We start from the raw sequence: 288,358 nt of genomic DNA, 5'->3' as shown, positions 1-288,358 counted from the left end.
TCCATCTCACACACCCCTTCCTTATATATCTCTCCACTTTATCCCTCCATCTCATATATGGTCTCCTCCCCTACTCTCCTTCTCCTCTGAAAATACTGCTTTTAATTATTGAATTAACAGATCAAATATCAAAAAGAAGTAAATGTATACTGATGAATACGGGGTCAAGTAATGCGTATAATGACCCTAAAACACCACCTGTAATGTTAAAAAAAAAAAAAAAAAATACAGAATGGAACCCCCGGTGGGAAGAAATACCCTTTATATAAATTTATGGAGCACATTATTTTGTGTTATGTTACGGGGTTCTCTGACATCACTTACTTATATATATATATATATATATATATATATATATATATATATATATATATATATATATATGGGGAAATAACACAGTATTCTCTTTCCTGCTACTGATGCAAGCTTCGTCGGTCTTTGACAAATAAGAATGTCACAGACGCCAATATGAAGGTGTAATAGGCACACTAAAAAGCGAGGATAACGTTCATAAATAGTCATATAAGCCAACGAGAAAACTGTCAGATCGTAGTGTTGAGCATATCTTTTTGTGGTAGAGTGGTTCGGTGGTAGCAAGATTGCCTCCCATGCAGTATAGGTTAATAGTTGAATCTGCATTGAGACGCATAATAAAGCCGGGCTTTCGCACCTGTGAAAGTTAAGATATTTTTACTATTCTGAATATCACATACGAGTATTAGCTATCACGCTGATACCCGTTTTTGCGAAGCCAGGACGAAACTGAATAAAATTAGTCAAGATTAGTCAATGTTGCCCCCGAAGTGCTTTGACCGATATTGACCTCTTCATAGCGTCAACACACGTAGCGTGTCGGCCTCCTGGATGAAATATAGCCTCCCGTGGTGGAGTAAACAGTTCAGTGGGATTTCGATTAATATAAGTGGTATGGATGGCAGAGTTAACACAGCTTAATATGATAACGTGAAACACGTGGCTACAGGAGCATCTGATTTCCTGTTTTAGCGACATACCGTATTCAGTACTGCTGTCAAAATCGGCCAAAATTAATTCTGACTTACAATTCTCAGTTAAACCCACCTTATGTGTAGGTAGACGGTGCACTGGTATGGGCACAGGAGCATATTAAAAACTTTTCTTCAGTGAAAGAAAAGCATTCGAGAACCGAATGCTAATCGCCCGCCAGAATATGTTGTTGGCCAAGTCCAAGATTTAGGTCATATCTTGATACCCTGAAGGTTTCATGTTGACAGTTCAAGTTGTTCACGAGATATAATGGTGCTAAAGGCGGGCGATAAAAACTAGTTGACCTTTGGCAGCCATTTTGATGACCTTGACCTTGAACCTGAGCGCCCTTTTCGAACTCGTCCAAGATTTTGGCCATATCTTGAGAACTCTGAATGTTTCATGTTGACAGCTGAAGCCGTCATGAGATATAATGGGAACACACACACACACACACACACACACACACACACACACACACACACACACACACACACAGGCAGGCAAAAACATTATCGCTCCGCCATCTAAAGGCGGGCGATAATAATTACAATCTCTTTAGGATATAATCACGATACCATTTTTACTCTACCTTGGGCTGAAACTACCCTCTCTCCAACTTTTGTCCTGAGTTATAACAATAGATTAACACAAGTTATGAGCGAGCGAAGAGAGCGAGCGATGTTTTACTCTCAGTTAAATTTGGAAATGAGGGTCCCGGCCTGACCCAACCCGGCCCGACCCAACCATCACGCTGAACAGAAGCTAATAACTTTACTATGTGATGTACAATTGAAATTCTTTCCGCATGTGATACATCTATTCAATAAATTTTGTTATCATCTAAAAGCTCACCCATAAAGGCGTAGGAACACCTTGGAATCTCGAGTTTTTCAAAGGAATGTTCGGCTCTAATCGGTGAACGCATCAGTTACGAAATCAAATTTGAAAAGATTTTCCGTCGTACCACTGTGCTTTTTAGCATCAGCTCTAGCAATGAATTACCGATTATTCCACCTATAATTTTATATTAACGTTTTTGCTATGTTTTGATGTGAAATCACCAAGGGAAAACACCTCACTTCTGGCATTAATCATCTCATCAATAACCAAGTCCTTATCGTTTCAGTTTAGTTGACACGGCAAGATGGCAGCGGAGACTGATTGCAGAATTTAGAACTGCGTGTGTGATGAATGCTACGGCACCTCACTTTACACCAGCACTCCCATACCACTGGAATCTATGCCTGCTCGAACAAACCCTGAGCTATATGAAGAACTTCGTTTCCTTCGCTTTATAATATGTGCTCCACAATACTCAATGAGCCAATCTAAATTTAATCAATAACCGACAAAAATCCAGAGAGAAATTACCTAGGGGAATGCCCTGTTTCTTACTTTCAACCCGTGACTGATAGCCGACAATTTGCCATAGTTCGTTGAAACTACTTGGCCATTGTGAATATTCCACGTGGTTCGTACCATGCGATGCTTCTGTTATGCAGGAGCAAAGCTGAAAACAACACGTGTGAGTTTCTTTTGTTGTAAGTTGATGCACTTTTGAAAAGTGAAACCTCATTGGTCTTACTATGGAAACGACATACCCAAAGTTCTTGACTCGATTTCGAGAAATAACAAACCTGACAATCCTGTTTCCGTACGTCAGAGGGAAGTTGTGGTAACATGGCTCTCGTTTGGCCGTCACAGGCTCACAAAGCGCACTTTACTGGTACAGTATATGGTGTTAGTCACGAAGATGTGCAATGGAAAAGATATAGAACCGAAACATTGTCTCATTCTTCCACACACCTACGTGAGAATTTCTAATAAAGGACGAAAATCTGGGCCACGTTAATGAGAAGGATTACAACCGATCAATCCTAATTTAAGAAAAAGAGTGAAAGAGATTTTTTTATGCATACTTTAGCGCAGAGTTTCTTAACCTGGAGTGCTAGCACCCCCAGGGGTGCTGAAATCAAGTTTAGGGGATGCTGGAAAATGCTGCATTATTTTTTTTTTCATAATGGTTTTGCTTAGTATTGGTATCCTTGACGTTTTTTCTGGGTATGTATAAAATAAACTGTTAGGCAGTACATTGTTTCACTTTACTTTAACTCTGCAGTAGTGTAGCAAATGTAGTCCTAGTAACCAAATGTAAAGGGGTGCTGGACTGAGACCTTATTACAGGGGGTGCTGAGATCGGAAAAGGTTAAGAAACGCTGTGTAACGCATCCAGCTAACTAATGATGACAGGAAACATATTCATAAGTTAAGACATACATTCAGTCCAGAGGAAAGGTTATATTTGGAAACAAGGGTAGTAATAACACTGAAATGTTTACTGAATAATAACCGCCCACCCCCATGTCTTGCCAAGAAAAAAATAAGGGTAACTCCTTGATCGAGAGTACATTTTTTATCATTCTTGCTTCCATCAGATGGTTTTATTCAGCTTAGGGCAGACCTGCTGAACAGGAGGGGCAAGATACAGCCTACATCAGCCTATGCAGTATAAGGGGGCATTCTTAAGATAAATACAGTCGTGTGGAGGCAGCAACAAGTAACCAACAGAACAGGTCATCGAATGGGAAGGCTTAATGTTTGGCCAGGGGGATATAGTGAGCATTAATGAACACATGATAGAATGTTATTGTGACTAAGGACCATACTGTAAGTGGTAGAGGAGGCGTCGTAGCATCTCTTTCTAAGCGACTAATTTAGCATACTGCTCTTTGCTTGCTTAAAAAAAAAAATCTTCATAGTTTGCCTCCATAACGTACAGGAGACTACTGAGGTGTGATTTGCAGGTTAAATCGCATAGGAAAAGGTGGTACATCTTTAGAGCCACCTAAATACGCCTCTAAATGAAAATCTTCCCTGCAGTCCTAGCTGTGGTGGTGAATTTATGTATGAGATGAAACAGAGAAAAGCTGAGTCAGATTATGCACTTATAGCGGCCATGAGGTGTCAGTGAGGTGGGGTTCATGTTATGTTTATTCATAGAGACCAGACAGCCACTATAGAGCCGGGAACGATGATTAGCGTTCAGTGGAATAATAATAATAATAATAATAATAATAATAATAATAATAATAGTAATAATAATAATAATAATAATAATAGTAATAATAATAATAATAACAATAATAAGAATAGTAATAATGGCAATAATGATAAGAATAATGATGATGATGATAAGAAGAAAAAATATGATGAAAAAGAAAATGAAAGAAAAAGAAGAGAAAAAGGAGGAGGAGGAGGAAAGGAAGGAGGAGAGGAGGAGAAGAAGAAGAAGAAAAAGAAGAAGAAAAGGAGGAGGAGGAGGAGATGTAATGGCGCCAGGAATCTGTGGATCATTTATAAGTTCTGAGTACGACTTTTCCCTTCACTCACTTGTCGCCTAAAGTAGGTACAATAGCCTAATATTTGTACTCACTTTGATATCAATGCTCCATGGATGTTATTGCCGTGAGACTGGATTCGAACTACCCGCCGTGCTTAACTCAAATACCCGTGAACCTAACGTCACTGTTCTTCCGGTATGACGTAACCTGCTTTCCCCTTTATTCCCTAAATTCTCAGTAAAACTGAATTATTAAAAACAGAACAGTGCACGATAACAATCTTATTCGGTAACCCTTCCTCTCATATTAAATTCACACTGTCAAATTAGCCAAGGATGAAGTTGGTAAATAGAATTTTCCCTCAACTCATTCTGTAGTGGGTTCCCCTCACCTTTGTTTATAACACGACACGAAGCAGAGCTGGGCAGGATCCCTCTCACACTCATAATTCCCATGGATCTGTAGGTTATTTTACCCTCCTAAAGAGGGCACAGGGGGGAAGAAATGCCTGCGTAAGGTGTGACCATGACCTCGGTGAAGAGACCCTAGGACAGGGGTGTGCAACCTTTTTTCCCAAAGGGCCACTAGTCACGACTCTGTTGGTATGAAGGGCCACATAACCTTACTACTTCACGTTATTTACTACGATCGAAGACTTATTATGTGGAATTATACTGATAAAGATAGATAATTAGTTGTTACTGATTTTATTTAAATTGGGATCATAAAAATAAGAATTGTCCGAAACAAAAGTATTTTCCTTACTATCAATGAGCAAATGAAAGGCTACCTTATTATTATAGCGTACAAATATAAATAATTACTTGTTATTGGTTAACTGGGATCATTAAAATAAGAATTATCAAACACAGACATATTTTCCTTACCATCAATGAGCAAATGAAAGGCTACCCTAGTGAGACGGTTGATGTTGCATTTGGGACACCAACTCATCAATATCAGGCTGTATGGATGATGTGGCTACACGCAGGGTACTTTCCAAATGTTCATCAGTAAGTGAAGACCTATACTTGTTTTTAACCAGATTCATTTTTGAAAAGAGCTGCTCACATACATATGTGTTACCAAACACTGCCATCATTTTCCTTGCATGAGCAGACAGTTTTGGATACACTGTCACTGATACATGCTTCTTATAAATCTGGTATACTGAACTATCATCAAACTTCTTTCTTAGTTCATCATTGCATTGTAGTTCAATTATTTCCATTTGCATGTCCTCGGGAATTGCTTCCACATCCACAGAAAAAGGAGAAGCAAAGACTTCAATGGCTTGTGAATGTTTTTTGAGGTCATTAAATCTTTCTGAAAATTCCTCTTGTAAGACTGCCAACTTGTCACCATACTTCTGATACTGAAGGTTGCTAGTGTCTCATAGTTTTTCAGTGTAGGAAAGTGGGCTGAGTTATGGTTTCTAATTTGTGACTCCCACAGACGCAATTTTATCTGGAAGCCTTTGATCAGTGAGAACAACTCATTTATTAGTTGATCTTTTCCTTGAAGTCAAACATTCAGTGCACTAAGATGATCAGTTATATCTACTAAAAATGCTAAATCACATCTCCATTCCTTATCTCTCAATTCAGGGATAGCATTACCTTTCATATCTAAGAAAAGTACAATTTCTTCCAAAAGTTCATATGCTCTCTTCAACATTCCTGCTTTGCTTAGCCACCTGACCTCACAAAAATACTTCACATCACTGTACTCTGCTTCAATGTCTGCCATTAACTGCTGAAACTCGCGGTGATTTAGACCTCTTGACCTAATGAAATTGACAGCTTTCACAAGAATATTAGTCACATGCTGAAAGTTTATTGTCTTTGCACATAAAGCTTCCTGGTGTATGATACAATGCAGGAAAATAAGTGAACCTGAGCCAATATTTTGAGACTCCATTCTGGTCTTCAGTAATCCAACAACCCCATTTCTTTGACCAGACATCGCAGGAGCATCATCTGTTGTAATGCAAACTAAATTAGTGTAGTCCAGTCCAAACCTTTGCCAATACTTTTTCCAATTCATCAAAAATATTTTGTCCTGTTGTGGTCCCCTTCATGCTTTGTAGTGAAGCCATTTCCTCTGTAATATTATAGTCATTGTCAACACCCCTAATATACACAGCAAGTTGTGCAGTGTCTGTGGTGTCACAACTCTCATCAAGAGCAACAGAGTACGCAGAAAAAGCACTAACTCGCTTGACCATTGTACTTTCAATACTCCCTGAAAGACTGTCTATTCTTCTAGCAACAGTATATCTTGAAAGGCTTATGTTTTCAACTTGTTTCATTTTGTCAGGAAACATATTGTCCGAGGCTACACACAAACATTCTTTAACTACCTCACCATCAGAATAGGGCTTGAGTCTTTTTGCAAGGATTTGACTAATCAAGAAGCTTGTTTTGAGAGATGCATCATATTCCTTAACTTTCTTTGTAAACAATGACTGTTGTCCTTTCAGAGATTTCTGCAAGAATTATAATTTTTCCTTGCGTGCTTCACCTGTCATATTTTCATATTCTTTGGGCTTTGTGATGTAGTGTCTATTGATGTTTATTCTTTTAAAACAGAAATGGTTTCATGGCACACAAGGCACAATGCTTTCCCCCCTGATTGTATGCATAAATATTGTTCAGTCCATTTCTCTTGAAAACTCCGGTTTTCCTCTGAAATTTTGCGTTTTTTACTTGAAGCCATTGTTAGTACAATAAGATCTTTCCTGCTGAGAAAAATATATAATTAGTAAAACATGGCTTTAAGAAAAATGTAATAGATTCCAATAAAATTAATAATTTTGTATAAATTTTCTTAGCAAAATCAAGTGAATGATTAACATAAAATACATAAATCGATTATAGAGGTAATTAAGTGCATTATCTTTCGGGATGAGTTACCCATTCTCTCCCGACTCTCTCCCAAGCTAAATATAATCAACTGTTGTTAGCCATATTAGGAAGGAAATCATTATATCTGCACCAAATCTTTCAGTCGACACATATAGTAACCCCCTCATCTCTATAAAACACTCCCTCACTTACTTAAAATTGTCGAATGGTAGCCTAAATATATGAAAAGTAAGCCATCGGTAAAGAACAGGTTAAAAATGGGCTATGCAAGAATAACTGTTCAGTTGTAGCTATTGATCAATTCATGGTTTATAAATCTTAGCAGTTCTACGGTTAAACGACATTCTCAGCACTGATATATAATTTTCAAAAATTATGAAAAGGAAGCCATCGGTAAAGAACAGGATAAAAATTGGCTATGTAACAATAACTGTTCAGTTGTAAGCTATTGATCAATTCATGGTTTATAAATCTTAGCAGTTCTACGGTTCTACCACATTCTCAGCAGTGATATATAATTCTCAAAATGTTTTGCTTGCAAGTTTTCTAAAGCCAATCACAAAACTGCAATATAAACGAAGTTTAGACACTTAGAGTACCGGTAATCACAAATCAACCACAACAAATGAAGTCGCAACGGAGACTGGTGAGGCAGTGGCACTGTCAGGCGGGAACACATGTACCATTCTACAGTACGTGAATCATACGTGTCTGACTCATAGACAGACAGCCAAGGATCACTCAATCTATAATTGTACTAATAATTAAAAATTTCAAGTAATATGTTATTTTCTGTTCTAATATAACTAAAATCTGTACCCTAGTGAATGAAATAGGAAAAAGATGGTAAAATTGGTACACAAGAATACGAATTTAATATTATAATCAAACCTTCGGTGGGCTCTAGTTGGTAACACTCTCTCTCTCTCTCTCTCTCTCTCTCTGAGGGCCGCACTATAGCTTATTTATTTTTAGGAGAAAGGGCCGCATTGAAAGCCTTTGAGGGCCGCAGGTTGCACAGGGCTGCCCTAGGAGATGTTACGGTGAAGGCACCATGTCCTATAGTTACCTCGCCACATCTACCTCTGAGCCCTATCTCATGCACCCCACTCACCCGTGTCTTGAGTATTCTTAGTATTTTCCAGTAGTGGTGGTCCTAAGTAGGCAGGAGAATGTGTGTACTTTGTAAGATTTAATAAGATATAATTTAAGTTAATTAGCTGTTATATTACCCATTTTTCTTATGCATGTAATAACGGGAGTTAAGGGTACGGGTTGTGATTTTGCCTGGCATTTTGGTGGCAGTCGGCATGAAAGGGAAAACGACCCGTCACACCATCCCCGTTACAGAAAAGGAGGAGAAGGAAGAAGAAAGTCTAGGTTAATGCTTATCGATAAAACAATGGCCATTAACCAATAATACGGCTGCCTGTATCATTAAAAGTCAGGCAGTTCTTGCTTTGCAAAATTCCTGTCTTGCCGTAAAACATGACCCACATCCGTCGCTGTTATATCCAGGTCCCCATTTACAAAACATGGCTAAGTACTGTACATAGGGACATAGGGGAAGAATCTGTCCAAGGTTCTGGGGGGTATGGATACAAGTCTCAAACGAGTTTCTACAGAACTTGGGCAGAATTAGTACTCTCTCTCTCTCTCTCTCTCTCTCTCTCTCTGGATTCCAGTATGGTAATAATATGATTTCATTCTTTCCTAGCATGCAGGTTCAAGTCCCGAGGAAAACAAGCGAGAGGCGCCTAGGAGAATACTACTGTATACGAAACAACCAAAATTCAATTTGTGGAATTCAAAAAATGTTGCACATTCACAACGCAGCCCCAGTTTTCATCTGCACGGGATGCACGCCCAAGGAATGTATATACGTCTTAGAAGTTGTTCTCATCCATAAACAAGCATGCAATGCACTGGCCACACAATTACGGGAGCAGGTGGCTGTGTTCACTGCACCTGCACAGTAGATCTCATGGAACATGGTGGTATCGGTGCAGATATGAAAGGCATGCGGACATCAGATGGTCCACGTCCTTCATCAAAGCCAGCCAAGCAGATGTAAATGACGGTCCTTATTCGGAAACCAACACCTTTGATCCACATAACAGCTTTCCCACGTTGATCGCGGCTCGTGGTTGGTAGTGACATGAACGCCCACTGCTTTGCCATGGGTATGCTGCCAGCTCCCAAGGGTCTTTATATTGGTCACTTAGGTCATAACTGGATAGCTGCACAACTTTGCAACATGAATAACCCCACCCTCGGTACGGAGTGTGCCATGTCTTCATGACACAGTTAAAAGATGCAAGTCTGTTGGGTCATGCTCGATGAAAACAGCCCAGCAAATATAAGGTTCTATATTATTGTATGTTTCGGGATTTGTGTCCACTGAAGGGCCCCATTACTATTCATGGTGGGTAAAGGTGTAGGGGAGTGGGTGCAGTGGTGGGTAAGGATATTGGAGAGCTTTAAAATGATCCAACCAAAAGGAAGCTGAATAAAGGTTTTCAGTACGTACGAGTAGAGGCCCGCCTCCGTGGTGCTGAAACAGGGAGGGAGTCTAAGTAGTGGAGGAAGTCAGAGGTCACGGTACACAGGTGAGGTGCTGATAGATTAGATGTTCCTCCGCTGTCATTAGAGGATGTATGGAAAGGAGATTGTCAAGGGCATAGGTGCAATACACGCTTTTGAATACTGTGCTGGAATTTTTCTTGCCCTCATAATGCGTTCATTACTTGGGAAAGGGGTAATGGATTGTGGAGTAAAGGATGGGTCACTGGTAAGATAGGTTGTGTATGAAGTGGCGTGTACAGGAATGTAATTTTGAAGAGGGACAGTTGGTTAAAAACTGGGTCTATGGAAAATGAATCATGATCTGAGGTATTGCAGTGTTAGTAGGTTAATTGGCACGGGGTTGAGGTGTTCATTGTGTGGACAATTGGAGAAGAACAGGAAAATAACAGCAATGCATTTTCAGAGGTTGGGATTTGGGGGGCCTTAGTGGGTTTACTGGAATGCTTGAATGGGTATTAGTGATGAGGTTAGGTGTTCGTTGTCACAAAAGTATAGCATTGCAGAGGTGAAGGGGAAGAGGTTTTTACTGTTTTCTTCCGCTTGGTCACACCTGACTGACACTGAATTATTTCTCCTTCTGATTTCGTCCTGATTCTAACCTCTCCATACCTCTGACTGCTCCTTACCTCTGACCCTTCCTTTCCTTCTAACCTAACCCTCCTGATCTCTCCTTAGCCGACGTCTTCCTGCCTATTCATATCTCCCTGATTCCATCTTCTCCCGTCCTGCAACCTTTTCCTTTCTTTTCCCTCTCTCATCTCCCCTTCCTCTGGCTTTCCCCCAGCTTCTGATGGGCTCTGACCTATCAGTAGTTCTTTAAAACTGCCTGATTCTTTTACATCTTGTTGATTTTGACCTCACCTTACAACATCCCTTCTTCCTGACTCTTTGCATTGGCTTTTTCCTTGAGTTCTCAAAATCCCACTTCTTCCTTTTTTTTTTTTTTTTTTTTTTTTTTTTTCCCGCTCTGAACTCTCCCTGACTGATCTTTCGCCAGATATAACTTCCCCTTGTATCTGTAATTGAGTTTAGCTCTCTCCATGGTTCTTACCTCCTGGTTTTGCCCACTCTGTATCTCTCCTCGTGACCCGTGCTCTGCATTCTCCTGTGCTCAGACCTTTCCCTCGCACAGACCACTCCTGGACACTTAAGTTTATAATGCTGATCAATCCCAAGCTGTCTGGCCGAGCAGACCCATCAGCCAGAGGCATGCAACCGCCCCAACAGTGCTCTCCCAAGCAGTGAACCGATGTTCCCCTGCAGCTGATAGCGCCTGGCTGTGGCGAGATGTGGGGAAAAGTGTGGAGGATTGGTTCCTGGGTGGATGCCATATGTGTATCTCGACCCAATTAACAGGAGCACTGTGATAGGCTCCACGTCACCCCGTGATCTGATTTTATGGTTGCCACCCAGCGCTGTAAAGGGTTTCCTGGGTTACAGGAAACATTAGAATTCTCAGTTAGTGTAGAGCCACCTGAAGTGGAAAGAAGAATAGTTAAAAGTGACAAGAAAGAAAGAAAACTAGGGCATACACAGAAATAGAATGATAAAAGTGAAGGATGAAGTAGGCAGCACTACATCAAGTGAGTGGATAATGGTCACCTCTACCAACCACTGGTCACTAAGAACTCACTCGCGGTTTTAACATGGCTTAAATTGTCATCTCTCCCATCTGAATGTTGAGCTGTAATAAAATATTAACACCATACTATGATGCCGTACATAATCTACCCACTTTAATTTGGCCTAGCATTATCGTCTCTCCATCTTAAACGCTGAGTTGTAACAAGAGATGAACATTAGAATGTAATACTACTCTCTCCACTTTAGTTTGGTCTGAAGTGCCATCTTTCCATCTTGAATGCTACGATGTAACAAGATTAACACAAGAATATGATGTCATAGTCTGTCTAGTTTAGCTAATCCAGAAACATTTTTCCTTCTTCATCGTCAGCAGTGAGCCGTAAAAGGAAATTAACAATAGAATATGGCACTAGTAAGAACATGTGCTATGAGAAGGACGTAGAGTCATAATATTGTCTTATTCTGTCAATGAGCTATAGGAAATAGGCTGCAAAAGGATGGACGCTCCACTGAGTTCAGGTGGACGAATTATACTCCCACTCCTGTCTTGAATTTTCCCTGCTTGTCACCACGTGTTGATTCTCCCACTGTTCCCTAACTTTAACCTTAGCTTTGCTTCGACATCTCTCTGGCTCTGATCTCTTACTGGCTCTCCCCTCAATCTCTCCACTCGCCCTAACTTTGCCTTCATCATTGTGGCCTCTGCCTGACTCTTCCCCTCTTCCTGACTCTGTTCTCCCTTTTCTCCCTCTTTCCGATTCTACCCTCTCCCTGACTCTCCCTTTCTGACACAAACTGCTCCATGTCTCTGTTTCTCCCTGACGCTGTGCTTTCTCCGCTCTCCTGTCCTGGACTCTAACCTATTCATGACTATCTCTCCCCCTCTCCGTGATTCGCCTTTGCTTATTTTCCCCCTATCGCTGACTGTAATTTCTTCCTGACTCCCTCTCTCCCTGACTTACTTTCCCTCTCTCTCTAACCAGAACCTCCCTTTTTCCCTGGCTGTAACTCCTCCCTAATCCTCCCTGTCTCCCTGGCTCTTGACTTCTCTCTTATTTTAACCTCTTCCTGGCTCCCTTTCTCCCTGACTGTAACCTTTGCTTACTTTCCCTCTCTTCCTGATCCTAACCTACCTTTGACTCCTGTTCTCCTTGACTGTAACCCTTCTAATTCTCCTCCTCTCACTGACTTTTAGCTTCTCTCTGACCCTATCTCTAACCTCTCCCTCTCTGTTTCCTCTCTTTAACTCTTGCCTCTAACCCTTCCCTGATTGTTACATCTCCCTGGCTCTAGCCAGAGAGATGACTCCATGCCAGTCAAATAAGACATTTAGTGGTAAACGGGTTCCTACCTGTGTTTTTGGTCCACTGCAGGACCGTAGAAGGAGATTGATAGCCTGAATTAAACCTTCCCCATGCCGGCAAAGTACAAAGGGGAAAGGTGTCTATAGGAAGAATGAAGTATGTGAAACTTGAAGTGTTGTTGTTATGCTAGGTGTTTTTAGCATCGATTTCTCGTCCCTAGAACACTAGCAATTGCTGGGATTCTCTTTCGAGACCGGAACTAGAATACACCACGAGAAGAACAGGGCATAGAAACTCTGGGCAATCAACCTTACACGTGTATTATCTTAAATTCATACACCATGAGATACAATGTAGACACAGTTAGGACACAATACGCTATTGAGACACAATTAAGGCACAATACACTATTGAGTCACAATTAAGGCACAATACACTATTTAGGCACAGAGTCACTATTTGGGTGGGCCTGACATGGCCACCGAAGTCTTGGGCTCCAACAGGTGTCAGCCAGGTGTGGGAGGGGTCCCGTCAGGTGAGCCTTCCCTCAGAGGGCACGGGACTATCCTCGTGGGCCGTGTCGTCTGGAGTGGGCTGCTGGGCGGCAAGGAGAGGGGCCCTTCTCTAGTGAGGCCTCGGTGGGGCGTTCGGTCCCTAGGGTTGGGACCAATTAGGAAGAGTAGGTACACTTGTCTGCACCCACTCTGGCGAGAGGGTCGTCGTCCTTCGGGGCTAGGGAGGTCACGCCCTGGGGTCCGAGGGGTACCTCAGGGAGTATGAGGACTGCGGTCTTTCTTGGGTCAGGTCGCCGTCAGGTGGGGTTTGTGGCGTCCTCTCCTCTGGGAGTCCAACAGCGGGTGGTCTCGCCTGGACGCTGGCTGGACTGCTCGCACTCCCGGGGTCACGATGGGGCCTTGCCAGACCTCCTCCAGACAGGGTAGTTCTCCCTGGGGGCTGCCTCTGTGGGGAGAACAGGAGGGGTGTCCCGCTTGGCCACAGGAAGGGTGGGCTGAGCAAGGGACGTCCTCTGGAGGGGAAGTCACAGGGGGTGAGAGATGGGTGGTGGTTGATCTCTCCCTGACGCAGCTGGTGGTCATTGTCAAGGTCCCAAGGGCAACAGGGGTAGGGCGGCTAGTGGCCATCCCTCTCCCGTCAGTGCGGCTAATGGCCGTTACTGGGGCCCAATTTCTTGGCAGGACTGAGGGCAAGGTGTGGCTAGTGGGCATCACCTGTCCCAGGTACAGCTAGTGGCCATCACCGAGATCCTGTGAGGGGAAGCGCGGCTAGTGGCCATCGCCTGTCCTCCGGCGCGGCTAGTGGCCATCGCTGGGGCCTTGTTCTCCAGGTGGACTGTGGGCTGAGTGCAGCTAGTGGCCATCACTCGCTTACTGGTGCGGCTAATGGCCGTCACCGAGGTCCTGGGAGGAGAAGGGATGGCAGACACTGTGCGGCTAGTGGCTGTCGCCTGCCTGCTGGTGCGGCTTGTGGCTGTTACCGAGGTCCAACTCCCTGAGGCAGCTGCAGGAGGAGAGCGGCTATTGGCCATCACTGGTCCCCGCAGAGTGGAGGGGGATGCAGCGAGTGAGTGGCTAGTTGCCGTCTCTCTCCTAGTGCAGCTAGTGGCCATCACTCGGGTGCTGTCTGGGACTGAGTATTCAGCCCCACCCCGAACCTGGTGAGGGCTGGTCTGGCTGGAGGGTAATGCCCTAGCACCGAGTAGTTCTCGCTGGGTCCATTGTGGGGAATGAGGGCACAAGGTAGTAGGGGTCATAGGCCCATACTGCCTGGGTAGCGCGCACACCCTCGAATCCCCTCTGTGGTCTCCCCCTGGGGTGGGTGTCACGACATCCCGGTGGTGTCTCGTCGTGGGGGGTATTTCAGTTGTACTGGCTGTGTATGTGTGTGTCAAAGTATGTATAAGTTATACGTTCAGTACAACTAACAGATGCGAATATGGACTGCCACATGAAAGGGCATACTAGTACCAGCCGACTCCGTACCTTCCCTACCCCTGCACAGTTGATGACTTTATACACAAGTTTTATTTGCCCATGTAGAATACAACTCTCAGGTGTGGGGAGGCTCCCCACATACAGCCCTTCTCAACAAGGCTGAGTCAAAGGCTTTTGGTGTCATTAACTCTACCTCTTACTGGCTCCCTTCAACCTCTGTCTCTTCACAGCACTGTTGCATCGTTATCTCTTTTCTACCGCTACTTCAATGGTCACTGCTCCTCTGAACTGTCTGTCTGCATCCCACCACCACAACAGCAGGCACGTAGCACCCATCTAGCAACAAACTCTCATCCCTTTTCTGTCCGGCTCTCTAATGCAAGAGTTAATCGTTACTCCCGGACCCTCACATATGCAACAGGTCAACTCTGGAACTGTCTCCCTCTGTCTATATTTCCTACCACCTATGATCTCGTCTTTCAGATGCATTGTGTCCAGGCATCTCGAAATGATCAGATTTTGAATTTGGCTCTCTATTATCTTGTTTTTGTTGTTTATTGCAGGGAACAGTTTGCGAGCTCCTGGCCTTTAGTTCCTTCTAACTTGCATAAAAAAAAAAAAAATCTGATATGATTTTAGTTCAAACCCTAGACCCATGGCACGTGCCTCATTAGATGAGTTCAGTATTGATTGAGCCACTCCAGCATCATAAAGGGGGTTAATGTCAGCTAAATTTAATCCCCCTAGTTCTAGAATCTGCTGTAAGTTGAATGAAATGGCATGAAGAGAGCAAGATTAAACCATGAAAGCTGTGATCATGGCAGAGGGATTAATAACGAAGATGACATAAACATTATATTGAGGCTTCTGGCGTTATCATTTAATTCAAATGAACCCTAAGGTTCTTATGAGTCACTCTTAGCAGAAGAAAATCGTCTGGTGTTAGATGCAGTACAATTTATTACAATGATTACAGTATTTGATTTATTCTGACCATAATATTAATAACACCATTCACAGTGAGGCTCTCATGGCTTACTCTCAGTATAATAAAACATCTACCGTCAGCTGGAATAGAGTTCTTAGATTAATGGTTCCCCATGATCACTCATTTCAGATATCATAATGACAGTATTTTTCAACTGTCTGTATTATCATCTCTCAGAGTTCACGGGCTTAAATTCAACAGTGTGTCACCATCATACTACAACCACAAACTATGGCTTGTCCAACTTAACTTGGAAGTATTCGTCTTTTTGTAGCTAGTAAGGCAATATTATGACTTTAAATTCTTTCTACGGCACTACTTCTTGATTAGCACCTTGTGTTAATTGGAAAGGTTAAATGGAAAGGTGAAAGGGTGAGAGAATGGGAGTATGGTTTAGGAATATGTGCGGGAGTAAATACGAATGAGAGGGCACGAGAGGGAGTATGTCTGATGATAAGCAAGACGTGGAAGGAGAATATAAGAGAGTATGGAACAGTGGGTGCAAGGATTGCATGGGTGAAGATGAAAGTAGGTATACAAGCTTGGGCGATTGTATATGTGTATGCGCCGACAGGGGACCGAATGGCAAGAATGAAAGATGAGTTTTGGGCGAGTGCAGAGGCATGTATGAGTAAATTTGAAAGGACTGAGAGAGTGTTTTTGATTGGAGACATGAATGAAAGTTGGGAATGTACGAGTGGATGGAGTGGTTGGTCAGTGGGGTGTGCCAGCTGAAGTAGATGGGAATGATGGTGCTTTGGTGGACATCTGTGCTAGTAAGGGGTTGCCAATATCTAACACCTACAGTACTTTCGACAGGTATACATGGAGAGTCATGAGGAGGATGGATGGTGAACTTGTTGAGCGAAAGGCAGTGATAGATTAAGTGTGTGTGGATGAGCGAATGAGGAGACAAGTGTTGGATGCAAGAGTGTGGAGAGGGTGGGTGAATGGAATCTCGGACCATCACATAGTGATGGTTGGGAAGACAGGAGGAAACAGCTCCTGTGAAAAAAGTGGAGAAGTTGCAAGAGAGTGAGAAAGTGGCAGAGTATAAGAGCATAGTGGAAGAAAGATTGGGAAGATATGGGTTAGAGCAGATGGAAAGAGTGGGGGGTGGAAGACGTATGCATGATATTCACGGAAGAGATAGGTGCAGTGTGTGAGGTGGTTTGTGGAGTGAGGAGGAGATGCAGGGGAGTGCAAGGGACAGCTTAGTGGAATGATGAGGTGAAACGAAAAGTGGAACAAAAGAAGAAGGCATGTAGTGGCTGGCTAGCGAGTATAGGTAGGGGAGAAGATGAGAGAGAGACGAGAGAGGTAGCCTATATGTGAGCAGGAGAAGGGAGGTGAAGAGATTGGTGAAGGAGAGTAAAAAAAAAGAGTAGATGAAGTTTGAGAGCAATCTGAGTGTGAAATGGAGGGAGAGTAGGAAATTGTTTTGGAAGGAGGTAAAGAAAGTAAGTCAGTGTGAAAGAGGAAATAGTCTATCTATCTATCTATATACCTAGGTTGCTTTCCCCAAGGAACGGGAGGTAGCTGAGACAGGACGACTCACTCTCCATTTACTCATCCATTCAAACACATTCATTCGCATCTTAGCTCCAAAGGGGAGAACGGACAGATCCTCACCGCATCACTGCCTTTCGCTGAACAAGTTGGTGGAGAAGAGAGAGAAAATGAGGAGATGGAGGGAGCACTTTGAGGATTTCATGAATGTTGAGAGTGAGAGCAGTGTGAGTATAAGTGGCTGGGGAATGGCTGGGAGAAGAAGAGATGAAAGGAGGGAGGAAGAGATCAGTAGGGCGGAAGTAGTTGAAACAATGACGTAGATCAAGATGGGAAAGGCCAAAGGAATTGATGGAGTGTGTGGTGAAATGCTGAAGTATGGGGGTGAGATTGTTGTGGAGTGGATATGGAAGTTGTGAAGATTGGCTTGGGAAGAGGGAAGGGTTCCAGAGAACTGGAAATCAAGTATAATTGTTCCTATACACAAAGGGAAAGGGAAGAGAGAAGTGTGCGGTAACCATAGGGGTATTTGCCTTCTTAGCGTGACTGGAAAAATATATGGTATAGAATACTCACTGATAGGGTTAAGCATATAACAGAGGAGCTAGTTGGAGATGAACAAGGGGGATTTAGGAAGGGAAAAGGGTGTGTAGATCAAATATTTGTTCTAAGATGTTTAGTGAAGAAGTACCCAGAGAAAGGAAAGAAAGTGTATGCTGTCTTCATGGACTTGCAGAAAGCATATGACAGAGTAGATAGGCAGGTATTGGAAAGGCATTAAGATTATATGGAGTGGATGGGAAATTGCTGAGTTCTGTGAAAAGCATGTACGAGGGAACTGGGACTACGGCGCGAGTGGATGGTGAGCTGAGTGAGTTCTTTGATCTAAATGTGGGACTGAAACAAGGATGTGTGATGTCTCCATGGCTGTTTAATATATACAGTACATGGATGGGGTTGTAAAGGAGGTGTAAGGTAGGGCAGTGGATATGGGGGTGGCTCTGATGAATGAGGGTGAGGTGTGGAAGATTCCGGTGTTGCTGTTTGCTGATGATACAGTATTATTGAGTAAGGATGAATGAGAGTTGCAAGGTTTGGTGAAAGAATTTGGGACAGTGCGTAAGAAGAGGAATCTGAAAGTTAAAGTAAACAAGAGTGAAGTTACGGTGTTTGAGAGGAATGAAGTCAAGGAATGCACAGTGAGGTTGGATGGTGAGGACATGGAGAGTGTGAGTGCATTCAAGTACCGTACTTGGGTAGTGTGATGAGTAAGGATGGAAGTTTTAGGGATAAAGTGCTTGAAAGGGTACAGCATGGAAGGAAGGTTGTTGGTTCACTGAAAGTGGTGATGAGAAATAGGGAGGTGAGTATGGAAGTAAAGAAGTCACTGCATGATACTATTGTGATCCCTACCCTAACGTATGGAAGCAAGGCGTGGGCATTGCAAGAGAGGAACAAGTCAAGAATGAGAGCAGTGGAAATGAGTTACTTGAGAAGAGCATGTGGAGTGACATGGAGGGACAGGTTGACGAATGAAGAAGTGAAGGAACGTTGTGGGGTGGATGTGGATGTGGTTGAGAAGATTAGGAGAAATACACTGAGGTGGTTTGGACATGTGGAGAGAATGGAGAATGAAAGACTGACTATGAGGGTGTATGGAGATGAGGTGGAGGGAGGGAGAGGGAGGGGTAGACCGGGGATGAGATGGAGGGATGGAGTGGAGAGGTATATGAGGGAGGGGGGGGTGAGTTGGGGGGAGGGTAGTCAAATGGTGGGTGATAGAGCGACTTCGAGGCGTTTTGTCTGCAGTCACCCTTTGCGGGAATAGGGCATCGGGCTACAGATAGATAGTGTTAATTTAGTTGTAGTTTAGTAGTCAAAATGGAGACTATGATAATTTTAGGCCAAGTTAAAGAGGACAGACTGCAGTATAGGTAGTAAACTCTCAGTTATCTGTCGGTGCATCATCTGGCAGGCATTAATAGCCATCACAGCAAGTGGGTGGAATTTTTGAAATTCTGCAGGACGCCCACAATTCCCGATGTCACTAACCAAGGAAAAGCTGCCACTCTTCACCAGATTATTTAATTTTCGACATCAAAGTTGGTCTACTAAACTCCGTTCATTTTATGTGCCCTCTGTGTCACTAAAAGGAAGGGAGAAATTATAACATTATTTTAGTCACTGCTACAAGGAAGAGAGGCTGTATTATAGTCAAAGAAAATAAAGAAATGGTGGGCTGAGTCTACCATCTCGGTTTGGGGACAGTTATTATTCTTTCCTTCCTTAAATATCGATAAGCTTTATTTTACATCCATTTCATGTATTTGTCAATCAAAACAAAATAAACAGTGTTATGAGAAACATGTAACGATTCTTCGTTAAGAAATATTAGCACGACACGCTGAAGATCATACGTTAGGATTATAAACAATAACAAACTCACGTGCGTCTACTGCCCTGCTGGACCTACTGTATAAAGATCATGGAAAACCGTTGCAGAGAAAAATGGACAGTGCCTAGACTGAAGTATTTCTTGAAGTCTAGAGGAATACCATGTTCAGGTACAAAAGGCAAAACAACACGCCAGTCAAAACAACACGCCAGTGGGGTGTTGTTTTAACTTTTTGTACGGTATTTTGGAGCCCTCGGCATCGTCGGATTTCGGCCGGCGGTCTCGTCTCTGCACGATTTCGGCTTCAAGCATTGTACAATTTTCATATGAAGAACTTTGTAGATTTTCTTCAGCATTTTGGAGATGAAACATTGCTCTTTTAGAAAGCTAAATTATATGGGTTTCAAACAAAATGTGCACCTAGAGATTTGTAAATATGTGATGAATGCTGTCACACCCGGTGTGCTTTCACGGTTCCTATAGTAACGTTTTCCTGCATTTACTGCTTTAAAGCATAATTAGGAAATTAGTATAACTACTAAAGAATAATATCATGAAGAACTTACGTACGGTATATCATTAAATATCACGGGAGAGATTTTTAAAGATATGCGATGTCTGTGGTCTCTGCATGAGTAGCCCGACCTCCATATTGAACTAGCTGGCGATCAATGGCAACTCTTGAGTTAGTGACGGTGGGAATTTGAAATCCGTGCCATGCATCAGGAGTCTTGTCACCATAAAATATTCAAAGCTAGTACCACCACCAAAATATTGCCATGGGTCTCATCACCAAAACACTGCTTTTGAGGTCGCTGAGTTTGGCAAGTTCTTTTTTCTGATTAATATCTGTATGTCCCACTGTCTTGTTTTCTTTCCATGTTTAGTACTAAATACATCTACTGTATGTACATCCCTCCTCCTCAATACATTTCATATATTTTTTTTTTTTCCCACTTGTGTATCTCATCCCAAAATGGATGACAAGGTGTTGGTCCACCCTCCCCAGCCGAAGGCCACTGCTCCATGCTCTCTCCAGTGCTGCATGGCATGTTTGCAATGAAATTTGTTGCTTTGTTCATCATTGCTGTCCTTCTGCATGTCGTCCAGGCCTTGTGCATTCTGCTTGTATGTGTCACGATGGCACCTCCATCTGCTAAGCACCCCAGGAACATCCTATTCCTCAAAAAGATGCGGAAGATTATCAAGAAACTGGACAAGGAATGGACAGTGACTCGGACTGCTGTGTGTTTTGGTGTCCTTCGTACAACTATGTAGGATATGAAAAAGGCATAAGAACTGTATAGTGCTAGGTGTTTTAGGTTCGGCTTCCTGTTCCGTAAACGTCTAGCAAATAGAGAGGCTCTCTTTCAAGACTGGGCCTTAGACAAATAAGAGAGAGGCAGGACACAAAAACTCCAGGCAACAACCTTACACGTGAATTGCTTAGTTGAACAGGGGAATAAGTAGATGTTACAGGCACAAGTATACTGGACAGTTATAAACTCTTATGTCTAGATATGGTTAATAGTATCTCGCAGGATACTGTTTTGAGTCACAGTGAATAGTACTTGAGGCAGAGCGTTCTTATTCCGAGAAGTCCAGGGTCTTTATGCGTGTGGAGTTGTTAAGGTTATTTCTCACTGGGGAGGGTTGTGTAAGGCACTGGGGTCTGATTATGATCCTAGTTTTACGAGATACTTTCTGGTGGTAGCGTATTTACTTCGTTACTGTCAACTCGTATTTTGCTTTTAAACAGTTATTATCACTTACTCCACCACTTTGATATTATTACTGAATCATTCCGTACACTGTTCACTGTATCTATTCTTCTCTCCAACACTTTGGTATTGTCACTGACTTCTGCTAGAGGGTCAATTCACTGTTCTGCCCAGGCACTGCTTAATCACTGACATGGCACAGTTAGGGTCACTCTGGTCGTATCTGGTGCCAGAGGCGCGGGTGGAGGGGGGGCACAGCTCCGCTACTGACAGGGTGGGGCATCTCCTGGGGCCTCCGTACTCAGAGGGCACGGGATCACATGCATGGGCGTCCGTTCTCGTCCAGGGCTGTGGGTGGCGAAGGGTCCTGCACTCTCAGGGCTGGGGACAGGAGTGTGGCCCTCAGGACTGGGGCCAAACAATTGCCTGAACCAGTCGTTCATGCTCCTGACGAAGGATGAGGACCTTCGCCATCGAGGTGTGGGGAGTTCCTGCCTGGGAGTTTTTGGGGCGGTCTTGGGTTCCCGCAGGCTGCAGTCCCCGGGGCTTGGCTGTGCTGGCCGGAAGGGGCTGCGGCACCGGTCTGCGTCAGGGTCCGTCAGGTGGGTCTCCTCCAGAGCCAGTTATAGGAAGCAGAGGCCAGGTGAGACTACAGGGCCTCTCCAATACTCCCCTACGTCCGAGACTCCTGTTGTGTCAGGGGTCAGGGAACAGGTGTCAGTTCCAGGTGGTGGAGCGGCTACAGGCCGTCTCCTGCTGTAGGGCTCGGCTACTGGCTGTGGCTTCCTGGGGGCACGGCTACAGGCCGTCACCAAGGCCCAGCTACTGGCCGTGGCTTCCTGGGGGCGCGGCTACTGGCCATCACCAAGGCCCAGCTACTGGCCGTGCCCTGAGAGAGTGGGTGGCTGCCAGCAAACCCAGGAGCATCTTTGGAGCAGCTACAGGCTGTCTGATGAAGGCGGGAGTGGCTACAGGCCGTCTCCTGCAGGAGGGGTGTTGAGCAGCTACAGGCCGCCTCAGGGGAAACACCTTTGGAGCAGCTACAGGCCAACTGATGAAGGCCGGAGCGGCTACAGGCCATCTCCTTGTTACCCTCAGAGCAGCTACAGGCCGTCTCTTTCAGGAGGGGTGAGCGGCTACAGGCTGTCTCAGGGGGAACACCTTCGGAGTGGCTACAGGCCGTCTGACGAAGGCGGGAGCGGCTACAGGCCGTCTCCTTCAGGAGGGGTGTTGAGCGGCTACAGGCCGTCTCCTTCAGGAGGGGTGTTGAGCGGCTACAGGCCGTCTCCTTTAGGAGGGGTGTTGAGCGGCTACAGGCCGTCTCCTTCAGGAGGGGTGTTGAGCGGCTACAGGCCGTCTCCTTCAGGAGGGGTGTTGAGCGGCTACAGGCCGTCTCCTTCAGGAGGGGTGTTGAGCGGCTACAGGCCGTCTCCTTCAGGAGGGGTGTTGAGCGGCTACAGGCCGTCTCCTTCAGGAGGGGTGTTGAGCGGCTACAGGCCGTCTCAGGGGGAACACCTTTGGGGCGGCTACAGGCCATCTCCTGACGAAGGCAGGAGCAGCTACAGGTTGTCTCTTTCAGGAGGGGTGATGAGCAGCTACAGGGGGGACACCTTTGGAGCGGCAACAGGCCATCTGATGAAGGCTGGAGTGGCTACAGGCCGTCTCCTGGTTACCCTCAGAGCGGCTACAGGCCGTCTCCTGACGAAGGCGGGAGCGGCTACAGGCTGTCTCCTTGGAACCCTGAGTGGCTACAGGCCGTCTCCTTAAAGAGGGGTGAGCGGCTACAGGCCGTCTCTAGGGTGCTGGCGGGAGCTGGATAAGCAGCTCCACCCATTAGCTGGTTGGTGAAGGCTGGCCCGGAAGGTAGTGTGGTATTCCTGCTATGGTGACGGCAGGCGAGCTTCGGGTCATAGGGGCGAGCGGCCCGGGCTGACTTAGGCCGTTGTCGCACCAAGTCCCGGCGCGCTGTCACTGCTCCTCTGTGGGCTCCTTATTGGGGTGTCTGGGTGTTCTCGGGGGCATTATACTGCATTTTACCACCATCTGCTGGGAAAAAGTCACGTCCCCATGACTGGAGGTGGTAGACCTGTGTATCATAGGTGGCGTAGACTGGCTGCAGATGTCGGAGGAGTGCATGCCAGGCTGTGGTGGCGGTGTTCTCGTTCTCTTCCTCATCGCAGGTGAGGAAGAGGGTGGATGTGGTGGTGGAGGAATGGAGAAGTTGGAGAAGGTGGTGTGGTCCTCAGACTCGCTGGTTGTGTCTGAGTGACAGTGCCCATACAACTTGCCATATTTTCATGGTGTTAGTTGTTGCTCGTGGTGTGGTGTGGTGTTGAATGCTTGAGATGGATGGTGAGTGTCGGGTTTTATGCTGGGGTAATGCGGCGTAGCGTCTTGGGGGAGTATAGGTGACTAGGATTTGTGCTTGATGTATCATGTGTGTGAGATGGTTTAGGGCAGGCGTGGGAGTGTGATTTCATGGTGAGGTGGGTGGGGTTGGGGAGTGGGTGTATTGGGTGGGTGGGGGGAAGAGGCGCCCGGAGCGGGTGGTGGTTGTTCTGAGTGTAGGTGTGGGTGGTGATGTGGGTGTGCGGGGCTGGAGTGGGCGCGAGGTGCATGGGGTGCGTACAGATGGGCGGAAGGTGGTTGGGGCAGGGCGGGGGGAGTTAGGAGTGGGGGGGAGTGCAGTGGGCTGGAGGGTGTGGGGGTGGCGGTGGGTGATGGCTGAGGTGGGGGTGGGGGCAGGACATGTGGTGCTGGGTGTGGGGGAGGGGGTGGCAGGTAGAGATGGGGTGGGGGAGCGGCTGGGTGTTTGTGGTGTCGGTGGGTTGTCAGGTGAGGTGTGATGCAGTGTGAGGGGGTGGCGCTGGAGTAGAGGGTGGGATGGGGCATGGGGCCGGGGCTGTGGGGGTAGGAGTGCGGAAGGGGTGCACATCCCAGTTTCAGAGGGTGCGAGGAGTGCCATGGTAATTAACGGTGACCTGATACGGGTTAGGGATGCGGGTGATGGTGTGGGGTCCTGTGAAGCAGGGTGCGAGCTTGTGGGGGGTAGGGAGTTGGGCTATCATGACTGTGTCACCTGGCTTGTAGGGGTTGGAGGCAGTGTCGGGGCTGAGGTCTAGGTTGTGTTGGAGGTGGGTCAAACGACGTTTGAGGTGCTGTAGTGAGTCCATCGTGGGAGCAGAGGCGGGGGATTGTAGATGCTGCCAGAGGGGCAGAAGGCAGGGTGATTCCCCAAACACTCACTCATATGACGAAATTCCATCCTCTCGGGAGCAGGAGTTGATGCCCCATTGTACGATTTTTACATGGGCAGGCCAGTCATTATTTTTAGTGGCCTCTACTCGTGTGAGGAGCTGATTCATCAGGGTACAATGGCTGTGCTCGCACACAGCATTTCCCTGTGGCAAGTAGGGAGAGGAGTGGGAGATGTTGTACCCGAAGATATGGCCTAGTTCCTCCCAGACCCTACCGGTGAATTTGGGTGCATTGTCTGAGTGGATTGCCTGGAAAATGGAGAAATAGGGGAATACGTGCCGAAGGAGGGCGTTGGCTACTGCGACAGTGTGGTGTTCTTTCGCTGGGCAGGCCACAACGAATTTGGAATATGTGTCAATGAAAGTGATGAAGTATCTATAGCCCTATTTTGGGGGTAAGGGTCCTACCACGTCCATCGCTAACAGCTGCCAGGGTTTGTGGGTGGTGATATGGCCCGATGGTCCTGCGGTGCGGGTGATGTCTTTACCAAGGGCGCAGGCGCGGCAGGTTTGGATAGTTTCCTTGGCAAGGGCAGAAGGGTTGGGCACCCAGTAGGTGTCACTGAACACCTGCAGCATTTTTTTTGTACCCAGGTGAATGCCGCTGTGGGTGTGAATGTATCACAGGGCATTGCGGGCAGTGTCAGGGTCTAGGAGGATATGACCTGACGGGGTTAGGAGGTGGTCGCCCTGGCAATACAGTTTTTTGAAAAGGTGGTGAGGAATCCAAGGGGGCTGCTCCTTGTGGTGCCACTGTTGGAGGAGGTCTGGTTCAGGCTGGGTGGCGTGGATGGGGAGCTGAGAGAGGGCGTTCGCATTGGTATGAAATCTCGTAATTGAATTCCTCCAGGGTTTCGCGCCATCAGATGAGCTGGGCATTGTGGGTGCCGGATTGTTGTAACCACTGGAGGGATTGGTGGTCTGTAATGAAGGTGACTTGGGTCCCAGAGAGATATGCCCGGAAGTGCTCAAGCGCCCAGATTATGCCCAAGCATTCCCATTTCGTGGCGGCATAGTTTTTCTCCGCCTGATTTAGGGTACAGCTGGCACAGGCGATGATGTGTTCGTGGCCCTCCTGGACTTGTGCTAACACAGCACCGATGGCAAGGAGGGAGACATCGGTATAGAGGCGGAACAGGGGGGCATAGTCGGGAAAAGCCACAATGGGGGCGGAAACGAGCTTGTCTTTAAGCTGCTGGAAGGCAGCTCGTCTCTCGTCTGTCCAGAGGAATGGGTCCCCCTTATGGGTCAGGTTGTGGAGGGGTTTGGCAATGTGGGCGAACCCCTTCACGAAGCGGCGGTAATAGGACGTCAAGCTGAGGAAGGCTCTGATCCCCTGGACGTCCTGCTGTGGGGGTATATCCGTGATGGTGCGAAGTTCGTCAGGGTCAGGAGATATTCCTGCCTGGGAGATGACATACCCCAGGAATGAGAGGGTTCTGGCGGCTAAAACGCAATTGGTGGGCCGGAGTTTGAGGCCTGCCTGTTGGATCCTGGTAAAAACCCAGCGGAGGCACTGCAGGTGGTTGACCCAGGTTTGGCTAAAGACAATGACATCGTCCAAGTATACGAGGCAGATTTCCCACGTGAGACTGCTGAGAATGGATTCCATTAACCTGGAGAAGGTGGCAGGGGCATTGCAGAGACCAAACGGCAGGACATTAAACTCATAATGTTTCCCGTTGCTGGTTGAGAAAGCAGTTTTGCCTCGATCCTCCTGTTGCACGGGAACCTGCCAATACCCCGATTGGAGGTCTAGGGTAGAGAACCAGGAGGCTCCATACAGGGAATCCAGGGAATCATCTATGCGCGGGAGTAGAGTGGCATCTTTGGTAGTTACATCGTTAAGTCGGCAGTAGTCGATGCCGAACCGCATCGTGCCATCCTTCTTTTTTACGAGGACGACGAGGGAGGACCAGGGGCTGGTGGAGGGGGAGACGACTCCAGCTTCGATCATCTCTTGCACCTGGCAGTCTTCCTCTTCCCACTGTTTGGGGTTCTTCTGTTGGGATCACTGTCTGATCGGCGGGCTCATCGTATGAATTTCATGAGCCAGGGAAATAGTGTGTCTGATGTCCACTGGTCCTGCTGCGAACAGGTCCTGGAAATCCAGGAGTAGGCGGTGATGGGTGTCTGACTGATGGGTGGAGAGATGATTGGGGATAGGGGGCAGGGGGGCGGGGGAGTGGGAGGGGGAAGGGGCCCAGGGCTCGGCTTCCTCCATCTCTCCGATTATGAGCCCTTTTAGGAGGGTGAGAGGTGAGGGGGCAAGGTTGGCGATCTGGACTGCCATGTGATGCGGGGGAAGGAAAACTGGGGACAGAAGGCAGGCCAAGAGGGTTCCCGGTGGCAGTAGTGGGGAAAATAGGACAGAGGGGCCGGAGGGCCGGTTAAGGGGCACCCAAGCTTCATGGTGGGGGGGAATGATGACTGCGGCAGAAACGGTGGCAGGGAAAGAGGGAGGGGGGTGGGGGGAGAAGAGGAGGGGGAGGAAGGGAGGGGGGGTGGAGTCTTCCGGCCGGGGCCGAGGCGTGCAGGTGCAGATGGCCTTGGTGGGGGTCAGGGAGTGCACAGAACTGGAGATGTCTGTTGCGGCAATCTATGGTGGCTCCTAACTTCTGCAACAGGTCCAACTCCAGGTAACCAATGTAATTCCAACAGGAAGAGTCGAATATTATAAACTGGTGTTGAGTTGACACTGGTTGGTGGGTGTCGACTTTTAGGGCCCATGTCTCCCCACGGATGGGCAGGAGGCCATCCCCCGCATCCACAAGGTGAGTAGCTGTGGGGCAGAGCGGGCCAAAGGTCGACTTGTGACGTGAGAAGTAATGGCTATAAAGGCAGGATCTGGCCACTCCCGTTTCGAAGAGAAGTCTGGCTTTCACCCTGTTCAGCTTCATCTTGTGGTAAACTGGGGGGGGCGATAATTGGGGGAAATGGCCCCCACCACCGTGGGAGGATGTGGGGGTGGGCCTAAAAATCCAGCTGTCTGGGGCCTCCTTCTTCTTGCTCCAGCTCCTGTTCCCCAGGGTCGGTCTCCTCCACAAGTGCAGATTCGTCCTCTATTGCCTCGTTCTCTAGCAAGGAGACTTTGCGTTGGCCTGGGGTGGTAGCTTTTCAATGTGCAGCCTTTAATTGGTCTCGGATATTGTGCGGTGAGCAACTGGAGCTGCACGTCGAGAATTCCCAGGGATTCACTAAGATGAGGTTGGGGTTCTCCCTGTGGGCGGGGCGCCAGTGTGTGGGGTGTGCCCTAGGTAGGCTAGGTGCTGGGGTGGGGCTGGTGCAGGGCATAGGCGGACGTGGTTTGACTGTGGGAGCCGGAATTTTGATGAGAAACTTCCTTACCACATTGATCTGCTCGGGTGCAGGACGGGAGGTCAGGAGGCGCCGTATCAGTTGGACGTATCTATCCATGTCTCCAGTAGGGTCATGGATCGTAAAATACTCTTTTACTACACTGGGGAGCACTCTCAGGAGAGTATTAAAGGTATGCTGTTCCTGGGTTTCATCATCTGCCTCTGGGTAGGCAGTGGTGACCAGGCGTCTTGCCAGGATTAGGGTATCATCTAGATTCCAATTGAAAGTCAAACTATCCAGTTGGGATAGTGCCACCACTTTCCCTAGTGATGGGGTGATGGCCTGGATACAAGTCTCGTGAAATTTTGCCAGGTAAGCTCCAGGACGATTTTGGGTGTTATATTAGCCGCTGCTTTGCCCAGCAGTGGGAGTGTAACTGCGATTTTTTTGTTGGTTATTTTCAAAACCGATATCTAGCAAAGGTTTAATAATCACCAGATATGTGTGAACATCATACTGTTCGGGGGCGAACTTAGGCAATTGCACGTGTGGTTTGGTTGCCACTTTTCCGGTATTTCCTGAGTACCTCTCTCGTATGCCCGGGTCAAGAACCACCACTGTCCACCAGTGTAATGCTAGGTGTTTTAGGTTCGGCTTCCTGTTCTGTAAACACCTAGCATATAGCGGGGCTCTCTTTCAAGACCGGGGCTTAGACAAATAAGAAAGAGGCAGGACACAAAAACTCCAGGCAACTACCTTACACTTGTATTGCTTAGTTGGACAGGGGAATAAGTAGATGTTACAGGCACAAGTATACTGGGCGATTGTAAACTCTTATGTCTAGATATGGTTAGCAGTATCTCGCGGGATACTGTTTTGAGTCACAGTGAATAGCACCTGAGGCAGAGCATTCTTATTCCGAGAAGTCCAGGGTCTTTATGCGTGAGGAGTTGTTAAGGTTATTTCTCACTGGGGAGGGTTGTGTATGGCACTGGGGTCTGATTATGATCCTAGTATTTTGAGATACTTTCTGGTAGTAGCGTATTTACTTTGTTACCCTTAACTCATTTTGCTTTTAAACAGTTAGTATCACTTACTCCACCACTTTGATATTATTACTGAATCATTCCGTACACTGTTCACTGTATCTATTCTTCTCTCCAACACTTCGGTATTGTCACTGACTTCTGCTAGAGGGTCAATTCACTGTTCTGCCTAGGCACTGCTTAATCACTGACATGGCACAGTTAGGGTCACTCTGGTTGTATCTGGTACCAGGGGCACAGTGGAGGGGCGGCACAGCTCCTCTACTGACGGGGAGGGGCACCTCCTGGGACCTCCATACTCAGAGGGCACGGGATCACATGCAGGGGCATCTGTTCTTGTCCAGGGCCGTGGGTGGCAAAGGGTCCCGCGCTCTCAGGGCTGGGACAGGAGTGTGGCCGTCAGGACTGGGGCCGAACAATTGCCTGAACCGGTTGTTCAGGCTCCTGATGGAGGAAGAAGACCTCCAACCTCGAGGTGTGGGGAATTCCCGCCCGGGAGTTCTGGGGTTCCCGCGGGTTGCGGTCCCCGGGGCTTGGCGGAGCCGGCAGGAAGGGGCTGTGGCACCGGTCTGCATCAGGGTCCTTCAGGTGGGTCTCCTCCAGAGCCAGTTGTAGGGAGCAGAGGCCGGGTGAGACTGCAGGGCCTCTCCAGTACTTCTTTATGCCCAAGACTCCCTCTGTGTCAGGGGTCAGGGAACAGGTGTCAGTTCCAGGCAGTGGAGCGGCTACAGGCCGTCTCATGCCATAGGGCCCGGCTACTGGCCGTGGTCTGAGAGAGTAGGTGGCTGCTAGCAAACCCAGGGGCACCTTTGGAGTGGTTACAGGGCATCTAACGAAGGCGGGAGCAGCTACAGGCTGTCTCCTGCAGGAGGGGTGTTGAGCGACTACAGGCCATCTCAGGGGAAACACCTTCAGAGTGGCTACAGGCCATCTGACGAAGGCTGGAGCGGCTACAGGCCATCTCCTCATTACCTTCAGAGCGACTACAGGCCGTCTCCTTCAGGAAGGGTGAGCAGCTACAGGCCGTCTCCTCATTACCTTCAGAGCGAGTACAGGCCGTCTCCTTCAGGAGAGGTGAGCGGCTACAGGCCGTCTGAGGGGGAACACCTTTGGAGCGGCTACAGGCCGTCTGACGAAGGCAGGAGCGGCTACAGGCCGTCTCCTTCAGGAGGGGTGTTGAGCGGCTACAGGCCATCTCAGGGGGAACACCTTTGGAGTGGCTACAGGCCGTCTCCTGATGAAGGCGGGAGTGGCTACAGGCCATCTCCTCATTACCCTTAGAGCGGCTACAGACCATCTGATGAAGGTGCGAGTGGCTACAGAGCGTCTCCTTCAGGAGGGGGTTAGAGCAGCTACAGGCCGTCTCAGGAAGAACACCTTCGGAGTGGCTACAGGCCGTCTCCTGACGAAGGCGGGAGCGACTACAGGCCGTCTCCTGGTTACCCTCAGAGCGGCTACAGGCCGTCTCCTTGGAACCCTCAGAGCGGCTACAGGCCGTCTCCTTAAAAAGGGGTGAGTGGCTACAGGCTATCTCTGGGGTGCTGGCAGGAGCTGGATAGGCAGCTCCACCCCTTAGCTGGTTGGTGAAGGCTGCCCCGGAAGGTAGTGTGGTATTCCTGCTATGGTGATGGCAGGCGAGCTCTGGGTCATAGGGGCGTGCGGCCCAGGCTGACTTAGGCCATTGTCGCACCGAGTCCCATCGCGCTGTCGCTGCTCCTCTGTGGGCTCCTTGTGGGGGTGTCTGGGTGTTCTTGGGGGCACTATACTGCATTTTAAGAACAAATCTTGCAATACAGGACTGAATCATGATGTTTTGAACGGAAAATGACAGCTAGACCCAAGCGCCAGCCCAGTGGGCAAATGTCGCATAACTCATGTGGAATACACTTGGATATCTGATCTAAAATGCAAATTGAATCCAAGTGAATTTAAACACATGGAATACACATCAAAATTCACCTGTACTACACAGTAATATCTGGTGGAATAAATCATGTGTATACTTACTTATGAATTGATCGAGCTTATTAATTATACAGATTTCCAGCACTGTGCAATGGCTTTATAAATAACTTGCAAGATATTTATATAGTCTGCACAGTAGTGAAAACTTTGAAGACTAAGGTAAAAACAGGTGTATTTTTTAATAGCATACACATAAACTAATTTAGTATATTTTTATTCTTCATTGTCTTACACCAATTATTCACCCTTTCATCAAGCGAGCCCTTAGTTTTAAAACAAACTTAAGACCAAAATAATCCCCCTATCTGTTCTACAAAAAAAAAAAAAAAAAAAATGTGCCAGGCTAACAAATTACCACTGAATTAGTTTACAGTATTTTGCTAGCTTTGTAAATATCTGAACTGAATAAAGAATGACTGCACTAATATCAAAATGGGCAATTCCAGTGATGCAAAAAATGAAAAGGCTCACTCTCGTTGTACATATCAACAATCTACAAAAACATATTCAAATGTTCATCAAAAATTACATGTGGACCAAAATGATAGGCTTCTCCAAAAATAATAATACTCATCATCATCATCATCCGGACCTCCGGGCAGGGTGAGGAGTAGCACGTCCAATCCAATGGACCATGTTTCCATTCACTCATCATTCAAGCCCTCAGAATCCTGGCTCCATCTGATATGCCAAAAACATTCACCACATTCTGTAGCTTCACATAAATGTATCGACAGAGTCAATCCAGATGTGTCACATTAAAAAGGGGTGCCAAATCCAGCCAGCTCGATCTCTTGTCATCCCCTATCCGCACTGACTTCCATATCTCTCTTCCTCACACAAATAATAAGTACAAAAATAAAAATTACAGTATCTATTACCATCCTCTTCTGTCTTTCCTTCCTTCATTCTTTCCTTATCTTTCTGCCTATGGGTGACTTTACATTCCCTCTTCTGTTTCTTTTCTTCATTATTTCCTGTTCCTTCTGCCTGTGGGTGACTCTGCACTAAGTGACATGCCAAATGGTTTCCTGTACACCAGGAAACCATTTACTATGCTGGGTGGTAACCATATAACCATATTTTGGCACCTGGTGGTTTTAGTGGGTAATTGCAGCATTCCAATCAGATTGAACCAGTGAGGGTTTATATCCAAGAGGTGGTTGGGGTTTATTGCTCACATAATGCCTCTCAGAGATGAGTGAGGCTGGTCACTCTCATCTTAAATGTCAGGACCAACTTGCCTAGCCCTGGGCTCCTATGCTCCTCATGGGGAAACGTAGGATACGATGATGATGATAAAAAAAAAAAAGATAAATTTCTATATTCATAATACTTCTTTACTTTATAATCCCAATTAATTAATTTCATAAGAGGCAATACTGCCTGTTAGGACTATATTGCCTTGGATGCTATTGTCTACACAGGCTAAGGTGATGGAGATGCCCCATCTGCTAATACTTTGTTGGCTGGATTGATTAACTCCCTCCCCACCGAATGGCTGATCAAGTTCTGGTAACCAGAGAAAACTTACACAACTTAAGAATTTTCTTCATATTACATTAAAAAACATCCTCAAGCTTCTCCAATATCACCCTGCTATTACCATGAATAAATTTTCTGTCACTGATACTAAAATCAAACTGATACAACAATTCTACCAAAAAAAAAAAAAAAAAGTTGGAATAAATAATTTTGCAAAAATGGTGAGTAGTGAGTGGGGCACAAACTGTTCAGAACCAGTTAGTTGATTTCATTTGCCAGTTTATTTTCATCAAATAAAAACTCCAGTATAATAATATACACAATACATATCAGTCTCTTCCAATTACAGGCCTACCCCAATATCCGGCAGCGTTGTATACCTGTGGGAGTGTTCGGTCAGTGAGAATGTCGGATATTGAAGCAGTTTTCTCTACAAGATAGTCCTACTGATGAAAAGCCAGAGATGTATTCCAGGCCCAAACCTAAATTCTCATATACTTTACTCAAACAACAGAGACTGACACAGAAACACCACAGGTATTTATTATCCTCATAAACAATACTGTTGCTAAAAAATGAGACAAGAAACATCACATGCTGGAAGACCAGTATGGAACACGATCAACACCACATGCAACGCGAGTTTGTGAAAGGTGGATCATATGCTGCAAAGGTCTCAGAGTTCGTTTAACACTTACAATCCCATCTTCTCTCTCTCTGGGAATTGTATGGTAAGAGACAGTGAAGTACAGTGTGAAATAAATGTAAAGAGATGCTTAAAATATAATGCAAGTCTCAGCATTCTCATGGATCAGTATGTTCCATTTTCATTACAGAAAAATTCACCTAAGCAATATTAACTGAAGGAGGTGTGTGGCAATACCCATCACCCCCTTTTTGTTATGGACACTATGTAATGTACAGCTGCCAGCACTCCCGCGTGTTACAGGGGCACGAGGGTTTGAAGAGATGTGGCACCACTGTGATCATTTACTTCGAAACAGTCCACGTGAGTGAAGCGGAGTAACCTCGATATAGTTACGTTACGGAAAGATGTTTGTTGTATGTAAGCTCCATTTCGCAAGGTTGACATTTCAACCCCAATTATTGATATAATTTACATTGTTTTACCTAAGGATAATAATCGCCTTTATATGATATATTATGGCTGTCCACAGTTTTGAGGTGTACTGACGTGTAAAGGAGGGAGGGAGGGGAGGGAGGGTGTTCCCCAACCCCACCTGGGGTAAGAGGGAGGATCCCCGACATGGAGTCGGAGAGGGGGGGGGGGTGCTGTAAGCTTCGCACATGACACGGTGAGACGAGATCACATCTGTTTCATTACCCTCAATACGGAAACTCAGCAATACTGAATAATCGTGAAATACTGAGTAACTTCATGAACTATGTTTCTGTGAGGAATAAATCATGATAAAAAGGGAAAACTATATGTTTCAGTTGATGTATTAAGGAAATATTACGCTGTATAATCATAAACTGTGGGTGAAACCATGCACATGACTTGAGAAGACACTGATCCAGACTGAGACTTGTGGCTGGTAGCCTTCAGAGATCAAGGTCAGCCCACTCTAGTAGTGTTAATCTTATCTTTATAATGATTACATCTTAGGCTAAAAGACTAAATAACATGGTGATCCTAGCATTAACAGCTACACTGAGACAAAAATTGATAATGGAGTTAAATTGCTTAATAACTATATGAAGTATTTTGATACACGAAATGTATGTGGTTAAGTAGAGAGAGAGAGAGAGAGAGAGAGAGAGAGAGAGAGAGAGAGAGAGAGAGATTCACTCTTTGACTATATCCTTATTAGCCCAAAACTGATAGTGTGATTCAACTTGTTAAAATTGATTAGGCTAAATTTTCGAACCATGTTCCCACCACCATCACCTCTCATTCCATGACAAGCTTAGTTTCTGGCAGACTATTAGGCAAAAGTGGATATAGCTTCCCCACCGGCGATGTGAAAAAACCTGGGTTAAATCATGATTGGTTGGTGCAGAACTAACAAGACGAATATGATTGGATTGCTTCTATACTCAGGAATAGTTAGCATATATTAGAGGACTAAAAACAAAAAAATCTAGTTTATCCCTTCTTCCTGTCAAAGTTAAAATAGATTTCATTCAATAAACAAATCAACTTGACAAGAAACGAATCGGACTAATAGAGCGTCTGAAACACTGGTATAGGCAAGAACGTAAGCCACATCGTGACACCTTTTACTGAATAAAATTGAAATAATTTTACTGTATTATTTATGAACAATTAATATCGTGTCACTTTAGTGCATAGTCCTATATGGACGTTATAGACTACCAGAAACTAAGCTTATCATGGAATGAGAGGTGGTGGTGGTGGGAACATGGTTCGAAAATTTAGTCTAAACAATTTTAACAAGTTGAATCACACTATCAGTTTTTGGCTAATAAGGATATAGGCAATGAGTGAATCTCTCTCTCTCTCTCTCTCTCTCTCTATCTCTATCTCTCTCTCTCTCTCTCTCTCCCTCTATACTTAACCACATACATTTCGTGTATCAAAATACTTCATATAGTTATTAAGCAATTTAACTCCATTATCAATTTTTGTCTCAGTGTAGCTGTTAATGCTAGGATCACCATGTTATTTAGTCTTTTAGCCTAAGATGTAATCATTATAAAGATAAGATTAACACTACTAGAGTGGGCTGACCTTGATCTCTGAAGGCTACCAGCCACAAGTCTCAGTCTGGATCAGTGTCTTCTCAAGTCATGTGCATGGTTTCACCCACAGTTTATGATTATACAGCGTAATACTTCCTTAATACATAAACTGAAACATATAGTTTTCCCTTTTTAAAATACACACCTCTGCCGCCGCCGGACCGACCACCCCACCACCCCCCACCCCACTGCCGAGCCGCAGCCCCACCACCACCCCAGGAGGACACCACGGCAGGCCGGGTCACGGTGAGACTGACCCAGAGCGAGAAGGGCGCCGGGGCTCCCCTACCTTAAGTCCCTCTTCCGCCCAACCGGCCAGACAGCAACCACGCAGAAGGAAGAGACGACCCTGCGGGCGGAGCAGCCTTCACCCGGTTCAGGGTGGGACTGCTTCAGATTCAGTCCCAAACAACACTGTGGTAATGGCCACTGTACGTGCCGGGGAGGGAGCGGCCACTGTACGCCCCTCAGTTGTTTCCCCTTGTAGCACCGCCACAACGGCCACTGTACGTGTGGGGGAAGGAGCAGCCACTTTACGTCCTTCAGCTACAGCCACATCTGGAGACAGCCTCGGAGTGTTAGCTATTGAGTGCACTTCGACTGGCAAAGGAAGGAGAAGTGGAGCCGAGATAACGGCCACTGTACATGTCGGGGAGGGAGCGGCCACTGTACGCCCCTCATTCACTTCTCTTTCTATGGGAGTAACACCGCGGTAACGGCCACTGTACGTGCCGGGGAAGGAGTGGCCACTGTACGCCCTTCAGTTACTTCCCGCTGTGCAGGCAGAGCTGCGGTAACGGCCACTGTACATGCCGGGGAGGGAGCGGCCACTGTACGCCCCTCATCTGCCTCTTTCTCCTTCAGGAGCAGCACCGCCACAACGGCCACTGTACGTGTGAGGGAAGGAGCACCCACTGTACGCCCTTCAGCTGCTGCCCGTAGGAATTGTGGAACTGCCACAACAGCCACTGTACGTGTGGGGGAAGGAGAGGCCACTGTGCACCCTTCATCTGTGATTCCTGGGGTTCTCCCGGAGGAGAAGGTCCCTTGCACGGCCGGCCCTCCACCTCTCGGCTGTATGGGATGCCCTTTTCTCTCCCCCTCCAGGTGTGGTTCCCCGGAGGTGCTTGTCACGGGGTTTTTATAATATCACGGTAATTTTGAAATATATGCTTAAATATTATTTAAATTGATAATATTCAATAATATTGAAGAGCAGAGACAATGGTTGTCTTGCTACATCAAGCAACGATTACTTTACGTTGGCTTAGCACGATTCTCTGAGAACGAGAATTTATAAACTTCCTCAACAGTACACAGCAGAGACTAATTACTCACAATTGCTGACTTACTGTACTGTTAGCCTCTGGAGAAAGTTACATCACCCCTGACAATAAATAACTAATACTAATAATAATAACATCAGGTTCTTGCTGATGCATTAACTCCTGGCACAACGGATTTTAAGTTAATACAACAAGACTGGTCTAAGTACCAGTTATGAAAGCAAACGTTTATGCAAGCTAGAGCTATATGGAAAATAAGCTTAATTATGGAGAAATGAAACAAGATTTTTACTCTACATTAAGCTCAAGAAATAGAACTGTTAAATTTATTAATTACAAAAACAAATTTAACATTACATTTCAAATCAAATTAAATGAGACGCACTCGCTCACTCACACAGAAGCTAAATACTTACGCCTAGGAAAAACACCTTAACTAAACTCTTAAGACTACAAAATACACAAAGGAAATACTAGTCAATGAATGCGGTGTATCACCCAAAGCTGGAGAACTAAAGGTGGGAGCTTGGAGAAACTGTAAGTGGAGTTTTGGGTACTAGCTGACCTCTCGCACTGCTGCACAGGTCCTGTCTCCGTCACAGCAAACACTAAACTGAATTCAAATAATGCATAGGCAGGACGACAAGCCACCAAAAGAAGGCGTGGCTAACGGTTTATGCAAGCAGAGGCGAACGATAAAGAAACAATTGTATCGCTCAGTAACGCACTTAGTGGCGTGCATTAAATCGGTCACTTTTGAAAGTGACGAATGATTTGGAAAGTATACCCCGAAATGGAGAGAGAAACGGTTAACTGAGCGATACACAGTGAGTTTTCCACTAATAGTTCGTGGCTCTCACAAAAGGAAATGCTCGCGAATTGATTCGTGACATTACGCCCCCTGAAAATTAAATCTTTCTTCCTTCAGAAGAAAGATTTCAATATACATATATATAAATCCTAACTCAGTCACACAAGATTCACACTGTGGTGTGTGTGTGCTATCCTGCTACAGGAGAAAATCGCAGTCGCCAGTGAGCGAAAACCTCAGTATTTACGTTAATAGAAGCAAGCTTGAGGGAAAAACTCCGTGACGACGGTGAAAATCCTGTACTCAGGTCAAACTGAGCGAAAATTGCTTACATTTACACTGACAACTAATTGTTGTGTAGCGTGGTGTATGTAATACACGGTGTAGGTGTGACAGTTGTAGTGTAACTGTACCTACGTGTAAAATGACACAGTAAATAATATGGCGACGACGAAGGCAGAGGAGAAGAGGCGGCAGCGTGCGGCAGACGATCAGCTGGTCCGCACAGCAAAACTGCTACACCCATTGCTGAACCTGCAAAACCAATTAAGATGGAGCATCAAAAGTGTCAATGAGACAAAATTCTTATTATGTTACAATTACTCTCTCTGGCTAGCAGTCAGTACATGCTATGAAAAGTACACTCGAGGTCGCCATTAATTTTAGCACACGATTATGATCGGCAAGTTGAGAATCCCTGTGCAAACTCGGGTCTTCCATAGCCTCGAACCGCACACGGGTCCTCAACCTGTGCCTCAACCTACAGTACTTATATTAATATCGGAGAGCTGAGAAACCTTGTGCAAACTTGGGTCTTCCATAGCCTCAAGTCGCCTCTGCAGAGTTCTCACTTCCCCCTTAACCTACAGTACTTGTATTAGTATCGGGGAGCTGAGAATCCTGGTGCAAACTTGGGTCTTCCATAGCCTCAAGTCGCCTCTGCGGAGTTCTCTCTCGAACTTCCCCCTTAACCTACAATACAATACTTATATTAGTATCGGGAAGCTGAGAATCCTGGTGCAAACTTGGGTCTTCCATAGCCTCAAGTCGCCACTGCGGAGTTCTCTCTCGAACTTCCCCCTTAACCTACAGTACTTCTATTAGTACCGGGAAGCTGAGAATCCTTGTGCAAACTTGGGTCTTCCATAGCCTCAAGTCACCTCTGCAGAGTTCTCTCTTCCCCCTTAACCTACAGTACTTCTATTAGTACCGGGAAGCTGAGAATCCTTATGCAAACTTGGGTCTTCCATAGCCTCAAGTCGCCTCTCAACTTCCCTCTTAACCTACAGTACTTCTATTAGTACTGGGAAGCTGAGAATCCTTATGCAAACTTGGGTCTTCCATAGCCTCAAGTCGCCTCTCAACTTCCCTCTTAACTTACGGTACATAATATGTATGTACAGGCCCCGGACATAATGTGTCCTGTGGGGCCAATGGGTGAGACGTCAGGTCTGCACCCACTTCACCGCTACCCTGTCTCTCAACTGACTCAGAGGTTACAGGTGTAGTTACAAATGGCACAGGAAGGGCATGTCCTTGATTAGTGGTGATACTTTGGCACACACTGCAAGAACGGACAAAACTATCTATGTCCCGTCCCATCCCTGGCCAGAAAAAGTCAGCTCGGATACGGCCCTGGGTCTTCCTTTTGCCCAGGTGACCTCCTGAGGCTGGACAATGACCCCATTGTAACACTGCTGGGCGGTACTTGGCGGGAACGACAAACTGCAGTCGAACCTCGCCCTCGGGTGTTCGTGACTCACGGTAGAGCCGTCCTTGTTTGCGAAGGAACTTGGCTCGACCTCCCCGTGAATACTTAATCACTCGACCCTTTTGTTTATTCCGCACGGCAGCAAGTGTCGGGTCAGAATGTTGTTCTTGTACAACAAGTTGACTGCACATCAGATCTTGCGGCGATTCAGTGATCACTGGGGTGACACAGTCTGGAGCCTCAGTCATGGCTCGTGTCACCGCAGCAGCCGAAGTCTGAGTAGCGCCATCGGAGCAACTATCCTTGACTCCATTAATATTTCCAATGATGAGTTCAAATAAGGGTTCTGGCATGACAACTGCAAGTGTCGTACCAGTATAAAATGGAGATGCCACCTGGATACATGCCTCAGGGAACAATCTCACTGATCCATCAATAAGGCTTGCATGGATCTGTCGACCTGTATACTGCTCAGGCCGAACTAAACTCTGCTTGACAGAGCAACCTGAGGAACCATTGTCTCTCAGGACCTTCACAGGAATGTCTCCCACAAACCCTGGCTGAACAAGGAAGGTACTGTCACCTGTGGGAGGGCCTGTGGAGGAAGCAGCTAGCCACTCATGAGGCTGCTGAATTGATGTGGCAAACATTGTGCCTTGAGGGTTATATACTTGAGAAGATGGAACATTGGCCATCTGTGGAGGGGGGTTCACTGTCACTGTGGGACTAGTGAACTGTGGGGAAGTACCCACACTGGTAGGGACGTGACCACCAGGCTGCTGCTGAGGAATGAAGGCTGCATTCGCTTCCTGCCTCTTTTGAGCTGGTGGTGAAAAACTTTGTCCCAACGGTCGGTTGCGTGGCTGATACTGCTGCTGGATAGGGTACTTGTTGTACCTCTTCCAAGCAGGCTGCTGTGTATTTTGCCCCTGGTCCTTCTGTGGTTTTGGACCTTGACCATTACTCTGAGAACGGCCTTGGTGCTGGGATTCAGTCTGAGACGGCTTCCCAGACTTGGCAGTATCTTTTCTGCTCCAGGTGTTTTGCTTACGAGCTTGATACCCGTATGCAGTAAAGAATGCGTCAGCCTTCTCTGCCATTTGGCTGGCATCTTTCACCTGGCAGATCTTAAGCTGTGCTATGAGCTCAGCAGGCCACGACCTCTCTAGCTGTGTACGCAGCATAAGGTCAATTATCCCCTCACGCGTGGAAGGAGTTTCATCTTTCTCCATCCACTCATTTAAGTAAGCTGTGAGACGATCAAGGAACTGAACAGCTGTCTCCTTGTCTTGGAGACGAGCTCGCATGAACTGAACTTTGGCGTCGTCTACTGTGAGACCATACGCCTTAATGAGTGCAGCTTTCATCATCTCATATGTGAGATTGTCTCCACGAATTCTGTGGAGAATATCGAGGGCAGGGCCCTCAAATAGGCTGAGAAACTGAAGCCGCTTAGCTGCCTCATCCAGTTGATATAAGTCTGCCATGTCCTCAAAACGAGCTATGTACGGCTCGATTCGCTCGCTTTCCTTGTATGAAGGAAGCTTGATGCGTGGGGTCGCCAGGACATGTGCAGGGAGAAAGCTCGTGGAGCTTGGACCAACTGCAGCAGACGTGTCTGAAGCCAAGGAATCTCGCTTGAGCTTCAGCACTTCAAGTTCATGTTTTTCTCGTGCTTCTCGCTCGGCACGTTCGTGTTCTCGTTGTTCCCGCTCGTATTCGCGCTGTTCTCGCTCTTGTACTAGTTCGAGCTCGCGTTGTTCTCGCTCGTATTCGCGCTCTTTCTCACGCTGCTCTTGTTCATATGCACGCTCTCTTTCACGTTCCTCACGCTGTTCTCGCTCGTATTCGCGCTGAATCCTACGCTCTTCGCGAGCATCTTTCTCATGCTCTTGCTCGTAATTGAACCGTGAGAGAACGTAACTCTGTATTTTCTCTGGGTCTGTGAGACCCATATCTTTGGCTTCCTGTACAAATACAGCGGTAGCCATGGCGCTAATTTATTAAGCAACCCGAAATTGAGCACTGACTGCTTAGCGACGAATACTAATAAACAAAAGTAAAGAGTACAGACACAAGCTAGTGGTGACCAGTCTTATCCAGTTAACTGGCAAAGAATAAATCAAAAATGTAAATGACTGGGAAGACTCAATAATAAACACAATGGGTACGGCGACTTCCCAGAAGCGAATAAAATTGTCTGGCGTTACCAAAAATAAACTAGAGTTAAGTATTCTATTGATTAATAAAGCAAAATTCACTTGCTAAATTAAGGGTAAACACCAGTAAGCTTGTGCCTATAAACTTTAATGATAAATACCTAAATATGAATGAGTGAGCACTATCTCGTGAATAGCTTTAGAGCTAGGAGTTAATATCCTGGCGAGGTCGCCAATTGTCACGGGGTTTTTATAATATCACGGTAATTTTGAAATATATGCTTAAATATTATTTAAATTGATAATATTCAATAATATTGAAGAGCAGAGACAATGGTTGTCTTGCTACATCAAGCAACGATTACTTTACGTTGGCTTAGCACGATTCTCTGAGAACGAGAATTTATAAACTTCCTCAACAGTACACAGCAGAGACTAATTACTCACAATTGCTGACTTACTGTACTGTTAGCCTCTGGAGAAAGTTACATCACCCCTGACAATAAATAACTAATACTAATAATAATAACATCAGGTTCTTGCTGATGCATTAACTCCTGGCACAACGGATTTTAAGTTAATACAACAAGACTGGTCTAAGTACCAGTTATGAAAGCAAACGTTTATGCAAGCTAGGAGCTATATGGAAAATAAGCTTAATTATGGAGAAATGAAACAAGATTTTTACTCTACATTAAGCTCAAGAAATAGAACTGTTAAATTTATTAATTACAAAAACAAATTTAACATTACATTTCAAATCAAATTAAATGAGACGCACTCGCTCACTCACACAGAAGCTAAATACTTACGCCTAGGAAAAACACCTTAACTAAACTCTTAAGACTACAAAATACACAAAGGAAATACTAGTCAATGAATGCGGTGTATCACCCAAAGCTGGAGAACTAAAGGTGGGAGCTTGGAGAAACTGTAAGTGGAGTTTGGGTACTAGCTGACCTCTCGCACTGCTGCACAGGTCCTGTCTCCGTCACAGCAAACACTAAACTGAATTCAAATAATGCATAGGCAGGACGACAAGCCACCAAAAGAAGGCGTGGCTAACGGTTTATGCAAGCAGAGGCGAACGATAAAGAAACAATTGTATCGCTCAGTAACGCACTTAGTGGCGTGCATTAAATCGGTCACTTTTGAAAGTGACGAATGATTTGGAAAGTATACCCCGAAATGGAGAGAGAAACGGTTAACTGAGCGATACACAGTGAGTTTTCCACTAATAGTTCGTGGCTTCTCACAAAAAGGAAATGTCGCGAATTGATTCGTGACAGTGCTGCCATTCCAAGAGTGGTGGTGTGGTCCTGTCCCGGTCCTGCAGCCTACCCCTGGACGGTCCTGGACCCTGACGGACGCCCGGCATAGGAGGTGCTGCAGTCTACTCCTGATGGCGCCCCGCCCTGTAGGTGACCGCAGCACCTGGACTCCCCGGTCCAGCCAGCAGGTCCCAGAGCAGGGTCACTTTGGCTCCACTCCTCCACGGCCCTCCACCCGGAGTAAGAGGCAGCAGGCCCGTCTCCTGGAGATGTTTGGCTCCAGCCCCGAGGGCCACCTGTCAGGTTGAGGCACCCAGACCGGAGGGCTTCCCTGCACCCCACCGACGAGGCCTCAGCACGAGGGCCACCTATCAGGTCAAGGCCCCCAGACAGGAGAGCCTTCCTGCACCGCCCAGATGAAGAAGACCAGGGCGACGTCGCCCCTGTGGGTGGTTCATTGCCTCCTGCAGGAGGGTTCCTCAGTAGGGCCCCCTCCCACGCCCGGGTGCCACCTCTGTTAGCCCAGGAACCAAAGGCATAGTGATGACCTCAACGCCTCTCTTATGTCTTAACCACAGAGACGGGAGTGAACAGTGACAGTGAAACAGTGAAGACAATAATAATATAAGTGACACACAGTTACATGAATGTCCAGGCAGAAAAGAAGGATTAACCCTTTAACTGCGGGTATTGTTTTGGTCTGACTGTCCTCTCCCACGGGGGTTTCAGCCAAATGTAAACAAACCTTTAAACCTTAATAACTCTGCACAGAATAAAGCTAGAGAAAAAAATAAGGTACCATTAGAAAGTACTAACCTTCAGCTTTCCATTGATATAGGTTTCATGACTTTGTTGACTTTCATAGGACGGGGAGAGCCGTTAGAAGTGAGGGGTGTGAAATAACTATTTTACGCCCCACACACCAGTACCAAATGCCAACCACTCTCTCATAATAGTAATATAAACATATATGAACACTGTACATACGATAAACACCCACTCTGTGTTCACTGAGGTAGGTAAAAGGCACTTCCCTGCGGCTGCGCCCGCTCTTCACTGCGGCTGCACCTCACTTCACTGCGGCGGCACCCGCTCACTGACGTTTCATGCGATCTTTTCATTCTTTCTAACTTCTAATATTATTTTACATATAATATGGGCAATATACATTATATTTACAATGCACTTATTACTATATTGCGTCACTGGCGCATCACAGAATTACATAAGTGCCGCAGAATTCCACAAGTGCCGCAGATTCTCTTATTACAATATCACTTATTATACTGGCCAATATTTCCTTTTTTTTCTAGGCAAAATATCCCTTATTACTACATTATCCATTATACAATTATTGGCAAAGCACGTCACTGTCGCATCACTATATATCACTGTCACTTTCAGTATTTACTCAGAGAGTGGTACTCGGCAAAGCACGGAGTTACACATAGAGCGACTTGGCATTCCAGGCACTGGTGTGTGCTCATTTTTCTCGTCCTAGGCCTCCGTGTGGTGGTAGAACATACTCTGCAGCGGCCCTGTGACAACCTGCTGCCTGCTGTAAGAGGCAATTTCACAAGCTGGTGCCGGCTCATGTAATTGCGGCACTCAAGACGGTCAGGTTGTGTGTCAGAGTGTCGCCTCAGGATCAATGCCGTCACCTGACCAAATCGTGCAAGTAGCTGCTGCATGACAGTCTTGGAAAACTGTCTCAGTGATGGTTGCCTTATGCCCCAGACTTGTGTCTTGTAGAGAATGAAGGCGTTGAGCATGCACATATCGAGCATGTGCAGGCAAGCCTTCCTGTACCATCGGGTGTTTCTCCTGAGACAGTCGATTTCGCCAATCATCATATCAGACTTATCAACAAGTCTCATATTTACATTATAATCAATGACGGCATCAGGCTTCATGATTGGCTCTCCCGTCCTGTAGCTGACCTTCCCAGTTCTCTTCAATTCCCCCTTGTGGATGGTGCTGATCATATTCACGACCTTCTTGTCATGCCACCTGATCGCAAGAAGCTTGTCTGACTTCTTCAGGTGAACATCTCCCCTGGATGATGATGATGCTTCGGGGAAACTAGGCCACTCTTTCCTATAGCTCTGTACAGTGCCAACAGTGCCAATGCCGTGTTCAGCAAGGTATTTGGAGAGTTTCGGTGCTGTGTAGTAATTGTCTGTATACAGCACATGATTACCACCAAAATACCTCTCCATCAGCACTTTTACAACGGAGCCAGAGAAGCCAAGGGGGTCTTTCCTGTTCACATCCATTGTGCTAGCCGAGTAGATTACAAAATCCAGGATATACCCCGTCTCACAGTCACACAGCACAAAGAACTTTATCCCAAAGCGGTGGCGTTTGCTGGGGATGTACTGCATGAATTTGAGACGTCCTCTGAACAATACCAGGGATTCGTCTATGACGACTTTCTGCATTTGCATTGTCAGCGAAGTGCAGGTATCCAAGCAGCTGTCGGAACCGATCCCGTGACATATACTTCCCGAATATTGGGATAGTAGTTATGTCATCCACGAGCCAGTACTCCTCCAACTCATGTCTCTTTATATGGGGCATCAAAAACATTAGTGCAAAGAACACATACAGCTCTCTGATCCCGACAGGCAACCACGACACTTGCTTTAGTGAGCCAATAGGTCCCAGCCCTTCTGCTGCACACTGAGCTGCATACCTATTGGTCTCATCGCTGACATGCTGCACGATTTCATCATCCATGAAGGCCAGGAAGTAATCAACAAAGTCATCTCCTGTGTTGCATGGGAAGGCAGGCTGTATTCCAGCATTTGACACATCAAACGGTGGATTGTGTGGCTGAAAATCTGCACCGTCAGACCAAACAAATGCATCCACTTGCCCTGTGCGTGGTTCAGTGGCAGGGGCAGGTTGCATTCCACTCGTTTCCCCGTGAGAAGGAGCTGAGGTGGAGGCAATGGGTGAGGCAGGAGGTGAGGCAGGAGGCAAGCGGGAGGTGGGTGAGGCAGGAGGCAACAGGGAGGGGGTTGAGTGCGGGGGCAGTGAGTGGGGGGGTGGCGAGGGTGAGGGAGCTGAGCGGGGGGCAGGCGGGGGGGTTTCTGACCTGGTGCGTGATGAAACTTGACCCTTTCTACCCCGCTTATCACCTCGCTTATCTCCTCGCTTATCGCCCAGCTTTGCCCTCCAACTGCCATGCATCCCCTTTGTTCTAGGCCTGCCTGCACGGCCTGCACAGCATGCCTTCCCTCGCTTTGCAGGCTTTGGTAATTCGTACTCCTCAGATGATGTAGACTGAGGAGAGGGCATGACAGATGATGATGATGATGATGTGAGGGCAATAGGGCTAGGGGAACGGGAAATTGATGGGAAATGCGTACTTGGGCCTGGTGTGGGAGATGTGAGCCTGTGCTTCACTCCCTTCCCACGTGCAATACCAGATTTGCCCATAGGAGCCTTTCCTTTCCCAGAGTAAGTTGGGGGTGGTGGGGGGGAAACAACACGATCACTTTCATCACTGTCACTATCAATGGAAAATGGTTCACCACCAATCACTGCCAAATCATCACTGCTTGCTGTGAGTGTGTCACTTTCACTGCCACAATCAAGAGTAGTACTTACAGTTTTGTCCAGCTCAGTTCTAATTTCAGGAGTGCTCAACCCCTTCTGTCTCGCCGTCGGCAGTTCCTTTACCGGTGTAGAGGTAGAGGGAACACTAGCACTAATCATTGTAGAGGAGGAAGCGAGCGACGATGAGTCGGGACGGAGCGCCATTATCACGCACAGAGCTGGACAGATACTGACTGATGCTGGTCAGGGCAGGGGTGGGGGGCCCCCTCGGGGTTGGAGGAGGGAGGTGTGGGATGGCTGGCGTGAAAGAACTCGACAGCTACTCTTGCATGAGACTATTTGCGCACCGGGAAAACGCGCAGTGTTCAAAATATTCACGATCATTCCAGAATGACACCCGCGGTTTGGTCCAGTTTTGTCACTGTCATTCTGGAATAACACCCGCGGTTAAAGGGTTAATAAGTACGGGCATAAAGATGAGCAGAAACATTGGGTCTACACTAGTGGCGTGCCGAGAATAGACAGAAATCAGAGTAATAGTGTCGTCGCTGCTAAGTGACAATGCCGAGTGTCGCGACTCGCACCCTGACAAGTTTACAGTAACACTAACTTGACCCTTTGTCCTTCCACACCTAGTACATCCGGTCCAGAATATTAAATGACAATTATGCCCAAACTGTAATACTGGTATTGTGTATTAGTGACTCACAATCTGTGTATGTCTGAATATCACCATGCTCTGCCCTTGACGTATGTGTACGTTTGTATTGAGAAGTCAACTCTGTTATCCTGTCTAAACCATATCCAGTGTCTCTCTGTTCCTATATTGTAAGGTGTATTGAACTAAGACAATCGATGTGTTAAGGTGTACTGCCGAGTTTTTATGCCCTGTTCTTTATGGGTGCTTTACTTCCGGTCCGGAAAGAGGACCCCGCTCAGTCGCGGGCGTTTTTAGGACAAGAGGTAGGACTAAAAACACCCCGCATAACACTTTTTATCATGATTTATTCCTCACAGAAACATAGTTCATGAAGTTACTCAATATTTCACGATTATTCAGTATTGCTGAGTTTCCGTATTGAGGGTAATGAAATAGATGTGATCTCGTCTCACCGTGTCATGTGCGAAGCTTACACCCCCCCCCTCTTCGACTCCTTGTCTGGGATCCTCCTTCTTACCCCAGGTGGGGTTGGGGAACACCCTCCCTCCCCTCCCACCCTCCTTTACACGTCAGTTCACCTCAAAACTGTGAACAGTCATAATATATCATATAAAGGCGATTATTATCCTTAAGTAAAACAATGTAAATTATATCAATAATTGGGGTTGAAATGTCAACCTTGCGAAATGGAGCTTACATACAACAAACATCTTTCCTTAACGAAACTATATCGAGGTTACTCCGCTTCACTCACGTGGACTGTTTTTAAGTAAATGATCACAGTGGTGCCAGATCACTTCAAACCCTCGTGCCCCTGTAACACGCGGGAGTGTTGGCAGATGTACATACTTTTACAACAGTAAATAAGGGATAACGAGACTTACATGTCATCCCTGAAAATTCCGACCGTGTTCAGTTCGCCATTTGTTTAATTTCGTTCTCCCCACCGGCCTCATGACATTTCATATGGATCTTCATATTGTATGATTTAGCTAATAGAATAAGCCAAATAAAATCAGCCTACTCTTCGAACTGAACACACTTGAAATTGGAAGCGAAAAAAGAGGTTCGTCATTGATGTAGTCTGTCGAACCTTCCCAGCACGTCCTCTAGTCAGCTGTGAATCGTCTGCAGCTCACAAGGTTGTTGTGGTTTGGGCCACCTGAGTGTTCGCGGTGGATTCTACATCATTGCCCTGATTGTTTCCATATTTCGTTTGCGTAGTTGCCCATCAAGACTGCTTCAGGCCAAGACAGCAAAGTTAATTTGCCTGGTTTAGTAGTCAAATGTGCTCATGTGGTATCCCTTACATTCCTGAAAGCTGATTTAAGCAGCCTCATATTTACCTCGTGAGAAAAGATCTCCAAAAATTACCCGGTAAGTTAGCCATACTGACCCAGCAGTTTGCCAGTCCATGATATGATTGCTAGAACAGAAATCACTACAACTTACAACGAATTTATTTATTTTTTCCGTGTACCGCCACACCGTACATAGGTGTGGCCAGCGGCGTAAGATTGCCAGGGAGGGGATGGGGCACAGGTGCCAATTGAATCCTCCCCCTCACCATTAGCGAAAGCAGTGTCCATTTACTTTTCCCACTGCTATCATCTGTCAGGCTATAAAAGTATCGATTACATTTATTGATAGACTTTACAGAAGTTCCTTTTCCTTCACCTTTATCATTCTTTTTCAGTGTCTGCCCTCCCTTCGTATTTCACTCATCCTCCTCTTCACTTTATTACACTTCTTTCCCTTTCCGGTGGCTTTACATTGTGTGACAAGCCTACTGGTGCCCTATAGGCCAGGAAACCATTTGCACTGTTGGGTTGTAACCATATTACCAACCCATATGTGTGTTCCCACACATCAGCAAATGGGTTGGTGGAAGGTTAATGCCAGACAAATGGCCACCCTTTGTGGGACCATGGCATGTAGCAATAGATAGATCTGCTTATGGGTGTGAAATTCTTCTTGACGTGATACGTCATAGTGCATTTTGTGTTTGAGATTCTTTTTTCAAAGTGTCATTGTTGATTAACCTAAGCAATATGTCTGTATGCTGAAGCGTAATACTATACTTAAGGTACAATCAGTTGTAACGCAAAAAAGTTTTTGCCACCTCTAATATGATGCTGAGAATTAGTCACCAGTGTAATGATCAAAATTTAGATACTTCCAGTGTAATGCCGAGAACTTTAGAGATTATAGAAAAATAGGGTAGCGTGATCTTATTTGAGAATGTATGGCTTTACGAGAAATGAGGTAGTGTGATCTCATCAGAGAGGACATGAGTAGCTAGATATTAGCACACCTTGCAGGCCACTCAACCTCGTCTGTACCACTCCTTGAAGGATAACTAAATTCAAACTCAAAATGACTTAACCTAAGATTTACTATATATTAAGAACTGAGATACAGATTACTCTTCAAACTGGGAATGATACAAAACAAAATATAATGAGGATCTATATCAACAGAGATATGAATCTTCTATCTACTGCCAGACGCCACAATCCCGCAAGGGGTGGCCATTTTACTTTGAGTTATTTGTTTTACGTGGAGGGGCACTAACCCTCCACCAACCCACTTGTTGACATGAAGGGAGCACATATGATTTGGTTATATGGTTACCACCCAGCATTGTAAATGGTTTCTTGGCTTACAGGAAACCATTTGGCATGTCACTCAATGTAAAGCCACCTGTAAAGGAAAGAAAAGCAATAAGAAATGACTGGAAAGATGGGAGAAATAGGAAGAGAGGAGGGCAGGCACAGAAAAAGAATGATAAAGGCTAAGGAAGAAGTAGGCAGCATTACATCAAGTGAGTGGATGATGGTTGCCACACTTCTCAAACAGACTATTCAAAGAATACTGTTACACTTTTCAGAAATATGAATCTTCACGAACTAAATTAATATTCAATAATGAGGATTTACAGTATAACTCCAGAATTATCTTTACACACTAGATGAATATCCCAAGAATACTGATACGTATGAATATAGTCCCGTGGTCTCTGATGGACTCGTTGGGAAGGAGCCTAAAGTTTATCACCAAAGAATATTCTCTAAGACTTAAATACATGATATTTGAAGAATCTTGTACAAACTAGACACAATAATCAAAGGAACCAGTAATCACATGGACCGTAATCAAATGGACCAGCCGATATTTTCTTTAATTCCATGACCTAAAAAGGGGGGGGGGGGATGATTTAGTGTGTTTGAGGTTAGGTCGTGGCTAGAACGCTCGAATCCTTGGAATGCGAGCCACGGACCTCCATAACTCCCGTCTGTGAACGACATGGAGAGGAACAGCGATCTCATTATGCAGTACAAGAGGGATGAGGGACAATATTACCACTCTAACTCATGAATGTATACGATTACTTAATACATGAGGGAGAAAAGGGGGGGGGAGGTGAGAGAGTTTGGGCACTAACCTGCAATGAGGAGGAGCTGGCGGTTGTGCTGTCCCCCTGCCTTTTTATAAGCATCACAAACAGTATTTGGGAATTGGCTAAAACCTTAACTGATTATTTTATACTGTTATCGATTCTCTAGGATCTTCAAAGAACACAAAAGATAAGTTTGCACTCAGCACATGCAGAAAAGTGACTTACGATGTTGAAATTTTTGTCATGAGCGTACAGGAACTTTAATCATAATGAAGCCAAATTAATTAGGAATTCAAACAGTTTTATTACCCACATCGGTTTATGCCTACGTGACTGCAAACGCAACTCCAATAACATGAATTTCGCGCTTCATCAATGACTCTCCTCAATCATATCTCAGATAACTCTCAATTCTCCACTGCATAGTTCAAAAAGGGGAATACTATTAACAGTGACATATAAATCTCTAGATCAAAATACGGAGGATGACATTCGCAATTATTAATTCCTACTAAAATTTCCGCGGTTTTACGTCTTTGTTAATAACAGCTGGTTCATATGTATAAACATTAGTCATATCCACACCAGAACAATTGCAGAATCATGTTCAGATTATGAATATCAACTAAGACTAAAATTGAATATAGATCTTAACGGTTAAATAATGAGCTATACCTAACAACCATACTTAAGCTTAAGATTACACTTACAATACTAGCTCACACCAACTTACACTAGTACTTGGCACTACACAGTTACAGTTACTGTAGTAAGCTCTCCCAAATCCTGCATACTATTCTCTTGTTAGAAGTACTGTGTACGGTACAAGAATAATAATTATAGTATTATTATGGTGTAATTTCTGGTTAAATAGTTTAAAATAGGGACTAAAATAGGTGACTGTCCATACAAATAATCTAGGTGCGAAGGATAAGGCTGAAGGAAGTTAACCCAATAAGTGTGGACTTTTTAAAATTCAAATCATCATTAACAATTTTTTTTTTTTTTTCTAGCTGATAATAAGACTTTTTGAGCTACATGAGGGGCCTTTCTTTAATGGAATAAGATAGTCTGGTAACAGCAGAAGTAAAATAGATGCCACCTAAATTTAGCTAAGTGACTGAGGGGAGGCTAAATGGCAACCAAGATCTGGACTGTAGGATGCTGTTTTCATGGTTAGGTTGGCTTCTGCAAGTGTAGACTTGATTTGCATAGCAGCTGCTGTGCTGTTTGTGTGTCTACACTATTATTTTCTGCAGTTGATAATGTCAGAATTGTGAATTTCCAACTTTTTCAGCACATTCCATATATACCGGTATATTGTGATTAGCTAGCATTTTATAAATAGGAAAACCATAGCTCTTTTCTGTAATAGTCAGTGGGGGAATATAATATAAAAATCTTGTTAAGTTTCTACCAGTGAAATAAAGTGGGTCCTCGGTTTAATGTAATCCTTTACACCTGACTGCAGACATAATGGCCCCTTGACCCTATCAGACAACTTTTGTTGTATACCGTACTGAACCAAGGTCTGGTGTTGGGAGTGCATCTGGCAACCTACTGGACAAATTTGTTAACCTGCCACGTCCTGGCAGATTTTTCACCAGTGACCCCCTCCCCTCTCAATCCTGGCTGATTTTCGAAGTTTTTTTTTTTTTTTTTTCCCTAAAATCTCCACCTTTTAATAGAAACATCAAAAATTCAGAGAGAAAATGCTCACCTGAGGTTCTAAAAGCCCTGTACAGGTGACCCTCCCTCACCTGGTACCGTGTTCTCTGGTGCCGCGCTCCAGAGAAGACATTTTCTATGGAAGGGGTAACCATTCCAAACCACTCAGAATAGGTACCGTAGATATTTATTTACCTGGTACAAATTTATATGTAGTACAAGAGTATATTGGTTTTCACACAATAATATAGGCAATATAAGTGTTGTTTTACTCACCAAACACATCAACACACTGCACCTTCCTTGGCGACATTACCTCCTCATCACCTCTGCACATTTCTTCCTCTAACGCCATATAACATTTGTCCTCCACATCGGGAATCTCTTTCTGAATTTTGTCGTCGGAGAGACTGTAGCGTGACATGTCTTTACTTGCCAGGTCACTGCTAACAGGTAAGTTGCCGAGAAAATGGCATGGGGGGGGGTAGCGCAAGCCCAGGCAGCGTCGCCACCTGGCGACAGGTAGAGGAAGGTCTCCCACATATGCCTACCAAAAATCACCCACGAAACTTGAAAATTGTGCAAATGACAGACCTCGCAATTGCAAAACGGGAAAACACGTTGTCAGGAGTCACAGTGACAAAACGTCCACCTGTATCTACGTTGACAGGACTTGGCAGGTTAAGTACTGTGCTGAACCCAGACCAAGTATTGCCTCTTGATGTATTTTTAGTTATTATCCCTTGAAGTGTGGACCAGCATTAGTTTTTTATTGCTTATTGCTTTTGTATAACAAGGAACACAGGTCAAATCCATCTTTTGCTGATCTTCCATGGGGTGCCTACCAGGCTGTTTTTCATATACTGTACTGTAGCCTACATATCGGTACCAACTCTAGATCTGGTATAGCAGGTCCCCATCGAACATCTTACGGTATAACGGTTGGGTAGACCATCTGCTTTTTCCCCGAGTTACCATCATCCACTCACTTGATGTAGTGCTGCCTACTTCTTCCTTATCCTTTATCATTCTTTTTCTGTGCCTGCCCTCTTCTCTTCCTATATCTCCCCTCTTTCCTGTCACTTCTTATTGCTCTTCTTTCCTTTACGGGTGGGTTTACATTGAGTGACAAGCCAAATGGTTTCCTGTAAGCCAAGAAACCATGTACAGCGCTGGGTGGTAACCATAAAACCAACCCATATGTGCTCCCTATGTGTCAACAAGTGGGTTGGTGGAGGGTTAGTGTCCCTCCCCATAAAACCAATAACTCAAAGTCAATGGCCACCTTGTAAGGGATTATGGCGTCTAGCAATAGATAGATAGTCCATTGTACAGTAACGAGTTCTTACTGTAATGTCTATCTATCTATCTATCTATTGCCAGACGCCTCAATCCCGTTTGGGGTGGCCACAAACAAATCGCCTCCAAGTCGCCCTGTCCCCTGCCATTTCACTGCCCTGCTCCCAACTCACACCCCCCTCTCTCATATACCTCTCCACCCCATCCCTCCATCTCATCCTCGGCCTCCCCCTCCCTCTTCCCCCCCCCACCTCACTCACATACACTCTCTTCATCAGTCTTTCACCCTCCATCCTCTCCACATGGCCAAACCACCTCAGTGTGTTCCTCCTAATGCTTCCTATCACATCCACATCAACACCACAACGCTCCTTTATATCCTCATTCGTCAGCCTGTCTCTCCATGTGACTCCACAGGCTCCTCTTAAATAACTCATTTCCACTTCTCTCACTCTTGACTTGTGTCCTTCCAACAACGTCCAAGCTTCACTTCCGTACGTTAGAGTTGGTATCACAATACTGTCATGTAGTAACTTTTTCACTTCCATGCTCACTTCCCTGTTTCTTATCACTGCTTTCAAAGAACCAGCAACCTTTCTTCCCTGCTGTACCCTTTCAAGCACTTCACCCTCCAAACCTCCATCCTTACTCATCACACTACCCAAGCACTTAAATGTACTCACATTTTCCAATTCCTCACCATCCAACCTCGCTGTACATTCACTGACTTCACCTCTCTCAGAGACCATCACTTTACTCTTCCCTACATTCACCTTTAGATTCTGTTTCTTACACACTCTCTCAAACCCATCCACCAAGCCTTGCAGCTCCTCTTCGTCTTCACTCAACAACACAGTATCATCTGCAAACAACAGTACAGGGAGTTTCCAAACACTATCCTCTCTCACCAGGGCCACTCCAACATCCATTACCCTACCTTGTACCTCTTTTATTACCCCATCCATGTACAGATTGAACAACTATGGAGACATGACACATCCCTGTTTCAAACCAACTTTCAAAGAGAAAAATTCACTTAGTTCACCATCCACACGCACTGCAGCCTTCGCACCATCGTACATACTCTTCACAGCATTCAACAACTTCCCATCTACTCCATATATTCTTAACACTTTCCACAATTCTTGTCTATCCATCCTGTCATATGCTTTCTCCAGATCCATGAAAGCCGCATACAGCTTCTTTCCCTTCTCTAGAAACTTTTCCACTAAAGATCTAAGAATGAATATCTGATCTACACAACCTCTTCTCTTCCTAAAGCTTCCCTGTTCTTCTCCAACTCATTTCTCTGTACTTTCTCTAACTCTGTCAATAAGTACGTGTATCCTACCATACACTTTTCCTATTATACTAAGAAGACAAATGCCCCTATGACTACCACAGACTTCTTTTTCCCCTTTTCCTTTGTACAAGGGAATAATTATACCTGACTTCCAATCCTCCGGGACTGTACCTTCCTCCCAGGCCAATCTGTAATGTCAGTCTCTGTTTTATCCCCGCATGTTTTTGCTAAAGTACCCTATTATTTCGAGAGAATGATAGAAAATATCTAAAAAAATTTAAGAGACAAGTTAGGTACCTTAATATAGTACAGAGGTGACTTTAGATACTTCTGAAGAATTTCGTGAGAATCTACATGTAACAGGCTGATAAATATTGTATATATGCAATAGGTAGATAGACCAGTGGCATCTCACATCATAACCATATCATTTTCCCAAGCTCAAATATTTCCAATAGCATAACACATCCAAAATCACCCTGAACGTGAGGTGACTTCAGATGTCTTGTGGGATGATTCAAGACAGACATTGTGTCTGCAAGTAGCTTACTGGACACTGACCTCCTGGAGAGACTGACTTGATAGGTATTCACTAATTCTGGCCATTTCCAGGGTTAGGGGAAAAAAAAATCACCAGGAAATAAATTATTGGCTACCGTACATTAAAGGTGTAACAGAAAAGGCACTAGGATCAGTATCAAGCACTGCTACACTTTATCGAGCAACTTTATATGTGAGGGAGTAGACTGTAATGCCAGCCAATCAAGTTGGTACTTCCAGGGAGGATGAGAATGCTGGTGATAGGGAGAGCTGGAGCCTCTGTTTCACTAGCCATCAGGATATACTGACCATCCTCCTTTGCTGACCTTTTCAGTGTGACTAACACAGAGAATAGGCCAGCATACTCTTCCAGACACTTTCCACTGATGATCTCATGCACTACTGTAGATGCACTTTACATACCACACAACATACTGGTACCCCATAATGTCACAGAGGTTGATGCCAATAAGGACACGCGACCAGAAAACTTTTCCCCTGTTACCTCTTAGTGGACCTGAGAGGAAGCGTAGCACAGGCTCTCCTAGCATGGTTTTGGGGACTAGGATGGGATGGGGCTTGAATCTGTGCCAGAGGGTACAGGGCATTGCATTTCCCAGGCTACCACTTTCTCCCTATAGAGACGGGGGGCCTGAACCTGGGAGTAGCGCCCCAAGAGAGTGTTCCTGCCCTGGCAAGGTGCCTCAGGGCCATTGCAACAACCTCTGGCCACGACGGGTGGGCTTTGGGTCCCAGGTCTCATGCCTGAACTTGGACTGTGTGAGTGGATGGGGCCTGTGATCTGTCTACCCCTTTATTTTACAGACTCCTGTCAAAAATTGAGAAGAAAAATCAGTAGCTAATAAAAGTAAGCCTGAGGAAATAAAGTCACCCAGATTCAGAGTGGCATCAGGGAATGTGGGTAGTTTGAAGGGTATACCGGGGGAAGTAGTAGGGACTATGAGCAGGAGGTGGGTGGATATTATTTCCGTGCAGGAAGTTAGGTATTGGGAAAAATCAGCTAGAATGATTGCTGGGAGCAATTTTAGGTATAAGCTGTTTTGGCAGGAATGTGTAGATGGATATGGTGGTATGGGAGTGCTGGTTGAGGGAAAGTGGGTGCAATGTGTCATGAATGTAATGAGTATGAATGAAAGGATTATTTCAGGGAAAATATTGTTTAGTAAACTCATTATTTAATTTGTAGCGGTGTATGCTCCACAGGCTGTTTGGATGATGCAGAAAAGATAGATTCTGGGATAACATGATATTTGTGGTAAGCAGTATGGAGGATGATGAGATTGTAGTCTTGGGAAGGGACTAAAATGGTCAGGCGGTTCACGGTGATACAGCTCAAAAATATGAAAGGGTACATGGGGGTTGCGCATGTGGTACGAGGGGAAAGGATATTTGAGTTTCGTGAGGCAGTGAGGATGATTGTGTATGACATGCATTTTAGGAAAAAGAGAGAATAGGTTGATTACACATTAGTCTGGGGGAGATAGCCGGATTGACTATGGTTATTTCCTGATCAGGAGGGCTGACAGGTTGGTCAGGAGGACTGATAGGAGGTTGGTCAGGAGGGCTGATAGGAGGTTGGTCAGGAGGGCTGATAGAAGGTTGGTGTGGGATGTTAATGTTATAGGGAGTGAAGTGTGTGTGCAGCAACACGAATTACTGATATGTGACATGGTGCTTAAGGAGCGGGTATTGAAGAAGAGGACCTGTGCACCTATAAGGAAATATGGAAGTTGAAAAACCAAGCAGTAAGGGATGCCTTCTATAATGAGATGTGTAGAGTTTTGACTGAACAGAGAGCTGTTGTCAGGAGTGTTAATGAATAGTAGCTACAGAGCTCTTAAAAACAATTTCCTGAGTTACTGATTCAGTATGTGGATGGACATGGGGCCCTCCAAGACATAAGGTAACATAGTTGTGGGATGAGGGTGTAGAAACCACAGTTAAGGAGAAAAGGAGGCTTTTCTGGGAATAGAAAAGGATAGTAACAGACAGGAATACTTGGCTGCTAATTGTAGGGCTAGAAAGGAGGCATACAGAACAATATCTGAGTCTCGGAGGCTTTTACTTGATAACCTGAATAGCGTTGAAAGGAAGAGTGTGGAATTTAAAGAGGCCAATCTGATGAAGAGGGAAAGCAGGGATGAAATAGGTAAGCAGTGTGTAAAGAAGGAAAGGTACCTGGAGAGAGCATTTAAAATGCTTCTTCATTAGGAGTGTGACTGGAACAGGGAAGGTTTGAAATCAGTAGATTCAGTGTTTGGCCCATATTCTTTCATTGATGGTCCTACAGTGAGTAGGGCAATAGGCAGGAAGCACTTGGGGAAGGTGGCAGGTGTGGGGGTTGACTGCTGAAATGTTAAAGGCCTTAGGAAATGTAGGAGTGGGTTTAGTTACTAATATGATAGATATAGTTGCACATAGGTGACTGGCTGTAAAGTGTCATTATAAATGGGTACAAGGGGAAAGGTGAGGCACAAATCTCTTGGGCCAGATAATGAAGGTAATGGAGAGTCCTAGAAGGTATGATTAGGGAAAGAGTGAATATTGATGAGATGCAGTTTAGGTTTATGCCAGGCAAAGGGGCCACTGATGCCATATTCATTGTCCAACAGCTTTAGGAAAAATATACAGTATAGGAAAGAAAAGGGAACTGTACCGGGTACACTTTTTGTGGGGGGAGGAGGAGGCCATATGTTTGGCCATGTGGAGAGGATGGAGGGTGAAAGACTGACGAAGAGAGGGTATGTGAGTGAGGTGGAGGGGGGGAGAGGGAGGGGGAGGCCGAGGTTGAGATGGAAGGATGGAGTGGAGAGGTATATGAGAGAGGGGGGTGTGAGTTGGAAGCAGGGCAGTGAAATGATGGGGGACAGGGCGACGTGGAGGCGATTTGTTTGTGGCCACCCCGAACGGGATTGAGGTGTCCGGCAATAGACAGGTAGATAGATAGGGGGAGGCCATACACAGAGTCTGTACGGAGGTGGTGAAGTGGACAATAAGAAAGCCTTTGATCGAGGAACGGCCGGTTAGAGTGGTAATGTTTATGTTTGTGGGTGCCTGCACCCAGGTGAGAGTGAATGGAGATTTGAGTTACCAGTATGAGTTTTCCATGGTTGTTGGTATGCATCAGGGGTCAGTCTTGAGTCCCTTATTGTTTGTCATGGTGCTTGAAGCTCTCACTTGACTTCAGAAGTGGACTCCGATGGGAGATATTGTATGCTGGTGACTTGGTGTTGATTGCAGAGAATGAAAGGGAGATGGAGGAAAGATGTAGGAAGTGGAGATACATTATAGGGCACAACGGGTTTGGGAGTATATGCAGATAAAACAAAAGTGATGATATCTAGGGCTGATGGCAGTACTATTCTCTAAGCAGAGGGATAGTTAGAGTGGCTATGTGCATTTGCCACAAGAGTGTGGGAAGTAACTCCATCTTGTGCATTATTTGTGGTAAGTCGATGCATAAAAGATGTGGTGGTATTAGAGGTACACTGCGAGATAATGCTGATTTTGTGTGTGCAGTGTGTTGGGAAGAGGACATAGAGGTTGTCAGGTATGAAAGGATTGATCTTGCTGGTGAGTCTCTTGAGTGTGTGGAAGAGATTTGTTATTTAGGGTACTGGAACATGTTGTGTGCTGGAGGTGGGGCTAGAGCTCATCCACCGGAAATTGACTTAGGACCTACACAGTACACACAGAATTGCTATGGGAGAGTTGTCTGTGTTTGCTTTGTGTTTCCACCTCTACCAAGTGAATTTTTTGGGCAAGAAGTAACTGGCAACTCCTCTGGTGTTGGCGGGAGGTAGTGAAACACTCAGCGCGTCAGTGCTTGCCCAGAAGCGAGAGTGGGAGTATATGTTCCCGTCGCTCCGAACTTGCACCTCTCTCTTTTTTTCATATGCATTATTATTTGCCCTGTTATTTTCCTAGAGTTGAGTTGTCATGCCTGGAAAGTACTGCTCAAAGAATGAGTGGGTCCGTATCATTGCATGGAGGCAGGATAATGTCCCTATAAACATGATTTGTGAACGTACTGGACGCGCAAAGTCGACAGTCATGAAGATTCTTGCTGCAGCGCACGGCCTGCCACCTGATGTCGTACCAGAGCACAAGCATGGTGATGGGAAGAAGAGGACGACTTCCAGAGGTACAGATACACTTCTGAAGAGGGAAGTAATTAAGAATCCTCCTCTGACAGCAGCAGAATTGAATAGAATGCATCCCCAGCTGTTACAAGACATTTCAATTTGAACTATCCAACACCGCTTGCAGAAGGAGCGGGTTTGCCTAGCCGCACGCAGCCAAGAAATGCTTCTCACTGACCGCATGAAGAAGCAGCGCATTCAGTTTGCCAAGAAGTATGCACACTGGACATCAGATGAGTGGAGAAAAGTTATATTTTCCGATGAAAGCACATTTCAAGTGTTCCAGGTGTGTTCTGCCAAGGTTCGTTGCCCTGCCTCCTGCAGTTGATATGACCCTGCATACATGGTGCCGACTGTTAAGCACCCACAGTTGGTAATGGTATGGGGGTGTTTCTCAGGTGAAATGGGAAGGGGAGGCCTATACAGTACTTTCTTTCTAAGAACTTGATGATGAATGGTGGCCGGTACATTCAAGTTCCGAAAGATCGTTTGTTAAACTTTTTTGTTATTCATGAGTGTGACTTTTTCATGCATGATTCAGCTGCATGTCACAAGTCAAGAAAGGTGACAAAATGGCCTCAGAATAATCGGATCGAGGTCCTTGACTGGCTTGTCAACAGTCCGGATCTAAATCCGATAGGAAACTGCAGGGTAAAGATGAAGAAAAACATGGCAGAGAAGAAGACACCCAATCTGGACAACCTTAAGACTGAACTGACAGATGTTTGGTGCAAAGAAATGTCCTTAGATTACTGTACTTTAGAGATCTGATTCCATGCCAAAATGCATCCAACTGGTCCTGAAAAACAAGGGAAACATGATTTCATATTAACCCCTAAAGCACGGGGTTGTTTTTGCTTGACTTGCGTGTCTTGCGGGCATATTCGCGCTCCGACAAACTCTCTAAAAATATTAGCCAAAAATCAGTTATTAGTCCTACAATATTAGAATTACATATGCATATGGCACATACTTTCAGCTTTCTCCTGGGATGTTTGTTGAGCCTTCTTCGAGTACCATAGGACTTGTGGAGACCTCTGAAGTTGGGTAACGAAGTCTCCACTTTACACTTCCCGACAACCCATAATATGATTACCACAGCCTGATATTATCACTAGAAACATTATTCTATGATTCTTAAATAGTTTGGAATTCATACTCCAAAAAAAAAAAACACTGTGAAAGCAACGAAAATTACGAGTGCGTATGACCTTCCCACTTGCGATCGTTCGCCGCTGGTGTTCTGTCATTTATTATTCATAAAAACACTCACACTTTATATTTCTATTACTATATAACACTTATATATATCTACAGTCTTTATCCATAAGTTTCCTTCAGTAATAGTAGTTTATTGTCATTGTAGGCATTCAGTTTCTCTTTCAGTAAAATACGTAGCATTCACTTTCTCGTCCTGTATACTAGCGTTGAGAGTGAATCTGTCACTTTCACTTTCACTTTCATAACTCATAGTATTCATACTTGCTAGAATGAAACTTTCACTTTCATTACTACTAGTATATATACTTGTATTCTTATATTACTACTCATTTACATTTCTATTTACATTCTCTATTTTATTTACATTATTTACATTTCTATTTTATATACACTGTGTTATGCACTGTCACTTGCAGTAACTTATAAAACTATTTTCCACTGTTCACCTATATTTACATTCATTGCTTTCACTTGCTGTTTACACATTATTTACACATTATTTACATTTCCACTTGCACTGTTTTACTCGCCAGAAAGATCGTAGTCACTGTCTATCATTTTCATTGACAAATTAGCCAGTTCATGTTCCACAGCAGTCACTTAGCCCTTTACCCCTTTCCACACGAGGTTTAGTAGGAGGTAGAGGTCACAGGGCCCTTTGCATGGGGCTAAAAAGCAGCGGAATTGGACAGGCGCGAATCCGACGTGCTTTCACCTTGAAAGACGACAGTAAACTGAATACAGTGTGGTGGCCTGCCTAGGGGGAGTGCAATGCTGCCAATGTCAGCGTGGTGACAGCTGCTAATATATACGCTATGAAATGATTGGCAGGAAATCTAGACAATACATAATAAATTAGGTAGTTCCAGGTGAATGTAAATATCACTTAGGCTTCTTCCTTCCTTCTTATATATATTTTTATTACGAGAATAGATTATACGGCATATTTCAAGGGGAAATAAACAGCAAAAATTAGCGAACGAGTGCACATGAGGTGTTGTCAGGTGATAATTAGCCAATTCCCGGTGTATGGCACTCTCACTTACCTTATTTCTTTTTTGTATATATGATTTGGTATAAGAATAGGGCATAGGGGTTATTTCAATGGATGAAATCAGTGGAAAATTCTAGGGAAGATTTACTTAGCGTAGCACGGCCGGGCAGGCGAGAGGAGAGGGTAATGGAGGGGAGGTAAGGAGGGGAGTCAAGAACGGGGAGAAATGGCTAAATTGTCAGCAATGGATGGGAGTACAGATGAGATTAGGAGTGCTGACTAGTGTTGGACATTGGCAGTACTGATAGATGATACAAGCCACCACTTGAAAGCCCGGGCAAATTCAAAATAACACAGAATCACAAAAGTGACGCCCTGCGGTATGATCCCTTGCTCCCATGGATCACGAAAGTGACACCCCGCGGTTAAGGGGTTAATGAATGACATTTCATGAACAAACTTTGTGATATACTATGATTTTTGTTTTTTAATACCTTGTGGGGGGAGATCCTAAGTCAATTTGCAGTTGCTATAGCCTTGTGGCTAGGGTAGGGAGCGGCTGGAGGAAGTTCAAGGAGCTGTTGCCTCTCCCGACACAGAGGGCTCTCCCTTCGTGCTTAGAGATCTTTGTATGTGTCATATGTTAGTGTAATGCTGTATGATAGTGAGACCTGGGCAGTACAGGAAGAGTAGCTTTTTTTTTTTTTTTTTTTTTTTTTTTTTTTTTAATGCTAGGAAGAAGGAACCAAAGGCCACGAGCCCTCAGTACTGTTCCATCCAGGAGAAAAACAAAATACTGTACAAGAGAGAGCCAAATTCAAAATCCGATCATTTCGAGATGCCTGGACACACTGTGTTTGAAAGACCGGAGATCATAGCTAGCAGGAAATACAGACAGAGACAGACAGTTCCAGAGTTGACCTGTTGCATAAATGAAGGACTGGGAGTAACGGTTAACTCTTGCATTAGAGAGTTGGACAGAAAAGGGATGAGAGTTTGCTGCTAGATGGGTGCTACGTGCCTGTCGTAGAGAGCTGGAGGGATGCAAGCAGACAGTTCAGAGAAGCAGTGACCATTGAAGTAGCGATAGAAAAGAGATAAAGATGCAACAGTGCGGTGAAGAGACAGAGGTCAAAGGGAGCCAGTAAGAGGAGGAGAGTTAACCCCTTAAACGCGGCTTTGTACAGTCGATCCCTCCCGAGTGGCGGGGTTGTATCGCGGTCTGAGTACCTGTAGGAAAATATTTGCCAAAATTCAGAGATTAACCCTAGAACATTATACTTGGTATGGCAGATAGTACTTACATTCAGCTTTCTCCAGAGACAGGTGTTGAGCCTTCGTGGACTACCCAAGGACTTGTGGAGACTTGCAAAGTTGGGTAACCAAATCTTCACTTTCACACCTCCAGCAACCCGGTTTCCCCTCTACCACAGCCTCATTCTGTCACAGTAAACTTTATACTACAACGTAAAGGTAGTTAGGAATCCGTATTTGTACAATAAGCACTGAAAATAAGGCTAAAATCAACGGAGCGTACGGCCGACATGCACTGTGGCGGCGGTCTTCCCGTCACTCAACAAACATTTCCATTTTCACAGCTAAAAACATGTATACTACATTATTTTCAATCATATTACTTCCCAAAAGATCACCACGGCGCGCTTTATATTCTGCCTTACGTCCACCACTTTATTCTCGTTCCTGTCGGCCGCTTGCACTGACTGGGAAGAGCTAGAACTCGCCATAATCTCACTTTGAAAGCCTGCAGTAAACTGACGCTAAACATGGGCAAACCGTGAGAAAAAAAGCTAGTGTTACAACTGGGGAAACAAACGTTTCCTAGTAGCATAAACTGCTTGTGAGAGGAGATTGCAGATTTACAGTTCTGAGTGCTCAGAGCGCTGCCATGTATCACAGCCAGGCTGGCCGGGTCGTGGTGGTGGGGGGACGGGAGGAAAACGCGATATTTGGCAACAACTGAGGTCAGTAGTACAAAGGTAAAGTATGCTAGTTGTAGCTAGAGGGTGGTGGTACTGATAGACAATACCAGCTGGAGCCTGCTTGCCCGCGGTTATTCAAAATTTACTCAAATTGCAAATGCGACGATCCGCTGTTTTGTCCTTTGGGCCGACCGTCGCAAATGCGACGATCCGCGTTTAAGGGGTTAATGAGACCAAAAGCCTTTGACTCCACCCTATTGAGAAGAGCCATATGTGGAGAGCCTAGCCACACATGAGAATTGTACTCTACACAGGGCTCAGTCATACAGAAATGATAGTGATTAGATGGATGTGTGGTGCTTCCTTAAACACGAGGCCTTGGGGGTTAGGTTTATGACTGAGGAGTTGAGAGGAAGGATGGGACTAGAGTGTAGTAATAATGTTGTGATGAGGAGGGGTAGACTGAGATGGTTTGGTCATGTAGAGAGGATGGAGGGTGATATTTGGGTCCGGAAAGTGAGAAGAGTGAACTTTGGGATTTGGGTTGTGAGAGGCAGACTGAAAAAGTCCAAGGTGTTGGTCATGGAATGTTACATCAGGGATAAGGGACTGAACAGGAAGGCTGCCAGAGATCGAGCAGCGTGGAGAGTAGCCATTAGGTGACCAAGGCCAATGCATGGAAGCATGTTGGAGCCTTTATAAACGATATGTATGGATGATGGAACATCCAGTATGGTATTATTATACTGAATTACAGGTACCATGTAACTTGCAAATCCATCCCTCTAAACTACTGTAGCCCATAATAAACACCTGACCATCACCATAACCTCTGCACTAACTCCTCCTCAAAGCCATACCTTCACTACTTGTCACTCCATCCTCATCTCCCTCAAAGTCACAACTACTTCCCTCAAAATCACCAGTGTCACCTAATCCATCTGTGGTTGTCTGATGTCACACCAATTCAACCAAAATTTTCATAGTATTGTATTAAAAGTTAAAAATGTACTGTATTCAGAACACATATTTATGGATGTAGAACATCAAAGGGAATTGTACCTGATGCATTAATTTGTCTATCACAAGCAAAGTTTTGCAGTGGCTAGCTATGGTATGGTACTGAAGAAATTGGAAACAAAAAGTAATAATGCACTGTATAGGCATCCCTCACCCACCAGCAGTGATACAGTTGCTTTTTCTGAAAATCCTATTGTTAACCCGGCAGTCATTAAGTGAATGTGTTGTAATGTAACAGTAGTATCAGTGGGTTCCTTTTGTTGGCCCTGTAAGGGATGCTTAAACTTAAGTCCAAAACCATCTAAAAGAAAGTTCATAACCAACTAAAGCTCTACATACTACCCCTAAAATCAGTTGCAAATTAATATGCCACTGCAGGTACGAGGGGTGATCAGAAAGAAATGACAGTGAGTCCATAAACTTTTATTAGCATGAAGAACTATCAAACTATGACTCACATTCCTTCAAAGTACTCCCCTCCAACCTCTATGCAGCATTCCATTCTCTTTCTCCACTTCATGAAGCAAGCGTGGTACTCTGAAGACGGTATACTTCGGAGTTCTGAATTGACGGTCCGTGCCAAGTCTTGGATGCGATGAAATTGCTTCCCAGTGATGGCATTTTTAATTTTTGGAAACAACCAAAAGTCACAGGGAGCCAGGTCAGGGGAGTAGGGTGGGTGGGGGAGCAGAGTTATACCTTGTTGTTCCAGGTACTGCATAGTGAGGCGAGCTTTGTGGGGTGCAGCATTGTCGTGGTGCAGCAAAATGCGAGACCGACGGCGGGTTGGTGCGGTGTTGGCCTTGTGTTCCAAGACTTGTGGAAGGACCTGGTCTGTGTAGTATTGGGCTGTGATAGTGGACTTTTCAGGCATCACATCCACGCATATTGGTCCTTGAGAATTGAAAAAGATGGTGAAAAGGCGCTTCCGGCTGCGAAATCCTTCCTTCAAAATCTGAGGTCGAGGGTCTTCATCGCCCAACCACACCATGTTTGACTGCTTGTCACGGGTTGTGAAGAATGAAATCCAACACTCATCTCCAGTAGCAACATCTGAGAACCGTTTTGGACCATTTGGTTCAAATTCAGCAAGCCAGACACGACAAATCCTCACCCATTCAGCCTTTTGCTCATCAGTCAACAAATGGGGTATCCATCGACAACACTTCTTCCTCAGGTGTAATTGTTCATGCACGATGTCATATGCACTCCCATAACTGATATCAAGCTCCAAGGCTAAGAACCTAAGAGTTACAGTTGGATCCTCGTCAATGATGGACCGTGCACGGACAGTTGTTGCTTCGGTCACGGATGTCCGGGGGCGTCCAGAGCGTTGTTCATCTTTCAATTCAGTTTTTCCTGCTGTGAAAGCACGAATCCAGCGGGAAACAGTTTCCAGGGAAGGAGTAGTGTCTGGATAAACATGTAATAATTCCCCTCGAATCTCTGTTGCTTTCTTTCCCAGTTTCCACCTCGTAAAAATGTAGAACCTGCAGCCTTCTTTCGAGTAATCCATGTTTCTGGCCAGAGAGCAAAAACAAGAGTGAAGCATTCACTCACAACAATAAAACAAGAAAAGTCAGGCATACGGCGACAAGTTCAAACTCGTAAGGACGGGCAACTCTGCACTCTCCTTGCTCCCCTACCTCCCATCATTCAAGGTTTTCATGTTATAGCACGAACTGTCATTACTTTCTGATCACCCTTCGTAATGCAGTGATAGACTTTCCAGGACAAACTGCATTCAAATTAACTCCCAGTAGTGTTTCTGTTTTATGCACATGTCATACACTCATTTTCATTTTACAGCTCAAACAGTACTAATTGTCTTTGCTTTATGTAGCCAAGTTATCACTGAAGCAATAATTGGTTGTCTTTAAACAGAAGTGTCAAAAAACATTGAACTAAAAGCAAAATTATGTTTTGCCCACTGCAGATAGTTTAGTAACATTCATCACTCTGAGACTGGGCCAAAGTTTTTTTTTTTTTCCTACTTATGAAATCCAGCAATTGATGTTCGTCTGTACTTTGAGACTCCTCTAGATCCACTGTCACATTCTGTCTGCCACAAGCTTTCAGTGCTCATACAGCTTTTATCACGGGGGGGTGGTGTATTTACATTATTACCATCGTCCACTCACTCGATGTAGTGCTGCCTACTTCTTCCTTACCCTTATCATTCTTTTTCTGTGCCTGGCCTCCTCTCTTCCTATTTCTCCCACCTTTCCTGTCACTTCTTATTGCTTTTCCTTCCTTTACAGGTGGCTTTACATTGAATTACAAGCCTAATGGTTTCCTGTAAGCCAGGAAACCATTTACACGCTGGGTGGTAACCATATAACCAAACCATACGTGCTCCCTATGTGTCAACAAGTGGGTTGGTGGAGGGTTAGTGCCCCTCCCTGTAAAACAAATAACTCAAAGTCAAACGGCCACCCCTTACAGGATTATGGCGTCTGGCAATAGATAGATAGATAGATAGATAGATCCAGCCCTGTCCACCTGGTTTTAAAAGTGTCTTTAGTGGATCCCTCCTGGTTTTCCCAGTCCATGCTCAGGATTACTGGGAAGAGCATGTCGTGTGAGGAAAAGATCAGAATCCATCTTTTACAAGAAGGAAAGTTCCCTGTTAACCCGTTCTTTAATGACTCCCTCCCCCCCACATAAACACTACGTTCAACAGCCATACCAACTTGACAGCTCCCCCTCCCACGGTGTAAAGGATAATGTATGTTTTATTACCACATCCAAACAGTTCACTCTTTGTGATTTGTTTGTATACTGATGATCACATAAACCCTCCATGATGTTACTACTGTCTATCTATCTATCTATTGCCAGACGCCTCAACCCCGTTCGGGGTGGCCACAAACAAATCTCCTCCACATTGCCGTCTCCTGCCATTTCACTGCCCCGCTCCCAACTCACTCCCCCCTCTCTCATATACCTCTCTACCCCATCTCTCCATCTCATCCTCGGCCTCCCCCCTCCCTCTTCCCCCCTCCACCTCACTCACATACACTTTCTTCGTCAGTCTTTCACCCTCCATCCTCTCCACATTGCCAAACCACCTCAGTGTATTCCTCCTAACGCTTCCTATCACATCCACATCCACACCACAATGCTCCCTTATATCCTCATTTGTCAGCCTGTCTCTCCATGTGACTCCACAGGCTCCTCTTAAATAACTCATTTCCACTGCTCTCACTCTTGACTTGTGTCTTTCCAGCAATGTCCAAGCTTCACTTCCATACGGTAGAGTCGGTATCACATTACTGTCATGTAGTAACTTTTTCACTTCCATGCTCACTTCCCTGCTTCTTATCACTGCTTTCAAGGAATCAGCAACCTTTCTTCCCTGCTGTACCCTTTCAAGCACTTCACCCTCCAAACCTCCATCCTTACTCATCACACTACCCAAGTACTTAAACGTACTCACATTTTCCAATTCCTCACCATCCAGCCTCGCTGTACATTTACTGACTTCACCTCTCTCAAAGACCATCACTTTACCCTTCCCTACATTCACCTTTAGATTCTGTTTCTTACACACTCTCCCAAACTCATCCACCAAGCTTGCAGCTCCCCTTCATCTTCACTCAACAACACAGTGTCATCTGCAAACAACAGTACAGGGAGTTTCCAAACAGTACCTTCTCTCACCAGGGCCACTCCAACATCCACTACCCTACCTTGTACCTCTTTTATTACCCCATCCATGTACAGATTGAACAACCATGGAGACATGACACATCCCTGTTTCAACTCGACCTTCAATGAGAAAAATTCACTCAGTTTACCATCCACATGCACTGCAGCCTTAGCACCATCATACATACTCTTCACAACATTCAGCAACTTCCCATCTACTCCATATATTCTTAATACTTTCCACAATCCTTGTCTCTCCACCCCGTCATTTGCTTTCTCCAAATTCATGAAAGCCGCATACAACTTCTTTCCCTTCTCTAGAAACTTTTCCACTAAAGATCTAAGAATGAATATCTGATCTACACAACCTCTTCCCTTCCTAAAGCCTCCCTGTTCTTCTCCAGCTAATTCCTCTGTTCTTTCTCTAACTCTGTCAGTAAGTATCCTACCATACTCTTTTCGTATTATACTAAGAAGACAGATGCCCCTATGATTACCACACACTTCTTTTTCCCCTTTTCCTTTGTACAAGGGAATAATTATACCTGACTTCCAATCCTCCGGGACTCTACCTTCCTCCCAGGCCAATCTGCACATTTTCCACATCCATTCTACTACTATCTCTCCCCCATACTTCAGCATTTCACCACACACTCCATCAATTCCTGGGTCTTTCCCCAATTTAACTTTCTTCTTTGCTTCCACAACTTCTATCCTACTGATTTCTTCCTGTCTTCTCACCTCCCTCCTTCTCCCAGCCATTCCCCAGCCACTTATACTCGCATTACTTCTATCCTTTATGTTCAACATTTCCTTAAAGTGTTCTCTCCATCTGTTCATTTTTTCTCCCTTCTCCACTAGTAATCTACCATTTTTATCTTTCACTCCCCTGCTAACTTCACTTACACCCTGTCTTACTCTTTTCACCTCTTTCCAGAACATTTTCTTACAGTCCCTCGACTTTACACTCAAGTTCCTTCCAAATTCCTCATCCGCTCTCTTCTTACTCTCTCTTACTAATCTTTTCACCTCTCTCTTTCTTTCTTCATATAACTCTCTCTTCCGCCTCTCAACTTCTTCCACGTCCCTATTTCTCATCCATTCATCGTATGCTTTCTTCTTTTGTGCCACGGCCTGTCTCACCTCTTCATTCCACCACGCTGTTCCTTGCACACCCCTCCGTCTTCTCTTCATCCCACACACCACATCACATGCTGCACACATTTCTTCTGTAAATATCCTGCACACACCTTCCACGTCCCCCATCTACTCCAATTCATATTTGCCCAATCGTTCCTCCACTTCTCTCTTATACTCTGCCTTTTTCTCATCCTCTTGTAACCTTTCCACTCTCCTTACAAATACTCCTTCTTCCCGTCTTTCCTTTCTTCTATTTCTCCATCCTAATTGGCCCTTCATTCTGGCCAGAAAGTCCACTCCCCCAACCTGTATAAGCTCTTGCATGCATTACACATTTTCGCGTCCTTTCATCCACACACACATAATCAGTCATTGCCTTCCTTTCATTCAGTTCACTACCCACCCTTCTCATCACTCGCCATGTATACCTGTGGATCATTTTGTGCCTGAAGAGGGTATTGGCTATCACCAACCCCCTCCCAACAGTTACTACTGTATTGTAAAAAATAATTATAAAATATCTCGCTATTTAGCAAAGTTTACATATCTTGTGCCAAAGTGCTGTTACTCAGGTAACTACTGTACACATTGACTTGAAAAAAAATATGCACAGATGAATGGCTTATTTATTTACCCTGTAAGTTGTGTTGATTTTGGACAATAAATAATGGTCTAATGAAACTGATAAAGTAGCAGTGTGTTGTGGTGTGCTCCAAGGTAGACACAAGCAGGTGAAGCCAGGCCATACGTGAGAGATAGGAATGAAAGAAGAGAAAAATGGAGAAGGAAGAGGGTGTAAGGTATAATAACAAAATAAACAATATTTTTCCTCGCACACCAGTTCATTACATCTTTAGTCATAAGCAGCTGGAAGCAGTCAAGTACAGTCATTGAATGTGATGCATTATGTGTAACAATTCCTGGATGCACATCCATAAAATTCTCTTCCATACCAGCCAGAATGTTAGGTCTAGCATCTCCAAATGGATCATGCAGAAGCGTGAAGTGTATGGAAATGTGATGGAGATGTTGACCTTGAACCACTTGTTGCTGAGAGCGTGGCATCGCGTAGCTCACTACTAATCTCCTCCTCCTCCTCCTCCTCACTCACATCAACCTCGCTGTCGTTGTCAGGATCATAGTTGCATCAGTGTTGCCTACTGACACATCAGACACCACTGCATCATCATCCGATACATCTGAATTACTGGCATCATGAGGAATAAACTCATCACTATCATAATCCGCCAGAGATGCGTTGAGAGAGAATTATCATGGGCACCTTCTCTTGTGGTCAAGTGCATGGTAACTGTGGCTGTCTCAGGCAGGCTGAGGGGTGTAATTGTTGCCTTATGTCTCCAGAAAATATAGTACAGTATCTGTAGAAATAATAAATAAAATAATGATTGGTCTAATAAGGGTTGCATCATAGATGAGTAAGCAAGCCATTAATGCAAGTGCATCTTGGTCATGACGTATCTTATGATGCCAGAATTCGTCACAACTTCACCACACTTTTTGTTGTCAAAACACAGAGCTGCTGCCATCACAGGGTCCTCAGAATCAACCTTACCGGGCTACCCTGAGGCCTATATGCTGCCATTCATTAATGGGTGTGCCACCTTACAACAGTTGTGGTTCCAGTGTATCACAGCTCTTTGTGAGTGATGTATGGGGGTACATACAGAACACATTTCTGGTTAGGATTAAAGAAATTGCCAGACTGTAAGGGCAACACTGCAGACTGAAGGCTGCACTAAGTGGCCTGCCAGCTGTTGAGCTGCTGCCAGTAAATTCATGTTCTGGTCGACCACAGAAGACTTCAAAGGTCACAGATACTCTTTGAGGCAGGAAGTACCCAAGATGCCTAGCAGGATTGCAGCGGAGTTACAAAAAAACACTTTAATATCCAGGGAAATGTATTATACCACATCATTCAACATCATCTCCAAAAAGAGATAATTTGGCCTGTTGCCCAGATTCCAGAAATAAATGCACAAAGCTCAGCTTGAATATGTCCACAGATATCGCCCTTGGACACCAGAGCAGTGGGCACATCATTAGATGTGATAAGAGTTTGTTCCAGTATTGTACAGTATGCTAGAGTGAGTGGTGCTAAGGATATGATATGGGTCGTTTTTAGTGGTGTTATGGGTAGTAGCATGTATTTCCTACTACAGAATGTTACAATGAACAGTGACCAATTCAGATATTAAATTGGTTAGAACAGCATTTCCATGAATGTTATGGCATTCTTAATTGTAACATCTTTGTGCAGGATGGTGCAACATGTCTTTCGTCCAAAAAAGTGCTCTAGTGTTCATGTGATAACAGTACTGTATTCACAATATATATAATGGCTACAGAACAGCCAAGACCTGATTCCAGTTGAAATGTTTGGTCATACATGAAGCAGAACCTTCATTCTCAGGTTTCCTCACATGTGGCCTTCTACCAAAAGCCATCAAGAAGATTTGGATGTAAGGCTAAAGCATGGAATGCCATCAAGAGTTTGATTCCATGTCAAATGGTCATATACAATAATGGCAGGACTATAAGATATTACCTGAGTGGTTAGCAGTACCTTATCATTATTATTATTTTTTTCTCACTATAAAATAATTGCATGTCACAAAAAATAGGGAATATTATATTACCTTTTGCAGTGGGTGTAACTGAACTATCACTAGATGAGAGATACCCGTACCACTTTCGGCACACTGGTTAGCTACATGGTACCGTAACTCTTGGGCTTCAGGAGATGAACTGTCAAGAGTATGTCCAGAATTGGAGACATGTAAAGAAGAAAATCCATTTTCATCCAATCCCTTCTTGCCCCAGTTTATCATGAGTGTAGGGGCCTGGGGCTAGGCTGTTCATTCCAGATATACTAAGGTGAGGGTGACCAGTTAATCTTCATTGAACAGCTTAATAGTCACAGGCATAGCCAGGATATTGTTATGGGGGAGGCCTAGATACAGTTACTTAGAAAGTATTATATTGGTATTAAGATTAAATTAAAAATATATCTGTTGTTAAATATCAAAGATGGCAGCCTAGGAAACAAACATTAATACTGTTACTTGAATGAATAAATAAAAATATAAATAAATGACTAAATGGGTGCCTTTTTTCAGGTTATTCTGGGATGGGGGGGCCTTGCCTCCCTTCCCCAGTGGTTGTACCTGTGGTTGATCATGTAGCTCTGTCCACCTCTCTTGATACAGACCTTTAAGAGCTGCATCTAGTTGGAGTACCATATCCTACTGACAAGATTACCAAGTGTACTTTTGTTGTTTCAACATAGAATCTAAATGGATTCCTAGATTATATACATTAAACCTTATGATGTCATTCAGCAGTTAGCAATAGAGTCACATGAAGGTAGCATTACAATATACACATAGGTATAAATTTCTTGATGCTGTATTGGTTTACTGTAAATGTTTATTTTCTGTATTGAAGAGGGATATCAAAGTGAGAGACAGTGATGCCAAAAGCTTAAATGTTAAATGTAAATTGTAGAAGCCAAGAAAGTGGGGAACATCATTGATGAATACTTATGCAGAAATTTTTACATTTTATTACAGAAAAAATGGTGGTGAAGTGACATACCAGGCTTGAGGTGAAACCTGATGAGCTTGGAACATGGCTGGGTTGGACGACTACCAGTTTTTCTCTAACCTGCGTGAGAGGGACACCCCATTTTGGCAGAAGACATATGAGGGGAGGGAAGGAGAGATGGAACCCACTGAATACTATCGCCGTCCAACTGAATTTCCTGAGAACCTACTCAACCCCACACATGGATCTCCTCAGATGTCCAAGCTGGCAGTGTCCAAACCTTCCTCCCAGGATGCTCAGAAAAGCATTGGTCAGTTTTTTAGTAGTTACGGTATCTTACTGATACGACAAGAGGGACTGGACTAGAAAGGTGTATTTGAGTCAGGAGGAGGGGGAGATCGAGGATGAGGTGAAGGAATGGGGTGGAGAGAGATGCGAGAGGGAGGTGAGTGTAAGTTGGAGGAAGAACAGCCAAATGGCAGAAAGGAGGGCAATGTGGAAGCTGTTTGTGGTCATCCTTTACAGGATCAAGGTGTCTGACAGTAGATAGATAGATTGATCTTTCTGCTTATATTACAATACTGTTCTGTACAGGACGTATCCATTATAATGAAATAATATTTTACTGAAGGTAAGAATGCTTGAAAGGGTACAACAAGGAAAAGTGGTTGCTGGTTCCTTGAAAGCAGTGATATGAAACAGGGAAGTGAGCATGGAAGTGAAAAAGTTACTACATGACAATATTGTGATACCAACTCTAACATATGAAAGTGAAGCTTGGACCTTGTTGGAGCAACACAAGTCAAGAGTGAGAGCAGTGGAAATGAGTAGTTTGAGAGGAGCATGTGGAGTCACATGGAGAGAGAGACTGACAAATGAGGAAGTGAAGGAGCGTTGTGGTGCGGATGTGGATGTGATAGAAAGCGTGAGGAGAAACACATTGAGGTGGTTTGGCCATGTGGAGAGGATGGAGAGTGAGAAACTGATAAGGAGAGCATATGTGAGTGAGGTGGAGGGAGGGAGAGGGAGGGGGAGGCCAAGGATGAGGTGGAGGGATGGAGTGGAGAGGTATATGAGAGAGGGGGGTGTGAGCTGGGAGCAGGGCAGTGAAATGGCGGGGGACAGGGTGACATGGAGGCTATTTGTTTGTGGCCACCCCATAAGGGATTAAGGCGTCTGGCAATAGATAGATAGAAGCAGGGGTGTCATTTCAATTTCCCTTGGGGATGGGCATAGGCTATTTAGGAGGCCCCCCTACTCCCTCCTCCCCACATGGGTGGGGTGGCAAGCGAGCATTTTGAAGCCACATGCAAAGCTGTATTTAGAGAATTAAAGCAGTAAACAATTATATACACTATATATAATTATTTGTTAAATCAATTACTTCCTGAAAGACACACTAATGGATATTCTAGCATTGGCAGTATTTTTGTGTGACATTGAATATGTAATTTAAAGTGCATGGTGAAGTACATATCACTGCATTATATTCTAATGACCTTAGATAATAGACCAAACTGCAATTAAAATGTTTGTATTGGTGAAAGCTTAAATTGACTTCATTCTTACAGCCTAATGAAAAGATAATTAATAAAAAATTGAGAATGAAAAGATGTAAATTTGTAACTGAATTAAAAATGGAAAGCTTACTAGCCCCCAAAATACCCTGAAAAAGTAAGGTGTACACTAACAGGTGGAAGAAATAAAATGATGGTTTTTAAATTTGGAAGATGCTCACGTAAGAAGAGTATATTACTTTAAGAATTCATTAGAGGAATTTGAAAATTAAACTACGTACATTTATTGCATTGAAAAATGAATAAACTACGGCAACAGTGGATATCTCCGTGATCTCTGCTTTGCAAAGTTATCAACCAGGGTTAAAGCTAAGATTTTTAACAAGTTCCTTTTCTGAGGCCATAAGTAGCAAGTCACTTAAGCAATCACTTCTCACTGAGGTTCTTAGATATGTCTTGACTAAAGTACTGAAAAAAGTCATTCATTGACTGCAGTAGTTAACTGGATGGATGATAAGAATTTTGATAATTTTCACTATTTCTGAATACTGTACGCACAATCTAATGGTTTGAGTTCATATAATGAAAACAGATTCTTTGGCTTGTCACTGTTACTTAGAAAATGTCTTTTTGCAACAGATATTTGGGAAACTAGAAGAACTTCATCTATGTCTATATCTTTGTAAGACTGTACTATAATAGAAAATTTCTCATATTATTCTAGAAGGTCTCTGGAACTGCATTCAAGTGCATTCTTTGCTTCTATTAGGGGCATGTTTTGTGTGAAGCGAATATCAAGCTTTGGGAGCAATCCATCTATCAAAATAGGTTCTTTTGATTGAAGTCGTTCGAGCAATACAAGTATTCACCTCATTTCTCCCTGCTGCTGAATCATTTACGAAGCTCATTAGTCCTGATGATACCTTCTGAATTCTCTTAGGCTTAGGTCTGCTCAACTGATTTGAATTTCCCAAGTTGGTATCTGCCTCATATGTTGAAGCAAAATCATTAGCTTTGTCAAAAATATCAGGGAAATCCTCATCTGTTCTCAAGACCTGCAATTCCTTAACCCCTTAACCGCGGCCCGTCACTTTCGTGACCCTTGGGAGCAAGGGATCATACCACGGGACGTCACTTTTGTGATTCTGTGTTATTTTGAATTTGCCCGGGCTTTCAAGTGGTGGCTTGTATGATCTATCAGTACTGCCAGTGTCCAACACTAGTCACCATTCCTAATCTCGTCTGTACTCCCATCCATTGTTGACAATTTAGCCATTTCTCCCCGTTCTTGACTCCCCTCCTTACCTCCCCTCCATTACCCTCTCCTCTCGCCTGCCCAGCCATGCTACGCTAAGTAAAACTTCCCTGGAATTTTCCACTGATTTCATCCATCGAAATAAGCCCTATGCCCTATTCTTATACCAAATCATATGTACAAAAAAGAAATAAGGTAAGTGAGAGTGCCATACACCGGGAGTTGGCTGATTATCACCTGACAACACCTCACGTGCACTCGTTTGCTAATTTTCGCTGTTTATTTCCCCTTGAAATATGCCGTATAATCTATTCTCATAATAAAAATATATATAAGAAAAGAAGGAAGAAGCCTAAGTGATATTTACATTCACCTGGAACTACCTAATTTATTATGTATTGTCTAGATTTCCTGCCAATCATTTCATAGCGTATATATTAGCAGCTGTCACCCCGCTGACATTGGCAGCTCCACTAGGCAGGCCACCACACTGTATTCAGTTTACTGTCGTCTTTCAAGGTGAAAGCACGTCGGATTTGCGCCTGCCCAATTCCACCGCTTTTTAGCCCCATGCAAAGGGCCCTGTGATCTCTACCCCCTACTAAACCTTGTGTGGAAAGGGGTAAAGGGCTAAGTGACTGCTGTGGAACGTGAACTGGCTAATTTGTCAGTGAAAATGATAAACAGTGACTATGATCTATCTGGTGAGTAAAACAGTGCAAGTGGAAATGTAAATAATGTGTAATTAATGTGTAAACAGCAAGTGAAAGCAATGAATGTAAATCTAAGTGAACAGTGGAAAATAGTTTTATAAGTTACTGCAAGTGACTGCATAACACAGTGTAAATAACATAGTAATGTAAATAATGTAAATAAAATAGAGAATGTGAATGAAAATGTAAATGAGTAGTAATATAAGAATACAAGTATATATACTAGGAGTAATGAAAGTGAAAGTTTTGCTATAGCATGTATGAATACTATGAGTTATGAAAGTGAAAATGAAAGTGACAGATTCACTCTCAGCGCTAGTATACAGGACGAGAAAGTGAATGCTACGTATTTTACTGAAAGAGAAATTGAATGCCTACAGTGACAATAAACTACTATTACTGAAGGAAACTTATGGATAAAGACTGTAGATATATATAAGTGTTACAGTACCCTCGCGTCCAACACGGTAATATTGTCATGCATGGGTCACGTGTTGGACCAAAAACGTGTTGGACTAACAACAGAGCTTATGGGGAAAAATGAATTATGTCAGCAACCCTAGGAAAAGTCACCCTAAATACCTACCATATACCTATACATATATTGGTACTATTGTAATTATAATAAATGGTACTGTGCTATGAATGATAACTAACCTTTTAGGATAGTGTTGGTAGGCTTGCTGGGAATGGAAGGTGGTATCCAAGGCTGTAGGTAGTCCTACTGGGTCCCCGGAGGATGGCTGCTGGCGTCACTAGCGGGTAATGGCTGTTGCTCCTCCTCAACCTCCCTCATAAATCCTTCGAAATCACACTCAGAATCACTATCTTCGTCCACAGCCATGGAAGGTCCTGCTTCTGCCTGTCCTAGCACTCTGTAATCCTCGGCAAACGGCATGCTTCTCACACTGTTGCCAGAGCCCCGTCTCGTGACTGTGGAAAGTGATCGCTGTCGCTGACTCGGTAGAGAATAAGGAGAAGCAACTTTGTTTATAAACTGGTACACACGCCGATGAGTAGGGTTTCAAAACAATTGATATTTATTCTAAAATATTAATATGTATTCAGTGTCAGGCTAAATGTTCAATGCTGTAGTATGATACATTCTCTGTCGAGTCGCCTGGGTTTCGGTCACACTGTTTTGCCCGTCGTATCCTCGGCAGGAATCCATCCAGGTGAATTCCAAATGCCCGTGGTATCGTCGGCAATTTTACCACGTTACCGTTCAGATTTACCATCGTATTCTCGGCAAACCTGGTATGAAGTGCCGTGTGATAGCCTTCGGCTGCCAGGATCTTGTCTTGTTTTTTTATTATGGTCCTGACGTTGGCTTCATTCATGTCGTAGGCCTTGGCAGTGTCAACTTTCCCCTCCCCTTTCTTCTTCCTCTCGATGCTTTCTAGCTTGGTGGCCTGAGGGAGGTGCCGACACTTCTTGGGGTTCTCAGAAGGCTTCCTAGGCATCGTGAGCAGGGTAAAATGCAGTAACAGGGGCAGAAAATGCAGCAAGAAAAAAGCACCTTCCAATGCAATTATGCGACTGAGTGGCGCTGTGGTGGGAGAAATTTAAACAAAACATCACGTGACACCAGAAGCGTTTTTAATTGGGCAGCATCACGATCACGTCACGATAGCGGGCGGGGAAGGCTACTCGATCAGAAGTTTTCATTGGCTATCATCATCATGGGAATTTCCAGTATGACCGTGTTGGACCGGGGGTGATTGTGCTAGAGTTGAACTCTGCGGATTTCGCCCACTTCTCGGAGCTCTGTGCGTGTTATGCTAGCACACTCGTGTTGCAGTAATTAAATCGTATTAAATAATACTAATTATTTGCTCTCTGTGCTGGACCTGAATCGTGCTGGACTATCGCGTGTTGGACGCGAGGGTACTGTATATAGTAAGCAGTGGAAATGAGTTACTTGAGAGGAGCATGTGGAGTGACGTGGAGGGACAGGTTGACGAATGAAGAAGTGAAGGAATGCTGTGGGGTGGATGTGGATGTGGTTGAGAAGATTAGGAGAAATACACTGAGATGGTTTGGACATGTGAAGAGAATGGAGAATGAAAGTCTGACTAAGAGGGTTGTATGTAGATGAGGTGGAGGGAGGAGGAGGGAGAGGTAGACTTAGGATGAGGTGGAGGGATGGAGTTGAGAGGTATATGAGGGAGGGGGGGGTGAGTTGGGGGGAGGGTAGTCAAATGGTGGGTGACAGAGCGACTTGGAGGCGTTTTGTCTGCGGCCACCCTTTGCGGGATTGGGGCGTCGGGCTATAGATAGTTTTTATGAATAATAAATGACAGAACACCACTGGCAAACGATCGCAAGTGGGAAGGTCATATGTGCTTGTAATTTTCATTGCTTTCACAGTGTTTTTTTTTTTTTTGAGTATGGATTCCAAACTATTTGAGAATCATAGAATAGTGTTTCTAGTGATAATATCAGGCTATGGTAATCATATTACGGGTTGTCAGGAGGTGCAAAGTGGAGACTTCATTACCCAGTTTCAGAGGTTTCACAAGTCCTACGGTACTCGACGAAGGCTCAACAATCATCCCAGGAGAAAGCTGAAGGTATGTGCCATATGCATATTTAATTATAATATTCTAGGACTAATAACTGATTTTTGGCAAATATTTTTAGAGAGTCTGTCGGAGCGTGAATATGCCCGTGAGACACGCAAGTCAGGCAAAAACTACTCCGTGGTTTAGGGGTTAATAGTTGACTGTATGAGAGAGTAAGCTTCAGATAGTAAGGTTTCCTTTGCTTGAAGCTGATCTGACAAACTATTGGACACTCTAAGGACTTGTTCATTAATATGAAGATCCATTACGAACCTAAAAGACTAACTTTTTGTACAGTCCATTTGCTTCTGCCGCAGCTTCTGAATCAGAACCCTCTGAAACTGTGTGAAACACTGATAGCCAACTTCCATAGCGAAGCTTAACCTTTGATATCGAACTATAATAGTAAGACCATCTAGGTCTTTCTAGTGTCAAAACCTGAAGATCTTCTGTTTTCTGTGCCTCTATGAAAAGTTGGTTCCCTGTGTTACTGTTAATAAATGAGTAAAGTGTGTTAAAATTGAAAAAAATGAAGAGAGGCCACTGGTATTCTTTATGCAGTCGCCCAGTACTAAATTCAGCCTGCGTGCATGGCAATGTATGTACAGTATACTGCCTGGGGAATTTTATCCCGTAGTCTTGCTTGAATCCTGCTAGAACATCCACTCATTACACTAGCACCATCATAACACTGAGCCACACACTTATACCAAATTAAACCAGATTGTTCTATCTCCTTATATATAAAATCAGCTAAACTTGCAGCATCAACCATTTCCATGTGATAGGCTCCATTGACACATTCCTTCACAATACCCTCACTAAAGTACCGCACAAGAATAGCCATATGTTCCTTTTTTGACAAGTCTTTCCTTTCATCAACCATAATTGAAAAGTACTTGGCTTCTTGTGCTTCAGCACAAATTGTGTCCTTGATATGTCTTCCAACAACTAATGTCAACTCATTCTGGTCGATCTAACTTTTGTTTTAGAGAGGGATTTGATTCAGCAATTAGGTGAAGAATTTCTACAGAATTTCCTGCTTTTAATGTATCACCACCCTCTTTATGTCCACGAAAAGACAGGCCTTGCCTTCCCAGTAATGCACTGACTTTTAAAAGTAGCTTTACATGTTCCCTGTTGTCCTCAGTTTCTTGTAGCCTAGCTGAAGATAGAGACGATGCTACAGACTGAGTGGACCCTGACTGAACATCCTTGACATCAGAACAAGCGATCATCCTATTAAAAATTTAATGTGTCTTTCACTTACCTGATGTTGTTTGAGAAGGGTACTGGTATCTTTCCATTTCCATTTTCCAACATCAATAAATGGTGTCCTACCTAATCCTTCCTCCTTACTAACAGATGCTCCACCAAAGTGCCTACATGGAGAGCAGTAACACGCATCTTGTGAGACCGAGTGTTCTAACCAAGAAAATAAATCAAAATAGGGACTTCTCAGTTTCCTATTATTCTGATTGGTTGGGTAGCTTGGCAATTTATGTTGACTGGGTTTATCGTAGGGGGACTTAGATATATCAACTGCTTGAGTCGCTGGAGTTTTTGATGTGGATGGACTGTCTTTTTTATCTTTTTGATCCTGGTTCAGTGCAACAATATATGCTAATGTGACCTGCTTCATCAACAGAAATAAAATCTGAGTCTTGACTAGGGGATGATGTAGGGGGTAAGTCAGTATTGTTAGTTGCTTTACTGGTTTAATATATATATATATATATATGTTTCCACTATATAGGATGATGATGCCTGTAGAGCTTCAAGTTCTTCAACCAGCAAAGCAACGCCCACGTTGGGAACCATTGATCTATATGAACTCTTAAGACTCCTACCTACATGTTCGTACTTCCTAAGATGAATAAAAGCTATTAACCCCTAAAACACGGCTGTGTACGGGCGATCCCCCCACTGTGGCGGGGTTGTAGCGGGGTCTGAGTACCTGTGGAAAAATATTTGCCAAAAATCATAGATTAACCCTAGAGCATTAAAATTATTCAGCTTTCTCCTGAGCCACATGTTGAGCCTTCGTTGACTACCAAAGGACTTGTGAAGACTTGCAAAGTTGGGTAACAAAGTCTTCACTCTCACACCTCCAGAAACCCGGTTTTCTTTCTACCACAGCCTCAATCTGTCACAGTACACTTTATACAACAACGTACAGGTTGTTTGGAATCCGTATTTGTAAATAAGAACTGAAAATAAGGCTAAAATGGACGGAGCGCACAGCCGACATGCAGTGCGGTGGCGATCTTCCCGTCATTATTGTCACATTTGCCTTTTCTCGGCAAAAAACACGTATACTACTTTTTTTTTCATCATAGGACTTCGCAAACGTTTACCTGTCACTATTACGGCCATAAAAATCAATGTCACTGCCAGTATTGTGGATTGGGACTGAGGAAGACCACCGCGGCGCGAGTTTATTCAGCCTTACGGCAGGCACTTTATTCTCGCTCCTGTCGGCCACTCGCACTTCATTTCTATCGCTCACTTTCACTGTATCTGTTCTTTTTTTTGCTTTCTTCATCAGTGTCACTGTCCAGTGTTATAAAAATAATATTTTCTACACAACGAACTGTCACTGTCAGAACATAGAATAGAAAAATATGCATTCATCTTTTTACACTGGAGTGACTGTCACTCGCAATACTTATATTATTACTATGTACAATTATTTACACCAAAAAACACTGTCACTGTCAGTGCTTTTACAAGTACATACACTAATTTACACTCATCAGGCTGTCACTATCAGCACGTAAAAGAAAACTAAACAATATTATCACTGTCACTCTCAGTATTTTTTCAAAGATTCTTACCCTTATTTTCAAAATCTACTTAGGCTGTGGTAGTCAAAGAAACACGGGTAAGCACAGAGGGGAACTTTGCACTCTTTGCACTGCAAGGAGGTGCGCCTAAAGGTTCTTTCCTGCCTGGTAGTGTGGCTGCACACATGACACCTCCTCAGTGCTTTCCCCCTCTTTGCAGTGGCTGGCAGTGGCTCCAGGCGGTGTCGCTGAAGGTAGTCCTGACACTGTAGGCGGTCTGGAGGTGTGTGAGGGTGGCGTTTGGGACCTGTAGAAAGAACCTGGCCCTAACGCTGAAGCAGCTGGTAGACACAAGTCTTGGAAAATCGTCTGAGAGAGTAGTTGGCTGGTTTCCTGTTCTTGATTTTATACAGGATGAAGGCGTTCAACATGCACATATCAATCAAGTGCAAGAACACCTTCCTGTACCAACGACGATTTTTCCTCAGGCAGTCAATCTCTCCAATCATCATATCAGACTTGTCCACCAGCCGCATATTGACGTTATAGTCAATGACAGCATCAGGCTTCATCACAGGCTCGCCAGTCCTTCTGTCGACCTTCCCTGTTGCCAGCATTTCACCCTTGTGTACTGTGGTGAGCATGTTCACGACTCTCTTATCATGCCACCTGATCGCAAGCATCTTGTCAGATTTCTTCAGGTGCACGTCTCCCCGCTTTGACTTTTCAGCCTCGGGAAGGCAGGGTAATGTGCCCTTTTACTTCTGACAGTGCCACAGGAGCCGACGCCGTGTTCAGAAAGGTACTTGGCGAGTTTAGGAGCGGTATAGTAATTGTCCGTATACAGGACATGATTCTCGCCAAAGTACTTTTCCAAAAGCACTTTCACCACAGAACCAGAGAATCCAAGGGGGTCAGTCTTATCCAAATCGACATTGCTGGTGGTGTAAATGACGAAGTCAAGGATGAACCCCGTCTTGCAGTCGCACAGCACGAAAAACTTGATTCCAAAGCGGTGGCGTTTGCTTGGAATGTACTGGACGAACCGAAGACGGCCCCTGAACAATACCAAAGACTCGTCAATCACGACTTTCTTGAACGGGCGCAAGAACCTCATAAACTTATCTTTGATCATGTTCAGGATTCCCCTCACTTTCCATAATGGGTCAGTTTGGGAAGGCTCATCATTGTTCGCGAAGTGAAGATAAGTCATCAGCTGCCTAAAACGATCGCGGCTCATGTATTTATTGAAAATGGGTGTTGGGCACAGCTCGTCGGAAGTCCAGTATTCTTCTAACTTGTGTTTCCAGTTGTGCGGCATTAGCAACATCAATCCAATAAATACAAAAAGCTCGCGGATCGTAAGAGGCACCCATGCTGCCATCCGCGACGTGGATGGCGTGGCCGCCTCACCTTCTCCTTCGTGAACTGGCGCACATTGCCCCTCGTACCTGTTTGTCTCGGTACAGATGTGCTTCATAACCTCGTCGTCAAGGAAGGCCAACAGGTAGTCAAGGCATTCACCATCGTCGTCCACAGGGAAGTCAGCCTGAAGTCCACACTCACTGTCGTCAAAGGGCAGATCCTCAGGCACAAAATCTGATCCCTCTGACCACACGAAGGCATCTAGCGTTCCCTGCCTAGGCTGGAAGGTGCTTGGGGCGGCGGGGGGTGAGGCAGGTCGTGTGGGAGTGGGTGAGGCAGGCTGGGCAACAGTAGGTAAGGCAGAGGCTATCCCAGGCCGTGTTGGTGGTGGGAGGGACATTATCACTTGGGTCAAGGTCACCCGCGGTGGCGTGACTCCTGAGTTGCCTAGTGCGAGTTAGCCTTATACTAGGGGACTTAACTCTTTCAACACGAACACTAGGCCTACGATAACCTCTCAAACGTAAAGATGCTCTTTTACTTCCCTTTCTCGGTGGTGAAGGAGACTCCGACGACTCAGGAGACAGGACAGCAGAGGAGGAGGACGAGAGAACAGGGCTGGGAGTACGTGGCAGGCTTGCGGTGGCGTGACGTGGCGTAGGGGACAATGGCGGTGAGCTGGGGTCTCCGCTCCTCTTCCTTTTTTCCCCCTTCCCATACTCGAGGCCCCTTCTCACCGGAGCCTTCCCTGTTGAGGTGCTGGGCACTGATACAGTCTCCTCCGGCACAGAAACAATCACTTCTGGGCCGGAATCAGCACTAGATTGTGTCTCTGACTCAGCCAGGCTCGACCACACACCGACATCACTGCCATAGTCCATTGAGGCTTTCAAAAGTTCTGAGGCTATTGCAGAGTCACTTAGCCCCTTTGTAGTTCCTGGTAAGGTTTTGAAGGGGGTTGAGGTCACAAAACCCTTTTTCGGAGGGCTAGAAGGCACAGACTCGGAAGAGCTCGAGTTAGACATGGTGTCACCGTGGCAGATTTGCGTGGACTGACGCTATTCTGGGGCAAACTGCGCGAAAAAATGACAGTGTGACAACTGGGGAAACAAGCGTTTCCCAATAGCAAAAAGTGCTTGTGAGATGACGGCGCAGATTGACATGTATCAGCCGTCCGCGCGTTGCCATATCGCACGACGAGGGAGGGTCGCGCATCGGTGCGTCGGTGGGTAAAAAAAATGAGACTTGGCAACAACCGAGGTCAGTAGTACAAAGGTCAAGTGTGCTAAATGTAGCTCACGGGTGGCGGGACTGATAGACAATACCAGCTGGAGCATGCTTGCCCGCGGTTATTCAAAATTAACTCAAATCGCAAACGCGACGACCCGCCGTTCTGCCCTTTGGGTCGACCGTCGCAAATGCGACGATCCGCGTTTTAGGGGTTAATGATAGCCAGAATACAATAGAAAAGGTTGCTCGATACTGAAGTTAACTGAACAGCCGGCTAGGAACATATTTACATTGACGTTCTTTAATATACCTAGTAAATTATTGTGATTATTACACACACACACACACACACACACACACACACACACACACAATATACTGTATTTCACTCAAAATGTATTGAGGCATTACACAAACTACTTTTAATTTCACAGTGTTAACCTTATATACTTTTTCATTAACTGTAGTTGATTTGGAGACCCCCCCTCAGAAAGCTTGGGGGGGTCGAGCGCCCCATGCTGCCCCCCCCCCCAAATGATGCCCCTGGATAGAAGAATGTGTCATATTTACCTAAAATATAAGCAAAGAAACCCAGAATTCAGAATTAATAATATGAGTTGGAATCCCAGCTACTAACAGTCAGGTGTCTCCATGGATGGGGTCAAATACAAGTGCCCAAATACAAATGTGGACACAAATACATTAATTTCTTTGCAGCCAATTACAAATACAGGTACAAATATTCAAACTTCTAAATCATCAGATACAAATAAAATACAAATACGAAGCTTCAAATACAAATAAAATACAAATACAGGTATCGTACCAACAAATACGAATATGAAACTTCAAATACAAATACAAATGCACGACACCACTGTTTTAATTTAACTAAGTAAACTAACCTTTAAATGTGTCCATAGATTGGATGTGCTCTTGAGAGAGCCAGCAACATTCTTGTGACAATAATTTCACTCAACAATGTACTGGCAAGGGTCAGAACTAGGCTGCTTAGGTCCAAAACATCTAAATACAGTGCCAGACATCTTGGCTTTACGAGTGACTGCTGGCTTTTGGTGCTGATCTCAGTCTCTTAGTCACTCAACATAAGCTAACAGGTTTGGAACGTGTTCTGACAAGTATAGTACTGTACATTATCCCTTTACTGAATGACAATGGTAGAAAAGATGCCAACTATGCCAACTTTCATTTATGAAGAAAAGTAAAATTCACTGTTAGCTGTAATTTTATCGCAGTGGCATGTAAAATTAGCAATTTTATATGAGTATATTTGACTGTATTTGAAGCAAATATGGCAAATATAAGGCTCAAATACAAATACAAATATGCAACTTTTAAAATGCTCAAATACAGTAATCCCTGTACTATCCGGACTCCCACTTTCTGGACATCCCCACTTACCGGACATAATCGTCCCGGGATCCAATATTCCCAAAATGGTCCGAAAACTGCAAAAAATTAGAAAAAAAAATCCGACTTTTTCCCGCCAGTAATTTGAACTTGGCGCACGGGACGCTGGACAGCTTTGTTGTGGTACGTCATTCCTTCGATGTCCACTAGAGCGCCCCTGCATCCTCCCCACTTTCCACCCTTCTCTTGTCGTGAGTGAATGCTCGTCGTCATGACTGCCCACGTGCTCGCTTTTGTGGTGGTGCCTTACCTGCTGCAGGCACTCCTCCTGCTCTCGTGCCTCTCCTTCGTGTGTGAGATGATCGCCCTGCTGCCTGAGAAGAGGAAGAGAGTGGTTTTGACTCTGGGGAAGAAGAGGGAGATATTGGAGTAAGTAGATGCGGGATGGTCTTCGTCACGCATCCTTCGTGAGTTCAACCTAGCCTGATCTACTTTGTTTGATATCCCGAGACAAACTCATGCAGTACACGGCTGACTTCTTGTCAAAAAGCAAACGCAACGTGGAGAGGAAGATGATGTTTGCTCCCAAGTTTGCTGAAGTTGACCGCTCCACTTTGATTTGGTATCGACAGCAACGTGCTGCTGGTGTAATGATACGTGATACGGAGCTGAAGGCTGCTGCTGAGAAGTTCGCAAGGCTTCATGAAGCCCTAGACTTCAAGGCATCCGAGGGTTGGCTCTTTGCGTTCAAGTTACGACATGGCTTTACCAACCGTAAGTCTCATGGTGAAGCTTTGGACGCTAACGAGGATGGAGTAGAGGAGTTTCAGCACAAGGTGAAGGGCTTGATCGACAGGGAGGGCCTCACTCTCGGTCAAGTCTACAATGCTGACGAAACTGGTTTATTCTATCGCTCTTTGCCTATGAACACTCTACCCGAGGAGACGGAGAAATGTGTACCTGGCTGCAAGCTTTCCAAGCAAAGGTTATCTGCTTTATGTTGTGCTAATGCTAACGGCATGCACCGGCTTAAGCCTGTTATTGTTGGCCGTGCAAAGCAGCCTCGGTGCCTTCGTGGGGTGATGGATGTCCTTCCTGTCATCTGGTACCATTCCTTGAAGGCATGGTTCACAGCCCACATCTTCAAAGACTGGTTCCACCACCATTTCGTCAAGGAGGTCATACATTACCAGACAGAGAAACTGGGAATCCCACGCGACCAGGTAAAGGCCCTCCTTCTCCTTGACAATGCACCTGACCACCCATGCGACAAGGACTTAGTGGCTGAGAATGGCCGCATTAGGTGCATGTTTCTGCCACCTAATACTACTGCTTTCATCCAACCAGTGGACCAAGGAGTGATCGTGGCAACAAAGTGGCTATACTGACGGAAGTTCCTGGACGAGGTGATGGTTGTTCTCGAGGACGAGGACGAGCGCAGGGAGGGACGGTACACGCGAGGCCAGCGGACTTTGGAGAACCTTCGCCGCTACAACATCAAGTCTACCATTTACAACTGGGCCAGTGCATGGAAGGAAATCCCTGTCAAGACTCTAGAAAATGGTTGGTCTCGTCTTCTTCTCGGAACGGATGTGGAGCACGATTTCCTAGGTTTCGACGTGGATGACTTCCATGCACGTCTACGTGCGCATGGGGACGATGTTGATGTGGACGAAGTGCGTGAGTGGTTGGATGACGACGAGGGCGATCCTGGGTATCAGACCCAGTCTGATATCGACATCGCATCTTCAGTTGCAGGTGTCAATATCCAGCTTGAAGATTCCGATGAGGACGGCGACGATGATGTGGACTCCTCTCAGCCTGACACTACTCTAGCCATCCCCAAGCTGAGCGCATTCCGGGAACACATAGAGTTCGTTCTGGACTACCTGGAACACCCGGAGTGCGACAGGGAGATGGGGCCCTTGGGACTTGTGGAGGAAGTGGGTGCTTTCAGGCAGCGCATCATAAATCGTCAGAATCATCGTTCCTTGCATCTGTCAACGATTGACAGCTTTTTCAGGCCCATGACCCCCACTGTGCCCAGCCCTGGCTCCACTCCGTTGCCTCTCCAAGACAGGCCCTCATGCTCCGAGCCACAGCCCAGCACATCAGCCACGGTGAAGTCACCGCTCGACGTGAGTTTGCGTCTATCTTCTGAGTCGTCTGCAGTGGGTACACCATCACCACGACCCAGTGATGCACCCTTAGGTAACATCCCAGTGATACTCTCAGACTCTGACAGTGATTAAACAGCAAGAACTTCTCCACTAGACCACACAGGAATTTAGTGTTGTGCAGTGAAAGAAAAACAGTGCATACAGTATTGTTAAGAAATTAGAAATTTGAGTGAAAAGACAAACAATTTTTGGACTAAATTTAACGTGAATTAACTTGAGTGTGTTTTGTTTAGAAAATGGTTTTATAAGTGGAAAAACTTAACGTGCAGAGTGCAACACTTATTAAGTTACAATGGAGTATAAGTACGACAAGAGTGCGCAGTGTGAAGAGAATGGACTTCTGAGTGCAAATGACTGAGTTAAGTGCAAGACTTCATGAACAGTGTACTGGAAGTGCTTCAGGAAATCCTTCTTACTGTCAGAGTCTGATAGGCGGATATTCATCAAGATGGCCATGGACTTACCGTACTGTAAGTACGCAGAATGTTTCATACTGTACTGTACTGTATTTTCCATACTGTACTTACCTCAAACACCTCATTTCACTCTTTTATGTCCCTTATTGGTGTGAATATGTAGTGTCTTAGGTGCCATGCATGTGCAGTAGGGAGGTGTTTTTCTGAGTTAGGCTAGGTTAGGGTCCATAACTACCAGTCCAGGAGCCAGGGACTTGTAAGTACCCAGAATGTTTAATATTGTATAAACCTACCTCAAAAACCTCATTTTATGGTGCTTTTGCATTTATTTCAGTCTTTTATGTCCCTTATTGGTGTGATTTGGGTCTTAAATAGGTCCTATGCATGTCCAGAGGGAGTTGTATAGGTTTTTTTCTGAGTTAGGGTCCATAAGTACAAGTCCAGGAGGCAGGTGCCCACTATCCGGACAGGACCACTTTCCGGACTTGCCTTTGGCTCTATTTTGTCGGAGAGTGAAGGGATTACTGTACAAATAAAATACAAATATCGATTTTTGTATATACGCAAATGCAGATACAAATACGTACAGTATTTAACTCCATCCCTGGTTGTCTCTCAGGTATATTTATAACTTGGAGTGCCCTATAGCTATTCATAGTACAGTGGTCAAAAGGTATGATGAAAAACAGTATAACTGTGCAAGCCCCAGATATACCACAGTTGCATCATGAAAAGATGTATGTGATCATTTTTTATTATAGTTGTGTCATAGAGAATGTCAGCAGTGTAATAGATGTTATATGAACATGATGCTCCCATCTTTAATATATCATTTGTAGTGGAAGAGTATTTTTATTTTAGTTTTTGTGATATTTTTTACATTGGCAGAATATACATGTTTCTCGGTTATGATTACCGAGTACTACAATGGCAATACAGTACTCACTCGATTATCCGGACACTCTGTATCTGATTATGCTCTGTATATAGACGTTTGGTCTCGGATCTGTTATTTCCGCATCTGGATTTATTTGTCCGTATCCGAACATAAAAGTTCCAACATCGGCAGCTGGGTGGCTGACAAGTTTTAAAAATTGGTTGGGTGGCACGCTGGCCTCTCTGTTCACACACGGGTAATAGACTGTAACTCACAGGCCAAGCTGAAATGGATGTCCGGATCCCCACCGAATAGTCAAAGTACCCCAGCCACCCAGTTCACTCAGATGCTATCGGCCGCCCAAGGATTATGGATCATAACCCACAGGCTGAGCCAAAATGGCTGTCCAGATCCTTACCGAAAGGCCCAAGTCCCTCGGTCACGCAGATCTTTTGGATGCTAATGGCTGCATGCGAGTAATAGAGATTAATATAGACCGCAACCCATAAGCTGACTGAAAACACCCATCCGGCTTCTCACTGAATGGTCAAAATCTCCTGGCTGGCCGGATCAATGGGAACGTACTGTATTTTTGTACTTTTACTCATCAGTTTTCTGTTTTTATTATCTTATTGTATAGACAGCAAAGATGATGGTATGCAATTTATACCAATATAACCAATTGCTTGGGTCATATTTGGCCATGGGAAAGTTTGTCTTTGTGCCGTGGAGGCAACCATAACTGTTCTTGTCCCAGAAAGCTTTTGAAAACTTATCATTCATGAAAAAAACTTACTTCAACCGTCTTGATTTTTTTTTTTTGTGGACTTTTGTTGTATATGCATTTTTTTTTTGTGTGGGCTTTTGTTGTTAGTGCATTGCTCTCTAGTGTCTAAGATCATATTGGATATTCCCACTTGGGTTTTCATGCTTAACCCCTACACGCCGGGGGTTTTCCGATGTTGCACGTTCCTCCCTTCGAGGGATATCAGTGTGGGAAAAATATACCCTTACTTCAAACCCTATCTGCCAAACTATAACAGCTAGAGAAAAAATTAAAGATACATAAGACTTATCAACTCTTCCTCTTTCAAATGAAAGTATCCACACGTCTCCAGGTGGTCCTGTCAGTGAGTAAGGATAAGTTAAAGTTCAAAGGGTGGTGGGAAGACAATTATGGCCATACACGTCAACCGGCATTGCTCCGCGCCCAAAATTGTGACGGCTATACACGTCAGCCGGTGGTTAGGGGTTAAGTACAGGTGAAAGATTGGAGAACACTGCCAAAATTAGCAGGGGTACTGTACACATAGGTAGAGTACTTGTGGATTTTGTTGTTTATGAATTGCATTCTTAGTGTCTAGCATTACGTTAGATATTCCCATGTGTGTTTTGATGTCTGAATAGCTGAAAGACAAGAGAACACTGCCAAAATGAGGAGGGATACTGTACATTATAGGTAGGATTTTTGTGGACTTTAGTTGTGTGTGCTTTGTTTTCTTAGTGTTTAGGATTACACTGGATATTCTCATATGTGTTTTGATGTCTAAATACAGCCAAAAGACCAGAGAACACTGCCAAAATTAGGCGGGGTACTGTATATATAAGTTTGGTATAGGTAGTAGGTTGTGTATAGGCAGGGTATGGGTACAGTAGAGGATATTGCTCCAGATTTGGATTTTGCCCATATCCGGACATACCTTTGGCTCTGTTATGTCGGATAATCAAGAGATTACTGTAGTTCATCCACCTTAAGCCTGTCATACACGAGGGCTCAGTTAAAAATCCAACTGCATACTTTTTCGACTTGTGTCCAAGTGAAATCCAACCACTTGCACTTTTTTGATGCAGGTTGCGTCCAACCATATTGGTTGTGGTATTTCACCGTGATTTTCGGTTGCGTCATTCAACTTTCTCCATTGCCTATATTTATAACTGTATTGTTATGAAATTGCATCATGTTATAAATGAATAAATGATTTCCCTAATTAATGAAAAAAAAAAGAAGAGAATAAATTACCGGTACCATATTTTCTCATTCACTCATTTACTCAACACTGATTTCTCACAGATATATAAACAGTTTGTCACTGCTTGTTGAAAGTTGTAGTGTGTTCAACAAGCAGTGACAAAATGTTTATATCTAAAAGAATCAGCGTTGAATAAATATGCGAACGAAAAAATGTTAATTTATATTTTTCTTTTCCTCATGTCATGTCCCCATGGTTGTTCAGTCTGTATATGGTTGGATTTATAAAAGAGGTACAGGTACAAGGTAGGGCAGTGGATGTTGTAGCGACCCTGATGAGAGAGGGCAGCGTTGTTTACTGCTGATACCCAGTACTGCATTGGTAAGTGAAGATGAAGGGGAACTGCAAGGCTTGGTGAATGAGTTTGGGAGAGTGTGTAAGAAACGAAATTTAAAGGTGAATGTAGGGAAGAGGAAGGTTATGGTCTTCGAGAGAAATGAAGCCACTGAATACAGTCATTACTCGTTTCATGATTGGGTTACGTCAGGTCATACCATATCTTATACCGATATTATCATAAATCGGGAGATTGAAACCCATTATAAAAGGGGGGTTACGTCACCTCAACTTCCCAAAGTCACCTAACCAAGACTGAACCATAAATGACCTTCTTGTGTTGGTCCAAGTCGTCTTCAAGTCGTCCCCCCCGAGGCTGGGGGACAGCCTGTGCTTACAGGCACTAGTGGTCAGCCTCTGAGTCAGACAGGAACAGGTTAGGGGGAGGGGAATCCGGCCCATACCTGTACTAATCTTAGCACTGGGACTCATACCTGCACCAACCATAGCACTGGGGCCTACACTGGCACTGACCTTACCACTGGGCACACAAGTCCACAGAAGTAATCCCTTAATTCACGCAAACTTTTTTCATGCAATTTCGGTTATCCACGAATTTTCCGTACAATAATTAAAACATAAAATTATGGTATTCAAATAAATAATTTTAATATACAAGAGAAATAAATAAAAAATAAAAATGCCTACCTGCTACCTGTGTGCATACATATGTGTGTGTGTTTGTGTGTGTGTGTGTGTGGGAGGTCGGTCTACCATGCAGCACACAGTCAGTTTGAATCCGACGGTCGAACCGTGTGTGACTCGCGATTTTTTATTTGTAGCTTATTTCTCTGCCTTCCAGTGATTGCTTGCCTTGTTTGCCAACGTGGGGCCTAAGCGTAGTGCTAGTGATGCATGTGGTAACACACCAAAACAGACTCGTAAAATGATGTCGCTGACTGAGAAAGTTAAAGTGTTAGACAAACTTAGGGAATGTCGGCGACAATTCGCCGTCAGGACGATTCCCCGTCATTTATTTACGTACCAGTTTATTTAGCAAGTACAGTACACTAGTTTTTTTACTTATATGAGTTATATAATCCTCCTGAAAATCAGTTATTAAAGCATTAATTAATTAATAATAAGTATATTTATAGAATGACGGGGAATCGTCCAGGGTGTGAATTGTCCTGATGGGGCCTCGTCCATGTTTTGATTGTGAATTGACATGACGGTGAATTGCCTTGGAACCGTATATTTGGGGTGAATGAGTCAACTGTTCGTACAGTAAAGAAGGCAGAGCGTATAATACGGGAGGCAGTGAGGGCTAGTGCACCAGACTGTGCTAAAGTATCTCCACCTACGCCTGTCAATTGTCTTGGAACCATATGTTAGGGGTGGATGAGTCAACTGTTTACAATAAAGAAGGCAGAATGTAGCATACGGGAGGCAGTGAGGGCAAGTGCACCAGACTGCTAAAGTGTCTCCACCTACGCCTGGGCCTGGCTCTTTCCAATGGCAAAATCATTATAGTGGGAAATTTATTGTAAATCAAATTTTGGGGTGGAACTTTTCTGTTATCGTCGTAGCGAATTATCGTAAACCAAATCATTGTAAAATGAGTAATGACTGTATACAGTGAGGCTGGATGAAGAAATGGAAAATGTGAATGCTTTTAAGTACAGTGAAATTTCAATTTTCGATGGACATATGTACCTAAAAATCACCTCGAATTTCAAATAATCGAAATTTAAACTGAATTTCTTATGGTAATTATCAGTTTGGGTCCAGGGCCTCCGAACCTAACTACCTAAAATCATGATTTTTTGCCTACACCCCCTGTGAACTTTATGAACTAGAATTGTGGTTAAGTAACTGTAGTTCTGCATTGTATTGCCATACTGTCAGCAAGTGTATACTTGATGTATTTCTGTCCTTTCCTGTATTGCCATTTCTCCTTTGGCTGCGAAGATTTAGAGGTGCCAGGCTGCTTTCGTACATTACCATTGCTACCCAAAGAACCACTCTTGCTTGCTATTTTGAAACGGGTAATTTGCAATGAAAATACTAAGAAAGTACATACAAATAAATTGCAGTGAAATGCATGTTCACATAAGGTTAGCCTCATACTTTTTCTTATAATTTTCCCTCACTTCTAGCATTTTAGTTCACATTAAAAATATTATCTTTGCTTGTTTTGGTTGGAGTCTGGCCCTGAGAGCATCGAAATTTGCGAATTTGCATCGAAAAGTAAGGTAGGCAGACCACCCGAAAATGCATCGAAATTTGATTCATCGAATTCTAAACTGTCCAAATTTGAGATTTTACTGTACTTGGGTAGTGTGATGAGTGAGGATGGAAGGTCAGAGGGTAAAGTGTATGAAGGGGTACAGTAGGGAAGAAAGGTTGTTGGTTCTTTGAAAGCAGTGATAAGGAACAGGGAGGTGAGCATGGAAGTAAAAAAGTCACTACATAACAGTATTGTGATACCAACTAACTTATGAAAGTGAAGCTTGGACGTTGCTGGAAGGACACAAATCAAGAATGAGAGCAGTGGAAATGAGTTATTTGAGAGGAACATGTGGAGTTACATTGAGACAGACTGACAAATCAGGAAGTGAAGGAGTGTTGTGGTGTGGATATTGATGTGATAGAAAGCAGTAGAAGAAATACATTAATGTGGTTTGGCCATGAGAAGAGGATGGAGAGCGAGAGACTAACGAGGAGAGTGTATGTGAGTGAGGTGCAGGGGGGAGAGGGAGGGGGAGGGCAAGGTTAAGATGGAGGGATGGAGTGGAGAGGTATATGAGAGAGGGGTGTGTGAGCCAGGAGCAAGGCAGTGAAATGGCGTTGGACGGGGCAACATGGAGTCAATTTGTTTGTGGCCACCCCATATGGGATTGAGGCATCAGGGATTAGATAGATTGATTTTCCCCTTTGATTAGGAAGGTCATTTATTCATTTATAACCTGTAGTAATTTCATAATAATACAGCTACAAATAAGGGCAAGGGAATGAAGTGATTAGAAACATTTTATGATGTTGAGCCAGCCTCTGCTAGAACGGCCAGATGTGGTCAGAGACTCTAAAATATTTCTGTTCTGTACTCCATAGAAAGCTCTCGATAGAACTACAAGTGTCATTTTTTTATGAAAGTCATTGCAAATAAATGCACTACAACTTTCTCTCAACGAGCTTTGACGAAATGTTTATACATCTATGAGAAATCAGCCCTGAATAAATGAGTGAACAATAAAATATGGTAATTTATTATTTTTTTTTTTCATTCATTAGGAAGATCATTTATTCATTTATGACATGTAGAAATTTCATAACAATCATTTTGTTTCATTTTTGGCAGCTCCAACATTCTTGCATGTGTTGGCTTTGGTCACCTAATGGTGACTCTCCATGCTGTTAGTCTCTGGCAGCCTCCCTGCTCGGTCCCTTAACCCTGAGGTCACACTTAATGACCTCATCTCATGACTTTTTCCGTCTACCCCTTCCAACCCCACTCCCAATATTAACGCTTCTCACTTTCTGCACCCAATTATCGTCCCCCATCCTCTCCATATGCCCAAACCACCTCAATCTACCTTTCCTCATCACAGCACCAGCACACTCCAGTCTCATCCTCCCTCTCAGCTCTTCCGTTGTAAACCTAGCCCATCCAGGCCTTACACTCAGGGATGCGTTGCACATCCACCTAATCATTGTCATTTCTGTACGTTTGAGCCTGCGAATTTCCTCTTCCTTTACTGTTATAAATAAGGGCAGGGAGAAAGTTGAATGGAAACATTTTCCGATGTTGCACACATCTCTTAGTGAGGGGTGTGTGGTGTGTAAGGTCTGGGCCAGTTTGTGGGGGTCATGCAGTACTCCGAAGCGGTTAGACGCAGATTGCGTCGAAAGAGTTCGAGAGGTTTAAGTTGGCAGATTTTTTTTTTTTTTTTTTTTTTTTTTTTTTTTTTTTTTACAACCTGTTTTGCAACAGTCCAGTGGCAGAAGTCAGTACAGGTATTCTACATTCTTTTCAATGCTTCTTTTCATGACAGGCACTATTTTTTGGGAGCACTGAAGATGAAGAGATGATAGTTGTAGACTAAATTAAAGTAGATAGAGTATGGTATTTGATAAGAGGGGTTTGCAGTGCAGTATGAAAATCAGAAACTATTGTATCCACAGATGTACCAATGGAGAAGTATGGAGAGCTGTCCATCAACATTGTCAGTCTGTGTGCTGAGAACCTGCTTAGCCATCCCTTCATTGTTATCCGGCGCCAGTGTCAGGTCAGATATGTCATGTACTGTACCAACTCCCAAATATGAAAATCCAGTTTCCAAGAGCCTAACTGTCTAAAGTATTTTTTTCAAGTGATGGAGGGCCATGGTACCACTGTCCTAACAGAGCTGATGAATGAAGATTTTTTTGTTTTTTCATGGACATGGGTATGAACAGCTAATTAGTTACTAATGCAAGCTATTACACTGACTATATTGTTAATAGTTCTGTAAGCTGATCATTGAATGATTTAATCTTTAGTTGCTGTTATGATTCTGTTTTTTTCATTCATTTGTCATCCAGTCCTACATTGCCCCATGAGGAGCATAGGAGCCCGGGGCGAGGCAAGTTGGTTCTGACATTTAAGATGAGAGTGACCAGCCACGCTCATCCCTGAGTGGCATTACCAGGGTTGGAAAAAATCACCAATTAAAAAAAAAATAAAAAAAAAATATACTTTTTTATTTAAATCAGATTTTTTTATTCAAATCAGATTTTTTTTTAATCTGTGATTTTTTTTCCCAACCTTGTTTGTGCCTTTGGGAATTCTGTCAGAAGAGTACCATACTGGGTCTTTTTTTTCCTCCCACTTGCTGCAATGTGTCCATTAGGCATGATTATATATCACTGTTCAAATAAACAGACTTACAAAATTGAAAATAATAAATGTGAATGGGAAGTGGAAGTAAGGCAGTGCACCACGGGCTAGCACTTCTTGGTATGGGGAAGGTTGCTCACACTCAGGGTTGCAAAATTATATATATATATATATATATATATATATATATATATATATATATATATATATATATATATATATATATATATATATATATATATATATATATATATATATATATATATATATATATATATATATATATATATAATATTTCAGTCTTTAATATATTATTAAAATCAGATTTTTAAATTTAAATTGATTGTTTTACTTAAATGGATTTTTTTTTTTTTCACTTTTACGAAGACTTGTTTTTTATACTAAGCCTTTACCAATGTTAAATAAAATCATATTTTGGTGTCATACATTTATTACCCAAAAGTTGCTATGCATTAAAGGCTTTCCTAACTGGACCACTTATTACCAAAGAGCCTTCTTTCCTTCGTTTTTTAATATTTCCTTGTAACAAAAGACAATCAGTTGTGCCTGACTTGATCAAGATCAGTATAGGAAGAGTACAGGCCAAGCAGACTTGATGCATCAGTACAATACGCATCCATCACATTCTGTCTTCTTCATATTTACTGTGTTTATATTTAAAAAAAAAAAAAATTTTGATTTAAATCATGATTTTTTCACTCTGATTTAAATCGATTTAAATCACATGACTGAAATCATTTGATTTAAATCATAACAACTCTGGGCATTACGTGAGCAATAAACCCCATCCACCCCATGAGTATAAACCTTCACTGGCTCAATCTGACTGGAGCGCCGTAATCCGTATTTCGTGGCATGTTAGACACTGCAGTTTGAAAGATGCACCCTAAGTCTGGAAGGGAAGTTCTGAGAAAAAAAGTATGTCTTGACCAAGACTACGGAAAGGTTGCTTGATATGAGTATTTTTCACTAAAATACACACTCACCATTCAGATCTCTATTCAGTACTGTATATCTGTCTTTGGTTTCTTTATTTTCTTGTAAAAGAAGGGTACAAGACATGAAAACAAACAACTCCTTCCTTACATAATGTTACTGCATTCCATGACACTATCTTAACACATTAGTCTCTCTCTTCAGTACTATATACATATGTTTCGTGTCTTTATTTTTATGTAAAAGAAGGGTACAAGACAAGAAAACAAACAAACAGCCCCATCCTTATAAAATGTTACTCCATACCACGATGCTATCATAACACCACCAAGTTTGTTTATGAAATATGAAGTCCGAAGTGTTAGTTGTCCGATTTCTTTCATACAATAATTTGAGACATGTTGTTCATCTCTATTAAAGTACAGTACATATGTATCACTATATAATTATTATTTTTCGTGAAGTGAACTTAAAAAAAACAAAACTCAATAAAACCTGTTCTTTCATTCATTTAAGAAAATACAAAGGCCATTAAGTGAAGGAATACACTATGTCTCCAAAACATATGCCTGCATGTCTTCAAATGCCTGCGTGTACTGAATTTTAGAATCACAGACAACACAACCAAGTTTTCAGAAATCAGTTACAAGGAATGTTTACACCATTTTATGTACCCTAAAAGTACAGGTCTCCCTCGTTTTTACATTGTATCATTTTACGATATTTCGCATTTACGATCCTTATTTTTTAGTACCAAGTGTTCATTTTACGATTGAGCTCCTTCGCATTTACGATTGGGCATGTGGAAATCCCGTGCTCACAGGCAGATCAGCTGAGAGTTGCGTGGCATACCCGCCCCCCAGACACAGTTTCCCGTGCGAGTGTTGCCAATATAGCGTTTTTCCCGCTAAATCTGGAGATTTCGTTTGTAATGTAGCTGGTATAATATTGATTTAGTGGCTAACGGGATTGCATACTCATCTGATGGTTTGCAATCTCGCAAATTCAACGAATAAAATTAATGAACTTGTAATCAGTCTGCCTCCCACTCGTGAGCATGTATGTATGTTACACTACTTCCTGTGTTCAGTTCACGTTCATTGGTTCATGTTCACGTCTGTTTCCTGTCAGTTCGGTCATAATGAGCGTCGGTGAGTTGGTTTCTGCCCCCGGTGAATCAGTTTACAGCTTTGATTGTGACAGATGTACTGTTGCTTTCAGTATTCCTAGAACACATCTTCATTTATTGAGGTCTGGAAATCACATGTATTCGCTTTTCAAATGCATTGATGACTAACTTCAGCATGAGCTAGTAAGTACTTCCGGCTTCCCATGTTTAATTTTTCCATACAAATGGAATGCCCTGTTGTATAGCCAGATCTCGATACTGACTAATGTGTCCAAGGAACAATGAAGGCAATTGTATTTTTTATTATTCTTTTTCTTGAAGTAATCAAGTTAATTGTATTGAATTATGAAACATTTAACTCTTGATTAGTTTCTCAGACTGTGTGAATTAATGTTTTCTTAGTAAGTTTTATATAATAGACAATATTTTAAAATCTAGCGGGTTTTTGCCCAAATCTAGCGTTTTTTTGAGTCCAGCCTAGCGGGTTTTGATATTCGGAGTTGGCAACACTGTCCCGCGCTTTTGCCAGTCTCACCCGCAAGCTTGTTCATCATACAACCTCTGTGCGTCTGTGTGCATCAGTGCCCAGGATATTACTATTTCTCCTGTTCTTCATATTTTGCACCCCTAGTGCCACCACCGTGATGTCTTGTAAATGCCCTGCAACATCTGGTGCTGGTGATATGAAGCCAAAGAAAGCAAGAACGTCCTTAACCCTGGAGTCTAAGCTTAATATTGTGAAGCGGCACGAAGCAGGTGAGGGGGCAAACTCCATCGCTCGTTCCATGAGTCTTACACAGTCGACTGTATCGACTGTTATAAAGCATGCTATCAACATTAAGAAAGCTGGGGAGACAAGCACGACTCTACAATACATAAAACATCATCATCATTATTGCTTATTAGATCACTTGTATGGGTCTTGGGTTCCTTATACACGAGTCCAGGAACGCATCCCTATTTTTCCCATTAAACCTTAATTTCGCTTTACGATATTTCGGTTTACGATTGCCTTTCTAAGAACACATACCAATCGTAAAACGAGGGGGATCTGTACCAGAAGCCATCCTAACATGGGATGGAATTTCCTTATCGCTAGGCGCTAAACAGCTAATTTGCTAAACCGCTAATAATGCTGTAATTTCAGGAAGTATTATTTAATGTCGGCCACCCTTTGCGGGATTAGGGCGTCGGGCTATAGATAGATAGATAGATAGATTATTTAATGTTGCAACTGTTTTTCCCATTTTTCACTAACAGTAATATAAGACTGCATCCTTCTATGATGCTCTTGTATCGAATGAAACAAAATATCAGTAAGAGATGCCAGCCTTACAAGGGTTTTTGAATTTCCGTAAGAGACAGACGTCTGTTACAATGACTCAACAAAAGTCATGCTAGCTAACATCTCCAATATGATTCTCCTGCTAGTTAGTGATTGGATAGCAAGTGAAGCGATCATTAATGCCATTCTGAAGGTTAGGAAGGGGTTCAGGAGTGATCATGTTCTGAGAGTTGGGGGAACGATAAGTGCTAAACTGCTAAAAGCTGTAATTTCAGACAGTACTGTTTAATGTTGCAGTTGTTTTTCCTGTTTTTCAGTGACGGTAATATAAAACTGTTTCCCTCTATTATATTCTTGTCTCGAATGAAACAAAATATCAGTAAGAGAAGCCAGCCAAACAAGGGTTATTGAATTTCCACATGAGACAGACGTCTGTTACAATGACTCAAATGTCATACTAGCCATCATCTCCAGTATGATTCCCTTACTAGTTACTGAGTGGATGGCAAGCAAAGTGATCATGACTGCATTTTCAGAAGGTTAGCAGGGAGTTCACCAGTGATCATGTTAGCCTGCTAAAGTAGAGTGTATGGTAGATTCTAAATTGCTAAATTGCTATACCGCTAAACCCCCAGACCGTCACATGGCCAGTTGTAAACAAACCCTAAATTTTTTCTTGAGCCTGGGTGTTTCTAATTGTAAAATCTGAGTATATACACAAGTGAATTGTAACTTTTTACAACAAATCAAAGGTGTTTATACTCTAAAAAATACTTGACTGCCAAACAGTGAGATGATCCTCTGTATAAGTGATTCTTCTAAATGAAGCCAAGGTCTTAGTCTCACCTCCAGGATGCGTGGAGATATTTGAAGGTGATTTTGAGACAAAAAAGTGTGTCTTCCACCCCATAAAATACGGTACCCACACACCAGGCACCAATATGTGTTTATGTGGTTACCACCCAGCATAGTAAATGGTTTCTTGGTGTAAAGGTGTCATAAAAGACTTTGTAGTAACTTGTAGAGAAGTTTTGTTGTTTGGTTGTCACTCTCGATTTCTTGTAGTAGGAATTAAAGATGAATACAGTGAGTTGATCTTAATTTATTATCTTCAGAGAAATCTAAGTTGAGCAGGGTATGTCTTACAGAGACAATATAATAAGTAAGTCTAGTTGAGCCCCTCTTTCTTGTTCACTCTCTCCACTACCTGTCGGTTCTAATGCTAGCCTCCTTCTGCCGCTCTGCTTCCTAAATTCTGGTGAAACAGGGGATGTGTCACATGGACACGATTCTACTACAATTAGACAACACTAGAGATCATTTCAGGGCACTTATGCAAGGAATTTCGAATGCTGGTGATGGCAAGATCACAATTGACTTACTCCCAGTTCATGAGCTACGTCAGATAATTAGTCAAGGCATACATAAACATAAATTGAAGCCTTTGTTCCGCAGTAGGGAATTCATGCAATATTATCCATATTTAGAAGCAACACTAACACCAATATCAGTAGTAGTTCATGTACCATTCATAACTGAAGACCTGTTCACAGTATACCAAATACACCCCTTCCCCTATAAAAATAACAACACTTTGATCATCATCAACATCAACACAGACACCAAACTCATCATGGTCTCCAAGAGACGGAACACTGTCACTTTCGCAAGTGAATCAACGATTGAACGAAAGTGCCGCACATCCTTACATGCTGTTCATCTTTGTCCTGCGTACATTATCATGTTTCAGCCTACTGATACAGTCCCTTGTGAAATGGCTATCATCAGAAATGACTATTCATAATCATTGCAACTTCACTTTTGCTCCAGATAAACTTGTACATCATCAACGCATCGGACACTTACAGTTTTTTTATTTCACTCATAACACATCAGTGTACATAGTCTGTCCAGATATACCACCATCCCATACTTCAGCCTCAGGATTATACATAGCACCAGACTACTGTGCGGTATTTACACCTGCCATGTCTACCTTATCCACCATCAATCACTACACCATCCTCAATCATACACACAAACATTTTCACCCATTGCCTGATATGGACTTAAACATGAGCACAAGTATTAAGTTGACTTCACCTAAGTTTGAAACTATGCAGCTGATCAATGAAACAATGAAGCCCTGGGAAGATTTGAGTTTGAGTATGTTCAACCCATATTATGTGTATAGTCCAGCACCTACAGTCTTTATAATCTTCTGCATTGTATTTGCAGTACTGCTGTTCACAGTGCACAGAATGCATGCAAGAATTGCAAATTTGGAGTCAGTATTTAGTGGGGGGAGAGTTAACATCCAAGTTAACCCCCCTGAATGAAGTGTACATATTTTGTATATATTATTAATAAATATATATATATATATATATATATATATATATATATATATATATATACAAAGAAGAATGACCCATGATATAAAAGTATGGCATACCAGTACCATTAACTTTAAATGAAATATTAATAACTCTTACCATAATCTTAATTCTAAACTTTTTTTTTTTCTTGCATGTATGCATTTCACTGCAATAACCCATGTACATACTGTATTACAATTAAATAGTTTACCTTTAGTGCTTTTATTCAAATATATATACAACTTGTTTAAAATGTAATATTACTGAATCATTGCAATTTACTATGAATATTATATGTATACAATATTATAATCAGTATTATGTACTAATAGATTAGCATATGTCAATGATGATTGCTGTCGGAGGACCTTCAGCGGCGTGGCCGAGCAATGTTATGAGTCAATATTATAATTACAAATCATAATAGCTAGATAAATAGATAGACAGCTCCATGCAAGCCTGGGAAAGGGAAATGATCTTGAAAGTTAACTGAGGAAATGTTGACGATACATAGGAAGTAGCAAAGTCAGGGGATGATGTAGGTAGTGTGTCAGCGAGATAGCAGGCAAACAAAGCCTAGTGACATACACACATACTCACACACAGATTTCTGGAACTTTCCAACCACTGTGTAACACACGTGACAAGACCCCTGTTTCACCAGAATATAGGAAGCAGAACGGCAGAAGGAGGCTAGCATTAGAACCGACAGGTAGTGGAGAGAGTGAACAAGAAAGAGGGGCTCAACTAGACTTACTTATTATATTGTCTCTGTAAGACATACCCTGCTCAACTTAGATTTCTCTGAAGATAATAAATTAAGATCATCTCACTGTATTCATCTTTAATTCCTACTACAAGAAATCGAGAGTGACAACAAAACAACAAAACTTCTCTACAAGTTACTACAAAGTCTGTAGAACTGAAGCTAATCTTGTAGAGTCTCGCCTGCTTTTGTAGAAATTCGCTTTTGATTCGGAGACGATGTCCGTAGTTTCGCTGGCCACCAAATAATGTCATAAAAGACTTTGTAGTAACTTGTAGGGAAGTTTTGTTGCTTGGTTGTCACTCTCGATTTCTTGTAGTAGGAATTAAAGATGAATACAGTGAGTTGATCTTTATTTATTATCTTCAGAGAAATCTAAGTTGAGCAGGGTATGTCTTACAGAGACAATATAATAAGTAAGTCTAGTTAAGCCCCTCTTTCTTGTTCACTCTCTCCACTACCTGTCGGTTCTAATGCTAGCCTCCTTCTGCCGTTCTGCTTCCTAAATTCTGGTGAAACAGGGGTCATGTCACGTGTGTTACACTGTGGTTGGAAAGTTCCAGAAACCTGTGTGTGAGTATGTGTGTATGTCACTAGGCTTTGTTTGCCTGCTATCTCGCTGACACACTACCTACATCATCCCCTGACTTTGCTACTTCCTATGTATCGTCAACATTTCCTCAGTTAACTTTCAAGATCATTTCCCTTTCCCAGGCTTGCATGGAGCTGTCTATCTATCTATTTATCTAGCTATTATGATTTGTAATTATAATATGGACTCATAACAAAGGAAACCATTTGGCTTGTCATTCAGTGTAGAGTCACCCATTACATTCCATATTATTCCATTTCCTTAGGGCAGGGGTGGGAAACCTTTCTCATATTAAGGGCCATTAGGATAATTTTAACATCATTCGTGGGCCATACAAACTTATCAACTTAAAATCAACTCCTTTTTTTTTTTTTTTTTTTTTTTTTTTTGGTCACACATGAGCATGATGTTGCTGTACTGCTGAGTTGGTTGATATTTAATTGAATTTAAATAACCTGTAGCCCAGTACATAATATTTATTATATATACAGTAAAAGCTCGATTAACCCTTTAAACGTGGAGCGTCGCGTTTGCGACGATCGCCAAAAAGGACATAACGGCGGATCGTCGTGTTTGTGATTTGAGTTAATTTTGAATAAACGCGGGCAAGGATGTTCCAGCTGGTATTGTCTATCAGTACCGCCACCCTTTAGCTACAATTAGCATACTTGACCTTTGTACTACTGACCTCCGTTGTTGCCAAGTATCGCATTTTTCAGTCCTCCCCCCCCCACCATGGCCCAGCCAGCCTGGCTGTGGTATATGGCAGCGCGCTGACTGCTCAGAACTGTAAATCTGCGCTCACCTCTCAGAAGCAGTTTATTCTAATAGGAAACGCTTGTTTCCCCAGTTGTCACACTAGCTTTTTTTCGTGCAGTTTTCCCCTGTTTAGCGTCAGTTTACCGCGGGCTTTCACAGTGACATTATGGCGAGTTCTAGCTCTTCCGAGTCAGTGCGAGCAGCTGACAGGAACGAGAATAAAGTGACGGGCATAAAGCAGAATAAAAGTGCGCCGCGGTGGTCTTTTGGGAAGTACTATGATTGAAAATAATGTAGTGTACGTGTTTTTAGCTGTGAAAATGGAAATGTTTGTTGAGTGACGGGAAGACCGCCGCCGCGCTGCATGTTGGCCGTATGCTCCGTTGATTTTAGCCTTATTTTCAGTGCTTATTGTACAAATACGGATTCCAAACTACCTGTACGTTGTAGTATAAAGTTTACTGTGACAGAATGAGGCTGTGGTAGAGGGGAAACCGGGTTGCTGGAGGTGTGAAAGTGAAGATTTTGTTACCCAACTTTGCAAGTCTCCACAAGTCCTTGGGTAGTCCATGTAGGCTCAACACCTGTCTCTGGAGAAAGCTGAATATAAGTACAGTACTATCTGCCATACCAAGTACTGTATAATGTTCTAGGGTTAATCTCTGATTTTTGGCTAATATTTTCCTATAGGTACTCAGACCGCGATCCTACCCCGCCACCCGGGGGGGGTCAGCTGTCCATGGCCGCGTTTTAGGGGTTAACCAGCATCCGATGCATCGGCACATCCATATAACCGGAATGCAAATTCGACCCGGCATGAGGTCGAAAATATTCTGGATACCAGTCGTCCCCTTATAATTCTTGATTAGTTCTGTACAGTACAGAGTAAAGTAGTGTACGTAGCTAAGTTTTCAAAATTATTTTGGCCTGTAACATAAGCTAAATTTTTCTTTAAATAATTTTTGGTAATGTTTGCTGGTTTGTGTTCAGTCCTGTACAATTTCTCTTGCTGTCTTTTTGTGTGTATTGTAGTGTACACTCACGATCACTAATTTCTGCTCAGGGGTGCTCCCTTCATACCCCCATATACCCAGGGAAGACGGGAGGGGGGGACGAAACGAGCTCCACCCGCCTTTACCCCAGCTCCCAACCCTCTCCCATATCCCTACCCCTCCCAGCCTGCCACTCATCATTCTTAACTGGCAGTTACATCTCAAGCTAACCTCATACTTTACACTCATAGTCACATTACTAATACACAAATAGAAAACACTAGGATATGTAAAAAGTATATAATATGACTATGAACATACTGCAGTAAGAAATTAATGCATTATAATGTTGACAATAAAACAAAAATGTTAACAACGGCCATCCCAGGCCTCATGCATTGGGTGTTTGCATGCGTCCGTGTCTGTGCCTGCATTTTTGGATGTGTTTATGTCGTTTTTTTTTCTGTGTGTGTGTGTGTGTGTGTGTGTGTGTGTGTGTATTTACCTGTTTGTATTTACCTATTTGTAGTACTGTATACAGGAATTGAGCGATGCTCGTGTTGTCCTGTCTCCATATCCACATTTATCTAGTCTACCTTTACACACATGAAAGTTTTTCTCCTGCACAACCTTTTCGTCTAAGTCGTTCCAAATACTTATGTATTTACCCAATATACCTAATTGTGATACACACAAAATATGCTATGCTCGTGGTTTCCCATCGCTGTATCTCAGTAAGTCAAATTTAGCTTTAAACTTGTTTAAGATTTTAGACTGGACGATCTCTTTGTCCAGGCTATTCCATAAGTCTATACTTCTGTAAGGAAAGCTATATTTCTTGATATCCTTCAAGCAGCTTGACTTTTTCAATTTCATTCCGTGTCCTCTTGTTGCTCTTTTATCCCATAAAAACAGATCTTCTCGGTCAATTTTATCTACTCCCACCATGGTCCTGAACACTGCAATCATGTCTCCCCTCTTTCTCCTTTCCTCTAAGGAAGGGAAATCCATCTTTTCCAGCCTCTCTCTGTATGACAGATCTGCCAGACTGGGGACTATCTTGGTTGCTTTTCTTTGTATTCTCTCAATCTTGTTTATATCTTTCTTTTTGTGTGGGGACCACACTACTGCTGCATATTCTAACCTGGGGCAGATCATGGCCACTATCAATTTTTTCATCATCTCCTCATCCATATAATGAAATGCTACTCATATGTTAGTCAAGAGTTTATAAGTCTCTCCAACTATCTTGTTAATGTGCTTTTCAGGTGACAAACTATCTTGGACCAGCACTCCCAAATCCTTCTCTTCTCTCATTTTTGTGATTAATTCATTACCCAACAAATAGTTCAATGATGACCTCCTGATACTTTTACCCATTTCCAACATTTTACATTTCTTTACATTAAATTTCATTTCCCACGTCTGGCTCCAATCATGTATCCTATCCTGATCCTCCTGCAGCATTTTACAATCCTCCTCAACCTCTACCTTCCTCAAGATCTTTACATCATCAGCAAACAGACTTGCATAACTGTTCACTCCATCTACCATATCATTTACGTAAATCAGGAACATTACTGGCGCCAACACTGAGCCTTGAGGGACTCCACTTGTTACTTCCCTCCATCCAGTCATTCTATCCTTTATTACGTCCTCATTTTTCTGTCTCTCAAAAAGTCTCTCATCCATTCCAGGAGTTTCCCCTTCAGTCCTCCTATATATTCTAGTTTCCACATTAGTCTCTTATGAGGTACCTTGTCAAAGGCCTTCTCTAAGCCTAGGTACACACAATCCACCCAACCATCGCTCTTAAGTAAAAGCTCAACAAGTTAGAAACACATGACCTTCCACTTCTGAATCCAAACTGACATTCAGCCAAAATATTCATCTCTTCTAGATATTTTATCCATCTGTCTTTCAGGATTCTCTTGCACAATTTCGCGACCATGCTGGTTAGAGACACTGGTCTATAATTCAGGGGTTCTTCCCTGTTTCCTCCCTTATAAATTGGTACCACATTTGCCCTCTTCCATTCTTGTGGCACTTTCCCCTCTTCCAGAGAACACACAATTAAACTGTGAATTTTATCCGCCAGTTGTTCTCTGCATTCCTTCAGTACCCAATTAGAAATTCCATCAGGTCCTGGGACTTTCCTTACATCTTGGGTTTCCAGTAATTTATACACTTCCTGTACCTCCACTTTTATGTCTTTCATCACTTGTACATTTCTTATCACTCCATCCCCTTCCACAAACTCTTTTTCATTAGTGAAAACAGATTGGAAACATTTGTTCATTATTTCAGCATGCATTGCTGCATCTTTATAGACCTCTCCTTTTACTTTCAATTTGGTGATTCCTTCCTTTTGTTTCAGTTTACCATTAACAAATCTATAAAACAGCTTGGGTTCATCCTTGCATTTGTCTGTTATATCTTGTTCAAAATTCCTTTCTTCTTCTCTGCGTATTCTTGTGTATTCATTTCTAGTTCTTTTATATTCTTCCTTTGTTCTGTTGTTACCTCTCTTTCTCCAGTTGTTCCACGCCATATCTCTCTCTTTTTTTGCTATCATACACCTATTAAACCACTCCTTTTCCTGTTTTCTTTCCCTCTTACTCTTGGTACAATTTTTTCCACTCCCAAATTATAGAGGTCTGGAAAGATATCCCACTTCCTTTGTATCTCTCTTGTTTCTCTGAATTTTCTCCAGTCTGCATTTTCAAAAAATTTTCTCAATCCTGTGAAATTTGCGTTCCCAAAATTATATCTTCCCTGTCTATGAAGCTCGTATCTTGGGTTGACTTTCCCTATTTTCATCTGGAACACAGTGACCACATGATCACTTTTTCCTATAGGACAGAAATATTTCAATGATTCTATTATATCGGGTTCTTTGGTAAACAGTAAATCTAACCTTGCTGGTGTGTACTCACCTCGGAACCGTGTCTCTTCTCTGACCCATTGGGTCATCACATTATTCATTATTATACTGTATTTAATAATATAGTGCCCCACGAATCCTCACTGCCTCCTGAGTCCAATTCCTCCCAGTTCACCTCTTTACAGTTAAAGTCACCCACCAAAATTATATTGTTGCATTTCTCAGTTATTTTTTGTAAATAACTAGCCACATCTGTCAACATCTCCTTGTGTGTGTGTGTGTGTGTGTGTGTGTGTGTGTGTGTGTGTGTGTGTTTGCAAAGCAGTGCATCCAACAAAGAAAGCCTGAGGTGACCGTTGTCAACGTTTTTGTTTTACTGTCAATGTCATAATGCATTAATTTCTTGCTGCAACATGTTGGTAGTTATATTCTTTTAACATATCCTAATGGTCTTTGTTTGTATTAGTTGTGAGACCAAGAGTGTTAAGCATGACATCAGCTTGAGATGTAACTGCTAGTTAAGAAAGACGGGTGGGGTGGGGTGTTGGGTAGGGGTATGGGAGATGGTCGGAAGCTGGGATACTGGCAGGTGGAGCTCGTTTCGTCCCCCACTCCCCTTTTCCCTGGGTATTCTGAGGTAGGAAGGGGGCTCCCCTGGGCAGATATTAGTGAGCATCAGTGTACCTCTACTGTATCTTATACTGAATAATGTACTTTATGAAATAAAGTCCCAAGTTTGGTACTATTTCATTTGTTTGACCTCCCAGAAAATTTGTAAGAGTAACTCGATTATCCAGAAAATTCCATATCTGGAATGAAAGAATCCCCGTGCATTCTGGTTAATCGAGCTTTTACTGTATGTGTATATACAGTAATCCCTGTACTATGCGGATGCCCACTTTCCAGACACCTCACTTACCGGACATTTTGGTCCTGGGATTCAGTATTCCCAAAATTGCCCAAAAAGTGCAAATTTTTTTTTTTAAATCCGACTTTTTCCCCCATGGAATTTAAACTAGGTGCGCGTGGTGCTGACCAGCTGTGTTTTGGTGCGTAGTTCTGCCTCTGTCCGCTAGAGCGCCCCTGCATCCTCCACACTTACCGCCCGTCTCTTGTTGTGTTCATGCTTGTCATCATGGCTGCCCACTTGCTCACTTTTGTGGTGGTGCCCTGCCTGCTGCTCTCCTGCCTCTTCTTCGTGTGTGTGTTGATGGCCTCACCGCCTGAGAAGAGGAAGAGAGTGGTTTTGACTCTGGAGAAGAAGAGGAAGATATTGGCCAAGGTGGACGTGAGATGGTCAACCTCACGCATCCTCCATGAATTCAACCTGGCCGGATCTACTTTGTTTGATATCAAGAGATCCCATGACAAACTCATGCAGTACTCGGCTGACTTCTTGTTGAAGAACAAACGCAACGTGGAGAGGAAGATGAAGTTTACTCCCCGGTATGCTGAAGTCGACTGCTCCACGTTTATTTGGTACCGACAGCAACGTGCTGCTGGTGTGCTGGTGCATGGCACGGTGCTGAAGGCTGCTGCTGAGAAGTTCGCAAGGCTTCATGATGCCCCAGACGTCAAGGCATCCGAGGGTTGGCTCTTCGCATTTAAGTTACGACATGGCCTTACCAACCGTAAGTCTCATGGCGAAACTTTGTACGCCAACGAGGATGGAGTAGAGGAGTTTCGGCACAAGGTGAAGGGCTTGATTGACAGGGAAGGCCTCACTCTCGATCAGGTCTACAACACTGATGAAACTGGTTTGTTCTACCGCTCTTTGCCAACGAACACTCTAGCCGACGAGACAGAGAAGCATGTACCTGGCTGCAAGCTCTGCAAGCAACAGATATCTGCTTTGTGTTGTGCCAATGCTAACGGCATGCACCAGCTCAAGCCCGTTATTGTTGGCTGTGCAAAGCAGCCTTGGTGTCTTCGTGGGGTGATGGATGTCCTTCCTGTCGTTTGGTACCATTCTGTGAAGGCATGGTTCACTGCCCAGATCTTCAAAGACTGGTTCCACCGCCATTTCGTCAAAAAGGTCATCAATTACCAGACGAAGACACTGGGAATCCCGCGTGACCAGGTAGAGGCCCTCCTTCTCTTGGATAATGCACCTGCCCACCCGTGCAATAAGGACTTGGTGGCTGAGAATGGACGCATTAGGTGCATGTTTATGCCACCTAATACGACTGCTCTCATTCAACCAATGGACCAAGGAGTGATCGTGGCAACAAAGAGGCTGTACCGAAGGAAGTTTTTGGATGAGGTGATGATTGTTCTCGTGGATGAGGATGAGTGCAGGGAGGGACGGGACGCACGAGGCCAGCGGACTTTGGAAAACATTCACCGCTACAACATCAAGTCTGCAATCTACAAATGGGCCAGTGCATGGAAGGAAGTCCCTGTCAAGACTCTGGAAAATGGTTGGTCTCGTCTGCTTCTCGGAACAGATGTGGAGCACAATTTCCTAGGTTTTGACGTGGACGATTTCCATGCATGTCTACATGCGCATGGCGACGATGTTGATGTGGACGAAGTGCGTGAGTGGTTGGATGACGACGAGGGCAATCCTGGGTATCAGACCATGTCTGATATCGAGATCGCATCTTCAGTTGCAGGTCAGTACCCAGCTTGAAGTTTCTGAAGAGGATGGCGACGATGATGTGGACTCCTCTCAGCGTGACACTACTCCAGCCATTCCCAAGCTGAGCACACTCCGGGAACACGTAGAGTTTGTTCTCGACTACCTGGAACACCCGGAGTGCGACAGGGAGATGGGGCCCTTGGGACTTGTGGAGGAACTGCGCGCTTTCAGGCAACGCATCATTAATTGTCAAAATAGTCGTTCCTTGTGTCAATCAACCATTGACAGCTTTTTCAGACCTGTGCCCTTGCTGTGCCCAGTCCTGGATCCACACCATTGGCTCCCCAAGACAGGCCCTCATCCTCTGAGCCACAGCCCAGCACATCAGGTACAGTGGAGTCGCCGCTGGATGTGAGTTTGCACCTCTCTTCAGAGTCATCTGCAGTGGGTAGTCCATCACCGCGTCCCAGTGACGTACCCCTAGGCCACCTGCATCAGCTACTCTCAGACTCTGACAGTGAATAAACAGCAAGAACTCACGACTACCCCACACGGGAATTTACAGTGTTGTGCAGTGAAAAAAACAGTGCGCAGTGTTAAGAAATTAGAATTCTGAGTGCAAAGACTTAAATGCAGAGTGCAACACTGATTTTATTGACATTCAATGGAGCGCAAATTAGGCTAGAGTGTGTAGCGTTAAGAAAATGGATTTATGAGTGCAAAGACTTAACCCGTTAACTGCTCTGTACAGCCTGGGCTGTTCCGAGCGCGACTGCTCAGTACAGCCCTGGCTGCGCACATGAATTTCGAATATAGTGCCTTGGTGACCAAGGCCGACCCATGCAAGCATGTTTGAACCTTCAAAACCGAAACCGAAACCAAAAAAGAAAACGAAAACCATACATTCCAATAGGGAATCAGACACTTCGATGTTCATCCATGGCTTTACCAAGGTAAATATTGAGCTAATATCTCGTTACTATATACTTTGGCATGTTTTTTCTCAATTCCTAAGACAAAATTTGGCCTTTGGGAAATTTCATTTTTGGCCCTATGTCTGTGCACGACAGACACCTTCAAAAAACTGCCATGCGCAGTTAACGAGTTAAGTGCAGAGTGCAACACTTATTTCATTTAGGTACAATGGAGCGCAAATTAGACTACAGTGTGTAGTGTTAAGAAAATGGATTTATGAGTGCAAATGACTAAGTTCAGTGCAAGACTTCATGTACAGTGTACTGCAGGTGCTTCAGGTACTCCTTTTTACTGTCTGAGTTTGAGAGGAGGTGGGTTATTCATCGAGATGGCCAGGGACTTGTTGTAAGTACCCAGAATGTTTCGTACTGTACTGTATTTTCCATACTTACCTCTCAAACCTCATTTCACTCTTTTATGTCCCTTCTTGGTGTGAATAGGGTCTTAGTTGCTATGCATGTCCAGTAGGGAGGTGTTTTTCTGAGTTAGGCTAGGTTAGGGTCCATAAGTAACCAGTCCAGGAGCCAGGGACTTCTTGTAAGTACCCAGAATGTTTAATATTGTTTCTACTCACCTCTAAAACTTCATTCTCTGGTTCTTTTGCATTTATTTCATTCTTTTATGTCCACTACTGGTGTGAATTGGGTCTTAAATAGGTGCTATACATGTACAGTAGGGAGTTGTATAGGTGTTTTTCTGAGTCAGGGTAGGTTAGGGTCCATAAGTATAAGTCCAGGAGGCTAGGGCCCACTATCCGGACGGTACCACTTTCCGGACATGCCTTTGGCTCTATTACAGTGGATAGTGGAGGGATTACTGGATATATATGTATCCCCCTGGGGGTAGGGTTTTTTTTCAAGAATACTCCCCCAGTATCCCTGCTTGTCGTAAAAGGCGACTAAAAGGGTTGGCGGAGGGTTAGTGCCCCTCCCTGGAAAACAACTAACTAAAAAAACAAACAAGAAGCCTCGGACAAGGACTGACCAAATGATGACGACCCAGGACCGGACAAAGGACTTGGTAATGGGTACATGGAATGTAAGAGGAGCGAATGATGAGGTGAAAGAGAGAGAGATTGTCCAGGTGCTTGAGGGTGCAAAAGTTGATGTATGCGGAATAACTGAAGCGAAATGGAGAGGTGAGAGTGTGAGAGAATGGGAGTATGGATGGGGTATATGTGCAGGAGTAGGTGAGAATGAGAGGGCAAAGGAAGGAGTATGTATAGTTGTGAGTAAAAGATGGAAGAAGAGCATAAGACAGTATGGATCAGTTGGGTCAAGGATTGTGTAGGTAAAGTTGAAAGTTGGAATACAAATGTGGGCGATTGTGTGTGTGTATGCGCCAATGCAAGATCGTGCTAGAAGAGTGAGAGAAGAGTTCTGGACAAATGTAGAAATGTGCATGGTAAAGTTTGGAAGGAATGAGAGTGTTTTTGATCGGTGATATGAATGGTAAAGTTGGGAATGTGAAAGCGGATGGAATAGTTGGTGAGTGGGGTGTGCCTGCTGAGATAGATGAGAATGGGAGTGCATTAGTGGACATTTGTGCTGGGAGGGGGTTGGTGATAGCCAATACCCTCTTCAGGCATAAAATGATGCAAAGGTATACATGGCGAGTGATGAGAAGGGTGGGTGGTGAACTGAATGAAAGGAAGGCAATGATTGATTATGTGTGTGTGGATGAAATGATGCGAAGATGTGTAATGGATACAAGAGCTTATAGAGGTTGGGGGAGTGGACTTTCTGACCACTACTTGGTGGTGGCCAGAATTAGGATTCAAGTAAGATGGAGGAATAGAAGAAGGGAAAGACGAGAGGAAGGAGTAGTTGCAAGGAGAGTGGAAAGGTTACAAGAGGATGATAAAAAGGCAGAGTATAAGAGAGAATTGGAGGAACGATTGGGCAAATATGAATTGGAGCAGATGGGAGACGTGGAAAGTGTGTGTAGGATATTTACAGAAGAAATATATGCAGCATGTGATGTGGTGTGTCGAAGGAAGAAAGGTTACAAGAGGATGAGAAAAAGGCAGAGTATAAGAGAGAAGTGGAGGAACAATTGGGCAAATATGAATTGGAGCAGATGGGAGACGTGGAAAGTGTGTGTAGGATATTTACAGAAGAAATATATGCAGCATGTGATGTGGTGTGTGGAAGGAAGAGAAGACGGAGGGGGGTGCAAGGAACAGCGTGGTGGACTGAGGAGGTGAGACAGGCTGTAGCACAAAAGAAGAAAGCATACAATGAATGGATGAGAAATAGGGGCGTGGAAGAAGTTGAGAGGCGGAAGAGAGAGTTATATGTAGAAAGAAAGAGAGAGGTGAAAAAATTAGTAAGAGAGAGTAAGAAGAGAGTGGATGAGGAATTTGGAAGGAATCTGAGTGTAAAGTGGAGGGACTGTAAGAATATGTTCTGGAAAGAGCTGAAAAGAGCAAGACAGGGTGGAAGTGAAGTTAGCAGGGGAGTCTATCTATCCATTGCCAGATGCCTCAATCCCGTTTGGGGTGGCCACAGACAAATCGCCTCCACGTCGCCCTGTCCCCCGCCATTTCACTGCCCTGCTCCCAACTCACACCCTCCTCTCTCATATACCTCTCCACTCCATCCCTCCATCTCATCCTTGGCCTCCCCCTCCCTCTTCCCCCCTCCACCTCACTCACATACACTCTCTTCTTCAGTCTTTCACCCTCCATCTGGTTTGAGGCACCAGTCTCTTCGGAGGCGTGGGTTCGAATCCCACCGCTGCCACCAAATGTCATAAATGACTTTGTGTCATAAAATACTTTGTGGTTCTTTTGTGGTTGAGTTGTAGTTGAGTTATATATATATTTTAGACTTGTGGTCGAGCGGCTTTTATATCTTGGAGTAGCTTCCCATTTGTCATGTAGTGACAGGAGAGGTAAAGAATAGTATGGGACTATTTTTATTTGTCTTGGAAATATTAACAAGTCTCTCACACGAAACGAAGTATAAGTCCCGGGTAGCTACCTCCCTGTCTCGCTATCTGTCTCTCTCTCTCAAATTGCCAAGCCCTTCTCCCCGTGACCTGTCTCTAGTATCGCTTGTCCCCTTCTCCTCCTGCCTGTTCTGTTGCTAACCTCCGTCTGCCGCTCTCTTTCCTAAATTCTGGTGTAGCAGGGGTGTGTCACGTGTGTTCCTCGTGGATGGACTAGGTCTTTGTTCACGAGAGGACTGCTGACAGCTAACTGCATCATCTCCTTACTGGCCCCTGTCGTCAGCTTTCCTCAGTGTAACTTGCAAACCTCATTTCCTTTTCCCAGGCTCGCAGAGGGCTCTCTATCTATCAATTTATCTATCTATCTATTATGATTTGCAATTATAATATGTAGTCCTACCACAAATACTGTCATGTAGTAACTTTTTCACTTCCATGCTCACTTCCCTGTTTCTTATCACTGCTTTCAAAGAACCAGCAACCTTTCTTCCTTGCTGTACCCTTTCAAGCACTTCACCCTCCAAACCTCCATCCTTACTCATCACACTACCCACGTACTTAAACGTACTCACAGTTTCCAATTCCTCACCATCCAACCTCGCTGTACATTCACTGACTTCATCTCTCTCAAAGACCTTTAGATGCCGTTTCTTACACACCCTCCCAAACTCATCCACCAAGCCTTGCAGCTCCCCTTCGTCTTCACTCAACAACACAGTATCATCTACAAACAAGAGTACAGAGAGTTTCCAAACACTATCCTCTCTCACCAGGGCCACTCCAACATCCACTACCCTACCTTGTACCTCTTTTATTACCCCATCCATGTACAGATTGAACAACCTTGGAGACATGACACATCCCTGTTTCTACCAAAAATGGTAGATTACTAGTGGAGAAGGGAGAAAAGTGAGCAGATGGAGAGAACACTTTAAGGAATTGTTGAACATAGAGGATGGAAGTAATGCAAGTATAAGTGGCTGGGGAATGGCTGGGAGAAGGAGGGAGGTGAGAAGACAGGAAGAAATCAGTAGGATAGAAGTTGTGGAAGCAATGAAGAAAGTTAAATTGGGGAAAGCCCCAGGAATTGATGGAGTGTGTGGTGAAATGCTGAAGCATGGGGGAGAGATAGTAGTAGAATGGATGTGGAAGATGTGCAGATTGGCCTGGGAGGAAGGTAGAGTCCTGGAGGATTGGAAGTCAGGTATAATTATTCCCTTGTACAAAGGAAAAGGGGAAAAAGAAGTGTGTGGTAATCTTAGGGGCATTTGTCTTCTTAGTATAATAGGAAAAGTGTATGGTAGGATACTTATTGACTTAGTTAGAGAAAGAACAGAGAAATTAGTTGGAGAAGAACAGGGAGGCTTTAGGAAGGGAAGAGGTTGTGTAGATCAGATATTCATTCTTAGATCTTTAGTGGAAAAGTTTCTAGAAAAGGGAAAGAAGTTGTATGTGGCTTTCATGGATTTAGAGAAAAGATATGACAGGGTGGATAGACATGGATTGTGGAAAGTGTTAAGAATATATGGAGTGGATGGGAAGTTATTGAATGCTGTGAAGGGTATGTACGATGATGCGAAGGCTGCAGTGCGTGTGGATGGTGAACAAAGTGAATTTTTCTCTTTGAAAGTTGGGTTGAAACATGGGTGTGTCATGTCTCCATGGTTGTTCAGTCTGTACATGGATGGGGTAATAAAAGAGGTACAAGGTAGGGTAGTGGATGTTGGAGTGGCCCTGGCGAGAGATGGTAGCGTTTGGAAACTCCCTGTACTGTTGTTTGCAGATGATACTGTGTTGTTGTGTGAAGACGAAGGGGAGCTGTAAGGCTTGGTGGACGAGTTTGGGAGTGTGTGTAAGAAACGGAATCTTAAGGTGAATGTAGGGAAGAGTAAAGTGATGGTCTCTGAGAGAGGTGAAGTCAGTGAATGTACAGCGAGGTTGGATGGTGAGGAATTGGAAAATGTGAGTACGTTTAAGTACTTGGGTAGTGTGATGAGTAAGGATGGAGGTTTGGCGGGTGAAGTGCTTGAAAGGGTACAGCAGGGAAGAAAGGTTGCTGGTTCTTTGAAAGCAGTGATAAGAAACAGGGAAGTGAGCATGGAAGTGAAAAAGTTACTACATGACAGTATTGTGATGCCAACTTTAACGTACGGAAGTGAAGCTTGGACGTTGTTGGAAGGACACAAGTCAAGGGTGAGAGCAGTGGAAATGAGTTATTTAAGAGGAGCCTGTGGAGTCACATGAAGAGACAGGCTGACGAATGAGGATATAAAGGAGCATTGTGGTGTGGATGTGGATGTGATATGAAGTGTTATGAGGAACGCACTGAGGTGGTTTGGCCATGTGGAGAGGATGGAGGGTGAAAGACTGACGAAGAGAGTGTATGTGAGTGAGGTGGAGGGGGGAAGAGGGAGGGGGAGGCCGAGGATTAGATGGAGGGATGGGGTGGAGAGGTATATGAGAGAGGGGGGTGTGAGCTGGGAGCAGGGCAGTGAAATGGCGTGGGACAGGGCGACTTGGAGGCAATTTGTTTGTAGCCACCCCAAACGGGATTGAGGTGTCTGGCAATAGATAGATAGATAGACTGATATAGATAGATAGATATATATATATATATATATATATATATATATATATATATACTGTATATATACCCCCTGGGGGTAGTTTTTTTTTTCAAGAATACCTCCCCAGTATCCCTGCTGGTCGTACAAGGCGACTAAAAAGGTTGGCGGAGGGTTAGTTCCCCTCCCCGGAAAACAACTAACTAAAAAGACGAACAAGAAGCCTCGGACAAGGATTGACCAAAAGATGACGACCAAGGACCGGACAAAGGTCGTGGTAATCGGAACATGGAATATAAGAGGTGCGAATGATGTGGTGAAAGAGAGAGAGATTGTCCAGGTGCTTGAGGGTGCGAAAGTTGATGTATGTGAAGTAACTGAAACGAAATGGAGAGGTGAGAGGGTGAGAGAATGGGAGTATGAATGGGGTATATGTGCAGGAGTAGGTGAGAATGAGAGGGCAAAAGAAGGAGTGTGTATATTTGTGAGTAAAAGATGGAAGAAGAACATAAGAGAGTATGGATCAGTTGGGTCAAGGATTGTGTGGGTAAGCTTGAAAGTTGGAATACAGATGTGGATGATTATGTGTGTGTATGCGTAAGGTGACCAGAGTTCTGCTTTTAGGCGGGACAGTCCCGCTTTTTTGACGTTTGTCCCGCTTATTTAATTGCAACTAAAATGTCCCGCTTCTTTAGAAAATCATCGTACGTTTCCCGCTTTTAGAAAATTACTGTTACATTAGATATAAGATGACCTTCTTTTATGAAACTGTGATGAATTAGTAAAATTATGCATAATCCAAACCAACTGAAATACCGAATTGTTAATATAGAATCTGTTATACTCACTGACAAATTTGGTCAGCCATTCACCGTACCGTACGATATGTTCCGAGTTTATCTAAGTCTCTAAGACGTCAGTGTTTGATTAGCAGCTTCAGGGTGAGGCGCAGCGCTGTATATATATATATATATATATATATACACTCAGCTATCACTCCCAATTGGTCCCGCTGTGGCTGCACTATAGCCGAAACCGTGATTGCCGAATTGAAGAACTTATGGTGATAATTCTAATTGGTGCCATGACCTCAATATTTACCCCTAAGATACCTTTTTGTACCACATATTAATATATAATAGTCTAAAAATGAGCATGTTTTATGATGTGATCACGATTTTTATAAATACCCCTCACAGTTGATTCATTGATGTTATGTTTCTTCCCCACACTTCGCTTGGTCTCACCATTCTCTATAGGTTTTACATTTCCAGTTTATCTGCATAACTTAGGTTCTTCCTCTTCTTTATTTCCCTGCCAGGTGCCGCAACATTATGTTGGGTGATGGTAGGGGGATGGGGAGGGGGTACGTTGGCCATGGTCATATCATAAAAAAGGTTATTGTTCTCGCTATCACCGTTCACGGTCTGAGGGCGCGCACTTGAATGGTTTGGCGGGCAGGAGACTCGGTCAGACGGCCAATCAGCGTTCGGCGGCGCTAACGTCACATGACCAATTACGGAGTGAAGCTTTTGTTGGCTGGGCGTAGCACTGGAGCCTGGCCTTTTTGAAATTTTTTAACATTTGTGGTGCGCAATAGCAGGCATTTAGTGCATGATAAAGGTATTTGGGTAGTTTTTGTATATAGGCGTGATAGCGAGATACGCTATAGAGGAACCCATGATAGCCGAGGGTTGAGTGTATATATATCCAAAAGGTGAAATAAGTTGAAATATGTTGAAATAAGGAAGCAGAAGAACAAACTGCTGAAAGTTAATAGAGAAATTGATATATATATACAGTAATCACTCCAATATCCAACGTAATAGGGCCATAAGCAGGTCTGGATGGTGGTCCTGTCCGGATATTGGGCCCCAGCTTATGGACTTGTACTTATGGACCCTAACTCAGAGAAACACCTATACAACTCCCTCTGGACATGCATAGCACCTATTTAAGACCCAAATCACACCAATAAGGCACATAAATACTGAAATAAATGCAAAAGAAGCATAAAATGAGGGTTTAGAATTAGGTTTATACAATATTAAACATTCTGGTGACTGGCTCCTGGACTGGTACTTATGGACCCTAACCTAGCCTAACTCAGAAAAACACCTTCCTACTGCACATGCATAGCTCCTAACACCCTATTCACACCAATAAAGGACATTAAAGAGTGAAATGAGGTAAGTATAGTATGGAAAAAAGTATGAAACATTCTGCCTACTTACAGCAAGTCCATGGCCACCTCGATGAATAACCGCCTCCTCTCGGACTCTGACAGTAAGAAGGATTTCCTGAAGCACTTCCAGTACACTGTTCATGAAGTCTTGCACTGAACTTAGTCAATTGCACACAGAAGTCCGTTCTCTTCACAGTGCGCACTCTTGTATACTAATGCTCCATTGTAACTCACTAAGTGTTGCACTCTGCACTTTAAGTTTTCCCATTCTTCTAATAATTTTCCAAAGTCAAAACAAACAAGTCTATTTACGTTAAATTTTGTTCCAAATGAGTCTTTTCTCTCACAACTGTACATCCTTAACACAACATACTGTTTTTTTCACTGCACAACACTGTAAATTCCCGTGTGGTCTAGTGGAGAAGTTCTTGCTGTTTATTCACTGTCAGAGTCTGAGAGTATCACTGGCAGGTGACCTAGGGGTGCGTCACTTGGTCGTGGTGATGGCGTACCCACTGCAGATGACTCTGAAGACAGCCGCAAACTCATGTCGAGCAGTGACTCCACCGTGGCTGATGTGCTGGGCTGTGGCTCGGAGCATGAGGGCCTGTCTTGGGGAGGCAACGGAGTGAAGCCAGGGCTGGGCACAGCGGGGGTCAGGGGCCCGAAAAAACTGTCAATGGTTGATTGACGCAATGACCGATGATTCTGACGATTGATGATGCCTGCCTGAAAGCACGCACTTCCTCCACAAGTCCCAAGGGCCCCATCTCCCTGTCGCAGTCCGGGTGTTCCAGGTAGTCTAGGACAAACTCTAGATGTTCCCAGAGTGCACTCAGCTTGGGGATGGCTGGAGTAGTGTCCTGCTGAGAGGAGTCCGCATCATTGTTGCCTTCCTCGTCGGAATCTTCAAGCTCAGTACTGACACCTGCAACTGAAGACGCGATCTCGATATCAGACAATGTCTGATACCCAGGATCACCCTCGTCGTCATCTAACCGCTCACGAACATCGTCCACATCAACATCGTCGCCGTGCGTACGTAACCATGCATGGAAGTCATCCGCATCAAACCCTAGAAAATCGTACTCCACATCCGTTCCGAGAAGCAGACGAGACCAACCATTTTCCAGAGTCTTCACGGGGACTTCCTTCCATGCACTAGCCCAGTTGTACAGCGCAGACTTGATGTTGTAGCGGCGAAGGTTTTCCAAAGTCTGCTGGCCTTCTGTGTCCCGTCCCTCCCTGCGCTCGTCCTCGTCCTCGAGAACAACCATCACCTCGTACAGGAACTTCCTTCGGTATAGGTGCTTTGTTGCCACGATACTCCTTGGTCCATTGGTTGGATGAGAGCAGTCGTATTAGGTGGCAGAAACATGCACCTAATCCGGCCATTCTCAGCAACCAAGTCCTTGTCGTACGGGTGGGCAGGTGCATTGTCGAGGAGAAGGAGGGCCTTTACCTGGTTGCGGGGGATTCCCAGTGTCTTCGTCTGGTAATTGATGACCTCCTTGACGAAGTGGCGGTGGAACTAGTCTTTGAAGATCACGGCTGTAAACCATGCCTTCAAAGAATGGATCCAGACGACAGGAAGGACATCCATCACCCCACGAAGACACCGAGGCTGCTTTGCGCGGCCAACAACAACGGGCTTAAGCCGGTGTATGCCGTTAGCATTGGCACAACACAAAGCAGATATCCGTTCCTTTGAGAGCTTGCGACCAGGTACACGCTTTTCTGTCTCCTCGGCTAGAGTGTTCGTTGGCAGCGAACGATAGAATAAGACCAGATTCGTCTGCGTTGTAGACTTGACCGAGAGTGAGGCCCTCCCTGTCGATCAAGCCCTTCACCTTGTGCCGAAACTCGTCAACTCCATCCTTGTTAGTGTCCAAAGCTTCGCCATGAGCTTTACGGTTGGTAAGGCCATGCTGTAACTTGAACGTAAAGAGCCAATCCTCGGATGCCTTGAAGTCTAGGGCGTCGTGAAGCCTGGCGAACTTCTCAGCAGCAGCCTTCAGCTCCGTTCCACGTACCATCACACCAGCAGCACGTTGCTGTCGATACCAAATCAACGTAGAGTGGTCGATTTCTGCAAACTTGGGGGTAAACATCACCTTCCTTTCCACGTTGCGTTTGCTTCTCGACGAGAAGTCAGCCGTGTACTGCATGAGTTTGTCTCGGGATCTCTTAATGTCGAACAAAGTAGATCGGGCCAGGTTAAACTCGCGGAGGATGCGGGAAGAAGACTACCCCGCATCTACTTTCTCCAATATCTCCCGTTTCTTCTCCAGAGTCAACACCACTCTATTCCTTTTCTCAGGTGGCGGGGCCATCATCACATACACTAAGAGGAGGCCCGAGAGCAGCAGGAGTGCCTGCAGCAGGTAAGGCACCACCACAAAAGCGATCACGTGGGCAGTGATAACGACGAGCGTGCACTCACGGCGAGAGACAGGCTGAAAGTGGGGAGGATGCAGTGGCGCTCTGTCGGACGTCGGAGGAATGACGCGCCACAACAATGCTCTCCCACGCTGTGCGCGGCAAGTTCAAATTACGGGTGGGAATAATTCGTTTTTTTTTGGGGGGGTGGGGGGGGGTTCGGACCATTTTGGGAATATTGGATCCCGGGATGATTATGTCCGGTTAGTGGGGATGTTCGGATATTGGGCGTCCGGATATTAGAGTGATTATTGTATATATATATCTATATATATATATATATACAGTACCCTCGCGTCCAACACGCGTTAGTCCAGCACGATTCACGTCCAGCACGGAGAGCAAATAATTAGTATTATTTAATACGATTTAATTACTGGAACACGAGTGTGTTAGCATAACGCACACAGAGCTCCGAGAAGTGGGTGAAATCCGCACAGTTCACCTCTAGCACGATCACCCCCGGTCCAACACGGTCATACTGGACATTCCCGTGATGATGATAGCCAATGAAAACTTCTGATCAAGTAGCCTTCCCCGCCCGCTATCGTGACGTGATCGTGATGCTGCCCAATTAAAAACTCTTCTGCTGTCACGTGATGTTTTGTTTAAATTTCTCCCGCCACAGCGCTACTCAGTCGCATAATTCGCATTGGAAGATGCTTTTTTCTTGCTGCATTTTCTGCCCTTGTTACTGCATTTTACTCTGCTCATGATGCCTAGGAAGCCTTCTGAGAACCCCAAGAAGCATCGGCACCTCCCTCAGGCCACCAAGCTAGAAAGCATCGAGAGGAAGAAGAAAGGGGAGAGGAAAGGTGACTTTGCCAAAGCCTACGACATGAATGAAGCCAACGTGAGGATCATAATAAAAAACCAAGACAAGATCCTGGCAGCAGTGAAGGCTTACAGAGTGCTAGGACAGGCAGAAGCAGGACCTTCCATGGCTGTGGACGAAGATAGTGGTTCTGAGTGTGATTTCGAAGGATTTATGAGGGAGGTTGAGGAGGAGCAGCAGCCATTACCCGCTAGTGATGCCAGCAGCCATCCTCCGGGGACCCAGTAGGACTACCTACAGCTTTGGATACCACCTTCCATTCCCAGCAAGCCCACCAACACTATCCAAAAAGGTTAGTTATCATTCATAGCACAGTACTATTTATTATAATTACAATAGTACCAATATATGTATAGGTATATGGTAGGTATTTAGGGTGACTTTTCCTAGGGTTGCTGACATAATTCATTTTTCTCCATAAGCTCTCTTGTTTGTCCAACACGTTTTTGGTCCAACACGGGACCCATACATGACAGTATTACCGTGTTGGACGCGAGGGTACTGTATATATATATATATATATATATGAACACACACACAAATGACAATGTCCCACTTTTAGCTCCAGTAAATCTGGTCACTTTATGTATGCGCCAATGCAAGATCATGCAAGCAGAGTGAGAGAAGAGTTCTGGTCAAATGTGGAAGTGTGCATGGATAAGTTTGGAAGGAATGAGAGAGTGTTTTTGATCAGTGATATGAATGGTAAAGTAAGGAATGTGAAGGTGGATGGAATAGTTGGTGACTGAGGTGTGCCTGCTGAGATAGATGAGAATGGGAGTGCGTTAGTGGACGTTTGTGCTGGGAGGGGGTTGGTGATAGCCAATACCCTCTTCAGGCATAAAATAATCCACAGCTATACATGGCGAGTGATGAGAAGGGTGGGTGGTGAACTGAATGAAGGGAAGTCAATGACTGATTATGTGTGTGTGGATGAAATGATGCGAAGATGTGTAATGGATGCAGGAGCTTATTGAGGTTAGGGGAGTGAACTTTCTGACCACTGCTTGGTGGTGGCCAGAATCAAAATCCAGAAAAGATGGAGAAACAGAAGAAAGGAAGGACGGGAAGAATGAGTATTTGCAAGGAGAGTGGAAAGGTTACAAGAGGATGAGAAAAAGGCCGAATATAAGAGAGAAGTGGAGGAACGATTGGGCAAATATGAATTAGAGCAGATGGGGGACGTGGAAGGTGTGTGCAGGATATTCACAGAAGAAATATGTGCAGCATGTGATGTGGTGTGTGGGATGAAGAGAAGACGGAGGGGAGTGCAAGGAACAGCGTGGTGGATTGAAGAGGTGAGACAGGCTGTGGCACAAGAAAGCACACAATGAATGGATGAGAAATAGGGGTGTGGAAGAAGTTGAGAGGCGGAAGAGAGAGTTATATGTAGAAAGAAAGAGAGAGGTGAAAAGATTAGTAAGAGAGAGTAAGAAGAGAATGGATGAGGAATTTGGAAGGAATTTGAGTGTAAAGTGAAGGGACGGTAAGAAAATGTTCTGGAAAGAGGTGAAGAGAGTAAGACAGGGTGGAAGTGAGGTTAGGAGGGGAGTGAAAGATAAAAATGGTAGATTACTAGTGGAGAAGGGAGAAAAAGTGAACAGATGGAGAGAACAATTTAAGGAATTGTTGAACATAGAGGATGGAAGTGATGCGAGTATAAGTGGCTGGGGAATGGCTGGGAGAAGGAGGGAGGTGAGAAGACAGGAAGAAATTAGTAGGATCGAAGTTGTGGAAGCAATGAAGAAAGTTAAATTGGGGAAAGCCCCAGGAATTGATGGAGTGTGTGGTGAAATGTTGAAGCATGGGGGAGAGATAGTAGTAGAATGGATTTGGGAGACGTGCAGATTAGCCTGGGGGGAAGGTAGAGTTCCGGAGGATTGGAAGTTAGGTATAATTATTCCCTTGTACAAAGGTAAAGGGGAAAAAGAAGTGTGTGGTAATCATAGGGGCACTTGTGTTCTTGGTAAATAGGAAAAGTGTATGGTAGGATACTTACTGACAGAGTTAGGGAAATGACTGAGGAATTAGTTGGAGAAGAACAGGGAGGCTTTAGGAAGGGAAGAGGTTGTGTAGATCAGATATTCATTCTTAGATCTTTAGTGGAAAAGTTTCTAGAGAAGGGAAAGAAGTTCAATGCGGCTTTCATGGATTTAGAGAAAGCATATGACAGGGTGGATAGACAAGGATTGTGGAAAGTATTAAGAATATATGGAGTAGATGGGAAGTTGTTGAATGCTGTGAAGAGTTTGTATGATGGTGCTAAGGCTGCAGTGCGTGTGGATGATGAAATGAGTGAATTTTTCTCTTTGGAGGTTGGGTTGAAACAGGGATGTGTCATGTCTCCATGGTTGTTCAATCTGTACATGGATGGGGTAATAAAAGAGGTACACCCACAATAAAAAGTTCGTTGACAGTCCCTGTCAGGCATGTGTTTCTACAGGCTGCCGATAGGTGGCGCAACGATCTAGCACGGGTGTAGTGGGAAGTGGAGTCAGTCAACGAAACTTGAGAGGGAGAGGGAGGCGACAAGGGAGGGGTACGAACCCGTGGCGATCGGAATACAATGCATCTCTTGTGTTTTGCTGTTATCAGTAATACATTGTTATTTCCAGACTGTTATACAAAACTTTACGTAAACCCTAGTTTACGTAAATAGATCTTCCACAGCTGAAAATACAAACAAATTAGTGGTGTCTCGAACAAGATTCCCACTTATTCAAGGCATCTCTGCTGCATTTGGTGTTGTCCACATATTATTATTATTATTATTATTATTATTATTATTGTTATTATTATTGTTATTATTATTGTTATTATTATTATTATTATCTATCTATCTATCTATCTATCTATCTATTGCCAGATGCCTCAATCCCGTTTGGGGTGGCCACAAACAAATCACCTCCAAGTCGCCCTGTCCCCCGCCATTTCACTGCCCTGCTCCCAGCTCACACCCCCCTCTCTCATATACCTCTCCACCCCATCCCTCCATCTCATCCTCGGCCTCCCCCTCCCTCTTTCCCCCTCCACCTCACTCACATACACTCTCTTCGTCAGTCTTTCACCCTCCATCCTCTCCACATGGCCAAACCACCTCATTATTATTATTTCACCTCCATTTGGCCAATGCCATTGTTATACTGCGTAATGAAGAACCAATCATCACAATTCCGAGGCGATATGACTGAGCTTCGTCTTGGCCTTGACACATCACTCTACACCTTTGAGAAGGTAGGTCAACTTTATACAGCAGTCCCCTGACTTTCGAAGGCGTCTTATCGCCATATACATACAGTGGATATATATATATATATATATATATATATATATATATATATATATATCTATCTATCTATCTATCTGTCTTTCTATCTATATACCTAGGCTGCTTCCCCCAAGGAAAGGGGGGTAGCCGAGACAGGACGACACACTCCCCATTTACTCATCCATTCAAACACATTCATTCGCATCTTAGCCCCAAAGGGGAGAACGGACAGATCCTCACCGCACCACGCCGCACAAGGGTCAACTGCGCAATGCAATCAGTGACATCAGCAGCAGGGCCTGACAGCAGAACTGGTTTACCCCTGCCACATCATAACAGACCCATCCCCTTACCCACACCTGACCTGACTAGCTGATCAGACCAAATGCGGGAGAATATCCCCTCAGGGCTGCGTCATCACTTATTCAATCACAATTTCTCTCCATTTATTTCTGTCACGCACAGCCACTCTTCCTTGCTCAACAGTCATTCCTCTCGCATCCAGCGCTCTCTTCACACTGTACATCCATCGTATTCGTGGTCTTCCTCTCAGCCTTACACCTCTCGCATCTGATCTAGTTATCTTTTTCACCAGTTGCACATCATCCATTCTCTCCATATGCCCAAACCATCGTAACACCCTCTGCTCAACTCTACCAACCATCTCCCGAACAACTCCAGTTCTCCTTCTCACTTCATCATTTCGCACTCGATCCATACGCGTCACTCCACACGTACTCCTCAGACACCTCATCTCCATTACATTCAAACTTTTCCTCTCTGCTACACCTATATTCCATGTTTCAGCCCCATGTAACGCAGTCGGTACCACAACACCCTCATACAGCCTTCTCATTACATCCATTCTAAGCGAACGACATCTAAACACTTTTTTCATTCCTCCCAGCACGTTTCCTACTTCATTTATTCTAAACTTCACTTCTGCATCTATTCTTCCATCCACAGCAACATGTGACCTTAGATATTGAAACACTCTACCTCCCCAAGCAACTCGCCATTCAAAACTATAATCATCCCCCTACCATCTACCAACCTCGTACACTTCATCACTTTACTCCTATTCTCATTTACCTTCAATTTCCTCCTTTCACACACCCTTCCAAGCTCCTCTACCAACTGTCTCAATCTCTCGTCTGAATCATCCACCAGTGCAGTATCATCTGCAAACAGCAGCTGCTTCAGATTCCACTCTCCACCGTCAACATTCACCAGACTCAGACCTCCACCTAAAACTCTTGCATTCACCTCCCTTACAACACCATCCATGTAAATATTAAACAACCAAGGCGACATCACACATCCCTGTCGCAGCCCCACTCTGACGGGAAACCAATCACTCACAGTATTTCCCACTCTTACACACGCTCTACTATTTACATAAAAACTTTTCACCCCTTTTAATAACCTACCATCAAGTCCATACAATCCCTATCAATTCTATCATACGCTTTCTCTAAATCCATAAATGCCCAAAACACATCCTTGCCTTTCGTTAAATACTTTTCACACACTTGTCTCACAACAAATACCTGATCCACGGATCCCCTCCCTCTCCTAAAGCCACACTGCTCATCACCAATCACTCCCTCTGTACCCTCTCTAACTCTCATAATTAACACTCTACCATATACCTTACCTACAACACTCAACAGACTTATACCCCTAAAGCTAGTACATTCATACTTATCACCCTTGCCTTTATACAACGGAACCACACAAGCACTTGCCCAGTCAATTGGCACCATACCTTTCACAAAGCACACATTCAACAATCTTACTAACCAGTCAACAATAGTCACTCCACCACCCTTCAGGCATTCCACATCACACCCATCCATACCTTCAGCTTTCCCTGTTTTCATATCCTTTACTGCCTTCTCCACTTCCTCCTTCATGATCAAAGAATCATTCAACTCTCCCAGCACTTTTATTCCTTGCACCCTTCCATCTGCCACAATCTCAGCCATCCTTTCCTCCTCTACATTTAACAATCTTTCAAAATACTCTGCCCACCTCTTCCATACTGCATCCATCTCAACATCCTTCCATCCTCTGCTTTTACTCGTTCTTCCTTCCCAGACTCTCCCTTTTGCACCCTTTTCACCTCCTTCCAAAACATTTTCTTATTCTGTTGAAAATTCTCTGTCAGCCACCTACCCCACCTCTCATCTGCTGCCACTTTAGCATCACGCACAGCCCTTCTCGCCCTATTCCTCTTTTCCTTATACCTTTCATATGACATCTCATCCTTCCTCTGCAGCCACACTTCGTATGCACGTCTCTTCTCAGCCACAGCCCTACTTACTTCCTCGCACCACCATTCACTTCCTTTTCTTACACCACCACCCACACATCTCACACCACACACCTTTTCTGCATGCCCCACCACAGCACTCTTAAACAACTGCCATTCCTCCTCCACACTGCCATTTTCCTGATCTTTCACTGCGTTCCACTCATCTTTCAATTTCTCCTGATACTCTATCTTTTTCTCTTTTTTTTCCAACTCACTCACTTTCAAAACCTCCCTGCCACACCTAACCCTCCTAGCTCTCACCCATCTCTTACCTACACTTAACTTTCCCTCCACTAGGTAGTGGTCAGACATACCTCCACCCTCCCCTCTCAGAACTCTCACATCCAACAATCTTCCTATTACATTCCTAGACACAACCACATAGTCCATCAAAGGTCTGTTACAACAACCCTTCCACCCTCCTGTCTCGCCCATGTATACTTATAGATATCTTTCTTCTCAAACGAAGTATTTCCAATCACCATCTCTCGCTCAACACACATCGCTATCATTCGTTCCTCATTTTCATTTCTTCTGTCTATATGTGTATATGTGTATATATATATATATATATATATATATATATATATATATATATATATATATATATATATATATATATATATATATATATATAGGTATATATATATACACACATATATATGTTTACATACATCCCCACGGTACGCGAGTTCCGAGTACGCGATCCCCGTTGTACGCAAGGACCTTTTTTTTTTTTTTTTTTTTTTTTTTTTTTAAGGACGCAAATTTAATCTTGTAAGCGAGACGAGCAGTGAAGAGTGGCCCAAATCTGGAGTTACCCCGAGTATGCAACATTGCCCCTCCAAGAAGCAGTAACGGGTAAAGTGAACATCCATATTCTTGTTGGTTTAGTTAAGCTATATCCTTGTTTATTTACCTCGTAAAGCCATAATCTTGTTGGTTTACTTGATGTTAGTTAACACAGGTATGTCTTAAATAGTTTCCCTGTATAGTACAATACTTAGATCTGAATGGTATCTCAAGGGTTGCCCTTGAAGGGGGATGCTGTCCATGTGTAATTTTTCCCTTAAGTTTATGTATTCACAGGATGCGAATTCCTAGTATGCGACATCCTCTGCCGCCCATATAGGCGTGTACTAGGGGGATGCACTGTGTATATATATCTATCTATCTGTCTATTGCCAGACGCCTCAATCCCGTTTGGGGTGGCCACAAACAAATCGCCTCCAAGTCACCCTGTCCCCCGCCATTTCACTGCCCTGCTCCCAACTCACACCCCCCACTCTCATATACCTCTCCACCCCATCCCTCCATCTCATCCTCGGCCTCCCCCTCCCTCTTCCCCCCTCCACCTCACTCACATACACTCTCTTCGTCAGTCTTTCACCCTCCATCCTCTCCACATGGCCAGACCACCTCAGTGTGTTCCTCATAACGCTTCCTATCACATCCACATCACAATGCTTTTTTATATCCTCATTTGTCAGCCTGTCCCTCCATGTGACTCCACAGGCTCCTCTTAAATAACTCATTTCCACTGCTCTCACTCTTGACTTGTGTCCTTCAGTCATCCCTCTAATATCCGAACGCCCAATATCTGAACATCCCCACTAACCGGACATAATCGTCCCGGGATCTAATATTCCCAAGATGGGCCAAAAACCGCAAAAAATTCGAAAAAAATCTGACTTTTTTTCCCACCCATAATTTGACATTGCTGCGTGGCGCCGAACAGCTGTTACACCATGGTCCCTTCACCCCTTCCTTCCTCCCCCCTCCCCTTTCCCCTGTCAGGGTTGCCATTTGGTATTTTTCATTACCAAGTGTGGGCCAATTTGGTAATGAAAAATTCGTTTGGTAATGAATCACAATAATGCATTACCAACTGGATTTTTCACATGTATGAGGATACACAGGATGGAGATTGTGGATTGTTTGCTCTCTCTGATTAATCTGCTACCCTACATAGCATGAAAATAATCAACATGGTGTTAATTATAAGGAGAGTGATTACATGTATTTCCACTTGTATATATAATTAGTGAAGAGTAAATGCTAGCTTTGCGAATTTGGTAATGAAAAGTTAAATTTGGTAATGAAAGTTTAGGAGATTGGTAATGTGGCCGTTGCGATCTAGCAACTCTGTTACCCCGCCATCATCAACAGTCACAGCCTAACTCCGATCGAGAGCAGATGCTTATAGCAGTGCAAGCCACAGATGCTTGTTTTTTGTGAATAAACCGTGAATAAACTGCAATACCTTGCCACTAGAACACACGGGAAAATACAGTGTTGTGCAGTGTTAAGAAATTAGAATTTAGAGTGCAGAGGATTAACTGTGGACTGCAAACTGGCGGTTCAAACCAGTCCAGGAGCCAGGGACTTGTAAGTACCCAGAATGTTTAATATTGTATGAACTCACCTTTAAAACCTCATTTTATGGTTCTTTTGCATTTATTTTAGTCTTTTATGTCCCTTATTGGTGTGATTTGGGTCTTAAATAGGTGCAATGCATCTCCAGAGGGAGTTGTATAGGTGTTTTTCTGAGTTAGGGTCCATAAGTACAAGTCCAGAAGGCTGGGGCCCATTATCCGGACAGGATCACTATCCGGACATGCCTTTGGCTCTATTACATCGGATATTGGAGGGATTACTGTATATATATATATATATATGTATGTATATATCCATCCATTGATCCATCCATCATCTAATCCTACATTGCCCCATGAGGAGTGTAGGAGCCCGGGGCTAGGAAAGTTGGTCCTGGCATTTAAGATGAGAGTGACCAGCCTCACTCATCCCTGAGAGGCATTATGTGAGCAATAATCCTCAACCACTCCTTGGATATAAACCTTCACCGGCTCAATCCGATTGGTGCAACTTTATTACCCACTAAACCACCAGGAGCCAAAATTTGGTTATATGGTTACCACCCAGCATAGTAAATGGTTTCCTGGTGTACAGGAAACCATTTGGCTTCTCACTTAATGTAGAGTTACCCACAGGCAGAAGGAAGAGGAAAGAATGAAGGAAAGAAAGACACAAGAGGGATTGTAAAGTCACCCGCAGGCAGAAGATAGAGGAAAGAATGAAGGAAAGAAAAACAGAAGAGGATGGATGGAAAGAAAGATGGAGGAGAGGAAATACAACCACTCAGATCATATAAGCTTGGGTTCAAAGGCCTTAAGGCAGGGGTGGGGAACGTTCGGCCTCCAGGCCGTATAAGGCCCGCAAGACCATTTGATCAGGCCTGCAAAGCAATTCATAAATGCAATTTCATAAACTCATGAACCTATATATATATATATATATATATATGAACAAATATATATATATATATGAACAAGTATATATATATATATATTCATGAGTTTATGAAATTGTATTTATGCATTGCCTTGCGGGCCTGATTAAATGGTCTTCCGGGTCTTATACGGCCTGGAGGCCAAACGTTCCTCACCCCTGTCTTAAAACCTTTGAACCTAAGCTTATAAGATTTGAGTGGTTGTATTGTATCTCCTTTTGTATTGTTTTTGTGTTCTGTTTTGTAGCAGGTAGTATTAGAAGTTGCTTTTGCTGATCAACCCTGGTCTGTTTGGCCGAGCAGACCCATCAACTGCAGACAGCAACCAGTCCTGCAGGGCCATCCCATGCAGTGAGCTGATATTGTTTGTGATTGACACCACCTCACAACAATGATGCACGGGAAAAAATGTGGGGGTTTGGTCCCTGGATGTATGCCGCATTTGCATCTCTGCAAAATTTGATAAATTTTTTGTTTGTGGTTTCAAGGGATGTATGATCTGTTGATGATAGAATGGATACTGTTGGTTGGTGTGACAGCCTCTTGGAATGCATGGAGGAATTCTGTTGCCTGATAGACATACTGAGTGTGGGTGGAGTGGCAGAGACTAGTTGCATCACTAGATTGACAAGTGGGTAAAAAAGTTTAGGGAAGAGTTTCCTTTCCTGACAATGATGGAGCTCTCCTGTCATGCTAAGAATAACTACTCTGTACAATACAGTTGTGAGAAGTGTTATGATGTATGGCAGTGAGACTCTGCCACTGAGAAAGGAGGATACAAACATACTGGATTGTATAGAAGTGATATTGATGTTTCAGGAGGGCATCACTGAGTGTCAGAACTGACATTAGTGTACTACAAAAGAGATGTGGTAATTTGATAGTTTATTCACTGTGAGAGGAAGCAAGAAGATAAGTATAATGAGGGTCGCAGATATGAATATCCATCCATCCATCCATCATCCAATTCTACGTTGCCCCATGAGGAGCGTAGAAGCCCGGGGCTAGGCAAGTTGGTCCTGACTCACTCATCCCTGAGTGGCATTACGTGGGCAATAGACCCCAACCATCCCTTGGATATAAACCTTCACCGGCTCAATCCGATTGGAGTGCTGAATTACCCTGTAAACCACCAGGTGCCATAATTTGGTTATATGGTTACCACCCAGTGTGGTAAATGGTTTCCTGGTGTACAGGAAACCATTAGGCTTGTCACTCAGTGTAGAGTCATCCACAGGCAGAAGGAAGAGGAAAGAATGAAAGAAAGAAAGACAAAAGAAGGAGTGTAAAGTCACCTGTAGGCAGAAGGATGAGGAAAGAATGAAGTAAAGAAAGACAGAAGAGGAAGGAAGGAATGGAGAGAGGAGAGGAAAGGGCAGACACCTGAGAGCAGCACTACATCGAGTGAGCGGATGGTGAGCGCCCCCACCTACCACAGAGATATGAATATACTGTAGAGGGGAAAATGCCCAGAGGCAGACTGAGGAAGATATGGCATGAGGTCCTGCAAGGAGACCTCCAAGATAGGTTTTCATTGGGTAAATTCTTGGGATTATCACACAGAAATAGCTGTCATCAAGTGAAAAGACCAACACATGCTAGCATGGTCAGTGGTCTAACTGTAGAATAAATTTACATAACATATCGTAATGTGAAAAACATTATTTATAGGTACAGGTAGGAAGAATAAAAGGCAGAATGCATCATTGGGTTGAAGAAGTTAATCATCATCATCATCTAATCCAATCCTGTGTTGCCCCATGAGGAGCATAAGAACCAGGGGCTAGGCAAATTGGTCCAGACATTTAAGATGAAAGTGACCAGCCTCATTCATCCCCGAGTGGCATAACATGAGCAATAAACCCCAGCCACCACTTGGATATAAACCTGAACTGGCTCAGTCCAATTGGAGTACCTTAATTAACCACTAAACCACTAGGCGCCATAATCTGGTTGTATGGTTACCACCGAGCGTAATAAATGGTTTCATGGTGTACAAGAAACCATTTGGCCTGTCACTCAGTGTAGAGTCACCCATAGACAGAAGGAAGAGGAAAGAATGGCTTAACATTAAATAATGATTTCATTATTTTACAGGTGAATGTGAGCAGCCATCGTTACCACTTACTCCCAGTCACGCTTGTGCCGGCACTAGTGCACCTGCAGGGCTGTCAAGGGTTCTCAGTGTTCTGGAAGGGACTGGGCTCGGTGCTTACTGTTAGGGGTGTCACACTGGCCCTGGAAGACTGTCTCTCTAAGTTTACACCATGGCCAAAGTGAGTCATATGCAATTTACTGTAGCTACATCATAATCCTTAGGCTGTGGGTGAATTTCAGTTAACTGAATGTTATCATCTGGCATAAGCTGAGATATTATAATTTGTTCTTAATCACAGCCAAAAGCATTAATCATAATATCTTTTAATATGGATATTTATGATGCTTTAGGTTTCTGTCCATCATAGTTGGTAGCCAGAATCAAATGCAAAGTAAGTAATTAATACAAGGGTATTAAATAATGAATAGCCTTGGCCATTCATTGAAAGTTTTGATATATTATTACCTCCACCAAGGAGATTATGTATTACTCTGTGTTGGTTTGTTTATCTGTTAGCAGGATTACTAAAAAAGTAATGAATCGATTTTGATGATATTTTGTGGAAGGGTGGGCCATGGCCCGGAATATTTTATTAAATTTTGGGTTGGATCTGGAGTATCCTGCATAGTAGCTCCAAATGTTCACAATGAATTTCAATGAAATTTTGTGGAAAGGTGCACCATGGACCAAGAAAGAATTGATCAAATTTTGGGGCGGATCTGTATCTGGATTCTATATCCACGGATCTAGATCCGGGATTACTCAAAAAGTTATGAACGGACTTTTATGAAATTTTATGGAAGGGTGGACCATGGGCCAAAGAAGATATGATTAACCCTATCAAGTTTCTGGGCCAGGCTCATTATGTCTGTGCTAAAGTCAGCCACTCTCAAGCTGACCCACATCTTTGCGGTGTGATATTTTTCTTTGCTCCCTCTATATAAACATATTTTTCATGATAGAATGTTGGTTTTTGTGTCATCTTAAAGCTGAATAGTTGTATTTTATTGTAGTATGTTCAAAAAAGGAGAGTAAGAGAAGTAAAATGTCAAAATGACAAATTGAAGTTGGGCAAAAACCAAAAATTTCATACCTTGCCCTAGAAAATATTTGGCAAAAAAAAAAAAAACTAATAAAGCTATGTAAATCTGGTTTAAACCATGCAAAGCTACAATAAATTACCTTTACAATGATATATAGATTATGGTAATTTTTGCATTCTATTGCATGGTAAAGCGAAAGGAAAAAGATCTATCTATCTATCTATTGCCAGACGCCTCAATCCCGTTTGGGGTGGCCACAAACAAATTGCCTCCAAGTCGCCCTGTCCCCCGCCATTTCACTGCCCTGCTCCCAACTCACACCCCCCTCTCTCATATACCTCTCCACCCCATCCCTCCATCTCATCCTCGGCCTCCCCCTTCCCCCCTCCACCTCACTCACATACACTCTCTTCGTCAGTCTTTCACCCTCCATCCTCTCCACATGGCCAAACCACCTCAGTGTGTTCCTCATAACGCTTCCCATCACATCCACATCCACACCACAACGCTCCTTTATATCCTCATTCGTCAGCCTGTCTTTCCACGTGACTCCACAGGCTCCTCTTAAATAACTCATTTCCACTGCTCTCACTCTTGACTTGTGTCCTTCCAACAATGTCCAAGCTTCACTTCCGTACGTTAGAGTTGGTATCACAATACTGTCATGTAGTAACTTTTTCACTTCCATGCTCACTTCCCTGTTTCTTATCACTGCTTTCAAGGAAAAAGATGCACAATTTTATTTTAGTATCGGCTGCATATTTTCTTTGCAATCTTCTTCTTTGATTGGTCAGTGTAAATACACTTTTTTGATGGGATGCTGGGTGTGGTGTTATTTTGAAGCTGAATAGTTGTACTTTATCACAGTATGTTCAAAAAAGGAAAACAAAGAAAATAAAAAGTCAGAGTGATGAGTTGAAGTTAGGCAAAATTCAAAAATATTATACCTTGCTGTAGAAAAATATTCACCAAGAATAAAGTGATAAAGAAACAAAGCCATGAGTCAGACCAGCTGTGCAGTACCTGCTATGCATAGAACTACCATACCATGACGTCATGCTCGAGTCTCTTTGTTATGACATGTAAATGTGATTTATTGTGAATATTTTACAAAAGTTTCTTAAAATGACAGTTAAAAGTGTCATCGGAATCTCTGAGGTTGGATTTGAAATGACAATCAAAATTGTCATCGGAATCTCAAAGGATTAAATTTGAGGGCGGATCCAGATGCGGAGAGTTCCGCACAGTATCTCCAAAAGTTCTAATGAATTTCATGTAAATTTTGAGGAAAGGTGGGCCATGGACCAAGAAAGAATTGATAATATTTGGGGGTGGCAGATCTAGATCCGGATCCTTTTTAATGACACTGGCATTGGTGGAGGTATGTGTACTGTGAGCACTTTCTAGTATAGTAATAAATTTGGTTTCATTTTGTTGAGGAACCATTGTAAAGATGGTATAATTCAAAGCATATTGGTATATGAAAAATAATGTTCTGCATTATTATTTCTCAATGAACCACTGTGCAATGGTAATTTGTTAAAACTTAATATAATTAGTTACCCTTGTCTGTGAGGGTTGAGTGAGTGAGGGATGCTGTGTAGGCTAGAGTTGCAAATGTGGCAGTCCTCATTGAATGTCAGGGATATATTCCAAAATAACCATATCATATAGTTTGTTTAGTAAATTTGGTGAAATTTAATAGGCAGCTATGCTGCAATTAAAATGACCTGATGGCACAGAAATAATTAAAGGAAAGAAATAAAAAAGGAAGTTTAAAACAAAGACTTACCCTTTGAAAATACATAATCTTTGGAAGTCAACATTTGCTTAACCCCTAAACGCTGGGCTGTTTATAGCGCCGTTGTTCTCTTGATGTAGGCATTTTTCCGAACGTAGCCTGTTTTCAAACCTTAATATCTCGGTAACTATAGCAGTCAGGGAAACAAATAAAAGACCATATTACCCAACAACTCTTCCTCTTGAGTGTGAAAGTATCCCCAGGTCTGTAGGGTGTCTCATGGATGAGAATTGACATGATGTAGAGGAATAATTTTTGGCGTGAGGTATGGTTGGATCGGCTGGCGAAAGTCCCTCTCTAGCGTTTGGTGATGAAATAAAGTGGCGACCACTTCAAATTGTGCTGGAAAAACAAGTGCGGTTCCTACCAACACCCAGCGATCTCACCCTTCCTCTTTTTTATTGGTCCATGCTGACACCTGGCAGTTAGGGATTAATGTTACATTCACAAACTTCATACTTTTTGGTAGTATCAGAAGGTCCACTGTCGATACAACTGTGGAAATTTGAGAAGTATTCATTGCAATATTACCTCTCAAGCTAGAGTAAACCTGTTGACATCAGAGCATCTCAACATATTCACACTTGAATGCTGCCTGGGCTTTGAGTAAGTAAGCCTGGAGTGTGGAAATCTAAGCCAGGAATGTGCTTAGAGTGATTTTTAGAGCAAAAAGTGCTTGGGGAGACTGAGAGTACTATAGTTGGGTGCATTAAAGTATGTACACTAGTCGTATGTTGGTTTATGCATAGTGTGTATCAAGTGATTGTAGAGTGTCAGAGAGGAGCATAGACTGTATGGCAGGTATGTTGCTGTGATCATTAAGTTACTTTGAGAGCATACAGTGCTTGTGGAAAATGTCTTTCGGGAGCACAGAATCTGAGAATGTCTAGTTGTGTGTGAGATATATTGGTTGTATAATGGTGGGTGGTAAATGGAGCTTAACCCTTAGCCGCTGGGGTGTTAACCACCGCGGCTCACTCCTCCCTACGGGCGATTTCCGAGATTTTGGGAAAAATACCCTTATTTCAAACCCTCATATCTGAGAAATTATAATACCTAGAGATTCAAATAAAAGTTCATAAGACTCACCAACTCTTCCTCTTTCCAATGATGGTATCCCGAGGCCTCCAGGTGGTCCCGTTGATGAGTAAGGATGAGTTGAAGACGAGTGTTTTTTCATGTTTTGGCGCGCTGCTCCGAGCACGCGCCACTGGCTGCGGCCTTGGCCCAGCCGGCTAGTGTTGACAGCACTGCCTGGAGTGGTGATTGTAACACTGCCTGTGCGTCCTTGGAAGAAATGCGGAAGATTCCACTCGTTTTTTCCACTGCTCTTTACTCACCTCCGTGAGAATGAGTCCTCACCCGGTTCATGTGGCTCACCCAAGGATTTACCGCCCGTTCCATAATGCCTCTATGCCCCGTAGGTGTGTGGGAAAGGAAATATATTGTCGTGTTTCTGTACTGTTCCTCCTTTACCTCGTTTTTCTGTTCTCACTTCTTCCGTAAATAATTATATTTCTCCTTTACTATGACATTGCAAGAGGGGAACAAGTCAAGAGTGAGAGCAGTGGAAATGAGTTACTTGAGAGGAGCATGTGGAGTGACGTGGAGGGACAGGTTGACGAATGAAGAAGTGAAGGAACGTTGTGGGGTAGATGTGGATGTGGTTGAAAAGATTAGGAGAAATACACTGAGGTGGTTTGGACATGTGGAGAGAATGGAGAATGAAAGACTGACTAAGAGGGTGTATGTAGGTGAGGTGGAGGGAGGGAGAGGGAGGGGTAGACCGAGGATGAGGTGGAGGGATGGAGTTGAGAGGTATATGAGGGAGGGGGGGGTGAGTTGGGGGGAGGGGAGTCAAATGGTGGGTGACAGAGTGACTTGGAGGCGTTTTGTCTGCGGCCACCCTTTGCGGGATTAGGGCGTCGGGCTATAGATAGATAGATAGATAGACTATGACACTTTGAACTGCACTGTATATCACCATTATGAGTCATTACACTTTAACAAGTAAATGTTGTTGCTCTTTCATGCATTATTGTAGAGTATGAGGTAATTATTTGTACTGTAAATCATACTGCTTTGTACTATTCAGGGTTATAGTGAAAATCATATAAATGTTTCACACAACTAACATTATTTGTACATCACATCACAGATACATTGATGCTCATATTTGGCACAATCTCCCTGAGTATTGAGTGAAATAATTTAGGTATAGCCAAGCAGGTATTTTTCTTTGTGGCCCGCTGACAAGTGGTTTTCTTTCAGGTAACAGGTAGGCAAAAGCAAAGTATTTCCAATAATTTTCAAACCAATATCCAATACACAGTATCAGTTTCTGTATTTCACTTACTATAAATCAATTACTTGCACTTGTTGAACTTATTATAAATAACTTACATCTTAGGACTTACTATACTTCACTTATACTATCACACTTTTCACTCATTTATGAAAATAAAAAAAAACTGTGCATCACTGTACATTATTTACACTTCCCCACACACCTGCTCAGTACTCATGCTCAGAGTGATACTCAGAGAAGCATTTGGGGCATAGGGGGACCTTGCATTCTGCACATTGGTACGAGGTCTCTCTTCGTGCTGGGGGACGGCGTTTGGTTATGCAGCAGACGTGGCACCGCCTGTATGCCAGACGACCTGCTGTTGTTCTCCCTATCACCACAATCTTGTGCTGACTGAAATACTCAGCACAGCTGAGCCTGTCAGCTGGAGCTGCTGTCCCCCGCCTAGCACCTGTCACCTGACCAGTTGAATATTGCTCAAGGAGTTTGCATGCAAGCTCTCTCTCAAACTCTCGTAAAGAGAGATGTTTCCTTACAAGCTCCTTGAACAGTATGAAACTGTTCAGGACAGCGATATCAAGAAGTTGTAAGAACGCCTTCTTGTACCACCTGCAGGACTTACGTAGGCAATCTACCTCACCAATTTGCATGTCCGATTTATCAGCCAGCCGCATGTTGATATTGTAATCATTGATTGCATCTGGTTTTACCACGGGTTTCCTGGTCCTGTAGTCTGTTTTACCAGTTTCCTCCATCACACCCTTATGAACTGTAGACATGTTAACCCGTCTCTTATCATGCCAGGGCTAACATGTTCCCACATTTCTTTGTCAGAAGGGCTCCTTTCTCAGTATTTGCAGGAAATACGGGGAAATTCTTTCTGTTGGCCCTAACAGTTCCACAGGACCCAGTACCATGGTCAAGCAAATACTTTGTCAGTGCCGGGGCTGTGTAATAATTATCGTTGTACAGAATGTGGTGCCTGTTGAAATACCTTTCCATCAGCACTTTCATTACTGATGCCGAGAATCCATGAGGATCATCGCTAGGTATATCAATATCTGTCGCCGAGTAAACTATTACATCCAGCACATATCCAGTTTTACAATCACAAAGCACAAAGAATTTTAGGCCAAATCTGTGACGCTTTGATGGCACATACTGAATAATTGCAAGCCTGCCCCTGAATAACACCAGCGACCCGTCAGTAACCACTTTCTGGAATGGACGGAAAACCCTGGAGAATGACTCTTTCAGCATTGTCAGGATTGGTCTTATTTTCCATAACCTGTCGTTCGGTGCAGGTCCATATTTTCGATTGAAATGTAGAAACTTTAGGATTGCCAGGTACCTATCACGGGCCATGTACTTTCCGAAGACAGGTATGCCAACGAGTTCATCCACCGACCAATAATCGTGAAGCACATGTTTTTTTTTTTCGTGCGCCATCAGTATGGTCAGCGTGAGCCACACAAACATCTCCCCCACCTCAACAGGTATCCATTCACGCATGTGCGTGCTCTTGCTAGCAGGTACGTCCAGCCAACGCACGCACATGGCCTGCTGGAAATTTATTTCATCCACCAGGTACTGCATAACTGCAGTTGTGAAAATTGCCTTGAATAGACTACTAATAGTCCAAGGCCTGGGGGGAAGTGCATCCTCCTGCACACCTGCACCCTCCTCATCAAATGCCGGCACAGATGGCTCAAAGCCAGCACCATCCTCCCACACAAAAGTATCCACTCTACCTACACGTGGTAGAGCAGGCCGCCTGGCAGTTGTACTGCCATTTGCAATCACTCGTGCACGACCACGTGCACGGCCACGGGCAGGCGGGAGGGGAGGAGAGGGAGGGGGAGAGGGAGAGGTGGGGGAGTACGCGGATGATGACTCACCTGACGTGGAACTTTCCTCTGAAGACGCTCGGCGCTGCGTATCACCACATGGCTCCCGTCTAGGTAACACAACTCCTGAAGGGCCGGGTTGAGGTGAATCTGCCCTTGAAGTGGTAGGCTGAGGTGTGGGGGAGCAGTGGAGGAAGATACCTCGGCGAGCAGGCGGGGAGAGTGTGGGGGAAATGGCTTTGCGTTTTTTTTTCCACAGATGTCCGCCAGGTCCACGGCCTCTTTCCTGATATCTTGGGTCATCTGCCGCCTCCTCATCAGCAAAAGCATTGCTGTTGTAGGCTCTCCCTTCCTCCTGTAGGAGTCGGAGAGCCCTGTCTGGCGTCAGAGAGCGAGTAGTGGATGGAGGGCGAGAGAGCTCGCTCTCCACGTGGTAGCTCTCTTTACCCTCAGACGACGTACTTTCACTAAATGTCCTAGAGGACACAGTTTCAACTAGGGCACGACCTATGGCACTATCACTAAGCCCTTTTCCTGGCACAGAGGGCATGACTTTAGCGGGGGTCGATGAGGCGATCGGCCCTTCACGCAGTGGAACGGAATCGGACGATGTAGAGGAAGGCGACATGGCTCCTCACGCTACCACTGCCGAGTACAGACTGGATCGTGCAGCCGCAGGGTACCTGTGGGTTCTACCTACCCCGTAGGTATCACAGAAAACGGTAGTGTACTCAATCAGTGGCGGGAAGGTGAGTGCGGTATAGCAAGGCAACCGGGGGCCCTCCGCGCGCTCAATCCTGTCATGCATACACGTCAACCGGCGGATAAGGGTTAAGGGTAGATAGGGAACTTTGGCTAGGAGACCAGACCAGGGTAACCTGTTTAGCTTATGTGCTGTATTTTAACCCTTTAATGGTCCCCAGCGTTGAATGATGCCATACAGTGCAAGTGCCATGGGCATTGAATTACCATGATCTGTAAAAAAACCTGCAGACAATTGTGGGAAGGGACCGAAGGTCGGTAGTATGTTTATACGAACCTGCTCTACCATCCCAGACACTCAGGCAGTCAGTTTATCTGACTTACGTGTTATTGGAGAGTATTTACAGTACCCTCATGTCCAGTATGCGTTTGTCCAGTACTATTCTCGTCCAGTATGGTTGGCAAAAAAAGTAAATTTATTACTGTAGTACGGATTTGTTGGGCTAGTACGGATCGGCCGTGCAAAGTGGGCAAAATCTGAAGAGTTCTTCTTTAGTACTGACGTGCTGCATCCAGTAGTACTACCAGAGCGTGTGCGGGAAGATGGCTAACACCGAGGAACGTTTCCCTTGTACTGCTGCACCAGTCCAGTACGCCATTCTCGTGACCTGTGATGTGTACCAATCAAATTGCAGTAATGCACTTCCCCCTGATGACAAAGACGACAATGTGACAGGGTGTGAGGGTTTTAAGAGGGAGGTTGAGGCAGAGAGGCCTCCTCAGGATCCTGAAGGCCCTTCTCCAGGGGGTCAGTAGGACCTCATACAGCCTTAGAAACCCCTCCCTCTTCCCTCCCAAGTCTATCACCACTTACCTGACAGGTTGGTAAACATCTTAGTTGTGTCAAAATGTACTTAAGTTGAATTTGGGGGGGACTTTCAACGCTTGCCTGACATTATTCATTTTTCCCATAACGTCTTTTGTTTGTCCAGTACTGATCTAGTCCAGTAAGGTAGTACTGTCTGACAAAAATGCCATACTGGATGCAAGGGTACTGTAGTCATTTGATGAATATTTCCTTGAATCATAGGGAATCACAGGATAGATTTAGAAAGGTAAAAAACACATTGCCAGATGCACTAGGTAATTCTCTTCTCAAGTAAGAAAAAAAGTCCATTTTTTAAATTCAAAAAATGGTCCTGGGTCCAGCCTGTGGTGCACATGAATGTATTACTTTATGGCCATTGAGGGGTTAATGACACTGAGCTTGTGAGTTCCACATTCACATGTAAGTCACAGATCCAAAGTCATTTGATTGTACAGTATATGTTTGCTATATTGAATTTACAGAGAAGGAAGTTGTATGTGGCCTTCATGGATTTGGAGAAAGCATGTGACAGGGTGGTTAGACAAGGAATGTGGAAAGTACAGTTTTAACCCTTTAACCGTGGGTATTGTTTTGGTCTGACTGTCCTCTCCCGCGGGGGTTTCAGCCAAATGTAAACAAACCTTTAAACCTACTCTGCACAGAATAAAGCTAGAGAAAAAAATAAGGTACCATTAGAAAGTACTAACCTTCAGCTTTCCATTGATATAGGTTTCATGACTTTGTTGACTTTCACAGGACGGGCAAAGCCGTTAGAAGTGAGGGGTGTAAAATCACTATTTTACGCCCCACACACCAGTACCAAATGCCAACCACTCTCTGATAATAGTAATATAAACATACATGAACGCTGCACATACGATAAACACCCACTCTGTGTTCACTGAGGTGGGTAAAAGGCACTTCACTGCGGCTGCGCCTGCACTTCACTGTGGCTGCGCCTCACTTCACTGCGGCGTCACCCGCTCACTGACGTTTCGGGCGATCTTTTCATTATTTCTAACTTCTAATATTATTTTACATATAATCTGGGCAATATACATTATATTTACACTGCACTTATTACTATATTGTGTCACTGTCGCATCACAGAATTACACAAGTGCCGCAGATTCTCTTATTACAATATCACTTATTATACTGGCCAATATTTACATTTTTTTCTAGGCAAAATATCCCTTATTACTACATATCCATTATACAATTATTGGTAAAGCATGTCACTGTCGCATCACTGTATATCACTGTCACTTTCAGTAACTCTGCATAGAATAAATCTAGAGCGAAAAATAAGGTACCATTAGAAAGTACTAACCTTCGGCTTTGCAATGATGTAGGTTTCATGATTTCGTTGACTATCACTGGATGGGCAGTGCCATTAGAAGTGAGCGATCTAAAATCACTATTTTTCGCTCACACACCATTACCTTCGCTCATACACCATTACCAAATGCCAGCCTCATTCTGATAATAATACTATAAACATATATGAACACTGCACATACGATAAACACCCACTCTGTGTTCACTGAGGCAGGTAAAAGGCACTGTCATTACCCGCACTTCACTGCCACATCAGCGGTGTTGTAATCACTATTTTTCGCTCACACACCATTACCAAATGCCAACCTCATTCCGATAATAATACTATAAATATATATGAACACTGCACATACGATAAACACCCACTCTGTGTTCACTGAGGCAGGTAAAAGGCACTGTAATTGCCCACACTTCACTGCCATATCAGTGGTGTTGTAATCACTATTTTTCGCTCACACACCATTGCCAAATGCCAACCTCATTCTGATAATAATACTATAAACATATATGAACACTGCACATACGATAAACACCCACTCTGTGTTCACTGAGGCAGGTAAAAGGCACTGTAATTGCCTGCACTTCACTTCCACATCAACAGTGTTGTCACTCACACAGCTGGACAGATACTGATGTGTGTTTGGTCCGGGGTGGGGTGGGGGGCCCAGGGGGTGGGAGGTGGGGCCCCAGGGGGGGGGAGGGAGGTGGGGGTCGGCTGGAGTGAAAGAACTTAATAGCTACTCTCCCTTGAAACAATTGGTGCACGGAAAAAACGCGGGGTATTCAAAATATTCACAAACATTCGAGAATGACACCCGCGGTTTGGTCCAGTTTTTGCAATGTCATTCTGGAATGACACCCGCGGTTAAAGGGTTAAGGATATATGGAGTAAGTGGGAAGTTGTTGAATGCTGTGAACAATATGTATGACGATGCCAAGGCTGCAGTGCATGTGGATAATGAACTGAGTGAATTTTTCTGTCTGACTGTTGGTTCAAAACAGGGATGTGTTATGTCCCCATGGTTGTTCAGTCTGCATATGGATGGGGTTAAAAAAGAGATACAAGGTAGGGCAGTGGATGTTGGAGTGACAATAAGAGAGGGCAGTGTTTGGAAACTCTCTGTACTGTTGTTTGCATATGATACTGCATTAAGTGAAGAGTGAAGATGAAGGGCGAACTTCAAAGCTTGGTTAATGAGTTTGGGAGTGTGTGTAAGAAGTGGAATCCCAAGGTGAATGTAGGGAAGAGTAATGTTATGGTCTGTGAGAGATGTGAAGTCACTGAATGTGCAGTGAGGCTGGATGAGGAAGAAATGGAAAATGTGAGTGCATTTAAGTACTTGGGTAGTGTGATGAGTAAGGATGGAAGGTTAGAGGGTTGAAGTGCTTGAAAGTGTACAGCAGGGAAGAAAGGTTGCTGGTTCTTTGAAAGCAGTGATAAGGAACAAGGAAGTGAACATGAAAATAAAAAAGTCACTACATGACAGTACTGTGATACTAACTCTAACATATGGAAGTGAAGCTTGGACCATGTTGGAAGGACACAAATCAAGAGTGAGAGCAGTGGAAATGAGTTATTCGAGAGGAGCATATGGCGTTACATGGAGAAACAGACTGATGAATGAGGAGGTGAAGGAGTGCTGTGGTGTGGATGTGGATGTGATAGACAGCATTAGGGGAATACATTGAGGTGGTTTGGCCATGTGGAGAGGATGGAAAGTGAGAGGCTAATAAGGAGAGTGTGTGCAAGTGAGTTGGAGAGGGGGTAAAGGGAGGGGGAGGCTGAGGATGAGATGGAGGGATGGAGTGGAGAGGTATGGGAGAGAAGGGGTTGTGAGCTGGGAGCAAGGCATTGAAGTGGCTCTGAGCAGGATGACATGGAGGCAATTTGTTTGTGGCCACCCCGTGCGGGATTGAGGTGTCTGGCAATAGATAGATAGAATTTACAGGGTAACAGTGTACATATAAAAATCAGCAAGAATGGAAAATACAGTTCATTTTGTTTTGTTTTGGGCAGAGAAATCTCCCCACACAGCTCTCTGAAGACCATTGGACAGCACTTGCTATTAAAATGCTCAGCCTTGGCTTTGGTGACACCCTTCTACAGTGCCAGTCTGGTCGAGACTGTACAGAGTGAGATCGCTAGTGAGCGTCCTGGTGTTCTTGACGTCTTTAAGGAGGGGCTTACACGTCTCCTCTCCTTCACTCAACCTCAGACAGGTAAGTTGCACATAACATCCAGGTTGGTTTAGGCTTTGTACCTCTTTGGCTATTGTTGTTGCTGGTTTAAACTGTGGACTATATGGCATGGGTATCAATATTTATAGTGACTTATCTCTTTGTAAACCATGTATCCAACTACTAGCAGTCTTGAGGTACTTAAATACATGATCTTTAATTTATCCTTCAACCTGAGGATGTCGTCGTCTTTATTCTGGTTAATGTCTTCTGATACTACTCAGATCAGGAGAAATCTCTCTGGCTTTGTGAATTCTGTCAGCCCATATAGCTATGTCAATGTCAGATGACATTCTTCGGCTTAGGATGTATCGTTTTGTTTCGTTTAATTTTTAAAGGCTCCAACATGCTTGCATGCATCAGCCTTGGTCTCCATATGGCAGCTCTCCATGCTGCTCAATCTCTGGCTTCTTTGAAGGTTTGGGTTTGATGTATTTTGATGTGTGCCTTTTAATATTAAAAAGTACCGTAGTACTCTTTGCTCCTCGTGGGGCACAACTGAATTAGATGATGAATGAATGAATGAAAGTACCCTATGTTATGTGGCCAATGCACATGTTAAAGTTGTACTATACTGTACAGTATCTGCGAAAGTGTCTGGTGACTGGACAAACTTAGAGATGTATCTGTGGAGGTTTCAGGTGACTAGATAATATTATTTGGTCCCAACAGTTTAAAAGTCTTCACCATGGCTAGTTGGAACCCCTTCAGCCTGAGAACATACTTGTTCTGTAGGCAGAGGATAGACTCCTCTTTTTGAAGGAGTTAGAAGCAGTCTGTTTTAACTACTTCAGTCTGAGTCTGTATTATTTTCTTACTTACGGACACCTTTATTCAGTTTAGGTGAAAACACTTGGAGTGAAGGTTTTATTATGGCATACTCATATACTGTATTTTACTAGAAGAGTATGTCTGTCACACCATGAATAGTTATGCTCTAGCACAGGTGATTGTACAGTAATCCTAGAGTAACTAGTTTCCAGAGAGGGCAGTATATATGAGTGTTAGTATATATATATATATATATATATATATATATATATATATATATATATATGCAGAAAGAGAGAGGTGAAAAGATTAGTAAAAGAGAGTAAGAAGAGAGTGGATGAGGAATTTGGAAGGAATTTGAGTGTAAAGTGGAAGGACTGTAAGAAAATGTTCTGGAAAGAGGTGAAGAGAGTAAGACAGGGTGGAAGTGAGGTTAGCAGGGGAGTGAAAGATAAAAATGGTAGATTACTAGTGGAGAAGGGAGAAAAAGTGAGCAGATAGAGAGAACACTTTAAGGAATTGTTGAACATAGAGGATGGAAGTAATGCGAGTATAAGTGGCTGGGGAATGGCTGGGAGGAGGAGGGAGGTGAGATGACAGGAAGAAATCAGTAGGATAGAAGTTGTGGAAGCAATGAAGAAAGTTGAATTGGGGAAAGCCCCAGGAATTGATGGAGTGTATGGTGAAATGCTAAAGCATGGGGGAGAGATAGTAGTAGAATGGATGTGGAAGATGTGCAGATTGGCCTGGGAGGAAGGTAGAGTCCTGGAGGATTTGAAGTCGGGTATAATTATTCCCTTGTACAAAGGAAAAGGGGAAAAAGAAGTGTGTGGTAATCATAGGGGCATTTGTCTTCTTAGTATAATAGGAAAAGTGTATGGTAGGATACTTATTGACAGAGTTAGAGAAAGAACAGAGAAATTAGTTGGAGAAGAACAGGAAGGCTTTAGGAAGGGAAGAGGTTGTGTAGATCAGATATTCATTCTTAGATCTTTAGTGGAAAAGTTTCTAGAGAAGGGAAAGAAGTTGTATGCAGCTTCCATGGATTTGAAGAAAGCATATGACAGGGTGGATAGACAAGGATTGTGGAAAGTGTTAAGAATATATGGAGTAGATGGGAAGTTGTTGAATGCTGTGAAGAGTATGTATGATGGTGCTAAGGCTGCAGTGCGTGTGGATAGTGAACTAAGTGAATTTTTCTCTTTGAAGGTTGGATTGAAACAGGGATGTGTCATGTCTCCATGGTTGTTCAGATAAAAGAGGTACAAGGTAGGGTAGTGGATGTTGGAGTGGCCCTGGTGAGAGAGGATAGTGTTTGGAAACTCCCTGTACTGTTGTTTGCAGATGATACCGTGTTGTTGAGTGAAGACGAAGGAGAGCTGCAGGGCATGGTGGATGAGTTCGGGAGAGTGTGTAAGAAACGGAATCTAAAGGTGAACGTAGGGAAGAGTAAAGTGATGGTTTTTGAGAGAAGTGAAGTCAGTGAATGTACATCAAGGTTGGATGGTGAGGAAATGGAAAATGTGAGTACGTTTAAGTACTTGGGTAGTGTGATGAGTAAGGATGGAGGTTTGGAGGGTGAAGTGCTTGAAAGGGTACAGCAGGGAAGAAAGGTTGCTGGTTCTTTGAAAGCAGTGATAAGAAACAGGGAAGTGAGCATGGAAGTGAAAAAATTACTACATGACAGTACAGTAATCCCTCCACTATCCGATGTAATAGAGCCAAAGGCATGTCCGGATAGTGATCCAGTCCAGATATTGGGTCCCTGCCTACTGGACTTGTACTTATGGACCCTAACTCAGAAAAACACCTATACAACTCCCTCTGGACATGCATTGCACCTATTTAAGACCCAAATCACACCAATAAGGGACATAAAAGACTGAAATAAATGCAAAAGAACCATAAAATGAGGTTTTAGATGTGAGTTTATACAATATTAAACATTCTGGGTACTTACAAGTCCCTGGCTCCTGGACTGGTTTGAACCGCCAGTTTTGCAGTCCACAGTTAATCCTCTGCACTCTAAATTCTAATTTCTTAACACTGCACAACACTGTAAATTCCCGTGTGTTCTAATGGCGAGGTATTGCAGTTTATTCACTGTTTATTCACAAAAAACAAACACCTGTGGCTTGCACTGCTATAAACATCTGCTCTCGAGCGGAGTTAGGCTGTGACTGTTGATGATGGCGGGGTAACAGAGTTGCTAGATCGCAACGGCCACATTACCAAACGCCTCAATTTTCATTACCATTTTTAATTTTCATTACGAAATTCTTAAAGCTAGGGTCTATTCTTCACTAATTATATGTACAAGTGGAAATACATGTAATCACTCTCCTTATAATTAACACCATGTTGATTATTTTCACGCTATGTAGGGTAGCAGATTAATCAGAGAGAGCAAACAATCCACAATCTCCATCCTGTGTATCCTCATACATGTGAAAAATCCATTTGGTAATACATTATTCTGATTCATTACCAAACGAATTTTTCTTTACCAAATTGGCCCACACTTGGTAATGAAAAATACCAAATGGCAACCCTGACAGGGGAGGAGGGAGGAAGGAAGGGGTGAAGGGACCATGGTGTAACAGCTGTTCGGCGCCACGCAGCAATTTCAAACTAGGGTTGGGAAAAAAGTAAGATTTTTTTCAAATTTTTTGCGGTTTTTGGCCCTTTTTGGGAATATTGGATCACGGGACGATTATGTTCGGTTAGTGGGGATGTTCAGATATTGGGCATTCGAATATTAGAGGGATTACTTACCAACTCTAACGTATGGAAGTGAAGCTTGGATGTTGTTGGAAGGACACAAGTCAAGAGTGAGAGCAGTGGAAATGAGTTTTTTAAGAGGAGCCTGTGGAGTCACATGGAGAGACAGGCTGACGAATGAGGATATAAAGGAGTGTTGTGGTGTGGATGTGGATGTGATAGGAAGCGTTATGAGGAACACATTGAGGTGGTTTGGCCATGTGGAGAGGATGGAGGGTGAAAGACTGACGAAGAGAGTGTATGTGAGTGAGGTGGAGGGGGGAAGAGGAAGGGGGAGGCTGAGGATGAGATGGAGTGATGGGGTGGAGAGGTATATGAGAGTGGGCGGTGTGAGTTGGGAGCAGGGCAGTGAAATGGCGGGGGACAGGGTGACGTGGAGGCGATTTGTTTGTGGCCACCCCAAACGGGATTGAGGCATCTGGCAATAGATAGATAGATAGATAGATAGATTTTTTTATGTATAGTCAGTAACTTCAGTTCTGCCAGTAACATTCAGTGGAATAATCGAGGAGACAGTAAATTATCAAGACATGCATTTGTGTGATATGAAACATGGGATTGATCATAATGCATTGTGATGGATTGTAATTTAATGTAGATGCAATGAGTTTGAATTTGAAGTTGTGTGAAGGCATTGTAAGCCAAGAAAAATGGATGGATATGGTAAATGAAAATATAAGAAAATTAGGTATGGAAAGTGAAGGGTTAAGGGAATTGACAAAGGCCTGAGTTGGCTGGATGAATCATTGTATGTAACAAGAGCACATTATGTGGATTGGGCACACATTTTCATAACTATAGTTGACAGATTGATTGTGCCTTGTAGAACAGATGAAGTTCATCTATGAAGTAAGTATCTCTCCAAGTATGTGCAGACGGTTAGATGCCCGAGGTAAAAGCCAACTCATGCATGCATGTTGGAGTATTGATAAATGAAACAAATAAAGCCAGAATTTCTGGGACTTCAGCGTGTCAATGACCGTATGGTTTTTATCACTGGTCATGGTGCTGATAAGTCACTAACTTTTGTACTATCTCCTCTATTATATTCTGAATGCTACTTCAATTCAACCTTGGGTGGGCAAAAGAGGTCAAGTTCTTGATAAGCTCTAACCTAATGTGTTTGTTTTAGGTCGAATGCTGCCGGTGTGGCTGTTGATCATACCCACAGTGACTCACGGTGTGTTGCAGTACATTATTGGAAATGCTGCCTCCACTATCACCTCACAGGTTCTGCGGAGGCATCAAAAGCACGATCAGCAGAAACAGGTACAGAGTATATTGTGGCACTGGCTTTAACTGATGATAATTTTTAGCATCATCATTGTGGAGTAGTGCTGCTCTAGGGTGTCTGCCCTTTCCTCTCCTCCATCCTTCTTTTCTTCCATCCTCTTCTGTCTTTCTTTCCATCTTTCTTTCCTCATCTATTTACCTAGGGTGACTTTACACTCCTCTTCTATCTTTCTTTCCTTCATTCTTTCCTCTTCCTTCTGCCTGTGGGTGACTTTACACTGAATGACAAGCCAAATGGTTTCTTGTACACCAGGAAACCATTTACTACCCTGGATGGTAACCATATAACCAAATTTTGGCACCTGGTGGTGTAGTGGGTACTTATGGTGCTCCAGTCGGATTGAGCCAATGAAGGTTTATATCAAAGGGGTGGTTGGGGTTTATTGCTCACATAATGCCACTCAGGGATGTGTGAGGCTGGTCACTTTCATCTTAACCCCTATGTGGCTGCCGGTGTTGAATGACGTTTAGCCGATTAATGACTGCAGGTGTCGTTTGAGCGCAGCCTATAAAAAACTGCAGAAATTTTTGGGAACTGAGTGAACGTTCTGAACGTCTTCACACTGACCTACACTACACTTCCATACACCCCATCAAGCAGTTCAAAGCCTGCTGCTGTGATGAGTGGATTTTCAGTTTTTTCACTCCTAGCTATGCCTAAACAAGCACAACTACACCCATTATCTCGACCCAGGCAGAACACATCATCTTTGTCCTCTCTTGCAAAACACACACAGCCACCTGTTTACGATTATGAAGTAATACAGGCACATACGAAAAAGACACGATAATAAGTGAAAAATACATTTTTGTCTTGGTATCTTTACCTATTTGCTCAGGTTTGCTGTAATGGTTTGGATCATTTGATGCAGTGCAACTTGTAGAAAACTGTGAAAACCTTCGGGAAGTGAACGAAAATCTGGGACATGAGACTGACCTTGACTTCACCCTCTCACATATCATCTGTCAGTTCACCACCTGCTGTCATGACGAGTGGATGTACGATTTTTTTGCTCCTGGCCATGCCTAAAAACACCTAGTTACACCCATTATCTTGACTCAGACAGAAAATACAATCTTTTTCCTCCCTTGCAAGACACATTCAACCACCCTGTTTACGAGACAGCAATGTATATTGCGAAAATAACAAGGTAATATGATAAAGATGAATGTAAAATGATAAAGATGAACATATTACGGAAAAAAATACATTTTCCCCTGCCTGTAAACTTACTTATTTCTGCTTTGTATCTGTATTCGTAATAATTAGACTTCTGAAACTGCATTACGATTCTATTTTTAGCCATGCTCATGGTGTGGGAGCTCGAAGTTGCGACTCAACTTCCTTATTGCTAAGTGGATCTGACTCTCCACTTTATTCTCCTGTGGCAGAGTCTAGGCTTGGAGGACGTGCAGATTTCTTATTTAGGACCGAAAATTCAACTCTTTCGCTCCCTTTTCCCAGCATGGGCACAATGATAACCTAAAAAATAACTCAAAACTACCATAAACATATTTTATATCAAAAAGGTGAAAAAATATTCATAATTTTTTTTCCAGCCATTCCTAACAGGTTATGTACTGAAATCATTCGATATCATCATATCTCATATATGCACAACATTTCAGCACCATTCGTATTGTTTTTGGAGGTAAAAAAAAAAAAAAAAAAAAAAAAAAAACCCTGCCCAGTTGCATTGCGGCATTGGCCCTGGGCGGCGATATCGGTTGCCGATATTTCTGCAACTTCTGTGCTCCATTGCAAGCCATAAAATGTGTCTAGGAAGCTGGGATTTGTACTGTTAGGTGCATCTGAACTTTCTCTTCAACATGGTAAGAAAAAAAAATCAATTTTCGAAACTTCAAAAAATGGCCCTGGTGTCAGCCTGGTGTGCACGGTAAATTCCAGGCCTTCGGCCACGGAGGGTTTAAATGTCAGGACCAAGTTCCTTAGCCCCAGGCTCCTACTCATCTCATGGGGCAATGTAGGATTGGATGATGGATGGATGAATGGATGGGTCATCATTTTACCCTTTATTCCCTTTGTTCAAATGTGGGGAATAGCTTGTACAGTATAGAGGGGTAGAGGCTTCCTTCAGTTGATAGTTGGTTAGTATCTAATAGCCAGAAGAAAATGTCCATGGGAGGCCTTGCCTGCACCCATGTACATCATCAAGTATTTCACATCATAAACATTGAATTTCCAAGCATTAATCCACTTTCTGCACACAGCTTTTTCCCATGGATTTCTTTGTCACTTTCTCCATTTCCATCACTCCTTGCTTATTCCTTCTAAAGCTTCTTTTTCCAATTATATATTCATATCCCATACAGCAGTGTTTCTCAGCTGGTGGTCCACAGGATGTTCACTATCTTTGGTAATAAACTGGAGATTGGTGCATATATTTTTAAATTTATTGAAAATTCAGTACAAAAAATTTTATCAAAATAAATAATTGGCCATTCCTTTTATTGTATTAATTCTATTGATTATTCCAGTATGACTGATACTTACCCAGATCTGTCAACACATGCAGTCAGATGTCTTCTGTCATTTACATCAACTTCCATGTGTGAGAGCAGATTTTCATGTTTGTTGCACATTAAGTCCAAACAGAGGAATTGGCTTGCAGTGGAAAGCGATATTCATTGTGCCTTGCCAAGTACCACTCCTAACATTAAAAAGCTTGTCTGTGAGAAGAGAATCCAGAAGTCTGGTTGCAAAGAAAAATGTTGGTTTTATACTCCTACATAATTTCAAAATTCTGTTTGTTAGAAATAGATTTCACAGCAAAATGTTAGAGAAATATTCATGTATTTCCTGGAAACTGTGTTTGGCAGAAATATATTTCAGACCAAAATGTCAGCTGTCTACTATTTTGTATCATTTCTCGAAATTCTGTTTGTTAGAAATTTATTTCTAACAAAAAATGTTTGTTGTCTATGCTTTATTTATCATTACTCAAAAATGAAATGGTCCATGATATTTTTTTTAATTGGGCTGGTGGTCCATGGCCTGAAACGAGTTGAGAACCACTGCCATACAGCTGTTACCTGCTCAGTCACCTTGAAGATCCCCCATTCACATCACAGAGTATGCCCTTTCTATATGCTTTCCTCATCTACATGGATTGTACTGATTGTCACCCATTTCACACAGTATACTGGTACTCGTTTGCTAACCCACAGTAACCTCACATTAACTGTGTGAGGTTTCAGCCTCGGTCAAATTATCTCTGTCTCATATTCATGTACTTTCACGCTGACTGCATTTTCGCGAAGCGAAATTTTTCATTGATCTGTCCATGTAAATTTACTTTTCATGATGGGATAAATATTTTGGTGTCATTTTAAAGTTGAGTAGTTTTACTGTATCATAATATGTTCAAAAAGGGAGAAAAATAAAAATAATAATAAGCCAAAATGGCTAGTCAAAAAAAAATAAGCCAAAATGACAAGTTGAAGTTAGCTGCAAATGACAAATTTTATACTTAGGCTTAGAAAAATATTTGCCAAAAAATAATGTAATAAAGAATTTATATATATATATATATATATATATATATATATATATATATATATATATCTATCCATCCATCCATCCATCCATCCATCATCCAATCCTACATTGCCCCATGAGGAGCATAGGAGCCCGGGGCTAGGCAGTTGGTCCCGACATTTAACCCCTAGGGTACGCAATTCTCCAGCCTCGACTGTCCCACAGGACGCAAAAACAGGCCTATTTTTCAACTTTCACAAAGGTTAAAAGTTTTATGCCCGATTTATAGAGCTTGAATTTACACACCTGAAAACACAAACCCCACCCTCCTAGACCCAATAGTTACCGAGCTGTGGCCCGTCAAAATTTATAATAGTTACCCATCATGGACCCGGCGAGAAAGAAAATATGCCACTCGCACCTGTTTTCTTCACAAAAATACATACAAAAATCACCAAAATCAATTTTTTTTGGTGTGTATTGATGTTATAAACCATTGTAATGTGCATAGAAAAAATAAAATGGTGACAAACCCCCCAATAAATATGATAAATAGTAAAAATTATCCTCCCCTCCCCTCCCCTCCCTGCCAAGCTGTCAAATCTAGCTAGGGAAAATGGTCGTGAACCCCCCAATAAAAATATGACAAATAGCAAAAATTATCCTCCTCTCCCCACACCTCCAGTCCCCTCCCTCCCCTTCCCTTCCCTCCCCTCCTCTTTCCTCCTTTCCCTTCCCTCCCTTCGCCTAATTTCCCCTCCCCCCTTTCCTCTCCCTCCTCCCCTCCCCTCCGAGCTGTCAAAACTAGTTAGTTTTCGTTTCGTTTCTTTTCATTTTTGAAGGCTCCAACATGCTTGCATGCGTCGGCATAAAATATAATTTCTTTTTCAAGTGGGTTTTGAATAAAGACAGCTAAAATAATTGTGGTGTGCATATCTGTATCCAAAGACACGAATAAATTACAGGTAAAATTACACCATAAAGCGTAAAAAATATGCAATATTCGAGGCTGGGGAGGTAAAGATATTGTGTGCTAGGGGGTGGGGCTGATTTTCTGCCAATACTACTGATACTTAAAAGTAATTTAGTGCGTATCATATCACTCACTGTAAGTTATTTTGTTAAACAGAATTTGGATATTTTATAAGGATGATGGATGGATGGATGAAAAATAAATTATTGGTAATATCCAATTATTTAGTACCATGTGAAAGGATGTGAAGGTGTGTCATGGATGCAAGAGCATATAAAGGTTGGAGGAGTGGACTTTCTGACCATCACCAAGTGGTGGTCAGAATCAAGGTCCAAATAAAATGGAGAAATAGAATAAGGGAAGGATGGGAGGAAGGAGTAGATGCAAGGAGAGTGGAAAGGCTACAAGAGGATTAGGAAAAGGCAGAATATAAGAGAAAAGTGGAGAAGCGATTGGGTAAATATGGATTGGAGCAGATGGAGGACGTGGAAAGTATGTGCAAGATATTTACAAAAGAGGTATGTGCAGCATGTGAGGTGGTGTGTGGGGTGAGGAGAAGATGAAGGGGGGTGCAAGGAACAGCATGGTGGAATGAAGATGTGAGACAGGGTGTGGCACAAAAGAAGAAAGCATATAGTGAGTGGATGAGAAATAGGGGTGTGGAAGAAGTTGAGAGGCAGAAGAGAGAGTTATATGGAGAGAGGAAGAGAGAGGTAAAAAGATCAGTAAGAGAGAGTAAGAAGAGAGTGGACGAGGAATTTGGAAGGCATTTGAGTGTGAAGTGGAGGGACTGTAAGAAAATGTCCTGGAAAGAGGTAGAGAGAGTTAGACAGGGTGGCAATGAAGTTAGTCGGAGAGTGAACAATAAAAACGGTAGATTACTATGGTCTGTCTATTTTATGAAGCACGTTTAGGCGTTGTCCTTCTTGGGAATTTTCTCGGCAGCCACTTTGCCAAACGTGTACACCACTCTGTCTGTCTATCTATCTATTGCCAGATGCCTCAATCCCGTTCGGGGTGGCCACAGACAAATCGTCTCCACGTCGCCCTGTCCCCCGCCATTTCACTGCCCCGCTCCCAACTCACACCTCCCTCTCTCATATACCTCTCCACCCCATCCCTCCATCTCATCCTTGGCCTCCCCCTCTCTCCTCCCCCCTCCACCTCACTCACATACACTCTCTTCGTCAGTCTTTCACCCTCCATCCTCTCCTCATGGCCAAACCATCTCAGTGTATTCCTCCTAACGTTTCCAATCACATCCACACCACAATGCTCCTTTATATTCTCATTTGTCAGCCTGTCTCTCCATGTGATTTCACAGGCTCCTCTTAAATAACCTCTTTCCACTGCTCTCACTTCTTGCTTATGTCCTTCCAGCAACATCCAAGCTTCACTTCCATATGTTAGAGTTGGTATCACAATACTGTCATGTAGTAACTTTTTCACTACCATGCTGACTTCCCTGCTTCTTATCACTGCTTTCAAGGAACCAGCAACCTTTCTTCCCTGCTGTACCCTTTCAAGCACTTCACCTTCCAAACCTCCATCCTTACTCATCACACTACCCAAGTACTTAAACGTACTCACATTTTCCAATTCCTCACCATCCAACTTCGCTGTCCATTCACTGCCTTCACCTCTCTCAAAGACCATCACTTTACTCTTCCCTACATTCACCTTTAGGTTCCATTTCTTATACACACTCCCAAACTCATCCACCAAGCCTTGCAGCTCTCCTTCATCTTCACTCAACAACACAGTATCATCTGCAAACAACAGTACAGGGAGTTTCCAAACACTACCCTCTCTCACCAGGGCCACTTCAACATCCACTACCCTGCTTTGTACCTCTTTTATTACCCCATCCATGTACAGATTGAACAACCATGGAGACATGACATATCCCTGTTTCAACCCAACCTTCAAAGAGAAAAATTCACTCATTTCACCATCCACACACACTGCAGCCTTAGCACCATCATACATACTCTTCACAGCATTCAACAACTTCCCGTCTACTCCATATATTGTTAATACTTTCCACAATCCTTGTCTATCCACCATGTCATATGCTTTCTCCAAATCTGTGATAGCTGCATAGAACTTCTTTCCCTTCTCTAGAAACTTTTCCACTAAAGATCTAAGAATGAATATCTGATCTACACAACCTCTTCCCTTCCTAAAGCCTTCCTGTTCTTCTCCAACTAATTCCTCTGTTCCTTCTCTAACTCTGTCAGTAAGTATCCTACCGTACACTTTTCCTATTATACTAAGAAGACAGATACCCCTATGATTGCCACACACTTGCTCTTCTCCTTTTTCTTTGTACAAGGGAATAATCATACCTGACTTCCAATCCTCCGGGACTCTACCTTCCTCCCAGGCCAATCTGCACATTTTCCACATCCATTCTACTACTGTCTCTCCCCCATACTTCAGCATTTCACCACACACTCTATTAATTCCTGGGGCTTTCCCCAATTTAACTTTCTTCATTGCTTCCACAACTTCTATCCTACTGATTTCTTCCTGTCTTCTCACCTCCCTCCTCCTCCCAGCCATTCCCCTGCCACTTATACTCACATTACATCCATCCTCTATGTTCAAGAATTCCTTTAAGTGTTCTCTCCATCTACTCACTTTTTCTCCCTTCTCCACTAGTAATCTACCATTTTTATCTTTCACTCCCCTGCTAACTTCACTTCCACCCTGTCTTACTCTTTTCACCTCTTTCCAGAACATTTTCTTACAGTCCCTCAACTTTACACTCAAGTTCCTTCCAAATTCCTCATCCACTCTCTTCTTACTCTCTATTACTAATCTTTTCACCTCTCTTTCTTTCTACATATAACTCTCTCTTCCATCTCTCAACTTCTTCCACGCCCCTATTTCTCATCCATTCATTGTATGCTTTCTTCTTTTGTGCCACAGCCTGTCTTACCTCTTCATTCCACCACGCTGTTCCTTGCACACCCCTCTGTCTTCTCTTCATCCCACACACCACATCACATGCTGCACATATTTCTTCTGTGAATATCCTGCACACACCTTCCACGTCCCCCATCTGCTCCAATTCATATTTGCCTAATCGTTCCTTCACTTCTCTCGTATACTCTGCCTTTTTCTCATCCTCTTGTAACCTTTCCAGTCTCCTTACAAATACTCCTTCTTCCCATCCCTCCCTTCTCTTATTTCTCCATCCTAATTGGACCTTGATTCTGGCCACCACCAAGTAGTGGTCAGAAAGTCCACTCCCCCAACCGCTATAAGCTCTTGCATCCATTGCACATTTTCGCATCCTTTCATCCACACACACATAATCAATCATTGCCTTCCTTTCATTCAGTTCACCACCCACCCTTCTCATCACTTTCCATGTATACCTGTGGATCATCTTGTGCCTGAAGAGGGTATTGGTTATCACAAACCCTCTCCCAGCACAAATGTCCACTAACGCACTGCCATTCTCATCTGTCTCAGCAGGCACACCCCAGTCACCAACTATTCCATCCACCATCACATCCCTACTTTACCATTCATATCACTGATCAGAAACACTCTCTCATTCCTTCCAAACTTTTCCATGCACACTTCCACATTTGTCCATAACTCTTCTCTCACTCTGCTTGCATGATCTTGCGTTGGCTCATACACACACACAATCGCTCACATTTGTATTCCAACTTTCAGTCTTACCCACACAATCCTTGACCCAACTGATCCATACTCTCCTATGCTCTTCTTCCATCTGTTACTCACAACTATACATACTCCTTTTTTTGCCCTCTCATTCTCACCTACTCCTGCACATATACCACATCCATACTCCCATTCTCTCACACTCTCACTTCTCCATTTCGTTTCAGTTATTCCGCATGCATCAACTTTTGCACCCTCAGGCACCTGGACAATCTCTGTCTCTTTCACCTCATCATTCGCTCCCCTTACATTCCACATTCCGGTTACCATGTCCTTTGTCCGGTCTTTGTCGTCATCGTTTGGTCAGTCCTTGTCCGAGGCTTATTGTTTGTCTTTTTAGTTAGTTGCTTTCCAGGGAGGGGCACTAACCCTCCGCCAACCCTTTTATTCACCTTTTACGACAAACATGGATACTGGGGGAGTATTCTTGAAAAAAAAAACCTACCCCCAGGGGGGTAGCTATTTACTACTTCTAAATGAAGTTTATTTACAGTACGTATATATATATTTAATTTTCTAATAAGGCTATATAATGTTATAAATGTCATTTTTTTTCTATTAATAACAATGACTTTTTATAAATACCAGAACACTTGCCAATATTACTTTCCAACGTTGCCACGCTTGTAAGGGTGAAGTGACCGTGTTAATCCAGGTCATTTCCACTCTGGCCGCCACCTGAGATGGATGCTATTTCTCCTGCTACTCGCTCTCTTGTGCTCCACAGTAGAGAAAAAGAACTTATTTACAATGTAAATAAGTATTTTTCAGAAGAGAAGGCAAAAGAGGACCTGTAATTTTTCCCTCGAAAGCTGTTAATTAGGTCTCCTTGGGAAAACCTCTATAAAAAAAAAATGCACCTTGACTTTTACCTCAAATGTGGTTTGGAAATAAAGTAAAATTATAAAGAACAAATAAAACATCATACTCTAAGGAAAGTATCATATTCATAAGAAAAACATAATGTTGACAGACAGACAATAACAGAGAGAGAGAGAGAGAGGAGGGAAAGGGAATGGAGATAATGGGGATCGGCAGACAACGAGATAGGGAGGTTGGAGAGGCCGGAGATAAGGAAGAAAAGGCACGACTGAGGGAGGGAGGGAGGGAATGTGGTGGAAATTGAATAGGAGCGCAACAAGACAGGGGGCTTTTCCTCAACCTCGGAGGTGGTGTGGAAAATAAATTGAAATTATAAACCATAAATAAAACATCATACTTTTAGGAGAAAATCACAGTCATAATAAATAATAATGTTAGAGCTAGAGAGAGAGACAGTCAATCAGGAGGCTTTTCCTCAAATTTTAATCATTCATAAAACCTTGTAGACTTTTTATAGAAAGAAATCTACAAAAAATGCAATTTCTATATGCAGAGAGAGAGAGAGGAGAGAGAGTGGTGTGCTGGGAGGGAGAGTTGTCATTTGTGCCTTTCTCTAATTCGATTAAGTTGCCCAGTACAAAGTATGACAACACTGTGGGATTGGGACTCCCCAAGAGGGACAGTGCCCAAACGCTCTTCATAAAATAGATGGACCATAGTGGAGAAGGGAAAAAAAGTGAGCAGATGGAGAGAACACTTAAGGAATTGTTGAACACAGAGAATGAAAGTAATGCGAGTATAAGTGGCTGGGGAATGGCTGTGAGAAGAGAGGAGGAAATCAGTAGGATGGAAGTTGTAGAAGCAATGAAGAAAGTCAAAATGGGGAAAGCCCCAGGAATTGATGGAGTGTGTGGTGAAATGCTGAAGGGTGGGGGAGAGATAGTAGTAGAATGGATATGGAAGATGTGCAGATTGGCCCGGGAGGAAGGTAGAGTCCCGGAGGATTGGAAGGCAGGTATAATTATTCCCTTGTACAAAGGAAAAGGAGAAAAGCAAGTGTGTGGTAATCATAGGGGCATTTGTCTTCTTGATGTAAGAGGAAAAGTATATGGTAGGATACTTATTGACAGAGTTAGAGAAATAACAGAGGAATTAGTTGGAGAAGAACAGGGAGGTTTTAGGAAGGGAAGAGGCTGTGTAGATCAGATATTCATTCTTAGATCTTTAGTGGAAAAGTTTCTAGAGAAGGGAGAGAAGTTGTATGCAGCCTTCATGGATTTGGAGAAAGGATATGACAGGGTGGGTAGACAAGGATTGTGGAAAGTGTTAAGAATATATATAGTAGATGGGAAGTTGTTGAATGCTGTGGAGAGTATGTAAGAGGGGGCTAAGGCTGCAGTGCGTGTGGATGTAGAACTGTGTGAGTTTTTCTTTTTGAAGGTTGGGTTGAAACAGGGATGTGTCATGTCTCCATGGTTGTTCAATCTGTATATGGATGGGTTTATAAAAGAGATTCAAGGTAGGGCAGTGGATGTTGGAGTGGCCCTAATGAGAGAGGGCAGTGTTTGGAAACTCCCTGTACTGTTGTTTGCAGATGATACTGTGTTAAGTGAAGATGAAGGGGAACTGCAAGGCTTGGTGGATGAGTTTGGGAAAGTGTGTAAGAAATGGAATCTAAAGGTGAATGTAGGGAAGAGTAAAGTGATGGTCTTTGAGAGAAGTGAAGTCAGTGAATGTACAGTGAGGTTGGATGAGGAGGAAATGGAAAGTGTGAGTACATTTAAGTACTTGGGTAGTGTGATGAGTAAGGATGGAAGTGTGGAGGGTGAAGTGCTTGAAAGGGTGCAACAAGGAAGAAAGGTTGCTGGTTTCCTTGAAGGCAGTGATAAGAAACAGGGAAGTGAGCATGGAATTGAAAGAGTTACTACATGATGGTATTGTGATACCAACTCTAATGCATGGAAGTGAAGCTTCGACCTTGCTGGAGGGACACAAGTCAAGAGTGAGAACAGTGGAAATGAGTTATTTGAGAGGAGCATATGGATTCACATGGAAAGACAGACTGACAAATGAGGATGTGAAGGAGCATTGTGGTGTGGATGTGGATGTGATAGGAAGTGTTAGGAAAAATACATTGAGGTGATTTTGCCATGTGGAGAGGATGGAGAGTGAGAGATTGACGAGGAGAGTGTATGTAAGTGAGGTGGGTGGGAAGACAGGGCAGGGGAGGCCGAGGATGAGATGGAGGGATGGGGTGGAGAGGTATATGAGGGAGTGGGATGTGAGCTGGGAGCGGTGCATTCAAATGGCAAGGGACAGGGCAACGTGGAGGGGATTTTTTTTGTGGCCACCCCATGTGGGATTACGGCATCTTGCAATAGATAGATTGACCGATATTTTGAGTACGTGGAGCGTAGCAGTTTAATGACAAACTTGAAAAAAAGCAACTCGCACGAGTGTGGGCAACAGCCTAATTGATTTGTCTCCAATGCACTGGTATTGGTGTCGGTAGTAGTATCGGTATCGGTCCAATTTTGTAGTATCAGCATCGGTATTGGTAAAAATTTTGTTATTGGTACAGTACTCTTAATTTGTCAGTGTTTTCCGGTCATTCAGGCATATTTAGACATCAAGACACACATACAAATATATGCGAAGTAATGCTGAACACCATGAAAACCATGAAATAAAGAAAAATGAAATCCAAAAAACACCCTATCAATACACCACTGTATGTACAGTACCCCTCCTAATTTTGGCGCTGTTTTCAGGTCAATCTGCCACATTTAGACATCAAAACACACATAGGAATATTCAAAGTAATGCTAAACACCAAGAAAACCATGAAAGAAAGCCACTGAAAACCAGAAAAACACCCGCCCTATACACGACTGTATGTACAGTACCCCTCTTAATTTTGGCACCGTTTTCAGGTCAGTCTGTCATATTTACACATCAAGACACACACACTATTATCCATATTAATGCTAAACATCTTGAAAACAATGCATAAGCAGCAAAAATCCACAGAAAAAACTGATGGCTGTTTGAAAGTCTGTTGTCTGTGATGAGTGATTGCTCTCAGGACTCAAAAAAAAAAAAATAATAATAAAAAAAAAAAAAATAATAATAATCCACGACCAAATATGCCACCATAAATTAGTTTTATTGTCATAAATGGTACACCTTCATCTTCTCTGGTGTGTAGACTATAAGATGAGATAATAAAAACACCTAAAACTGACAAGTAAGAATACAAAATTCAAGCAGGAGTAAAGTGTTCATGAGTGAAACTTACCTTCATATAACTTCCCTCCATCCTAATTCAAAATTTTGCCAGCATCTTCCAAGCGTCAAGCATATGTCTAGATGTAGAATTTCATGAGGTTTTTCATGGTCACCATGGAATTTCCGTACGACCGATAGTAGTTGAATAAAATGCAAAAAGCTTTGAAAACTTGAGAGTCAATGCTATCACCACGGAAGAAGGTAAAGACTGAGGGAGTGAGGGAGGAATTGAGAGGGTATGGAGGAGGGAAGGGAGAGGGGGAGAGGCGAGGCTGTGGGCAGGATTCTCCCCCTTCTGTTAGCAGGCGGACGGATGCTTTTGCTGTGCATTTACTTGTGGCTTGCAGTCCATGCGGAAACACAGCTCATCAAGACTGGGGGACTTCTGACCATCGATAGTGAGGTGTACAGCCGCTGTCGCCGAACATGTACTCGTGGCATGTGGTCTGTGTTTGATGCAGGTGGCTGTCGGGATAGACTTAGCCCCCCTGGCCATGCGATATTAGACATTCGGTGGGGAATGCCCCCGGACATTTTGACACCGCTCTCGGGTTATAGTTGTATTACTCAGGTCCTGGAGGTTCGTTGGGAGTGATAAGACGGGTACGCAATTTTGACCATTCAGTACAGGGTCAGACGGACATCTTAGCTCTGGTTGTGGGTTAAAGACTACAGGTCTCCCTCATTTTACGCTGTATCGTTTTACGATATTTTGCATTTATGATCCTTCTTCTTTAGTACCAAGTGTTCATTTTATGATTGAGCTCCATCGCATTTAGGATTGGGCATGTGGAAATCCCGCGCTCACAGGCAGATCAGCTAAGAGTGGCGTGGCATACCCGCTCCACCCACACAATTTCCTGCGCTTTTTCCAGTCTGACCCGCGTGCTTGTTCATCATACAACCTCTGTGCGTCTGTGTGCATCAGTGCCCAGGATATTACTATTTTTCCTGTTCTTCATATTTTGCACCCCTAGTGCCACCACCGTGATGTCTTGTAAATGCCCTGCAACATCTGGTGCTGGTGATATGAAGCCAAAGAAAGCAAGAATGTCCTTAACCCTGGAGTCTAAGCTTAATACACTATTGTGAAGCGGCACAAAGCAGGTGAGGGGGCAAACTCCATCGCTCGTTCCATGAGTCTTGCACAGTCGACTGTATCGACTGTTATAAAGCATGCTGTCAACATTAAGAAAGCTGGGAAGACAAGCACGACTCTACAATACATAAAACATCATCATTATTATTGCATATTAGATCGCTTGTATGGGTCTTGGGTTCCTTATACACGAGTCCAGGAACACATTATTATTTTTCCCATTAAACCTTAATTTCGCTTTACGATATTTCGGTTTACGGTTGCCTTTCTAGGAAAGAATACCAATCGTAAAACGAGGGAGGCCTGTACTTCCCGCTCACGGCTCGAGCCCAGGGGCCACGATGCCGAATGTTTGGACATGTCGGCTGGCCAGCCGAAGTTCTCGGGCACTTTTACATCCGGATAATAGCAAGTAAATTTGGATAATAGTTTAATATAGCCAAGGCCCAGCATCCGGATACTGAACACGTTCGGATAATGAATTTCCGGATGGTTAAGGGATCACTGTAGTTCCATTTTTACAAAGCACAACCCATTGTAATACTTAGAAGCATTGTCATAGCTATGGCTTGTATTTCTTCTTTTTTGCACTATCATTATGTATTGTTGAGAAGCAGGAGTGCCAGCTGGGTGGTACTTGAAAATTTCCAGTGACTTTCTCACATGAAGAACCTAGTCAGAGTTGCCAGATAGCCCTCTGTTGTGAAGGGAGGTACTGTATTTTGTAAAGTTATGCATTAATTTTTATTTGTTTTGTCTCTAATGTTTTATTTGGATGATTATTTAATATTCAAATTTGATTTCAGTTTACATGCTGCGGCACTTAGAGTGCTGTGTAGTGTAAGATAGCTCTGGAATGTTTTGCATGTCTCCAGCATAGAAAACTGCTGTTTCTAGGAGTACGTGGTAGAACATTTGAGTATCGAGCAAGGTTATAAAAGGATGGGGGAGAGATTAGTGTTTTAGTTTAGTTTAACTTGTGGCCTTGTGAAGCTAGTGTAGCTCTGGTACTTGTGAAAACAGCAAAGTTTAGTTGGCAAGCATACAGTGTAAATACTTGGAAAATAAAAACTACAAACGTGAGAAGCCTGCGTCATTATGACGCCTTACTTGATCTCGTGTACACCGAAAGGCTGACCCTGCGAAGAATGATTCACCAGACGATATCCTTCCTATTCAGAATTATTGCAGTTGTAGCCTGTGGAAGTGTGGGACGAGGGCATAACAAGTGGTGTCAGGAGTGGGGTAAAAGAGTGCTACAGTGAATCAGATCTTCGACAAGAAGCCGGAAGGTGTTCAGACAAGAAGCTAAGCTAGGCAGGAGGAGGCGTCTCTGGCTGCAATCATGAAGTTGCTACTAGCACAAAGTGAAGGACAGAAAGAGCAGAAGAATGAATTCAGAGAACAACAACAGACACAAAGTGAAGAACAGAAATAGCTCAAGAAAGAACTAGAGAACAGCCACAAACACAAAGTGAACAGCTACAAGCACAAAGCAAAGAACAGAAAGACCAAAATGAAAGTCTTCAAGAGTCATAACAAGAGCAACAGAAGGAGTTGCAACCGAAGATGCAGAGACTGTTTGACGCTTTCATGGGGGAAATGAAGGAAGAACAACAACAGTTGAAGGAGGAAGTATACACTGAGCTACAGCAGCAGAAATGTGAGGTGAGCAGTAACGTGATGGAGTACAAACAGCATCTAAATAACCAGTTGAAGCATGTAAATGACCAATTGAAGATAATTAGTGAGGGAATTGTGATGGAGTGCAGGCAGGATGTAGATAACCAGTTGAAGATAATTATTGAGAGAATTGAGGCTGTAGAGAAGTCTTGCAGGTTAATGTACAGGGAGCATATGAAAAAAATGGACAAAGTATGGTGATTCTTGATGAATCTCTTGCATCTAAAGGTAGCATTACATGGTTGAATAGTCTAGGAATTTTGAGTCCCGGACATAATCATGATGTCCCAGTCTTTTTTATCCAAAACCAGTGAAGTGCATGGCTATCATGGGGGTCCAATGAAAAAGAAACCTCAGGAATTTGATGGTAAAGTATCTTGGGAAACTTATGTGCAATTTGAGTTACTTGCTGATCAGAATGATTGGGATCATAGGCAGAGAGCAGTGCAGCTTGCTACTAGCCCCAAAGGTGCGGCAGTGGAGATTCTTGGCCAGATGTTAGTGGAGAGGAACAGTTATCAGTCCCTAGTAGAAGTGTTGGATCAGATATGCGGCTGTGTACCAGACTGAGGTTTACAGGTCAAGATTCCGGATCTGTGTATAGGCTCGAGGCAAATCCCTCCAGCAGCATGCTTATGACCTGGAGAGTATGGCATACAAGGCATACCGTGGAGCAGCATCTAACTTGTTGGCTGTTCTTCTAAGGGACCAGTTAATCAATGCTCTTGACAGTGCAGAGTTTAACCCCTAACTGCCGGGTGTCAGTCAAAACTGTCAAGAAATTGGTGGCTGGTCGGTGCCAGGTGTCCGTAGGAACCGCACTTGTTTTCACGCCAAAGGTTGAAGTGGCCGCCACTTTATCTTGTCACCAAAAGCTAGGGAGGGACTCCCGCCACCCGAGCCAACCATACCTCAGTCGCCTCTCTTACTGCCAGGTGTAAGATGATCTCTTCTTAACCCTTCTTGTCCGATTCTGTTTCCGCCTCACGTGGACTTTTGCCTCATCCTCCCCAGCCAAGCCTCTTTCCAAGAATACTAGGAAAGGACTCAGTGATAGTGCCACAGGGCATGCCTTGGGCACCACTGTGTCTAGGTTATCTAGTAATAGAGAAGTTACCACAGTGAGAGCAAAGCCATAGTGGGGCCCGGGGAAGAAGCACAAACACATCTTGTTCTTGCGGCAAAAATTACTCCTCTTTCTCACGTCATGACTCATCAGTGCAACAACCTACGGACCTAGGGATACTTTCATTTGCAAGAAAAAGGGTTGGTGAGTAATATGGTCTTTAGTTTGTTTCTCTACCTCCTATAATTTCTGAGATATTAAAGTTTTAAAACAGGCTGTTTCTGGAAAAATTTCCGTAGTGAGAAAAATGGCATTTTAACCCCTTAACCGGGGGGATATCGGGAGTGTGCCGCGTGCGTCCCACGGGGATAATTGCGCTTCGACTGACTTTTTAAAAATATTTGCCAAAAATCAGTTGTTAGTCCTAGAATATTATAATTACATAAGCATATGGCACTTACCTTCAGCCTTCTCTTGGGATGTTTGTTGAGCCTTCTCGACTACTGTGGGACTTGTGGAGACTTCTGAAGCTGGGTAACGAAGTCTCCAGTTGACACTTCCCGATTCCCCATAATATGGTTACCACTGCCTGATATTATCACTACTAACAGTATTCTATGAATTTCAAGTAGTTTGGAATCCATATTCAAAAAAAAAAAAAACTGAAAGCAATGTAAATTACGAGCGCATACGAACTTTCCTCCCGCACTCGTTCCCCGATGGTATTCTGAGGCGGAGCTGTCATTTTTTATTTATAAACACACTCACACTTTATATTCCTAGTACTACATTACACTTATTTATATATACAGTATATATCCTTAAGTTTCTTTCAGTACTAGTATTTTATTTTCACTCCAGACATTCACTTTCTTGTTCAGTAAACTAGTGTAGAGGGTGAAGCTTTCACTTTCATTACTCCAAGTATTTATACACGCTAGAGCGAAGCTTTCACTTTCACTTTCATTACTCCAAGTATTTGTACTCGTATTCTTATATTACTAATTATTTACATTTCTATATACATTTTCTGTTTTATTTACATTATTTACATTTCTATTTTATTTACACTATGTTATGCACTGTCACTTGCAGTAACTTATAAAACTATTTTCCACTTCAATTATATTTACCTTCATTGATTTCTGACCACTACTTGGTGGTGGCCAGAATCAAGATCCAATTAAGATAGAGGAATAGAAGAAGAGAAGGACGGGAAGAATGAGTATTTGTAAGGAGAGTGGAAAGGTTACAAGAGGATGAGAAAAAGGCAGAGTATAAGAGAGAAGTGGAGGGACGATTGGGCAAATATGAATTGGAGCAGATGAGGGACGTGGAAGGTGTGTACAGGATATTCACAGAAGAAATACGTGCAGCATGTGATGTGGTGTGTGGGATGAAGAGAAGACGGAGGGGTGTGCAAGGAACAGCGTTGTGGAATGAAGAGGTGAGATAGGCTGTGACACAAAAGAAGAAAGCATACAATGAATGGATGAGAAATAGGAGCTTGGAAGAAGTTGAGAGGCGGAAGAGAGAGTTATATATAGAAATAAAGAGAGAGGTGAAAAGATTAGTGAGAGAGTAAGAAGAGAGCGGATGAGGAATTTGGAAGGAACTTGAGTGTAAAGTGGAGGGACTGTAAGAAAATGTTTTGGAAAGAGGTGAAAAGAGTAAGACAGGGTGGAAGTGAAGTTAGCAGGGGAGTGAAAGATAAAAATGGTAGATTACTAGTGGAGAAGGGAGAAAAAGTGAGCAGATGGAGAGAACACTTTAAGGAATTGTTGAACATAGAGGATGGAAGTAATTCGAGTATAAGTGGCTGGGGAATGGCTGGGAGATGGAGGGAGGTGTGAAGACAGGAAGAAATCAGTAGGATAGAAGTTGTGGAAGCAAAGAAGAAAGTTAAATTGGGGAAAGACCCAGTAATTGATGGAGTGTGTGGTGAAATGCTGAAGCATGGGGGAGAGATAGTTGTAGAATGGATGTGGAAAATGTGCAGATTGGCCTGGGAGGAAGGTAGAGTCCCGGAGGATTAGAAGTCAGGTATAATTATTCCCTTGTACAAAGGAAAAGGGGAAAAAGAAGTGTGTGGTAATCATAGGGGCATTTGTTTTCTTAGTATAATAGGAAAAGTGTATGGTAGGATACTTATTGACAGAGTTAGAGAAAGAACAGACGAATTAGTTGGAGAAGAACAGGGAGGCTTTAGGAAGGGAAGAGGTTGTGTAAATCAGATATTCATTCTTAGATCATTAGTGGAAAAGTTTCTAGAGAAGGGAAAGATGTTGTATGCGGCTTTCATGGATTTGGAGAAAGCATATGACAGGGTGGATAGACAAGGATTGTGGAAAGTATTAATAATATATAGAGTAGATAGGAATTTGTTGAATGCTGTGAAGAGTATGTATGATGGTGCTAAGGCTGCAGTGCGTGTGAATGGTGAACTGAGTGAATTTTTCTCTTTGAAGGTTGGGTTGAAACAGGGATATGTCACGTCTCCATGGTTGTTCAATCTGTACATGGATGGGATAATAAAAGAGGTACAAGGTAGGGTAGTGGATGTTGGAGTGGCCCTGGTGAGAGAGAGTAGTGTTTGGAAACTCCCTGTACTGCTGTTTGCAGATGATACTGTGTTGTTGAGTGAAGACGAAAGAGAGCTGCAAGGCTTGGTGGATGAGTTTGGGAGAGTGTGTAAGAAATGGAATCTAAAGGTGAATGTAGCGAAGAGTAAAGTGATGGTCTTTGAGGGAGGTGAAGTCAGTGAATGGACAGCGAGGTTGGATGGTGAGGAATTGGAAAATGTGAGTACATTTAAGCACTTGGGTAGTGTGATGAGTAAGGAAAAAGGTTTGGAGGGTGAAGTGCTTGAAAGGTACAGCAGAGAAGAAAGGTTGCTGGTTCCTTGAAAGTAGTGATAAGAAGCAGGGAAGTGAGCATGGAAGTGAAAAAGTTACTACATGACAGTATTGTGATACCAACTCTAGCGTATGGAAGTGAAGCTTGGACTTTGCTGGAAGGACACAAGTCAAGAGTGAGAGCAGTGGAAATGAGTTATTTAAGAGGAGCCTGTGGAGTCACATGGAGAGACAGGCTGACAAATGAGGATATATAGGAGCGTTATGGTGTGGATGTGGATGTGATAGGAAGCATTAGGAGGAATACACTGAGGTGGTTTGGCCATGTGGTGAGGATGGAGGGTGAAAGACTGACGAAGAGAGTGTATGTGAATGAGGTGGAGGAGGGAAGAGGGAGGGGGAGGCCGAGGATGAGATGGAGGGATGGGATGGAGAGGTATATGAGAGAGAGGGGTGTGAGTTGGAAGCAGGGCAGTGAAATGGCGGGGGACAGGGCGACGTGGAGGTGATTTGTTTGTGGCCACCCCGAATGGGATTAAGGCGTTTGGCAATAGATAGATAGAAAGATAGCTTTCACTTGGTATTTACACATTATTTACATTTCCACATGCACTGTTTTAGAGTCACCAGAAAGATCGTAGTCACTGTCCCTCATTATCATTGATAAATTAGCCAGTACACGTTCCATAGCAGTCACTTAGCCCTTTACCCCTTTCCACACGAGGTTTAGTAGGGGTAGAGGTCACAGGGCCCTTTGCAGTGGGCTGAGAAGCGGCAGAATTGGACAGGTGCGAATCTGACATGGTTTCACCTTGAAAGACAACAGTAAACTGAATTATTTGGCCTAGGGGCAGGAAAGGGTTGACAGTGCCAGCGTGGTGACAGCTGCTAATTTATATGCTATGAAATGATTGGCAGGAATTCTAGACAATACATAATAAATTAGTTAGTTCCAGGTGAATGTAAATATCACTTGGGCTTCTCCCTTCCTTTCTTATATTTATTTTTGTTAAGAGAATTTGTCATATGGCATATTTCAAGGGGAAATATACAGGGAAAATTAGCGAACAAGTGAACATGGGGTGTTGCCAGGTGATAATTAGCCCATTCCAGATGTATGGCAATATCAATTACCTTTTCTCTTTCTTTTATATATTATTTTGTATAAGAATAGGGCATAGGGCACATTTTAATGGATAAAATTAGTGGAAAAATCCGTCCTGGATTTGTGTAGCGCAGTGCAGCTGGTCAGGCGGGAGGAGAGGGTAATGGACGGGAGGTAAAGAGGGGAGTCAAGGACAGGGGAAAAATGGCTAAATTGTCAGCAATGAATGGGTGTGTGGGTGTGAGGGTGTTGACCAGCTAGTTTATGCCTCTGTGATGTCAGTGGTTGGTGGGGGGGGTGCAGTTAGAGGAAGGTGAGGAGGGACGGCCAGCAAGACCGAGGCGGGTAGACAACCTCCAGCCCTCAAGCAGTGTAGACTTGTGTATCAATTGTATGAGCTGGGCAGCGGTAATAAAGGAGTGTCACGACAACATCATTTGATTGTCCGCTACAGACTATCTAGACAACATGGAGGATGATAGGAAGACCTACCTTTCTACAACAACATTAGTACCATTTGATGCTCGCCTGATTCCGGAATATGATGGCTCTAGGGACATTGTGGAGTGGGTCACACGGGCAGAGATGTTGTGTCAGCTCCGTGGAGTTGCCCTTGATTCAGTTCTGCCACTATGACCGACAGGTGGGGCATTCACTGTGTGGTCACAATTGCCAGTTGCCAGCCGCTGTTCACTGACAGAGGTGAAGAAAGCACTGTATGCAGCATTCACCCTACAGTGCTCGTCAGGAGTATCGAGCGCCCTGCATCCCTCCTACGAAACAAACCTTTTAACATTGAAAAAACATATAAATAATGCATTTTATTTACCTTTAGTGCTTCGTAGGGTATCCTTTACGCTTCTTCACGGACCTGAGACGTCTTGGAAGTGAAAGGGCGAGGTTCCTGAGGTGCTGGAGGGGTATTTTGTCCCAGGAGTCACGAATGGCTGCTTCCAGCTTAGGCAGAGAGCTCACGTCCTTCCCTTGGAGATTCTTCTTTACGAGGTACCAGAGGTTTTCTGTCGGGTTGAGGTCTGGGCTATTGCTTGGCCAGTCTTTCATGAATGATACCTCGCAGTCACGAAGCCAATTGGTGACCGATTTTGCTTTATGAGCAGGTGCACCCTCCTGCTGAAACACTCGTGCACCTGTGAGCTCGAAGGACTCGGGTAAATGATCACAAAGAAACTCCAGATAAACGTCCTGATTCACTCTGCATTTCTTGGGAAGCACAACAAGCTTTCCCAAACCTTTACCAGAGAAACTAGCCCATTCCATGAGTGAATCAGGGTGTTTAACTGTGCTTTCCACATAATGGGGGTCAAGCGGGTCACTACCTTTGCGCCAGTACACCCGTGCACCTTGATTACAGGTAACACTAAACATTGCCTCATCAGACCACAACACTGACAACTATTGCTCATCACCCCAGTTAAGGTATTTGTTAGCAAAGGCAAGTCTACTAAGTCGCTGGTAACGTGTAAGAAGAGGCTTTCTCACAGGCCTGTGACTTTTGTAACCAAGATCATGGACTCTTTGAGACACTGTGTGCACAGAAACCTCACCAAACACTTCTGGGTTGCTCTCCTATATTTTCCTTGCACTCACGCGAGGAATAGACTCCACTGCACGTTTTAAAACATTAACCCCTAAAAAGCGGCCATGGACAGCCGACCCCCCCCTCGTGTGGCGGGGTTCGATTGCAGTCTGAGTACCTGTAGGAAAATATTAGCCAAAAATCAGAGATTAACCCTAGAACATTATACTTGGTATGGCAGATAGTACTTACATTCAGCTTTCTCCAGAGACAGGTGTTGAGCCTTCGTGGACTACCCAAGGACTTGTGGAGACTTGCAAAGTTGGGTAACAAAATCTTCACTTTCATACCTCCAGCAACCCGTTTCCCCTCTACCACAGCCTCATTCTGTCACAGTAAACTTTATACTACAACGTACAGGTAGTTTGGAATCTGTATTTGTACAATAAGCACTAATAAGGCTAAAATCAATGGAGCGTACGGCCGACATGCAACGCGGCGGCGGTCTTCCCATCACTCAACAAACATTTCCATTTTCACAGCTAAAAACACGTATACTACATTATTTTCAATCATAGTACTGTACTTCCCAAAAGACCACCGCAGCGCGCTTTTATTCTGCCTTACGCCCGTCACTTTATTTTCGTTCCTGTCGGCCACTTGCACTGACTCAGAAGAGCTAGAACTCACCATAATGTCTGAAAGCCTGCGGTAAACTGACGCTAAACGGGAAAACCGCGCGGAAAAAAAGCTAGTGTGACAACTGGGGAAGCAAGCGTTTCCTATTAGCATAAACTGCTTGTGAGAGGAGAGCACAGATTTACAGTTCTGAGCAGTCAGCGCGCTGCCATATATCACAGCTAGGCTGGCCGGGTCGTGGTGGGGGGGTGAGGGGGGAAAAAACGCGATACTTGGCAACAACGGAGGTCAGTAATACAAAGGTCAAGTATGCTAATTGTAGCTAAAGGGTGGCGGTACTGATAGACAATACCAGCTGGAACATCCTTGCCCACGTTTATTCATAATTAACTCAAATCGCAAACGTGACGATCCACTGTTTTGTCCTTTTTGGCGATCGTCGCAAAAGCGACGATCCGCATTTAAAGGGTTAACAAACTTCGGGGAAGTTTTCCTGGGCCTACCAGACCGCGGTTTCTTTGTGGGAACGTCACCACTGTTTTCCACTTGACAGCAGGCGCACCACCTACGCATTGTCATTCGAGCCACACCAACCAATTCACTAATTTCCTTTGTGGGGTGGCCTGCTTCCTTTAGAGCAATGATCTGGGATATGATTTCACTCGATAGTTCACGGGTAGGTGCTATAACAAAGTGGCAAAAGCCAAAACACTGCGGGACACTAGGTAAAAAATGGCGCGGTAAGAGAGGGAGACGCAGCAGAGTTCCTCTCTCTCACGCAGCCCATAGGCGACTGAGGCGGGAACCAACCAGCGCACAGTAAGGCCTCAAGCTCTCGTCATGTCATGCTAGCGCCCCAAACATCTGGCTCAGTTTTTAGTACCAAAAACGGGTGATTCTTTTTTGGCCATAAGTATTGCGCGCCCTGCCATAGGCGCTCGATACTTCTGACGAGCACTGTAGATCAATATGCAGCATGTGAAGCTTTACTGCACGTCAGCTACAAGCAAGTGAGTCAGTTGATGTCTTCCTGGCTGACCTCCGACGGCTGTCGACTTTGTTTGGGGGCGTGTCTGACTGTACTCTGGCATGTGCACTCGTGGCAGGACGACCAGATGATATTCGTTGTGCTATTCGCGTTGGGTCAAGAGCTGAGGTACTGGATTTAAACAGTGTGTTGGCACGGGCTCGCGACATGCTTAGTGATGAGCGTGTGGCTGCTGCTGGGATTTCGGCACCAGTGCGAGACCAAATGCAGGCGCAACTGCCTGGGAGAGCACGTCGCCTTTGTTGTTGCTGGATCTGTGGTCAACCAGGATATTTTGCTGCTGCATGTCCTCAGATGGGAAACGACGTTGGAGGGGCCGCATCAGTTCCAGCATCCTCTCTTGGAAGCCAGTAAGTGGCACTCTTCTTGTGGTGCAGCTGCTTGTTGACGGGCGGCGGTGCCAAGTTCTTGTCGACACTGGTTGCACAGACACCATAGTACATGCCCCTTGTTGCATACAGTGGCACCCACAGACAACCAGCATCACAGTGATTAGTGGAGATTTCTTTCCGGTGCACCGGGACAGGCAGTGTGACAGTGGAAACTCCTGATGGCCTGAGCGCCCGGGTGCGTGTGCTGGTGGTGCGTGAGCAGCCTTTGGGTGTGGATGTTGTACTCGGCATCACTGGCATCTCAGCACTTGGCAGCGTCATAGTGAAGTCTCCGTCAGAAGTCCAATTCTGTAGCACTGGGAGGTTGTGTGGGGCTGCGTCATCAACTCTGACACTGCTGGCAGTGGATGTGCCAGATTTCGGTGTACGATTTGATGTAAGGATTCGAACATGGATGGTGTCATGGAAATGGACGAATGGAGCAGCACCTGATTGCCTACATAATACCGTGGCGCAGTACAACATATCCCCGTCCATGCGCCAGGAGTTTGACCAGGAACTGGAGTCATGGATCAAGAATGGCTGGTTGGTACCCTACTACGAACAGCATCATGGAGTGCCATGAGGGCTTGTGCTGCTCATGGCTGTTTGTCAGAATAACGGCAGTAAAGTACGGCCAGTGCTAGGCTACCGCTAGCTAAACGACTCCGTAACTGCCTTTACTGCTGATAACGACGTATGTGCTGATCAGATGCGCAAGTGGAACCGACACGGAGGTAATGTGGCCGTGCTGGACCTACACAAGGCTTATCTGCAGGTGCGTGTCGATCAGCAACTGTGGTCGTTTCGGACAGTGATGGTGCGAGGCCAGCGCTACTGTTTGACGCGCCTTGGCTTTGGCCTTAGCATAGCTCCGTTGGTCATGAAGGCTATCGTTAAGAACATCTTGGCTCAGGACTCAGATATTGAGCGTGCAGTGTTGCCTTACATCGACGATCTATTGGTGAATGAGGACCTAGCTAGTGTAGAGCAGGTTGCTGCACATTTTGCTGCATTCAGCCTGGAGTGCAAGCTGCCCAACCGTGCAGCTGATGGGGCACGACTGCTAGGGTTGCATGTGCAGTCATCAGATGGCCAGTTGAAGTGGACACGTGACAATCCAGTTGACTCACCACCGACAAGAGTGACATGTCGTGCTGTGTTCGCATGGTGCGGACAGTTAGTCGTGCACTTGCCAGTAAGAGGGTGGCTCCGGCCAGCAGCTGTGTGGATTAAACGCCGAGCAAATGCAGTGACGCAGAGCTGGGATGACATTATGGATGACGACTCCCTGCTCCAACAGATGGAGTATGTGGCAGCACGGCTGGTCAGGGAAGTTCCATGTCGTGGCCTCCGGTGTGTGTATGGCGACCGGGCAGTCGTGTGGACAGACGCCAGTGCTGTATTTGCTGGAGTTGTTTTAGAGATGCCACAAGGCAGTGTAATTGAAGACGCATGCTGGCTGTGGCAGGATGACAGCTCACACATCAGCATGGCAGAGCTGGACGCAGCAGTCCTTGGAGTGAACTTGGTAACCGCTTGGGGTATGAAGAACATTGAGTTATGGACAGACTCTGCCACAGTATATTGTTGGATTGACAACGCACTGAGTGGTCGTGCACGACTTCGAACGAAGGCTCATGGCGAGCTGTTGATTCGCCGCCGAGTCAAAATCATTCGCCATCTGGTGAGTGAGTGGGACTAACATTGTCTGTGAGGCTTGTCCGGTCTACAGAAAATCACGCTGATGTCCTCACGGGTGTCCCAGAGGAGTGGGTGCGGAATGACAGACTGGTAGCTGGTGCAGCAACAGTGGATGAGCAAGACACCGCTGAGCCTAGAATTGCTGACATCCATGTATGCGCTGGTCATCCTGGCATCCGGCACACACTGTTTTTTGCGTGCTGAGAGATCTCTCGACTGGTGACATGGGCTGAAGTGCATGAAGTTGTGAAACGGTGTGATGTGTGCCGAGCCATTGACCCGGCTCTGGTGAAGTGGCAGCACGGGTCATTGGGTGTGACAGGAACGTGGCACCATTTGGCTATAGACATCACCTATCACAGTGGTCACGCCTATCTGACAATCGTCGAATGTGGGCCATCCTGATTTTGCATATGACAGCAGCTGCAACACCCAGATGGAGACACCATCATTCGCCAGTTAGAGCAGGTGTTCTATGAGCAAGGAGCACCTGTTGAACTCCTCTGCGATAATGACACCATCTTCCGTGGGCGGCGATTCGCAGTTGTTGTCACACGTTGGGGCATGTTACTACACTTCAGGGCGGCATATGCACCAAGTGGCAATGGCATCGTTGAACGAAACCACTACACAGTGAAGGTGATCGCTGCCAGGAAACAATGCTCCATTGCTGAAGCAGTCCACCTGTATAATATCACACCCCGAGATGGAACATCAGTGACGGAAGCCCCTGTGAATGGTGTGTACAGCTACGAGGTGCAAGACTGTGTATGACCTACCCAGGAATGGCTCATCATGGACACAATGCCTGATGGTGACGAAGGCATGCTGTATGTAGTGGATGATGCTGTTTGGATCAGGAAGCGTGGTGATCGCCGCACTTCGGTGTTGCAGCCAGGTGTCATCACTAGGGTCAACTCTCCACAGGTGGTGGATGTTGATTGTATCCTGTGGCACGTGAGGAATGTGAGGCACCGCAGCAGCACCTCACTGGATCAGGGCAGCCAGCCAGACGTGCATGAGGCTGGTATTGATCCCCCACTGTACATCGATGTACAAGCCCAACATCTGCAATTGCACCAGCAGGCAGTGTCAGATGAGTCCAGCCCAACAAAGACAGAACCAGAGGCAGTACTTCGACGAAGCACACGCGTACAGCGCCCACCGCTTCGATTTGGTTATGATCTTGCAGATCAGGGTGGGGTGTAATGTCATGTTATCTATGTATTTGTCAATGTCATGTTATCTATGTATTTGTCAATGTTATGTTATCTATGTATTTGTCAATGGTGTGTGCGTGTGTGTATGCATGTGTGTGTGCGTAAGGGTGTTGACCAGCTAGTTTATGCCTCTGTGACATCAACGGTTGGGGGGGGGTGTAATTAGAGGGAGGTGAGGAGGGACAGCCAGCGAGACCGAGGCAGGCAGACAACCTCCAGCCCTCAAGCAGTGTAGACTTGTGTATCAATTGTATGAGCTGGGCAACGGTAATAAAGGAGTGTCACAACAACATCAACATATGATTGTCCGCTACACTGGTTCTGCGAGAAGCCAGAACACAAGAAGGAGGATTGTTACAAATGGAAGAAAGAGAAAGAACAGAACAGTTCAAGGAAACCTACAATTGCAGCAAAAAGATGTTGGACATGTGGTGAAGTGCCAATTCTGATTGTTCAAAGAAGAAGAAGGCTGCAGAAGACAGGAAACAAGCAGAAAACTAGTAAAGACTGGTGCTGAGGGACAACAAATAGCCTTTTTTCTTTTCTTTTTTTTTCCCCCAATTAGCCCCACCGCTGAGAAAATGCAAGAGAACTTCGATTAACAGTGTGCTAGTAGATGGAAGAATAGATGGAAAGAGATGTTCCCAGGTGATTGATTCAGCTTCAGAGCAGGCTTAATGTGTATGCCTGAGTCATCAGAACAGTTGTGTGGCGTAACTGGGCAATGCACAGAACTGAGGGGACCCTTGGATGTCCAAATTGAAGTGGCAGAGCAAGAGGCTATGCTTCCAATTTATGTGGCCAACCAACATGGAGGATCTTTGCCTTCTTGGTCTGTACTATCTGATGTCCATGGAATGTGAGCTGGACTTCTGCTGTATGAGGCTCAAGGTCCAAGGAAAGTCGGTTCCCGTCACAGCAGTGAGACATACCAGTTATGGTGGTGAATGATGGTGCTGCACACTACATTGATGCCCCCAGGATCAAATCTACTGCTCCAGTGCAAGGTGAGTGGCTCTTTTGACTGCTGTCTAGGGGTGATGGAGCCTGATGGGTGGTGCAAGATGAAGGCTGGAGTGATGGTGGGGAGGACTTTGGTGGAAATAGGCACAGATGAAGTGCCAGTTGTGGTGGCCAATTTCTCCCATGAGATACTGAAGGCCAACGAGGGAGAAATAGTGGGACTGCCAAGCAGTGGACCCTGAGTGGCATCAGTGGAAGGCCTGTAAAAGGAGTAATGTCAAAGAAGATGGATATCTACTTGACCACTTACAAGACCTGTTTTCCAAGAGTTGCCAGTGCCTGGATGACTCTTAAGTGCTTCAGTTAAGGCATCTGCTACTGAAGTCTGCTAATATCTTTTCCACCGGAGACCTAGACCTGGGATGCACTGATCTGGTAGAGCATTGTATAGACACTGGGGATCACTGTCCGATTAAATAGCCAGCTCAAGGATGGCGCCAGCTCAGCGGCTAGAAATGGAGAGGGTGATGGGGAATCTCCAAAGCCAAGGAGTGGTAGAAAAGTCTAGCAGTCCTTGGGCATCAGCAGTTCTTCTGGAAAGGAAGAATGATGGCTCAACGAGGTGCTGTGTGGATTATCGAGCCGTAAATGAAGTAACAGTGAAGGACGCGTACCCCTTGCTAAGAATTTATATTACGCTGGATGCTCTGTCAGGTGCCAAGTAGTTCTCCACCGTAGACTTGAAAGTAGGATATCACCAGGTCAGGTTGCAGAGAAGGACAAGGAGAAAACAGCCCTTTTGTAAGAGCGGGGATTATGGCAGTTCAGACTGATATCATTTGGCCTGTGTAATGCCCCTGCTACTTTTGAGCATCTCTTGGATCAAGTACCAGAAGGTCTGCACTGCCAGACAGCTCTCATCTATCCTGATGATGTAATTGTGTTTGGACGGACTTTTGACCAGGAATTGAAGAGGCATTCAGGGGTGTTCAACAAGATCCGAGCAGCGCACTTCAATTTGAGCCCCCAGAAGTGCTACATGTTCCAGAAGGAAGTGAAGTACCTGGGACACATTGTAGGCAAGGGTGGCATCCATACCGATCTGGAGAAGGTGGCAGCTGTGACAAACTGGCCAGTTTCAACTTGTGTGAAGGAAGTATGGAGTTTCCTGTTTTTTTTGTCAAGGACTTTGCAGTGACACGTGCACCTTTGCACATGTTGTTAGGAAAGAGGCAGAAGTTTATGTAGACTGCAGTGACTCAGAAGGGCTGCAATGAACTCAAGCATGCATTGGTAAGCTCTCCAGTGTTGCCGTACCCAGATCACAGTAAACCATTCATCCTGGACTGTGATGCTAGTTACCATGGCATTGGTGGAGTCCTGCCCCAGAAGAAGGATGACAAAGAGTATGTGGTGGCATATTACAGCAAGGAGTTCAGCCCACTTGAGCAGAACTACTGTGTGATCCATAAGGAACTCTTGGCAGTGATGAAGAGCCTTGATTTTTTCCATCCTTGCTTGTATGGGTCCTACTTCATCATTAGGATGGACCATGCAGCACTCAGGTGGCTGAAGATATCAAAGGATCCTGAAGGACAGCTGGCATGCTGGCTCGGGAAGCTGGACCATCACAACTATGAGTTGCAGCATTGTCCTGTGCGGGTACATGGCATTGCCGATGGCCTGAATTGTCGGCCTTGTGACCCAGTTTGCAAGAAGTGTTGTAGGAAAGAAAATCACAAGAAATGCAGCCGTACTGCAGTGACAGGGTGAATGTCAGCTGTGCTAATGTGGCTGCAGCGGAGTGTAGTGCGATCATCATGGGAAGAGATTTCCAGGCTCAGCCTCGTGACTAACAGCTCCAGGAGTCAGTGGGACCTTCTTCGTTTGAAGAGCAGACCACTTGAGCATCAGTGGGAGTCACTTGATGGCCACAGCAAGTATTGGCAGCTGGTGGTTCCTAAGAAAATTAGGTCTGCTGTCTTAAAAGTGTCTCATTACCGGATCACTAGTGGACACCTGGAAGTGAAGAAAATTTAAGTCAGCTGCGACAGAGTTTTTATTGGACTAGCATGTGCCAGGATGTTGAAGAGTGGTGTCGGGCCTGTGATGTATGCTGTGCCAAGAAGGGACCTAAGAAACGTGGTTGCGCCCCTCTTCAGCTGTAACAAGTGAGTGCACTGATGGAAAGAGTCGCGGTGAACATTGCTGGACTTCTGCCACTCACTGAAAGAGGAAACCAGTATATATGTGTTGCCATGGACTACTTCACAAAGTGGCCGGAAGCCTATGCCAATACTGATCAGAAAGCTGCAACTGTTGCCCAGGTGTTGGTTTACCAGTTCTTCTGCCGTTTTGGGATGCCACAAGAGCTACACTCAAACCAGGGTAGAAACTTCGAGTCCGCTATGATCAGTGAGTGCTGCAGGTTACTGGGGATCAAGAAGACCAGGACGACCCCACTAAGACCACAGTCAGATGGGATGTGGAGAAATTCAACTGGACCCTGGAACAAGAACTAGTCAAGTACTGTGTAGAGGGACATGAAATGGGACCAGAATTTACCTGCATTGCTGATGGCATATTGGTGTGTATCCCATGAGTCTACTGGCTGCATCCTGCGAAACTGTTGCTGGGCCATGATTTAAAATTGCCAGTTGATCTGGTAACCTCTTCTTTACTGACCCTTCCGCCCAGTGTATACAAGCAGTTCTGCTCCCGTACCGAGTCCCTGCTGGCCCTCCAGGCCCCATGAGGGGTAGTGTTATAATTATTGCCACACCCACATAATTTGCTCTATCTTATTTACTTTTATGTCGGCAAACAGATAAGCCCAACAAGATTTTGTTTCTGTAAAAATAATAATAGAAAAATACATTATTATATAAATTTGCATACATTTTGCTAAATTGGTCATACCCAGGTAACTGAAGAACATTGTGTGTGTGTATGATATAATGAAATGTAAGAATGAAAGGAAAGAAATATAGCGGAAAGAGAGAATGAAGAGGGAGAAAAAGAATGAAATAAAAGAAATGAAGAGGAATAAGAGAATAAAGTGGGAGAAAAATGAGGGGTGGGTTGTGTGCTTGCTGGCTACTACTGGGTGTGATACATCTGGTAATGTTCATTAGAACATAAACCAGGTTGTTGTGGACAGGCTGGGCAACACTTCCTGGCCCACTTGGTTCTGCTCGCATTAGAACACACTGCGTCTTCGTTGTGGATATTTTCTTTTTTCAGTGCAAGGTATAGGCATCAGTCCATGAGCTCGGAGTGTGGGTGGAGTTCCTGAGGTTGTAGGTTTTCAGCTGTGGGTATTTTTTTCCTGGGTCTTGTCTTTGGATGTTGTTCTTCATTTGCCACAACTGAAGTAGCATAACTGAGACTGTATTCAGACAGCATTTCATGAACTACAAGCTTTATTAAATCATAAAATTCAATGCTTTTGGAAGATTCTTTTAAGATATGGTATACCACCCTAGCATTGAGAAACATCCTTGATACCGTACCATTTGTATACCAAGCTTTTGTAACCATGCCAAGGATTTTCTTGTAGGGTCATATGGTTCAAGCAGCTGGTCAACTGCATGAACTGCCCCCATTTGTTCATTATATCATTGAATAGGTAGTGGTTTTTTGACCATTTTCCTCGTGCCTCCTCTCAGATGTCGGGTGTACTCCATATATCCTGCCTCATATTTGGTTGTAATAACATGTACCAGCTTACGATCTTAATATTGACCACTGGAATATTTCCTTTACATGCAAGTACAGACTATTTCTTACCAAGATGCTGGCATGTCACATTAGCAGGTACTCCTCTGTTACTCTGAAGTGTCTCTGTCATAAACGTATTCTTGCAAGAAGATATTCAGCTAAATGCAGAGAAAAAAAGTAGTTGTCTAACACAACATGCCTGCCTTGGTTCAGCAGTGACTGCAAGAAAAACACAGGCACATGCTTAGATTTGCTGAGCATAGCAAGCTCCATATCATTTCTCATACTGGTATCACTGTAAAGAGCTGGAGTATACAAGCAAAAATTCCAGGTATAACCTCTGGCATTACTGGCACTGGGACACAGTGCAAATAATTTCAGACCAAATCTCTCTCTCTTCAATTTGATATATTGCCTGAAATGAAGTTTCCCCTCATACAAAATCAGAGACTCGTCTACAGGAAAATTCTCACCTGCAAAAACGTACATCATACACTTGCCACCTGACATGTCGAAATATGCTTAATTCATGACATTGGCACTCTAGGGACTGCATTATCTGAGTGAGAAAAGTGTAAAACTCTCAGAATCTGCATGAATCTATTATGACTCATTACAGCAGTAGTAAATGCTGGTGGACCTTGGTAAAGGAGAGACTTACTCCAGTAATCAGACATCTGTGGCAGTTTAGTGAGGCCCATTAGTGAATGTAATGAAATACAGTATACAGTACACGTACATTTCTTCTTCATTCACATGTCCATTTCTTATTCATAAAATTCTTTGGACTTTTTATGGGATTGTCCCCCCAAAAAATAAGCAGCCTGAGTATTTGTCCACAAACACAGAGCATGAATTACTGTATGTCCTTTCCCATAAACAGCTGAAAGCAGTCTAGTGCCATCATTGGATGGCTCTCATGATATACCATAATCCCAGGTTGCACAGCTGTAAACTCTTATGGACAGGGAGATAGACTCACAGGTCTTTTATCAGGAAATGGATCAGATAAAAGCTGGAAATGCACGGGAGGGGCTGGGCCAGCACCGCCTGGAGGGAGCAAGTTGTCATCACTTTTTGCAGTCATCATTTCTGATCTCGACTCCCCCTCACTTTCTGCACTCCCACTTGTATCACTGTCATTTTTTGGGTCAAAATTACTTCCATACACATCTAAAGAATCTTCTGAAACCTCCACATCACTGCCAGTATCAGTATCAAAATCACCAAACTCATCATCACTCTTGGAAGGCACAAATGACTCTATAATGAAAAGCGTAAATGCCTCTCTCTTTACGCCGAAATCACAAATTGCTTGCCTTATCAAGAAAAGTTGGTGCCAATGTTGGAGGGCATTATATAACTTCGCCCCATAGAAGGGAAATAAAAAGGTTTGTCAGTGAGAATCTACGTCATGGAATACGGTAGATCATAAATTTTGTTGAAGTTCATGACGTTTTTATTATGTACAGTACCTGATGTCAGAAACACGCCACACTCATTGTTGACAAAACACACACCTCTTGCCACCACGTGGTACCCAAATAAAGCCCAAACCAATCTTCTCAGGGTCCCATTCACACCAGTCTATAGGCGTGGTAATAGCTTACCTTGGCTAGTGATCTGGTCCGTCGGAGGTGGTAGGGCGTGTGGTAGGCAGTTAACAAAAAACAAACATTTGGTAAAGAAGGGATTAATGGGAAGACCCTCTGGCTAAGGGCTGCCTACAGACACCTTCAGCTGTGCAAGGCATCTTCAGGCAAGACTGGCTGAGGTATATCATCAAGTTCAAGAAGTTCTGAAGTTTTCAGGTGAAGTGATGAAGTGCAAGTATGATGCCAAGACAAGTGAGGTGAGCTTCAAGGATGGTAACAGCATTTGGTTATACAATCCTTAGAGGAAGAAGGGACAACCACCGAGGCTGCAGAGCCCATGGGACGGGCCCAACACTGTGATGGACCACCTGTCAGATGTAATGTACCTAATTCGGGGAGGCAGGAAATCTAGTCCAAAGATGGTACATGCGAATCGTCTGTGGCAGAACCATGGGCCAGCACAATACAGCTGGGACGTCTTCGAGGAATCGTGCACACCTGACATCGATGATATTGAGGACAGCCAACGAGCTGAAGCACAAGAGCATGGCGACTGTTTCCCAAGGGGAGAAGTGAATCAGGAAGAGGACCAAGTCATTCCGGGGGGAGTGGACTGTGTGGAGGAGCAGGGATGTCGTCAGAAGCAGCATAGAAGACCTGGTAAGTTGAAGGACTATTTTGTGCATAAGTAGTTGTTTTGCTAGGATTAAGGATTATGTTTGTAAATATTATGTAGTTTTGTGGGGACAACAAAAGGACTAGGGAAGGGGTAGTGTTGAGAAGCAGGAGTGCAAGCTGGGTGGTACTGGAAAATTCCCGATGAGTCACGTTTTAAGTTGCTAATCAGAATTGGCAGATAGCCCACTGTTGTTAGGGGAGGTATTTTGTAAAGTTATGTATTAATTTTTGCTCATTTTTGCTGTTATGCTTTAATTGGATGCTTATGTAGTTTTCCTATTATTTCAGTTTGTACTGTATTCTAAAGCATATATGTTAAGGCACTAAAATATCATAACACACTACATAATAGCTAGTGACATATATACTGTTAATATGTAATATAGAGGTTTGAAGAAAGTCGTGCCTAAACGCGAGAGAGCTGGAGGAAACTGCAGTGCAGATTCTAGGTAGGGAATTTCGAATAATCTCGAAGCTTTCACTGAGGCTTTTCCAAAAATGTTAGACCTGGAGGACTTCTTGTTTGTGGTGATTTCAGTTATTGGGTTGACAGTCCAGAGTCAAAACCATTTTCTTCAGAATTCCTTGAGTTGATCACCCAGAACAATTTTTTCAATCATGTGAGTAATCCAACTCATGTCTCAGGACATGTCCTTGACTTGATCTTGTCCCCTGTTGGTTGCAGGCGCGTATCAGATGTGGAGGTTGACTCATTTGACCCCCTCATCTCTGATCATGCTCTGATCACTCTTAGTTTTGATGTCCCGAAATCCCCTTCATATAAGAAGGTCATCAGGTTCAGAAATTACAACAATGTTGACCGCCAGTTGATGTGTTTTGAAATTGATCAACGTTTAAACTCCATTGATTCTTCAAGTCTTTCTTCTGGTGAATTGGTTGATATTTACAACAACGAGCTCAGGTCAATTTTTGACCATTATTGTCCTGAGGTAGTAAAAACAATCACTGTACGTGATAATTCTCCGTTGTATGGTCCATCCATTAATTCTTTGCATAGACAACGTAGAAGGGCAGAACGTGAATGGCACTTGCAGCGGACCGAAGTAACTCGTTTGCGTTATGTTTTTGCGAGAAGAGCAGTCGTTCACACTGTAAAAGCCCAAAAGGCTAGGTATTATCAAAATAAAGTTGATTCATGTGGTGGTGATAAAAAAAAATTGTCTGCAGTTGTGAACAATTTGGTTGGTCGGAGGAATGTAATTGTTAAACCAACTTCTTTATCTGATGCCCAGTTGGCTTCTGATTTTGCTTCATTTTTTACAAGTAAGATATCTCGCATAAGAGGTGATTTAGACGGCAGTTCTCCTAGTGAAGTGTACTCAGTTGACTTCCAGCCACGGTGCACCGGGGATCATTTGCTTTCAACATTTCATCCACTGGATGTAAACAAAGTCAAATGTTACATCAGAGAACTTAATAAAACATTTTGCTCACTCGATCCATGTAACATGTCACGACTGCCTGATGTGTATGAGCATGCTGCAGACTTTATCTGCAACATAATAAATAGATGCTTCTTAGAAAGTAATTTTGTGCAGTCTGAGAAACGTGCTTTGCTTAGGCCCCTAATTAAGAAACCTGGCCTTGATGTCGAGAGCATGACAAATTATCGTCCTGTCTCTAACCTGTCTTTTTTTATCCAAGATTATTGAGCGGGCCATACTTGACCAACTCTTACCACTACTGGAACACAACAGAGTTGTTCCTGTTGTTCAATCAGCATACAGAAAATACCATTCGACTGAAACTGCACTAACAAGGATTCAGAGCGACTTGGTGGCAAACACTTGTAGTGGGATGTCCTCTCTCCTAGTTCTTTTGGATCTGTCTGCAGCTTTTGATACAGTAGATCATAAACTATTGTTGGATGATCTGTATTTTTATGGCGTTCGTGATAGTGCCCTTTTGCTCCTTAAGTCGTATCTGTCGGACAGATCTCAGAGAGTGGTTGTTGATTACGCTAGCTCTGATTCTGCTCCTCTTCTATTTGGAGTCCCTCAAGGATCAGTTTTGGGTCCAATTCTATTTACTATCTACACAAGTAGTTTATCGTCTCTGCTTGATGCTCATGATGTGTCCTATCATTTTTATGCTGATGACACCCAGCTCTATGTTAAGATGTCAGATATCAACGATACTAAAATAAAGTTTGAATCTCTAATGTCTGATATTAAGATTTGGATGGCTAAGAGGAAACTTAAGCTGAATGATGGTAAAACTGAGATCATCATCATCAGAGGAAACAGAAGGGGTGATGACACTGACAATGCCCTGGCTTTGAACATTGGCATGTCACAGCTGCATCCAGTCAGTTCTGTTCGAAATTTGGGTGTTTATTTTAATTCTAAGTTAAATTACAAATAACACATTAATCAGGTTGTAAGAGGGTGTAACTTGCATATCAGAAATCTGTATTCTGTGAGAAGATTCCTGAATAGACAGTGCCTCCTAACATTGGTCCATGCAGTGGTCTTGTCTCGTGTTGATTATTGTAATTCACTGTGGGTTGGTCTTCCAAATAATATACTAACAAAAGTTCAGTCTGTGTTGAACAGGGCGGCACGGCTTATCTTTGGTCTCCCCCCAAGAACCTCAACTACCCCGTTTCTGATTGAGTTGCATTGGTTACCAGTAAAGGCTAGAATTGAATTTAAACTGTGTCTTATTACATTCAAGGTTCTTAAGTTTGGTGAACCGAAGTATCTTGCTGAATTGTTAAAACTCCCATCGACACGCCCGGGTGTGATGTTACGCAGTGAAGATGATTCCTTGCGTCTTGATGAGCCAGGAGCCATTCACTAGTCATCTTTCTCTGATCGTTCTTTTGCATATAGAGCCCCTAGATTATATAACAGATTGCCATTGTCCATAAGACAACTCTCTACTGTTGAATCCTTTAAGAGACAGCTGAAAGCCTTTCTTTTTTCAAAATGCTACGACCTGGAGAGAGGTACTATGACAGATGATTATAGGGTTTAATTTTTGCCACTTTCATGTATATATGATGAAGCTTGTATTATATACAAGAAATGTCACAATTCTTGTAATTGTAAAAATAACGAGCGCTAGTGAATTCCCAAAAGGAAGAACTGGCGCTTTTGAGAAACAAAAGGCCAGATTATTATTATTATTATTATTATTAGATTATAGGGGTTGTAAGAGGAGAGAATGGTCGTCGATGGCAGGAGAAAGATAAAGATGAATCTGGGGCTTGATTGCATTTTATTCTCAAGAGGAAGTTATCTTGATAAGAGCAGTACTAAGGTGAGGGCAGTTTATGCTAGCTAACTCCATTCCTTCTACTCTGCCTTTTCCACTGTGCCTCTTCTCTCTCATATCGTATCCTAACCACTTCTCAGCCTTCCTTGTGCCTTGGCTGTCTCTGGCTTTCTCTCTATCTCTCACCCATTTCTCCCATTTTCCCATTATATCACTGGTTGGGTCATGTGCCTGAGCATATGTGTGTGAGGAACTTTCCTCACCTGTGGAATTTTCCATCAGGTGTCATACTGTGCTGTGAGTGAAATTCCCTGGCTAGAATCTGCACTGCTGTTTCCTCCGGCTCTGTCAAGTTTAGGAACGACTTTCTTCAAACCTCTATGTTATATATTAATAGCATATATCACTAGCTATAATGTAGTGTTATGATATTTTAGTGCCTTGACATTTAGAGTGCTAGGTAATGTAAGAAAGCTCTGGAATATTTTGGATGTCATTGACATAGAAAACTGTTGTTACTAGGAGTACATCCTAGAACATTCAGGTATCAAGCAAAGTTATAAAAGGATGGAGGAGAGAATAGAGGAGTTTCAGTTTTGTTTCACTTGTTGCCTTATGAGGTTAGTGTAGCCCTGGTACTTGTGAAAACAGTGAAGTTTCGTTGACAAGCATACAGTGTAATTACTTGGAAAATAAAGACTACGAGCGTGAGAAGCCTGTGTTATTACAATGCCTAAGTTGATCTTGTGTTCATTAAAAGGGTAACCCTATGAAGAATGGTTCACTGGGTGACGTCCTTCCTATACTGAACTGCTGTTGGAGTCTGTGGCAGTGTGGGATGATGCCGTAACAGTATTTTTTTTGGGGGGGAGGGGGAGGGGTATGGGAAGTTTTCATCATAAAGATGAGTATGAGCTTTGTAAAAGTAAGTTGGAAATGAGCACAGTAATCCCTCTACTGTCCGACGTAACAGAGCCAAAGGCATGTCCAGAAAGTGGTCCCGTCCGGATAGTGAGCCTCAGCCTCCTGGATTTGTACTTAAGGACCCTAACCCAGCCTAACTTTGAAAGCCACCTAACTAACTCCCTACCGGACATGCGTAGCACCTATTTAAACCTATTTAAGACTCTATTCACACCAGTAATGGACATAAAGCATGAAATAAATGAAAAGGAACCAAAAAATAAGGAATCAGAAGTGTTTGTACCTCAGCTAGGATACTTACAGCACATCTGTGGCCGCCTTCTCTAAGGCTTTGGCAGTGGTGAAAATGCTCTTGAAGCATGTACAGTAATCCAGTGTTGTGCTGCACTTACAGTAATTCTTTGCACTGTGAGATATAATTGTTTAACACTGCACATTCTGTTAATTGCACCATGCTAGTTTCAACTGCCAGTTTGCACTCCACAGTTAATCCTTTGCACTCTAAATTCTAATTTCTTAACACTGCACAACACTGTAAATTCCCGTGTGGTCTAGTGGCATGGTATTGCAGTTTATTCACTGTTTATTCACAAAAAACGAGTACGTGTGGCATCCATTGCGATAAGCATCTACACACGATCGAAGTTAAGCAGTAACTCTTGGTGAACTGAGGGGGAAACAGAGTTGCCAGATGGCAACTCGGCCACATTACCAAACTTCTCAATTTTCATTACCAAATTTAACTTTTCATTACCAGATTTGTAAAGCTAGCATTTATTCTTCACTAATTATATACAGTATACAAGTGGAAATACATGTAATCACTCTCCTTATAATTAACAGTGTGTTGATTATTTTCATGCTATGTAGGCTAGCAGGTTAATCAGAGAGAGCAAACAATCCACCATCTCCATCCTGTGTATCCTCATACATGTGAAAAATCCGTTTGGTAATACATTATTCTGATTCACTACCAAATGAATTTTTCATTACCAAATTGGCCCACATGTGGTAATGAAAAATACCAAATGGCAACCCTGACAGGGGAGGGGGGAGAGGGGAGGAAGGAAGGGGTGAAGTGGCCGTGGTGTAAACAGGTGTTCAGCGCCGTGTGGCAATTTCAAATTATGGGTGGGAAAAAATTCAGTTTTTTTTGTTTTTTCTTCCTTTTTTAGGCCATTTTGGGTTCTGAAGGTCCAGGCCCACAATGTCCAGTAAGTGAGGTGTCCGGAAAGTGGGCGTCCGGATAGTAAGGGGATTACTGTATTTTCCCTAATAATGTAGAGATCACAAACTAAGACCTGAGTAGATGGTGCGAACACTTTTGAGTGGGTAATGCTGCAGTTTGTGGTTATATGTTCACCTTATTTTGTAATATTTCATGATCCTTCCATCCATCCATCCATCATCCAATCCTACACTGCCCGATGAGGAGCGTAGGAGCCCGGGGCAAGGCAGCTGGTCCTGATATTTAAGATGAGAGTGACCAGCCTCACACATCCCTGAGTGGCATTACATGAGCAATCAACCCCAACCATCCCTTGAATATAAACCTTCACTGGCTCAATCCGATTGGAGCGCAGTATTTACCCACTAAACCTCCAGGCACCAAAATTTGGTTGTATAGTTACCACCCAGCATAGTAAATGGTTTCCTGGTGTACAGGAAACCATTTGGTTTGTCACTCAGTGTAGAGTCACCCACAGGCAGAAGAAAGAGGAAAGAATGAAGGAAAGAAAGAGAGAAGAGGGAGTGTAAAATTACCCATAGGCAGAAAGACATGGAAAGAATGAAGGAAAGGAAGACAGAAGAGGATGGAAAGAAAGAAGGATGGAGGAGAGGAAAGGGCAGACACCCGACAGCAGCACTACATCGAATGAGTGGATGGTGAGCCCCCCCACCTACCACAATGATTCTTCCCACTTCATATAATAATGAGAAATAGGGTTTGGATGTTGATGAATGATGATGCTTGTGGTCTCTAACTTTCTCCTCAGGCTAAAGAGAGTCTGAAATTGATGTTTATGTTCAGAACAGTTTGTAAAGCCAATTAAAATGTACATTTGTATTAATTACATGCTAATGACACACATTTAAGTTAGAGCTGTAATTTGGCTTTGTATTACACAGATATTTATGCTCAGTTCTGACATGCTTATTGCCATCAAGATATTGTATAATGTTATCACAGTTTCTTTTGTGGTCTTTTGTATTGTTTAAGTACATTTTCACTATGTTGAGAGATGAAATGTGTTCTCAAAAATGGGAATGGTAACAGCATTGACATATGTGCAGGGTGCAGTAAGCAAGGATGGTGGTGCCCTGGTTGATGCAACAGTGCGGCTGCAGAGTGCCTTCATTGGACACCTGGTGTCTGATATCCTTCTCTACCCGTTGGAAACAGTACTCCACAGGTACAGCAAACTATATATTTATTTATTTATTTATTTATTTTGTACTCATTTATTTTTATTTTTCTGATTAGACATATAATTGATAGCCAGTTCTCTGAGGTGTACCAGTCCCTCTTCGTGCCACACACCTTCACATGACACCACTGAGCAGTATTTCACCGGCCTGGGATCGAATTCACTTTCCTTCAAACTGTAGACTGTTTCTTTAATTGCTTCACCACTACTTCCCTCTTAAACCAGTAGTTACTGTGTCAGTATATGCAGTTAACTTCTTCTTGATTCTTACCTAACTTTCTTCCTCTTATCTTCCTGTAGCAAAAGGAAGGGATTCAGTTAGATGTACATGTCTGTCTTGTTACATTGTAGTTATTTACTGCACATGGTGCACTTGGTTATTATATTCAGTAATTTTGTTCAGCTAGATGATTCCTAGCAGTGAAAAGCTTAAAAAAATAATGGCTTAACCCCTTAACCGCGGGGCGTCACTTTCGTGACGCTTGGGAGCAAGGGATCATACCGCGGGGCGTCGCTTTTGTGATTCTGTGTTATTTTGAATTCACCCGGGCTTTCAAATGGGGGCTTGTATCATCTATCAGTACTGACAATGTCCAACACTAGTCAGCACTCCTAATCTCATCTGTACTCCCATCCATTGTTGACAATTTAGCCATTTCTCCCCGTTCTTGACTCCCCTCCCTACCCCCCCCTCCATTACCCTATCCTCTCGCCTGCCCGGCCATGCTACGCTAAGTAAATCTTCCCTGGAATTTTTCACTGATTTCATCCATTGAAATAAGCCCTATGTCGTATTCTTATACCAAATAATATATACAAGAAAGAAATCAGGTAAGTGAGAGTGCCATACACCTGGAATTGGCTAATTATCACCTGACAACACCTCACGTGCACTCGTTCGCTAATTTTCGCTGTTTTTTTCCCCTTGAAATATGCCGTATAATCTATTTTCGTAATAAATATACATGTAAGGAGAGAAGGGAGAAGCCTAAGTGATATTTACATTCACCTGGAACTACCTAATTTATAATGTATTGTCTAGATTTCCTGCCAATCATATCAGTGCTACACAAAGCTGTTTCAAGATTTAACATTGGTAGCTCTGATTATATATCTCCTAAGTAGGCCTCTAATCTATTTTCGTAATAAATATACCTGTAAGGAGGGAAGGGAGAACCCTAAATGATATTTACATTCACCTGGAACTACCAAATTTATAATGTATTGTCTAGATTTCCTGCCAATCATATCAGTGCTAGACTTAGCTGTTTCAAGAAGTAATATTGGTAACTCTGAATAACCCCTAAAGCAGGCCTCTAGGCTAGCTGGCCTGGCAACTGCGTTATCAGTGTAGTCTCATCTTCCGAAGTGAGAGGGCGTATGTTTCATCTTGCTGACTTCAAGGCTTTTTTTCACCCCCATGCAAATGGCTCTGTGACCTTTACCCCCTACTAAACCTCGTGTGGAAAGAGGTAAAGGGCTGACAATTGATAAAAGAGTGACTACGATCTTTCTATTGAGTAAAACAGTGCAAGTGGAATTGTAAATAATATGTAAATAATGTGTAAACAGCAAGTGAAAGTAATGAATGTAAATATACGTGAACAATGGAAAATAGTTTTATAAGTTATTTCAAGTGACAGTGCATAACACTGTAAATAAAATAGAAATGTAAATAACGTAAATAAAATAGAGAACGTAAATAGAAATGTAAATGAGTAGTATTATAAAAATACGAGTATATACCCTAGGAGTAATGAAAGTGAAAGTTTCACTCTAGCATGTCTGAATGCTATGAGTTATGAGAGTGAAGATGAAAGTGACATTCACTCTCAATGCCAGTATACAGGACGAGAAAGTGAATGCTACGTATTTTACTGAAAGAAATTGAATCCCTACAGTGACAATAAACTAATACTACTGAAGGAAACTTATGGATAAAGACTGTAGATATATATAAGTGTTATATAGTAATAGAAATATAAAGTGTGAGGGGTTTTATGAATAATAAATGACAGACTACCATGAGCGAACTAGTGCCAGTGCGACGATCAGACGCGCTCGTAATTTCCATTGCTTTCACAGTGTTTTTTTTGAGTATGGATCCCAAACTACTTGAAAATTGTAGAATAGTGTTTATAGTGTTTGTATCTCGCTGTGGTAATCATATTACGGGTTGTTGGGAAGTGTAAAGTGGAGACTTCGTTACCCTACTTCAGAGGTCTCCACAAGTCCTACGGTAACCGACGAAGGCTCAACAATCATTCCAGGAGAAAGCTGAAGGTATGTGCCATAAGCATATGTAATTTTATTATTCTAGGACTAATAACTGATTTTTGGCAAATATTTTTTGAGAGTCTGTCGGAGCCCAAATAACCCCGCGGCACACGCAAGTAATTGGTAAACAAGCCCGCGGTGTAGGGGTTAATTAACCCTGTTATTGCACTAGTTACATCTAGTACCTTAATTATATTTTGGCTAACACTGACAGTTTTATTCATTGAAGAGTATCTTGGTTAACACTGACAATTATATTCAGTGAAGAGAAGTCCCTGAACACTTAGGCTTTAGAAAGCTAACTGATGTAACCTTTTCTCTTGAGTTAACCTACTCTCTGCTTTTAGTACACCTAGTTAATATGTTTTGGCTGACACTTTTTTTTTTTTTTTTTTTTTTTTTTAGGAAGAAGGAACCAAAGGCTATGAGCCCGCAAAACAGTACAGGTATACCTTGATATATGATACCCCTAGATGCGATACTCCGGCTTAACGATGGGGGTAGAAATACCACCTTACCCAGCCTAACGATGGCCAAACCATGGTTTAACGACGGGTTTTTATTTTATTTTATGATTTTACGATTTTGGTGATATTTTATACTAAAATTGTGTGTTTAGGTGGATGTGTAAACTGTTTTTAGATCAAGATTAATGTGTTTCAGCCATAGTTGGGGTGAACATTGTCATTTTGAGGTACAGTGTACTAAGCTTGATTTTTTCCAGACTCATAGGATTTTCAGGTTTTATTTGTTGGTTGTGGTTAGTTATTTACAGGTGTTAGGCTTAGGCTAGCTTCGTTTATAGCTGATAAGCCATTTAGATTAGCTTTAAACTTTTTTTTTTTCACTCATTTGGGTGGGTTTAGGACTTGGTTGGGAGGGAAACCCAATGCTAAAAAACACATCCCTATACATTACATGTTAAATCTACCCCGAGATACGATACACCGCCTAACGATGGGTGTTTAGTTAACCAATAGCATCGTTAAACCGTGGTATACCTGTACAGTTTTTAACCTAGATATCCTGCCGCTCAGACAGTTGGAAGTATAGATGTGTTATTGTCCATTTATATGCTTTGACCAACATTTAATCAGCTCCTCCTCTGGTTAGTAGAAACTTCCTCGCAAATTATCCTTCTTCCCCAGTAGCTGCCTCTGACAGTGTGAAGTTGGAGGTTTTAGTGGCTGGATTATCCATCCCATCCCATCCATATGTTTGTCACTGCAGTATGGAAGTGGACTGCTGCATTAACCCCTCCCGTCCGGCAGATGTTGTCTTGATCGCTCCCCACGACCAGGCATTCCCGACAGAAGTCGGCAGAATCGTCTATCTTTAAACCTTCATATCTCTGTTAATACTTAACCAGTTATAACAGATAAGGTCTCATATTACTCAACAATCCTTCGACTTCAAGCTGATGGCATCAGATGGTCTGTGAAGTGCAGATAGGGAGAGTAAGTGATTGGGGAATGAGGACAATTTTTGGTGTTTTTTTGCTGGTGTCCGTATGCATGGCGGAGGTTTGGTGACACAGCAAAGGCTTACACTAGCCCACCACACAGATATCACTTCGATGACACTTCGAGGAGACCAGAATCCACTACAAACACTGTTTCCGTGAAAATTTTTCCGTAATCAGTCGTACTGGGTGAATGAACGCCAGTCACAGTAGCAACGACCTTGAACTCATGCTGCTCGTCTCTTTCCATCTTACGGACAGACACACACTCGTGCGCTTTCTCTCTCTCTCTCTCTCTCTCTCACACACACACACAAACACGTCCCTCTAACTGCCTTGTTAATGTGTTTTTCAGGTGACAAAGTGTCCTGGAGTGCTGGTCCAGGACAGTTTGTCACCTGAAAAAAACATTAACAAGGCAGTTAGAGAGACGTATAAACTCCTGACTAATACAGTAATCCCTCATTATACGATGGGGTTCCGTTCCTGAAAGCCCCATCGTAAAGTGATCCATCGTATAGCAATCTCATTATAACATGGAGTCAATGGGGATACGTTCCCAGACCTGCCTAAACTCTCACACACACACACCTTAGCACTCACATACATGAAATATCCTTATGTTTAAACATTTAAAGTAACACATTAATAGTGAATAAAGAGAAAAAAACATGAAAACTACAGTACAGTATACAGTAGTTCTTACCTTTACTGAAGCAAGCAAGGGTTGTTTATGTGGTTCCTAGACAATTCGCCATGAAGTCGACAATTTGCCGTCATAATATGGACAATTCCCCATCAGGACAATTCCCTGTCATTCTATAAATATACTTATTACTGATTAACTGATACTTTAATAACTAATTTTCAGGGGGATCTAGCCAAGTCTATTTTCATTCAATACCGTAGGCTTTGGATATCATTTGTAAGTTGCACTTTTAGACAATATTTAACTTGTTTCTACCTTGCTGTAGTTGACTTTGAATTATGTTCTAGCATCACCCATAGCTGTTTTCATTAATTTCCATAGGTACTACAACATCCTGGGCATATTTTAAAACTACTTTGAAGAGGTACAAGTACAGTACTAAAAAACTAGTGTACTTGCTAAATAAACTGATATGAAAATAAACGACAGGGAATCATCCTGACAACGAAAAGTCCCGATGGCGAATTGTCTTGTTATTGTTGTGATGGTGAATTGACTTGATGAAGAATTGTCCCGAAACGTTTATATAGACGTAATATGAAGATTATTTGTATATCCAAAGTATGTCGATCGTTCACTTAAGGTCATTAGGCATTAATATAAATGCCAATGTCTTGTATGTAGTCTTTTGCTAAGATGAAGGAACGATCGTTAATCAGCTGATTCATGTTTCAATATATTATTTTTTCATTTAACCCCTAAAACACGGATCGTCGCATTTGCGACGGTCGGCCCAAAGGGCAGAACGGCGGGTCGTCGCGTTTGCGATTTGAGTAAATTTTGAATAACCGCGGGCAAGCATGCTCCAGCTGGTATTGTCTATCAGTCCCGCCACCCGTGAGCTACGTTTAGCACACTTGACCTTTGTACTACTGACCTCTGTTGTTGCCAAGTCTCATTTTTTTTACCCACCGATGCACCGATCCGCGGCCCTCCCTCGTCGTGCGATATGGCAACACGCGGACGGCTGATACGTGTCAATCTGCGCTGTCATCTCGCAAGCACTTTTTGCTACTGGGAAACGCTTGTTTCCCCAGTTGTCACACTGTCATTTTTTTGCGCAGTTTGCCCCAGAATAGCATCAGTCCACGCAAATCTGCCACGGTGACACCATGTCTAACTCGAGCTCTTCCGAGTCTGTGCCTTCTAGCCCTCCGAAAAAGGGTTTTGTGACCTCAACCCCCTTCAAAACCTTACCAGGAACTACTAAGGGGCTAAGTGACTCTGCAATAGCCTCAGAACTTTTGAAAGCTTCAATGGACTATGGCAGTGACGTCGGTGTGTGGTCGAGCCTGGCTGAGTCTGACACACAATCTAGTGCAGAGTCCGGGCCAGAAGTGATTGTTTCTGTGCCGGAGGAGACTGTGTCAGTGCCCAGCACCTCAACAGGGAAGGCTCCAGTGAGAAGGGGCCTCGAGTATGGGAAGGGGGAAAAACGGAAAAGGGGCGGTGACCCCAGCTCACCGCCATTGTCCCCTACGCCACGTCACGCCACCGCAAGCCCGCCACGTACTCCCAGCCCTGTTCTCTCGTCCTCCTCCTCTGCTGTCCTGTCTCCTGAGTCGTCGGAGTCTCCTTCACCACCGAGAAAGGGAAGTAAAAGAGCATCTTTACGTTTGAGAGGTTTTCGTAGGCCTAGTGTTCGTGTTGGTAGAGTTAAGTCCCCTGGTATAAGGCTAACTCGCACTAGGCAACTCAGGAGTCACGCCACCGCGAGTGACCTTGAGCCCAGTGATAATGTCCCTCCCACCACCACCACCACCACCACCACCACCACAACACCAACACGACCTGGGATAGCCTCTGCCTCACCTACTGTACTGTTGCCCCGCCTGCCTCACCCACTCCCACACGACCTGCCTCACCCCCCGCCGCCCCAAGCACCTCCCAGCCTAGGCAGGGAACGCTGGATGCCTTCGTGTGGTCAGAGGGATCAGATTTTGTGCCTGAGGATCTGCCCTTTGACGACAGTGAGTGTGGACTTCAGGCTGACTTCCCTGTGGACGAGGATGGTGAATGCCTTGACTACCTGTTGGCCTTCCTTGACGACGAGGTTATGGAGCACATCTGTACCGAGACAAACAGGTACGAGGGGCAATGTGCTCCAGTTCGCGAAGGAGAAGGTGAGGCGGCCACGCCATCCACGTCGCGGATGGCAGCATGGGTGCCTCTTACGATCCGCGAGCTTTTTGTATTTATTGGATTGATGTTGCTAATGCCGCACAACTGGAAACACAAGTTAGAAGAATACTGGACTTCCGATGAGCTCTGCCCAACACTCATTTTCAATAAATACATGAGCCGCGATCGTTTTAGGCAGCTGATGACTTATCTTCACTTCGCGAACAATGATGAGCCTTCCCAAACTGACCCATTATGGAAAGTGAGGGGAATCCTGAACATGATCAAGGATAAGTTTACGAGGTTCTTGCGCCCGTTCAAGAAAGTCGTGATTGACGAGTCTTTGGTATTGTTCAGGGTCCGTCTTCGGTTCGTCCAGTACATTCCAAGCAAACGCCACCGCTTTGGAATCAAGTTTTTCGTGCTGTGCGACTGCAAGACAGGGTTCATCCTTGACTTCGTCATTTACACCGCCAGCAATGTCGATTTGGATAAGACTGACCCCCTTGGATTCTCTGGTTCTGTGGTGAAAGTGCTTTTGGAAAAGTCTTTGGTGAGAATCATGTCCTGTATACGGACAATTACTATACCGCTCCTAAACTCGCCAAGTACCTTTCTGAACACGGCGTCGGCTCCTGTGGCACTGTCAGAAGTAAAAGGGCACATTACCCTGCCTTCCCCGAGGCTGAAAAGTCAAAGCGGGGAGACGTGCACCTGAAGAAATCTGACAAGATGCTTGCGATCAGGTGGCATGATAAGAGAGTCGTGAACATGCTCACCACAGTACACAAGGGTGAAATGCTGGCAACAGGGAAGGTCGACAGAAGGACTGGCGAGCCTGTGATGAAGCCTGATGCTGTCATTGACTATAACGTCAATATGCGGCTGGTGGACAAGTCTGATATGATGATTGGAGAGATTGACTGCCTGAGGAAAAATCGTCGTTGGTACAGGAAGGTGTTCTTGCACTTGATTGATATGTGCATGTTGAACGCCTTCATCCTGTATAAAATCAAGAACAGGAAGCCAGCCAACTACTCTCTCAGACGATTTTCCAAGACTTGTGTCTACCAGCTGCTTCAGTGTTACGGCCAGGTTCTTTCTACAGGTCCCAAACGCCACCCTCACACACCTCCAGACCGCCTACAGTGTATGGCCTACCTTCAGCGACACCGCCTGGAGCCACTGCCAGCCACTGCAAAGAGGGGGAAAGCACTGAGGAGGTGTCATGTGTGCAACCACACTACCAGGCAGGAAAGAACCTTTAGGCACACCTCCTTGCAGTGCAAAGAGTGCAAAGTTCCCCTCTGTGCTTACCCGTGTTTCTTTGACTACCACAGCCTAAGTAGATTTTGAAAATAAGGGTAAGAATCTTTGAAAAAATACTGAGAGTGACAGTGATAATATTGTTTAGTTTTCTTTTACGTGCTGACAGTGACAGCCTGATGAGTGTAAATTAGTGTATGTACTTGTAAAAGCACTGACAGTGACAGTGTTTTTTGGTGTAAATAATTGTACATAGTAATAATATAAGTATTGCGAGTGACAGTCACTCCAGTGTAAGAAGATGAAAGCATATTTTCCTATTCTATGTTCTGACAGTGACAGTTTGTTGTGTAGAAAATATTATTTTTATAACACTGGACAGTGACACTGATGAATAAGGCAAAAAAAAGAACAGATACAGTGAAAGTGAGCGATAGAAATGAAGTGCGAGTGGCCGACAGGAGCGAGAATAAAGTGCCTGCTGTAAGGCTGAATAAACTCGCGCCGCGGTGGTCTTCCTCAGTCCCAATCCACAATACTGGCAGTGACAGTGATTTTTATGGCCGTAATAGTGACAGGCAAACGTTTGCGAAGTCCTATGATGAAAGAAAATGTAGTATACGTGTTTTTTGCCGAGAAAAGGCAAATGTGACAATATTGACGGGAAGATCGCCACCGCGCTGCATGTCGGCCGTGCGCTCCGTTCATTTTAGCCTTATTTTCAGTGCTTATTTACAAATACGGATTCCAAACAACCTGTACGTTGTTGTATAAAGTGTACTGTGACAGATTGAGGCTGTGGTAGAAAGAAAACCGGGTTTCTGGAGGTGTGAGAGTGAAGACTTTGTTACCCAACTTTGCAAGTCTTCACAAGTCCTTTGGTAGTCAACGAAGGCTCATCATGTGGCTCAGGAGAAAGCTGAATGTAAGTACTATATGCCATAAAAATTTTAATGCTCTAGGGTTAATCTATGATTTTTGGCAAATATTTTTCCACAGGTACTCAGACCCCGCTACAACCCCGCCACAGCGGGGGGATCGCCCGTACACAGCCGCGTTTTAGGGGTTAATACCCATGATTTGATGCCATATTTTACATTTACTATATAAACAATAAACCACCATCACTTTTATAACTTACATAATTCAAAACTAGTGTACTTGCTAAATAAACTGATACGTAAATAAATGACGGGGAATCGTCCTGACGACGAATTGACTTGACGGCGAATTGTCCCGACTCGGCCTCACAGTCATAGCCCTCACTCATCACTGTCAGAACTGGCTGACTGGGTAGGGCTGTCTGGCTGGGCAGGGCTAGCTAATGAGGCTGGACCAGTGGACAAGTGTGTGTGGTCCAGTGCTGATAATGTGAGGACGTTTGTGTTGCGTTTGCACATTTGCTGTTCACTGAGCTGCGGATGATCCATCGTTGTAGCAAATTGTTCCCATTGTATAGTGGGCATAGGGTACTAAAATTTTGACATTGTATAAGCGAAATATTGTATAAAGAGGCATCGTATAATGCGGGATTACTGTATAAGAGTAGCTTTTCATTATGTGGATGAGGAGATGATGAAAAAATTGATAGTGGCCATGATTTGCCCCAGGTTAGAATATGCAGCAGTAGTGTGGTCCCCAAACAAAAAGAAAGATATAAACAAGATTGAGAGAATACAATGAACAGCAACCAAGGAGGTCCCCAGTCTGGCAGATCTGTCGTATAGAGAGAGGTTGGAAAAGCTGGATTTGCCTTCCCTAGAAGAAAGGAGAAAGAGGGGAGACATGATTGCAGTGTTCAGGACCATGGTGGGAGTAGATAAAATTGACAAAGATCTGTTTTTATGGGATAAGAGAGTAACAAGAGGACACGGAATGAATATGAAGAAACCAAGCTGCTTGAAGGATATCAAGAAATATAGTTTTCCTTATAGATGTATAGACCTGTGGAATAGCCTGGATAAAGAGATCGTCTAGTCTAAACACTTAAACGAGTTTAGAGCTAATTCGACTTATTGAGAAACAGAGACGGGACCCCACGAGCGTAGCTCATTTCCTGTATATCACAATTAGGTATATACTGTACACACACACACACACACAGAAATGTATGTTTGGCTAGGATTGTTCCTCGATTCTGGCATTGGTGAGCGAGTAGAAGTCTGGGTATTACAACTGCTAGAAATAATAGTATTACTACTAGAAGTACAAGAACAACTACCACTACAACAGCTACTATTAATACTACAACTGCCACTACTACAAGTACTACTACCACTACCACAACTACTACTATTACAACTACCACATCTGCTACTATTACTACCACACCTACAACGCACACTACCACTACTACTATAGTCGCAGCACACGACTCTGAGGTTGTCATTATTGTAACCTGGCAACCTATCATTCAAAATGTGCATCCTATTTCGTATCGTGTTATACACGAATCAAATTATTATGCATTCTTTCCTTCATTCTTTCCTTGTCCTTCTGTCTACAGGTGACTTTACACTCCCTCTTCTGTCTTTCTTTCCTTCATTCTTTCCTTTTCCTTCTGCCTGTGGGTGACTCTACACTGAGTGACAAGCCAAATGGTTTCCTGTACACCAGGAAACCATTTACTACACTGGGTGGTAACCATATAGCCAAATTTTGGCACCTGGTGGTTAGTGGGTAATTATTGTGCTTCAGTCGGATTGAGCCCGTGAAGATTTATATCTAAGGGATGGTTGGGGTTGATTACTCAAGTAATGCCACTCAGGGATGAGCGAGGCTGGTCTCTCTCATCTTAAATATCGAGACCAACTGCCTAGCCTTGGGCTCCTACGCTTCTCATGGGGCAATGTAGGATTGGATGATGGATGGATGGATGAATATAATTATTATCCACGAATATTATTATACATGAACATATTATACACGAATCACATGCGTCTCATATTATATGCGAAATTAGACGCACTTTTGTTTGGTGGGTCAGGGCAGGATAACAACAACCTCAGAGTCACGTGCCGCAACTATACCATTACAAGTACTACTGCAAACAAAATATTATAAAATGTGAACCAAGTACCGGTAGTCATTTACATACTGCCTACAAACAGAAATACTTACCACTATGACTTTCTCTTTCCTTTGATTTATACTTTTTCATCATAAGAAATATGTGTAAACAAGTATTTTCAAAATAAAATAAGGCTGAAAATTAATCGTGAAACATGCTTTCTGTCTCCATTGTTCACATAAATATATGCAGATTAGTGAAATCATATTTTCTGTTTCAACAAAAAACAACATACCGGTATGTACAAAACTAACTTATGCATAATACCCAGACTTCTGCCACTCGGTCTTTGCTTGGTAATCAAAGAAACAGTCAGTACACAGTGCCACGTCACATTCAGCACACCACCACCTCGTCATACGGCGTTGCTGTGGTGGGCGCGATGAATTGGCGCAAAGATAGCAACGCCGGAAGGCTTCCTTGCTTGTAGGTGTGCGAGGTAGTATTTCCATGAAATGTCTGCTGAGGTAGTCCCTGCACTACAGGCGGTCAAGCAGTTACTGCACATTGTGCCTCCATTTCACGGAAGGATTTACCTGTCCATACCTCTCCAGAAGGCCAAAAATTACATCCTTCTCGAACTGTCTGAGGGATGTGCTGGTCTGTGTAACATCCTTGTACAGAATGAAGGTATTCAGTACACATGTCCAGTACATGTAGGAATGCCGTCTTATACCACTTACAACCCCTCCTGAAACAGTCATGGTGCCGATCTGCATATCTGATTTTTCGAGAGTCACGTGTTCACGTTATAGTCGATAACAGCATCAGGCTTGAAGACTGGCTGCCTCGTTCTCCTATTGACCTTGCCTGTGTCAATCAACCTACCTTCATGGACCATGGAGAGGACATTCACCTTTCTCTTATCGTGCCAGTGAATTGCTAGGAGTTTACCCGATTTCAAGGTCCTGCACTCCCCCTTCACGGTGCCTTTGGGAAAGGATGGCCAATGCTTCCTCTTTGCACGGACAGTGCCACACGATCCAATTTGGTGTTCTTGCAGGTACTTTGCAAGACCTGGTGCCATGTAATAATTATCAGTGTAAAGGATATGGTGGCCAGTTGCCACCGAAGTACCTGTCCATTAGTTTCTTGACCACGGAGCCAGAGAAACCATGGGGATCGTCCTTCGACAGTACCGCATCACTCACTGTATACACAGTGAAATCCAGCATTTACCCAGTCTTGCAATCACACAAGACAAAGAACTTTATTTTGAAACGATGTCTCTTTGAGGGAATATACTGAATGAAGGCAGGACGTCCCCTGAACAAAATAAGCGACTCGTCGATAACAGCCTTCTGAAATGGCCTGAAAAAAGATTGAAATTTTTCCTTCATCATCTCCAGGATCGAGTGAAATTTTCTCAGCCTATCACTTGGATGTGGACCCATATTCGTGGAAAAATGTAAGTACCTCAGAATGTCTAGATATCGGTCACGTGGCGTATACTTACCGAATACTGGTGTTGCAGCAATTTTGTCCACGAGCCAATAATCATGTATGTTTTCTAACATGAGGCATCAACATTGTCAGTGCTAGCCAAACATACATTTCACTAACACTCATCACACTCCCTTCTTTCATTTTCGCACTCTCACTCAGGTACGGGGTCTCAGCCCAGTTGCAGCAGGAATCCCTGAAACTGTTCACTTCTTTCACAATAAACTCCATCAGTGCTGGTGTGTAAAAGCAAGGAAAAAGTCCACTGCAGAAGAAGCTCTATTGTAGGGAAATTCTGGCAGCACACCTGCGTTTGTGTTATCAAACACAGGTACCTCAGGCTGAAACCCCGTCCCTTCCTCCCACACAAAAGTTTTTAACCTACATATCCTCGATTCCTGTCATGTTTTGTGCACGTGCCCTGCCACGGCCCTTACCATGGCGGCATTGTGGCATTTCCGCTGACTCATTACTAGATGGGGCAGGTGATGATGCTGGTGACTGTGATTGTGGTGGTGATGGCATTGGTGAAAGGTGTTGGTGGGCACATGCCTGCCAGTGTGCACCTGCATCAACATAACCTGATGTGCTGGGTTGTGATGATTTGGCACGTGGTGAGGCAGGCCGGCGTGGCGGACCACGTGGTGAGGCAGGCCAGCATGGTGAGGCATGTGGTGAGGCAGGCCAGCATGATGAGGCACGTGGTGAGGCAGGCCAGCATGATGAGGCACGTGGTGAGGCCTGTACTGATGCAGGCCATTGTGGTGAGGCACGTGGTGAGGCAGGTTGGGGTGGTGCGCCATTTGGTGAGCCAGGCTAGCATGGTGAGGCACATGGTGAGGCTTGTAAAGATGCAGGCCGGTGTGGTGCGGCACGTGGTGAGGCTTGTAGTGATGCAGGCCGGCGTGGTAAGGCACATGGAGAGGCAGGTTTGTAGTGATGCAGGCCGGCATGGTAAGGCACGTGGAGAGGCAGGTCAGCATGGTGAGGCAGGTCGGCATGGTGAGGCACATGGTGAGGCCTGTAGTGATGCAGGACGGCGTGGTGAGGCACGTGGCGATGAATGTAGTGATGCAGGCTGTGTGGGTGAAGGTGGTGGTGTGTGGGTGGAAATTTCCACCCTAGGCCACTCTCATGCCTGGCGGCTCAGCCTGCAGCATTTCTTCCTCCCGCCAGCCTCCTCTGTTCCTTCACTTTCTATCCCCCGCCACTTTCTCCACTATCGTGCAGATGGAAAATATCGGTGCACAGTGGAGAATTCACGGTCACTCTCCTCCTCTGATGTGTACATTTCCATACTCAGCATTGCGATATCAGTTTCCTCAGAGAAGGAGTCACTTTCCCCACTCACAATCAGCGATAATGGTATATCTAACTCCTTCCCTATCGCACTGTCACTTTGGCTGTCCTCTGAGGGCCTTTTGATTTCATTGGTGTTGAAGTCGGTGGGTGAGGGCGGTCACCTGAGGGTCCGGACACAGGCATACCTGTTTGCGTAGGTCTGTCCATCACGGAGGTATACAAATAACTGAAGCATGACTGGGATGCATGCGGGAGGGTTGCCAGCGAGTGCAGGTGGTGGATATAATCAGCTGAATATTCAGACAATGCCATGAATTACTAGATCATGTATACATGACCCCCAGTTGGCCCCGGGAGGACCAGTATACAGTACTCGTCAGAAGTATTCAGCGTTGTCCGCCAGGCGTGCAATACTTATGGCCCAAAAAGAATCACCCATTCTGGGGGGTAAGAATTGAGCCACAAGTTTGAGCTCCGAGCATGACGTCACGGTAGCCTGGGGCCTTCCGACGCGCTGGTTGGTTCCCGCCTCAGTCGCCCACGGGCTGCCTGAGAGAGAGGAACTCCGCCGAGTGTCCCTCTCAAATTGCGCCATTTTTTACCGAGTGTCCCGCAGTGTTCTGGCCTTCACAACTTTGTTATGGCACCTACCCATGAACTATCGAGTGAAATCATATCCCAGATCATTGCTCTAAAGGAGGCAGGCCACCAGACAAAGGAAATTAGTGAATTGGTTGGTGTGGCACGATCGACAGTGCGTCGTTGGTGTGCGCGGTTTCGGGAGGAAAACAGTGGTGCAGTTCCCACAAAGAAACCGCGGTCTGGTAGGCCTAGGAAAACTTCCCCAAGGTCTGTTAATGTTTTAAAACGTGCAGTGGAGTTTAATCCTCGTGTGAGTGCAAGGAAAATTAAGGAGAGCAACCCGGAAGTGTTTGGTGAGGTGTCAGTGAGAACAGTGTCTCGTAGGGTGCATGAGCTTGGTTACACAAGTCACAGGCCTGTGAAAAAGCCTCTTCTCACCAAGAGCCAGAGAATTCGTAGGCTTGCCTTTGCTAATAAATATCTAAATTGGGGTGAGGAGCAATGGTTGTCAGTGTTGTGGTCTGATGAGGCAACGTTTAGTGTTACCTGTAACAGAGGAGCACGTGTGTATCGACGCAAAGGTAGTGACCCACTTGACCCACGGTATGTAGAAAGCACAGTTAAACATCCTGATTCACTCATGGTATGGGGTTGTTTCTCAGGGAAGGGTTTGGGGAAGCTTGTTGTACTTCCCAAGAACATCAGAGTGAATCAGGATGTTTACCTGGAGCTTCTGTGTGATCATTTACCAGACTCCTTCGAGCTAACAGGTGCACGAGTGTTTCAGCAGGACGGTGCACCTGCTCACAAGGCCAAATCGGTCACCAATTGGCTTCGTGACTGCGAGGTATCATTCATGACAGACTGGCCAGGAAATAGCCCAGACCTCAACCCCATTGAAAACCTCTGGTACCTCGTAAAGAAGAGTCTCCAAGGGAAAGACGTGAGCTCTCTGCCTAAGCTGGAAGCCGCCATTCGTGACTCCTGGGACAAAATACCCCTCCAGCACCTCAGGAGCCTCGCCCTTTCACTTCCAAGACGTCTCAGGTCCGTGAAGAAACGTAAAGGCTACCCTACGAAGCACTAAAGGTAAATAAAATGCATTATTTATATGTTTTTTCAATGTTGAAAGGTTTGTTTCTCAGGAGGGACGCAGGGCGCTCTATACTTCTGACGAGCACTGTACATATCACCTGGACGGGATGGATTAAATATACCTTTGCTGTTTTTCTCCATAGAGACCTGAATCCCAAACTATCTTCAAATCACATTCCCTTATCATCCTCTCCTCATAACCAGGTATCTTAAAATTTGTGCACCCGCATGGGATATAAGAATAATAATAATGATAATAATAGTTTGGTCTTTTGTTTCTCAAAAGCGCCAGTTCTTCCATAGGAAATTCACTACTATAGCATGCAACACACATATGCATTATTTTTACATTTACAAGAATTTTGACATCTTCTCATTGTTTTCATTTTAGAAGGCTCCAACATGATTGCGTGTGTCGGCCTTGGTCACCTAATGGCAGCTTTCCATCCTGCTTGTTCTATGGCAGCCTTCCTGTTCAGTCCCTTAACCCTGAGGTCACAATTACCTCATCCCATGTCTTTTTTCAGTCTACCCGTTGCAACCCCACCCCCAGTATTAACGCTTCTCACTTTCTGCACCCAGTTATCATCCCCCATCCTTTCCACATGCCCAGACCACCTTAGTCTACCTCTTCTCATCACAACACCAATACATTCCAATCTCATCCTGCCTCTCAACTCTTCCATCATAAACCCAGCCCCCCCAGTCCTTGCATGCAGGATGCACTGCACATCGACCTAATCACTGTCATTTCTGTACATTTGAGCCTGCAAATATCCTCTTCCTTTATTGCTCAGGTCTCACAGTCATACAGTGTTATACTCCTAACAAATGCCGCATACAAAGATCCCTCGGCACGTTGGGAGAGCCTCTCAGTGTCAGGAGGGGCAATAGCTTCCTGAACTTCTTCCAACCACTTCTCACCCTAGCCAAAGAGCAAGCTCCACCCCCCACCTCCAGCACATAACATGTCTCCCAAATAACAAAACTCTTCCACACACTCAAGAAATTCACCAACAAGTTCAGTTCTTTCATGCTAGACAACCTCCACCTGCTCTTCCTGACACACATAATCAGCATTATCTAACAGTCTACCTCTAATACCACTACATCTCTTATGCACCCCCTTTTCACAAACACTGCACAAAATGGAATTACTTACCACTCTCTTGTGGCAAATTGCACATGGCCACTCTCCATTGACAGTCCCACCACAACCCTAGATACCATCACTTGTTTTATCAGCAATTACTCCTAAGCCCTTGTGCCCCATACCATCTCTCCACTTCCCAAATATTTCCTCTGCCTCCCATTCATTCTCTGCAATCAACACCAAATCATCAGCATACAACATCTCCCACAGGGGTCCGTTTCTGAAGTTACCTGAGAGGGCTTCAAGTGCCATGATAAACAACAAGGGACCCAAAACTGACCCCTGATGCACGCCAATATTCATGGGAAACTCATCGCTCAAATCTCCATTCACTCATACCTGGGTGTGAGTACCCACATACATGGCCATAACCACCCTAACCAGTCACTCCTTGATCCCAAGCTTTCTCATTGCCCACTTCACCACCTTTCTAGGGACTCTGTCAAAGACCTTCTCCAAATCAGCAAAAACAAAGTACAGTTCCCTTTTCTTTCCTATGCATCAGTATTCCCCCTGCCTGGCATAAACCAAACTGCATCTCATCAATATTCACGCTTTCTCTAATCATACCTTCTAGAACTCTCTCCATTACATTCATATACAATACAAACTCATCATCATCATCATCATCCATACCTCCTTTCCCTCCCTAGAGCAGCGTGAAATGTAGCAATGTCCAGACAGACCAAATTTACCCAATCCAATGAGCCACACTTACTTTCGCTCACCATTCAAGCCCCTGGAATCCTGGCTTCATCTGATACGCCAAAAACATTCACCACATTCTGTGGCTTCACATAAACGTGAAACTGGAAATTATGAAACACTATAATCATCCGTCATAGTACCTCTCTCCGGGTCATAGCATTTTGAAAAAAGAAAGACTTTCAGCTGTCATTTAAAGGATTCAGCAGAAGAGAGTTGTCTCATAGACAATGGCAGTCTGTTATACAATCTCGGGGCTCTAAACACAAAAGAAGGATCAGAGAAAGATGACGGGTGAATGGCTCCAGGTTCGTCAAGACGCAAGGACTCATCTTGACTACGGAACATCACACCTGGGCATGCCAATGGGAGTTTTAACAATTCAGCAAGATACTTCGGTTCACCAAACCTAAGAACCTTGAATGTAAGAAGACACAGTTTAAATTGAGTACTAGCCTTTACTGGTAACCAATGCAGTTGCCATTGGGAGTTTTAAAAATTCAGCAAGATACTTCGGTTCACCAGACCTAAGAACCTTGAATGTAATGACACAGTTTAAATTCAATTCTAGCCTTTACTGGTAACCAATGCAGCTCAATTGGGAATGAGGTAGTAGAGGTTCTCGGGGGGAGACCAAAGATAAGCTGTGCTGCTCTGTTCAACACAGACTGAACTTTTGTTAGTATATTATTTGAATGACCAGTCCACAGTGAATTACAATAATCGACGTGAGACAAGACCACTGAATGGACCAGTGTCAAGAGGCAGCGTCTATTCAGGAATATTCTCACAGAGTACAGACTTCTGAGATGCAAGTTACACTCTGTGACATAATTAATATGTTCGTTGTAATTTAACTTTGAATTAAAATAAACACCCAGATTTCAAACAGAACTTTCTGGATGAAACTATGACACGCCAGTGTTCAAAGCCAGGACATTATCGGTGCCGTCATCCCTTATGTTTCCTCTGATGATGACCTCAGCTTTACCCTCATTCAGCTTAAGTTCCCTCGTGACCATCCAAATCTTAATATCAGACATTAGGGATTCAAGCTTAGTCCTAGTATCGTTGATATCTGACACCTTAACATAGAGCTGCGTGTCGTCAGCATAAAAATGACAGGACACGTCATGAGCATTGGGTAAAAATGATAAACTACAGTAAAATCTCAAATTTCAACAGTTTAGAATTCGATGATTCGAATTTAGATGCATTTTGGAGTGGTCTGCCTACCTCACTTTTCGATGCAAAATCGCGAATTTCGATGCTGTCATGGGCTTTATAAGCAGAAACAGTCAAAGATCATCACCTTCTTCAGGCCAATTACTAGGGTGTTGCAAGGTATAACCATCCAAGAGGGTGAGGAGGAAGATGTTAACACTGCAGATGTCCAGATACTCAAGGATGATTTTCATTTTGAGGAATTTGGGTTGGATACCTCCACAGAGGAGGCTACTTCAACTAAGTGGTCCACCCCTGGCACACACCACCAACACCAGCCAGCCAAGTGATAATATTCCATAACCTAAGGTTAGTACTGTACTGTACAGTGTGCTGGAACTACTGTAATAAAACCTGTGACAGGATACTGACAAACTGCAACAAATTTTGCTGTATTCTGCACTACAGTACAGTATGGCAGTACAGTGCAGAACTACAGGTACTTAACCACATTTATATTTCATGAAGTTTACAGGGAGTGTGGGCAAAAAATCATGATTTTACATAGTGAATTTGGGAGGCCCTGGACCCTAATTGATTTTTCCCATAAGAAGTTCAGTTTAAATTTCAATGTTTTGAATTCAGATGCAGTTTTTTGGTACACATGTCCTTCGAAATTTGAGATTTTACTGTACATGTGTAGATTGTAAATAGAATTGGACCCAAAGCTGATCCTTGAGGGACTCTGAACAGAAGCGGAGCAGAATCAGAGCTAGCATAATCAACAACCACCCTTTGAGAACTGTCCGACAGTTACAACATAAGGGACAAAGAGCAATATCATGAATGCCTTAAAAATACAAATCATCCAACAACAGTTTATGATCTCTATCCATCCATCATCCAGTCGTATGTCGCCCGATAAGAAGCGTAGGAACCCGGGGCTAGGCAAGCTGGTCCTGACCAAGATGAGAGTGACCAGCCTCACACATCCCTGATTGGCATTACATGAACAGTAAACCCCAACCACCCCTCGGATATAAGCCTACAAAGGCTCAATCCGATTGGAACACCTTAACTACCCACTAAACCACCAGGTGCCATAATTTGGTTATATGGTTACCACCCAGCATAGTAAATGGTTTCCTGGTGTACAGGAAACCATTTGGCTTGTCACTTAGTGTAGAGTCACCCATAGGCAGAAGGAAGAGGAAAGAATGAAGGAAAGAAAGACAGAGAGTGTATAGTCACCCATAGGCAGAAGAAAGAGGAAAGATTGAAGGAAAGAAAGACAGAAGAGCAAGAATGGAAGAGAGGAAAGCAGACACCCAGAGCAGCACTACATCGAGTGAGTGGATGGTGAGCTACCATATCAACAGATCCAACAACTAGGAGAGAGGACATCCCACAACTGGTGTTTGCCACCAAGTCACAATGAATCCTTGTTAATGCAGTTTCATTTGAATGGTATTTTCTGTTTGCTGATTGAACAACAGAAAGAACTCTGTTATGCTCCAGTAGTGGTAAGAGTTGATCATGTATGGTCCACTCAGTTATCTTGAATAAAAAAGTCAGGTTAGAGGCAGGATGATCATTTGTCATGGTCTCGACATCAGTGCCAAGTTTCTTGATTTGGGGCCTTAGCAAAGCATGTTTCTCAGACTGCACAAAATTTCTTTCTAAGAAGCATCTATTTATTATGTTGCAGATAAAGTATGCTGAGCACTCATACAAATCAGGCAGTTGTGACAAGTTATATGGATCAAGTGGGCAAAATGTTTTGTTGAGTTTTCTGATGTAACATTTGACTTCATGTACATCCAGTGGATGAAATGTTGAAATCAAATGACCCCCTGTTCATCGTGGTTGGAAGTCAACTGGGTACACTTCACTAGAATTGTTGTGTAACAAATTTTTTTATGCAAGATGTCTTCTATCTATTGCCAGACGCCTCAATCCCGTTTGGGGTGGCCACAAACAAATCGCCTCCAAGTTGCCCTGCCCCCCGCCATTTCACTGCCCTGCTCCCAACTCACACCCCTCTCTATCATATACCTCTCCACCCCATCCCTCCATCTCATCCTCGGCCTCCCCCTCCCTCTTCCCCCCTCCACCTCTCTCACATACACTCTCTTCGTCAGTCTTTCACCCTCCATCCTCTCCACATGGCCAAACCACCGCAGTATGTCCCTCATAACGCTTCCTATCACATCCACATCCACACCACAACGCTCCTTTATATCCTCATTCGTCAGCCTGTCTCTCCATGTGACTCCACAGGCTCCTCTTAAATAACTCATTTCCTTTGCTCTCACTCTTGATGTGTGTCCTTCTAACAACGTCCAAGCTTCACTTCCATACGTAAAGTTGGTATCACAATACTGTCATGTAGTAACTTTTTCACTTCCATGCTCACTTCCCTGTTTCTTATCACTGCTTTCAAAGAACCAGCAACCTTTCTTCCCTGCTGTACCCTTTCAAGCACTTCACCCTCCAAACCTCCATCCTTACTCATCACACTACCCAAGTACTTAAACGTACTCACATTTTCCAATTCCTCACCATCCAACCTCGCTGTACATTCACTGACTTCACCTCCATAAAAGACCATCACTTTACTCTTCCCTACATTCACCTTTAGATTCCATTTCTTACACACTCTCCCAAACTCATCCACCAAGCCTTGCAGCTCCCCTTCGTCTTCACTCAACAACACAGTATCATCTGCAAACAACAGTACAGGGAGTTTCCAAACACTACCCTCTCTCACCAGGGCCACTCCAACATCCACTACCCTACCTTGTACCTCTTTTATTATCCCATCCATGTACAGATTGAACAACCATGGAGACATGACACACCCATGTTTCAACCCAACCTTCAAAGAGAAAAATTCACTTAGTTCACCATCCATACGCACTGCAGCCTTCTCACCATCATACATACTCTTCACAGCATTTAACAACTTCCCATCTACTCCATATATTCTTAACACTTTCCAGAATCCTTGTCTATCCACCCTGTCATATGCTTTCTCCAAATCCATGAAAGCCGCATACAACATCTTTCCCTTCTCTAGAAACTTTTCCACTAAAGATCTAAGAATGAATATCTGATCTACACAACCTCTTCCCTTCCTAAAGCCTCCCTGTTCTTCTCCAACTAATTTCTCTGTTCTTTCTCTAACTCTGTCAATAAGTATCCTACCATACACTTTTCCTGTTATACTAGTATAGAAGACAAATGCCCCTATGATTACCACACACTTCTTTTTCCCCATTTCCTTTGTACAAGGGAATAATTATACCTGACTTCCAATCCTCCGGGACTCTACCTTCCTCCCAGGCCAATCTGCACATCTTCCACATCCATTCTACTACTATCTCTCCTCCATGCTTCAGCATTTCACCACACACTCCATCAATTCCTGGGGCTTTCCCCGATTTAACTTTCTTCATTGCTTCCACAACTTTTATCCTACTGATTTCTTCCTGTCTTCTCACCTCCCTCCTTCTCCCAGCCATTCCCCAGCCACTTATACTCGCATTACTTCCATCCTCTATGTTCAACAATTCCTTAAAGTGTTCTCTCCATCTGCTCACTTTTTCTCCCTTCTCCACTAGTAATCTACCATTTTTATCTTTCACTCTCCTGCTAATTTCACTTCCATCCTGTCTTACTCTTTTCACCTCTTTCCAGAACATTTTCTTACAGTCCCTCCACTTTACATTCAAATTCCTTCCAAATTCCTCATCCACTCTCTTCTTACTCTCTTTTACTAATCTTTTCACCTCTCTCTTTCTTTCTTCATATAACTCTCTCTTCCGCCTCTCAACTTCTTCCACGCCCCTATTTCTCATCCATTCATTGTATGCTTTCTTCTTTTGTGCCACAGCCTGTCTCACCTCTTCAGTCCACCACACTGTTCCTTGCACCCCCCTCCGTCTTCTCTTCCTTCCACACACCACATCACATGCTGCACATATTTCTTCTGTAAATATCCTACACACACCTTCCACGTCTCCCATCTGCCTTAATTGTAAAAAATGAAGCAAAATCATAAGCCAGTAGACGTGTTGGCGGTTTTGGGTAAACGTGGCCAGTGCACTCTGCCACATACTTAGAAGCTTACAGCATATGTATTTTTTAATTTAATTTATCATTTGCACTGATCAAGACAGGATAACTTTAATTCCTTGCGGCTGGAGGGAAGCAGCCGCCATGTTGGCGATGATGTCAGTATTCATACTGCAGGCGACTCTCCAATCCATCACACAGTACTTTATCAGTAACAGAGAGGGGCCCGAACCTGGGAGTAGCGTCCCAGGAGGCTGCCCTATCAGTGGGTGTATAATGGCGGGATAGTTGCAGTGCCAAGACGCGCTTGGAGGGTGTCCCTGCAGCTGTCCTGGCAGGGTGCCCCGAGGCCACTACCACAGCCACTGGTAAGCTGGTGGGCTAGGGGTCCCAGATCCATTGCTTGGACCTGGGATTGTGCGGTGAGTGGGACCTGTGCTGTGTCTGTCCCCATTTATTAATACTGAAGATGACAAAACAAAAAAGGTTTCAAAGCAAGCCTGAGGACAGTAAATCACCCATGGGGATGAGGGTGGGTTCATGGAATGTGGGAAGTTTGAGGGGGAGAGCAGGGGAAGTCGTTGAGGCATTCAGTAGGAGGTGGGTGGACGTGGCGTGTTTGCAGGAAGTCCGGTACAGGGTGGATCAGCCAGAAAGATTGTTGGGAAGGACTGTTGCTATAAGTTGTTTTGGCAGGGGAGGACAGACGGATATGGAGGTGTTGGTGTGATGGTTGCGGAGAAATGGGTGGAATATGTTATGAATGTTTTGAGAGTGTTTATAGGATATTGGTTGTGAAAATTCTGTTGGGAAGAAAGATAGCTGTGATTATATCGGCATATGCTCCACAGGCAGGATTGGATGAATCAGAGAAAGATAGATTTTGGGATGATTTAATACGGTAGTGGGTGGTATGGGATGATGAGATAGTGATTTTGGGAGGGGACTTAAATGGTCATGTAGGTGAAGCAGCCCAAGGTTATGAAGGAGTGCATGGGGGATGTGCATATGGTCTAAGGAATGCAGAAGGGGAAAGGATACTCGAGTTTGGGGAGGCAACGGACATGATTGTGTGCAAATACATATTTGAGGAAAAGAGACGGTAGGTTAATTACATATGAGTCTGGGGGAAATAGCAGTCAGATAGATTATTTTCTGGTTAGGAGGGCCAATAGGAGGTTAGTGAGGGATGTTAAAGTTATAGGAAGTGAGGAGTGTGCAGCAGCACAAACTATTGATTTGTGATATGGTGCTTAAAGAACAAATGATGAAAAAGAGGACTTATGTACCTAGGAGGAAAATATGGAAGCTGAAAAACCAAGTAGTAAGGGATGCCTTCTATAGCGAGTTGAGGAGAGTGGTGGCTGAACAGGGAGCTGTAGACAGAGGCGTTAATGAACAGTACAGAGCCCTCAAGAACAATTTCTTGAGAGTTACTGATGTAACATGCGGCTGGACAAGAGGACCACCAAGACATAAAGTAACTTGGTGGTGGGATGAGGGTGTAGAAGCTGCAATTAAGGAGAAAAGAAGGCTTTTCCGGGAATGGAAGAAGGGTGGTAGCAAAGAGGAATATTTGGCTGCCAAGCGTAGGGCTAGGAGAGAGGTATACAGGGCAAAGTCTGAGTCGCAGAGACAATTACTTGATAACCTAAATCATGGGGAAAGGAAAAATATATTTAGGGTGGCAGGTCAGGTGAAGGGGGATAATCGGGATATCATAGGTGAGCAGTGTGTGAAGAATGATGAAGGAAGGGTAGTGGTGAACAGTGAGGATATTAAAGATGCATGGAGAGAGCATTATAACCGGTTGTTGAATGAGGAGTTTGACTGGGACAGGGAAGGTTTGGAGCCAGCAGATTCAGTGTCTGGCCCTTGGCCTTTGATTGATACTGCTACTGTGAGTGAGGCAATAGGCAGGATGAGGGTGGGGAAGGCAGCAGGTGTGTCTGGGTTGACTGCCGAAATGTTGAAGGCCTCAGGCGATATAGGGGTGAGTTTAGTCACTGACCTGATAAATAGGATTATTTATGAGTGTGTTGTCCCAGATGATTGGCTGAAGAGTGTAATTGTAAATGTGTATAAAGGGAAGGGTGATGCCCTGGAAAGAGGGAATTATAGAGGTATAAAGCTTTTAGATCAGATAATGAAGGTAATGGAGAGAGTTTTAGAAGGTATGATTAGAGAAAGAGTGAATATTGATGAGATGCAGTTTGGGTTTATGCCAGGTAGGGGGACCACTGATGCCATATTCATTGTTCGACAGCTTCAGGAAAAATATATTGGTAGGAGAAGGGATCTTTATTTTGTTTTTGTTGATTTGGAAAAGGCCTTTGACAGAGTCCCTAGAGAGGTGGTGAAGTGGGCAATGAGAAAGCTTGGCTTGGAGGAGTGGTTGGTTAGGGTGGTTATGGCTATGTATGTGGGTGCTCACACCCAGGTAGGAGTGAATGGAGATTTGAGTGATGAGTTTTCCGTGAATGTTGGTGTGCATCAGGGTCAGTCTTGAGTCCCATGTTGTTTATCATGGTACTTGAAGCCCTTTCACGTGACTTTAGAAACGGACTCCCGTGGGAGTTGTTGTATGCTGATGATTTGGTGTTGATTGCAGAGAATGAAAGGGAGGCAGAGGAAAGGTTTAGGAAGTGGAGAGATGGTATGGGGCAAAAGGGTTTAAGGGTAAATGCAGATAAAACAAAAGTGATGATATCTAGGGTTGGTGGCGGTACTGTCAAAGACGAGGGAGAGTGGCCATGTGCAGTTTGCCACAAGGGCGTGGGAAGTAATTCCATCTTGTGCGGTGTGTGTGATAAATGGGTGCATAAGAGATGTAGTGGTATCAGAGGTAGACTGCGAGATAATGCTGATTTTATGTGTACGGCGTGCCGGGGTGAGCAGGTGGAGATCGTCAGACGTGAAAGAACTGAACTTGCTGGTGAATCTCTTGAGTGTTTGGAAGAGTTTTGTTATTTAGGAGTCTTGTTGTGCTGGAGGTGGGGGCTGGAGCTAGCTCTGTGGCTAGGGTGAGAAGTGGTTGGAAGAAGTTCAGGGAGCTCTTGCCTCTCCTGACATTGAGGGGGCTCTCCCTACGTGCTAAGGGGTCTTTGTATGCAGCGTGTGTTAGGAGTGTAATGCTGTATGGCAGTGAGACCTGGGCAGTGAAGGAGGAAGACATTCGCCGGCTCAGACGTACAGAAATGACAATGATTAGGTGGATGTGCAGTGCGTCCCTGCGTCCAAGGCCTGGAGGGGCTGGGTTTACAATGGAAGAGTTGAGAGGTAGGATGGGACTGGAGTGTATTGGTGTTGTGATGAGGAGAGGTAGATTGAGGTGGTTTGGACATGTGGAGAGGATGGGGGATGATAGTTGGGTGAGGAAGGTGAGAAGTGTTAATATTGGGGGTGGGGTTATGAGGGGTAGACCGAGAAAGACATGGGACGAGGTCATTAAATGTGACCTTAGGGTTAAGGGACTGAACAGGGAGGCTGCAGTGGATCGTGCAGCATGGAGAGCCGCCATTAGGTGACCAAGGCCGACACATGCAAGCATGTTGGAGCCTTTAAAAACGAAAACGAAAACGAGAGATAATGGTTGTACCTACATGGCCACCATAGATCCACCACCTTCAGTTGTGTTGTGAAGCAATACTTTTCATGGTGTAAATGGGTGGTACCTGTTAGGTAAGTAAATTGTGGTGAAATTGACTCGAAGTAGCTTACAGCTACACCATTCCTGAGTAGTGCTCATACCTCATGAAGTGGAAAGTGTTTAATGTATGGCATGTACAGTATCAGTCGTGTGAGTTATAATGGTATTATGCTCATGAATATTTAATACAGTATTTGACCTCTTCATTATTAGTTTTCTGAAAGAACTGTTTCAGTTAGTGACTCTGATTGTAAAGTACCTCCAGGAGAGTGCGATGACATACCGAATCGACGGTCATTTACTGAATCAACACTGAATCGGCAGTTTTAATTGGTAAGTGTTATAGATTGTATCATCATATAGATTCATACCTAATTATCTGAAATCCAGTCAGATTTTTGCATTTAATTTTACTATAAAAATAATCAGGATTCATAGCGAAAAAAAGCTAAAATTAGAGGAAGTGTTTCTCCTTGCTTGCCTTGGCAAGCTTCTTCTTTGTATAAATGTTAATTTAACATACAAAGGCATTCATTTACACTTTAAATCAGTATTTGTGCAAAATAAAAGTCTGTCAAGGCGTGTTGGCGATCTAAGTAGAAATACCCGCCAGAGTGTTGGCGATCTAAGTAGAAATACCCGCCAACTTTAGCATGTTTTCACTCTGATTCCTAATATTCTATTAACAGTAAAATTAAGCATAGTTTTTTGACCGAATTTCAGATAATTAGGTGTGTATGAACCTACATGGTGAAGAAGATAATATTTTCACAACAGTAACGACTACATTCCAGCACTGGGAACTTCTGACGAACAGCCTGTCACACTGCTTTCGTTTATTGTTATTGGCTTGTATACAGAGGAATAATTTCCCTAGTGTACTTTTATCTGTGCTCTTACATATTGGAACAAAACATTAGCAGTTATTCCTCTTGTCATTAGGCATTTTTAGAGGTCAAAAATAAGCACAGTGTATGTAGGCTAAATGTAAACAAAGTAGACTAGGCTGCATCAGTGTGAGTAGTGACGTCACAACCAATCAGAGGCCGTTTCAGAGTCACGTGATTTTTCAACTACTTTGTTTAGTATTTTTTCATGTTTCTGCACATTTTTTTTGGAAATAATGGTTGACATAGTTATTTTCTGCATATTTTTTACCCATACAAGTATCTTATTTCAAAAAAATTTTGACCAGAAACTCGTCTATTGGGCATCAGATACAGAAGTTGGTTTAACAGTTACATTCCTCTGACCAATCAAATTGTTCACAACTTCAGATTTTTTTTTTTAAATCACCGCCACATAAATCAACTTTTTTTTTTTTTTTTTATAATACCTTGCCTTTTGGGCTTTTACAGTGTGAACAGCTGCTCTTCACACACAGACATAATGCAAATGAGTTATTTCGGTCTGTTGCAAGCGTCACTCACGTTCTGCCTTTCTTCATTGTCTACGTAAAGAATTAATGGATGGGCCATACCACGGAGAATTATCACGTGCAATGATTGATTTTATCATCTCAGGACAAAAATTATGAAAAATTGACCTAAACTCAGTGTTATATATATCAGCCAAATCAACTGAAGAAAGATCTGAAGAATCAATGCAGTTTAACCCTTAAACCGCGGGCCTGTTTTGCTTCGACTTGCGGCTCCCGCGGGCATATTCGCGCTCCGACAGACTCTCTAAAAATATTTGCCAAAAATCAGTTATTAATCCTAGAATATTAAAATCACATTTGCTTATGGCACATACCTTCAGTTTTCTCCTGGGATGTTTTTGATCCTTCGTCGAGTACCGTAGGACTTGTGGAGACCTCTGAAGTTGGGTAACGAAGTCTCCACTTTACACTTCCCGGCAACTCATAATATGATTACCACAGCCTGATATTATCACTAGAGACACTATTGTATGATTTTCAAATAGTTTGGAATCCATACTCAAAAAAAAAAAAAAAAAAAAAAAAAAAAAAAAAAAACTGTGAAAGCAATGAAAATTTCGAGGGCTTATGACCATCCCACTTCCGATCGTTCGCCGCTGGTGGTGTCATTTATTATTCATAAAAACACTCACAGTTTATATTTCTATTACTACAGTACTCGTCAGAAGTATTCAGCGTTGTCCGCCGGGCGCGCAATACTTATGGCCCAAAAAGAATCACCCATTTTTGGGGGTAAGAATTGAGCCACAAGTTTGAGCTCCGAGCATGACGTCACGGTAGCCTGAGGCCTTCCGACACGCTGGTTGGTTCCCGCCTCAGTTGCCCACGGGCTGCCTGAGAGAGAGGAACTCCGCCGAGTGTCCCTCTCAAATTGCGCCATTTTTTACCGAGTGTCCCGCAGTGTTTTGGCCTTTAAAACTTTGTTATGGCACCTACCCGTGAACTATCGAGTGAAATCATATCCCAGATCATTGCTCTAAAGGAGGCAGGCCACCAAACAAAGGAAATTAGTGAATTGGTTGGTGTGGCACGATCGACAGTGCGTCGTTGGTGTGCGCGGTTTCGGGAGGAAAACAGTGGTGAAGTTCCCACAAAGAAACCGAGGTCTGGTAGGCCTAGGAAAACTTCCCCAAGGTCTGTTAATGTTTTAAAACGTGCAGTGGAGTTTAATCCTCATGTGAGTGCAAGGAAAATTAAGGAGAGCAACCCAGAAGTGTTTGGTGAGATGTCAGTGAGAACAGTGTCTCGTAGGGTGCATGAGCTTGGTTACACAAGTCACAGGCCTGTGAAAAAGCCTCTTCTCTCTAGCAGCCAGAGAATTCGTGGGCTTGCCTTTGCTAATAAATATCTAAACTGGGGTGAGGAGCAATGGTTGTCAGTGTTGTGGTCTGATGAGGCAACGTTTAGTGTTACCTGTAACAGAGGAGCACGAAAAGGTAGTGACCCACTTGACCCACGGTATGTAGAAAGCACAGTTAAACATCCTGATTCACTCATGGTATGGGGTTGTTTCTCAGGGAAGGGTTTGGGGAAGCTTGTTGTACTTCCCAAGAACCTCAGAGTGAATCAGGATGTTTACCTGGAGCTTCTGTGTGATCATTTAACAGACTCCTTCGAGCTAACAGGTGCACGAGTGTTTCAGCAGGATGGTGCACCTGCTCACAAGGCCAAATCGGTCACCAATTGGCTTCGTGACTGCGAGGTATCATTCATGACAGACTGGCCAGGAAATAGCCCAGACCTCAACCCGATTGAAAACCTCTGGTACCTCGTAAAGAAGAGTCTCCAAGGGAAGGACGTGAGCTCTCTGCCTAAGCTGGAAGCCGCCATTCGTGACTCCTGGGACAAAATACCGCTCCAGCACCTCAGGAGCCTCGCCCTTTCACTTCCAAGACGTCTCAGGTCCGTGAAGAAACGTAAAGGCTACCCTACAAAGCACTAAAGGTAAATAAAATGCATTATTTATATGTTTTTTCAATGTTGAAAGGTTTGTTTCTCAGGAGGGACGCAGGGCGCTCCATACTTCTGACGAGCACTGTATATAACACTTATATATATCTACAGTCTTTATCCTTAAGTTTCCTTCAGTAATAGTAGTTTATTGTCACTGTAGGGATTCAATTTCTTTCAGTAAAATACATAGCATTCACTTTCTCGTCCTGGCATTGAGAGTGAATGTCACTCTCACCTTCACACTCATAACTCGTAGTACTTGACCTCTTCCTCACAACTAATCCTTCTGCTTACTCTGTTAATCTTTTCTCTCCGTTGGGCTCCTCCGATCACAACCTTATTACCTTAACCTGTCCTATCACTTTGGTACGGCCTGTGGACCCTCCAGGGAAATGTCGTCTGTGGCATTTTGGAGCCGCGGACTGGGAGGCCCTCAGGCAGTACTACTTTGATTTTCCCTGGAATGATTATTGCTTCCATGGCCTGGAGCCATCTGAGTGTGCCTTGCGCATTACAGAGGTTATTCTCTTGGGCATGGAAGCATACATTCCTTTCTCATACCCTTTGACTAACGCAAGAAAGCCTTGGTTTAATCACGCTTGTTCTAATGCTGTCCGCAACAAGGAGAGGGCCTACAAAAGGCAATGGAGTCAACCCACCCCTGAATCACATCATCTTTACGTTTCTGCCCGGAATCGTGCTAAGTCTGTTCTTCGCTCTACTAAAAATAATTTCATCCATACTAAATGCTCTCAACTCTCCAACTCGAATTCTTCCCGCTCCTTCTGGCACTTTGCCAAAAATCTTTCTAACAACTTTACCTCATTGTCACGGGGTTTTTATAATATCACGGTGTTTTTAAAAATAAATGCTTAAATATTATTTAATTGATAATAATATTCAATAATTTTGAAGAGCAGAGACAATGATTGTCTTGCTACATCAAGCAATGATTACTTTACGCTGACTTGCTACGATTCTCTAAGAACGAGAATTTATAAACTTTCTCAACAGTACACAGCAGAGACTAATTACTCACAATTGCTGAATTAGTACTGTTAGCCTCTGGAGAAAGTTACTTCACCCCTGACAATAAATAACTAATACTAATAATAATAATCAGGTCCTTGCTGATGCTTAACTCCTGTGGCACAACGGATTTTAAGTTAATACAACAAGACTGGTCTAAGTACCAGTTATGAATAGTAAAACATCTATGCAAGCTAGGAGCTATGTGGGAAATAAGCTTAATTCGGAGAAATGAAACAAGAGTTTACTTTACATTAAGCTCAAGAAAAAGAACTGTTAAATTTATTGATTACAAAAAATAAATTTAACGTTACATTTCAAATCAAATCAATGAGACCGCACTCACTCACTCACACAAAAGCTAAATACTTACGCCTAGGAAAAAACACCTTAACTAAATTCATAAGACTACAAAATACAAAAGGAAATAGTATAGTCGATGAATGCTTTGTATCACCCGAAGCTGAACTAAGGATGGGAGTACTGGATAACTGTCTCAGTGGAGTCTGGGTGCTAGCGACCTCTTCTCTCACACTTCTGGAGCACAGGACCTCTCTCCGTCAAAGCCACAACTAGACTGAATTCAAATGATGTATAGGCAGGACGCACAAGCCACCGGAAGAAGGCGTGGCTAACGGTTGAGGCAAGCAGGGGCGAACAATAAAAAACAATTGTATCGCTCAGTAGAGCACTTAGTGACGTGCATTAAATCGGTCACTTTTGAAAGTGACGAATGTTTTGAAAAGTATACTTCGAAATGGAGAGAGAAACGGTTAACTGAGCGATACACAGTGAGTTTTCCACTAATAGTTCGTGGCTTCTCACAAAAGGGAAATGTCACGAATTGATTCGTGACATTACGCCCCTACAAAATTAAATTTTTTCCTTATGGGAAAAAATTTGTGGATATATATATATATATATGTACACATCCTAAGTCATTCACACAAGATTCACACTGTGGTGTGTGTGCTATCCTGCTACAGGAGAAAGTCGCAGTCGCCAGTGAGCGAAGAAACCTCGTATTTACGTTAATAGAAGCAAGCTTGAGGGAAAAACTCCGTGACGACGGTGAAAATCCTGTACTCAGGTCAAACTGAGCGAAAAGTCACTACATTTACACTGACAACTAATTGTTGTGTAGTGTGATGTATGTAATACACGGTGTAGGTGTGACAGTTGTAGTGTGACTGTACCTATGTGTAAAATGACACAACAATAATAATATGACAACGACGAAGGCAGAGGAGAAGAGGCGGCAGTGTGCGGCAGACGATCAGCTGGGCCTCACAGCAAAACTGCTACACCCATTGCTGTACCTGCAAAACCAATTAAGGTGGAGCATTAAAAGTGTTAGTGAGACAAAATTCTTATTAAGTTACAATTACTCTCTCTGCCTAGCAATCAGTACATGCTACGAAAAGGACACTCGAGGTCGCCATTAATTTTAGCACACGATTAGTGTCGGCAAGTTGAGAATCCCTGTGCAAACTCGGGTCTTCCATAGCCTCGAACTGCACACGGGTCCGCAACCTGTGCCTTAACCTACAGTTCTTATATTAATATCGGGAAGCTGAGAGTCCTTGTGCAAACTCGGGTCTTCCATAGCCTCAAGTCGCCTCTGTGGAGTTCTCACTTCCCCCTTAACCTACAGTACTTATATTAGTATCGGGGAGCCGAGAATCCTTGTGCAAACTTGGGTCTTCCATAGCCTCCAGTCGCCTCTGCGGAATTCTCACTTCCCCCTTAACCTACAGTACTTATATTAGTATCAGGGAGCTGAGAATCCTTGTGCAAACTTGGGTCTTCCATAGCCTCAAGTCGCCTCTGCGGAATTCTCACTTCCCCCTTAACCTACAGTACTTATATTAGTATCGGGGAGCTGAGAATCCTTGTGCAAACTTGGGTCTTCCATAGCCTCAAGTCGCCTCTGCGGAGTTCTCTCTCGAACTTCCCCCTTAACCTACAGTACTTATATTAGTATCGGGAAGCTGAGGATCCTTGTGCAAACTTGGGTCTTCCATAGCCTCAAGTCGCCTCTGCGGAGTTCTCTCTCGAACTTCCCCCTTAACCTACAGTACTTATATTAGTATCGGGGAGCTGAGAATCCTTGTGCAAACTTGGGTCTTCCATAGCCTCAAGTTGCCTCTGCGGAGTTCTCTCTCGAACTTCCCCCTTAACCTACAGTACTTATATTAGTATCGGGGAGCTGAGAATCCTTGTGCAAACTCAGGTCTTCCATAGCCTCAAGTCGCCTCTGTGGAGTTCTCTCGAACTTCCCCTTTAACCTACGGTACATAATATGTATGCACAGGCCCTGGACATACTGTGTCCTGTGGGGCCAATGGGCGAGACGTCAGGTCTGCACCCACTTCACCACTACCCTGTCTCTCAACTGACTCAGAGATTACAGGTGTGGTTACAAACGGCGCAGGAAGGGCATATCCCTGATTAGTGGTGTTACTTTGACACACACTGCAGGAACGGACAAAACTATCTATGTCCCGTCCCATCCCTGGCCAGAAAAAGTTAGCTCGGATACGGCCCTGGGTCTTCCTTTTGCCCATGTGACCTCCTGAGGCTGAACAATGACCCCATTGTAACACTGCTAGGCGGTACTTGGCGGGAACGACAAACTGCAGTCGAACCTCGCCCTCGGGTGTTCGTGACTCACGGTAGAGCCGTCCTTGTTTGCGAAGGAACTTGGCTCGACCACCCCGTGAATACTTAATCACTCGACCCTTTTGTTTGTTCCGCACGGCAGCAAGTGTCGGGTCAGAACGTTGTTCTTGCACAACAAGTTGACTACACATCAGATCTTGCGGCGATTCAATGATCACTGGGGTGACACAGTCTGGAGCCTCAACCATGGCTCGTGTTACCGCAGCAGCCGAAGTCTGAGTAGCGTCATGTTCGGTGCAACTATCCTTGACTCCGGAAATGTTGCCAATGATGAGTTCGAATAAAGGTTCTGGCATGACAACTGCAAGTGTCGTACCAGTATAAAATGGAGATGCCACCTGGATACATGCCTCAGGGAACAATCTCACTGATCCATCAATAAGGTTTGCATGGATCTGTCGACCTGTATACTGCTCAGGCCGAACTAAACTCTGCTTGACAGAGCAACCTGAGGAACCATTGTCTCTCAGGACCTTCACAGGAATGCCTCCCACAAACCCTGGCTGAACAAGGAAGGTACTGTCACCTGTGGGAAGGCCTGTGGAGGAAGCAGCTAGCCACTCATGAGGCTGCTGAATTGATGCGGCAAACATTGTGCCTTGAGGGTTATATTGGGAAGATGGAACATTGGCCATGCGTGGAGGGGGGTTCACTGTCACTGTGGGACTAGTGAACTGTGGGGAAGTACCCACACTGGTAGGGACGTGACCACCATGCTGCTGCTGAGGAATGAAGGCTGCGTTCGCTTCCTGCCTCTTTTGAGCTGGTGGTGGAAAAGTTTGTCCCGGCGGTCGGTTGCGTGGCTGATACTGCTGCTGGTTAGGGTACTTGTTGTACCTCTTCCACTCAGGTTTCTGAGTAGTTTGCCCCTGGTCCTTCCACTGCGTTTTGGACCTTGGCCATTATTCTGTGAATGGCCTTGTTGCTGGGGTTCAGTCTGAGACAGCTTCCCAGACTTATCAGGTTTTCTGTTCCAGGTGTTTTGCTTACGAGTTTGATACCTGTATGCAGTAAAGAATGCGTCAGCCTTTTCTGCCATTTGGCTGGCATCTTTCACCTGGCAGATCTTAAGCTGTGCTATGAGCTCAGCAGGCCACGACCTCTCTAGCTGTGTACGCAGCATAAGGTCAGTTATCCCCTCATGCGTGGAAGGAGTTTCATCTTTCTCCATCCACTCATTTAAGTAAGCTGTGAGACGATCAAGGAACTGAACAGCTGTCTCCTTGTCTTGGAGACGAGCTCGCATGAACTGAACTTTGGGGTCGTCTACTGTGAGACCATACGCCTTAATGAGTGCAGCTTTCATCATCTCGTATGTGAGATTGTCTCCACGAATTCTGTGGAGAATATCGAGGGCAGGGCCCTCAAATAGGCTAAGAAACTGAAGCCGCTTAGCTGCCTTATCCAGTTGATACATGTCTGCCATGTCCTCAGAACGAGCTATGTACGGCTTGATTCGCTCGCTTTCCTTGTATGAAGGAAGCTTGATGCGTGGGATCGCCAGGACATGTGCAGGGGGAACGCTCGTGGAGCTTGGACCAACTGCACCAGACGTGTCTGAAGCCAAGGAATCTCGCTTGAGCTTCAGCACTTCAAGTTCATGTTTCTTGCGCGCTTCTCGCTCGGCACGTTCATGTTCTCGTTCTCTCTCTCGTTCCTCATGCTGTTCTCGCTCATGTTCCAAGTCGAGTTCGCGCTGTTTTCGCTCATGTTCGCGCTGTTTTCGCTCGTGTTCGTGCTGTTCTCGCTCGTATTTGCGCTGTTCTCGCTCGTATTCGCACTGAATTCTACGCTCTTCACGAGCATCTTTCTCACGTTCTTGCTCGTAATTAAACCGTGAGAGAACGTAACTCTGTATTTTCTCTGGGTCTGTGAGACCCATATCTTTGGCTTCCTGTACATAAGCACTGGCTGCCATGATGCTAGCTCAATTTACTAAGTAACCGAAACTGAGTACTGACTGCTTAGCGACGAATACTAATAAACACAAGTAAAGAATACAGACACAAGCTAGTGGTGACCAGTCTTATCTAGTTAACTGGCAAAGAATAAATCAAAAATGTAAATGACTGGGAAGACTCAATAATAGACACTATGGGCCGCTTCCACAGTTGTTTGTAGTGGTTTGCAAGCACCCAAACAAAAGAAACTGAACTGTGTAAATGACTTATGACTGAATTATATGATGATTTTGGTGACTAAATTATGTAGCAATCTTAATTATCTGACCATTTGACAGGGGTAGTGAAAGTGGATACTGAAATTTTTGGAAAAAATGTAGTTATTAAGTGTGGTTGGGGAGGAAGCAAACAAACGAAAACTACTGTGGAATCGCCCCAATGGGTAGCGACTACCCAGGAGCGAATAAAATCGTCTGGCATTACCAAGAATAAACTAGAGTTAAGTACTCTATGGATTGATAAAGCAAAATTCACTTGCTAAATTAAGGGTAAACACCAGTAAACTTGTGTCTATAAACTTTAATTATAAATACCTAAATATGAACGAGTGAGCACTATCTCATGAACAGCTTTATAACTAGGAGTTGATATCCTGGAATGAGGTCGCCAATTGTCACGGGGTTTTTATAATATCACGGTGCTTTTAAAAATAAATGCTTAAATATTATTTAATTGATAATAATATTCAATAATTTTGAAGAGCAGAGACAATGATTGTCTTGCTACATCAAGCAACGATTACTTTACGCTGACTTGCTACGATTCTCTAAGAACGAGAATTTATAAACTTTCTCAACAGTACACAGCAGAGACTAATTACTCACAATTGCTGAATTAGTATTGTTAGCCTCTGGAGAAAGTTACTTCACCCCTGACAATAAATAACTAATACTAATAATAATAATCAGGTCCTTGCTGATGCTTAACTCCTATGGCACAACGGATTTTAAGTTAATACAACAAGACTGGTCTAAGTACCAGTTATGAATAGTAAAACGTCTATGCAAGCTAGGAGCTATGTGGGAAATAAGCTTAATTCGGAGAAATGAAACAAGAGTTTACTTTATATTAAGCTCAAGAAAAAGAACTGTTAAATTTATTGATTACAAAAAATAAATTTAACGTTACATTTCAAATCAAATCAATGAGACCGCACTCACTCACTCACACAAAAGCTAAATACTTACACCTAGGAAAAAACACCTTAACTAAACTCATAAGACTACAAAATACAAAAGGAAATAGTATAGTCGATGAATGCTTTGTATCACCCGAAGCTGAACTAAGGATGGGAGTACTGGATAACTGTCTCAGTGGAGTCTGGGTGCTAGCGACCTCTTCTCTCACACTTCTGGAGCACAGGACCTCTCTCCGTCAAAGCCACAACTAGACTGAATTCAAATGATGTATAGGCAGGACGCACAAGCCACCGGAAGAAGGCGTGGCTAATGGTTGAGGCAAGCAGGGGCGAACAATAAAAAACAATTGTATCGCTCAGTAGAGCACTTAGTGACGTGCATTAAATCGGTCACTTTTGAAAGTGACGAATGTTTTGAAAAGTATACTCCGAAATGGAGAGAGAAACGGTTAACTGAGCGATACACAGTGAGTTTTCCACTAATAGTTCGTGGCTTCTCACAAAAGGGAAATGTCGCGAATTGATTCGTGACACTCATCATCCTTCCCTCCTCTTTTCTACTCTGATGATTCTGTAGCTATTTCTTCTACTGATAAAGCAGATCTCTTCGCACAGACTCTCTCCTCCAATTCCACCTTAGACGATTCCGGTGCTGTTCCTCCATCACTACCCCCCTCTGACTTCCTCATGGCTGACATTAAAATTTCTTCATTTGATGTATTTTCTGCCATCACTGGCCTCAGTAATAATAAGGCATATGGGCCTGATGGGGTCCCTCCTGTTGTTCTCAAGAACTGTGCTTCTGTGCTTACACTCTGCCTAGGCAAACTCTTTCGCCTTTGTCTGTCAACTTGTATCTTTCCTTCTTGCTGGAAGTTTGCTCTCATTCAGCCAGTCCCAAAGAAGGGTGACCACTCCCAACCCTCCAACTATCGTCCAATTGCTTTAAAATCCTGTATTTCAAAAGTTTTCGAGTCAATTCTCAATAGAAAAATTTTAAGGCGTCTTTCCTATCACAACCTTCTTTCCAATCGTCAGTATGGGTTCCGTCAGGGACGCTCCACTGGCGATCTTCTCACCTACCTTTCAAACTCCTGGTCATCCTCCTTTCGGGACTTTGGCGAAAGCTTTGCCATTGCACTTGACATCTCAAAGGCTTTCGATCGAGTCTGGCATAAATCTTTAATTTCCAAACTGCCCTCCTACGGTTTCTATCCTTCTATCTGTGCCTTCATCGCTAGCTTCCTTTCTGGTCGTTCTATAGCCGCTGTTGTAGATGGCCATCGTTCTTCTCCTAGATCTGTCAACAGTGGTGTTCCTCAGGGCTCTGTCCTATCACCAACTCTCTTCCTTTTATTCATCAATGATCTTCTACGCTGTACATCTAACCCTATCCACTCATACGCTGATGACTCCACCCTTCATCTTTCCATTCGGTTCCCGCAACGCCCATCTCAACAGTTACTTCAAGAAACAAGGGATGAGGCTATGGCACACCTAATGTCTGACATGGCTCGTATCTGTGACTGGGGTAAAAATAATGTGGTTGTTTTTAATGCATCTAAGACTCAGTTTTTACACCTATCAACCTGACAAAATCTTCCACAGGTATACCCACTAATGTTTAATAATATTCAGCTTAATCCTGCATCATCCTTGAACATGCTTGGGGTTTCATTTACTCGGGACTTATCTTGGAAAGATCATATTACATCTTTTGTAAAATTTGCTTCCAAGAGATTGGGTGTGCTAAGCCGACTCCGCTCTTTCTTTACCCCTGCACAATTGTTGACTCTATACAGGGGTTTTATCCGCCCCTGTGTGGAGTACAACTCTCATGTGTGGGTAGGCTCCCCACGTACTGCTCTTCTCAATAGGGTAGAGTCAAAGGCTTTTCGTTTCGTTAACTCTCCTCCTCTTACTGATTCCCTTCAACCTCTGTCTCTTCGCCGCACTGTTGCATCTTTATCTCTTTTCTATCGCTACTTTAATGGTCACTGCTCCTCTGAACTGTCTGCTTGCATTCCTCCACCTCTACGACGGGCGCGTAGCACTCGTCTGGCAGCAAACTCTCATCCCATTTCTGTCCAACTCTCTAATGCAAGAGTTAACCGTTACTCCCAGTCTTTCATTTATGCAACAGGTCAGCTCTGGAACTGTCTCCCTCTGTCTGTATTTCCTGCTGCCTATGATCTCCAGTCTTTCAAACGCAGTGTGTCCAGGCATCTCAAAATGATTGGATCTTGAATTTGGCTCTCTGTTGTATTTTGTTTTTCTCTTGGAGGGAACTGTTACTGCGGGCTCATGGCCTTTGGTTCCTTCTTTCTCGCAAAAAAAAAAAAAAAAAAAAATGCTAGAGTGAAACTTTCACTTTCATTACTCCTAGTATATTTACTCGTATTCTTATAATACTACTCATTTACATTTCTATTTACGCTCTCTATTTTATTTACATTATTCATATTTCTATTGCATTTAGACTGTGTTATGCACTGTCAGTTGAAGTAATTTATAAAACTATTTTCCACTGTTCACTTATATTTACATTCATTGCTTTCACTTGCTGTTTGCACATTATTTACAGTTCCACTTGGACTGTTTTACTCAACAGAAAGATCGTAGTCACTCTCTTTCAATTGTCAGGTCTTTAGCTCTTTCCACACGAGGTTTAGTAGGGGGTAAAGGTCACAGGGCCCTTTGCATGGGGCTAAAAAGTGGTGGAAGTTAGCAGGAGCGAATCCGACATACTTTCACCTTGAAAGACGACAGTGAACTGATAGTGGTGGCCTCCTGCTGCCTGGCAAGGGTGAGTGCAATACTGCCAACTTCAGCCTTGTGAGACCTGTTAATATATAGCAGTGAAATGATTGGCAGGAAACCAAGACAATACATAATAAATTAGGTAGTTCCAGGTGAATGTAAATATCACTTAGGCTTCTCCCTTCCTTTCTTATATATATTTTTATTACGAAAATAGATTATACGGCATATTTCAAGGGAAAATAAACAGCTAAAATTAGCGAACGAGTGCATGTGAGGTGTTGTCAGGTGATAATTAGCCAATTCTAGGTGTATGGCACTCTCACTTATCTTATTTCTTTCTTGTATGTATTATTTGGTATAAGAATAGGGCATAGGGCTTATTTCAATGGATGAAATCAGTGAAAAATTCCTGGGAAGATTTACTTAGCGTAGCACGGGCGGGCAGACGAGAGGATAGGGTAATGGAGGGAAGGTAGGGAGGGGGGTCAAGAATGGGGAGAAATGGCTAAATTGTCAACAATGGATGGGAGTACAGATGAGATTAGGAGTCCTGACTAGTGTCGGACATTGGCAGTACTGATAGATGATACAAGCCACCACTTGAAAGCCCGGGCGAATTCAAAATAACACAGAATCACAAAAGTGACGCCCCGCGGTATGATCCCTTGCTCTCTAGTGTCACGAAAGTGACACTCCGTGGTTAAGGGGTTAAATGCAGTTCACTTTCACGACACATCAAATGGCAGTCAGCATTCATATAAAATCTGAACTTGACCTTTTTGTAGAAAGGGGGTTTTGGGATATCAAAACTAAAAGTGATCAGAGCATGATCAGAGATGAGGGGGTCAACTGAGTCAACCTCCACATCAGATACATGCCTGCAACCAACAGGGGACAAGATCAAGTCAAGTACTTGTCCTGAGACATGAGTAGGATCAGTCACATGATTGAAAAAATTATTCTGAGTGATCAGCTTCAGGAATCCTGAAGAATATGGTTTTGACTGTGGACAGTCAACCCAGTACAGTAGGGCCTCACAACTAACGTTTTTTTGACTAGCGATTTCTAGTCTAGCGATAGAATAGAAACTGTATTCAGCTTTGTAACTAGCGACAAAAGCCTCGAAAGTAGCGACTCTGTGGCAATTGTCATCTAGCGAGCTAGCCGCGAGGCACGTTTCGACTCGTTTTCCTAGTGAGTCACATGGTGTGTTTCGATTCACTGTTGTCCTGCCCATCGCTATGCTAGTGTGACCTTGCCCTTTTTTTTATACCTGGCTGCCCCCACTGTTGACTGTTTTCAATAGCCTCATGGCTTCTGTGGCTGGTGTTGGAAATGGTGTGCCGCCTGAAAGGCCAGGTACGTCAAATAGTGGTGATAGAAAGATGGCTGTGAAGAAGAAGCACGACTACAGAAAAGGTATAGCTCAGGAAAAGTAGAGTGTTGAAGACAAGAAGAAAATCATTAAACTAATAGAAGATGGCTTGAAAACCTATGAAATTGTGAGGCAGTTGAATGTTCCGGAATTGAGTGTGCATAACATTAGTAGATACCAGGACAAGGTAAAGGAAAGTTTGAAAGGGGCATTTAATGGTGACTTTTTTTACTTTGTCCCATTAATTATAATAAGTACAGAAAAGTGTGACTATTTAATGGATAAAGTAGACAAAAATGGAATAATAGTCAAACTTTCTAAATTTTCCAGTCTGTTTTTATTTTTCGCTATATAAAGTTTGCGTCCAAACAAGCGGTTTCATGACTAGCAAGGTTTCATCAGTCTCTTAAGATTGCTAGTTGTGAGGCCATACTGTAATTGAAATCACTGCGAACAAGAAGTCCTCCAGATTTAAGAGATTTCAAGAAACTGCCCAAAAAACTTCTCCATAAAACCTCGATCTATGCTCAGATGACCTGGTTGATGAACAGTTGCAGTTTTAATGGTATTCTGATGGAAATTTATTAATACTTCAGTAAATTCAATCGAAGATGGGATCAGGTCTGAGTCTGCGAGAGAAACGTTTGCAAGTGCTGCCGAGTAGATGAGTGTTACACCTCCTCCCGGATAGTCAGCAGTAGGCCTGGGAATGCTTATAATAGAATGTGTCTTAGTCAAAGCACTACTAATAATATTAATATCAGACTCATACAACCAGATTTCAGTCAAGCACAAAATGTCAAGCTCATGCTGATTTAGAGCTTCATTAATATGACCTATCTTATTACGGATGGAACAAATGTTTAAAAGACCCATCATTAACTGGTTAAAGAGGGATGTAGTCAGTTTTTTGAATGGTTGAAATTGGTATTTTCAATCAAGCTATTCTTGTGAGAAATCATAATTGGACAGCCTGTACTAGGTGCAAAATGGGCAACCATCTGTGAATTAGTATTAGCCTCTTGATGTCTTAAGGAAGAGCAGTTGATGCATTTGGGAGAATTTCTGTTGGTACTATCCTTAGACTTATGTGCCCCAGCACAAAAAACACATTTAGGCTCATCATTTTTTCTAGAACACCTCTCAGATGTATGACCAAAACCCTGACAGTGTTGACACTGTGTAACCCAGAATCTGTCAAAAGCGCGGCATCTTGTGAAATCCGCATAGTTATAGTTGCACTGTTCTACGATGGAAGATCTCACCTCTGATGACTTCTTCAAGACAGCGGTTTAGTGTCATTCCTTGTTTTCGTGAAGAGAAGGTTGAGGGTGCAACCTTGATTGACGAGCATCTTAATTTTATTGTTTTTATTCAGAATGTTTGGGATGATGTCAGTCGCCCAAGGAAGAGGAAAGGCCCACCAAGTTCATTTTTGGCAGCGTTTTCTTTGGCTCTGATATGCAGAAAGTGTCATCAGAGTCAAAATGATCATTCAGTATCCCAGCTGCATCCCTTTGGGCCTTGGCTGATGGAAACATCATTACTTGCCCACCAGCCTAGGTCTTAAGGCAACTGTCAACTGGTACCGAGTCAGGTACACCTCTGATATTTTCTGGCCCCACCTGACTCTTTGGTTTTACGACTAGTACCTGTTGACTATGAATGGCATTTTTTGGCCATGAGCACTGATCTCAATCACGCACCCAGGCAGATCCTTCCCCTCCCCCACGAGAGACCCCCGAACAGCATCCTCAGATGACTTGGTCTGGTCTTGGGTGACAGCTATGGGTGATGAGACCTTGATCTCTAGTGCCTCTAGTCTGTTTGAAACATCTCTTATGGCTTGAAAGATCAGCCCAACAATCCCATCTTCCAGCTCCTTCTTAGTAACTGTACTTCCTCCACCAGCCAAGACCTCATCTGCTGGTGCAACACATTGGCCACACAGCCAATGAAAGCCCAGCTAGTGACTCTTCTTCATAAATGGACAATCATTAGCATCCATATTTTCGCACGCCAAATGAAACCACTTGCTGCATTAGGCACACTTCAGTGCTTGTGCGGTTTTTGCTACAGACCTACTGCAGCGAGAGCACTGGTGTTGTTTGTTCATGGTTAGTGAAAAAGAACAAACCAAAAACAGCGGCAGTAACAAGAGCAACAAGTATATACAATACTACCCAGGATAAACCTCAGTAGTGCTGCCTCCATTTGTGTCACCCTAATTTGGAAGGGAAAAAAACAAAAACTGAAAAAACACCAACAAAAAAGAGAAATTAAAAAACAGGGTGTCTGTGAAGTCACCATGAGCAGATGGGGTAAGACTTGACTGTCCTTCTAGGAAAGGTAACCCAAACTGAGGTGCCGCAAAAGTGCTGAGATGGTGTTTTACAACTTGGGCTTTATAGCAGCAGCAAGTATGTTACTTAGGCAAGACCTCGTTGATTATGATGCTGCCACTGCGCAGAGCAGTGCAGATGATTTTCCCTAACATGCAAACAGTCATTGTTACAGGTTTGCTTTGTCAGCAGATCAGAAGGATGCCCAGCACCAGCAGTAACAGTACTGATATCCATATCTATCTGTCTTTTTAAATATAACCAAGTGCCACCATAATCCCAGAAGGGGTGGCCCAAATGATTCACCTCCATTTCACCCTATTCTCAGTCATCAAGCTCTCCTCTCATCCACTTACACCCAGCCCACTATTATTTTTTCCTTGTATACTTACTAGTTAAAGAAGCCCAGTTTTCTCTTTTTATAATCAGTCTTCATTTGAACCTGTATGTCTCAGTATAGCATGCTGTGTGTACCTCAGGAAAAGAAACTGTGTACAGTGTATCATTTCTTTAAAATGGAAAATATAAGTGAAATTATAGTAAATGAGATGCAGTACCTGTCATCCAGTCAGATGCTTTAACAGAAATGTAAATTATTGGCTTCAACCCCTTCAATCCCATGATGTTCGTTTGTTCATTCATTTTTGAAGACTCCATCATGCTTCCATGTGTCAGCCTTGGTCACCTAATGGTGGCTGTCCATGCTGCTCGATCTTTGACAGCCTCCCTATTAGTCCCGTATCCCTGAGGTCACACTCGGTGACCTCATCCCAGGTCTTTTTCAGGTCTGCCTTTCGGAACCCTACCCCTAACATTAACACATCTCACATTCTGCACCCAATTTTCATCCCCCATCCCCTCCACAAGCCCAAACCATCTCAGGTTGCCTCCCCCGCAAGGGGGGTCACCTTGACGTGGAGGCGGGGCTTGAAGCGTGGCTGGCAGTGCCACCTACTTTGGAGGCATGCCTACCTTTGTAGGGTTCGGCATTTGTCGGTCTCGTGGACCAAGCACCCCCCACATCACTGGTGGTGGAGGCCTGCTGGTGATGTTAGTTCCTGCCTACTTGCCACCTAGGGCAGGACAGTCGCCTCCCCATGTGTTTGCCATGCGTGGCGTCCCGTAATGCTGGGAGACGGGAGTCCTGGAGGTTGAGCGATGCTGCACGATGCGCCCTGCAGCTAGCAATACACCTCTTTGGTCCCTTATTCTGGCTAGACGGGTGGCCTGGTTGGGCCCGACCAGGTCAATCGGCTGGTCATGCGTTGGCTGGGGTCAAGTGGGCACTGGGGGGCCTGGTGGCTCCTACCGTCCTGGAGTCACCCTTGCCCAGGTCCCCTGGTGGTTACCCATGTATACTCTCCTGCTACCTCTGGGGTCGCCAGTGGTGTTATCCCTGGGATACAACCTCCCCTTGTTGGGCTCCATGGTGGGTGGAGGGGTGGGGGAATGAAGTTTCTGTTGTATATTAATGGATTACTTAACTAAAAATACTGTTGACGACACCTTACCCCATGGCACCTTCAACCAAAGTAAGGGGGTTATTTACTCTCGGAACCTCCTGCGGTACCCTGAGTCACAGTTATTAGAAGAACTACGCTCTTATGGTGTTGTAAAGGTTGACCGGGTACAGAAGAAGATCGATGGTATTCTGACCCCGACTCTGACGCTGTTTCTGACCTTTGACCGCTTGACGTTGCCTGCTTCCGTGAAACTTGCCTGGCTCTCTCTGCCTGTGAAGCCTTATGTTCCGAACCCAAAGCAGTGTTTTCACTGTCAGGGGTATGGGCATGTTAGCAAATTTTGCCAACATTCACTGGCTGGCCTTCCTGGTGTTTGTTTCTCCTTTGGCAAAATGAGTCATGCCAGTGATTGTCCAGGACCCCTTAAATGCTATCACTGTGGGGGTCCTCATGCTGTATTTTCCAAAAACTGTCCTCGCTACTGCCTTGAAAAGGAAGTTTTGAGCATTCGTGCACGTGAGAAGGTTCCCTTTCCCGAAGCAAAGAGGAGGGCCCAGACTCTCTTCTTTCAGCCTGGAGTTACTTATGCTTCTGTCCTTTCTGGGGCACGTGTACGTCATTCTGTGTCCCAGAAGTTCCCACGACCCTTTATAGTGACCACTTCCCCAACTACTGATTTAACGTATTTTCCATACTTACCTCTCAAACCTCATTTCACTCTTTTATGTCCCTTCTTGGTGTGAATAGGGTCTTAGGTGCTATGCATGTCCAGTAGGGAGGTGTTTTTCTGAGTTAGGCTAGGTTAGGGTCCATAAGTAACCAGTCCAGGAGCCAGGGACTTCTTGTAAGTACCCAGAATGTTTAATATTATATTTCCTCACCTCTAAAACCTCATTCTGTGGTTCTTTTGCATTTATTTCATTCTTTTATGTCCCCTACTGTGTGAATTGGGTCTTAAATAGGTGCTATACATGTACAGTAGGGAGTTGTATAGGTGTTTTTCTGAGTCAGGGTAGGTTAGGGTCCATAAGTATAAGTCCAGGAGGCTAGGGCCCATTATCCAGACGGTACCACTTTCCGGACGTGCCTTTGGCTCTATTACAGTGGATAGTGGAGGGATTACTGGATATATATATACCCCTGGGGGTAGGGTTTTTTTCCAAAAATACCTCCCCAGTATCCCTGCTTGTTGTACAAGGTGACTAAAAGGGTTGGCGGAGGGTTAGTTCCCCTCCCCGGAAAACAACTAACTAAAAAGACGAACAAGAAGCCTCGGACGAGGACTGACCAAAAGATGACGACCCAGGACCGGACAAAGGTCGTGGTAATTGGAACATGGAATGTAAGAGGTGCGAATGATGAGGTGAAAGAGAGAGAGATTGTCCAGGTGCTTGAGGGTGCGAAAGTTGATGTATGTGGAGTAACTGAAACGAAATGGAGAGGTGAGAGGGGGAGAGAATGGGAGTATGGATGGGGTATATGTGCAGGAGTAGGTGAGAATGAGAGGGCAAAAGGAGTGTGTATAGTTATGAGTAAAAGATGGAAGAAGAACATAAGAGAGTGTGGATCAGTTGGGTCAAGGATTGTGTGGGTAAGATTGAAAGTTGGAATACAAATGTGGATGATTGTGTGTGTGTATGCGTAAGGTGACCAGAGTCCCACTTTTTTTATGTTTGTCCCGCTTATTTAATTGCAACTAAATTGTCCCGCTTTTTTAGAAAATCATCATATGTGTCCCGCTTTTAGAAAATTACTGTTACATCAGATATAAGATGACCTTCTTTTATGAAACTGTGATGAATTAGTAAAATTATGCATAATCCAAACCAAATGAAATACCGAATTGTTAATATAGAATCCGTTATACTCACTGACAAATTTGGTCGGCCATTCACTGTACCATATGGTATGTTCCGAGTTTATCAAAGTCTCTAAGACGTCAGTGTTTGATTAGCAGCTTCAGGGTGAGGCGCAGCGCTGTATATATATATATATATATATATATATATATTGTTACGGAACAGAGAAAGATAATGTACACTTTAAGTGAGAATACTAAGAGTCACTACTGTCCCGTAAAGTTCCAGGTTCAAAACAAAAGAGTTAGGTAAAATTACAAGTTAAAGTTTAATGCTCACACTAACAAGAAAACATTCAGGACTCATAAGGATAATGTAATGGCAAAAACAGGTTAAATATATGGTTAACTGCAATAGCCTCTATTAACACGAAATTAGCATGAGTAAATTTATCTAAGTCAGCCTTGATAAAATGACAATACTAGATAATACTCAGTGAATGCAAGATATATTATTACAGATACAAAATATTATTAATGATGGCTAACAACAAGAACCCCACATGAATTACCAAAAATCTCACTAGGCCTACGAATTAACACCTTATGCTATACAGTACAAGAACAAAATGCAACAACACTCATACTCAAATTACACAGCTGCTAGATGGTTGGAGACTTCCTGAGAAACTCACAATAATAATAACTGTACAGGGGAGGACAGAGATGCGAGCAAAATGAGGAGTACTGTAGATCTAAGTGGCAATAATGCAGAGACTGAGCTCATTATATAGGGGCCAGCAGAGCTTGATACAACTTGTAAGAAGGACGCGCAAATGAAGCCATGGGGACAAAGAGCTGAAAATCCCGCACTGAATAACAGAAAGGACGACTTACTCTACTATAACGGTAGAAGGGGGGGACTGAGGCAGAACACGCTCGTGATCAAACAGGCAGCACACTGTACGTTAGAATTACACAAAGGATGATGAAATCATAGGCTATGTAACACCTCCCCACAAAGAAAAAGAAATTTACAAAGGAAATTTCTTATTACTCTAAAACAATCTGTCTAAAGTCTAGATAAGCAATCTGCAATAACATTTTCTTTCCCCTTGACATGTTGTATGTCTAATGAATACTCCTGAAGAAGTAGACTCCATCTTGTCAATCTCTGATTTTTATCTTTAAACTTACTAATGAATTTCAGTGGGTTATGATCGGTATAAATGACTATGGGGTCAAAACCAGAACACAAATAAAATGAAAAATGCTGTAAACCCAAAATCAAGGCCAAAAGCTCTTTCTCAATAGTTGAGTAGTTCTTTTGAGGTGGAGTGAACTTCTTACTGTAATAAGATACAGGGTGTTCAATACCCTGATCATCCTCTTGCAGCAAAACAGCCCCAGCTCCTGTTTCACTTGCATCAACAGCCATCTTAAAAGGCTTAGCAAAATTTGGAGTAGCGAGCACTGGCTGACTTAATAGGATAGCTTTAAGTTTGCTGAAAGAGGATTCACAGTTATCGGTCCAGACAAATTTAACTCCCTTTTTCAGTAGGTCTGTAAGTGGTGATACAAGAATAGAAAAGTTAAGAACAAATCTCCTGTAATAACCTACCATTCCCAAAAATCTTTGTAGCTCTTTCCTACTTTTAGGTCTGGGAAGATCACTTATAACCTGAACCTTAGCTCCTGGTGGTGCAACATGTCCGTCACCAATTACGTACCCAAGGTACTGAACTTTAGCTTGACCAAACTCACACTTTGATAAATTAGCTACAAGATTAGCATGAACCAAACGCTCAAGAAATTTACTGACATGGCATAGGTGATCTTTCCAGTTGTCACTGAAGATTAATGCATCATCAATATAAACAACACACCCTGCCAAACCCTCTGTTACAACATTCATGAGCTTCTGAAATGTGGCTGGTGCATTCTTCATGCCATATGGCATTACAGAACATGCAAAAGTCTTTCCTAGTGTTACAAAACATGAGATCTCCCTAGCACGTTCAGTCATAGGTACTTGCCAGTATCCTTTTAACAAATCAAACTTACTTATGTACCTAGCCTTTTCGATCTTGTCTATGCAATCTTCCACGCGAGGGAGATGGTAAGTGTCTGTTTTGGTGATCTGATTAACACGTCTGTAGTCGATGCAAAGCCTCTGTGACCCACCTGGCTTAGGGACTAGAGTGACAGGAGAACTCCACTTGCTCTGACAGGGCTCAATCATCTTGTGGTCCAACAGGTAGCCAAGCTCCTTCTGGATGAGAGGAACTTTCACTGGGTTCACACGGTAAGGAGGCAGTTTAATTGGCTTTGCGTCTCCAACATCGACATCATGCATCAACACAGTGGTTCTTCCTGGAGTGGCACGAAACACTTGCGGGTACTCCTGCAGTAAGGCCGAAAACTCTTGCCTTTCCTCGGGAGGTAGATGAGAAAGCTTAGTCTAGAGATCATTCATGATATCAGGATTCTTCCCCAAACTATCACTCAGGCTCATGCTGCATGGGAGAGCTTCACTTGCAGACTCGGGTGGAACAGCTACAGTGCAGACTGGATTATTTTCGTCCCACCTGTGATATAACTTCAGCATGTTGATGTGACATAGTTGCTTGTTCTTTCTACGATCTGGTGTGGCGATGACATAGTTGACATCACTGAGTTTCTTCTCCACGAAATAAGGACCACTAAACTTGGCTTGAAGAGGTTGCCCATGAACTGGTAGCAGAATCAAAACCTGATCTCCTGGCTGAAAGTGGCGTAACCTGGACTTCTTATCATACCAAGTCTTCATCTTCTCCTGAGCAGCTCCTAAATTCTCTCTCGCCATCTGTAAAGCAGTGGACAGCCGTTCTTTGAACTTCATCACATACTCCAGCAGGTTGACGTCATCTTCCTCCGACAGCCAGCATTCCTTCAGTAGCTTAAGGGGTCCTCTTACTTCATGGCCAAACAGTAGTTCAAAAGGTGAGAAGCCCAGTGATTCATTTGGAGATTCTCTTGCAGCAAATACAACGAATGGAAGACCTTTATCCCAGTCTTTCTGATGGTCCAAACAGTATTTCTTGAGCATCGATTTGAGTGTTTGATGATATCTCTCCAACGCTCCTTGGGTCTGGGGATGGTAAGCTGAAGACGTGATCTGGGTGATGCCCAACTCTTTCAGAGACTGCTTGAAAACATTTGACATGAAATTACTTCCCCGGTCTGACTGTACCTCCTTGGGCAGACCAAACTTTGTGAAGAACCCTAGCATTTCCTTAACCACGTTCTTTGCTGAGATATTTCTAAGTGGAATGGCTTCAGGATAACGAGTAGCCATATCAATCAGGGTCAACACATAAGAAAATCCTGAAGATGTCTTAGGAAGAGGGCCCACACTATCCACCAACACACGGGTGAAAGGCGCCTCAAAAGGAGGAATGGGAACTAGAGGTGCAACCTTTTCGGTCTTATTACACTTCCCCACAACTTGACAGGTGTGACAAGACTTACAATACCAGGAAACATCCCTGAAGATACCTGGCCAGTAGAAGTGTTTCAAAATGCGTGCCACAGTCTTCCTCACTCCAAGGTGTCCTGCCAAACTGGAATCATGAGCCACTCTAATGATATCCTGCCTACAAACACGAGGGATGACAACTTGATGTACAACCTCCCATTCACAGTCGGCTGATGCTGTTGGGGGTCTCCACTTCCTCATAAGTACTCCTGACTTTATACAATAACAAGTAGAAGCACCAGTTGACTCTTCCTCACTGCAAGCAGAGTTAGCAAGACCTTTCAACTCAGGGTCAGCAACCTGCAACTCAACCAACTCTTGACAAGACAAATTATCAACACTACGGGGTACTGCCTCATCTGGTGAGTGGTCCAAATTAGCAAGAAAAGTGTCAGCTAGGATAACATCATCATCATCATTATCCTCTAAATCACCAGTAACTTTAGACTTAGCCCTAGTGACAGCACATGCAGGGAACACATCAGGGACATCACAATCCTGGGACACAGCCACTGGCTCACTAGACAACTGAGGAGCTGGACACACTTGACTTCCACCAATATCATTTCCAAGTAAGAAAGTTACACCTGACATTGGGAGTGTCTCAACCAACCCAACCATAATGGAACCATTAACAAAACCAGACTCTAAATTCACTCTGCACAGAGGGACAGAGAAGTAATTATTCCCTACACCTTGTAAGATTACAGTTTCATCAGAGGAATTAACATTAGAGCCTAGAACACTGGTCAGCATAAGGGATTGGCAAGCACCTGTATCACGATATATTTTAACTGATTTCCTGTCATTACTGTCCAGAGGACTGACAAAACCATCAGACAGGAAATTAGCACATGAACTCTTGAGAGTGTCACCCACATTACTGCTCAAAAGAGGAGCTCCATCATGAGAATTTAAGTTACCCCTCAAAGCAGGTTCAGTTAACTCAGTTAAAGAATTCTGGGAACTCTCAAGAGTGGACACTAGACCAATTGACTGAATATTTAAAGACTCCTTTTTGTTCACATCACGCTGTCTCCTGAAACATCTCTCCGTAGTATGACCAAGCTTACTACAATAAGTACATTTACTTTTCTGAAATCTAGAGGTGAAGCTGGTATTTACTTCCTTAGAAACATCATCTTTATTCTCTTTCCTGTTACCTGTACTCTGAGTAGAGGCAACGTACTTACTCTCAGCTTTCCCTTTTTCTTTAGAATATCTCTTGTGAGTGAGAACATATTCATCAGCTAAAACTGCAGCATCAGACAAATTATCTATTCTTTTCTCATCAAGATATAGGCTTACATCTTTATTAATACACCTTTTGAAATCCTCCAGCAAAATCATCTGCTTAAATTTACCAAAATCAGAATCCACATTCTTAGAATTTAACCACTGCTCTAACAGATCTTTGATTTTTGCATACTCAACATGGGATTGCTTATCTTGCTTGTAAGTTGTCCTAAATTTTACTCTATAGGCTTCAGGAACAAGCTCATAGGCCTTAAGAATCAAGCTCTTAACTACATCATAATTATCAGATTGATCCTGAGGCAAAGATGCATAAGTTACTTGAGCTTTACCGGTGAGAACAGTTTGAAGGAGTACTGGCCAATACTCCTTGGGCCAACTAAAACCTGTAGCTACCCTCTCAAACAACTGAAAATACTTTGTTAAATCAGATTCATTAAAAGGAGGGACAAGTTTAACATTTTTAGCCACATCAAAATCATCAGAGCTAGATGATCCAGTTCCACCTTGTTTCATGCGATACTCATGGTCTGCCTGAATCCTGGCAAGTTCAATATGTGCCTGAGCCTGTACCTGTGCCTCTTGAATACGAGCATTTGCCTCATTAACACGAGCCTCCTGGAGGGCTAGCTGTAACTTAGCTAATTCAATCTGCGTTTGCTCATTTGGAGGAGTTACATTAAACAAGCTTTCATTAATCATATCAACAATTTGATCTTTAGAATGATGAGAGCGAACAGCAATTCCCAATTGTTGAGCAACAAGCTTAAGTTCATTCTTTGTTCCGTTTTCTACATCACACACTGTTTGCACATTTGACAAAAAATCCTTGGCTTCATCAAGTGTAGTAATAGTAGACATCATGAATAAGTAACAGTCACAAAATATCAAGCAATATCCTTATGATAATATCCTGAATATCCTGATATGAGGTCGCCAAATTTATGTTACGGAACAGAGAAAGATAATGTACACTTTACGTGAGAATACTAAGAGTCACTACTGTCCCGTAAGGTTCCAGGTTCAAAACAAAAGAGTTAGGTAAAATTACAAGTTAAAGTTTAATGCTCAAACTAACAAGAAAACATTCAGGACTCATAAGGATAGTGTAATGGCAAAAACAGGTTAAATATATGGTTAACTGCAATAGCCTCTATTAACACGAAATTAGCATGAGTAAATTTATCTAAGTCAGCCCTGATAAAATGACAATACTAGATAATACTCAGTAAATGCAAGATATATTATTACAGATACAAAATATTATTAATGATGGCTAACAACAAGAACCCCACATGAATTACCAAAAATCTCACTAGGCCTACGAATTAACACCTTATGCTATACAGTACAAGAACAAAATGCAACAACACTCATACTCAAATTACACAGCTGCTAGATGGTTGGAGACTTCCTGAGAAACTCACAATAATAATAACTGTACAGGGGAGGACAGAGATGCGAGCAAAATGAGGAGTACTGTAGATCTAAGTGGCAATAATGCAGAGACTGAGCTCATTATATAGGGGCCAGCAGAGCTTGATACAACTTGTAAGAAGGACGCGCAAATGAAGCCATGGGGACAAAGAGCTGAAAATCCTGCACTGAATAACAGAAAGGATGACTTACTCTACTATAACGGTAGAAGGGGGGGACTGAGGCAGAACACGCTCGTGATCAAACAGGCAGCACACTGTACGTTAGAATTACACAAAGGATGATGAAATCCATGCCACGTTGAGTACACCGCTTCCCGTCCGATCAGCGAAGTTAAGCAACGTTGGGTCTGGTTAGTACTTGGATGGGTGACCGCCTGGGAACACCAGATGCTGTTGGCATCCCTACGTGTCAAGTGGGGTTGGTGGAGGATTAGTACCCCTCCCTGTAAAACAATTAACTCTAAGCCCTTGACCACCCCGTTTGGGATACATGGCGTCTGGCAATGAATGAATGAATATGAATGATGAAATCATAGGCTATGTAACAATATATATCCAAAAGGTGAAATAAGTTGAAATATTTAACGGCCATACCACGTTGAGTACACCGCTTCCCGTCTGATCAGCGAAGTTAAGCAATGTTGGGCTGGTTAGTACTTGGATGGGTGACCGCCTGGGAACACCAGATGCTGTTGGCATAACGTTCTCCCTACGTGTCAAGTGGGGTTGGTGGAGGATTAGTGCCCCTCCCAGTAAAACAATTAACTCTAAGCCCTTGGCCACCCTGTTTGGGATATGTGGCGTCTGGCAGTGAATGAATGAATGTTAACCCTGGAATTACTGATATGTGTGTGACTGATGCTCATCCACCCACTGCTCCAACTGTCTCTGCCTCCACTTCAGTGGCTGACGGTTCGTGTCCTTCTGTGGTGGTGGCAGATGTACACGCTGCCGAGACTCATCCCCCCTTGTCCAGTATGAACGAGGCTCCTTCTGTATCCGGCAAATGTCATCGTAATTCGTCAGAGTCCTCAGAGCCTGAAAGCCGGCCACCTAAGGTTTCTGTTGTCGAACCTTGTATCAACCTTTCTACTGTTCCCTCTGCATCAGAGGCTGAGAGGTCTAGCCAAATGGAAGTTGCTGCTGGTGGTTCACCTGTAGTCAGGTCCCCACCTGGGGATGGTGTTGGAGAGACCGCTGATGCGTCCGTTCTGAAAAGTACAATGTCAACCTTGCAGGGTTCTAATCCTGTCGACTCTGTTTCCACTTCTGGAGCTTCTAATGGTAGCACTGGCCGTCCCACATTACCCAAGGTGGCCTCCAAGCCTCTATCCAAACCAAATGTTATTCCACCTCAAAGGAAGAGTGTTGTAAAACTTTCCTCTTCCACGTCGTCACGTTTGCCCACGGATGTTCGACATAAAGCGCGGGTTCCTGGTGCTGGACAGTCTCTTACCAAGGGCCTTCCTAAGCATCATTCCAAACCCGCTCGCATGTCAGGAGGTGTACAGTCCCGCACTTAATCATTTTCTCTTCCACTATGGGTTCTATCATCCAGTGGAATTGTCGGGGTTTACGTGCTAACTACAAGGAACTGTGTCATCTAGTTTCTCAATTTACTCTGCTATGCATGTGTATCCAGGAGACCATGGTTGGTGATACTGCTCCTGCTGGTCCTTCTGGCTACAATGCTTTTTATTCTGATCCTGTGCTGGGCCAAGGTCGTCATGGAGGTGCTGCTATCTTCCTTTGCCAGGATATTCCATATAGTCATCTGGATATTTCCAGTCCCTTGCAGGCAGTTGCTGTCCGGATGTTTTTACGTCGGCAGTATACAGTCTGCAGCCTTTATCTACCTCCTAGTGCAACTGTTGAAAGGGTGGATCTGGAACGCCTTATTCATGGCCTTCCTTCTCCCTTTCAGTTACTAGGCGATATGAATGGTCATCATCCACTATGGGGAAACAGTGAGGCCAACCCTCGGGGTGTTATGCTGGCCTCTTTAGTGGAAGATGAGGAGTTAGGCATTTTAAACTCCAATATAATGACTTATTTCCATAGCCAGACAGGAACTTTTACTGCCATTGATTTGTCCTTATGTTCAGCTGATGCTCTTTTAGATTTTAACTGGGATATGTTGTCAGACCTGTATGGCAGCGGCCATTTTCCGTTACTCTTAACTGCTAGTGCAGGTGGACCTCAGCCACGTCTTCCTCGCTGGCTTCTGGATAAGGCTGACTGGCCATATTTCAGGGAATTAAGTTCCATTTCCCTTTCTGTCAATAAGTTTGGCTGTCTTACGGAGGCTGTGTCATATTTCAATACCGTGCTGCACTCAGCAGCCCTATTATCTATTCCAAAAACAAAGGGTCAGTTTCCTAAACGTCCGGTTCCTTGGTGGAACTCGGAGTGTAGTTCTGCAGTGAGAGCCAAACAAGTTGCCTTCTCACGACTTCGTCGTCACCGTGGGGATCCTCAATATTTGGTGGCGTATCAGAGGGCACGAGCTCATATGAGGCTGGTCTTAAAGGAGGCCAGGCGTTCGTCCTGGAAGGGTTATGTTTCCTCCATCAATTCAAGGACTTCCATCACCCAGGTGTGGAACCGGGTAAAGAAAATTTCAGGTAAATTTGCTGTTCCATCCCCTCCTGTTTTATCTGCACCAGGTGGAACTGTGGCTGATCCATTTGCTGTTGCAGAATTGCTTGCTGATCATTTTGCCAATGTGTCAAAGAAGGATGCAGATACACCTTTGGCTTGCCACCGTCGGCGCCTAGAATCTTGTGGTCTCAGTTTTGCCTCTGCAAGGGGAGAGCCTTACAATGTTCCATTTTCAGTTTTTGAACTCCAGTCAGCTCTGTTGCAGTGCCATGATTCCTCTCCTGGTTTTGATGATATTCCTTATGCCTTTTTACGCCATCTGTCTGATGAGTCCCTGTTGTTTTTGCTTTCACTGTTTAATAAGATCTGGTGTTCTGGGGAGTTTTGGCTTGTTGGGGTGTTGCTGTAGTTATCCCCATCCCCAAACCAGGTAAGGACCACCTACAGGCGACGAATTATCGGCCTATTTCTTTGACGTCTTGTATGTGTAAAGTTTTGGAAAAGATGGTCAATGTTAGGCTTGTATGGTTTTTAGAGAGAGGTGACTTCTTATCCCCTGCCCAGTATGGTTTTCGAAAAATGCAATCTACCTCTAATGCATTACTGTCCTTGGAATCTTCTGTCTGTGAGGCTTTTTCCACTAACCAACACCAGGTCACGGTCTTCTTTGATCTGGAAAAGGCATATGACACTGCATGGCGTCATGGTATTTTACTCTCTCTTCATGAGTTTGGTCTTCGTGGGCGCTTACCTGTTTTTATTCAACAGTTTTTATCTAACCGAATTTTAAGGGTGCGAGTGGGAGGAGTGCTTTCTAATGCCCGAGCACTAGAAGATGGAGTACCACAGGGGAGTATCCTTAGTGTTACTCTGTTCGCTGTAGCCATTAACAGCATCATCAGTGTACTTCCTGATGGTGTACGAGGATCACTGTATGTCGATGACCTCTCGATTTCCTTCACTGCATCTAGAATGTCTCTGATAGAGAGGAAGTTGCAGCTGGCTCTCAGTAGAATTTCTGACTGGGCAGAAACACGCGGTTTCCATTTTTCTTCAGCAAAGACAGTGGCTATACATTTTTGTCGTCTTCGAGGAGTCCACCCAGACCCTGACTTGTATCTCTATGGTAGAAGAATATCCTGTGTGGAAATGACGCGGTTTCTGGGTATTCTGTTTGATAGAAGATTAACCTGGGTTCCTCATATTCATTCTGTTAAGGTGGCTTGTCTTAAAGCTTTGAGTCTTTTGAGGGTTTTAGCTCATACCTCTTGGGGTGCTGACCGTCAGACCCTCCTCCTCTTGCATAGGTCTCTTATTCTTCCTGAAGTTGAATATGGGTGTGAGGTCTGCTCCTCTGCAACAGATGCCCGCCTCCGGTTGTTAAATTCTGTGCATCATGCTGGTGTTCGCCTGGCAACCGGGGCATTCAGATCATCCCCAATTCCAAGTTTGTTGGTAGATGCTGGTGTACTCCCCTTGGACTTGCGACGCCAGTTGCTAATGATGAGGTGTTGGTATCATCTTCACCGCATTCCAGACTCAATTTCTTGTGTCATTGTCTCACAGGATTCCCGATCTTCTGTTTTTGAGACCCGTCCTAATTTCCCAAAGCCATTTGGTTACAGGGTCCGGTCTGTTATGCTAGGCCTCTCCCGAGACTGGCAATTTATCCACATCGGATCCCAAGGGTGGGTTCTTGGCTACTCCCTCGCGTGACATTCTGTAGGTCCGTTGTTGAAAAAAAGGGCTCACTTCCCTCTCAGGTGTCCCTCTCTCTCTTTTTAGAACATGCCTCCATTCATGAGGGTTCTGTCCCTGTCTACACTGACGGGTCTAAGACTGATACTGGAGTAGGATTTGGTGTTGTCTTCCCTTCCTTTAGTAGGGGCGGTAGCCTTCCTGGCATTACTTCAGTGTATACAGCAGAACTGACTGCAATTTTATATGCTCTTAAAATCATTTTTACTCTCCCCCAATCCGTTTTTGTGATTTGTAGTGACTCGCGTAGTGCTTTGTCTGCACTGGAGTCTTTTAATGCATCCCATCCATTGGTTTTATCAATTTTAGAGTGGCTTTTTCTTCTTGGCCGCCGTGGCCGCCATGTAGACTTCTGTTGGGTTCCTGCACATGTTGGTGTGGTGGGGAATGAGAGGGCAGATACTTTAGCTAAAGCTGCATCTTCTCAACAGCCCCCAGCTGACTACCCACTTCCTGCTTCTGATGTAACACCTTACTTGCGGTATGCAATTCGTACGTGTTGGCAGAGACACTGGGATGGTGTTTCTCACAATAAACTAAAAGAAACCTTTCAGAGAGTGGTTGTGCCAAGGGTTCTTCCCTCTATGTCTCGGTGACTGGAGGTGGCTCTTGCTAGGCTTCGCATTGGGCATTCTCGGCTTACACATGGGTTCCTCATGTGTGGTGAAACTCAACCGTACTGTGATGACTGCCTTGTTCCCCTTACTGTCCGTCACTTGCTGGTCGAGTGTCCAAGTCTGGGGGGCCTGCGTCAGAGGTTCCTTCATAGGCATGGGGGAGCAGATGGTGCCTACTGTTTGTCCTCGATGCTTGGTGAGGCCTCTAACGATTTTACTGATGTTTTTAGTTTTCTTCAGAAGGCGGGCCTCCTTCCACTTTTATAAGTAATTGTTATTTTATAAATTATTCTTTTATTATTTTTAGTGTTTTATTCCTACTAACAGATATTAACTTTATTTTGAATAGGCACTTTTTATTTTGCTGTGTCTTCTACTTTGTCATCCGGCGGCATATGACCCTGGCAGTTGCGCCGCCAGATTGTAATTATTTTCAATCAATAAATCAATCAGGTTGCCTCTCCTCATCACAACACCAATACACTCCAGTCCCATCCTACCCTTCAACTCTTCCATCGTAAGCCTAGCTCCCCCCAGGCCTCACACTCAGGGACGCACTGCACATTAACCTAATCATTGTCATTTCTGTACATTTGAGCCTGTGAATATCCTCTTCTTTTACTGCCCAGGTCTCACTACCATACAGCATTACACTACTAATACTTGCTGGATACAAAGATCCCTTAGCACGGAGGGAGAGCCCTTTCATTGTCAGGAGAGGCAACAGCTCCCTAAACTTCCTCCAACTACTGCACACTGTAGCCACATTCCCACCTTCAGCACATAACATGTCTCCCAAATAAAAAAACTTTCCCACACTCTCAAGAGACTCGCCAGCAAGTTCAATCCTTTCACTCCTGGCAGTCTCCACATGCTCTCCCTGACACGCCGCACACATGAAATCATCATTATCTTGCATTCTACCTCTGATACCACTACATCTCTTATACACTCACTTATCACAGACACTGCATGAGATGGAATTATTTCCCATGTCCTTGTGGCACATCGCACATGGCCACTCTCCCACTTCTTTGATAATACTACCACCACCAGCCCTAGATATCATCACTTTTGTTTTATCTGCATTTACTCTTAAGCCCTTGTGCCCCATACCATCTCTCCGCATCCTAAATCTTTCCTCCGTCTTCCATTCATTCTCTGCAATCAACACCAACTCATCAGCATACAACATCTCACACAGAAGTCCATTTCTGAAGTCACGTGAGAGGGCTCAAAGTGCTGTACCATCATAAACAACAAGGAGCACAAAACTGACCCCTGGTGCAAATCAGCATTCATGGAAAACTCCTCACTCAAATCATATTCACCCTTACCTGGGTGTGAGCACTGGCCTACTTGGCCATAACGACCCTAACTAGCCACTCTTCTATCCCGAGCTTTCTCATTTTCCACTTCACCACCTCTCTAGGGACTCTGTCAAAGGCCTTCTCCAAATCAAGAAAAACAAAGTACAGTTCCCTTTTCTTTCCTATATATTTTTCCTGAAACTTTCGAACAATGAAGCCATATTTTTCTGTTTTATTCTTTCTGTTAGCAGATAATTTTAATGAGGTTAGGAAGGATCTGTAGTATGCAGTTGGTTAATTAAGGCTGTTCTAACCTTTGCGGTTGATAAATTACTCGTAAGTTGAAGAAAATCATCTAGAGAGAGAGAGTACAAGTAGTCTATCTATCTATCTATAGCCCGACGCCCTAATCCCGCAAAGGGTGGCCGCAGACAAAACGCCTCCAAGTCACTCTGTCACCCACCATTTGACTCCCCTCCCCCCAACTCACCCCCCCCCCCTCATATACCTCTCAACTCCATCCCTCCACCTCATCCTCGGTCTACCCCTCCCTCTCCCTCCCTCCACCTCACCTACATACACCCTCTTAGTCAGTCTTTCATTCTCCATCCTCTCCACATGTCCAAACCACCTCAGTGTATTTCTCCTAATCTTTTCAACCACATCCACATCTACCCCACAACGTTCCTTCACTTCTTCATTCATCAACCTGTCCCTCCACGTCACTCCACATGCTCCTCTCAAGTAACTCATTTCCACTGCTCTCACTCTTGACTTGTTCCCCTCTTGCAAGGTCCACGCCTCGCTTCCATACGTCAGGGTAGGGATCACAATACCATCATGCAGTGACTTCTTAACTTCCATACTCACCTCCCTATTTCTCATCACTGCTTTCAATGTGCCAACAGCCTTCCTTCCCTGCTGTACCCTTTCACGTACTTCATCCCCCAAAGTTCCATCCTTACTCATCACACTACCCAAGTACTTGAATGCACTCACATTCTCCATATCCTCACCATCCAACCTCACTGCACACTCTGTGACTTCATTCCTCTCAAACACCATAACTTTACTTTTGTTTACATTAACTTTCAGCTTCCTCCTCCTACACACTGTCCCAAATTCATTCACCAAACCTTGCAACTCCCATTCATCTTCACTCAACAATACTGTATCATCAGCAAACAGCAACACCGGAAGCTTCCAAATCTCACCCTCATTCATTAGGGCCACCCCCACATCCACTGCCCTACCTTGTACCTCCTTTACAACCCCATCCATATATATATTAAACAGCCATGGAGACATTACACACCCCTGTTTCAGTCCCACATTGAGATCAAAGAACTCACTCAGCTCACCATCCACTCGCACCGTAGCCCTAGCTCCCTCGTACATACTCTTCACAGCACTCAACAATTTCCCCTCCACTCCATATATTCTTAATACCTTCCACATACCTTGCCTATCTATTCTGTCATAAGCTTTCTCTAAGTCCATGAAGGCAGCGTACACTTTCCTTCCCTTCTCTAGATACTTCTCCACTAAACATCTTAGAACAAATATCTGATCTACACACCCTTTTCCCTTCCTAAATCCCCCTTGTTCTTCTCCAACTAGCTCCTCTGTCATATGCCTAACCCTATCAATGAGTATTCTACCATATATTTTACCAGTCACACTAAGAAGGCAAATACCCCTATGATTACCACATACTTCTCTCTCCCCTTTTCCTTTGTACAGAGAAACAATTATACCTGATTTCCAGTCCTCTGGAACCCTTCCCTCTTCCCAAGCCAATCTACACAACTTCCATATCCACTCCACAACAATCTTACCCCCATACCTAAGCATTTCACCACACACTCCATCAATTCCTGGGGCCTTTCCCAGCTTAATCTTCTTCATCGCTTCCACTACTTCCGACCTACTGATCTCTTCCTCCCTCCTCTCATCTCTTCTTCTCCCAGCCATTCCCCAACCACTTATACTCACACTGCTCTCACTCTCTACATTCAACAAATCCTCAAAGTGCTCCTTCCGTCTCCTCAATTTCTCTCTCTTCTCCACTAACAATCTATTATTCCTATCTTTCACTCCCCTACTATTTCCCCTTTCACACTGCCTTACTTTCTTTACCTCCTTCCAAAACAATTTCTTACTCTCCCTCCATTTCACACTCAGATTCCTCCCAAACTATTCATCCACTTTCTTCTTACTCTCCTTCACCAGTCTCTTAACCTCCCTTCTCCTGCTCACATATACCTCTCTCTTCTCTCTCTCATCTTCTCCCCTACTTCTACTCGCCAACCATTCACCATATGCCTTCTTCTTTTGTTCCACAGCTTGTTTCACCTCATCATTCCACCATGCTGTCCCTTGCACACCCTTGCATCTCCTCCTCACTCCACAAACCACCTCACACGCTGCGCTTATCTCTTCCGTGAATATCTTACATACGTCTTCCACCCCTTCCATCTGCTCTAGCTCATACCTTCCCAATCTTTCTTCCACTATGCTCTTATACTCTGTCCTCTTCTCACTATCTTGCAGTTTCTCCACTCTTCTCACAGGAGCTGCTTCCTCCTGTCTTCCCCTTCGCCTCCTCAACCACTTTCTTTGCAGCTCTACCTTGGCCATCACTAAGTGATGGTCCGAGACTCCATTCCCCCACCCTCTCCACACCCTTGCATCCAACACTTGTCTTCTCATTCGCTCATCCACACACACGTAGTCTATCATTGCCTTTCGTTCAACAAGTTCAACATCCATCCTCCTCATTACTCTCCATGTATACCGGTGGATCATCTTATGACGAAAGTAGGTGTTGGCTATTGCCAACCCCTTACCAGCACAGATGTCCACCAAAGCACTACCATTCCCATCTACTTCAGCTGGCACACCCCACTGACCAACCACTCCATCCACTCGTACATTCCCAACTTTGCCATTCATGTCTCCAATCAACAGCACTCTCTCGCTCCTCTCAAACTTGTCCATACATGCTTCTACTCTCGCCCAAAACTCATTTTTCACTCTTGCCACTAGATCCTCTGTTGGAGCATACACACATACAATCGCCCATGCTTGTATACCTACTTTTATCCTCACCCATACAATCCTTGCACCCACTGTTCCATACTCTATTATATTCTCCTTCCACTTCTTGCTTATCATCAGACATACTCCCTCTCTTGCCCTCTCATTCTCACTGACTCCCGCACATATACCTACACCGTATTCCCACCCTCTCACCCTTTCACCTTCCATTTAGTTTCAGTCAATCCACATATATCCACTTTTCCATCCTCAAGCACCTGGACAATCTCTCTTTCTTTCACTTCATCATTCACTCCTCTCACATTCCACGTTCCTACCCTCAGAATGTCCTTTGTCCGTTCGTTAGTCGTCAACGTATGGTCTGTCCGGGTCCGAGGCGCTTTATTTGCTTTTTTAGTTAGTTCTTTTTACAGGGTGGGGCACTAACCCACCACCAACCCTTTTAGTCGCCTCATACGACAAGCAGGGATACTGGGGGAGTATTCTTGAAACCCCCCTACCCCCAGGGGGTAGTAATAATAATAATCTGATCTTTTGTTTCTCAAAAGCGCCAGTTCTTCCTTTGGGAATTCACTAGCGCTCGACACCCATACATTATTTTTACAGTTACAAGAATTGTGACATTTCTTGTATATAATACAAGCTACATCATATGTACATGAAAGTGGCAATAAATAAACCCTATAATCATCCATCATAGTACCTCTCTCCAAGTCATAGCATTTTTAAAAAAGAAAGGTTTTCAGCTGTCTCTTAAAGGATTCAGCAGTAGAGAGTTGTCTTATGGACAATGGGAATCCGTTATATAACCTAGGGGCTCTGTACGCAAAAGAACGATCAGAGAAAGATGACTGCTGAATGGCTCCTGGCTCATCGAGATACAAGGAATCATCTTCACTGCGTAACATCACACCCGGGCGTGCTAATGGGAGTTTTAACAATTCAGCAAGATACTTCGGTTCACCAAACTTAACAACCTTGAATGTAATAAGACACAGTTTAAATTCAATTCTAGCCTTTACTGGTAATCAATGCAACTCAATCAGAAACGGGGTAGTTGAGGTTCTCGGGGGGGAGACCAAAGATAAGCCGTGCTGCCCTGTTCAACACAGACTGAACTTTTGTTAGTATATTATTTGGAAGACCAACCCACAGTGAATTACAATAATCAACGTGAGACAAGATCACTGCATGGACCAATGTTAAGAGACACCATCTATTCAGGAATTTTCTTACAGAGTACAGATTTCTGATATGCAATTTACACCCTCTTATAACCTGATTAATATCCATCTATCTATCTATCTATAGCCCGACACCCTAATCCCGCAAAGGGTGGCCGCAGACAAAACGCCTCCAAGTCGCTCTGTCACCCACCATTTGACTACCCTCCCCCCATCTCACCCCACCCTCCCTCATATACCTCTCAACTCCATCCTTCCACCTCATCCTCGGTCTACCTCTCCCTCTCCCTCCCCCCACCTCACCCACATACACCCTCTTAGTCAGTCTTTCATTCTCCATTCTCTCCACATGTCCAAACCACCTCAGTGTATTTCTCCTAATCTTCTCAACCACATCCACATCCACCCCACAACGTTCCTTCACTTCTTCATTCGTCAACCTGTCCCTCCACGTCACTCCCATGCTCCTCTCAAGTAACTCATTTCCACTGCTCTCACTCTTGACTTGTTCCCCTCTTGTAAGGTCCATGCCTCGCTTCCATACGTCAGGGTAGGGATCACAATACTATCATGCAGTGACTTCTTAACTTCCATACTCACCTCCCTATTTCTCATCAGTGATGTCAGTGTACCAGCAACCTTCCCTCCTTGCTGTACCCTTTCACGCACTTCATCCCCCAAAGTTCCATCCTTACTCATCACACTACCCAAGTACTTGAATGCACTCACATTCTCCATATCCTCACCATCCAACCTCACTGCACATTCTGTGACTTCATTCCTCTCAAAGACCATAACTTTACTTTTGTTCACATTAACTTTCAGATTCCTCCTCCTACACACTGTCCCAAATTCATTCACCAAACCTTGCAACTCCCATTCATCTTCACTCAACAGCACTGTATCATCAGCCAATAGCAACACCGGAAGCTTCCAAATCTCACCCTCATTCATTAGAGCCACCCCCACATCCACTGCCCTACCCTGCACCTCCTTTACAACCCCATCCATGTATATATTAAACAGCCATGGAGACATCACACAACCCTGTTTCAGTCCCACATTGAGATCAAAGAACTCACTCAGCTCACCATCCATTCGCACTGTAGCCCCTCGTACATACTCTTCACAGCACTCAACAATTTCCCCTCCACTCCATATATTCTTAATACCTTCCACATACCTTGCCTATCTATTCTGTCATAAGCTTTCTCCAAGTCCATGAAGGCAGCATACACTTTCCTTCCCTTCTCTAGATACTTCTCCACTAAACATCTTAGAACAAATGTCTGATCTACACACCCTTTTCCCTCCCTAAATCCCCCTTGTTCTTCTCCAACTAGCTCCTCTGTCATATGCCTAACCCTATCAACGATTATTCTGCCATATATTTTACCAGTCACACTAAGTAGGCAAATACCCCTATGGTTACCACATACTTCTCTCTCTCCTTTTCCTTTGTATAAAGGAACAATTATACCTGATTTCCAGTCCTCTGGAACCCTTCCCTCTTCCCAAGCCAATCTACACAAGTTCCATATCCACTCCACAACAATCTCACCCCCATACTTAAGCATTTCACCACACACTCCATCAATTCCTGGGGCCTTTCCCAACTTAATATTCTTCATCGCTTCCACTACTTCCGCCCTACTGATCTCTTCCTCCCTCCTCTCATCTCTTCTTCTCCCAGCCATTCCCCAACCACTTATACTCGCACTGTTCTCACTCTCCACATTCAACAAATCTTCAAAGTGCTCCTTCCATCTCCTCAGTTTCTCTGTCTTCTCCACCAACAATCTATTATTCCTATCTTTCACTCCCCTACTATTTCCCCTTTCACCCTGACTTACTTTCTTTACCTCCTTCCAAAACAATTTCTTACTCTCCCTCCATTTCACACTCAGATTCCTCCCAAACTCTTCATCCACTTTCTTTTTACTCTCCTTCACCAGTCTCTTAACTACCCTTCTCCTGCTCACATATACCTCTCTCTTCTCTCTCTCTTCTTCTCCCCTGCCTCTACTCGTTAACCATTCACTATATGCCTTCTTCTTTTGTTCCACAGCACGTTTCACCTCATCATTCCACCATGCTGTCTCTTGCACACCCTTGCATCTCCTCCTCACTCCACAAACCGCCTCACACGCTGCGCCTATCTCTTCCGTGAATATCTTACATACGTCTTCCACCCCTTCCATCTGCTCTAGCTGATACCTTCCCAGTCTTTCTTCCTCTATGCTCTTATACTCTGTCATTTTCTCACTATCTTGCAATTTCTCCACTCTTCTCACAGGAGTTGCTTCCTCCTGTCTTCCCCTTCGTCTCCTGAACCATTTTCTTTGCAGCTCTACCTTGGCCATCACTAAGTGATGGTCCGAGACTCCATTCCCCCACCCTCTCCACACTCTTGCATCCAACACTTGTCTTCTCATTCGCTCATCCACACACACGTAGTCTATCATTGCCTTTTGTTCAACAAGTTCACCATCCATCCTCCTCATTACTCTCCATGTATACCGGTGGATCATCTTATGACGAAAGTAGGTGTTGGCTATTGCCAACCCCTTACCAGCACAGATGTCCACCAAAGCACTTCCATTCCCATCTACATCAGCTGGCACACCACACCGACCAACCACTCCATCCACTCGTACATTCCCAACTTTGCCATTCATGTCTCCAATCAACAGCACTCTCTCGCTCCTCTCAGACTTGTCCATACACGCTTCTACACTCGCCCAAAACTCATCTTTCACTCTTGCCACTCAATCCTCTGTCGGGGCATACACACATACAATCGCCCACGTTTGTATACCTACTTTCATCCTCACCCATACAATCCTTGCACCCACTGTTCCATACTCTCTTATATTCTCCTTCCACTTCTTGCTTATCATCAGACATACTCCCTCTCTTGCCCTCTCATTTTCATTGACTCCTGCACATATACCTAAACCATATTCCCACTCTCTCACCCTTTCACCTTTCCATTTAGTTTCAGTCAATCCACATATATCCATTTTTGCATCCTCAAGCACCTGAACAATCTCTTTCTCTTTCACTTCATCATTCACTCCTCTCACATTCCACGTTCCCACCGTAAGAATGTCCTTCGTCTGTTCTCTAGTCGTCAACGTATGGTCCGTCCGGTTCTGAGGCGCTTTGTTCGCTTTTTTAGTTAGTTCTTTTTACGGGGTGGGGCATTAACCCACCACCAACCCTTTTAGTCGCCTCGTACGACAAGCAGGGATACTAGGGGAGTATTCTTGAAACCCCCCTACCCCCAGGGGGTAAAACACCCAGAACTGACTGGATGAAGCTGTGACACGCTGATGTTCAAAGCCAGGGCATTGTCAGTGTCATCACTCCTTCTGTTTCCTCTGATGATGATAATCTTAGTTTTACCATCGTTCAGCTTAAGTTTCCTCTTAGCCATCCAGATCTTAATATCAGACATTAGAGATTCAAACTTTGTCTTAGTATCGTTGATATTTGACATCTTAACATAGAGCTGGGTGTTGTCAGCATAAAAATGATAGGACACATCATGAGCATCAAATAGAGATGATAAACTACTTGTGTGGATAGTAAATAGAATTGGACCCAAAACTGATCCTTGAGGGACTCCAAATAGAAGGGGAGCAGAATCAGATCTGTTTGAAAGATACGACTTAAGGAGCAAAAGGGCACTATCACAAACACCATGAAAATACAGATCGTCCAACAATAGTTTATGATCTACTGTATCAAAGGCTGCAGACGGATCCAACAGAACTAGGAGAGAGGACATCCCACTACAAGTGTTTGCCACCAAGTCACTCTGAATCCTTGTTAGTGCAGTTTCAGTTGAATGGTATTTCTGTTGTGTTCCAGTGGTGGTACGAGTTGATCGAGTATGGCCAGCTCAATAATCTTGGATAAAAAAGACAGGTTAGAGACAGGACGATAATTTGTCATGCTCTCGACATCAAGGCCAGGTTTCTTAACTAGGGGCCTAAGCAAAGCACATTTCTCAGACTGCACAAAATTGCTTTCCAAGAAGCATCTATTTATTATGTTGCAGATAAAGTCTGCAGCATGCTCGTACACATCAGGTAGTTGTGACATGTTACATGGATTGAGTGAGCATAATGTTTTATTAAGTTCTCTGATATAACATTTGACTTTGTTTACATCCAGCAGATGAAATGTTGAAAGCAAATGATCCCCGGTGCACCGTGGCTGGAAGTCAACTGAGTACACTTCACTAGGAGAACTGCTGTCTAAATCACTTCTTATGCGAGATATCTTACTTGTAAAAAATTAAGCAAAATCAGAAGCTGATTGGGTATCAGATACAGAAGTTGGTTTAACAATTACTTTCCTCCGACCAACCAAATTGTTCACAACTGCAGACATTTTTTTTTTGATCACCACCAAATTAGAAGAGTCCAGACAGTATTAATATTTCCTAATGTTACAGACTACACATGCAGGGGACGCGGACCATCATTGACAGCCTTGACGTTGGCTATGAAGTGAAGCCCATCCTTACACGCTATGAGGGATTCTTTGATTGTCTCAACACCACTCTGCATGATGAGGGTGTGCTAGGTCTTTTTAAGGTCAGTTTTTAGATAATGAATGAAGTGTATGTTGTTGTTGTGTAATGCATACATGGTCTGAGTGTCTTGAGTCCAGAAAGAAGATTAATACCTTTTCCAAATTTAGTTATATTGTTACTTGAAAAAGCATGGTCATATGTGTGCAGATGCTGTATATCAGATTTGAAAGTAGTGTTCAGCAGTCATTATCTCATGTCCTTGAAAAGTTGCAGAGTCATTGAGGTGCAGGCACTTTCAAGCTTATGTTCATGGACTTGCTATTAATTGCAAGGTTGGTAATAAGAGTTTGGGTCTGTTGATGATACCTACTTAAAGTCACTGTTGATGCAACATTGTAATATACATAATACATAATATCTTCTTTAAATGATGTTTGCTTGTCACACATGGAGAGAATGTGTGAAAATAGCTGCATGAAGCACTATAAAAACCTGACTGCGGGAAGGACATTCCTTCCTGGCATACCAAGGAAACTGCTGGATTAGGTCTTGCCCTGAGAAAGGACCTCAGGAATAGGGATCATGGTTGGAATGCTGCGGGAGGGCAGCCATTGGGTGAAAAAATTTAAGCTAACTAATGCTAGCATGAAACACTACCTATTTACAAAATATTGTTGTATATACACCTTGGTCCCAATTAGCGTGTGATCAAATAGCATGATTCCCAAATAGTGCGAGCTGTCTCTTAATATCCACAACGTCTGAAATTAACAATGCTGGTGAAGCCACCACAACAGAAGATGTGATTATTGCTGTATCTATTGGGGACGCATTACAGGAGATGAGAAAAGGTTACACTGATGCCAGCAACATCAGAAGCCCTGGAGAGCTCTCCATGATGCAGGTCAGCTGAATCTTGGCAGCTGTAGATGCCTTAACACTTTGGCTCTGGCAGCCTACTGAATGTGCTCGATATGGAGAAATAGGAAAAAAATTGTGTGTTATCAACTCATGTTTTAACCCGCTTATCCTTAATTTTAAGAGCTAAAAATTTTTTCAGACAAGCTTCGGCCTTTTTACTATCGTTTGCAATAAACTGCATGTCCGTAGGTAGTCCCAGCCTGGAGAATGTTTTGAGAAATACAAGATGTGTTTTGATCGTCTGATGTGGGAAGTAGCACAACGAGGCGGAAATTTCCATCAAACCACAAATCTTTTCCATACAAATCACAATAATTATAATAATAATAGTTTTTAAAAAATCGATAATTACAATAATAATAATATTTAAAAAAAACACTTCTTGCCAGTCTCAAATTATTTTATTAAAATATTCTACAGTATTTACGCTAGACTTTAGCGAAACAGTAGCAGTGTGAGGAAAATCATTACAAACTTGATAAAACTTCATGAAACTTTTATTATGACATACTTTAATAAAACTTATTGATATAATGTCATGAGTCATTTCATAGCATTGCTGCACAGTTTGCAACCTAAAAAATGACTAGCTTTCACTTAGCATATGACCGCAGATTATAGCAAAAATATCACTAAATCACTTGTATTTTATCACAATAATTCACAAAATAACGCTTAGGCCACTCTCGTATGAATTCGGTGTGATTTGGGTGCTTATCACTTCTTATTATTTATGAGAGAGAGAGAGAGAGAGAGAGAGGCAGCAAACCGGTTTAGACCAGTTCATCGAGGGTATGTGTACACGCATGCGTGCATGTACAGTTACTGTTATTAAGTACCGTTGTAGGATAATTATCAGTGATTAAAAGTTTAACCCCTAAAGTTGGAGTGACTCATCCACCAAATGAACTATTCTCCAAATGTTATGTGTAGCAGTTTGTGCCACGTCAAATAGCGCATGCTCGCACATCTACCATGTAGGCACGGTAATTAGGACCAAGGTGTATGTTGTATATATGGATGGGAGGATGTATTTCCATCGAAAGGAAAGGTACCGTAAGATTTCCTTGCCTGTTGCATTCAAGAACAAACCACATGATGTGATAGCACATTATGAGCTTTTCTTCATGGTGTTAAAATCAACTCTGCATGTCAGTAAACCCTTTTAGTTACAGTAATGTCTGTGTACATGACATGACCTTTGGATATTTTTTTAACAGTTTAAATATATGGATGTTACATCCATTTTTTTTTTTTTTTTTTTTTCTTTTCTTTTTTTCCCCAGTGTATGTAAAGTGAAGTTAGGATTCTAGGGGCATGAATGATGTGTGAGTGTCTGTCCCATTTCGCTGGGTATGCCTTTGATAGCTCTGCTTTTGTACATCCTCTTTCCTTTTTCTGGATCCAGCTGTACCTTATCCTTTGCAAAAAGGTTAGAATGAATGATGATGATGTAACATGTATTTTGCATGGGTTTATTAGGGTATTTAGTACTGATAATAAGTGAAGGCTTGCTACACTGTATTGACTCATGTATGCTTGGCAGGGCTTTGGTGCACTTTGTCTGCAGTATGCTGTGTATGGAGCAGTGCTCAAATTTGCCCAGGTCATCATCCGGGAGGTGACATTTGCACTCGTCCCACCTAAACCCAAGCCCAAGACACAGGTGGGTGGGGAAGATTGGGCAGAGCAAGGAAAAGCAGTGGTAGGAGAGAGGTAGTGTCAGGACAGGATCAGAATAAAAACCATAACCATTTTACAGGTAGATCATGGAGAAGCAGCTAAGAGAAGAGGTTGCCTTTACAGTATCAGTATACAGTATGTTCTAATATGCAGTGTATACTGTATAACCTTTGCCATTCCCCTACAGTGACATAGTTTTTAAATTTATTCTTGCTATTTCCAGATTATATTATTCAGTGTGAGAAATTTTCAGCTAGAAGAGATATATACAGCCGTCATAAACCTCTGCAGTATGAGAGGTCTTGACAAGCAGGGTAAAATCACCTTGAAGGAAGCAAGAATAAACTAAGAGCTAAGTCATTGTGTGGAAAGGGTTAAACCAAATAGCTGAATATAAGTAATCAGTTGATAGATATTTTAAAGACAGACATGGGATTAGTGATGTTATGTAGACCTTAAGCTTTGTTTCTTACAATAAGTCTGTATTGTAATTTTATCTTTTTGGACATTCTTTTTGTTGTCAGGTCTGTGATGAATTACAGAAAATTTCCTGTATTGTACATTTTTCGTACAGTAGGTGTCATTATCCTGTGTTGTTTTTCCTATTTATACATGACACTTTTTGTACAGTTGTGGCTGTTATAATTATGGCATAGAACTTGTGTTTATAATAATTCCTTACTATACAGTATGTTGGGGAGTTGCAGAATATCAAAAATTTTTCAGTAACTACTACGGTATAGTAGGGGAAACTGGCAAATCATCTTTATTAATAGCAAAGGAACTTCCATTGGCAAATTTTTGCAACTTGCTGTGGACTTAATGACAAAGAAGAATGTAAAAAAGGTGACTGAAAATGAGGACCTTCTGTAGTGACTTCATGAAATAACTTGAAGTGCTGGTAAACTAACTAGCTAGTGTAAATAATACATGTAGCTCTCCTTTGCTTGGATATCATAATCTCAGGTAGTTAAATACTGTCTTGCTTGTGCCATTTGACTAACGGGAACCTAATGTTCATGTACTGTACTTATCCATAACATGCATTTGCAGTATGAGATGTTAATGTAAATGTTCCAGCTGATGTTCATGAGTATCCCATATAATATAAAATCTAGCTGGAGTGTAATAGTAATTTTCTCTCATGGTTCAGAATTCCCCAACATTTCCATGACAAAAATTGTGTTAGTAGTATGAAACATAAAACAAAATAGCATGAGAAGAAAGGATACTCTGATATTCAGGCAGGAATGAGAAATATGGAAGGCAGGACATAATGCTGGCAAGAGTCTGTTGGCAACCTTTTGTCCCTGACTGCACATACGTTAATAAAAAGTATCATTATGCTTTTCTGTCATTCCTTGAAAACATTCTCTATTAACTTTTTATTTATGTGTATGACAGCCATTATTATTGGCACCTCATATAGCACAAAAGTTGTACAACATTAGACAAGAAAATGACATTTAGAATTGTCTTACCTAAGGAAGAAAATGCAAACATCAACAACACTCATTGTGAAATCACCAATCACCTGTGTAGTGATACTTTTTTTATCATGTGCACCCATCCATAACATGTGTTTTTCCAGTTTGAGTTGTTGAAATAATATAATCTCCCCTATTGCTGTTCAGGAGGAGTACATTATCTTACCCCCTACGGCTGGACAGGGTGTTGACTAGGTAAATAAATAATTTTGAATGCCTGTTTCATCCACACACATTGGCATTTTGCACTGCAATCCACTGGTTCTTTTGGTGCTTATTTTCATATTCTCTGTTGCCTTCCACAAAAGTAGCTACTGCAAAGTTTATGCCACATACTTGGTTTTTGTTATTTTCAGTGTTAACCCCCTTCAGCTTAAGGACACTTTTTGTTTTATCAACTCACTATACTGTTTTTAAGTTAACATGGGCCCTGATTTTTGTCTGTGTGCAGCTTAGTTCACATGGCTCATTGGCAGAAAAAGATAGTACTACAGGTATGGCTTTACAGCCTATTCATAGCACTTCTTGATGACTAGCATAATATTTTAATACCATCTTCTTACACCTTAGCATTTGTGATGGACAGGTGGTAATTTTAGGCTGCATTAAAGTAAAAACAGTACAGTGTAGTGCTGCCTGTAGTTAATTTCATGCAAAGTGATAAGCCACTTGGTGCCCTTTTAGGCAAGGTACCATGTTCCACTTTGGGTGTTAGTCATGTAACAAGCAAATGTACACCTGGTGATTTAGTGGGTTAAGGTGCTTCAGCTGAACAGACACACACACACAGGTCGCCAACAGAGTCGGAGCTCCTCCTGGATCGTGTGGAAATAATCGCTAAATTAGTAGCGAAAAGGAGACTAGCCTATTGTGATTATGTAAATGAGTGCGTGAGTGGTGGTCCCATCGGTTAATAGTAAAAAAAACACAGGTTTCGGTCAAAGAGTACAAGATATAGTGGAAATTGAGAGATTCCATATGCTTGCACAATGGCGGAGGGCGACGGAGCTTTGTTTACATGTGGTGAAAAGGAATTTGAGGGCTTCTCCGAAGATGATGTGGGAAATGGAAGTACCATATTGAACCAAACAAGAGTAGCTGGAGTAGAGAAAACAGTAGAGAGGAATGTCCAGGAATTAAAAAAGGTATTAAAGGGTAGTAATTAGAGAGCTACAGGAATGAACCCAAGAGCAGGAGAGAGAGATCAAAGTAGTAAATTGGAAAAAGTTTGCACACACAGTGTAGAGCAAGAAAGTGAAGTCACAGAATTAAAAGTGAGTAACAAATCTACATCAGATGAAATAAAACAGCTCAAGAGGGAGAATAAGAGGTTGGAAGAAGAATGGGACAGGATGAAAAGTAAACTAGGTGAGTACAGTATGACTCTTAGGTTGCAAGATGAGCATATTAAGGAAATCAAGGAACAACATAAGGGATGGAAGAAAATTCAGGAAGAAGGAAACATAAATTTGAAAGAGATTATAGAACAACAAAGTAAGGAAAAGATGGAGAAGGAAGTGGTTAGGGTACTGAGAAGTAGAGAAGCATTAGTCAGGGATGTAGCAGATAAGAAGAAATGTGTAATAATTTCAGGAGTAAAAGAAAAACATATGACAGTAAGATCAGAAAGAGAAAAAGAAGAACTGAGTAAGGTTAAAGAAATAATATCAGTAGTTATGGAGGGTAACAATGAAGCTCAAGAAGAGATTGAAGAAGTGTTTAGGTTAGGAAAGTACGAGGAAGGAGGGGCGAGGCCATTGAAGGTAAAGTTTAAGTCCCAGGTAATGGTAAGTGAAATCATCAATAGAACTTGGAAATTATCAGACAAAGAGGGGTTCAAAAATGTTTGGATAAGGAGAGATGCAAATGAGGAAGAAAGCCAAAATAAAGGAGTTAGTAAAGGAAGCAAAGGCAAAAAACGAACAGAGAACGGGGGAAGAGAAGACAGTGTTTTATTGGAGAGTTATGGATCAGAAATTGAGGAAGTGTTACCAACAGAGAGAAGGAGAGAACAGGGTATAAAAAAAAAAAAAAAAAAATGAAAGTGTCATACACTGATGTTGATGGTTTAATATCAGCTAGGTTGGAAATCAATGACTTCTTGAGGGTTCATGAACCTGATGTTATGTGCTTTGTAGAGACTAAGTTAAGAGAAGATGTTGATGTCCATATGGGAGATGGTAAGTACAAACTGTGGAGAAGGGACAGAAAAGAAAAAACGGGAGGAGGAGTGATGATAGCAGTGAAGAACAACATAAATGTAGATACTGTAGAAATGGGAGAGGGTAGGGGTGAAGTGATAAATATGAAACTAGAAACTGGAGAGAATGGTGAGAGAGATATGGCAGTAGTGTATGTTCCCCCTAAGACAAAAGCATCGAATGATGATGATTACCAGGAGGTGTTGTCAGACATGGCTAATTATTTACAGAAAGTGATTGAGAAAAGCAACAATATAATTTTAATGGGGGACTTTAATTGCAAAGAGGTGAACTGGGAGGAGTAGGACTCAGGAGGCGGTGAAGATTCGTGGGGCACTATATTGTTAAATATAACAATGAACAATGTGATGACGCAGTGGGTCAACAAAGAGACAAGATTCTGAGGTGAGGACACACCAGCAAGATTAGATTTATTGCTGATTAAAGAACAGTATGTAATAGAATCTTTGAAATATCTTTGTCCTATAGGAAAAAAGTGATCATGTGGTCATTGAGTTCCAGATGATAATAGGAAGAGACGAGTTTTATAGACAGGGAAGATACAACTTTGCGAAAGCAAACTTTACAGGATTGAGAAAATTCTTCAAAAATGTGGATTGGAGAAAATTCAGAGAAAGAGGAGAGATACAGAGGAAGTGGGAAATCTTTCTAGACCTCTATAATTCAGGAGTGGAAAAATATGTACCAAGAGTAAGGGGGAAAGAAAAGAAAAAGGAGTGGTTTAATAGAAGGTGTATGATAGCAAAAAAAAGAGAGGGACATGGCGTGGACAACTGGAGGAAGAGAGGTAATAACAGAACAAAGGAAGAATATAAAAGAACTAGAAATGAATATACAAGAATACGTAGAGAGCAAGAAAGGAACTTTGAAAAAGGTATAATAGACAAATGTAAGGATGAACCCAAACTGTTTTATAGATTTTGTCAATGGCAAATTGAAACAAAAGGAAGGAATCACCAAACTGAAAGTAGATGGAGAGGTCTATAAAGATGCGGCAATGCAAGCTGAAATAATGAACAAACGTTTCCAGTCAGTTTTCGCTAATGAAAGTTTGTGGAGGGGGAGGGAGTGACTAGAAATTTAGTGATGAAAGATATAAAAGTGGAAGTACAGGAAGTGTATAAATTACTGGAAACTCAAGATGTAAGGAAAGTCCCAGAACCAGATGGAATCTCTAATTGGGTACTGAAGGAATGCAGAGAACAGCTGGCGGATAAGATTCACGGTTTAATTGTGTGTTCTCTGGAAGAGGGGAAAGTGCCTCAAGAATGGAAAAGGGCAAATGTGGTACCATTTTATAAGGGAGGAAACAAGGAAGAACCCCTGAATTATAGACCACTGTCCCTAACCAGCATGGTTGCAAAATTGTGTGAGAGAATCCTGAAAGATAGATGGATGAAATATCTGGAAGAGATTAATATTTTGGCTGAAAGTCAGTTTGAATTCAGAAGTGGAAGGTCATGTGTTTGCAACTTGTTGAGCTTTTACTCAAGAGCAATTGATGTGCTACAAGAGAGAGATTGTTGGGTGGATTGTGTGTATTTAGATTTGGAAAAGGCCTTCGACAAGGTACCCCATAAGAGACTGTTAGGAAACTAGAGCATATAAGAGGACTGAAGGGAATCCTTCTGGAATGGTTGAGAGACTTTCTGAGAGGCAGACAAATGAGGACAGTAATAAAGGACAAGATGTCTGGATGGAGAGAAGTAACAAGTGGAGTCCCCCAGGGCTTTGTCTTGGTGCCAGTAATGTTCCTGATTTACATTAATGATATGGTAGAGGGAGTGAACAGTTATGCAAGTCTGTTTGCTGATGATGCAAAGATCCTGAGGAAGTTAGAGGCAGAGGAGGACTGTAAAATGCTGCAGGAGGATCTGGATAGGATACATGATTGGAGCCAGAAGTGAGAAATAAAATTCAACGCAAAGAAATGTAAAATATTGGAAATGGGTAAAAGTACCAAGAGGCCATCACTGAATTATTTTATGGGTAATGAACCTATCACAAAAACGAGACAAGAGAAAGATTTGGGAGTGCTGGTCCAGGATATTTGTCTCCTGAAAAACATATCAACAAGACAGTTAGAGAGACTTATAAACTCTTGACTAACACAAGAGTAGCATTTCATTACATGGATGAGGAGATGATGAAAAAATTGCTAGTGGCCATGATCCGCCCCAGGTTAGAATATGCAGCAGTACTGTGGTCCCCACACAAAAAGAAAGATATGAACAAGATTGAGATAATACAAAGAACAGCAACTTGGATGGTCCCCAGTCTGGCAGATCTGTCGTACAGAGAGAGGCTAGAAAAGCTGGATTTGCCTTCCATAGAGGAAAGGAGAGAGAGGGGCGACATGATTGCAGTGTTCAGGACCATGATGGGAGTAGATAAAATTGATAGAGAAGATCTGTGTTTATGGGATAAGAGAGTAACAAGAGGACACGGACTGAAACTGAAGAAGCCAAGCTGCTCGAAGGATATCAAGAAGTATAGTTTTCTGTATAGATGTATAGACCTGTGGAATAATCTGGACAAAGAGATCGTCCAGTCTAAAACTTTAAACGAGTTTAAAGCAAAATTTGACCTACTGAGAAACAGAGACGGGACCCCACGAGCGTAGCTCATTTCCTGTATATCACAACTAGGCAAATATAAAGAGGTAAATACATAGACGTTTAATTTGATGGGTGGTTGGAGTTCAGTGGCCACATACTACTGTTAATGGCTGGTAACTTATGCTTCTATTGGCTCAGTAAAAGATTGGGTGGTGGGTTGGTGGATCTGAAAATTTTATTCAACTCAGGTGAAATTTTGAGGTTTGTAGAGGAGTTAGATACAATATCTGTACACCCCTCACCAAATCCTTAGTTGTCAGGTGCTGTACCTAAGCTGAATATAATCATTTGGTAGCAGCAAAAATAAAATATAAAATGGTATCCTTGGACTGAAAGTGTTAAGCATATTTTCCATCATTCACCATTTTACCACAAGCCTGATCCTACAACAGGCCTCACTCACTGCCATGTTCATCACAACTCTCCATATTTAACCACTTTAATCAGAAGACATTGTTATTATTTTTTTTCCCCCTGATTAGACCGAGGATGAGGTGGAGGGATGGAGTTGAGAGGTATATGAGGGAGGGGGGGGTGAGTTGGGGGGAGGGGAGTCAAATGGTGGGTGACAGAGTGACTTGGAGGCGTTTTGTCTGCGGCCACCCTTTGCGGGATTAGGGCGTCGGGCTATAGATAGATAGATAGATAGATTATTTATTCACCTCTTCAGAGAACTCTTTATAAAATAGTTAGTTGGAGATTATCTTTTGTCTCCTTCACTGGAAGAGGTCTCCCCAAAATGATAAAATCATCCAGTGGTAGCAAGAATAAAATGTCATCAGGGTGAAGTGGCTGAGTTCTGTTATTGACTGTGTTCTCTTACATTTGTTTTCTCCATTATTTTACAATGGTAATTCTTCCACTTCATGGGAGGTGTTCAGCTTTTTCTACATAAATGAGCTTCATTTTTCTTCAACCCTTTTGCCATGGTTGGTGCACTTGGATTTTTCATTCATGCTAACTCCAATAGATTTTGTTCAGTTAAGATTTAGTATAACTTAGCATTCAGAGACTTAAAAGATCATCTTTGGTCACTCTTTCTCCTCAGCAAACTCTCAGTTGTCCATCGCAATATCCAGCCCAGCTCAATATCTGGAGCGTTTTTATCGGCTCTGTTAAAACAGTGTCCGGCGAAATTAGGCAATATCAGACTTAGAAAGAGAGAACAGTCAGCTGTAGTATGCACTTTGTGGACTTGGGACCCAATTAGTGTGCAGGCAGACTACACAACATGCCAGCCAATTACAATGCATTGTGAGAGCGGCCCAGCCGGCGTGCCAAGTGTACTGTTGCCCTCTCAGTCTCTCCCGTGGATGCCATACAATGACGAATATGTGTGCTCTGCCTTTGTGACCCGCGCAGTGGCTAAACCCTAGTGCTGTGACTTAGTCTGTGGCCCCCCATGCCTTGCCCATTGCTGTAGTGCTGTGACTAACCTTGTGGCCCCTCAACGCTCTGTGCCTAGGTGCTCTGACTACTGCATAGTGAGGATGTATCTGTGCATACGTATCCTGCATCGATGCCAACGGTAGGTGAGTACAGCATGATTATGATTTACTATATGTACTATATTAGTACTTTATTGTATTTTATCCTTGATTTTAATCTTTTACTCATAGGTAAGACTGTAAGAAAGTTTTCAGGATAGAGGGTCAAGATGGGTAGTGACACATTATCTATCTTGACACCAAATGGATAGCCGATTGGGGATACCTGTGCAGTATCTGGCATTCTGCAGTATCTGGCATGGGGGTTGGCTGAATTACGGCGGATAGTAGAGAGTTTGCTGTATTGTTAAACCGAAGAATTATAGTTGGACTAACACCAGAAAAACTTATTCATTTGAGAGAAGCTTAAGTAATCAAAGGGCGAAAAAAATATCGGGCTCAGAAGTTTATACAACATAGAAAGCATAAGTTATTTTTACATACTTCTTAGTTTATGTAAACAAAGAAGGTGTACCACAACTCAAGTATATATATATATATATATATATATATATATATATATATATTTTTTATACGTAGCAGATTCGACAACATTCTAACATGGAGCTAATGTAATGTGGATTCTAATCCAAATAAAGTGATGATACTGAAATTTTGGACTTCTGTATCTTCTGTTGGTTTCAAAAGTGCATGTATTTATTGGTGATGGTTAGAAAAATACAAATGATTTTCCAAATGGTGGTAAGTGTGTTAAGATATAGGATCCTACATTCAGTACTAAGTAGTATGCATGTATAGTATTTTAATTTGCATGTAGTGATATTAGAGGTAGACTGCAAGATACCAATAATGCTGATTTCCTGTGTGCGGTTTGCCGGGGAGAGCATGTGGATATTGCCAGATGTGAAAGGATTGATCTTTCTGGTGAGTCTGTGGAAGACTTTTGTTATTTGGGAGACTTGTTATGTGCTGGAGATGGGGCTGGAGCTGGCTCTGTGGCTAGAGTGAGGAGAAGTTCATGGAGCTGTTGCCTCTCATGACAATGAGAGGGCTCTCCCTCCATACTAAGGGATCTTTGTATGTGGAATGTGTTAGGAGTGTATTGCTATATGGTAGTACGATGTGGGCAGTAAAGGAAGAGGATATCCACAGGCTCAAACATATGGAAGTGACAATGATTACATGAATGTGCTGTGTGTCCTTGAGTGTAAGGCCTTGGGGGGCTAGGTTTACGATGGAAGAGTTGAGAGGTTGGATGTGACTGGAGTCCATTGGTATTGTGATGAGAGGTAGATTGAGATGGTTTTGGCATGTGGAGAGGATGGGGGATGATAATTGGGTGCAAAAAGTGAGAAGTGTTAACGTTAAGGGTAGAGTTGCGAGAGGTAGACCAAAAATGACCAGGGACTAGGTCATTGAGTGTTATCTCAAGGGTAAGGGACTGAATAGAGAAGCTACCAGAGATAGAGCAGCATGAAGAACCTCCATTAGGTGACCGAGGCCGACACATACAGGTTTATTGCAGCCTTTAAAAACGAAATGAAATGATTTTCCTGGTGGTCTATCAGACAGATGTACGAGAAAATGAAGTGGATAAATGGAGTGGTGCCATTTTTTCTGATTTTCTTTTTTTCCCACAATTCATCATCATCATTATCCAGACCTCCTTTCCCACTCTAGGGCAGGGTAAGGAGTAGCAACGTCCAGACAGCCCAAGTTTGCCCAGTCCAATGAGCCACGCTTCCGTTCATTCATCATTAAAGCCCTCAGAATCATAGCTGTATCTGATACGCCAAAAAACTTTCACATTCTGTAGCTTCACATAAATGTATCCAATCAGAATCTGGGCATAGAATAAACAGTCCTATCCATGAGGCCCAGGAGTCATGTGTTTTGCAAGCCTTCTTATGTGTATGGTCACTACTTTGGCACTAATATATATATCCATACTACCGAGTATATAGTATGATGGTATTAGTGTTAATGTTGATATATCACTGGGTTGTATGGAAGATAAGTAACAAGTGTCATTGCGAAACTCAAATCCATGAACTGTTCTTTGCCGTGCTCTGGGATTTAACTTGTGTCCTTTCAGACAGCAGCCCCCTGCTGTATCCACTCCATCATGATCACGAGCTGAGTAAAATGGGTTATGGTTTATTGATAAGTGTTTAATGGTGAAATATAATGAGGAATCATGACTATAATAACTCAAGGTATGTGCGATCAGTGGGGGTGCCCATTATCTACTCACTCAGTGTAGTAGTACTCTATTTTGGGTAACTGTAAACCAGGAAATCAGTTAATATGCTGGGTGGTAACCTTATAACCAACCAATTATGTGTTCTGTAGGTGTCAGCAAGTGAGTTGACAGAGGGTTAGTGCCTGTCCCCAGAAAACAACTACATGTAACTAAAAATACAAACAGGAAGCCTCGGATCAGGACGAACAAGCAGGCAACGACCAGGAACTGAACAAAGGATATGGTACGGATTGCAACATGGAATGTAAGGGGTGCAAATAATGAAATGAAAAAAAGAGAGAGAGAGAAAGAAAGAGAGAGAGGTTGTCCAGGTGCTGGAGGGTACAAAAGTGGGCATATGTGGATTAACTGAGGCTGTTGGAGAGGTGAGAGAATGAGAGTATGGATGGGGTATATGTGTGGGAGTAGGTGAGAATGAGAGGGCGAAAGAGGGGGGTCTGTATTGTTGTGTGCACGAGATGGAAGGAGAATGTAAGGGGGTATGGATCAGTTGGTTCAAGGACTTTGTGGATGAGATTGAAAGTGGGAATACAAATGTTGATGATTTGTGTGTGTGTGTGTTCTTACCTAATTGTATCTTTACAGGAATGAGTCTAGCTCGTTCAGTCCCGTGTCTTAAACCATATTTATCGTACATATCCTTATATTTGTGAATTGTTTTGGCACACACTATTTCATTCAGTAGTGCATTCCACTGATCAATAGCTCTATTTGGGAAACTGAATTTCCTTATGTCTGTATCACCTCTTTTCTTATGCAGTTTTTTGCAGTGTCCTCTTGCTGATGCTTCCCCATACGTTAAGTAATCATTTATGTCTATTTTCTCCTTCCCTGATGTGCATTTATATAGCATAATCATGTCACCTCTTTTCCTTCTCTACTGTAGTGTTGGTAGATTCAGTTTATTTAGTCTTTCTTCGTAGCTTAGATCCCTTAAGCTTGGTACCCATCTTGTAGCGGCCCTTTGAACTTTTTCAATCTTGTCTATGTGTTTTTTGAGATGAGGACTCCAGACTACTGATGCATACTCCAGGGTTGGTCTGATGAATGATGTTATTAGCTTTATTAACATGTCTTCATTTATGTATGTAAATGCTATTCTCATATTGGCAAGCAGGATATACATGTTCCGTACCTTCTCACTGATGTGGTCAGCTGGAGATAGTCTGTTATTGACAATCACACCTAGGTCCTTCTCTCTTTCTGATGTGTGTAGGGTTTTATTTCCTAATGTATAATCCCAATCAGGTCTTTTTCCACTTTTACCAAACTTGATTACATGACACTTGTCCACATTGAATTCCGTTTGCCATGTATTACTCCATTCATGAAGTTTATTTAATTCTTCTTGTAGCTCTTTACAAGAGCCTGTGTTAGTAATTCTCCTTTGTATTTTTGCATAATCTGCAAACATATTTAGATAGCTTTCATTTCCAGTGTTACTGTCTGTATCATATACTGGTATATACACTAAAAACATGATTGGTGCCAGCACTGAGCCCTGTGGTACTCCACTAGTCACTTCTTTCCATGATGAGTAATTTCCCCTTAGTACTGTTCTCATTTCTCTTTTCATGAGAAAATCTTGCATCCAACAATACAGTTTGCCTTGAATTCCTCCTTGATGGTACAGTTTCCATAAAAGTCTTTGGTGTGGTACTGTATCAAATGTTTTCTTGAAATTTAAATAGATACTGTCCACCCATCCTTCTCTTTCCTGTAATGTGTCTGTTACTCTGTCATAATAGCTCAACAGATTAGTAACACATGATTTTCCTTTTCTGAAACCAAACTGTCTTTCTGTTATTATACTGTGTTCTTCTAGGTAATTTACCCAAGCTTTTCTTATAAGCTTTTCTAATACCTTGCTTAAAACACCGGTTAGTGATACTGGTCGGTAGTTAAGTGGATTTTGTCTATTCACTTTCTTGAATAAGGGAACAATGTTTGCTTTCTTCCAAATATCAGGTAGTTTGCCTTGACTCAAGGATTTCTTGAAAATTAAAAATAATGATTTACTTAACTCATTTGCACATTCACGTAGCACCCAACATGAAATTTCATCAGGACCATTTGCTTTTCCTTTGTCTAATTTACTTAGCTCCTCCTGTATTTCTTTTTCTGATGTTTGTATATCTGGTAGTATGTGTGGGCATGCATGTTCCACATAATCCCTCTCAAAATTTTTTTCCTCTGTAAAAACTGATTGGAAATTCTTTTTTAGTGCTTCACAAATATCCTTCTCTTGTGTATAGGTGATTCCATCGTCCGTAATGGATTGTATTTTATCTTTTACTTTGGTTTTGCTTCTGATGTAGTTGTAAAATAGCTTTGGTTGATCACTACTTTTATTTATGATATCCTCCTCAAACTGTTTTTGGGCTTCCCTCCTTATTCTTGTATAATCGTTTCTTGCCTGTTTGTAATTATTATATGCCCTTTCACTATTGTGTCTTCTGTATCTGTTCCACAACAAATCTCTTTTTTCTTTTGATTTTTTACATTCCGTATTGAACCATTTCTTTATTTTCTTTTCTGCTTCTTTGTGCTGTGGGATGTACTTCTGGACTCCTATTTCATAAAGTTCACAATTTTTCATATATAGCACTGAAATCTTGCCCTCTAAGCTCCTTTTCCTAAGCAGTTTCTAAGAAGTACTTCTTTAGGTCATGATACTTTCCCATTTTATAGTTTAGGCTCTTTTTGTAATTTTCATTGCTGTTATCTATGTCATATGCAATCATGAAATTACAATTTAGTACTGCATGGTCGCTTTTGCCGAATGGAGGGTGATATATTAAATTGTCAACATTGTTTTCTTGCCTAGTAAATATGAGATCTAGCATTGAGGGCACATCGAGTCCTCTCTTTCTGGTGCTTTCCCTTAAATGTTGCGTTAGGAGAAACTCTTGCACAAGATCCAGGAGATTTTGGTCCGAACAGCTTTCTTGGCCTATTATATCTAGAGTATTCCAGTTTATAATTAGTATAATTCTTTTCGATTTCTCTTCCATTTTATGTAGTAATGCTTTTAAACTCTGAATTGTACTTTCCGCCAGGTCCTCATATTCGTCTCTTTCCCATTTGTTTGATCTGGGTGGCATGATATAAATTGGCTACAGTTACTTTCCCTTCAGATGTATTTATCTTTACTGCAATCAGTTCTACTTGTGAGGGTATATCTAATTCTATTTCTTTGACTTTTAGATTTTTCTTAGTTAATATTATAATTCCTCTTCGTTTTTTTAAGTTCTTATCTCTTCTCCATATATTATATTCCTCAAAGTTTAGGATGTCATTCGATATCCTTGGTGTTAATTTTGTTTCAGTTAGGCATATTATTATGTGGGTCATTTTATGAACCACATAATAATTATGTGTGTGTGTGTGTGTGTGTGTGCGTGTGAACGTGTGCGTGCGTGTGTCCGTTGGCTAATGCAAGATCGTGCAATCAATGTGAAACCAGAGTTGTAGGCAAATGTGGAAGCTTGTATGGAAAACTTTCAGAGAAATGAGGGAGTGGAAATATGAATGGAAAAGTAGGGAATGCGAAGGTTGATGGAGTAGTTGGTGAGAGGGGTGTGCCTACAGAAGCGGATGAGAATGTCAGTGCTGTTGTGGATGTACGTGCGGGGAGTGGGTTGGTGATAGCCAATACCCTCCTTAGGCACAGAATGATCCACAGGTATATGTGGCAAGTGATGAGAAGAGTGGGTGGTGAACTGAATGAACTGAAGGCAAATATGATTATGCGTGTTTGGATGACAGAATGAGAAGGTATGGACTTTCTGACCACCACTTGGTGGTGTTGAAAGTCAAGGTTCAAGTGCAGAGGAGGAATAGGAGGAGGGAAGGACAGGAGGAAGTGGTCCATACGAGGAGGGTAGAAAGGTTGCAGGAGGATGGAAAAAAGGCAGAATGTAAGAGAGAAGTGGAGTGATTGTGTAAATATGATTAGGAGCAGACTGGGGAGGTGGAAGGTGTGTGCAAGATTTTCACAGAAATCTGTGCAGCATGTGAGGTGGTGTATGGGGTAAAGATAAGCCAAAAGGGGGTGGAAGGAACAGCGTGGTGGAATGAATAGGAGCTGTGGCACATAAGAAGAAAGTATATTGTGAGTGGATGGGAAGCAGAGGCATGGAGGAATTTGAGAGATGGAAGAGTTATATATAGAGCGGAAGAGAGGTGAAAAAATTAGTAAGAGAGATTAAGAACAAACTGGATGAGGAATTTGGAAGGAATTTTTGTGTAAAGTGGAAGGAGTGTAAGAAAATGTTCTGGAAGGAGGTAATGAGTGCTAATCAGGGCAATAAAAATGTTAGTAGCGGAGTGGAAGATGAAAATGGTAGATTTATAGTGGAGAAGGGAGAGAAAGTGAGCAGATGGAGAGAACACTTGAAGGGACTGTTAAACATAGAGAATGAAAGTAATGTGAATATAAGTGGCAGGGGAATGGCTTGGAGAAGGAGGGAGGTGAGAAGGGAGGAAGAGATCAGTAAGATGGAAGTAATGGAAGCAATGGTGAAAGCCCCAGGAATTGATGGAGTCTGTGGTGAAATGATGAAGCATGGGGGAAAGATAGCAGTTGAATGGATGTGGAAGATGTGCAGATTGACCTGAGAGGAAGGTTGAGTCCCAAAGGATTGGAAGTTAGGTATAATTATTCCCTTGTACAAAACAAAGGAAGAAGGGAAAAAGAAGTGTGTTATAATCATAGGGGCATTTGTTTTCTTTCTGTAATAGGTTAATTATATAGTAGGATACTTACTGACTGAATTAGGGAAATAGCAGAGGAATTAGTTGGAGAAGAACAGGGAGGTTTTAGGAGGGGAAGAGGTTGTGTGGATCTGATATTTCTCCTTCATTCTTTAGTGGAAAAGTTTCTAGAGAAGGGAAAGAAGTTGTATGCAGCCTTCATGGATCTGGAGAAAGCGTATGATGGAGTGGAGATAGACCAGGAATGTGGAGAATACTAAGGATGTATCGAGTAAATGTGAAACCGTTGAATGCTGTTAAGAGTATGTATGAGGGTGCAAAGACTGCAGTGCATGTGAATTGGGAACTGAGTGAATTTTTCTGTGTGAATGCTGGATTGAAACATGGATGTGTTATGTCTCCATGATTGTTCAGTTTGTATATGGATGGGGTTATAAAAGAGATACAAGATAGGGCAGTGGTTGTTGGAGTGACACTAATGAGAGAGGGCAGTGTTTGGAAATTTCTTGTATTCATTTTTGTGGAATATGTGTGGAGTGATGCGTATGGATCGAGTGCGAAACGATGAAGTGCGAAGGAGAACTGAAGTTGTTCGGGAGATGGCTGGTAGAGTTGAGCACAGGGTGTTGCGATGGTTTGGGCATATGGAGAGAATGGATAATGACCGATTGGTGAAAACGATAACTAGATCTGATGTGAGAGGTGTAAGGCTGAGAGGGAGACCACAAATAGGATGGATGAACAGTGTGAAGAGAGCACTGGATGCGAGAGGGATGTCTGTTGAGCAAGAAAGAGTGGTTGTGTGTGACAGAAATAAATGGAGAGAAATTGTGAATGAATAAATGATGACGCAGCCCTGAGGGGATATTCTCCCACATTTGGTCTGATCAGCTAGTCAGGTCAGGTGCGGGTAAGGGGATGGGTCTGTTATGATTTGGTAGGAGTAAACCAGCTCTGCTGTCGGGTCCTGCTGCGGATGTCACTGATCGCACTGCACAATTGACCCTTGTGTGGTGAGGATCTGTCCCTTCTCCCCTTTGGGGCTAAGATGCAAATGAATATGTTTGAATGGATGAGTAAATGGGGAGTGTGTTGTCCTGTCTCGGCTACCTCCCTTTCCTTGGGGGAAGCAGCCTAGGTATATAGATAGAGTGAGTTTTATGCCAGGTACCCCTTTTTTGTATAAGGGCTAAGGCGTTGCCCCTTGGTAGAGGACTTTGGTTTGGAGCGTGTAGCATTTTATGACCGAATGCCCTTCCTGATGTCTACCAATGACCCTTGGGTAGGTACGATCCTCTGACCCTTCGGTCAGAGCGGAGCGCTCTAACCCACTGAGCCACGGCTGCTACAAATAGATAGATAGATAGATTTTTGTGGATGATTCTGTATTGTTAAAGGAAGTCAAAGAGGGAACTGGATGACTTGGTGATGAGCTTTGGAGTGTGTGTAAGAAACAGAATCTCATGGTGAATATACAGTGCTCATCAGAAGTATTCAGCGTTGTCCGCCGGGCGCGCAATACTTATGGCCCAAAAAGAATCACCCATTTTTGGGGGTAAGAATTGAGCCATAAGTTTGAGCTCCGAGCATGACGTCACGGTAGCCTGAGGCCTTCTGACGCGCTGGTTGGTTCCCGCCTCAGTCGCCCACGGGCTGCCTGAGAGAGAGGAACTCCGCCGAGTGTCCCTCTCAAATTGCGCCATTTTTTACCGAGTGTCCCGCAGTGTTTTGGCCTTCAAAACTTTATTATGGCACCTAGCCGTGAACTATCGAGTGAAATCATATCCCAGATCATTGCTCTAAAGGAGGCAGGCCACCAGAGAAAGGAAATTAGTGAATTGGTTGGTGTGGCACGATCGACAGTGCGTCGTTGGTGTGCGCGGTTTCGGGAGGAAAACAGTGGTGAAGTTCCCACAAAGAAACCGAGGTCTGGTAGGCCTAGGAAAACTTCCCCAAGGTCTGTTAATGTTTTAAAACGTGCAGTGGAGTTTAATCCTTGTGTGAGTGCAAGGAAAATTAAGGAGAGCAACCCGGAAGTGTTTGGTGAGGTGTCAGTGAGAACAGTGTCTCGTAGGGTGCATGAGCTTGGTTACACAAGTCACAGGCCTGTGAAAAGGCCTCTTCTCTCTAGCAGCCAGAGAATTCGTAGGCATGCCTTTGCTAATAAATATCTAAATTGGGGTGAGGAGCAATGGTTGTCAGTGTTGTGGTCTGATGAGGCAACGTTTAGTGTTACCTGTAACAGAGAAGCATGCAAAGGTAGTGACCCACTTGACCCACGGTATGTAGAAAGCACAGATAAACATCCTGATTCACTCATGGTATGGGGTTGTTTTTCAGGGAAGGGTTTGGGGAAGCTTGTTGTACTTCCCAAGAACCTCAGAGTGAATCAGGATGTTTACCTGGAGCTTCTGTGTGATCATTTACCAGACTCCTTCGAGCTAACAGGTGCACGAGTGTTTCAGCAGGACGGTGCACCTGCTCACAAGGCCAAATCGGTCACCAATTGGCTTCATGACTGCGAGGTATCATTCATGACAGACTGGCCAGGAAATAGCCCAGACCTCAACCCGATTGAAAACCTCTGGTACCTCGTAAAGAAGAGTCTCCAAGGGAAGGACGTGAGCTCTCTGCCTAAGCTGGAAGCCGCCATTCGTGACTCCTGGGACAAAATACCCCTCCAGCACCTCAGGAGCCTCGCCCTTTCACTTCCAAGACGTCTCAGGTCCGTGAAGAAACGTAAAGGCTACCCTACGAAGCACTAAAGGTAAATAAAATGCATTATTTATATGTTTTTTCAATGTTGAAAGGTTTGTTTCTCAGGAGGGACGCAGGGCGCCCCATACTTCTGACGAGCACTGTAGGGAAGAGTAAAGTTATGGTCTTCAAGTGAAATGAAATCACTTAATGTACAGTGAGGTTGGATGATGAAATGTAAACTGTGAGTGCATTTAAGTACTTGCGTAGTGTAATGAGGAAGGATTGAAGTTTGGAGGATGAAGTGCCTAAAAGGGTACAGCAAGAAAGAAAGGTTGCTGGTTCTTTAAAAGCAGTGATACGAATTAGGGAAGTTAGCTTGGAAGTAAAAAAGCTGCTGCATGATTTAATTGCGATATCAACTGTGATGTATGGAAGTGAAGCTTGGACCTTGTTGGAAGGACACAAGAGTGAGAGCAGTGGAAATGAGTTATTTGAGAGGAACATGTGGATTTACATGGAGAGACAGACTGACAATTGAGGAAATGAAGAAGCATTGTGTTGTGGATATGGATGTGATAGAAAGCATTAGGGGAAATACAGTCAGGTCCTGTCATTCGCGAGGGTTATGTACATTCTGTGAATAGCCCAAACCTACTGCAGAAGTCACTGGTTTTAATGTTTTAGCTATTCCTATTACTGTACCTACAAACCCACTCAACATCTGTAAATGCATTTTATGGTGCATTAACACTTCCTAAAAGGACAGAACAGGATGATACACAAGCCTTTCTGGGTACAGTGTACTGTATTTACCATGTGATGATGACGATGAGAGTTTGCCGTGTGCTGAACTGCTCATACCTATACAGGGTAACTGCACAGTTTAACTGTATAGGACAGTATTTCTCACGGAAAACATGCCAGAAAATCATTTTTGAACCACGAGGAACAGCTAATGCTGTGGGAAAAACAGGAGACATCTTGATATAATTTCCCAGAAAAATCTGTGAATATGCAAACCCATGATTAGTGAGGGTTGACTGTACATTCAGGTGATTTGGTCTAGTGTAGAGAATGGAGAGTGAGGGACTAACAAGGAGAGTGTATGTGAGTGAAGTGGAGGGGAGGGAGAGGCAGAGGATGAGATGGGGGGGATGGAATGGAGGGGTATATGGGGGAAGGGGGTGTGAGCAGGGGTGAGGGCAGTGAAATGGCAGTGGGTAGGGCAACATGGAGGCAGTTTGTTTGTGGCCACCTCTCATGGGATTGAGGCATTTGGCAATAGATAGACATGTATGCTGAGTTTAAGTCTGAGATTGTGAAAGAGGTTTTGTTTATTGCATATGCCAGAAATGGGTAGCTGTTACAATCAGCTAAGAAGAGTGGTGGAACACATATAAGGCTTTTTTTAGGACCCCTAGAGTATCAAGACAAGTGCTGAAGAATAACATAAAATCCAGGGGAATGCTTAGCCACAGTGTAATCACATGTGGAAAACATGTGGAGAGAACTAAAGGTAGTAGACAGCTGTTCATAGTAGCTGCCATTGAAGAATCATGAAGCTGACACATTACAGGAGGCAGTCATGCATAGTGCAGGGCAGAGCTGACTGGAGGGTTGGCCAAACCATGTATGGCAAATTTTTAGAATTACAGTAGATGCATAAGTAATTATCTGGCACTGTGAACCAATAGCACCTCTGTTCTTGACAGAAGGCTGTGTTAAAGTCATCTCCTCATGACCACTAAAGTTTGTGGTACTTGATAGTGGGTATGGCCACATCGTATTACATGCTGATACGACTGACCTGAAAGAATGGAAAACTTATTGGAGATAATGTTTTGTAGTGCGAGGAAGAATGAGTATTGGTACAGTATATAAAATGCTTGTCTCTGAGTTGTACCATAACCATGCATATTTTGTTGATACTGTTATATAAGTAGGGAGCTTTGATGTAGCGGAGGGGTAGTAAAGGGTTGACTTTTAGTCAGTGAGTGGAAAATATTTAATATTGATTTGCTCATCAGTACAGTAAAACTTGATTTCTCCAATTAGGACCTGGTGGCCCCCCTCACTCCAAGTGCTCCGTACACCCCAGTCTCCGCTGTTCACCCCGGAGTAGCCAGTCTTCATCCCTCTCCCCGCCATGCCCAGGTCTCACCCCGACAAGGAGGGGGCGCCAGAGGAAGTCCCATTCTCCCCTCCCCAGCACGCAGACAGCCAGAGGTCGATCTCAGAGCTGAACTGGAGAAGCACAAAAGCAGCCTCAGCTTGGATGACTGATGCACTGTATTATAGTTTTATCCTCTCAAATCCACTGACATCTTTTATTGATTAATTCTTGCAACTCCAGATGATTGTATTAAATTTGGGTTTGGTGCCTTGTAATAAAGGGGGTTAATGAAGGTTATAATAACTAATTCCTCCAATGCAAAAAGTTTTCTCCAGTTTGAATAAAATAATTCAAAAATAGCAAGAATAAGGTAAAAGAATTTCATTGGATTCAAAGAGTTCATAGTTAGGTATTTCTGCTTGTCAGGAAATTTCTTACATGAAGTTCTTGTTAGGAATCCTCTTGCATTTATAGTAAAGCCTTGTTTATAACTCTCTCTCTCCCTCTTTCTCCACATTATATATATATATATATATATATATATATATATATATATATATATATATATATATATATATATATATTACAGAATTCCATTGCTCCCCAAAGCACTAATTTGACAGTTTCCCACAAAATACAGTGCCATTGGTAAGAAAAGGTTATGGTATATTGCAACACGTCCTTGATTTCTAATGAAAACTACGCGTATTTCAAGATGTCAGGAAAAGTGTTTTAATTTTAGGTACTCCTTGCCTTCTTGGTTTTAGCGTGGAATATTCTTAGCATTTTTTTTTTTTTTTCCCCTCTGCCCTTAAAAAGTTTTTTTTTTTTTTTTTCCAACACTCTTAAATGAATTTTTTTATTGCAGTGATTCATTTGTTTTTGCTCGTAACCCTTTTGTACAGTTACTGTGTTATTCAACAGTCCTCATAATATTTTGCTCTTTTGACCGTGAAATATTCCAGTAAAGTATCTGGTAAGTGAATAGCCCCGAAAAACTTCTTGAATATGTAGTTTTTCTTTTAAATATTCAGTTTGTGAATATCTCTGTTATAATTCATCTTGGTAGATATACCCATGAACAAGCATTCCAAAATGACAACTTGGATATGGTGCGTGGTGCGTTGAGTAATGTTAATGGGAATATTATGTGGGCTTGTATAGTGAAATTGTTGTATGGGTCATCAGTCTTCACAGCAGTGATTATTTTCTTCCCATTTTGAAATAGTGCTGTATACTGTAGGTATACTGTAATGTATGCGTTTCCTTCATAGTTAATCCTTTTATTATGGCAGCTCTTTTTTTTTTTTTTTTTTTTTTTTTTTTTTTTTTCCCCCCCATGGGGTTAATATTTTCACAAAACCTCTCACTACAAGAGTTTTCTACATAGCTAAATTGTTTGACTGTAGCAAGAATTAAAGACACCTCAGAAATTAAGGGGTTAAAGTAATGCTGCAATTGTTAGCACTCCATTCTCTATCTTTTTATGCAATTTTGCAGAGGTGATAAAAGCATTGTGGATATTTTATTATTCATAGAAGGTTATAGTAAATTTAGAATATGTGTACAGTACTGATTAAACAGTATATTACAGTAAAAGCTCAGTGCTTTCATTAAGATAGATGAAATGTTACATCTCTTCAGTGCCAACACTCATAGTCATATATGGTTGTTATGTACTTATTATTCCATTTTTTTTTTGTTGGTGGTAGATGGGAGTGCTCACCATCCACTCACTCAGTGTAGTGCTGCATTGGATGTCTGCCCTTTCCTTTCTTCCATCCTTCCTTTTCTGTCATTCTTTCCTCTTCCTTGTGCCTACAGGTGACTTTACACTCCCTCTTCTGTCATTCTTTCCTTCATTCTTTTCTCTTTGTTCTCCCTATAGGTACCTCTACATTGAGTGACAAGCCAAATGGTTTCCTGTACACCAGGAAGCCATTTACTACACTGAGTGGTAACCACATAACCAGATTTTGGGACCTGGTGTTTAGTGGGTAATTATGGCACTCCAGTCAGATTGAGCCGTTGCAGGTTTATATCAAAGAGATGGTTGGAGTTTATTGCTCACGTAATGCCACTCAGGGATGCGTGAGGCTGGTCACTCTCATCTTAAATGGCAGGACCAACTTGCCTAGCCCTGAGCTGCATTGCTTCTCATGGGGCGACATAGGATTGGATGATGGATGGATGGATACTCTATCGATCCATCCATCATCCAATCCTACATTTCCCCATGAGGAGCATAGGAGCCTGGGGCTAGGCAAATTGGTCCTGACATTTAAGATGAGTGACCAGCCTCACTCATCCCTGAGTGGCATTATGTGAGCAATAAACCCCAACCACCCCTTGGATATAAACCTTCGCTGGCTTAATCTGATTGGAGCGCTATAATTACTCACCAAACCACCAGGCGCCAAAATTTGATTATATGGTTACCACCGAGTATAGTAAATGGTTTCCTGGTGTACAGGAAATCAGTTGGCTTGTCACTCAGTATAGAGTCACCCACAGGCAGAACGAAGAGGTACGAATGAAGGAAAGAAAGAGAGAAGAGGGAGTGTAAAGTCACCCCTAGGCAGAGGGATGAGGAAAGAATGAAGGAAAGAAAGACAGAAGAGGATGGAAAGAAAGAAGGATGGAGGAGAGGAAAGGGCAGACACCCTTGAGCAGCACTGCATCAAGTGAGTGGATGGTGAGTGCCCCCACCTACCACAAATAACTTGCCTAAATATGGCATCTCTCCGTCTTAAATACTCAGTTGTAATATTAGATTAATATTAAGATATGGCACTGATCACAAAGTGCTCTGAATAGGATGCAGTCATTGCATTGTCTTTCTGCCATGAACTGCATGAAATAGTCTGCAAAAGGATGAAAATCTGGGCCAAGCTAGAGTTAGGAAGATACAATGTTAAGGTGGCTGGAAATAATCGTCCTAACATTTTTTCAGTGTAAATAATGTGGGAGAATCTACAAACAGTCAAAGAGAAGTAGGGAAGTGGGAAAACAACAGTAGACCTTTGCTATAATGGGCTAATTGTAGGGTAGCCTGATCTGATAAAGCCTATAATCCATTATATCTGATATTCCTCCCCATGAGGTGGGATTTCAAGCACATGTTTGAAAATAAATGAGTACAGTAGCATATTGTAGCACTAAAAATGAAAACTATACCCATTTTACACTAACAGGGCCCATAATTTCACACTTTTGCAGGTTATTTTACATCCTTGTCATAGCATTTTTTCATGACTAGGACAGTATTATTATTGTCTGTTATTACAGCTTGGCAATCATGATGGGGAGATGGCAATTTCAGGTCAGGTTGGGGTAAAAAGGGTAGGAGACATATGTATTGCAAACAGTTGCATCCCATTTAATAGGCATTGTTCGTTATAGCTGAAGGAAGTCCAGTGGCCTTCATAGTGTCCATTAAATCCAACATCCGGTCTGTCTAGGTTCGTTAAATCGGGGGTGTACTGTATTAACAGCGTGCCACATGAAAAAGATACATTCATTCATCATTCAAGCCCTGCAATCCTAACTGTGCTTCACAAGTCTTATGGTTAACACATTTTTTTCTTCTTTGTATGTGCCATTCTTATGCACCTGCCAAGTAGTTCGACTGCCAAGCTAACGAAAAGGTGAGCCAAGTCCTGTTGTGTGTTCGTTCATACATACTTCATCCAGCCAACTTGATCCCTTGCAAATTCTAAGCCTCATTCAATTATTGACAAAAACATTTATTCCATTATCACTGTTGTGACACTTTTTTGTGTAGACAAGTAGGGGAACATCACAGCTGGTATCTCTTTCTGGATAAGGAATGTTCAGACAAGAAGGAAGTGCTAGGTGCATTCTCCCTCTCCCCTCCAGTATTTTTGGAGCTATAAAACTGTTTAGAATTTGCAGTGCATTATTGGGCAGTGAGGTCACAAACTTATACTAATACAAGGATAGAGGAATTTCCACTCCTCTGCTTACACTTTTTAAAATTACCTTTTACAGCATGCAGGGAACCTGTGGGTAGTATTTCTTTATTATCCCTATGGCTATAATATGAACTAAAAAGTGAATCGATGGGTTGAGGCTGTGGTTGAGGAACAACTTAAGTAACTGTGTGATATCATTTTTGAGTAAGAGAAAGAAAAGTTTATATGAGTGTCAGGGAGGCAGAGTATTCAGTAATATACACAAGTCCCACCTCTCACCATGCATTGGTTAGGTAGTTGTATAGAAAATGTTGTTATCTGTACAGTATCATAGAGCTTGTATTAGAGTTTACTAATTTGGAGGTCATCATACAACAAAGAATTAGTGGAGAGTTGTATAGTATAGGCCCTTCATTTTATTTGTGTATGATTTATTTGCCTTAGATTGTGTTTTAGAACGTAAATGTAGGTTATTTCAAGAACCTTTTATTTGAAGTGTCCCTCGAACTCCCCCTCAATAATGATGTATATCGTGTTATAGTCTTGCTACTCTCAGAGTTATTCAGCTTGAGTAAGATCTTTCACCTGGAATGAGTTAATGATGGCTACATGCAACCTCTGCTGGTTGAAAAGTCTGTCAAGCTGATTAATATAATTTACTGACAGCAGCAGTAACACAGAAAGTGTGTCAGTGTATTGAAGGGTTTATATGAAGCCAGCCATTCAGTTGAAGACTTATTATCAGGCAGTTTTACTTAAAGTGTGTAGGGTTTATTCACAGTGAGCCTCTTGTTTATTTGTATAGTAATATTAAGCACTTCCAAGCAAGGTGACATCATTTTTAGTTCATTGTTGCTGCTACCAGACATTGTTATTCAGCTCATGATAAACTTTTCTAGAATGGAAGGGTTAGATAAAGTACATCCTTAACCCCTGGACTCCAACATACCTCATGTGGGTGTCTCGTAAAGCTGCGGCATACTTCTTATGAGCAAGATTTTCAACAATGTACTAGAAAGGTTCTAGAAGGATCAGCGTGCAACAAAATTAATGGGGTATTAGGGTAACTGGTTACTCTCATTCCCACCTCCCTATCTTGAGCCCAGTTGCTAAGTTGCACAAGCAACAAAGATCCAAAGGTATGCCCATCGTAACACATTTTCCGCAATATCATCACCCCAGGAAAGGCAGCCGTGGTCAGAATTGTTTAGAATAACATAAAATCAAATGTGAGGTCAATAGGAGGTAATGGAACAGAAGCAGGGTGGTAAATAATGGGTGTAAAAGTAGTGCCCTAAACTCATATTGCAGCATGCGGAGCGAGCTGGCAACCCACCTGGCAAGCAAGGAGACAGACAAAAGCCTGTTACAGCCTGTCTCGTCTGCCCTCCCCCCCCCCCTCACACACACACACCCTGGGCACAAAGAACCAGAAATTAAAGAAATGGTTTAATAAAGAATGCAAAAAAATCAAAAGAAAAAAAAGACATTGTGGAATAGATACAGAAGACACTAGTGAGAGGGCATATAACAACTATAAACGGGCAAGAAACGATTATACAAGAATAAAGAGAGATACCCCAAAACAGTTTGAGGAGGACATCATAGAAGTAGTGATCAACCGAAGCTATTTTACAGCTACAGCCGAAGCAAAACCAAAGTAAAAGATAAAATAGAATCCATTACGGATGAAGGGATCCTCTATACACAAGAGAAGGTTATTTGTGAAGCACTAAAGAATTTCCAATCAGTTCTTACAGAAGATAATAATTTTGAGATGGATGAATGGAACATGCATGTCCAAACATATTACCAGATATACAAATATCAGAAAAAGAAATACAGGAGGGGTAAGCAAATTAGACAAAGGAAAAGCAAATGATCCAGACAGAATTTCATGGTGGGTGCTACATGAATGTGCAGAGGAGTTAAGTAGACTGTTATCTTTAATACTTAAGGAATCCTTGGGTCAAGGTAAACTACCTGATATTTGGAAGAAAGCAAACATTGTTCCCTTATTCAAGAAAGGGAATAGCCAAATCCACTAAACTATCGACCAGTTTCACTAACCAGTGTTGTGAGATACTGGAAGAGCTGATAAGAAAAGTTTGGGTAAACCATTCAGAAGAACACAATATGATAACAGAAAGGCAATTTGGTTTCAGAAAGGGAAAATCTTGTGACTAATATATTAAACTACTATGACAGAGTTACAGAAACGTTACAGAAAACAGAAGGGTGGGTGGACAGCATCTATTAAGATTTCAAGAAGGCATTTGACAGAGTACTGCACCAAATACTTTAATGGAAATTGTACCATCAAGGGGGAATCCAAGGCAAACTGTACTATTGGATGGAAGATTTTCTCAGAAAAAGGGAAATGAGAACAGTACTAAGGCAAAATTACTCATCATGGAGGGGAGTGACTAGCGGAGTTCCATAGGGCTCCGTGCTGGCACCAATTATGTTTTTAGTGTATATAAATGACATAGTAATATTGGAAATGAAAGCTATTAAATATGTTTGATGATGCAAAAATACAATGGAGAATTACTAACACAGACTCTCGTAAAGAGCCACAAGAAGAATTAAATGAACTTCATGAATAGAGTAATATATGGCAAATGGAATTCAGTGTAGGTGGTGGCAACCATCATCCACTCATGATGTAGTGCTACCTACTTCTTCATTCACCTTTATCACTCTGTTTTTGTCTGTCCCTTCTCTTCCTATTTCTCACCATCATCCACTCGATGTTGTGCTGCTTACTTCAACCTTCACCATTATCACTCTTTTTCGGTGTCTGCCCTCTTCTCTTCCTGTTTCTCTTATCATTCCTGTCACAGTTTATTACTCCTCTTTCCATTTCAGGTGGCTTTACATTGAGTGACAAGCCTAATGGTTTCCTGTAAGCCAGGAAATCATTTACAACGCTAGGTGGTAACTATATAACCAACCCACGTGTTCCCTACGTGTCAACAAGTGGGTTGGCAGAGGGTAGTGCCCCTCCCCGTAAAACAACTAACTCATCGAGACTAACGGCCACCCCTTACGGGATTATGGCGCCTGGCAATAGATAGATAGAATTCAGTGTGGACAAGTGCCATGTAATCAAGTTTGGTAAAAGTGGAAAAAGACCATATTGGGATTATGAGTTAGGAAGTAAAACCCTATACATATCAGAGAGAAGGACTTAGGTGTGATTATCAATAACTGACTATCTCCGGCTGACCACATCAGTGAGAATGTACGGAATATGTACACCCTGCTTGCAAATATGAGAATAGCATTCACATACATAAATGAAGACATGTTGAGAAAGATAATAACACCTTTCATCAGACCAACCCTGGAGTATGCATCAGTAGTCTGGAATCCTCATCTCAAGAAACGCATAGATAAGATTGAAGAAGTTCAAAGGGCCGCTACAAGATAGGTACCAAGCTTAAGGGATCTAAGCCATGAAGAAAGACTAGAAAAACTGAATCTGCCAACACTACAAGAGAGAAGGAAAAGAGGAGACATGATTATGCTATATAAATGCATATCAGGGAAAGAGAAAATAGACATAGATGAATATATATCCTATGGGTAAGCTTCAGCAAGAGGACTTCAAAAAACTGCATGAAAAGAGAGGCAATAAAGTCGTAAGGAAATTGTTTCCCAAATAGGGCAATTGACCAATGGAATGCACTATTTACCAAATGAAAGAATGTGTGCCAAAATAATTCATAAATTTAAGGAGATGTATGATGAAAATGGTTTAAGACACGGGACAGTACGAGCTTGACTCGTTCCTGTGAAGATACAATTAGGTAAGAACACACACACACACACACACACTTTCTCTCAGAAGTGCAATTTCTGATAATTATTTCTCCAAAACTACTCTGATCTCAAAAAAAAAAAAAAAAAAAAAAAAACGATTAGCTGCACAATGCAGGTTCCTAGCGACTGATATATATTTCACGGAAATCTGTAAGTGTGTCCAAAATTGCCACGGGTGATGTCTGCACGATCCCTTGCCGCAGCCCATAAGGTTAATAAAGTCCTTACAAAAGGCCTTTCTTCAATTTAATAAAATTGTCTGGGAGCAGTAAGACTAAAGAATAAAAGGATGCTACCACGGCATAAAGGGTTATTGTTTAAAAGATTTAGGGTCATGCAGTGTGACTAAAATAAATTTTATTATTGACGAGCGTGTTTTCTTATGTCTGAATACTGTATATCCATTTATAGGATGTGATTGATTGTACAGTAAGCTCTAAATTATCCAAGATATAGCAGCCAGAGGGATGTTGGAAGATGACATACTGATGGAAATTGACGTAATACCCTCCCCAAACCCCTTCGAAGGGAGCCTGAACCCTTATAAATTCCTATAACTGCACTGTATGACTTCAGACATAGAAAAACACCCTGGAATACTGTAATGAGCATGATGTGTCATTGTACATATGCACAATGTACTGCATGCACACTGTATACCGGACATTTAGTGGCAGGTTAGCAAGACGGAGAGGATAAGCAGACTTAAGCGTTAGGACAGGATTTTTTTTTTTTTTTTTTGGGGGGGGGGTGGCTGTCGACCATTGGAGCAAAAGCCCCTGGTCATTAAGGCCAGATATATATATGTATATATAGCTACCCATATATACATATAATTA

General features: G+C 43.4%; 1 protein-coding gene, 1 non-coding gene and 1 pseudogene across 2 annotated transcripts; all 3 read left to right on the top strand.

The window, feature by feature from the left end:
* Positions 1 to 47,610: 47,610 nt before the first annotated feature.
* LOC145415296 (mitochondrial outer membrane protein SLC25A46-like) lies at positions 47,611 to 280,231 on the top strand. The gene is made up of 10 exons (XM_080284571.1): positions 47,611 to 47,875; positions 72,428 to 72,711; positions 95,167 to 95,270; positions 133,126 to 133,304; positions 145,054 to 145,256; positions 149,959 to 150,095; positions 190,146 to 190,264; positions 257,505 to 257,646; positions 260,053 to 260,172; positions 279,699 to 280,231. The coding sequence occupies exons 2-10, from the start codon at positions 72,486 to 72,488 to the stop codon at positions 279,924 to 279,926; spliced, it is 1,458 nt and encodes a 485-aa protein (XP_080140697.1). The 5' UTR covers positions 47,611 to 47,875; positions 72,428 to 72,485; the 3' UTR covers positions 279,927 to 280,231.
* LOC145415511 (5S ribosomal RNA) lies at positions 242,790 to 242,908 on the top strand (annotated as a pseudogene).
* LOC145415509 (5S ribosomal RNA) lies at positions 243,090 to 243,207 on the top strand. Its single transcript, XR_013900109.1, has one exon. It is a non-coding gene; the product is annotated as a 5S ribosomal RNA (ribosomal RNA).
* Positions 280,232 to 288,358: the final 8,127 nt, after the last annotated feature.

Source organism: Coenobita brevimanus, chromosome 102, assembly GCF_032717465.1.
Source record: "Coenobita brevimanus isolate Jiangsu-jjx chromosome 102, ASM3271746v2, whole genome shotgun sequence".
Lineage (NCBI taxonomy): Eukaryota > Metazoa > Arthropoda > Malacostraca > Decapoda > Coenobitidae > Coenobita > Coenobita brevimanus.
The sequence above is the reverse complement of the archived record's forward strand: the minus strand, read 5'-3'. Positions and strand labels throughout refer to the sequence as shown.

Excerpts from the sequence above, each read along its gene's own strand:
- LOC145415296 (XM_080284571.1), top strand. The coding sequence starts at position 72,486 with ATGGCTGGGTTGGACGACTACCAGTTTTTCTCTAACCTGCGTGAGAGG. Across the intron at positions 190,265-257,504 it reads TTGGAAACAGTACTCCACAG|ACTACACATGCAGGGGACGC; the intron begins GTACAGCAAACT and ends CTAATGTTACAG. Across the intron at positions 257,647-260,052 it reads GTGTGCTAGGTCTTTTTAAG|GGCTTTGGTGCACTTTGTCT; the intron begins GTCAGTTTTTAG and ends TATGCTTGGCAG.